The 240,349-nt window shown below is 42.0% G+C and overlaps 4 protein-coding genes across 6 annotated transcripts; 2 read left to right on the top strand and 2 right to left on the bottom strand.

Moving 5' to 3' along the window:
• Nucleotides 1–273: 273 nt before the first annotated feature.
• Nucleotides 274–128,051, top strand: AIG1 (androgen induced 1). Its single transcript, XM_086744144.1, has 6 exons — nucleotides 274–613; nucleotides 37,774–37,929; nucleotides 45,880–45,981; nucleotides 114,264–114,379; nucleotides 124,032–124,195; nucleotides 127,380–128,051. Exons 1-6 carry the CDS (start codon nucleotides 473–475, stop codon nucleotides 127,415–127,417), a joined length of 717 nt encoding a protein of 238 aa, XP_086600270.1. The 5' UTR covers nucleotides 274–472; the 3' UTR covers nucleotides 127,418–128,051.
• A 34,294-nt stretch (nucleotides 128,052–162,345) lies between these two features.
• On the bottom strand, nucleotides 162,346–172,967 carry ADAT2 (adenosine deaminase tRNA specific 2). Its single transcript, XM_086744146.1, has 6 exons — nucleotides 172,827–172,967; nucleotides 172,471–172,575; nucleotides 165,253–165,403; nucleotides 164,584–164,690; nucleotides 162,792–162,864; nucleotides 162,346–162,673 (listed from the first exon to the last, which is right to left on the bottom strand). Exons 1-6 carry the CDS (start codon nucleotides 172,884–172,886, stop codon nucleotides 162,633–162,635), a joined length of 537 nt encoding a protein of 178 aa, XP_086600272.1. The 5' UTR covers nucleotides 172,887–172,967; the 3' UTR covers nucleotides 162,346–162,632.
• Nucleotides 172,945–194,954, top strand: PEX3 (peroxisomal biogenesis factor 3). Of its 2 annotated transcripts, none has more exons than XM_086744142.1 (12): nucleotides 172,945–173,090; nucleotides 181,568–181,699; nucleotides 182,623–182,704; nucleotides 185,704–185,747; nucleotides 186,985–187,109; nucleotides 188,476–188,542; nucleotides 188,641–188,695; nucleotides 188,963–189,119; nucleotides 189,898–189,968; nucleotides 192,380–192,502; nucleotides 193,660–193,756; nucleotides 194,160–194,954. In XM_086744142.1, exons 1-12 carry the CDS (start codon nucleotides 173,018–173,020, stop codon nucleotides 194,241–194,243), a joined length of 1,110 nt encoding a protein of 369 aa, XP_086600268.1. In that variant the 5' UTR covers nucleotides 172,945–173,017; the 3' UTR covers nucleotides 194,244–194,954. The 2 variants fall into 2 exon arrangements, with proteins under 2 accessions (XP_086600268.1, XP_086600269.1); XM_086744143.1 differs by lacking the exon at nucleotides 172,945–173,090 and adding an exon at nucleotides 176,478–176,632.
• On the bottom strand, nucleotides 194,492–207,328 carry FUCA2 (alpha-L-fucosidase 2). Of its 2 annotated transcripts, none has more exons than XM_086744140.1 (7): nucleotides 206,384–207,328; nucleotides 203,517–203,704; nucleotides 201,517–201,856; nucleotides 200,686–200,896; nucleotides 199,156–199,346; nucleotides 197,815–197,923; nucleotides 194,492–196,269 (listed from the first exon to the last, which is right to left on the bottom strand). In XM_086744140.1, the coding sequence occupies exons 1-7, from the start codon at nucleotides 206,605–206,607 to the stop codon at nucleotides 196,129–196,131; spliced, it is 1,404 nt and encodes a 467-aa protein (XP_086600266.1). In that variant the 5' UTR covers nucleotides 206,608–207,328; the 3' UTR covers nucleotides 194,492–196,128. The 2 variants fall into 2 exon arrangements, with proteins under 2 accessions (XP_086600266.1, XP_086600267.1); XM_086744141.1 differs by having other exon boundaries at nucleotides 206,042–206,525.
• Nucleotides 207,329–240,349: the final 33,021 nt, after the last annotated feature.

Genomic DNA, 240,349 nt, shown 5'->3' on the forward strand with positions numbered 1-240,349 from the left:
CCTCCTCGGGGTCAGGGCCCCTGAGGGACGCAGGTCCCTCGGGTAGGGCCGCGCCGCCGCAACCCCGGCCCCGCACCTGCCAGCCCCCGGGCACCCACCGCCGCGGGAGGGGGAGAGCGCGGCCTCTTCCCGCCCGGCCCGGCCGCGGAGCTACGGCTCGGGAGCGCGCCGGGCCCGCCAGCCAGGCTGCTGCCGCCGCCGCCAGCCCGCTTTCCAACCCCGCCTGCCCCGCGCCGCTGCCACCCGCCGCCGCCCAGCGCGGCTTCTCCGCCCCGCCCCGGCCGGGGCCGAACGCGGCGCGGGGGGGCTGGGAGTCCCGCCCGCACGGGCGCGCACGGACCGGCGCAGAGAGCCGGACACACACGCAAACACACACACACACACACACACACACACACACGGAAGTGCACACCGAGCTGGCCCGCGGCCCGCCGCCCGCCGCCGCCGAGGCCGCCCCGGCGCAGCGTGCAACATGGCGCTGGTGCCCTGCCAGGTGCTGCGCGCCGCCATCCTCCTGTCCTATTGCTCCATCCTGTGCAATTACAAGGCCATTGACATGCCCGCGCATCAGACCTATGGAGGCAGCTGGAAATTTCTGACCTTCATAGACCTGGTAAGTGCCCCCGGCGCCCGTGGCCCTGCCCCCTCCCTCGGCCTGGCCGTTGAACGGCAGCGGCGCCCGCGCGGGAGCCCTCGGAGGCGGCGGCCCTGCTCGACGGCAGCGCCATGAGGTGACCTTAAAGTGGGGACGGCGACATGTTGTGACTCCAGGGCCGGCCGTGAGAGGAGGCAGCCGGACACCGCGGCAGTGGAGCTGGGTGGTTTGAACGGAGAAAGACACGGACAAAGCCCAGGGACTGCTGCCTGAAAGCGGCCGTGGGGAAGGTGCGCCTCACGCCCTGTCAGCGCGGTGCTGGTACTGTGTTTCGCCTTTTATAATGGATGACAGTGAACATCAGAACCTGCTGGTCCCAGCATTTGGCTCCCATGTGCTGTCAAAATAGAAAACATGTCCTGGTCCCTTTGGCCCGTCCAAGGAATCCATCCCCAACAGGTGCAAGTGTGTGAGAGTGACACAAAGAATGCTGGGCAACATAGCTTGCCGGATCCAGTTCGTTTTGGTTGCAAATGTGTAAACGAGCCTAGGAAACAAAAGATGTTTCCTTTCACTTCTCTTCATAAGGGCCCAGATCTGGAACAGTCACAAGCATGCTGGCCTGCTGGAAAACACCAGGTGCTGGCCGAGGGCTGGTTTTGCCCTGGGCTTCCTAGCCTTGCTGCCTCCACCACAGTGTTCCCCTAGTGCAGGTGGGAGGAGAGAGTGCAGGAGGAAGAGAGGAGATGCGAGGAGAAACCTAGTTTCTGGTTCAGAAATACGATAGCCAACTTACACCTAGTACCTAGATCAAAATAGGGTTTTTTTTCTTTGGATCCACAGTGTAAATAGGTGAGAAATTTTGTGGTTCCTACTGAGTTACAGAAAAGTCCCAAAATGCAAGTATTTCAGTGCTTCCCAGTGATAAAACCTCACCGAGAACCTCACTGTAGATTCACAAGTATTGCTACTATTGCCTACACACTTCATATCCAGTTAGTAGGTTGAGTTTGTGAGTTTGGAGATGAAACTTAAATGCTATTAACCTGGCAGGTCAAGTGTGCAAATTTCTGTATCATAATTAAGGTAAGGGTCACTGAGGTCTATATTTTATTTGGAAAGAAGAAACACCATATTTTGCATTTAGCTGGGATAATTTTCATGTTGGGTGCAAAAATTTATTGGACCTCAGGATCCACAGCCATAACTGGTACTTTTGCTGCAATTGTAAAAGGGTATCTTAAGGTCTGATGTTTTTCTAGAATCTATTTGTTTTTCCTTTTGGGCTACTGAACAATACTGTTAGTAATATTAATTGACAGAAGTTAGCATCAAGTCCTAGTAAGTTAGAGGGGAGCTGTTGACTTTAGTGTCAGTTGAATTGGAAGTGAACCAACTAAAGCTAAAAGCAAATGATCTTGTCTTTGTGTCTTCTTCACCTTTTTCTCTGTTTTCCTAGCCCTGACAGTTGCTTGAGGATTAACTGAACTAAGGCTGTCATACAGTGAAAATGACATTTGACAGTACATGATATTCGTCACTTCCCAAAAATTACAGCCTGCTGTCTGTGACAAGTTCATGTGGACTTTCCCATCAGAGCATGCACATAGTTCAGGCTACTTCTGTCATGGCCCAAAAGGTCAAGGTGAATATGCAGTGCTTTCTTAAATGTCCAAAACAGTTATCAACTGCAGCTAGTCATTTCTGGCCTTTAGCTAATAGTTGTCATGTGTTTCTCATAATCAAGTCTGATATTTGAGAAAAGATTATCAATTCCTTATAGTCTTCAAGCCTTCCAAATAACACACAATTCAATGACTTGAATGCTTTTCTCAGTGAGTAGCCAGCACATAGACCCCTCCACTTGTTGACAGTATTTATTTACATCCAAATGGCCCTGGTAGCATCTTACCTAAGCAGATCTATCTTTCTGTCTCCTGGGACAACTGGGAGACTTGAAGAAACAGAAAGTGTTAGATTCCTGATAAGCTCTTCCATAAGTTCCAGTTTCCTCAACCATGTGCAGTGTTCCTGTGTCAGTCACATTCAAAGGCTGTCTAGACAAAATATCATCAATGCCAGAGTCTTGGCAGACGTGTGTTCTTGCTACAGATTGTACCTCTGCAAGCAGAGATTTCATCTTTAACATCACAGACACACGTAGAAGTTCTTTCTCTTTCCAAAAGCTGCTACCAGTTTTTGAGAAAAGCGAGTTTGTGACTTGAATCTGAAAACTAATTTGGATTTTTTTTTCATTTGTCCATTTGTAAAGTAGCATTCATTTCCAGTCTCAGCATCAATAAATCTCTTGGAGATTTAGGTAGCTGGCTTTGGAGAGGTGCTTTGTGAAATGATTAACAGTTCTCTGCAGATACTATAATTTTGAATCAAATTAGGAAAAACTGCTAGTTTGGACTCTAAAACACAAGACAGTATTCTGAATGTATGCATTAATGTTAACAGTAGACTTACAGCTCTCACACTGTTTATGGAAGTTGAGCATTAAGAAGTTGTTTAATACAAAGCTAAAGACTATAATAACCCTGTCCATCCATATTATTTTGGATGTTCGTACCTAAGTAAGATTTTCTTGGATGCCAATATTCATGCTTAATCTCTCCTGTCCTTGAATTAAGAAAGAAAATAAATGCAACTGATTACTTCTTTTAATTGCTGTCATTCTGATGACTGACTTTTTTTTTTCAGTTGTGAGTGTGGTGGCAAGCAACATTCCCTAAAACAGCCATGTGAATGGAATATTTTTCTGGTTTATGAGGCAATGTACTGGCAGTATGTTTTGCCATTCTACTGGTGATGCTCCTGACTGTTGCTACTTCAGACTTTCTCTCTGGTGTGTAGAGGTGGTAGATACTTACCCTGCTTATTCAAAAGATGATAAAGATACCTGCCTCGTAGCTGTGGATTCAAAAACACTTCAGAAAAGAGAGCAGTATCCTTTTTGTCATTTATAGAGTGGGAAACTGAGGTACAAAGAAGTAAAGAGTTGCTGCCAAGATCAGTCAGTGGGCCCAGTAGATCAAATTATTGAACTGAACAGAGGCTAGTTCAAAACTACAACATATTGCTTTCATTTAGCCTCATAACACAAACCAAGCACCAAAGTTAGTTCCTGTGAAAATGGCGAAGAACCAAATTGAGACGGGATATTTCAAGAGATTTGCCTGAAATTTCTTGTATAGCTGCCTTTGTTAGACTCAGATTCACAATTTTGTGCTTTAGTAGTGGACTGCTGCAGGACTGCACTGTCCTGTGCCACAACTGATAAGTTAATTGTTGAGCCTCATGGTTGAAAGTTAAGTTAGAGTGAAAATGATACCTGTACAAAATGGAAGGAAAAAGAAATAGAATTTGTATTCTGGAATAAAGTGGAGCCTGTGGGTGCTGAAAGACGACTAGTTCTACTTTCTGCATTTGGGTGTGTGTGATGATTAGCAGAAAAGTAGCCTAGGGTTAAAATAAGTATGTATCTCTTTAGTAAGGGGTGCGCTGGTCTAGATAGCTTCTAGTTTTCGTTGTGTAGTTTCTGTAAAAACCTTGTTCTTCAAGCTAGAGTAAACCAAGATACTATTGCACATTCATATGCATAAGTACTGTTTGGGATTTTTTTTTTTTTTTTTAATCTTAAGGTCTCTCTGATAGGCTGAACAGGCTAGTTACAGAGACAAAAAGCAAGGCTAGATTTTTGGAAGCAGTCTCAAGTGTTATGTTTTATGATTATGATTAATGGTCCTATTTTGAATAACAGAGTATTGATGTGGGTATTCATACAACTCAATTCAGGGCAGCCAAAACTAGAGAGGAATTGATTTTGCTCATATATAAATCTGCTTGGCTTTATACTTTTATTACTCCTTTGAAAGAAATAGAAGGTTGTCATATATGAACTTTTTTTATGTTGTCTGGCAGATTGAGTTCTACAAAAAAAACCAGGTGTAAGCTCTGTTCCTGGCACATTTTTTTGCTAGTACATGTTGTATTTGTTCTGCAGAAGATGCCTTTAGGTTTAATTTGATTAAGTTTAAATAAGTCATCAGAACATAGTTTGTTTCTTGTCTTCAGAAAATGTCAGAGGGGCATGTGGACTAGAAGCTAGAGTTGGTAAGAGTTGTTATTTACTTTTTTGGTGTATTTATTTAGTTATTATATGAGATAGTTACTAGACAACAACAAAAAAAAAGATAGGAGCTTAACAGCATAGCTAAAAATAAGAAGTGATTTGTGCCCAGTTTGGATTTCATTGTGCTGATAGCAAATAAGATGACCAGAAGATGTCAGAGGCCAGAAGATTCAGAATTAAGGAATAGTAAACTGTGCCATTGGTGCAGTATCTGAAGTTGAGCAAGTTTCATTGCTAACTGTATGGGTTAAACTTACCACAACACAGAGGATAAAAGTGGAAACAGATTCCACAGTTTATGGAATATAACTATGACTCTTTTCCAGGATTTCCTTTAGTAAAATGAATTTCACCTTCTGCTTTCCTCTTTCATCATCTGTAGAGTTGCTCTGATATTCAAGTATTTTATGGCTTTTGGGTGAAAAGATTACGGAAGTGTGAAATACTATTATGTATTATTCCCAGAGGTAATGCATCACTATGTCTAAATCAGTGTTCTTACTGTAACAGAGAATATAGTCAAAGGAGTAAGAAAGTAAGGAATTGCCTTTTGAGGAATAACAAGGTGAAGTTTCTTAATGGTGCTTAATGTATTTGAGAGAAAAGGCAACGATATACGTAAGGGAGCCTTTTAATAGGTGTGTGTTTTGGAGCTTTCTTTTTCCCTGTCAGGCCGTAAACATGTCAGAGAAACAGTTATGTATAGTGCTGTCGATGCAGTAATAAAAACATGATAGTATCACCGCTTCTTATTGATAGACCCAGTTTTCCATTTAGTTTTGGTAGTGCTATTACAAATTGAGTGGAATTCGAGCACGCCATTGAAGAGCTCCATTTTCACATTGCGTTAGCAAGTGTTTTACAATTGGACTTAAATATGTTGAACATTTAATTTGGGAATTCTTAGGAAAGTTATGGCTGTCTTGAAATATTTGTGTTGGCAGTAGGGTTGGCTGGGGAAAGGAGGAGACTGGAACAGTGGACAAATTGGGATCACTTGCTATGATGATAGATTTAGCTAATGTTGGTAATATTATTTTATAACTTGGAGTATGTAAGTAATAGGTAATAGTGCTATGTTTTAAACCAGTGTAAAGTCTGTAGAGTTCTGCCAGTACAGTTTCAAATGATGACAGCTTCAAGAAGTTGGGTTAGTAGTACTCTTTCTATTCCTCTTTGAAAAAAATCCTTTTTTTGTTCTGTTGCAGTTGAATGATTTTCTTTGCAGTTTTATTATAGTGGTAGGGATAACTCAGATAATCTTATATGCCTCCGTAGGGAAAAATTGTTAAATATTTTAAACAATTAGTTTAAACAAGGACCGCTCATCTAGTGTTCTATGTTAGTGTTCTGTGCTGAGGTTAAAGTTGTGGTTCTGAGCTGTCCTTATTTGTTGCAAATAACAAAATATTTAATCGATATATTTTTGATCTTATCAGTGTATTTGTGTTATCTTAATGAGGCCATATAAGCTTATACAAGAAATAAAATTTGAGAGATCGACCTTCTTAAGTTGTAGCAAAGATCTGTATAATCTATCAAGTAATATTCCTAACTAATACAGAAAATTGCAAACTTAGTGTTTTAAATTAAGTTTTTTCTAATAAAAATCAAATTCTACATGAATCTTTGCAGTTACATCAATGTGAGGATGTACAAAGACTTGTAGGGTAGAAATCCTTGTAAGCAGTTAATTGTTTTGTCCTTAGACTGGAAAAAAACCCACCTTTATCACTCTCTGTGAAAATGAAATGCTCACATGATAAAAATCTTTTACTCATGATGTGATGGAAAATTCAAATGTGCCAATATGCCACTGTAGAACAAATTATGAAGTTGTTTAAACCTATTAATAGAAAAAAAACCCCCTTTATGAGGTTACAAAACCCTGACATTCCACTGAAGTAAGTTTGCAGTTTTGAACAAAGTGAAACCACAATAACATGTAGTAAAACAAAGTTGCAGAAATAGGCAATTCTGCAGTGTATTAAACATGTTACAGTGTAGATTCATTACAAGGCATTATGCTGAGTGTGTATTTACCTGAACAAAGCAATAAAAGAGAAATATCTCAGATTCCTTCCATTACATGCAGTCTTTTCTGTGCTGCCACTTTCCATATCTAATAATTGGAGTTGTCAATACTGGCCTATCCTAATGCGGTATTTAGAAATAATTTTTCTAATTGTGCAACTTTAATACAGACTCTGATGTTGGGAGGAGCTCATCATGGGTGGAGAATTCCGTGTAATTTGGAGTTCTAGTTGCTCATGCAACTCCAGTCAGTAAATGTTGAAAAGATCAACACCAGTGACAGACTTGTATGGTTTCTGCAGAATTCAAGAGTGAAGCAAATACTAGTGTGTAATAAGTTTTCATTGGACATTTCTATATTTGAAACAAAAGTGATATTATTGCTTGCAATACACACATGAAAAATATAAAATTCCTCTCAGTGTAGGTTTTTTTTTTATGTATTTGAATCTGAGGCCTGATCTTCTCACCTTGCATGTCCAGGTATATACATGGCATATGAGGTAGAAACAAAATTGACAATGCCTTTGCTTATTTTAAACACCAAAGTGAAGCACAAATTCCTTGTTCACTGTTTGAATGGGTGAATATGGAAAACTTTCTCTCTTCTAATGAAAGTTTTTTCAAATTTTGCCTTATTTGCCCGCATTTGTTTGAACAACTACATTTTCCCCATACCATATTTTCCAAAGCTCTGAATTTATGATTAGTTTTCAAAGCCTTACAGCCTTTGTTCTGTCACTCTCACTATATATGATGCAAGATTTTTTCAACTCGACGTAGTTAAATTTGCTACTACTGAAAAAACTGTGTTTAACTTGAGTGGATGGAAAAGTTAACCGAAATCTGAAGAAAAAACAAAAATCAGTTGGAAGCTGAAGTAAAACTTCCAGCCTTTTCAGAGAGGAAGAAACTAAAGTAAATTAAGATTTGTAAACACATTTTGGTAAGACTTAACAAGTCCCTCTCCCAATTAAAAGTGATTAAGCAGTTAGAGGATTTTCATCTTACATCCTCTTGGCATATAGTTGGCATTGCTTGTTGGGATTTTTTGCAGTATACTGCAAAATTTAGAGATTTTGTTTGTTGGGATCTGGCTAAGCTCATGTGAAATGCTAGGAGAAAATCAGAATCTGATTTTCATTTGTGTGAGGTCTCCTGGCAACTTAGGTAAGTCCATGCGATTTTCCCTCTAGAGTTTGAAAGCAACATTTGAATGGCTCTAGTTGCACTCCCTGGACATCTTGTCTTGCCTCTGCCCTTGCAAGCATCCTGTTTACAATAGGATTTCCAAACAAATACTTGCCAAAGGGTGCAATTATATAATAATTTCCACTTAAATCTGTGTGCAACTGGCATAGCTCGGGTATTTTTGCCACAGTTGTCTGTCAGGTTAGTTATCTGAAAGTATGTGGGGACTCTACAGTATAGCTTAAATCAAAACTAGTACTGCTGGATTTTTACTAGCTGAATGTTGGGTGTCCCAGTAAAGATAAACTAGAGTAGAATACGCAGAGGGGCAGAATGTCACATCCCTTTCTAATTCCTTGCTGACTTGTAAAGCAAAGCATAAGGAGTGGTGGGGTTTTGCAATGAATTAGTTTAACAAACAATTTAAGAGGGCTCAACAAATGCTGCTAGACACTTCAGACTGTTTTGAGTTAGTTATGCAGGGACTTAGTAGAGAATTTCAGTTTTACTCTGTTAAGAATTTATTGGCTTATTTTTTGTTTTGAGCAGTACTGCCTGTATTTGTATATTTTTAAAAATCTACTTCTTTGTGTACCTGAGGGTAAATTTACTTCCCCCTGCCCCCCTTCTCTGTTTGCCTATATTTTATTCAGGTGTCTTGAAGCTTTCTGGTCCTGGCAACACATAAGTAACAAATTGTTATTTATTATTATTGCTAGTATTATTAGAATTCAGCAGGAGTGGGAGTTCCACGTGCAGAGCACAGGTGGCATATGTTCCTAAATGTACTTGATCAGATGCAAAAGGAAGAAAAAGATACTGCTGACTTTAAATGCTGCTATATAAACTGATAAAATGCATGAACGCAAAAGGGGTGTTTTCTCTGTGAGATGCTTAACAAGCTTGTGACTGAAGTGGTGGAAGCACTTTGTACAGCTGATGTTCATCGCTGTGTGATGCTGAGGTACTGCAATAGGACACTTGACTCTAGAGAAGATGCAAGTTGTTCATGGTCAATTCTTGCGCAGGCTCAGCTCTGTAAAGCATGCAAGCAGAGAAGGTGGGAGAGAAAAGGAAGATCCAGTAGATGACAGCATTTTGTACCTGGGGTGAGTAAGTGAAAGAGTGCCCCATGCTGATCAGCCTTGTGTTGCAACAAACTGGTATTTGGATATTTGGCTGCTGGATATGATGACAAAGTGAGGGTAAACAAGGAGTGGAGATACAAAATGGCTGGTATTTCTCAGCTGAAACAGCATGTGTTAGCTCCCTCAGACTTCTTCCCCTTCCTTGTCTTCTGCCCCAATTCTTCCTCCCACACGCCCACACAGTCTGCCCGTACACCACCTCTCACTCACTGGGGGCACAGCACCACTTCCCTGCACATAACTTGTTTGGCTTAGCATACTTCTGCTCAGCGGAGGGTGCTTGCAAACCTTTGTCCTTAGTTAGAAGCCATATGCACTGACAGATGCAGAGGTCCTCATTTGCTGTTCACTTAAGCTTACAAACAAATTGAAACTCCATGCTGTGAAAACTTTCTTGACCCGAGTTTATTTGTTATAACTGTGTTCCAAGAACTGTGAATTTGCGTGTGCACTAGACACAATTATCTGCATTCCTGTAGGTCTCAGGAAGTGAGTCCTAAGAATGCGTGAGTCATGAAGGAAACCTCTGCTGTGTGGACCTTCTGCACAGCACTGTGTTTTTAAACTGGACGTTCAGGAGGCTGAAAGGGACTTGGGGTGTTTGTAGGTGGATGCGCATCTTTGTGTACATGTTTGACATAATAGTTATTTACTTATACTGCACATAAAATATAAAACAAAAATTATCAAACTGTTAATAAAAGCTACTGTGTTCTTTAGTCTCTCTATACGCTGTGCACATCTAAGGCTAAATTGGCTTGCTACTACTGAAGTCAGTTTAGGTGACCAAATAATGAACCATGGGTAGAAGATTACAGTGATTTGAGGTACCAGATGCTGTTAAGTTTTTGAGTGTCAAAGAACTTTAGCTAACAAGAGAGAGCAGACAGCTTTCAGGTCAGCTGTCTCATGACCTACCATGGCTAGAAAGGGATATTCTTGTATTTATTAAGAAGCTAATGGTTGTTACTAATTCTAACATATGATTTTAGAAGATTAGTATTCAAATCTCCTTGACTTAATGCTGGTATAATTTCAGAAGCTAAACACAACTAAATTTCCAGGAATTATATTCTGTGCTATTAAGTCATATGCCATTTCAGGCTAAGTTTTTGGGTTGGTTTTTTTTTTTCCCTCATGGTTTGGGGCAGAAGCTACTAAAATGATATTGCCAAATTAATTTGAAGCTATTTTGTTCCCCATTAATTATAAGGCTGAGTTAAAGTTGTGAGATGTATTTCATGAGGATGTATTTTAGAAAAGGGTGGAAGGATCTCTTGTTACCTCAGAGATTTGAGCCAGCAGGATCTGAACTTCTTGATTTTAAAATTCAACATACTACATATAAGCAAAACATGAATGTCTTTGAGGGTGTGCAAGGGAGGATTCTGTTCATCCACTACTTGCTTTGTGAATGAAAGTGCTCCCACTTTGCCCTGATCAATTTGTGCCTCCTATCACCTAGTCAGGCTCCTCAGTTACAGGTTGCTGTTAGCTATCACTGTATTTTCTGTCCTTTTTTCCTTATAGGAATCTACCTGTGCAACATCCTCTTCCCCATTCCCTCTAATCTTTCCTTACCCAGCACAATCTCCTTCATCTTTCAGCTCTGTATCCCAGTTCCAACTGCACACTCAGTCCTCTTCCAGAAGCCCCTGTTTTCCTGTCTAAGTGCTGCTTTTCTTGTCCCTGTAGTACTCCTTATACTATTTTACCACCATTCACACGTACTGTCTTTTCTGCCAGTGCATTCACTTGCGTTGTCTTCTGCAGCCTCACCCTGTCCTTCCCAAATACCAGACCTACTCAATGTCATTCTCTTGTCTTTTTAAAGCACCTTGTGTAAAACCAAAACAATGAAGAACCAGTTATCTTCCATCATTTTGGTGTGGTGGTAGCCTTAAAGAAACCACTTCTGAAATTATGTTGTTACTTAAGACTCTTAGCTTTGTTTTCTGTTTTTGAACAAGTTTTTAAGCATCCTGGTTACAGGAAAAAGCTCCCATAAGTGTTAAGCAGAATGGATCATGATCCTAATGTTTATTATGGTGTTAAAATCTTACCACTTTTTGGTGGTCTACCATTCAGTTTTTATGGTAAATTTTCCAATTCAGAAGCAGGTCCTTGATAGAAATTGATGTTTAAGTTGAAAAATCGAAATAATGTATGGAATCAGCAATCAGTATTTATTCAGACATTTTCCATATTTTCTTCTTTTTTTGTAATTTATGTATTTTAAATGAGATACTGAAATTATTTAAATTGTATTTTGTATTTCCTAATAAGAAAACTTACGATAATCGTTGTTAGCTTTGAAACCTACTGCGTTCAGTGAGGTGAACAAAAATATTTTTAAACATTGCTTAGCTTGTTGGCTATTACTGTGATTACTAGAAGCAGCTTTTTTTTTAATGAGCGCATATATAAGTTCTTACTCCTTGTTTGTATGGGTGGACTGGGAGGGCATGCAGGCACACCTGTTGCAATTTAGAAGCAGGGAAAGAGAGAAATCTGCGTTTCATAATAGTAACTTTCTACTCAAACCTACATGGAAGCATATTCATTCTATTCATTCTTGCTAGGGGTTGCTAGATACAGTGGCCTGATTGATAGAGATGAGCCTGCAGTGGCTCCGTGTCCCCGGTAGCAGGGCTAAACGTGTGCCCAGTAGGCACACACAAAAACAGAAGTGTAAAATCAGATTGCTAAAATGGAAGTCAGTACAAATAAAATTCTGACTGGACTGGATGACTTAGAGTCAAGAATGTCTTTTAAGGTAATGTCAGCCAAATGATGGCTGGAACAAGGAGCGCTTAACATACAATTCACCTAGGGTCTGTAGCCTGCCTGTTTAGCCTTCCTGTGCCAAGCACAGGAGTGGGCTGCAGGCTGGATGCAGGGTTCTGATGGGAGCACTTTGGTCTTGATGCCCCTTTTTGCAAAGAGTTTGGCCCTGCCATGGGGTTTGATCTGTGTGGCATGCCATTGGAACCCATGCTCACAACTGCCTCATGATAAAATGTCACATGAAATCTGCGGATCTTGCCAGGGTCTTTATTAGGATACTTGGACAAAATTACATTACAAAAGAATCAGCCATTGCAGTGAGAAAGAAATATTCAGAAATATTTTGCCAGTTGTATTAATTGAGAACTTGTTTTATTATCCTTTAGCAAGGGCAAGACCAATGTCACAAGAGCAACATAATACTGAAAGTTGCGACTTAATCATAAATGTTACCTTTATTTCATAGGAATTGTACCTATGCTGTGTTAGACAGTGAAAGCAAACCTGAATTTGAAATACAAAAGTGACTCAGGACGGGATGTGATAAAAAGTCAAATCTATAAACAACTGTTTAATATCTTCTTTTTTATTTTTTAGTTAGGTACATCGTGATTGCAGGGATTAATAAATATTTTGAAGAAGTAACCAAATAATAATAATAATATGGTAAAAGCAAAATCCATTTTTGGACGATCTTTCCCTCTTTGACCTGGTATTTTGTATGTCTTGGATCTTGTGCTCAATGAATGTGACTAAACAGTGTTTCCAAGACAAAGAAGTGCAATGATAGCAGTAAACCTGATGAGATGCTTGTTTGCGTGGTGTGCCTGTATCTTAGCGGTGTATTTTCAGACAAGATCTCTTTGGCTAGGTTATGGTGCAGACAGCCCTAAGCCCTTGTTCTGAATTGCTCCCGTGTATTCTGTACCTTTCAGGGTGCTGGCTTCAAGTGTATATATCTTGTGTGAGAGAAGACGTAGCCTTGATATTCAGAATTCCATAGAGTAAACTGACCTTTTTAAAGGACTCTTTTTAAGCCAGGTAGATTGGGATTCAGCATTATGAATCAGACCTGGAACAGCCCCATCTTTTATTAATATAATGTCTCCTGATTTACTGCAGGAAGCCAGTGAAATGATTAAGTGTACCAGCAGTCTGCATAAAATGCCTGGGTGACCTCCAAAGCACTGTGACAGATATCAGAGAAAAATTTTGAAACCTGTATGATCAGCTTATGGAAAATCAAGGCCATATCTCAGTTTATTGGAAATGCTGTTAAAGTAGGAAGACAAGTAGTGGCTGCAGAGTGGCAGAAGATCTAGGCCACATCTCTTTCCATATGACCTAAAATTAATCAGTACTCTGGGCAGAAAGTATCTTTCCACTGGATTTTGCTTTGCAGTTTTTCTTCTTGGTGGTCTTCCCGAAAGAAAGCATAGGTAGATAGTATAAACAGCTGAAGAGTGCCTATTCCAACTAGCCAATCTGGTGTGTTGTCTTTATGGATGCTTGTTTTTTTTACCATCTCCTTCTTTCTCCATGTTCCAAGAAAGAAGCAATGCACATGTAGATGGAGATCTTCAGATTTCTCTTTAGGACAGAATTAATAAATCCTGGTAGCAAGTATCTTAGTAAGAGTAAAATTGCTCTGTAGTGCCATTGTACTTTTTATTGTAAGATCTCAAAGCACTTAGGAAATATTAGCTAACTAAGCCTCACAACATCTCTCTACATGATTTAAACCAAATGCAAGCCTAGCATGCAAGACACTGAAGTTGGCTGGACATATAATCATTAAAATCCTTAAGAAATTATCTTAGTTGTGTCATCTATATGTTAAAATACTGTTAATCTCGGGTGGTCCAGGAGATGATTTGTGGGACAGAGACTGTCCATAGGTTACTCCTATTCAGCCTTTGGGGTTTTTTTACAGGGTAGGGTGGGGCTTGAATTGGGACTGGCTGTTCAAGCAACACTGTCCAGATAATGGAACATCACCTTCAGTCTGCCCCATCTCACCCAGTGACTCACTTGCTGCTAGTGTTGTCTGCAGAGAGATGGGAAGTGTGTGGACATTGCCATCAGGTGTAAATGAAGGCATGTGCTACGCCTTGGTGTAGCAGAAGCAACCTGACGCCATGATGGCTCCAATTTTGGCCTCACCATCTTCTGCTCTCCCAGATAAGAGCCATATCCTGTCTTGGCCTCAGCCCTTCCCAGTGTTGCAACAGGCACTATCCTCAACCCATGCCTACTCAGCTGTTGCAGAGCAAGAAATGGGAAGAGGCAGAGTGCTTGCTTGCGTGTTGGATGTAGGAAGATGCATTTGATGGTATAGGAAGGGTGAACTGAGTCCAGGCGGCTGATGAGGGAGAAAGGAGGAGAAACAGCTATTTAAATGGTAGAATGTAGGCAGCTGCCATGAGTGCAGAGTGGGTGGTTGCTGCAGCAGAGCATCAAGGGAGAGCTGACATTCAGGAGAAAAAGAGGAGACCCCAGACCAGAGGGGATTATTGCCATGTTTCTGGACAGAAGGAGGTGTACCTGCACTGTGTAGCACATGCAGCATAAATGAAGAATCTCTGGGAAATGTTGAACCTCCTGGGTGTATACTGTGAAGTTAATCCCTGTGTGAGCAGTAGGTGTTTATCCAGAAGAACCAGGCATTCAGCAGCCTGGACGAGAACCATGAATCCTCACATGCTGCCTGGAGACAGTTTCTAGCTGGAAAGAGGGAAAAATGAATGTAGGGTAGCTCTAACCTGTGCAGTGAACATGTAGGTTAGCATGGGGGCTTCCACCCACATGACCTACTTGTGGAACAGCTTCCTTTCTGAAATAAACAGCGCGATATCGTCCATGCCTGTTTGAGTAGGACGTGTATTTCTGTTGGCTGGGAGAAAGGAAGGTACAGTTGTCAAGCCCATATGGAGGCTCTGAAATATGCATGTGGCAGCTGTGTGTGGGAAGAATGACTTGAAGTGTGTTGAGGAGGAGGAAGCTTGTTTACCGTGCTACTGTCTTCATGTAGCTGTGGAGTTGAATGGGGAGAGAAATGAGGAATGTGTTTCATGTTCAGGATTTTTGCTTCACTGTGCCTGACATTTTTTTCTCCAATATTCATTATTTGTTTGAAAATTCATAAATGATCAGTGAGTTGCAGTGAAGGAGATTGCAAAGAAGTGACGTCAGTGTTTCGCCAGTCCCACATCCTCATGGAAAAAGGCCCAGTTTTTCTGAGCTGGGCCATTCTGCCTGAAGGGTCCTTCTCGAAAGCTGGGCTGAGGTGGCTGTATGCACACTTCGGAGAGGAACACGTTCTGGCAGCCTTCCCAATCCTGTATTTTGTGTGTGCCCTTCTTTATTACATGTTTTGTAGTCTGTGGTTATGTAAACAATTTAGCCTGCATACCATTGTTATTTGTGTGTCAGAGCCCTGTTTCATTGCTGCTGTTGCTGCTGGTTGGCAGTGGTGCTTGAGGGGTGGCCGACGGGCGCAACTCAGCTGAGAGACAGTCATGTGCAGCTCACTCTCTTCCTCCTGGGGAAACGGGAGCAGTCACGGCAGCAGTCATGGGCAGATTGGTGAGGCCTCACAGCTAAGCCCTGTCTACGGGCAGCCTACAGCCTGGTTCCTGGGTGCCTGCCTTGGCGCAGGAGAGTGGAGTTGGGCTGCATGCCTTTCTCTCCCTGCTGGTGAATGCAGCACGCGGTCGCCAAGCCGGGGCAGCCCATGAGGAGGTTTCATATGAGCAGAGTGCATCACCCTCTTTCAGAGAAAAAAGCAATGCCAACCCTAGCCCAAAGGTTTTGAGATACATAAGAGAGAGTATACATACATGTACTTATGATTATGTATAAAAGAACAGAGGACACGGGGGATACAACAAAAATTATTGTGCTGGCATGATGAAGTGGAACGTGTCAAGTTTATTTACAAACTCTTTTGGGTTTTGTATTTTTTTTAGATTTATGTTTTAAGTTTACAATTTTCAGTCATCTCATTAGTTAACACTTTTCTGTGGGGAGAATAAGAGTTTATGGCTTACTCTTTTTCTCACAAGAATATTTTCCAAGCGTGTTTTTTAATGAGTACATTTTTCACGTTCTCATCCCAGAGCATGAAATTAATCTTTTCTGAATAATTTCCTAGTATCTCTTTCTGTGGCCTGAAAAGGTCTTTGACTTAATTAAAGAAAACTGGTCTAAAAAGACAGACTGAAGATGTAGAGTCATCTGCTAAAAGAATATCAAAAAGGCATGAGTGAACCCTCACAACAAACTTCTAGAGTCAGAGTCAGTTTGGGGTGTCAGCTGTTTTACTCTGCGCTGCTGCTTGGTTCGTCCTGCACTGGACCCAGCACTGGAAGACTACCGTTGCTCTTTACACTCAGATAAGGTATATCTGCTTCCGCAGAAAGGCAGTTAAATGTAGAAGATAGCTTCCAGATACACCTAATTTTGAGAGTAGCTGCCATTTTAATCTGTAATCATATGACAATGACTTCCAAATTTTTATCATTTGAAAATCTACATCCTAAATGATTTATCTGATTTGAGCTTTAAGCTTACAGCAATCAGACCTACTTCCATTATAGACAACCTTCCTTTCCTCATCGTTTTTTGATGGGTCTGTGGACAAACCATACTTTGGACCTTTTCCATTCACCAAGTATATCCAAGTATTTTGTAAAGAACTACAGCAACAAAAGGAAGTAATATTGATACTCATGCTTAATCTGACTGTTCCGCAGCTTTGTTTTTGTCTCACCTCAACTGTGACATGGGACAACAATGTAAAGAGTCAAACTTAGTGCTCATCAAATGTTTCATATGGCCAGTTCTCAGGAAATTAACTAAATCTCTAAAAGCCAGTTTTCCTGAAGTCATAAAAGGAACTGAATTGATCAAAGTGTAGAACCATCAAAAAGGAAAATTTACAAGTGTTTGTTTCTGTGTTGGACAAACACAACATCTTTATAACATTTCATACAGAAGATGTTTCTGCAAATGGAGTGTGAAAAAATTACCCGCTTAATTACTAGTAAACAATCATGGCAGCAAAAGAATTTTAGGTGTTTTTATTCTGGATTAATCATATTCCCTATTTGCTTCTTACAATTTTACTCTGAAAATTATGCTAGTTTTATTGTTCTACTCTCTTCCAAATGAGGATTTATCTTCATTAGTGCTTAAAATTCTGTGCATTCTTCATGCACTTTTAAGGCTTCTAGCTTTCATCTTGTGTTGCCATTTACATCTTAGTAAAACAAGTGCACATCCTTATCTTTTAATATTGCTAACATCTTATCTTCACTTTGTATATAGATAAGGTTAAAGACATAGAAAGTCAGAGAAAGACTGGATGAAATCTTTCTTCCATGAAGCAGAAGCTGATCAGAAATACATGTTTAATCTGGTAAATAGACAAACTGAAGCATGGAGAACACTCTTGTAGTTTTATAGTGCATCTTTTCTGCTTGTTGCCAGGATGCGTAACTGAAAATTATTTTTTTCCATGGTAGACTTATCATATGGGCAGAGCTTTATCAGCAAGAGGAAGATGCAAATGGTGTTTATTTAGAAGTGTGTATCTATATTTAAGTATGACCTTTCAAAGATGTCTATAAGAGAGGGAGATATTCAGATCTTAAAGAATTTCTGACAAGGGCAAAAGAATTATTTAGTGAGTCTCATCAGTCAGGAGTTTTGACTGTCTTCTTGTTCCAGAATGTCCTGAGCTTTAACATGTCATCACAGGACAGTTAGTAAACTGTCTTCAGTTTATCTATAAAATGTGGCAATAAAATTAGCTGTTGTTGCTTCACTGGGTGATGTCATGAGGTATAATAAAATATGACTTTCCAGTGCTTTGTACCTTGTGCTATGGATTCTAGTAGGTTTCCTTTTCAGTTTCTTTTGAAGTCCTAGCTGTAAGTACTAAAAGATTGTATAGATTTTGCTGTAATACTTACTAGCTGTATTTTTTCTTCAGTTTCTTCAAATAAACCAGTAGTACAATACTGTTTAACTTCACTAGAAAATATTTCTCATCTTAATATGTACAATATGAAGCTAACGTTCACATATTTTATCAAACTTTCTGAACATCAAGGAAAAATTAAAAAATAACCCCACAACAGCTACCTAATTTCACCTGACAGTCCATATAAGACTTGGTTATGGACCTTCAGTGTAACTTATCTGAAAGCCCTTCGTATAGGCTTTGCATATTCATTTCATGCCACATAAAATTAGAAGAAGTGAGATTTTTCAGAAACTTTGCTGCAGTTAAAGTTAGGCAGCTGCAAGCATCAGTGGAGTAGAAAACTCAAAGAACATGACACATACGACTGGAGCGTCAACATGGAGGGGTATAGGCTTTTTAGAAAAGACAGAAAGGGGAGACGAGGAGGGGGTGTCGCTCTCTACGTCAGCAACCGGCTGGAGTGTGTGGAGCTCCACCTGGGGATGGAGGAGGAGCTGACAGAGAGCTTGTGGGTCAAGATTAGAGGATGGGGACGGACAGGGGACGTCACGGTAGGGGTCTGTTACAGGCCGCCTGGCCAGGAGGATAGAGCGCACGAAGTGCTCTATAGGCAGATAGGAGCAGCCTCACGGTCACAGGCCCTGGTCCTCATGGGGGACTTCAACCACCCTGACATCTGTTGGAGAGACAACACGGCAGGGCACAGGCAGTCCAGGAGGTTCCTGGAATGCGTGGATGACAACTTCCTCCTGCAGGCGATAGAGGAGGCGACAAGGAGGGGTGCCATGCTCGACCTTGTGCTCACCAACAGGGAGGGACTGGTGGGGGATGTGAAACTAAAGGACAGCCTTGGCTGCAGCGACCATGACATGGTGGACTTCAAGATCCACGGGGCAGCAAGAAAAATACACGGCAAGCTCTCTGCCCTAGACTTCAGGAAGGCGGACTTCGGCCTCTTCAGGGACCTGATGGGCCAAGTGCCATGGGAGGCGGCCCTGGAGGGAAGAGGGGCCCAGGAAAGTTGGTCCATATTCAAGGAGCACCTCCTCCAAGCTCAGCAGAGGTGCATCCTGATGAAAAACAAGTCGGGCAAAAAGGCCAGGAAGCCGGTGTGGATGAGCAAGGAGCTCCTGGACCAACTGAAAGTGAAAAAGGAAGCCTATAGAGGGTGGAAGTGGGGACAGGTAGCCTGGGAGGACTACAAAGAGGCTGCGCGAGTGTCCAGGGATAAGGTAAGGAAGGCCAAAGCCCTGGCAGAACGAAATCTGGCCAGGGATATAAAATGTAACAGGAAGAGTTTTTATAGGTACGTAGGGGACAAAAGAAAGTCCAGGGTAAATGTAGGCCCCCTCCAGAAGGGAACTGGTGTCCTGGTTACTCAGGACATGGAGAAGGCTGAGGTTCTCAATGACTTTTTTGCCTCAGTCTTCACCGACAAGAGTTCCTGTCCCACCGCCCAAGCTGTAGAAGGTGCAAGCAGGGACTGCGAGAATGAAGAACCGCCCATTGTACTCGAAGAGCAGGTTTGGGATCATCTGAGGAACCTGAAGGTGCACAAGTCCATGGGTCCTGATGAGATCCATCCTCGGGTCCTGAGGGAACTGGCGGATGAAGTTGCCAAGCCACTGGCCATCATATTTGAGAAGTCGTGGCGGTCTGGTGAGGTCCCCGATGACTGGAAGAGGGGGAACATAACCCCAATTTTTAAAAAGGGGAATAAGGAAGACCCAGGTAACTACAGGCCGGTCAGCCTCACCTCTGTGCCTGGCAAGGTCATGGAGCAGATTCTCCTGGAAACCATGCTAAGGCACATGGAGAGCAAGGAGGTGGTTGGTGACAGCCAACATGGCTTCACCAAGGGCAGATCATGCCTGACCAATTTGGTGGCCTTCTATGACGGGGTGACGGCATCGGTGAACAAGGGACGAGCAACTGACATCATCTACCTGGACTTGTGCAAAGCTTTTGACACTGTCCCGCACGACATCCTTCTCTCTAAACTAGAGAGGCATGGGTTTGATGGACGGACCACTCGGTGGATAAGGAGTTGGCTGGATGGCTACACTCAGAGAGTGGTGGTCAACGGCTCGATGTCCAAGTGGAGACCGGTCACGAGTGGCGTCCCTCAGGGGTCCGTGCTGGGCCCGGCCCTGTTCAGCATCTTTGTCGGCGACATGGACAGTGGGATAGAGTGCACCCTCAGCAAGTTCGCCGATGACACCAAGTTGTGTGGTGCAGTCGACACACTGGAAGGGAGGGATGCCATCCAGAGGGACCTTGACAGGCTGGAGAGGTGGGCCTGTGCCAACCTCATGAAGTTCAACCAGGCCAAGTGCAAAGTCCTGGGTCATGGTAATCCCAGGCACAAATACAGGCTGGGCAGAGAATGGATTGAGAGCAGCCCTGAGGAGAAGGACTTGGGCGTGCTGGTGGATGAGAAGCTCAACATGAGCTGGCAGTGCGCCCTTGTGGCCCAGAAGGCCAACCGCATCCTGGGCTGCATCAAGAGGAGCGTGGCCAGCAGGTCGAGGGAGGTGATTCTCCCCCTCTACTCTGCCCTGGTGAGACCCCACCTGGAGTACTGTGTCCAGTTCTGGAGCCCCCAACATAAGAAGGACATGGACCAGCTGGAGAAGGTCCAGAGGAGGGCCACCAAGATGATAAGAGGGCTGGAGCACCTCTCTTATGAGGACAGGCTGAGAGAGTTGGGGCTGTTCAGCCTGCAGAAGAGGAGGCTCCGGGGAGACCTGATAGCGGTCTTCCCGTACCTCAAGGGGGCCTACAAGAAAGATGGGGAAAGGCTGTTCAGTACGGCCTGTTGTGATAGAACGAGAGGTAATGGTTTTAAAATAGAGGGGGGGTAGATTTAGATTAGAAATTAGGAAAAAATTTTTTACGATGCGAGTTATAGAACACTGGAACAGGTTGCCCAGAAAGGTGGTGGAGGCCCCATCTCTGGAAGCGTTCAAGGCCAGGCTGGATGAGGCTCTGAGCAACCTGACCTAGTCAGGGATGTCCCTGCTCCTTGCAGGGGGGTTGGACTAGATGACCTTTGAAGGTCCCTTCCAACCCTAACCATTCTATGATTCTGTGATTCTATAACATTGCATTCTTGTGAGATCCCACCCGGAACGTACTATAGGGTTGAACAAAGGAGGTAAAATAACTGGACATATAATGAGAATGACTGAATCTTGTTTGTGAAGTGGAGTATGTGTGCATCTTGGTTGAAAGCTGAATTGGTGTCAGTTTGCTGGTGATACCAAGTCTTGGAAAGGTCCAGGAAAACATACCATGATGAGGACCTCACCAAAGAATACATAGCATCACTTCAGTGTGAACTGAAAGCTGGATGCAGGATGTCAGTAAGAATTCTTTATATGACTGGGAAACAGTGGACTGTAAAATTACATATAAAAGACAAAACTATTGGTTTCAATGTCTTTGGTTTCATGGAGATAGAAACAGATTTTGAACAGCCACTGGAGAGGTGAGAGGTCAATCTGAATATATTTGGGAAATCAAACAGCAGCTTTAAAAAGCAGTACTAGTATGTAAGTGTGTATGTAAGAACTTCCAGATCTATTTAGACAGTAAAGGGCGATGAAATAACCAGCTACTTGTCTTTTCTCTTTCTGAGTGTCAGTAACATGGCTAATCATGCACCAATAGCTTGTCTTTATTCTAATGAATGAGTTGAGCCTAGCTAGTCTTTGCAGATGTTGCAGTCACAGAATGATCTCCAGTTTTAGAGGGGTGACACAACTTGGACACAATTTGGGGTTTTTTGGTTGTGTCTATATGAACATATAAAATAGCAATCAGATGCTACTGAATACGTGCTAGTTAGTGATACTGTATTACACAGATTTAAGCTCAGATCTTCAGTTGATCTGTGTCCCCTGGCTCCTTTTTTTCTTAGCAGCAGGGAGACACTTGTACAATACCAAGTACTATTGCTGTAGTGTCTGTGCACCGGTAGACTCATGTGAAGCTTAAACCTGTAATGACTGTAGGAAAAGGCCTTTAGTAAACTGTGGAAACACTTCAGAAGTGTTTAAGATTTCGTGATCAGCTGGAGTCATTCTAGAGATATGTGTTTTGCGATCAAGGAAGAGATTTCACAGTCCTTGACAAGACTAAATACTTTTCCTTGGTTGAAGCCCCAGACTTCATATAATCATAGGATCACTCAGGTTGGAGGGTAAGCCAGGAGGTCATCTAGTTCAACCCCTTGCATAAACCATACTGAGCGCTGGTCCCAGTTTCCTAGGACTTTGTCCACCTGAGTCCTCACTAACAGATGAAAACCTCCACTCTTTGGCATTTTAAAATTCTTCTACAGTTACACATCCATCTCTTTCTGTTGCATTGTAGAACTGCTCAATCACATTGTCTAGTGACAATGTCTCCATTGTCTCACTGATGTTTGCTGGATGTGTGATAATGTAACACACTCATAATCCGTCATATATCCTGATACAGCATATTTTTTGATTCTTTTATCAGCATGGACTACACATACAGCTTTTTCAGTAGTTCTTGTTGTTACATCTAGCTAGAGCATGTGTTACTGAAGTTTTTAAGAGAAGTGTCACCACAGAGCTACTGAAGGTAATGGTTAAGCAGCAGAGCTAGAGTTTGCTTCAGTATTGGGTTTTTGACAACACCAGTCTTCTCTGCAGATGCAGAGAAAGTATTTCTTCCTGTTATTCATTAGTTTCGTTCAATAACTATTTCATTCACACAGAATGAAGATAAATCAATTCACTGAGAAACCAACTGGAAGTTAAAAAGTAGGAAAGCTGGTTTTCCTCCTCCTCACCTGCGAATAACAGTGAGATGTGGGAGGATAATATTTACTGCCTCTAAAATCTTGTAGGGCATGGTGAAGAGAAACAATAAATCTGATTTTACTTACTAAAGAAAACATTTAATTTGTTCACTATGTCAGATTTAAATACATAGTTGTTGTTTTAAGCTTTTCTTTATACGTGCAACACATTTAAAGTAAGTTCATGTATTTAGTTAAAACAGTTTAAAATTCTGCTTGGACGAATTTTAGCATATCCAAGCCTATCACCAGGCATGATAATTATCTATCAGAAATAAAATAAATTCACCATTTCATTCACCATTCTCTAGTATAATAAAAAGTGAGGAGTATAGAAAAAAAAACATGGTTTTATTTCTTTAGGAAAAGTGTTTGCCATTCTTACTTGGTTTTGGCCCTTAGAAGTGTGGTTACGTTCCAGAATACTACAGAGTCCTTTTTTCTGCCTGTGGTTGACTGGGTGGTTGCATTCTGTGTGATGTTTTTGCAACGCTCATCTGGCAGCAATGCCTTAGGCCTTATTTCTCTGCAGTTTTCTTCAGCAGGGGCTTCATCCAAAAATCGGAAGTTGTGCAGAAGGTAGCAGTCTGCTTACTAAGTGTATCTTGCTACAAATAAATTACTTTTGTTTTTGTTTTGTACAGTACATTTTGTTTTGTACAGTAGCATTTCCTGTATTTTTTTCAGGCTGAATTTGAAGCGCTGGTTTGAGTTACAAAGTAGTAAATTGCTGTGGAGTTGCCTGCTTTGCTCTTGGTTGCTCCTCCTGTGCTATTATGCAACAGTGACGTTAACAGATGTACTATTCTGCCTTCTTAAGAAATGGCCACTGATACAGAACATCTCAGTTGTGAATCTTACTGCTCTCTTTGATCTGAGTAAATATGTTGACAAATGAGGAAAATCTCTTTTATTAGTGCTTTAAAAAAGATTACCATTAAGAACAATAACGAAATTAAGAACAAGGAAGCACACTATTGTTTTTAAGGACTGAGATGGATTTTATTAAACGTAGCCAGCCAGTCTCTGCTTTACAATTTTCTGTTGGTTTTAAAAAAAACCTGTAGCTTGACAGAAATATTACAGTATACAATCAATTTATGCTGCCAGGTTGTGTACAATAATACCATTAAATAGGATGGTGTCGTAGTTCAGCCCCGATCGGACCAGACTACGCAGTCTCTCTCTCACTCCCCCCACCTTCCGAGAGAACAGGGGGAGAAAATATAAGGAAAAACGACTCGAGGTTTGAGATAAGGACAGGGAGAAATCCTTAAAGTTACCGTCATGGGCAAAACAGACTCGACTTGGGGAAAACTATTCATTTATTACTACAAACAGCAGGATAATGAGACAGAGAACAAGATAACCCCCACCCCTCACTCTTCCCAAGCTTAACATTATCTCTACTACCTCCCCCTCCCTGAGCGGCACGGCGGGGGGGAAAGGGAATGGGGGTCGTGGTCAGTTCATCACGCGTTGTTTTACGCCACTGCTTCATGGTTGGGGGAAGAACTCCTCACATTCCTCCCCTGCTCCAGCGTGGGGTCCCTCCCACGGGCCACAGTCCTTCGTGGAACTGCTCCGGCGTGGGTCATCTCTTCCACGGGTGCAGTCTCTCCAGAACAGCTGTCCCAGCGGGCCCTCCACGGGCCACAGCTGCCTTCAGGCATCCACCTCCCCCGGTATGGGGTCCTTCACGGGCTCCAAGTGGATCTCTGCTCCTCCGTGGACCTCCATGGGCTGCAGGGGGACAACCTGCTCCACCATGGTCGTCACCACAGGCTGCAGGGGAATCTTGGCCAGGAGCCGCATTACTCCTCCCCCTCCTTCTGAACTGACCTTGGTGTCTGCAGCCGTTCCTCACAACAGGCTGGTAGGTGTCTCTCAGGATCTTTTTTTACATCTTATTCACTTCTCATCTCCTCTCCACTTCTTGCAGCCGGGCTGGACCAAGTCGGGCCCAGTCGGCTGCCTGGCGAGAGGCCAGAGGGTGAGGCCTGCAAGGCCCATGAGGCCTGCGCCTCCCCCTCTGCGCCTCTGCCCCCGCTCAGCTTCTTCACATCTTCTCTCCTCTCTTTTTTTCTGTTTTCCCATTCTTAAATACGTTATCGCAGAGGCGTTATCACGGGACATTCTGCTACCAATCGGCTCGGCCTTGGCCAGCAGCGGGTCCGCCCTAGGCCTGGCCAAGTCCCCTGAACAAAGGGGAGCGACTTCTAGCAGTTTCCTACAGAAGCTACCACCTTAGGCCCCCCCTCACTAAACAAAACCACGACAGATGGTTTATAACAGTTCCATGTAAACCCCTGTTTCTGTGTGACATTTAGAATCATGTAAATAAGAGATGGATAAAAAACAAGTAGATCATCTCTTTGATCCCTTATCAGTTTCAAGTTTCTCTAAAAGATGACAAAGGTCTGATAATACCAAAGAGAAAGTCCCCGTCTGAAGCTGACTGTCTTTGCATCTGCTTGCATAATAAATGCAGATTGTCTAAGTGCTATAAAGTGAAAGCAAGCCTAGAGTGAAGTATGTGAGATCCTTTCGGATTCCTGAAGTAGTTGTTTAGAGAGGTGGGGTCCCTCTAATACTCTCTCCGTATTCAGACTGAAAACCTGGGAAGTAAGAACAGCAAAAAACAAAATAAGGGTGGGGAAATGTCTGTAGAGAGACAGTTATAATGCTGTAGTAATACTGTGAGATGCAGATTGATGAATTTTTCTAAACTAAAGACACTCACAATATGGAAGTCGTTATATGATGATTTACCTTGTAGTGTACAAGATTGGTAAATGCTTAATTAAAATGTGTGGCCTTCTTTTCTGCTGTAGATTTTTTGCACTTGCTTTTCAAATTGATTATGTATTGATGTGCTGACCTTATCTTGGCATTGATACAAATGTTGTAACTATAGACATGGAATTCCTGAAGTTTATAGTTTTATATTAATGATAATCCTACTGTATTGTGATACTAGATAATATTTTGCTTTTAAGTGAAATACATGTTTTGGCTACATCCATAGCTGGATAAACACTGCCTTTTCAAAAGAAAACCCTTCCTAGCGCAACATAATGTGCTTGCATTTTGTTCAGTGCATGTGTGCAGAGTAGTGATTGGATGCCAAGCCTTTCATAAATTAAAGCAGTATTTAATTTGTATTCTCCTCCAAAAGATTAGCTAATACTATTTAATATAAAGACAAACTGTGATATTTTAACTTGGAATCAATGTGCATTTTCTGGGTTATTGTTTTGTTTCAGTGTTCTCCTCTCAAAAGAGGATGTTTTCCTACCCATACTAGGCTAGCCATACTGGTTGTATGTTTTAGTACAGGTTTTTAATGGGTTTATTAACCGATATTAAGCCACTTAAAAGCCATTAGTTTTCTAACTTGGATATTTTGGAAGCAGATATGAGCAATGCCTTCACTGAGTCAAATAAAATTTCATGGTCCTCATAAAAACAATTACTGTGTTGTAACTGCTAGTACACTAAGTACTCAATTCTTTGAAATGTTATACTAATTTTGACCGCACTGTGGATGCACATCTGGTCACTACATACGTAAGGAAAACCATTTATCAGAGAACTAGTTCCAGTAGAGTAAGTTAACACCCTTACTTCTCTAAGCACACAGCTGTGTGGATACCACAAGAGATCACTGCTGAGTAGTATCTCATTAGAATGAATGTCATCAGCTACATTTTCCGGTAAGTATTACTCTTCCTAAATTTACATCAGATCTAGTAACTAAGTGCAATTAACCGATGGAAGAATTAACAAATATAATTTGTATGATCCATATAGTCATTTCACAGTTGTCTGTCTTCAAAACTTTTTTGAAGTAGATGGAAGACATTGCTTGAACTATGATGGAGTGGACCTTTGCAGTCAAAAGGCTAGGCACCCAGCCAGTTTGTAATTCAGTGATACACAATACGTTATCTGTTTTGACAGTCTTCATGGTTAAATAGCCTGGCTTTTGTAATACCTAACTATGTTTATAAATAGAAATGAAGAAGTCAAATGATCCAGTCTTGATAGCAGAATAAAATAGAGCTTTGGATATGCCCAGAGCTTACACGTACCACTTCTCTTCAGTGGAGTGGGAAGAACAAGGTAAACTGATCGAGTCAAGTGGAACTTGAAAAAACCTCTGACATGTGTTTTCCTTGAGGTTTCAATAATACATGAAGAAATGTGATATATTTGAGCTCTGCAGTGAGGCCTGTAAAATATCTTGGTTTTCTGACCAAGAAAAACAGTTCTTTTAAAAGCAAAATGGTAGACTGAGCATTCACAAAGAGCTGCACTTAGAATAGTGGCTCTCCAGTTTGCATGTTGTATGGAGAAGGAGTATGGGTCAGAAGGAAGTAGTCTTGGTTTCCGGTTCCTATTTCTTGCTCCAGATAAAGTATTTTAGCAAATAGATTTTCCCTGTGAAATCTAGGCAAAGGGATGGAACCTCAATATAAGCCTCCAAAGACATCTGGAGGCTCTCTCCTACACTAGCACAATTTAACAAGAAGGGTGGATGGACATCCTGTCCTTTGGCATTATCAGTGATATTTGTTTTCTTGAAATCAGGAATTATTCTTTAAGCTCATTTTGGGTTGAAATGAGTGTAGAAGGTGCATCCCTTAGCAAGTAATATACATACTTTGATGTCACGTAAAAGTTGATACCAAGAATTTGTCTTTTCCTTCCATCATGTGTTACAGTAAGCAGTCTTGAGAGGTAAGGGCTGATTCCTTAAACACCTAGCCCCTATTCAGGTTTCCAGCTGTAAGCACCAGTCTCACACAAGGAACTAACTGAAGAGACTTTAGTGCTGCATGTTATGTGCCTTGCAGGAGAGAGGTGGGATTCCAGACATACTCCTTTCCTTACTATACCCAGTTATTTTTTGTTTAAATATCACCCCATTTTATGGTCTGCTCCTTGGAAATTGAGTGTTGTGTGAGAGCTGTGATTTCCACTTTGGGAGCCAAGTGTCTAAAAACCCTGTGCAGTGTTACATCTGAACCTCATGGTGGATACAGGCCTAATCCAAACCAAGCTTTCCCAAATGCATGAGGAACAGCTGCATGTGGTGGCCCTCAGGCAGCATCCAGGTTGGACTCATCTCAACTCTCTGTCGAGTACTTGACCCTGCTATCATGACAGGAGGGCAGAGGAGTCCAGACTCCCGTTCAGGCTGTGTCACATGAAGTTTGTAACACCTCTCTGAGCCAGGATTCCTGGCTGATCCAAAGCTAGAGGTTGTACGCAACCTGGTCTCACTGTTAGTCAGAACTGAATGTCTCAGGACAGGCATGCCGACAGAGCTGATCAGCAGCTCTACTTTGACAGTCTGGTGTGAAGTTTCATGTTGCATGGTCACAGATGGTCTGAACAGGAGAGGTCCTTGTTCCATTGCAGGGATGTCTGTGCATAGTGCTGCAATGGACTACAGCCAGATTATAAATAAACTGGTATGGCCCAGAAACCACCAACATTTATGAACATTTTCTGTGTAACCAGCATTTCTGTGTTGTGAGGAACAGGGCAGGATACTGGAATGCCCTTATTTACTAAGTATTTTGCAAAAAGATTATGTATTCTACAAGTCAGAAGTATCTTACATAAAATCTGACAGCGTCATCAGATATGTTTACTTGGACCAATGCCCTTACACTCTGGGATAATGTTTTAAATCTGTGTGTGATTTCATTATGACCAGCTTACGTGGTGGTAGGCTCTTATTTTCTTAGAGACCATTCTAGTCCATGTTACACACACATTGGTTCAAGTGTTAGCTAAAGTGATTTATTTGGATGTTCTTCATGAAGTAACACTCTTGTGTTACTGTTGTCACTGTTGTGACAGTATGACCGATTTCTGTCCAGGTGGTGATAGGAGTCTCCATCATGAGTGTCCTTGTAACAGCATTTGCAGCTGGTTTGGATCAAACTGCCCAAACTGTGATTTGGTGAATTCTTGTCATCCAGTTGGCCTGCGGTCCCATGTCGACACTCCAGTGCATGTATGATGAGTTTTTAGTTAAAGTCATCTTCACTATGTGCAAAAAATTGCCCTATCCAGTGATAAACATATCTAAATAGATAAATAGTGTCTATTGTTTCACCATTTACTTCATGCGTGCAAAGCAGGACTCGCCTGGGTTGTTCCTCGGGCTGCCAGAGTCTGCCTGCCTCCCCAGTCCCTGTCATGCAGTTGATTGTCTTGTTAACACGAACTGGGACTGCCTGGGGAGTTCTTCTATCGATCCCTCAGTTCTCTCGTGGAGCTGGGACTGCCCGGGGTGGGTTCCTGTAGCCATCAGTCAATTATCTCAACAGAAACTAGCTGGGGAGTTCCCGGGACTGCCCAGGGAGTTCCTACTGATGACTCAGCACACCGAGCATGTGCCTGGGCACAGCCCTTGTCCCCAGCTGCATTACGATTACAGCTGTAGTGTTAATGCGGAGTGCATGTGAACGCACCTACCTGGTGCATGGAGGCGTTAGCGTTGGAGTATTAAGAGGTTTAGTAGAGGACAGGTGATACTTGGGCATTTCCTGATGTGATTGCCCAGGTGACCAGTAGGCTATGTCCCTTGATAGTTACAAGTCCTTTTTTTTTTTTTTTTTTTTTTTTTGTGCTGGGCTACCACATCTGCAGGCTGGTACTTGCAAAGTGCTTTTCCTGCCATGGCGAATCCAAATGACCATGTGTTATTTGAGGTGTTATTTGAGCCTCCTGTCTCTAGGAAGGAAGGTCAGCTTATTATTGAACTTGTGGTGTTTACTGCTTAAAAATTATATTTACTGTTTGTCAGCCGGTGTGCAATGGCCTGATGGACAGCATCTAAATCTGACGAGTTTGGAACCTGGTGTGATGCCAGGTAGCCGTTGTTAAACAGCTTCCCATAACATGTAGGGGCATGTACATTTCAACTTCCTTCCAGTTAATCTCTTTTTTTCCTTTTGCAAGTGAAGTGAAAAGTAGTGAGCAAAACAGCAATACATTACACAACAATGTCTGAAAGACTAGTTTAGAAACTCAAGAAACAGTTAAATGTTGGTTAGAGTAAGAAAGAGTGAGAGAGGTTTGAGCTGTGTCTGCTTTCACGAGCACATAAGGTAAGGTAGTGCTCCACACTTTCCTTTTTCAGGCCCCTCTCTCCAAAGACAGTCTCCAGGTAGCAGATGGGATGGTTGTGTTTCTTCTGCCCAGTGCCCAGTCCTGTGGGGATGCTGGGAAGCAAAGTGTGCACCAGACTGATCTTGCAGCTCCTCAAACTTATTCATACAGAGCAGCACAAGTGATGGAAAAATGTAAAAGATTTATTCAGTGCTAGTGTTGCTCAAAATCAGTATTTGCGGTTATGAACTAAGGTCAGTGAAGGTGGCAATGGTATAACAGACAAGCTCTCTAAGGCTGTTATGTTTCAGATCCTGGTAACTCTAGTTGGTTTGCACAAATAGATCAGCTAGTCAGAATTAGAGTATCTAACCATTGGAAAACTTTGAAGGACACAGTAAAGCAAACAAGGTCTTTTAAAACTGTGATCAATATGAGCTGCATAAAAGGAAAAGTATTTTTGTTTATGCTAACAGTGGTATGGCTGTGTTTGGAGGGAATGAAAAGGTCTGTGCTGTGTCCCTGAGAAAATGGGGAGGGTTTCTCTAGTAAGCAGTGGAAATAGCTTTCACTGTAAGAGCAGGTGCAGGTGCGTGGAAAAGGGCCTGATTTAATGTCTAGAGAGCTGCCTAGGAATCGGGGCACCTGAGTTCATCCCCTGGGTCCTTCTTCTGCCTTGCTGCCTGACCTTGGCCATCTGACTTCTCCCTGCCTCGCTTTCACCAACAGACAATCAGGAAACAAATCCTTAATTTTCATTGAGATTTATTTCTGAGAAAGACAATGAAAGCAGGGAAGTGTTATCATCTGGGATTGAAATGCCACACACCTACTGAACGCTCAGCCCCCCTTGTATTATTTACTTTAAATGTAATTAGCTTACATCAGGGTTTTTCCCATGTTTTCTTTAGAGATGCAAGATCATGAGAACTTCATTTTTTTTTTCCTCCTGAAATACAACTCTCTGTAACACACAATGCCTTGCTTGAAATGTTGTGTAAAGAATAGTCTTGTTTATGAGGACAGTACAACAGGTTAGATCACCTTTCACTGAATCACATGCTTTATAATTAATATACAAAATTATGTCCTCTCTTTTTTTCAAGTGGAGCTTTAATAGCAACATCCTTTGCTGTGGTCTAATTACAGAACATCCTTATTTTAGTAATAACTTTGTTTATGTATATACTTTACCTGCCCCTCATAAATTATCCTTCAGCTGCTGCAGCAGTGAGCCGAGGAAGAACAATTGCTTTAAGCAAAAGCTGAAGATCACCGTGATTGAAGACTAGAGCTATTTTTCACAATGTGGGTTTGCAACTGCCTTTGTATGTTGTTGGTAGTTTGGATGAATGAAGAGGTGGCATAAAGCCCTCAATGTTTCCTTCCCTCTCTCTCCCTGGAGAGAGGGAGAATTGCCCAACTGAGACAATATCACTTAATATCATTTACCTTACTGAACTGGTGTGCAGAGTCACTCATTACTACTTTCACAGTGCTCAGGAAACAGACGGATTAAAACCTTTTCTCTCCTACAGCCATGGTAGGGCAGCACTGACGCTGCTGTGTCTCAGAAGATTGTAGTGACTTTCTCATTTGCTTTTCCAGCTCTGTCACCATGTTGCAGATACATCAATCATGGCCTTTTCTAAATTCAGCAATTTAGAAGGCAGCTGTTACCTTATTTATTAAAAAGAGAAGAAATAAAAAGCAAAACCAGTCACTCTCAGTGTGAAAAACTTCCATGTAGTTTTGTGGTCAAATTTGGTCTGCCAAAATTGCTTCCCTCTAGTGGTTTTCAAGCTGTATTTCTAAACATAAAAACATTGGTGCAATGCAGAAGTTTCTGAATTTTTAAGAAAGCCATTTCTTTGAGAAAACTCTGTACTTAATCAAATGTAATTTCTTTTTGGGTTAATTAACTTACAAAGTGCTAGGGACTTTCCAGTCTTCGGAAACCCTATCCTAAAGCTCAGTTTAGCACAGACAGCTGCAGAACAAGTCTTAGCTTCTTAGATAGCTGTCCCAAACATTGTCTAGAGAGCTGCCATTCCTGCCTGGTTGACTGCAAGGCCACTGCTGCAGAGAGCATACCAATCGTGCTGAAATGTGTAAAATTAGCATTTAAACCAAAATAATGACATAACCTTCTATGCAGTGTATAATCCTAATAAGATTAAGCTTTAGCAAAGAAAAACATAAAAGATATAACCTAATAAAATAATAATATATTCAGAATAAACTGTATTACACATGTTTGCTGAATGAATTATATAAGTTTAATGAAATTACACTGTTGTATAGGCAGGATACAATGAGTAGTAATGGCAGCTTTTCTATACACGATGCAAGAGAGTAAGGAATAAGATGGGGATTATTAGAAAATGAGTTTAGTCAAAACAATTTAAAATCAAAAAGATAAAGATAGAATTAGAATAATAATTTCTTAAATGCTGCAACCATGAGCTCACTGATTCTTTGAGTGTATTAGCTAAGATCAAAGTAAGATATCCAGACATCTGTATCTCGAAAGTATGCAGAAAATACCTGTAGATTTTAGAGGAGGAAGGAAGACTGAGTTGGCACGATGCTGGAGAGGAATGACATAGCTAAAAAGAATGCGAAAGATTTAAGAAAATTGAACACTTTTTCAAAATATGGTAAAATTTTTGTTCATACTGTGTTATTATATTCTGTATTTGTCCATTCCATATCTTCATCCGATACGTGGTAGTGGATTCCACGCTGGTAGCACTTCTGAGCCAGATGGCATACACTCTGTCATGCTGAGATCATGTTGGAAATGTCATCTATGCAACACAGCTGAGATATAGTAGCACTTCAAAATGAATTTCTCAATTGTTGTCTGCTACAGTAACATTTTTGTTGGGGGTGTTTTACCCATGTAAAAAGAATAACTAAATATGCTTTTTTTTCCTTTAAAAATTAAAGCGTTTCTAAATATTGTTGATAGTTTACCAAATTTCAGTTTAGCTTGTTGTAGTAAGGAATAATGTATTTGTCCTTATAGAAGTACTAAAAATATTAAGCAAACTGCTTTTCAAACAATTTTAGCACAACCACATTACCTCCTCAAGAACTGTGCTGCATGTGTTTGAGAACCATTGTGAGACAGTCAAGACTCTTGTTAAGACAGAATGGTCTGAAACTCAACCTATCCTGTAAATGTAACACAGTAAGGGTTTTTCCTGGGTTAACTGGAGGGAAGATGGGAAGAGAAAGGAAGAGGTACAGGCAGAATATGAGAGATTGTAAAATCTGAAATACATGAGAAATTACAACTTTCAGCAATTTAATTTTGCATGCTGGTAGAGCTAAACTTTCATCTTCCTGTGGAAAGCCATGGGTTGTCTTAAGTTGACATGAGTGTTGCTTGGTGAGTTGGGTTATGTCTGTCCCCCACCTGTGGGCTAGTGGCCCATCCTCAAGGACGTGCCCAGTGTCTGGGGCTGGGCCTGCTCCTGTGCCCCTGGCTGCCCTGCTTCTGACTGGGGGTGGGATGGGCCCTGGCTGCGCCTGCCACACTGCTCTCAGCCCCCAGGCATCAGCCAGGCCTCTCTGACACCCTAGCATTAATTAGTTTTCCTAGAATATGGGTTAGATTTGCGTACTCTTAAGTCTCTTTCCTAACTGCAGTCCTAGCTTTAAACAGTGGCAACTTACCTGGTAAGTGAGGTACAGGTACCTAATACATGCATGTATACACACACATGTGCGCATGTACTTCCTGTGCAAACGCGGCATTTTGGAATGTGTAAGAGTTACTTAATTTTCCATGCTCTTTTGTTATTTCTTGCTGGTTTCATGAGTGTTACTCTCATGTTTTATTCTGGCAGTGCTGTCTACTTGCTAGCCTACTCAGATGCCTGATTTCATAGAGGAGTACATTAAATAATTTGCAAGTGCTGTTAATCTTGAAAATGATAACTGGAGGACAGTGAATTATCCATTTTCAAAGGCAGATAGAGGGAAAAATGCCCATGCACAGACTTTTCCAGTTCTTCATCTCTGAGCTGTAAGGAGTGCTTCTGATTATGAGAGTGAGCTTGGAGGAGGATGAGTCCATGGGTAATGAAATCCTGGATTCAGTGAATTCAGAGTAGTGACAGAATTTCCATTGACCTCATTTGTGCAGAGGTTTTGTCTGCTCTGTGGAGCCCACAGTACGAGAGAGAAGGGAGTCTCCATGCCCTGGAGAAAGGTTTATGAGGAGATATATTTTCTGTCTGACTCTTAAGTCAAGCCAGAGGGAGTATGGGGAGGCCATTAGCTGCTATCATGCAGTGAGCACCTTGTGGAAAAACTGTCCTACTGAAGCAAGTGTTTTGTTTTTTTTTTTTGTAGGAGACAGACATGTACTATTAGTTTATTTTATTCTAATTGTTCAGAAGGAACAATCTTTTCTGATATATAATCTGAATAGATCTCACTGTCTGAGAAGGTTTCTGGGCTGCTCTGTTTCATCTTCTGTTCATAGCTGTGTTCTCCTGCAGCAACTTAACAAATATTTTCTCTGCTCAGAGTTTTGTATTACAAAATACCTGTAGATTGCCATTTCCATTACTTGTCATTATGTTATCACAGGGTACTGTAGGGGTCAGCAATAAGTTAGTATTTTATATCCATTTTAATTATTTTCTTGGTTTTCATACTCTGCTTACAAGTTTCTGCTTTTATCACTGTTACATGTTATAAGGAAGATATGGCTGTTTTCTGTCAAATTTGTATCTGTCATTTTCTAAATCACTGTTTTCCTTCAAACTCTAGTTAGAAACAAAATTGGAAGATATTCCCGCTGAAGTACTGTTACTGCTTACATTTCCAAGGGAAAAAAAAAAAGAAATCAACTGTTTGTTTAACATCTTGGGGATGTTTCATGTATAGATTCACCACCTGCAGATTTTCAAAAGGTCCTTGTTTTGGAAATGTGATCCTAAATCTGAGGTAACAACACCAGGGACTTTGGAGAATATTGTTTAGAGGGAGTTTCTACTCCCTTGCTGTGAACTTTCACATCTGTTAGGCAGCATTCACACTGAGGAGCATGGACTTAAAAAATTGTTTCATACCATAAACCACCAGTAGCTGCATGCTACACTTTTCCTATGCCAGACCCACAAAGGACGTAAATCGTTACTGGCTCTGGCTGTTCAGTTTGTGCTGCTGAGGCTCATGCAGCTCTGGAGGTCCTCAGTCTACTCCTAAATGTTGATAGGTGTTAGAATAGTTTTCTTTCACATTCTAGAAAGGAAAGGAAATATTAGAGTGAATGTATGTACATTATATGAAGAAGCTGGAACTCTTCCTTCCTGAACATTATACGATTTTTTCATTGGCTCGAAATCGCCTCAATAAATATGTAATTTTCTCTTTCCTATATGGATTTTTATTTGTTAATCTTTTTGTAGAATAGTTTACTTCATACCTACTCTCTGAAATCTTTGGGTACTTTCATTCCCTTTAGGACTTTTCAGTTATTCCCAATATCATTGTATTTTCCCTTGAAGCAGTATGTTCGTTACAGGATAATGGGGAGAGAAGTTGTTCGGTTTGTCATTGATTAGTGGATGTACAATCTCAATTCCCTTGGAAAGTGGGCGTGTGATTGTTTGAGTCTGTGTTTCTTTGGAGAGAGACCATTTCAGGGAATTGCAGTTAGAGCTGCAAACAATCCATTAGTCACTCGTCCAAGCCCTGCCAGCGTAATACTGTTCCCTGCAGTACGTTATTGAATGTTTTGTCCAATATCGGTTTGAGTGACTCAAGCCATGAGGCTTCCACCACTTCCTCTGAGAAACTATTTCATGGTCTGACAGAGCTCACTGTTAGGAAATATTTCCTGGTACTCAGCCTAAACTTTTTAACACCCAGATTGATCTCATTACTATTAGGTATACTTTTTTTTCCTGGTCTAGTCTTAAATCTTTTTCCTTCTTTGGCATTCACACTCTTGAGTGAATGGTAGATGGTATTATATCTCCTCTTAAGTCAAGCAAATGCATAATTAGTTCTTTTATTCCTTCTCTCCAAATAGGCCATCTGTTTGATGGAAAACAGGGCTGAGTATGGGAGGTTTTTTTTCTCCTTAGTGCTCGTTTCAGACAAATAATATGAAAAAAAATGCGTTAGGAGTTAATGTGATTATATAGCTCCAAGGAGCCCCAACTTTTATATAAAATATTTTTCAGAAATTATGCAGAAGATCTTAACTTTACTAGGCAGTTATTTGAAGTAGTAATACCTTTTTCTAGCACAATAAAGAGCTGTAGCACCAGTAGTCTGTCGCATTTCATGGCTTCAGGGAGTGTTTTGTAATGTTGCTTAATCTATTTATCAAGCAAATTATATGTAGCTACAGCCTGCAGAGGGGAGAGCAATGACAGCAGAATTGCAAGCAGATCCAGGGGCCATTTGAACGTCTGTCATTCACAGCTTTACAGCCAGAGTTTACAAGTATTTTGGTTGTATAAGGAATGCTGAGGAAAGGAATGTACTTTAATCCATCCAACCATTACACATCTCTGGACTTTTTTCTAGTAGCCAACCTCTATTTGATATTATCTTCCTTCCTTCCTTCCTTCCTTCCTTCCTTCCTTCCTTCCTTCCTTCCTTCCTTCCTTCCTTCCTTCCTCCCTCCCTCCCTCCCTCCCCCCCTCCCTCCCTCCCCCCCCCCCCCAGGTGGTTCTTTACATTACTTGTTGTAATCTAAATTCTGCAAAGATGGATGCATATAATAAATTATATTCTGCAAAATCTAGGTATGTGCTCTTCTTTTTTCTTATGGATGGTCTGCTGCTTAGTCAGAGATTTCCAGTCAGAGGAACACTTAGATTTACAGATAAGGCTTCTAAACTAGTACTCCATGCTGGCTTTGAAAAACATGTACTTTTAAGCATATGTTTATGTTTTTTATGAATCATTGTGCAATTCGGGAACCAAGCCCATATTTTGTTAATTTTTTACCTGAGATTACCTGATGCGAATGGGTTTGTGACCTGGGCTGCCAGCTTGAGGAGTAAACAAGCTGCATGCACTTCCTCTGAACTGTATGAGAAAGGATACGCAGGTCCTCAGGCAAGAGCATTCCTGAGCTAACTTATTACAATTTTGCTAAGCTAATTAAGGGAGAAAAATGCAGTGGTCAAACTAAGATCAAGTCAAGTTTGAACCAAATCAGTGGGTTCAGCTGATTAAACTACCTATTTAGTATCACAGATAATCTTACATTATTATACACAAATACATAAATGTAGAAAAAGGAAAAGGCAGGTAAATGACAGTCCACCATCATGAAAAGACAGCTTGAATAACTCCTGCAGCTTGCTTGTTCTGTTATTCGCTACCTGAGATGAAGCAGTGATAGATTTGCTGAACCCTGGACTGTATGCTGCACCTCTCAGGAAGTCTCAGGCACCTCCTTGGCCTCTGGGTGTCTGGGGTAGGCAGGGTCTCCGAGGGAGAACCTCCTGGTGCACGGGAAAGAAACACCTATCTTTTTTCTTTCCTTTTTTTTTTCACAGGGCGCTTTCCTTACTTTTTCCACCTCAGAGGCAAATGCTATGGCTTTGGGGCCCAGTTGTATGGAATGAAGCAGGAAGGGGTGGCTGCAGTTCAGTTCCCAGTGGGTGGCACATGCCTGAAGTGAGGGTAGGAAGTCCCAACTCTGGAACAGTTCTTCCTCTTGCATTGTTTACAATAAGTGGGGAGCAAGGTGCATGCAGGGCTTTCAATCTAGAAGCACAAGCAGCTTTTATGTGAAGAAACTCTACCCATATTTAAGGGACTGCTGTTTTCCCACTCCCTGTGTCATTTCATTGGCAATATTCCTCATGCATGCCTCTGTCTGACCTGCTCTGCCAAAGGTCTGGTCTTCTTTGTTCATGAGTGTGTTCCCTTTCTGTGCAGGTTATCCAGGCTGTCTTCTTTGGGATCTGTGTCTTGACTGACCTGTCCAGTCTTCTCACTAAAGGAAATGACAGTCAAGAGCAAGAAAGGCAGCTGAAAAAACTCATTTCCCTCCGTGACTGGATGATGGCTGTTCTAGCTTTCCCTGTTGGAGTGGTAAGTCCGGTGTTAATCTGCACGTGTCTTTACAAACCAAGTGAGAGGTGTTAGTTACTGGGTTTTTCTGGCTGAAAGGCTTTCCCTCCCACCTCTATGCAAAAGACTATGCAGAAAGGGAAAATGGTAGAAATTACTTTACTACTCTCTTGTTTTTCACAGGTGTAAGGGAGAACTGGTGTTGCTGAAATTAATTTTTGTTCATTAAAAATAATGTACTTTACATTGCGAACTTGTACAAGTAATTTCAAATGTGAATTGTACCAGCAGCATCTTGAGAGTCAATCTGGACTTTTTCTGCACCGTGTGTCATTGTTACTAGTAGTGAAGGTGCTGACTGTAGCATGTTTCAACACCATTATGACCTGACTGGAATTCAGTCTGTAAGCCATTTTGTCATGCACAAGAAGGGAAGCGAAAGTCCATGTTGCTCCTTGTGAATCCCATGGGGGATTCAGAGCTCACAGAAGAAATGGGGTGGGGGGAGAAAGGGATTTGTCAGTAATGTGAAAAAGCACACAGGTGTGGAAAAATGTGGTTTTTACATGTCTTTTTCAAAAGAAAATTATTCTTTGGGTCAGATCTGCTCTGCTGGGACATTACACATCACTTTCAATGGCAGAAGCTGCTGAATGTCTTAGGTATCTCATACTGCACACTGGAATGAGCTGAAAATCCAGAATTTCATGTATTTTAACATGAAAGTGTGATCTGTGTTGGTCTCATTCTGAGTTTAGGTTACATGAAAAAAAAAGTGTGAACCATTCATTTAGATATTGCTTTTATTATAATTCAAGATCAACCTTTAATTCTACTTTTTATTTCAGTGTACAGTAGTTCAAAATAAATTTGCTAAAAGCAATTATTTTTTCATGGTAGGACTACTAGAAAACTGTATGAAGTCTTTCACAAAAGCTGATCACTTACTGTCAACTAACAGCAGTTAACACAACATATCAATCTATCATTTATAATTTGATACATTCAGAAATGCTTCATTACAATGCGATTTCACCATTTATGTGGGATTCCACAATACATGAAGAAATACAGAATGCTTCTGCAAAGTTAGAAAATGCAAAGCATATGTGAAACTCGGTGCAGGTGTTTCTGTCATAAAAACCCAGCTGGTAGCCTTCCCTTACTGTACTTGCTGGCCTGCCTCTTGGGAGCTGCTGCAATTCGTGTTGGGGTAACAGACTGCAGTTCTTCAGCAATGATCCAGAAGAAACTGGATTAACTAATACAGTTTTTAAAAAATCCATGAATGAATAAACAGACTTGCAAAAATGGATGCAGGGATATATATACCTTACATTTGTATTTTAAGGGAGATTGAGAATTATAAGTAGTTGTGGTTGTGATTGAGATTGGCAACAGATGTTTTTCCTACTGCGTTGATAATAGAAGTGAAGAAGGAGAAGGAGAACAACGTCACATTATTTGTGTTTATTTAAAGATTTTAAGGTTTTTTTTCAATCTAGAAGTGTAAATCTTACATGTATCAAAGCACACCCTCCTTGGCTCTTATGCTGCTTGGGCTTCAGAGCCACTGCTTTAACTCTGTACTGTTGTCTGTGTGCTCCTCCACCCCTGCAGTTTTCCGGACCTTGAAACTTTTCAGCTTTTCAAGATCTTGGAGAATTTCAGCTTCACTTTCTCTTGGCAATTCTGCACATTTTTTTCAGGCGTTGTTTCTCTTGTCACCAGTAAGCGAGGAATCCCAGCTAGCCGTTGCCTGCACTAGAAGTACTATTGCAACATTCGCAAGTTAGCAGCTTGCAGGAGGCATTGCATGCCTGAAGCTAGCTACTTTCCCAAAGGTTTCATACAGAAAAAAAAACTTCTGTCTTAAACAAAAAAAAAATTTCCAGAAAATAGTAAGAAATGTCCATGCTCATTGGACAGATGTTTTCTGTGTCCAAAGGTGACCTTTCTGTGGTGAAGGGCAGCAATTGATTACCAAATATTATTTCACTTTACTTCTTACAAAGAAAGCTTAAAAAGGTTGTTTACAATGTTGTTTCTTCTCCTGGCTACTGGGAGTCAAACAGCAGCACTTCATAACTTAACACTGGTCTCAGCTCCTTCCTGAAACCTGATCCTTTCCAGCATCACTCACCACACCGCAGCTACCACTTGCCAAACCAGTGCCTGAGGGACTGCCAGGCACTGGGGGTCTCTTCTTCGGTGGGATTACGGGTAGGAAGAGTTCAAGGCCCAAAAGTAGGAAATGTCTAACACTGACTTTGTCCTCTAAAGAGCTATTTCTGTGTAAGAAAATACCTAGTGAAATTTTGGTATGCCAGAGGTGCTTGTTAGGAAGTTATTAAACACGAGAGTATCTGCAGAAAAAAAGTTAAAGTTCCCTCATTTCCCATATTGTCTCAACAGCTTCCTCACTCCAAAAAAAAAAAAAAAAAAAAGAACAGAAGAAATTCAAATGCAGGTTTTCTTTCTTTGAGACTCACCCGGCTGTCTCTCTCCATGGAGCTTCTCAGAGGTTTCCAGTAGTGACACAAGGGAAACTTCAGACATAAAAACTGGAGAGATGCGAATAAAGGCCTTGTTGGGTTTCTAATGTAACAGCAGTGGTCATGCTTAAGTACTTGTCAGTTACCTCAACATCTAAATTATTTTTATTGCTCAGTGTTTTACACAGGGCATGTTTAGGGAATAATGCAATTACTAGGGGAACATTTTAAAGTCCACTAACTGTAGTTTTCCAAGAGCAATTCAACACAATTTTTCTCTATTTCCTGCTTACTGAAGCCCTTGAGATGACTTGTTCTGAAAAACAGATGAGAAAAGGAGTTTCCACTCCCAAGTCAAACAATTATGTGTGGAAAAAAAAAAGGTAACAAAAAGTATTTAATTTTTAGTACTTCCTAAAAAAGTATTAAGTATAAACCACCTGGGAAGTCTGACCACCAACCTCCTCCCACCTTCCAAAAGAGGAAAAAGAACCAGCCCAAGGGCAAACAAACTCCTTGGCTGGCTTTGCAACAAATCAAATCTTGCAAAATCTTTGCAGCAAATCACACCTCTCCAGTGTTGTGTTATGCATCGTGTGTCTTCGGGGCTTAGATACAACTGAATTGTCAACTTACCGTTTTGTTTAGGAGCGTGAAGAAATAAACGTTAACCTTTTTGAAGGACATAAAGACTACTGTTTACCTGTTGTTGCTCATTTTAATATGACTTTTAAGAGAATGAAATCAGAAATCAACAGACCAATTTTCCATGCAGTAAAGCCTTATTCCACAAAAAGTCTGTGGGCAACACTTTGTAGCCCTTTTTTACTTTATTATTAGCCTGAGGTACTATTCAAATGCCTAAGAGATCAGGAAGCATCCAGGAAAAAAAAATGCTTGCATAGACATTTTAGAAGTTTGTTACCATCTATACTGGCTGCATTTACACACCCCTGCCTTACCAGTGTAAAGGAGATTTATACTGGGAATAATTTACACAACTAGAGAAGTGTGAGACATGCTTAAAAGTCAGAGAGTACACCAGTGGTTTAGACTATCCCTACTTTTTTCTATTTGTTTGACATAGATCTTGAACTTGCCAAATTTCTGTGGTTAATTAGTGTTTTGTGTAAACTGTATATAGTTTTATCAATATGTTTCTTGCAATTTGTACCAAACAACAGGAAGAAAAGATAAAACAGGCTTCTCTAGGTGTTTAAGACTGTATTGAATAGAAATAGGAAGAAGAAAGAAAATTGATATTGTTATATATTGGAAGAGAGATTGCTGCCTAGAAAATCACAAACTCTGCCATTGATATTTTATATCATGTAGCTTTAATAGCTCCATTTGGGTCTGAGTCTAAACTGGCTAGAATGATCTCATATTCTTTATATTACACTTTTACGTTTTAAAAAACCTATAGTATGAAAGAGAGAAAGCCAGGCATGCTTTCTTATCTCTTGTTTCTCCGTACTGATGCACTCAAAAGGAGAGCTGATCACCCTTCTTCTGTAGATCATTAGTAATGCTGATTCAGGATCTTACCCCAAGTAAATATGTGTACGTGTTTGCTGCAGTCTCCTACTTACCTCGTTATTTGACCAGACTACAAAACATTTTTATCTCCATAACTGACTCAACCATGCCAAAATCTCTCTGTTCTGGATTTTGCCCTCATCTGTGGTGATGTGGTGGCTGATGATGGGAACGTGAGTGAGCAGTGGTGCAATTGCCTCCTGAACTCTGTTCTCTAAGGGGAAGTCTTCCCTGATTTTCATTTCCTACTCCTTTTGATTTCCTTCATTAGCCCTTTTCAAATTCATTTGGTATGATGCTGGGCTAGCACTAGATCCCACCTAAAGCCAGCACTTTACCAATTTGTGCTTACTGTGATCTGCCTTTAATAACACTTTGCTGCTATGTGTAATACCTTTAACCCTCAAAGAGGCTCACAAACAAGATATTTATACTCACAGTTAACTGCAAATGTCTTGGGAGATAGTCAGAAAGCTTACCTTTAATGGTTCTTAGAAGAAGTTTTGTTGAGGTCAAAGAGTTAGGGTTTTTTTTTCCTTTGTCATTAGGCCATCCAGGAAATGTGCAAACTGAACTCTGCAGCCCAGCCAAAACCAAAAACACACTGTGGAGAAAAATAAGGTTCCACTGGGGTCATTCTTCATTTGCATAGTATTTCGTGGTTGGGCTCTTGTAAAACAGCAAATTGTGCACTACATCTCACTGGCTTTCCTCTCTTAGTTTCTCTTTGCTTCCATTTGGGATGTTCTGATAAAGCCATTTGTTTTCCCTTTTGAATCACCAACCATTTCCCAACTTGTCTCTCAAAATTTTTCCCTTGACAGTGCCACATGCTCTTCTCATGTCCCCTGAAGTTTCAGATATGGAGGACAAAAACTCAACGAGTATCTCCTTAACTGGGAAAATAGAGTTTAATTTTCGGTCTTATTTTTTTTCCTGCTGCTGTGTATTTGTTTAGCAGTACTTTAGATGCTCCGTATTTTCAAACAGTTTCCAAGGTCTTCTTGCAAATTTGAGGTTCCCTTTGGTCTCTAATGACCCTACTTAGGATAAGTAGCAAATGAGAGACTCTTCTGTTCTTTTACATGTTGCTTAACCTTATGTTGTTTAGCCAAATAATCGCTATCTTCAGAAAGCTGGCAATCTTAGTAGGCTCCTGTGCAAAGGAGTTCCTGGGGCCCGTTTTCTTCCTTGAATTCCAGGCCTCGAGTTTGTCTGAAGAGGAAGTGGAAGGGTGACATTTGTGCCATTTTGCCTTGGGAACAAAAGAAAATAAAAGTATTGGGCTCCCTGCAAGATGTCTGCTGCATGTGAGCAGCCTGTTTGGCCTGGCATGTGAGGGTAGTACTATGACTGTCTCCGCAGTACTGACGAATTGTGCCACAAGGAAGGCAGCATGAGTGTAAGAGCTGCAGCTCTGATTGAGCCTTACGTAGGCAATGTAAAGCAGCAGCTCGTTGTATCATGGTCTGGCGTTGCATGACTATGCGTGATCTTGGCAAAGTCCAGCCCAAATAAAAGTCTACAAATACCAAAGTGTAAGCGCAGTAGAGGTGATTTAAAAGTACCAGACCAACAATTGCTCATTAATCAAAGTAAGCAAATTCAGAAGCAGCCAAGGTAGCTAAGTAACAAGTCCTCAATATAGTTCTTTTTATCCAAATAGTTCATTTTTATAGCTCATTTTTAGAATTAATTTTAGTTCATGGTGCAATAGTTCATTTTAGTTCATAGTGCAATAGTTCATTTTAATTGTTCATTTTATCCAAATGAACTTATTGTAAGGAAAGCTAAGGTGAACCATTCAGACATTAGAAGGGATGTTCCCCAGGGCGTTGTGTTAGTCTCATGTTGCGTCGTCCTCGGATAGGTTAGTTCTATAACACCTTGGGTTTTGTGCACTTCCTTTACCTTATGTCTACCTTGTGATACTGCTTTGCTAAGCAGCGTTTGCCGTCTGTAGCTCCAGATGGTTGCAACCAGCTAGGCTGATTCCGCTCCATCCATTGGCTGACTTTGGTTAAGGGACAGATGGCACATCCTCTCTTTTCTTACCTTTACCTCCTCGGCAAAGTCTATTGTTTTATTCTGCTCCACCCAAAAATCACACCTCAAAACATACTAGCTTTGTTGTGTTCAGTGTAATTAGGTTCAGCCTAATCCTGGGTGATTTTTCTTGCTGTAAGACTTCCTTGGAAGAAAAGCATTGTCAGTCTTGATCTTCATGCACCTGAGAATATGTTTTTATGTCCCAGTTGGTCTTAGCAGGTTCTCAGAGACCCACTGTGATAGTACATGACTTCTAGGAAGCCTATAGAGAAGAGGATACTTTGCTTCCATTTTCCCTGCTGTTCAGCGATTCGTATCTTGGCACTTATGTGTCAGCAGGTGCGTAAAGAGCTAGGCTGTGCCAAAGCCAAGACTGGCCCAGAAGAGAGACTTCTTGTGGGGTACTTTACACTTGCAATATTTTTCAAGCTGTCCATCATAACTTTTTTTTTTTCCCTGGCCTCTGTGCACTAGTCAAATAGTCCAAGCCTATTCTGAGCAGGCACCAATAGCTATCGTAACAGATGGACAAGTGTGTTGGAAACTAAGAAACTATGTACTGTATGCACACTGAGGGAACAGTGTACTGGTTCAGGTCATTCATGTAACTGGCTGGCCGAAGTCTGCATGTCTGTGGTTAGAACAAGATGCCATTGATAAACTGCAACCTCAATTTTAACTTTCCAAAGTCAGAAGCATATGAAACAACTTATGCCTACACTATCATACACACTAGTAATTTTCTGTGCTGTGCTCACCCCACATTTCTTGCACTTTCTTTTACTGACCTCCCAAATTAGCCGCAAGATCGTGGGCCACGTAGGTTCAGATGTAACTGAATGCTTTCCTGCTTGTCTCAGTGAAAGTCCTATCTGTTGCCTCTCAAACTGTAAACTTGGACTTGTCGCTACTGTGTGGAGATCCCTTGAAAATGGTAATTGAAAAGCTCCTGGCCCAGATATTGGGTTTTACTGCTGTAAACAATAAGCCTTTTATTACTAGAAAACTGTGACTCAAATTCAAGGTAAGAAAGCAGTTGTGTTTTGGTTAGAAGATTACTTACTTTGTTCTTTCCCCACCTAAGGTAGGCTAAAACTGTTAGTTCTGTAAATTTTTGCATTTTTATATTGTCTTTCCTTTTCAAATATCATGGTATCTTTAAATAATTTGTGCACACTTTGGCAAAGATTTAGCCTAGTGCAAACTTTATCTGAGCCATCTATGCTGTCATCAGTCTAGAGGAAATAATGGTCTTTCTTTCTCTGGGCTCCTGGTAAATAGTCTCTGACAAGAACCAAGCCAAATATCCTATCGACAAATGAACAGGATACTAGACCTCTTTCCTGTGGATCACAGTCCATGAATTGTGTTCAGAGGAGTTGTAAGGGTTAAATATTTTTTTTAAACAATGCTTTTTTGTCAGCTGACATCAAAAAGTGCAAAGATGAGTTTATAGGCTTCTGTTCAGGGGTGAATGTTTCGTATTTACAAGTTCTGTGAATTCCAAGTGATATTTTACCTGATTTTCCATTTGTTTTCTATCTCATTAGTGGTGAAACATTATTTATGTGCCACATCTGCTACTAAAGTATAGCACTCAGCTGTAATTTGGCCACAGGCATGTAAGTAAAAAAAAAATAGATTTTTTCCAGGCTGAAAGTCAAAACAAAAAAAAAGAAGAAGAAAAGAAGTTAAAACTCCCGTGAATGCAAGTAATAATCCATAGTCATACTGTTGATTAGAGCAGGATTGGGTCAAAAAACAACAGTGTCTGTGTTTGTCCATAGATTATTTGCTAAATGCCCCATTTTGCTATCTAAGATGTGTAGCTAATTGTTCAGAAGCATTTATTTTAAAATGCCTTGTCTTGTCTTTTTTTTCTTCTTAGTTCGTTGTAACGATGTTTTGGAGCATCTATATCTATGACAGGGAACTGGTTTACCCAAAGCTGCTTGATAATTTTATACCAGCATGGCTGAATCACGGAATGGTGAGTAAAGTAATGCCAACACTTCCTTGCATAAACAAAAGTGTAAGACACTGATTTCCCTGTGCATGACTGCATACACTTACAGCTAATCCCCTCAGAAGTGATGAAGGAACGTTGTTTGCAAGCAAGAATAACATCTTTCCTTACTTGAGTAAGGAAAGAATCCCTATTAGGTTGAAACAGTGGAGATTTGAACTTGGGCGTCCTACATTCCAGACTGGTTGTGGGGATCTGCTGTTTTCTGTAATAATGTGCCTTTTCCAGAGCAATGTCACCCTGGTCATGAGCAAAGTTAATCAAAAGAGACTCTTACATAAAACAGAAGTTCTGACTTCAATAAATCTTGCTCTAAAATGACAGAAACAATTAAGTGATTACTTGCCATTCTAAAAACTCTAACTTGTGATGAAAACATATTGGTTAAAATACTTGTTCAAAGGATCTCACTATACTTTTTGGACTTGTATGTTTTTGGGGAAAAAATTAAGCAATTAGTCATTTCTCAAGTACACCAACCTTGTATAGCAGAACCTGTATCTGAGTATTTTTAGTAATGTGGAATTATGTGCATCCATGTCGTTTCAAAATTGCTGCAATGGTAATCATAAAAGTTGTTTCTTGAGAACAAATCTGACCTTCTCATCCCTCTCTGGTATGTCAAGTTGGATATTCTTTCTCTCAACTACGTGTTTAACTGCTAAGGGAAAGATAAAGGCCACACTTTGCCATCAGGTACTTACTGCTGTTTATGCAGCATTTGGAGCTGAAAGGCGTCGTTTTCTTCTCTAGTTGCATCTGTGCAAGATGTTTCATTATTACTTTGTTTTCCATATCAAGGCATGGCAAACCATTTGGCACTGCTGCTCATCAGCAGATGACAGCAAAGCTCATCCTTCAGGGTGTGAGTACTCTGTCACCACAGCAGACCAAGATTTGTCTAGTACTGCCGGGCTTGATAAATTGGTCATTTGTGGGGTGGGGCAGATGGCACTGCTGTTTGTTTATTCCTGAAATTGTGTGAAAGGAGCATTGTGAGAGTTACTACTGACAAGAGGAGCATCCACCTCTGCTAGATGCTGTACTCTTTTACAACATTTTGAAAGGAACAAAGTGATATTATGTGTGTGTGGAGCTGAGGGAAGAGTCTGATGACTCCTGCTGTGTTTGTTCAGACTGTTCTCTCTTGCATTTTGAGGTTACAAACTGAACACGGCTACCCAGCCGTGCATTCATTGATTTTTTTTCCCCACACCACATCAGTGCCAACTCTGATGACGTTTCTTCCAGGTGACATTCCACATACTGAAAGTGCCTAACCTATAATGTTTTTCATGAATGTATATTGTGAAGCAGTTGACCACAAACGGCCCTGTCTATTCAGGAAGTCTCCTCTGTGCCATAACTAAAAGCTCATGTTGCTCAAGTTGCTCTGTAGAAATGTATACTTATTGATATACTTGAAGAGGGCTTTTGTTTGAGATATTTGGACATAATAGAGTTTGCTGAAATAAATTGTGTGCAAGCATCTTAGACAATTTTTTTTAAACTTGAAGTACTGTATAAGGCATTTCTGAAAATCTTTTGTAAAGGAATTGTTTGCTGTCTCAGTCTCCATTTATCCGAAGTTCCTTTAGCTCAGTCACAGAGAAGCTTATGGCTGTTGGGCTTTTCACCACCTTTCAGTCTAATTCTTTCTGATGTTTTAGCCACCACTTCATCCTCACCAGCTTTCATAGTAATGAATTCTGATGCATTACTCATCATAATATGAAGGGGTTTTTAAACTACTTTGATAATGCTAGCATCTCAGTTATTAGTAGTTACTATTTTGACATGGCAGATTTTAGAGAATATGATAGAGGTCCCCTTGGTGAAAGGGTAGGACCTCTGGCAATACGGTTTTAGAAAAGTCAAGATCCCTGGCTATTGTTTTTTACTGAAATAAACATTTATTCCGGTCTTTTCCTGCATGTTTTGACAACAGCTGTGCACATTCAGTAATATTTTTTCTGAACACAAGGGTGGCTGTGCTGGAGCCTAATCTTGTACAACAAAACTCACACAAGAGATTCGTCACCCTTGCAGAGTGAAACCCATCAGTGAGAGGTGGGTTCTTTTTCTACTGCAGCATTGCTGGTGAATCCTTCTCTGTGAGCTTTACCCTGCAGTGCCTGGTGCAGCTCCTAAGGATCTGAGCTCAAATGTTACTTCACATGTGAACAGTCTGTCCAGGTTTTTTTTCACAGCAGTTTCCCTAAATACATATTTATCACCAAAAAAAGGCACAAAAAGTGGAAAATGTAAAACCAGACATTTTCCACCGTAAAAAGATTCCCTACTTTAACTGAAAAGTCATATTTTCAAAAGTTTCTGACAGATGTATTGTCACCAGCTGTAACAACCTGCTGTCAACATCCGCCTGCAAAATGCACACATAGAAAAGGAATGCAAAGTCATTAAATCTGTCTGTAATAATAGCAGTCATATTTGCATTAGTAATATGGGCATGTATCAAAATATTTGAGAGTATTTATACTTTAGAAGCATTTTGAGGTGACTATTTTGAAGGTTGTTTGAAGAAATTGTTTGAAGGGGTAGTCCAATTCAGTGCATTAGCCCAAGTAGAAGTGGTTTGGGCAGCAGTGTCTGCTACTTTGTTAGGTTATAATAAATAGTTCTCATCCCCTTTTTCTTTTCCCCCTTTCCCATCCCTTCACTGCAGTTACAAAGTTGTCTACAATTTTTTAGAAAACCTTTTCTTGAAGACATAGTCATGTCTTGCTAATACTCTGAGATATCACTCTTTCATAGCGAGACTTTTTCAACATCTAAAAAAATTCCTAATCTTAAAAAAAATTCCTCTATAGAAATGGAAAACATAAAGGAAATGAAACTCAGAGCTATGCAATGCCATTACCAATTCAATTTTAATATTATTTATAAAGTTCTGTAGAAACAGAGAAAGGCTCATCATTGTGCACAAAGATCAAAGCCACAAACTACCATAAAATTGCATCGTGTCAAGAACTGTGTTTCTATTATGTGTACATATACCATAATAGTTAAAAATATAATTCCTGTCTACAGGAATCTGTGTAGTAAGTAGTGTCTTGTGGTACCAGATGGTACCTCATGAATACAGATTCAAACACCTGTGAAAGTCATCTCTGATAGAGTTGTACTGTGCCATAAAACTGATATATTTCATCATCTCAATCAGTCAATTCTTCCATAACCAATGGTGTCACTATGACTTGAGAAATGATTGGGGGAAATCAATGGCAGGGTTGCTGTCAATTTCAACAGGGCAAGGATTTCATCTCTGTTTATTATGTGAAGGAGCACATCTGAGTAGCTGAGGTTAAGCTTCTGTCAGTAGAAACAACTACCTGTCTAAAGACAGCTGTTGGAGAATAGGGCTATGTCTCAGCCTCGGTCTATTTCTGAGGTGTTGAGTTCACTTCCTGTGTTTATTAGTTATGCAGATGAATTCATCTTTGCTGGCTACAGTTTTAGTTTCCAGACTACTGAACTCTTCCATCAAAGATGTTGCTCATGTTCTTGAGACTGTCCTGCACTTTGGATCCATATCAACCCTTAATTCCACAGACATATTTTCCGTGGGAAATACTCTTTCCCATTTTCTGATGGCTGTTTATCTGATCTCTATCAGTGTTAGGAATTTTTAATTAAAGGCTAACCTTTAGTGTTTAAAGCTAGTGTGTCACAGTAGTAGGATTTTTATCAGCTCATTCATTTCATCTTTTTATGTTGGGACTGGACAGGGTGATGCGTGGATAACATCTATTTGCAGAAGTTATATTCTCTTCAGTATTAGCACAGACCATAAAACTAGAGGTTGCTCCTATTCTAACTGATGCCCACATAAACAGATCTGTAGAATGAATTAATTTAAGCCGGAGCATTGCTGGTTTCAAGCCAGGTTATATGACAGGACTGCATGCAGTATCTGTCCAATTTAGCATACCATTACAGCAAGAGTTGTTCTTTGTTCTTCACAGACACTGTCCCAAATTCTTTTTTAAAATGTGAATCATCTTCTGTTTGTGGTAAGGAAAGTAAAATACATAGACAGAAATTACTTACTGAGGAGTTTCATGGCTTTGGAGGTCAGAAACAAAGAATTGTCTTCATATGAAAACTCTAGAGGAGAGGTCAGGGAAGGGGAATATGCTCTGCCTCTGTGGAGTTGGAAAGTTGATTATTGTGTGGGTTCTGTGCCACTGTAATCTATATGAGCTTTTCCAGTTTTGTACTCTGTTCTTTTTATGCTGTTTTTGGGAAACAAAGGTGTTCCTAGAAAGACATACCCTCTGTCCTTGTATTCAAGGGAATGCACAAAAACTGTGACAAATAGCAGACACAGACAAGTTACAGAGAGGAAGGAGCCTGTCCTAGTGATACATCTCTAATTATTTCACAAGTCGTCTTATTGCTGGCTTCCCAGCTGAAAAGCTCAGCCCACCAGAGTGTTGCAGAGTGATACAGTGTCTCTCTGGCCATCTCTCCAATTGTTGAATTGTTGTTCTTCCTGGCAGCCTTGTCTAGGTCCAGTGACCTTGGATTGTTTATTCCTTTATTTTTCTGGTGGAAAGCGTTTTTCCTTGATGATTTGACAAGTAGAAAAATAGAAGAGCCATGCAAAGATCAAAATTCATCATAACCTGACATATAAAGACTGGTAGGCCTAGAACTGATGAGTTTTTTGACAAACCCATTTCTCCATCATTAGTTGGATCAGTTGCTGCACGCTGCTCGCTCTGATGTACAAACAAGGAGATGTCCTTTCTCTCAGCAAAGTGTTTCCATCTAGCGTGTTGCCCTAAAAATCCTTTTCAGAAATGACTCATTTGAATCAGTGCGTTGTACTTCTTGGGCATGCTTTCCTAATACAGCAACATCCCATGTATAGGCTATTTTTGTACGATGTATTGCACCTTGATAATGCCTCATGCTTATGTCTAGAAGATACTTACCCTTTTCTGAGATTTGTTTCTAAATCAAATTTAAGGTTTTCGGGGATATTCCAGCTCAAGTGTTCTGTAGTATTTTCATATGTTAGAGGTGAATAAAATCTTCAGTGCTCCAGGAAGGAGTTCCCACTTGTTACATAATATGCAAAGTTTTCTGATAAAAATTAGGGAAATTTTGTAATTTAATTTGCAACAGAATACCCACTACTAGATGGTTATTATTTAAACATCTATCTGGTGGAAAGAATAGCAATTGAAGCCTGTTGCCTGTGGACTCAGAATATTTGCAAACCCCATGAAAATAATGTTGTTGGATTTGTACATTTCTTGTGTGTTCATGCAGCGGTTATGTGGCTCAGTCTGGTACCTCTCCTCATTATCTGCCAGTTCCACCACTGAACTATGAGTACAGTAGCATCAATTATCCCCCTGCTCTGAAGAGAAAACCAGCAGCAGCTTAAAAGATTTTTTTTATTTTCTGTTACTTATGTGAAGGACTTGGAAATGGGTAGTGTGTCAAAACCTGTGATACCATAGCACCTGCAAATTGAGAGAGGCTGCTAGGTAAAGAAGACCAAATTATGTGAGTGGCAACCTCTGGGAGCATTAGGAGAGCCCTTTACCTAATACAGTAACAGCATAGCGGTTTTTGTGAAGTAGGAAGCTGGCCTTAACCACGTTACATAGCTGCCAGAGGAGACTCATCAGAGTAAGGTGAAGACAGCTTTCTAACTGAACACAGGTGCTGAGTGTTTCTGATTATTTGCTATTTCGAGTAGTCTAGAAAAAACACACACACAGCCCCTCCTTCTGGCAGAAATGAGCCCAATGTGTAGTAATGAGGGATCTTAAAATGTATTTGAGTACTTAATAATGGCTGAACATGTGAGCCCTATTCCAGATGTGAGCATTGAAAATGAAAAGTTTGAAAGCTAAAATCCCCAGATGAGATCTTTTTCTGACATTTTGACTTCTTTTGTTGACAGGGTCACGTAACTCAGTCTGTTAGCACAGAGGATGATAGCATGCAACGTCCATACCAAGTCACAGGAGTAACTACCAAAGGAGGAGGGAAGAGGAGAGTCAGAAAAAAAGCATGAAAAAGGTTAGGGCAAGATAGGTGGATGAGAGGAAGAGACAAGTCAGGGGAGAGACAAATCAAAACGACAACTGATGCTAGTTCAAATCCTACCTAAAAAAAAAAAGAAAAGAAAAAAACAAAACAGATGAGGCAAGTGAGTAAAAAATGAGCCACAGAATAATGTAGACAAGCTGGAAGAGATTCAAAATTATAAAGAGAACCTGGTGAGGGGGGAGAAGGATGAGGAAAGGGGAAGCAAAGAAATAAAAGTAAGAAAGGAAATGAAGAGTATGGTTTCTTACCATACCTTTCCATCACTGCCCTCAGAAAACTTCCCTGAGATCTATTAATTAGAGGAGTCAAGAGCAAGAAGCTGGCTTATTGATGCTGCTGTGAGGGGAGGAGAATTGCTTCTGTTGCTATTGGATGTAGGTTTACAGGGTAGACAAAGTAATACTTACACAGTGACATGTCAGGAGCTTCAAATCCTTGTGAAATGTTTAAGATTAAAACCACCTGCAACCATGGAACAATACAAGGCTTGTGTTAGTATAAATTGTATCTGTGCAATATCCATAGAACAGCATAGGTGTCTTTGCTTCTCTGCCTGTATTTTTATCTGACAATGCCATACATTATCTCAACTGTCTGTTAAACCCTCAAAACTTCAGTTCTGCTGTTGAAAACAAGCCTGTTCAGAGTGTACCTTATTTTTTCATAGCAGCTGTAAAGTGTGAGCTGCATTACATATTAAAACAGAGCTGTTTGCTAAGGATTGCAGGTGTGCTGGAAGATCATATATTGGCAGCATCAGATGTAAGGAAGTATACTGTCTGTGTTTCAATCTGCCCTGCTTTAACAGACAAAGATAGGTGTAACTCTGGAAGTAATAATTATGTAATAGTAATAATACTGATAATAAAAGCTCAAAGCCAGATTTTCAGCTCAAGTCACTCATACAGATGCTATTACTATGGGCACAAAACAAATGACCAAGGAAAAGCCTTAGCTGACCAAAGGGAGCCTTAGCCTTTCTGCCTTTCTCTGGGTATGGAGTACGTACTGAACTGTGTTTTCCTAGAAGCAGGGTTTGGCCCTGGAGTAGTAGGTCTGTTTGTTAAACCAACAGCAGTGTGGGATGGAAACGCATTTGGTTCATTCCCGTAATTCTGACAATACTGAGAACACCGGTTTAGTTTTAACATCCACTTTCTGTGCAGCTTATGTTGTCTCCATAGTCACTGCTGGAGCCATGCACAACTCTTGTGTAGTGCTTAAGCTGGTACATTTCTCCAGTGCTACTACACAATGTATCAGATACATGGCTTGCGGGTTATGAATGTAAATAAATATTCAACTTTAAAATCAGTGCAAAATGCATTTATAACTCATTCACATTTTTGATAAAAATCTATGTGCCCTCCTCTCTTCTCTCTCAGTTGAAATCAAACACTTGTTTTATCTTTTGACGTAACAGATTTCTGTTTTTTTTTCCTGAGGATTTTTTCCAGAGAACATAGACAGACAGTAGAATCAAGCAGTAAGTGATATAGTACTGTGATTAATGATGAGTATGTTCAAATAGTGTCTTTTATCAAGAAGAGAGAACATTTCACTGGAAAAAAATAATGTATTGGAGGGAAGATTGCTTATGTTGAAGAACGTTTAATTTGTCAGGTGCCAGCTACAGCTTGTGTACTCTGAAGCACCCCATACACAAGTTGTCCTAGAGGCGATTAGTACAAAAAGCTTTGCCTTTTTAGCAGGCCATGCAAACACAGGGAAGGATGCAAATATCTGTTTGAAGGTATAATTGTTTAATATGCATTAATTGTCTGTCTTTATGTATTTAAGGGGCTATGCTTTGCTTTATGATTACAGTCAAATGCAATATTATGTACCCTTGGACACGCTGGTTACCATTCATTAGCGATAACTCAGATGAGAATTAGAATGTATATACAATGAAAGTGGGATTGTACTATATTGTACCCACTTTACTAAACTATGCTGTTAGTATTCGCACATGTGGCAAATATGACTTAATCAGACCACAAATATTTTGCAGCATTCCATGGTATCTCATTTATTTGTTTAATTTGCTTCTATAGCAACTGGATTCCATCCTTTTAGATTCTTTTTTTCACAGACCTATGATCTACTTGGTTGAAGCTTGGCAGACAGCTTTTCCTTCAATTGAAGACATATGCACTAACTCAGTGACCAGATTTTTACCTATTTATCATTGTTGGAAAGTGGGTTATTTCACATGGACACAATAACAGAAGAATCAGCAGACCTGGTGAAGGGAGTCTGAGCCCAAAAGCTTATATGCTTTTTCCAGCCCTTGAAGTTGGTGGAATAAAAAATATTACTTCTCTCTGTATCCTGAGATCATTATCACTACAGGAACGCTAATACAAGGAAATATTTTGACATTATTTTTGTAACAAATTACCAGTTTTTAAAAGTAACATTTTTCTTTGTTAATTGCTGTCTTTTCACATGTCTTTGTATTTGGAAACAGACATCATTTCTGCAGAAATCATTTCATATTCAGATGATTAATATGTTGAAGTAGTGCCACAGCAGTAATGTTTTATACATGCTGATGGGCAGAAATCAAGGATTGGGGATGACCTTGGGAATTACTGTTGCTCATGGTGGGCCGTGAGCTGTGACATAACCTGAAGTCTGCCCTAGTGTTCAGTTCAGTCATATTTTTACTTTCCCACAGAGATGCAAATAAATAAAAACACTGCACATTTTTCATAACTCCTCCAATACAAGAGTCTCAAATTCAGGATGCCACTGCCATTAGTCATGCAGGTCTACAATTATCCCTTTTACCTTTGGACATTGGCCTGGTTTCAGCAGGGATGGAGTTAATTTTCTTCTCAGTAGCCGGTGTGTTTTGGATTTTGTGTGTGAAGAATGTTGATAAAAACATTCTGATGATACGAGTTGTTGTTAATGAGACCAAGGACACTGTCTGGCTTTCTAAGTCTCGTTAACGTGTAGATGTGGGAAGCTGGGCGAAAGACAGACAGAATAATTGATCCAAACTGGCCAAAGAGAGTATTCCATGCCATAAACGTCATGCTCAGTATATAAGTGGGGGTTGCCCATGGGAGGGGGCATCATTTTCTGGTATTCCCTTTCTGTTCGGACATTCTTTTCGGGTATCTGTTCGGGCACCCTTGACATCCTCTTCTTCTCTCTTGCTTACTGGCATCGTTCCCTCTACCTTGCTAGCTTGCTCTCCCCACTTTTGCTTGCTGCTCGGTGTTGTTCCTGTGATCGCTGCTCAGGACGGGCTGCGTCGGTCATTCGGACATCGGGTGGTGAGAAATTGTACATTGTTCATTTTGTATATATTAATATCCTTATATCCTGTTAGGTTTGTAGTTTTTAGTATTTTTAGTAAACTGTTTTTATCTCAACCCACGAGTTTTCCTTTCTTCCCAATTCCTCTCCCCCGTCCCACTGGGTAGGGGAAGGGTGAATAAGAAACTGTGTGGTGATTCCGGGCTAAACCACCACAGACATTCACCTGAAGCACTGAAGTCCCAGCCTGGTGCCCTACTCAGGAAAAGCCATCACCTTTCAAAGGTGTCTGTTTCTCTCAGCGAGACTGTAAGGATGACTAAGGTGATGCTGTTCCTCCCTCTGACACCACAGTTATCTGAGCAGGAAAAAGTTCAGACCATGGACAAATAGCCCAGGGGGTGGAGTTGCCTCAAAATGGCAAAAGGCAGACCAATGGCCAATGTATCCTCTTACATCTTAGTTGCAATATTAACTGGTATCCTTTAACTTTTCACAGCTTGCGTTCTCTTCAAAACAAGTAACACTGCATATTTTTAGTGCTGATTAAACTCTGTTTTAAATGTCCATTTTATTCCTAGTTCTGCTACTGTTTTACTGAATAATCTGAAAGAAATTTTGTAGCGTTTAATTGAAAGTATTTTTATAGGTCTTAATTGTCTAATGTTTGCATTTTGTAGGGCTTTGTAATGATCATTAGAAAAACAGCACTAGCTGTTATTGGGATATAGCACTGTGCCTGATTCTGGTTATGAAGTGTCCCAAGCAGGGCAGCTCCAGTGCCAAACCAGTATGTGTGTGCCTGCACTCTGCTCTTCACTGTGCTGGGGACTTGCTGGCGGCTCCTCTGGCTGCTCCGAGGTGTTTCCCTTTCATGTGCCTCAGCATTTCATTCATTCAGTCACAACGAAGAGGTGAATTGCCTTTTGCAAATTACTTTGAGGTTCATGGATGCAAATGCAACTAAGGGTTAGAGTTGGTGGTGTTGTCCAGTCTTCTGCAGAATAGAAGCGACCTCCACTTCAAATAGTAATGTTACTTATGGTTATATACCAAATTTAGTGCTCCTGATATCTCATAAAATACTCTAGGCTGACATGGTGCATGGCATAGAAAGTTCAAATATACCTAGAAAGGAAATTATTCGTTATCAAAAATGGCTGTAATATTCAGGTTACATCCTTAAGTTTATTTCCCACAGGAAGCAATTTTATTTGTATCATGGGGCTTTTAGCTTTTTATTCTATTACTTTGAGCTTTACCAGCTTTCTAAACCCTATATGCAGAATTCCAACTTGCTGAGTCACTGCCGTGCACATTTTTGTGGCTTCTTTTGCAAATACAGTATGTAATGTAGAATTTTTTAATGAACTATTTATGGGAAGGATGAAATATGTATGTATGTCGATCTACTGAAGGCACTTTTAAAAACTATTAATGATACCATTTTCTATAAAGGAAACATGCATTAAAATGTTTTTTTACTAATACACAGATTTACTGATGTTTCCATTAACAAACAAAATTGTGTTGGTTGCAAGGTCTTTAAAAATGTGTACAGCTGCAAATGCCTTTAGGCGGTGAATATATGTATTCTTAGATCAGAGACTAAGGTGGATGGCATTTTGGTCTTTGCTCCTGAAGCAGAGGAATGAAAGATGAAAAAGAAGGGGGAATTAGAAGGAGAAAGTAAGGCATGTGTCAGAAACTAAGATAAAAAGTGATAGCATTAGAGGTTGTTAAGGAAGAGAAGACAGCGAGCAAAATAGAGGAAACGAAATACTGAAATAAAGAGGTGATAATAGTAATCAGCTGGAGAGAACCATAGAACATGGAGGTGATAATTGTGTGTACTTTACATCACTGAGAAAAATCTTGAAAAGGAAGTTTAAAGTACCCAGTGTATATTGAAAAAGTGACCCTTCATTTATTCTAAACCAACATGCAGAAGTTTGGCTTAATTTGATTTCTTGTGACCACTGTGCAGGATCACGGTTTGCAGAGCGATTTTCTTTCTCCAGCATTTTTGTGTATGCAGAAGTCAGAAGAATGCCCTGCTTTGTACACTCATTGCCTCTAATATCCCCAGAGTTTGTGAGTCTTTAGATCTCACAGTTGTTTGCCTGAGTACTGTGCTACTGTGCCTTCCACAGTTTTATTCTCCATGCCATCGGTTTGGTAGGGTTGTACTCTATACTATATATAGTAATATATGTAGTGTGTGCCTACACATATATAAATATATGTGTAGTGTGTATGTATAGTATAAAGTATGGTGTATGTGGGATGTATATATGTACTATATGTAGTGTATATATTGTAATATATTATATATATTACTATTCATATAGTAATAACGCTATTGGTACCGGGTACTATTTTAAAGAACACCTGCTATAATTTTATTTAAGCTAAGCACTGCTGATACAGATACGAAATGTTTAGTGCTCAAATTTCTTTCAGCCTACATGAGCAGGACCGGTAAAGACTGAAAGAAAAGAGTTACTATTTTCCCTGTGTTACAGAGGAGAAAGAAAAACATGGAATTGGTGATTTGCCTAAGGCTACAAGCAGTTTGTTAAAGATTGAACTGCGAAGTGAATCTGTGTTTCCTTCATTAGCCAGTGCTTTTATTAAGAAATTATCATCTCTCTCCAAACCAGGCAAAGAAGACAAATTCACAGCAAATGAACAAGCACTCACTTTGGGTTTCAAACTCATGCTCTATTGGAAGGAAGAAGTGACTCGATTTTTGAACAGAGATATGTTGCTCTACGTCCTGCTTTGCTTAGTTACAATAGGTGTTTCATTATTTTTGTTTTGTTTATATTACTGGAAGCACAGGTTCATCTCACCAACTACTTTTATGTTTATGTTTTCTTTCAGTACAGCAACTACTGTCAGCTTACTCCAAATAATTTGATTTTGGGCGTACCTTTTCTCTGTAAGGAGAAAAATCCCTTAGGTTTCCATTGCTTCTCTGATGATGATTGATTTGAGATCAGAGGCTCTGACATGTAAACAGAAGGATGATTTAAGAAGGGTGAACTTGGAAATTGAAAAGATGTTAAAGGAGAAAAGGTCCCTCTCATCTGCCCTGATATTTGGAATTCTTTTATCTTTTATTGTCCAGGAATGCTGTTGGGACCAAAGACGGGGTGTTGCCACTAGTGAAAATCAAGGAAAGCTGAGAGTTTTGCTTGCAAATTTTTTAAAGATCTTTCAAAAGTCTCTTTTATGGAGCCAAAGCTATTTCAAAAGCTATGTCAAAAGTTGTAATTGCAAGTATATGGCAATAGGAAATAAAAATACCCTTAAGATAGAAAATAGCTTGTGCAAAACTGTGTCACTGACAGTAAAGTATAAGTAGTGGCCCTGAAGAGTTGTAGTTTGATTATTTTGGCTGAGGTAATAAGATGTGTGTTTACTAGACAAAAAATTACACCAGAATGTGCAGTAGAATGATGTAGAGGCCTGCATCCACTTTGGGAAGTACCTTTCTTCAGGCAAGAATTCAATGTTTACCAGCCCTGTCTCAAATCTGAACTCTACAGCTTAACTGGCAATAATACAAATATTCACAGCTGTATAAAAAATGTTATTTAGTTCACAACAGTAGCCATGGTTACCTGCATACCTTCATTTCTTTATTCATGTGTAATTCTTTTTTTTTTTTTTCTGGAAATACCATTACCATGTAATATAATACTGTACAACCTCTTGGTAAGTTTTACAGTGTAAGGAAGAACATTTTGCAGTGAACCTGAAAGCCTATTGTGTCAAATTGGCTTGTACATGGAAAATCCCACCTATACATTGCTAGGCAGAGAAGGGCGAGTCTGAGCCCTCCATGACTGCAATTTCAAAATATAAGTAGGAATATGTAAAATTCCTTGGCATTAAAAAGTCTCTGACAGTGTTTTAACTGCACAACATTTAAATAAAACTAGTCCTTGCTTGGTCCCCTCACAGGTGACACAGACCAGCCAGTTCCTGTCAGTACATGTTAGAATAGCAAATTATTCTCCTTTACTCTTGCAGGAAATGTGAGCCCCAGCAACCACACCATGTCAGAAGGGTAGAAAATTGCTATGATTTTACTCCTCTCTCTCCTTACTTGTCTGTATAACTCAGTGCACTCAATGCAGATGTGATGAACTTGAGAATCTAGTGGTTTTGTTATGTTCATGGAAACCAGTGTCTTTAGCATTACTGCAGCAGAATTCCCAGCCATATTCTCACCTTTGCTAAGAAAAGAAAATAGTACTTAATCTTTCCAGGTGTCTCAGATCACTTTGCAAACAAATTGAATGAACTTTACGAGAGTATTAAAGACAGGTTACTTAGGCTTATATATTCTTTTTTTAATTGAGAGATGTGACATTCATTCTGAAGGAGTAAAATCACCTATCTCACTTTAAATTGCCAACAGCAGCAAAGGGAATAAAGGATATTTGCTTCTTTAATTCGGAAAATTTATCTGAACTCTTTCAGTATAAGGTTCCTTACTGCTATTACTACTGTTATAGAGAAAACTCACTAGACTAAATATAAAAATGTGTTTAAAGGCCATGTTCCTTGGCATTTTCATGTAAACAGTGAAATCTAGGAATTTTATAGGTACTGCGTAGAGATTGAACTGAATTTCTAAAATGAAATTTTAAAATTACTGGTGTAACCTTATGAAACCTTATTGAAAGCATGACAGAGTTTTAATATACTATCCAGACCTGTTTTCAATGCATCTCCCACAGCAAGAAGGAAGATAGCATTAAGATGAAAATTTCTGTAGCGAAGCCGGCTGTTACCGTGATCTGGCTTCTGTTACTGCTGTAATGCTGCCAGCTTGGAGCTATTTATAGGCATTAGCCTATATCTATCCATGCTGCAGATGTACTACTCTCTTCAGAAGTACTTGTTTTCCTGAAGAAGTTGTTTTGAGGTTTCAAACATTATTTTTCCTTTCACAGGCCAGTTTCTTCAGCTGTCCTTATTACCAGTTAGTAGGAATTTGTCAGGCAGTCTCTTGCTGCCAGAGCTCTTGCATCAGCTTTCCTGCATTGGCCTACAAGCTGGAAGGCTCAGTTGCAATGCTTTCTAAATCTTCAAAGATAATTTCTTCCAGTACAGGACTCTCTCAGTGATCTTATAATTTTCACATTTTTTCCTCCTTTTCTTAAGTGAGAATGGTATTCAAAACTCTTCAAAAATGTTATTTGGTTCCATTGTCTCAAAGGTACAACTTGTCTCAGTTAAAAAAAATAAAGTCCCTTTGTCAGATCGCAGGCAGGTTTTCTTCTGGCTGCCACAGAGTGTTTTGATGCTATGCATGATTTGTAGCAGAAATAAAACCTGTTCTCTTTCATTTTCCTGAGTAGCTGATGATGAATGCTGGGCAATAAATCCTTTCCTCAAGAGCCAGTACTTGCTTGGGGCAGAGGTATTGTTTGAGTTTGCTGCGCCGCAGCACGGCTGGGGACTCGTGTGGTCTGCGGCATTCTCTTGACACTTCGTGCCTACATACACCCATCCATAAATTAGATACAAGCCAGCCAAGCGCAGCCTTTCTGTGTGCAGCACTACACCACCTTTATCCATGACATAAATCCCAAAATGAGATGTACTCACTGGCAGAGTCTGAGTGATTCTCCTGCCATAGTAGCAGCAGCAAGCTTCAGGCTGCAGCCCAGGGCGCGTTACAGCTGCTGCCACCTCATGCAACACAACAATATACCACCATGGGCAGCAAAAAGTTCTGGTAGCTGGTAAATTTGCAGTGATGGACTCAAAACTAAATTAAACTAAGAAAGTAAGGTAACAGAACAAGTATTTGACTGATATAAACCATCATCTCTTTCATTCACACATTCTCCATTCTAGATATTATTTCTCTGCCACACAGTTTAAGTACTTTGGTGATCTATGGGGGAAGGTTTTCCCTACTTGAACAGAGTGGAAAGCATTCTGCAACTATTAAATTGGTTCTTTTCCCTGCTAGTGGTGATTTTTTAAATAACTATCTTGATATTATACAATCTTAGAATCATAGAATAGTTTGAGTTGGAAGGGACCTTTAAAGGTCATCTAGTCCAACCCCCCTGCAAGAGGCAGGGACATCTGCAACCAGATCAGGTTGCTCAGAGCCCCGTCCAACCTGACCTTGAACGTTTCCAGGGATGGGGCATCCACCACCTCTCTGGGCAACCTACGCCAGTGTTCCACCACCCTCAGTGTAATTATTTTTTTTCCTTATATCTAGTCTGAATCTACTTCCATCTATTTTAAAACCATTACCCCTCATCCTATCACAGCAGGCCTGGCTAAAGAGTTTCTACCCATCTTTCCTGTAAGCTCCTTTTAGGTACTGGAAGACTGCTGTAAGGTCCCCCCGGAGCCTTCTCTTCCCCAGGCTGAACAGCCCCAGCTCTCTCAGCCTGTCCTCAGAGGAGAGATGCTCTAGCCCTCTGACTGTCTTTGTGGCCCTCCTCTGGACTCCAACAGGTCCATGTCCTTCTTATGTTGGGGGCTCCAGAGCTGGACACAGTACTCCAGGTGGGGTCTCACAAGAGCACAGTAGAGGGGCAGAATCGCCTCCCTCGACCTGCTGGCCATGCTTCTTTTGATGCAGCCCAGGATATGATTGGCTTTCTGGGCTGCAAGCACCCATTGCTGGCTCATGTTGACCTTTTGTCCACCAGCACTCCGGAGTCCCTCTCCTCAGGGCTGCTCTTGATCCATTCTCCGCTCAGCCTGTTATTTGTGCTTGAGATTGCCCCAACCTTTGTGCAGGACCTTGCACTTGGCCATGTTGAACTTCAAGAGATTTGCACAGGCCCACCTCTTCAGTCTTGATTTCTTTATTTACTTTTGGTAATTTACTTCTGAAGAGCATTTCATTTATCCTTGCTTTCACCTAAGAGCAGCTTGAGTGTTCAACAAAGATATTTCTGCAGAAGTGTTTTTGCACCAAATAAGACTTTGATACATTTATAACTGGTCGTCTTCTGGAAAGGTACTGTCCAAGACTTGGGTTATTTTTCCTCCATGTTAGCAACTTACTTAAAACCCTTTTGCCAGCTCCACTCAGCACTCCCCCCTGCTTTGTTTATGTGGTTTCTTCTTTTATGCATTTGTAAAAAATACATATACGTATATGTATCTTTTTCCCTCTTTCAGTGTTTTGTCCCTCGAAGATTTGAAGCACTTCAGTTTCTGTTAATATAATTCTTCCCATGGCAGCAAATTATGACTTTGCAAAAACAGAGGTTGCCGTAAGCTGTTGGTATCCAAGGGGATGTTACAGCCTCACAGCATCAAGTTTGAGTTTTAACTGGGACTTCTGCCACTCATATGTACTTAAGCTCTCTTAAACAGAGGCGATGTCATGCTTGAATTATTTTCAGCTTTTGACCTTTTCATTTCTGAACTTCCAACCACTAAAACATGAGGTTTCCCTAGTATTTATTTCAGAGGACAGGTCGAGGTGAAATGTCAATGCAAAGAGGAAGGGAGAATAAAGTCCCCCATACAGTATTATTTTGGTATCCAGTGTCCAGTTAATACAAATAAATCAATTTTACTAGAATTTGTTGGAGTGCTTTTGCTGCTAAAACTTAGACCACATGGGAAACAGTTAACAATCTCCAGATGTGAAACAGAAAAGATCAGCAGCAGCATAGAAAAATTGTATTTTTCTCAGTGAGGAGGGCTACTGCAGCTGGGGTTCACAGAAATGCAAAGAGAAGGCAGCTGCTCTGAGAGCATAAGAGAGTCAACTTCCTCTCGCTGTGTTCATGGCAGGGCATTTACCAAACCTGAGGTCCTACTAGACATGCAGGGAAGGAGCTGGTGAGCTACCCAGGGAGAACCAAGCTGAGCTGTTTAGCACACACCTCAAGCCAGGGATCTAGATTTACCTGTTGTTAGTGCTTGGAGATATGCCACCTATTAGCTATGTGTTGAGTGAAGCCTGGTGGGACTGAAATGAACTTGGAATCTTCTTTCCTTTCTTCTGCAAGTCTATCCACAGGGAAGCTTTGGATGGCATTTGGCACTGTCTCACTTTTCATGTCTTTATCAAACTCTGGCCACATAGAGGCTCTGTAAGGAAACTAGATGCTGGGACAAGGAGTGGGTTGGAATCTGTCCAGTTGCCAGATACTCTGTGACTAACTGCATTTCTTTCATCTGAACCTTTTCCACCTTTCTGATAGCAGAACTTGATAATGATGATACACAGATCTTTTTGAGAAAGTTTTATGGACTTGTTAGGAGCATCTCTGTGGCTAAATGGAGATGTCCTGCTTTATAAAAGAACTGGTCCCAACACAAGTTCAGGGAAGATGAATGGGCATAAAAATAGCTCCACCACCAAATAGCCTAAGGTGCAGTACAGAAAGTTGTTCTTAGAACATATTATTATAGACATGTTGTCAGGGAGTATTCCTGTTGCATGATGTTCTGAAAACATCTCTGTTTGCCTCAAGGGAATGCCCGTCTGCCCTTTTTATGATCCATAGGAAAAAAAAAAATCCTTGTGGTAAAGGCAAATGGAGAGTTTCCAATGTCTACTATCCATCCTGTTTTTGTTCCTAGCACAGCAACTGAAGTGATGTGTTTGTGAGAATCATACTAGTGCACAAAAGACAGAGAAGAAGGAGAGTTTTCAGCTTTTAAGCTCCTATGATTAGACAAAGTTTAACTTTAAGGGCATTGTTATAATCCTAAATGTTTCTGTTTTGCAGAAATGCCTTTTTGAAATGTTTACCATGTTTTATAGCAGTAGCTGCAGTACTGCTTAACTCCCACCGTCAGTGCCTCTTTCCAAATACTCTGCCTGTTCTGCTGGGCATTATTCTTTCAAGGAACTGTCCACCCACAGAAGCTAATGACACAGGATACTTTCAGGAGCTGAACTGTGAAACGTCGTATGTGCTAGTACTGCTTATGCACCCATACTTCTTTTTGAGTATTTCTTTACATAAACTCAGTGTGAAATACATGGATAAACTCTGAGCATCCTGTGCTGGTGCCAGTATTTTTGGGCTCTTTACCAGATGTCAGTGGTCTTGAAGATAAACCTGCAAGCATTAACATATGAATGGTCAGGATTTAAAAGAGCAGAAGCTCAGAAATATGCAAGTTTTGGAATTTTGATTTGGTAGTTGAAACCTTAGGGTCTCAGTTTTAGCTCTTCTTCACATCATGACCTTCATAACATCATGGATTTGACAGACAGACCACTCAGTGGATAAGGAATTGGCTGGATAGCTGCACTCAAAGGGTTGTGGAGACCAGTGACGAGTGGCGTTCCTCAGGTGTCAGTATTGAAACTGGCCCTGTTTAACATAATAAAGATGTCAGAGACATGGACAGTGAGGTAGAGTGTACCCTCAGCACGTTTGCCAACAACACCAAGCTATGTGGTGCAGTCAACACACTACACGGAGGTGATGCCATCCAGAGGGACCTTGACAGGCTGGAGAGGTGGGCACATGCAAACCTTGTGAAGTTCAACAAGGCGAAGTGCAAGGTCCTGCACGTGGGTCATGGCAATTCCAAGCACAAATAACAGGCTGAGCGGAGAATGGATCAAGAGCAGCCCTGTGGATGAGATGGTCAACATGAGCCAGCAATGGGCACTTGTAGCGCAGAGCGCCAGCCACATCCTGGGCTGCATCAAAAGGAGCGTGGCCAGCAGGTCGAGGGAGGTGATTCTTCTCCTCTACTGCGCTCTTGTGAGACCCCACCTGGAGTACTGTGTCCAGCTCTGGAGTCCCCAACATAAGAAGGACATGGACCTGTTGGAGGGAGTCCAGAGGAGGGCCACAAAGACAGTCAGAGGGCTAGAGCATCTCTCCTCTGGGGACAGGCTGAGAGAGCTGGGGCTGTTCAGCCTGGGGAAGCGAAGGCTCCGGGGAGACCTGATAGCAGTCTTCCAGTACCTCAAGGGGGCTTATAGGAAAGATGGGGATAAACTGTTTAGTAGGGCCTGCTGTGATAGGATGAGGAGTAATGGTTTTAAAATAGATGGAAGTAGATTCAGACTAGATATAAGGAAAAATTTTTTTACAAGGAGTGTGGTGAAACACTGTTGGTTGAAACACTCTCAGGTTGCCCAGAGAGGTGGTAGATGCCCCATCTCTGGAAACATTCAAGGCCAGCTTGGACGGGGCTCTGAGCAACCTGATCTGGTTGCAGATGTCCCTGCCTCTTGCAGGGGGGTTGGACTAGATGACGTTTAAAGGTTCCTTCCAACCCAAACTATTCTATGATTCTGTGAAGTATTGGAAAATATTTTTTATTGAATAAAACTTGAGATTATCAACTAACCACATAAACTGAGGATCTGATACCTTAAGAAAAGAGTGGAGTCATGCATGCCTGGAAGAGACTATGTCTCATAGTAAGTACAGCGTGGTACAAAGGAGTTTTTGCTTGAAAGGTTAGCTTATACTTTTTGGTTTTACCTTTGTCTTTCTTATTTTCATTGAGTTCTCTGTGCAACATAAACTCCTCTGCTACTTCTTACAGCTCTTATGATATTTTCAGAAGTGTTCTTTTGCATTCATGTTTCTGGAGAAGTGATTAATCCTTTCTCTCATATGAATGCCTTCCTAGCACTTACCATTTTGGGCCAGATTGTCCCAAGTGCAGTAAACATCTGAATTTCGCTTCTGATTTGCAGTTTTACATGAATACTTCTTCACATCATGAATTCAGTTCTATGACATAAGGCCTTTTGGAAAACATTCTTCCTTCAGGACTACATTCTGTCTTTGCTCAGTTTGTGCTTTTCTCATCAGCATAGAGCTCTGTGTTGAGAAACTGGGGTTTTCAGTGTGTTGCTCACTGTACTTTCTGTATAGGCAAACCCTGTGGTGACAATGACCATGCACGTTTTTTGCACGTCTTTGTATGTCCAATGCACATTCTTACCATCTTGTTTATTATTTTACTCTTTAGATGCCAACTACAGAAAAAGCTGACCACATCACTCCTTTTTCAGTCAGAATTACTTTGGTTTGCTTCACTCTGAGATAAAGAGACAGATCATCGAGCCGGTGCTGAGAGCTTGACGGAAGGGAATGCAGGTTGTCTTTTCAGAGCATTTAAGCGCCAGCCATGACCTGAGCATGTCTTGGGCCTGTGTTTACTCCAGAGGAAGAAAATCCATTATATAATTTGCCTCAGAGTACTACAAGTAGCAAGAGGACCTTGTGCCCATCTACCCTGCTCAAGGGATAGTCACCATGGCTGGCTGTGTCCTGGCACTGTGTGGTACAGCTCTTGTGCCAACATGCTGACTTGGTCCTGAAGGCAGCGCGGCTGGGTTAGCATAGCACTGGGTCTCGGGGGATGGGCCTTGCTCCTCAGCCAGGCTTTTTTGATAGGTTGAGGTGGCTGCGCTGGCAGTGACTCCAGCATGAACACCGTGGTTGCCACCTCAGAAATCCCTGCACCACGTCCCAGGGCATGGCACGGACATGCCGCCTGTCTCCTCATCTGCAAAAGTGTGCTAGGGTGGCTGGCATGCAGGGTAGGAGTGGGTGTGTCTGCATGGTATTTTGCAGACAGATTCAACTTTATTCTGTGTTGTGAGCTGGCCAGGCATCAGCCAGCTGCAAGCCAGGAGCAAGTTAGTAGGCTGGATTGTGCACCATGCTAACCACAGCTACACGGCTCCCGGTTCATTGTTGGCATGGATTCATCCAGACTCAGAAACAAAGTGAGTTCTCACCTACTGACAAAATACCATGCAGACAAACCCAGACATTCGTGGCATTTAAAGTCTGAAAAGAATATTAGATCATTTTGTCTGACCTCCTGTGCTTAACACAGGCCATAACATTTCGCTTGCACCTGTAGTAAGCCCAGTAATTTTTGTTTCGTTGAATTTTATCTTCCAGAAAGGCACTTGGTCATGATCTGAAGAGATAAACCATCTTCTCTTTTCCTTAGCAGCTTGCTCCTGTCATTATTCATTGTCACTGCTAATTCTTTTCCAAATTTCTAACTTGACTGACTTCAGCTTGTTATGATTTCCACTGCTGCATTAAAGAGCCCTTTATTCTTTGTTTTGTATCACTGTTTTCCATACAGAGATCTTGCAAGTGTCTCCTTTTGGATAAACCGATGAGGTTAAGACCCCAGAGAGTCTCATCTCAGGAGATGCTCTGCAGTCTCCCAGTAGCATGAGTGGCCCTTCTTGTCCCTGTTCCAATAACGACAGGCCCCTGTGCTGTCAGCGTGCTATGATCTACACGGATCCATGGGTACGTCACAGGTCATTTTGATCATCCCTAGCAAATCAGCACACACACAAGGTGAGACAGTCACCACGTACCTTTCATGGAGCACAGTGCTCTTTATTTTAGGAGCAGAGCAACAGAGAAAATACACCGTAGACGATAAACTGCTTAGACGCGGTTGACCGAGCTGACTACCTGTAACATTCCAGCCACTTATGATGCTGTTAGAGACACTCGTCACTTGTTAATGCCACTTTATATCTGCCTACAGTTCCCTGGCCTTGGACTCATTTTAAAGTCCTCCCAATCCCTTAGTCATCTTGTATTCAAAAAAGGTCTCTCCCAGGAAGGGCAGCAAATTCTGCAGCTTACTTTACCTGACTGGAAGTTTGCATTAATTATTCCTCTTGTTTTTCCTGTGCAGTCTTAAATAAGCCAGTCTCTTTCTCTTTTATTTGGATAGAAGGATAGAGCTTACCAAAGATATATTGTATATACTCATAAATGCAGCACAGGTGGGGCCTTCCAAGGTCTCACGTCTGACAGACCCAAACATACCACTACTATATAGACATGCAGCAGTTTTTCATATATCCATAGATATATGGTAATGTTTCATTCTGGGTTTTTTTGCTGTTGCTTTTTCTCTTCATTATTTTGTACCAATATATCTTATTTTTATAAATATTTCAAACTTTTTAAATCTGGAAGTCACAAAATAATTCATTCTGAGTTACTTCAAACTTGAACTGCATCTTCCTATGGTACTTCATGGTTGCACTTGTGTTTCTCCAAACTGGTCAGTCAAAGAAGAGGAAAAACTGCAAGGTGTGGTCTAGTCAGAAGCTCAGTCCACAGCTGAGAACTGGTCCATCCAGTGCCTGAAAACTAAAATTCCCCCAAAGCTACATTGTTATGGAGAGCTGCTGGGAGAAGGCAGAATGCCCCCAGTGCAGCCATGCTGAAGTAGCCTGATGGACCTTTTAGATTGTTTATGAGCATGGAAAAATTTTGTCAAAACAAAAATGACAAAATTTCAGCTATACCCAAACTATGTTTTCTGTCAGAAATTCATTCTGAAAGAAATTTTCTAACCCCAACATGGAACTTTGTGACTATTTTAACTATGATGCTTTTTCAGCCTCAGGACTTGGGTTATGTGAAGTGCCTTAAGGTTTTATTTTGGTAGTATACTATAGGATTTATCAGCAGCATTTTATTACTGTTTTAATTTACATAAACGCTTTTTACAGCACCTCACAGTTTTCAAGGTAGTTCCTGAAGATAACAGGAAGGTACAGAAGGGATGATGTTAAATAAGCCAGTCACAGTAAACTGCTTACCAGGTGTGACTTGGGATTTTGGGTGTTTTTTGTTTATTAACACGATGGTCTGTAGATCAGCCTAATCACATTTGGCTCAGTGATGCACACGTATTTGAAAATAATGGTTTCCTTCAATTGCAGAGTAAAATTCCATAACTTGTGCACTGTAGCGGGTCAAATGGCAGTCGGCAGGGGCTCTCCTGCCTTGAATGCAGTCAGTCTGCAAGCTGTTAGTGTTGCAGCCTAGCAGGGGATGTGCGTAGGTACGCTTGTCTGGACTTATGCACTTAGAACTTCCGTATGTTCCCATGTGTTGTATCTTACACTGGTTTGCAGTATCTGATTCTCATCATCCTTCTTGAGGATGTCCCCAGACCTGGGGTGCAGCTATGCCATTATATTTGCATGATGGGGTGGGTGGTTAGCTGAGGGCATTCATTAACCTAATTAATTCCATCGTTGACTCTGTATTAACCTTTAAATCCATTACCACTCTGTTTGCCTTTCCTGCATGTTACAGGCCAATCTTCCCTGCAGGCTTTGCTTTTCAAGTTATTTTACAAACAAACAATACACCTTCTCTCTGAAGAGAGATTTCTCCCCAGCGCGCTAGTGACAAAGTCTAAACAAACAAGCAACCAAAAACACTTTTAGTAAGTTTTTTTTTTAAAGAAAGGCCTACTCACAGAGTTTAAAACTATCCCAGGTATTGCTGTGGTTAAGTTACTGGCTGCCTCCTTGGTTCTGACATTGAAAGTCAAACAAGTAGGTTTTTTCCCTGCTTACAGGAGAGGTGAGTATCGTCTCTAGTTTCTTTCAGACTTTTGTAAGTTATTAGAAAGGAGGATGCTTCTACCTTGCACTCCTTCCAAATATGCCTTTCTATGGAAGTCTGCAAATCCCAGCAGATCCTAGGATTACATTTTCCAGGATTCCTTCTAGATGAGATCGAGTGGAGCCCTGCCCACGTCACAGTCTTGCTCTCTGGCACTGCTGGCGCTCAGCAGCCTGGACTCCTTCCCAAACTACCAGCCGTCACCCACCCGAGACTGCCTCCTCTTGCTTTTATCCTGTGGCTGTGCTTTGTTTAAGGTGACCTATGGAAAGGGATTTTCTGGCCTCTGGTACGTCTCTGTTCTGTCTTAAAACACTGGTGTACACTTGCAGAGCCTCAGAACTGGAACAAGGAAGGCTGACGGACTCTCTGCTTCCCTCTAGAAGGAGGTTCAGAAATGTAAGAGGTTTCTGTCTTTTTTTTTCAGCAGCCTCTTCAGAGCAATGCAGCCAGTGGGGGACAGAGCTGGAATACACTTGAGTTTTCATAGCTCTTTTTTTTGTAGTTTGCTCTTAACCAAAAATGTACTGGTTACCTAAAATCTCACCAGAACCACCAAAATTGTTATGTTGTTTGCATGCCTTTCCCTGTGTTGGTTTTGGATTGCATTATGAACTGTAGCATAACAGATGTGCGTTCCTTCTATGTGTTCATGTTTTTTTCTTTGTTTGAAAGTTCCTGGTCTGACCTTGTAAAATCTGAGGCCTTTCAGAAAAGATGAATTAGAGCCTTTAGTGTCCAAAATTTCTCTCACACATAGACATCTGGGTACACACACCCATACTGATTACGTTTTGTTTATATAAAGAATTTGGTTTTAACAAAATGTTTCTTAATGCATTTTAAAGATAAAATTAAATATAGTATATAGAGTCATATGAGTTATTAAATGTCTCCTTTAGTGGAACTTGGTGATTACTGGAAATATGACTGGCAAATATAAAATGTGTTTGCACTTGAGAACATGGGCCTCTGGCAGACGAGAACATTGGCTATTTGGGCCTCTGCTTCCATATAACATGATTCAATTGAAACTTGGCACTAGTTTTACTGTTTAGTCTTTAAACATTTTTTATAAGCCTTCCTCTTTCTCTAGGTGAGATTAGATCAGCCAGTGAGATGATATTCTGATCAGCATGGACTTGCGTTTGTTGTTGCAGTAGTCTGTGGAAGATAACTTTGGAAACAATAATAAATTATACTCTTAAAGAAAAAAATTGATTAAAAGTTTGTCAAGTTTGCTTCCATAGACTTGTAGTTCATTACACTTCTCAAGATTAAGGGCAGAGAATAGCCATAGAAGTAAGTTTTTTTAAAAGTCCACTGCACTGTTAACGTAATTTTGATTTCTAATCCCTCCCAAATGCAATCTTCTAACAAAATCAATAGCATATCTAGATGAAAACTAAAGGCGTAGCCAAAGCTTGAATCACAGCACTCCAGTCCTTCCAGATTCCTGGGAGAAGGAAATCTGACTAGGTCTTTGGGTGGAAGATGGGACAGCAATATGAAGAAAATAACTTTAAATTAAATATGAAGAAATACATCGTTCACAAATATTGGAGCTCTGGGCAAGTTTCTACACTGAGCTTCTGAAAGGTTCAACTCGTTTCCCAGAGAACAGAGGAGCAATGGATGGGATACGCTCTCCTAAGGCCCTCCTGCATCTTTGCTGCAGCATAGGCTGAAAATACTTGTGCAGTGATTTGTGTTCCCTAAATTAGTGATTTACACAGGCTTCCTGCTGAGCTGAGAGTGGTATGAAATTCCAGTCATGCTGTGAGATACACCTCTACTTTGCTATACGTGATGCTTAAGGGTAGCCGTCCAGCTGTCCCCATGGAGCTTGTGCTAGAGGGATCTTTTCTCCAGTTGCTTCTGGAGCCCCTTTTTACTGCTTAATTGCTTTTCACATAGTTTAAAAGCACAAAAATAGCAGTAAGAACATCTTCTATATTGTCTTCCTTTTGGTGAAGTTAAGAAAGTGTCATTAGTTCTCTTGGATTGTTCTTGAAATAAAGTTTGAGTTAGTCTTTTTCCTCAGAGGTGTCAAATACACATCGTTCAAAATGCTGGATAATGCACATAATAAGGAAAAGCTTACAAGATGTGCACAAATGTGGTTCTTGTCTCTGAAAGATATTTAATTGATATTGTGTCTTTATCCTTCCCATTCTGTGAATATACTCCGCCAGCCCTGCAAAACATTACTATTTAATTTTATCATTTGCCGTAGCTTCTTTTTTTGACATACACAATGCAATCTTACCCCTTTGACCTGTACATGAATTAGGCCATTCCTTTCAGTGCAGTAAGGAATGGTTTCGAAACGAAATCCAATGGTTTCGTTTTTAAGAAGCGTGTTCACAGATTTAAAAATACATATAATTAAACTTTTCTAAGCAAAATTTTAAAATGTTTTTCTCAAGTTGCATTGAATTGCTCTTTGATATTTGCCTGCCTTATTAAACTCTTTTCTCATCATATGTCATCTTCTGTGCTGTCAAGATGCAGTGTGAATTTCTTCACGGCAGTAAACAAAATTACAGAAACTTGCTTTCAGTCACTGGTCTTAAAATACCACAATCTGAATTGCCAGTTACCCCCAGAATTGTGTATTTCTTCTAAACAAGTTACTTGAACATGCACCAGCTGAAAAAAAATTTATGTCTGCAGTGTGTTTTCAGAAATGCAGCAGAACTGTAGGGACAGGCAGTGCATGTACTCCACTGAAAGTGGACGTAGGTAGTGAGCACACCTGCGCTGTGCGTTCTTCTGCGGTCAGGTGCCGAACAGAGCAGATCAGAGGACTGTATAGTTAATCCTGTGGTAGCTTATACCCGATTTCCTGGGTCTGTTACCTGCTGTCTCCTCACTTAGACTCCCTTTCTGATGCTGAAGGAGATGGAAATGAGATCCTTACCCATTTTGTCCTCAGGCAAACTCACTTTACATTCAGCAACTGACATTGACATTTACCTGAGAGAGCACTGAGTGAAAATAACAGATGGTAAAAGCCGCCTGGATTTGGTCAATTGTGTATGTAAAATAACGTGTCCTGTTGTGTAGTGGTCCTGAATTCTACCAGCTGAGAGAAGGTAACTGGCCCTGTGGGAGGGACTGGACCTCCCTAACTGGGCAAAGTTTGGTTGAGAGTGGGTGTAAATATGGGTTGAAAATGAGGCCAGACCTTGAAAGGAGACTGCAGGTTTAATGCCTTGCCACATCTCAGTTGTGGTGTTTGCTAATAAAAGGAAATTGTCATCTTAAAAGAGCTTCTTTTCCCACCTGCTTCAGCAGTCCTTGAAAGAGAAGCCAGAGATCTTTGTGCCATCTCATGCCTTTTCTTCAACATGCAGAAATTAATTGGGTTAGCGTTTTCCAAAATGTGTGCCTTCCTCTTTTTTGCATTGTTCATGCAGCATTCCTCAGGGGTCAGTATTGGGAACAGTCCTGTTTAACATCTTTGTCAGTAACATGGGCAGTGGGATAGAGTGCACACTCAGCACATTCACTGATGACACCAAGCTATATGGAGCGGTCAACACGCTGGAGGGAAAGGGGCCATCCAGAGGGACCTTGACAGGCTGGAGAGGTGGGCCTGTGAGAACCTCATGAAGTTCAACAAGGCTAAGTACAAGGTCCTGCACATGGGTCATGGCAATCCCAAGCACAAATACAGGCTGAGCAGAGAATGGATTGAGAGCAGCCCTGAGGAGAAGGACTTGGGGGTGCTGGTGGATGAGATGGTCAACATGAGCCAGCAATGGGCGCTTGTAGCGCAGAGCGCCAGCCACATCCTGGGCTGCATCAAAAGGAGCGTGGCCAGCAGGTCAAGGGAGGTGATTCTCCCCCTCTCCTCCACTCTCCTGAGACCCCAGTTGGAGTACTGCGTCCAGTTCTGGAGCCCCCAACGTAAGAAGGACATGGACCTGTTGCAGCGAGTCCAGAGGAGGGCCACGAAGATGGTAAGAGGGCTGGAGCATTTCTCCTATGGGGACAGGCTGAGAGAGCTGGGGCTGTTCAGCCTGGAGAAGAGAAGGCTCCAGGGAGACCTGATAGCGATCTTCTAGTACCTCAAGGGGGACTTATAAGAAAGATGGGGATGAACTGTTTAGCAGGGCCTGTTGTGTTAGTAGGAGGGGTAATGGTTTTAAAATAGAAGGAGGTAGATTCAGACTAGATATAAGGAAAAAAATTTGTACAATGAGGGTGGTGGAACACTGGAACAGGTTGTCCAGAGAGGTGGTGGATGCCCCATCCCTGGAAACATTCAAGGCCAGGTTGGACGGGGCTCTGAGCAACCTGATCTAGTTGGAGATGTCCCTGCTTCTTGCAGAGGGGTTGGACTAGATGGCCTTTAAAGGTCCCTTCATGCTCTGAAGCGTTCTGTTCAGCTGGAGGCACTTTGGCTGTGCTGGAAAGCCCCAGTTGCGGGCAGGCGCTGATGGACCAGCTGCCATAGGAAGGCAGGACACAAACACACATCTTGCCTGCAGCTTCTTCAGCTGGTTGTGTCACTTCTGCTTTGCTTCTGATGTATCAGATAAGATTGATACATGACCAGTTTTCTGGAGGGAAAGAAGAGAAACAGGAGTGGAGGAGAAGAGCATAGGAAGCCACAGGCAAGAGACAGAAGGAGGAGAGGGCTGTAAAACAAGGGAGGGGGCACCCAGAGCATGGGGCATGGCAGGGAAGGACTGAGCAGAGGGCATGCATCAAACACAGTGGATGGGGAGGAGAAGGAGAGTGGTGGTATGTAGGAGCCCTTGGCCTAAGAGTGTGGCAGGATGGGATGGGAGAATGGCACATAAAGAACTCGTGAGGCAAACCAGCACATACGGCATGTTGATCTGGAGAAGCAGCCTGCGCTTATGTCTGTCTGACCTGATGTCTCTGAAGCTGAAGGGAGAGCAAGATGGTAAGCTTATGAATGTGCTAAAGAAACAAAACTGGAAATGTTTTTGCAGTGCAAATTATAAATTTTGTCAAGCATTCATCTTCTTACAAATTGAAATTTGTAGATTTTATCAATTTATGCCTCAATTTATTGCCTGATGATTCATTGAGACATTTTGGATGTTGTTGCCAATAGCAAAGTGTAGCTGCAACAAAAATTAAATCCTTCTGGCCTTCTAGGAGCTTTTCGGTATGGCCTTCCTTCAAGGCCTGGCTTTCTTTGCTTTGAGCTTGCCAGAAGTAGCAGAGGTCAGTCAGGGTCTAGAACCGTTAGCCAGGCTTGATTGTAAACACTGTCCAAAATAATTTCCTGGTTAAGCAAGTGGTTCTCTCTCCTCTAATAGAAAAAGCCTACTGGTGTCTCCCATGTAAAGTCTGTACCTCAAAAAAAGCATCAGAAAATGGAGAGGGAGAAGTAGAAAAGGAGAGGAAGGAAAAAGGGGAGGAAGGGTGATGGAGAGGAGGGAAGGAAGGAAGAATGGATGGCTGGAAGGAAATGAAACTGCTGGCCATTTTTATTACCATTGTGTGGATGGAGTAATGACAGAAATTTCCTCAAGTACACCTGCCACTGAGGACAACATCATTTCTTCAGTTTCTTTTTTCTTGCCCTGTTTCTGCATTCTTATCAGTGATTTAGGATTTTTGTACCTTGCCATGCAGACTGTAAAACTTATCTTTCAGGCCCCAATTGTAACAGTAAAAGGGAGACAGAATCTGCTTATCTCAAGATACCCATTATTTTAATACAGCTTCTAGCAAAACTGTATGAGGAAGGACTGTTGTATTGGAAAGGAAGGTGATTTTTAAATTTTATTTCTTTATTGGTCCAAACAACAGCACCAAGTATATGGGTCTGTCTGTTTCTTTTTTTCCACAGATTATTGCTGTAGAGAGGTTATGTTAGACATAACATAAAAATTACAAACAAATGGTTACCATGACATTGATATAGATGTATACTGAGCCGCATAGTTGTGTTCACTTTTCATTCTCTTTATTTAGTAATTTATAAGCTGAATGTTTTTCTAGCTTAAGTAGTGGAATTCAGTTTCAGTGATCATCACTTCTAGTAATTGCCTGGCTGCAGCAGAGATCAAATAATTATGTTCCTGAAACGAGTCTTTGTTTATTCTTCATTTGTGCCTCCTCTCTTCTCTCCTCTCCTCTCCTGCGGAGGCAGGATGGAGGGCAGCCGCTATTTGCATTTTCTTTCCTAACCACTCACCAGTGGGTCCTGTGGATGTGTCTCTGATATGGGCGGTTTGGTGTCACAGCCTTGCTTTAGCACTCGCTCTTTCGCCTCAACCCAGTGAGGTTTTTCTGTCTGGTGCAGCACAGACAATGCTCTTCACTGGGGAACGTGCCCAGGAGGTAAACTTCCCCCTTCATCACCCAGCCCTTTCTGCTAGCATTAATGATTTTTTTAAATTTTTTTTTTTTTCAGCTGTGGTGAAAAACATTTTCGCTGCTCTGAAAAGGGTTCATTCAGCCTTTCTGTAATAGTTCAAGTGGTTGGTTTTCAGCTGGCTTCTGAAATACATTACAAATCACAATCTGGAAAAAGTTCTAACACAGTTCCAAGTCTTGCTGCTGAATTTGGATACGTTGCCGGGTCTTACTCTGTAGCTCATCCTTAACAACTGACAAAATATTTACTCGGCACAGCGCAGAAAAGGCGAACTTTCTCCAAAATATTATACAGAGTTGGAGTTAGAACATAGACAATGAGGCAAAAAATTGGACCTGCCCACTAAGCCATTAGTTGAATAATTTTCCAGAATGTCATGAGAAAGAGCTTCATCAGATTGCTGTGCTGCAGAACTGCTTCTTATGATATGGGTGTGGAGAGAGCAGCCAGGTCTCCAGTAGTGAGGACAACATACTGCAGTTACTAAAGTCTTAAGTGTATATTTGTGCAGGCAGTTCCAGCAGAGAACGTTCTTTATCATTTATTAAACAGCTACTTCACTGAAAGGTGGTTTCCCTAAACTGATCCCCTGTGTTCAGAATGAACAGCAAAATCTTTAACCTGAGGTGGGAGCATTGTTTCATTTTTGGTACTTTTTCAGTCTTACCCTCTCCCAGGGGAGAGGGTTTTTAAACTACCGGAACCAGACTGGAGTTAGTGAAATGTGGTGCGGCGTGCTGTTCATCTCTTAAACTAGAAAATGTGGGTTTAGTAGTATTTCACCCCTCTTTTTTGAAAAGTCGTGGAGGAAAAAAAAAATTGTAGCGAATTGTCTTCAGCATAGAAAAGCCCACATTGACAAAAATGTAAGCCTAATAATAGTTTTCTTCTGCTTTTGTGTTGTCTATATGTGATCCTTTGCAAAAGAGCCTCCTCAGTAATTACATTCCATTGTCGTTTTGACAGCGGTACATTGTTGATTTTAGACCAAATAGTACAGCATATCTCCAGAAATAAGATCACACCTCACTGCATAGTTAAATGCAGTACATCACACTCAATATTGCTGGCAGATTCCTTGTTTTCAGTGTATTTCCCCCCCACCAAAATATATCAAGAACAATAAGGCATAATAATTGACCGTTCTGAAACTGAGAAGAACTGTTTTCATAAGGCAAGAGGTTTTTGACAATCTTAGTTGCGACCACATTTATATCCATTGATGTCATTTCACTGTTTTTCCCATCTTGTTCAAATAATAAGAAATACACTGTCCCAACTGTCTAAGAAACAGCATGACACAGCTACTACAGCTACGGAGATTTGGAGGGAGGGGATACTAGTGAGGATTTTTTTCTTTTTTTTTCCTAACTAATAGATTATACATTTGTCTTTGCTAATAGCAGTCACATGAATTGGCGTTTTGGATGACTGCTGCCTGCAAAGCAATGGATACTTGTTTGATGTTGTTTTTTGTGAGCCCTTAAGGAAGCATATTCTTTGATGGGTCCTCAATGATCCAGATCAAAGTTGTTTGTAAGCCTAGGAATAACTCACCACTTTCATAGGCAGTGAAAAAGCAAAGAGCACTGTCATACACTTGTGTAGAAAACCTGTGAAGAGCGCTCACTTTTCGTTCACCCTGAGCTTCTGAAAAACAGATGTGGATGTCCTGCAGCTGACTTTCCCTCAGAACTCAAAACATTAGAATCAATTGTGTAGTGGTTTTCAGCCGCCTGCTTTTTTGAGATGATGTGTAACCTAAAAAAAATAGGGCTTTTCAAGGTTGTTATTTTAAATGTTCTATTTTTGTTACAGAAAACATGACAGTCCAAGTTAATTATTGATTTAGTTGCTGACAAACTGGAAGCATGAACGAAAAAAGGAAGATAAAGTAACCCTTGGAAGGATTTTGTCAACTATAAATCCTCCAGGGATATGGCTGAATTGTTATTATTTTTATATAAAACAAATGGGAAAAAGTCTTTGCTGTATTTGAATATAGTATTTCATTGGTAAATAAGAACAACATACCCACAAATCAACTAACATTTCCTCAGAAACCCAGTTGAGATGAAATAATGAAGTAACTATCCACATTGCTATTGTCCCAGAAACCAAACTATCCATATTGAGGAAGCATGGAATCAGATAAAGCTTAAACAACTGAACCATTCAAGTTGATGTCAACCACATTATTACTACTTTTTTTTTAGCATTTTGTCTGATCAACAGCTGAGATTTTCAGAGAATTGCATGAAAAGGTTTGCCCACATCTTTTTTTCTTAATATTAATAGATGATGTGTGTCCAAGCCTCTGCCAGCTCTTTAAAATTAACAACAAATACAGGGGTTTTTTTAAGACAAATACATGGAATTTTGCCAAGGAGGGGAAAAATTTGGTCACACTTTTTTTATCCAAGCTTAAAAAATATTTTCTGATGTGATAGAGGAACATTGACCAGTTGTAGAAATGCATGATTTCCTTCCTATTGTGTTTAAAAACAAAACACACAGAGAAACAACCAAAACCTAACAAAAACTAAAAAGAAACCTGTTGTGTAACACTCAGTTTCTCTTGGTAATTGATAAAAGGTCACATTGCAAGTTCGTCCTCGAACAGACTGCATTATCTTTGGAAAAGATAAATAAATCAGTATTTAGCATTCTACAAGGAAAGATCATAATATGCCAGTTCTATATCTTCTGGGGAAAAAAAAAAAAGAAAGAAACAAAAATCCCCTACTTATGTGCCTATACAGTGCATTCAGTCTTTGCCTTTATAATGTCCTGTACAGCTAGTACTGGTTAAGGACTTTGCGTTGCCTCCCTGGGCCCACTGCAGTTCAGCAAGGTGCAGGACTTTGAGGCAAGTACGGGGCTGTGTGTCAGCTGAAATGAAACCATAGCTCATTGTTTTCATTGCTCTGCTCTGTCCTATATTTGGGGGTGGGGTATGTGGAATAGGAACATGAAGAAGAGGGTAAAATCAGTGCTGTTCTTTGCCTTTTCTCCTGAAGAGTTTTAAGAAAATGCTACTGTTCCTATTGTGTATTTTACAGTTCCTTTATTTCCCTTGTTCTTTCCCTGCCACCCCAAGCTAATGGTTGTTGAGAAAAAAAGAGAGAAGAGTGCGTAAGTTGTATTCTCCAGTTTGAGCTCACATTTTCAGCTGTAGTGGCCAAATAGTGGGAGAAGCTGAACATGGACAAAGCTGTTGGAGCATTCCTCCTGCAGCAAGGAAGCATCTCGTGGCAGAGGGTAGCAAAGGCCTTTTCTCCCACTACAGCCACTGTTTGCCAGCCCCTTGCATCACTTTATGTCTGAGACTGATTTAAAAGAAATGTGGCAGAATTTGTGGTAGCTAACATATGTGAAAGCTGGCTATCTCTGAAACTCTTGCTGCCGTGGCAACGTTGGTTTAGCTTGCCTGATGTCACTTCCTTTCTATACTGAAGTGGATGTGGTTATACTTATAAAAATATTTTTGTCATTGTGGCATACTTTGGTCAAAGACCTTTCTGCCAACATAAACCGCCTATGTAGAGTTAGGGTTTAGTAGAATGTCTATGTAGATACATCTCTTGGTCTATGTTACATTTTGGGAGCCTGATGCTAGTGGCTCTAGCTATGACCAGGTAGTGCAAAAGATGAAGAGTCTGTATGTTTGTGCGCCAGCTCTTGTGCTATATTTATGCTGACTAGAGCTGGAGCATGATGGAGAATTGAGCCCCTACTGTCACCTTTAAATTCAGTACAGCAGTCTTGCTCTCAGTGTGGCTGCATGGGAGAAGATGAAGCATCATAATGTTGCGATCCAGTATTTCTGCTTTCCTCTCCTACATAGGTCTTGCCCTCCCTTTATAATCCTACTTTGTAATGAGGGTGGTGGTAGAGTAGTTGCATTTATCAGTGGAAAGCTGTGATCGGAGAGAAATTAATACCCATACTCCAAGATAGAAATTATGTATCTAATACCCATTTCTGGTGCTTGAAGTGCTGAAAGACCACTTTGTCCTTCTTAAGGAGTGAATTCTCTACTTAATTTTGTGGAACTGAGACTATTTCTGGTATCCATATTTTGATCTATAATGTGTTTGACAATCATATTATTGTATGTCAATTGCTGGAGCAATCTAATAAATTTCACTTAAAGACTCAGACATAAATATAATAAATTGTCCATAATGAAAACATCTATCTTTCGATTTTAAAATATTCTGCTTTAATTCGAAAGTTTTGTACCTCAGACTTTAATATCTTACTGCTAGTTGTTTTCATATCTAGCATTTTGGTTTTACTGAGAGACATTGTAAATGTATCTATTACAAGCAGAAGTTTTTTTGAATCTCTACTTGAAAAACAGCATGGGATATAATCTTAGCAAAAAAAAAGGCAACAGCAAACAGTGAAAGAGCACACGAAGCCGGGAACTATTGCTGTTTGGACTGGGAAAACTGGAAGTTGTGCTTTACTTAAATTATCTTCATCTATCAGTTGCATCTTCCAGAAGTTTTAAAAGTGGTAGAAATGTGGGGTAATTTTCTGTATTTAAATTTATTCTGTAATGGTATCTGTCATCAGTTCTGTGCATATATGTGGAGATGGATTGCTTTGTTTGGTGGGATAAAATTCCTGCAGGACACTGCATTCTCTTTCTACCATAGTCTTATCTGGCTGATTATGTCCTTATGGTAAGAAAGTCACCAGAAATTATCTTAAGTAAGTTTTTTTCTGATGTTCTTTTCCCTCTTCCATCTGGAAGCTATACTTGAATATCCTTTAACTATCATGTTAGTTTACATGAGCTAAATTTGACGTGGCATGTAGCATTGTCATCCTTAACTTCATATCACCCTTTGTTGTTCCACTTAGCATCAAAGTCCTTTAAATGTATTAGTCTTTGTCTGCCCTTATCTTTTCATATTATTTTGTACATATTAATAGACAATAATTTTCTGGTACAGGCAAAGCTGACTTCAGCTGATTTGGTTTTTTATATATAAAAATTCAAGGAAAAGAATCCTGTCTTGGCCCAGATATCTCTAACCTTTGCGGTCAATAAGCTAGTACATCTATTACACTCTGTACTTACTTTGGAAGCTGTCTTATTTTTGCTGTGCTGGATAGCTGCTCCGACACATCCACTTCTCACTTTTAACAAAGAAGAATCTATAATTCCCTCCCTGGCCGTGGACTATCTTGTAGCATTACCTTAATTACAGCCTGAAAATTGGTTAGGTTTATATCAGCCCATCATTTTCTATGCTTATTTCATAATTAGCTATTTTTTAGAGGATAGAGAATACTGGCAGCACAGGTGATAGACCATCAACCAAAATGCATTCTTATTAAACAGCCCCACCTGTATAGAGGTCACATCAGTTGGTTCTTCAGCAATGGCCCTGTACATACCTGGGAGTTTTGCTTCCAAACTTCAGGGAATTTCTTTCCCACCTTTTTTTTTTTCCTTTTCTTTTTTTTCCCCACAGAGTTTGAAACCTAAATTGGGCCAATAATATATATCTAAGTATTGTAAAATGGAGCTACAAGTCCCTGAAGTTAAGACTGCTGGTGAAGAAAATGCTAGCTAGGTGTGGAAGATTCATCATCCAATCCTGATATTAGTAAGCATGATGAAAAAAATAACCTTACAGGAGAAGGGTGGTAGTGTGATGGACAAGCTGGTGAAAAATCCCATTGGCCTTGGTGGCTGGCTGCAAAGCTGCTTCTGGTGGATAATTCGCGTTTGAAAGCCCTATTTCCTCTTGTGATGTGCAGAGGATGGGGTCTGTATGAGGTTCTTAGACTGAACATTAGGTACCAAGGAGTGGGTATGATAATGGCATTGTTTTTGTCCTGCTCATGAACCTCAGAGGCAGATAGTATCGTCAGTATCGTGCACTGCAATGAGGAGTAAAGCTCTGCTAAAACTTCCACCATTACACTTCATCAGCACTGGTAACAGGGAGCTGGCAAAGAGGGAGCTGGCAAAGAAGGAGCGAAAAGTGAGTACTGAGACAGACTCTCTTTAACATTGTCTTTGTGATGTTTTTGTCCTGAATACTGAATCAGGTTGCTCAGAGAGGCTGTCGAGTCTTCATCCTTGGAGATATTCAGAATGCAACTGAACACTGCCCTGGGCAACCTACTTTATTTAACTCTTCTCTGGGCAGTTAGTTTGGACTAGACAATCCCGAGTTTCTTCCCACCTCAGTGATCCTCTGATTTTTTTATTTCAAAGTCACTTTTTCAAACATGAATGGGTCTCAGGCTCACAAGTTCCTCCCTCACTTGAAAGTAGCACGTGGGCTTGTTGTGGTTTTGTTAGTGAGGGGGGGGCCTAAGGTGGTAGCTTCTGTAGGAAACTGCTAGAAGTCGCTCCCCTTTGTTCAGTGGACTCGGCGGGCCTAGGGCGGACCTGCTGCTGGCCAAGGCCGAGCTAATTGGTAACAGAATGTCCCGTGATAACGCCTCTGCAATAACGTATTTAAGAAGGGGAAAACAGAAAAAAAAAAAAAAGAAGTGAAGATGTGAAGAAGCTGAGCGGGGGCAGAGGCGCAGAGGGGGAGGAGCAGGCCTCATGGGCCTTGCAGGCCTCACCCTCTGGCCTCTCGCCAGGCAGCCGACTGGGCCCAACTCGGCCCGGCCCGGCTGCAAGAAGTGGAGAGGAGATGAGATGAATGATGTGAAGAGATTCCGAGAGGCGTCTGCCAGCCTGTTGTGAAGAACTTTTCTTGTGAGAGGTACAGCTGCAGATGCCAAGGTCAGTGAAGAAGGAGGGGGAGGAGTAATGCGGCTCCTGGCCAAGATTCCCCTGCAGCCTGTGGTGACGACCATGGTGGAGCAGGTTGTCCCCCTGCAGCCTATGGAGGTCCACGGAGGAGCAGAGATCCACCTGGAGTCCATGAAGGACCCCACACCAGGGCAGGTGGATGCCTGAAGGCAGCTGTGGCCCATGGAGGGCCTGCGCTGGGGCAGCTGTTCTGGAGGGACTGCACCCTGTGGAAGAGATGACCCACAATGGTGCAGTTTCACGAAGGACTGTGGTGTACGGGTGGGACCCCACAACAGAGCGGGGGAGGAATGTGGGGAGTTCTTAGTTCTTCCCCCGATTATGAAGCAGTGGCGTAAAACAACGTGTGATGAACTGACCGCGACCCCCATTCCCTCTTCCTCCCTGTGCCGCTCAGGGGGGAAGGTCGTAGAGATAATGTTAAGCTCGGGAAGAGGGAGGGGTGGGGGGAGGTTATCTTGTTCTCTGTCTCGTCCTGCTAGTTTTAGTAATAAATGAATAGTTTTCCCCAAGTTGAGTCTGTTTTGCCCGTAACAGTAACTTTAAGGATTTTCTCCCTGTCCTTGTATCAAACCTCGAGCCGTTTTTCTTATATTATCTCTCCCTATTCTCTCGGAGGGTGGGGGGAGTGAGAGAGAGACTGTGTAGTCTGGTCCCAATTGGGGCTGAACTACGACAGGGGCACTAGGTATAGAGATAGCTTTGAAAAAGTCTGTCCCGTGCTTAGTGACTTAGGAAATGGATCTTTCAGGAGACCATAGAACAAAGCAGTAGGTAACATCAGTCCCGATTCAAGGTGACCTTTGCTTAACTGTATGCAACTTAAAATGCTGTCATTTGGCTTTCTGCTCTTTTCTAATATGGAGAGGTAGAAAAGTGCTGAATATCAGCCATTGTTGCAAGCCCAGGAAAGCATGAAGCCAAGATGTGCATTTGCTAACCTAAGGTTATTTGAGCAGAGGTTCTGCAGCATAGCGGGCTAGGTTGCAGAGGAACGTCTGGCAGAGGTGTCAGGAGACGTCCGTTATAAGCATGTGGGAAAATTACTAATAACGTGTGAGTGGGCAGTGCGAAAGCTTTAGCAGATGTAGTAGCAGCATGCGTTGCTGGCCCTGTGTGCCCTTGGAAAACTGTAAAGTACTTCTCCATTGATTCAGCATCTCTAGTAGGCAGATGATGAAATGTCACTATTCTTCAAGCACAACATGCAGAGCCATCATTGTAATGGCCGCTCTGGAGAGATTTACAGCCTTCAGAGGCTACTGTAACACAGACAGGGAAAGCTTATCTTCGTATCTCCTCTTTTGTGTCTGCTGACAGGGAATTGCTTCTCACTGGCTACACAAGAGATTTATGGTCTTTACGCAAGAGTGTACGATGTAACCTGTCTGACTCATGTTGTGAATGTTTAGCAGGTGTTTGGAGGTGTGATTTGAGCTGTGGCTGACCAAACTTCACCAGTGGGAGATTACTTGCACAAAAAGAGATGTGACATTGCTTTTAGAAATTTCAAGAGTTTAATTTGGAAGGCTTTCACCCGCTTTAGCTGGGGGGTTAGAAGAAGACATTTGAAACAGCTCATAACTATATAATTAGCTGAGGTTGATACTGTGCCTGTAACTGCTGTAGATTACAAGATCTAATTTTGTGGTGAAAAGGTGTCTCTGTCTTTCTTTGGGTATTTGTACATTTTAAAAGCCTTCTCAATGATTAGGAAGGGTTTGGTCATGGGTCTTGGGTGGAAGAGAAGGGAAAAAGTGGAGGCCAAAGAGAGGTGTGATTTTCTTCACAAATATTTTTTCATAAGGATGGTTAAAGGACAATGCCAGGAAGGAACAAAGAGAAAAGCATGCACTGAAGGGATAGGCATTACAAGGGAATCCTGTCTTGAGATGGAGGAATTGTTCAGCAAAATCAGACTGGTTATTGAAATAAAATGTTTCAGAACTTAGACTTGCAGAGGTAGGTAGAGAGTTTCTTAGCATTTAGGTAGAAGAGGCAGACATGAAGACTTTTTAAAAATCTTCATTTTGGGCATTTTCATTTTTTGCTCACCAATTTGTTCTTTCCACTGGAAAGAACAGTACTCTGAAATTAAGGATGCTGCTGTCAGCGCAATCATCAGCTCTTGGGAGTCAGAACTGCAGGGAGACATGCTGGATAACCACATGGCTAAACTCTAGCCTAAAAAAAACAAAACCTGAAAAGACCATGGCCCTGAACAAGCTGAAAATTGCTGAATTTTCATTTTGAAAATCCAGTACAAGTGAAAGCACAAAACCTAAACCCAGATAAAGAGAGGAAGCATGGGTCATTGTAAAAACAAGTGATAGATGAGTATGGCTGGAGTAACAAAGCATTGATTTTTTTCCAAATGTCCCAGACATTTGGAGTCGCAGACAGAGTGAGAGTGTGGATCTTGATGATAATGTGGACAGGATGGATTAATGGAGACAAGCCTTTATTAAAATGAGCAAATATCTGCTTCCTGAGAATTGCTGCACCACCAAGTGAGCCAAGGACATCGTTTAGAGCAGAGCGAGGGCAACCAGGACCTGCTTCCTACGCATGCCTCCCTGTGCTGAGGGAACAGAATGAACCTCCAGTCCTTCGCAGGAGTGAGAAGGAGTAGCACAATATGGAGCATATGTTTCCCCCAAAACATAACTCTCACCTGAGCTACAGATAAGCTGCTCTTGGCTGCAGATACAGAGCCTGGATTCCCACCATTCCTCATCACCTCATGAGCAGCTCAGGCAAATTTGTGTTCACTAGCGTGAAGAGGAGAGGCTGTGTTGTGTTCTGCCTCAAACCCATCCTCTCAGGAGGCAGGTGTGTTGGGGTTTTTTTCACCAATATAAACAGCTTGAGGAAATAAGGTTTCTAACAATCCACAGAAGCCATACAGTGGACCATTACAGCCCACATTCACAGCCAAGTGAATCAAGCCAGGTAATCAAACTAACAGTGAGGCATCAGAAAGATGAATCATTATTATTTATATTGTGTGGCAGCTAGAGTCCTCCACCCCCTCGTGCCTGGCACAGTACAAAGCACATAGTAGAGGATGATCCTTCCCCAAATTCTTGCTGTCTAATGAGAGGTTGGACTGCAACAAGTTGTAGAAGTGGGAGCAGGGCTGAATTTTACTAGCTGAGATCAGTAGTGCACCTTCACTTCTGGAATTACTTTGCTGTTTGCAGGTCCACAGAAGGTAATGGTAATTGGTTACATGGCCAAGCTGTTGCATGTGGTCTTTTGACAAGCATTGCACAAGAGCTTCTATTTGCACTTTAGCGTATTACAGCAGAAATTCTTGTTGACATGATCTGCTTGTCCTGTTGTGTGTTCCCACAGAATCTAATTATCCTGCCCATTTGGGTGACTTAATTTCTCTTCCTTTTTCATTCTTAAAGACTGATCAAAATTTTAGTACTGACGTGAAATATCTGGGGTTTATGATGATTGTGACCTGGTACTTCACAGAGAGTGATGTTATAAATAATGAATCACAAGGCTGCAGGTTAATACCACTGAGATGACCACAGTGTAACCAAATGTTCTACTTACCATACATACAGAGCTGCAGATCTATATTTGGATTTTCATAAATGCTCTTCCTAAAAAATTCTAATAAAAACAAATCATCCTGAACATGGCTTGCTGGTACTTGTAAGCTAGATTTTTCCTTACTTGTTTTCAATCATGCTGAAACATGCTCAAATGATCAGTAATCTCTTCCAACTTTTAAAACCAAAAATTAATTAGCTGTCTGTTTCAGGGACAGATAGTGATTCAGATTCAGGATGTTTCTTCTTCCTTACTACTCTGATCATGCACATCTGCAAAGCTTCTAGTAATATTTTGTGTAGCTTTGTTTCATATAGGGTGTTACATCAACAATTTTCTGTTCTGTGTTTCTGGTAAGGACAAGTTTCCTGTGTATCTCCATTTCTCCATCTTGCTGTTGGCTCTTGCAGTGTCCTTCCCTTCTGTTCTCATTTCTTCCTTCCCACACACCTTCCTTCTCCCAAGTTCACAGCATGATTTCAACCTGAAGCCTAGCCCAGAGCTTATGTGCAAGAGGACGTCTGTAGGATCCTTGGATGCAGTTTGCAACCATGGGAAGTTGAAATGACTGTGGTCCAGGTTGATAGAGTAAAGCTTCCCAGTAAATATTTCTCGCTAGGACCCAGCAAAGATTACAAAGCAACTTCATGGCTACCATGGAAAGAAGGTCTCTGACATATGGTCATAACCCTAAAGGAGACTAAAGATGTAGACACAATGTCAAGAGTGCTTCCTGCAGCGTATTTGGATGCCAAACAGGATTCTTTCCGAGCCAATCCAGGAAATTTAATGGGCAGTCCTAACCTTGCCCACCCTTCCCTTTCTGTTTCCACTGCTTGCACAATTCAGATTTAAGAGGCACAGAGTGCCTCTTAGCAACTTGTTAAAAACAGAATTCCTCTTGCAATGCGTTTTTTCCTTCCCACCACAAGCTTCACAGTACCCATGCAGGCACCTGTGTGCTGCTCTGTGTCTCTGCCCCAGTCTGCGAGGCCACAGCCTCTGCTCTGCATTAGCGGCCTTGCTTGAGCTTGGCACACACTTACCTAACACGTGGTAGCATTTATTAATCTCCCCTTTACAATCAGTCTGTGTGAGAGCCCAGCAAAGCGGAAGGTAGCCACCCGCTTATGTTGATAGTCCTCCGGTGGCAAGCTTTCTCACCCTGTTGTCCCAGCTCTTCTCAGCCAGTTGCACCATATTTAGGGCAAATTTGAAGCTCAGCCAAGCTGACAGACAAAGTTCCCCTTGATGAAGCCTCCAACAGCAGGAGGCTCCCGATGGTGTTGTCATTCTCATGCCTACTGCTCAGGTTTTTATTTTTTGCCCTAACACATGGGATATGCTAAACACGAGATGAGGGAATGGGTGGTTCTTAGATATGCGTCATGAAATATGATACACATCTAAGTGCTGCAGATTTTTATTTTCCTTTACCAAATCATAGCAGCTGAAGCTGTGATCCTTACACTAAAATTGTGTCATGGTTTCCAGTCCACTTTCCTGTTTCAAGCTGCTTGTGAGGTCCTGAAACTTTTGCTGTCTGCACTACTCCAGGTTTTTTCTTTGCTTTACTGTAATCAAAGTCAAGCATTTTTTTTCACTTTTTCTTTGAAAAATTGTTGAAGAGGGGAAAAATAAAATAAGAGTCCCTGAAAAGCAAATCAGGCAAGTTACAAATTTTGTTAGCTGCGCTCGCAAAGTGGCTTCATTTTGGAAACTGAAACATAGGATGGGAATAACCTTTGGTCAGACATTGTGTATTTCATTGCCTCTGGCTCTGGCTTCATTAGTTTCCCTGGCAAATGGTGAACATGTGGACTTGCAGGTTGTTTTGCTGAGGTTAAAAGAAAGGATTTACTCTTCTTCTGTAGAGAGGTGGATATAGTCACTGTAGGAAAACTTTGCGTGGTAGTCAAGAGCATAGTTGTGTAGGTTAAACTTAACTTTCTTAATCTTCAGTCATTGTGTTTGGATGTGTCTGTGAGCTCCATATGCTGTAGCTGTACCCAGTATTAACTCATGTGTTGAGAGGGGTGCAGGAATTAGCCCTCAGTGCTCAAGCTGATACTGAAGCTGTTGTTACGTAGCTGCATCTCAGTCCTCAGCTACCTGGAGCTGAGTACGGAGAGAGGCAGGATCCTGGCCGGTTCCCTCAGCAGCTGAGGCTGGCTTGCAGCAGCTTGGGTCTCCCACAAGAGCATCCTGGTACCACGGAGCAGCCTCTAGTCCTGTCCTAGAGGGGGACAGAGTGGGGACTGCCGGGCTCTGTGCAGAGCAGCTTTACACTGGCAGAGTCCTTCTCATGGAAGGATCTCCTGGAGCCTGTGCATTACTGCTGAAGTGGAAGAACACAAAGGCAACCCGGTAGCTGGAAGGATCTGGCTCCTAGACTTCACTGGGTGTGGGGGAAGTCTGAGGGTCAAAGGCCCAGATCCAGGCATGCCTATTTGCTCTTCCTCTCATCTGTATCAGACTCCCATCTCCTTCCCACTTCCACAACAACTCCTGGATGTTTGGAGAATCAACTACGCGTTGCCTGCCTGGCTGTCTGCCATGAAGGCATGGGAGATGAGGTCATCTGGGAAAACTGGTCCAGTGGAGCCAAGAAGAATGTGGAATTTGGGTAGCAGCCAAATTAAGATTACTTTTATATGGCCATCTGCACCTGTGTTTGTGGGGGCAGGGATGTCGGAGGTTGTTGAACTGACTCAGCAGTTGCACACACAAAGGCTGGCAAGGTTTCTCCCCTCTCCTCTTGTCTGTTCAGTGTCTCTGCCAACACCCTATCATTCCCATCCAGGTGCAAGTAATCTGTATTGAGAAATCAAAAAAAACTCATCCCAGGAGATGACGTGAGAGTGATAGCGAAGGAACAACTGCTGAGGTACTCCGTCCAGAAAATACTGGCTATTTGTGAAAAACATGCCTGTCCTTAAAGCTCCGTGTCCTGGAACTGGGATCTGAGAGGAACGGCGGACGCAGTTTTCTGAAAGCCCTGCCCCGCTTTCAACACAGGCCCATAAAAGGAGGGGTCTGCGGTCGTGAGGGGGATCTGCTGTCTCCACAGTGGTGCCTGTACTGACTTGTCTGTACTGCAGCCATCTCACAAGGTCTTCCTAGAGTCTCAGTTGCAGCTTAGACCTGCAATGCAAACAGAAACTGAAATTGTTGAGTTTTTTTATGCACCACCAGAAGTGTGCTTGGATCTCTGAAGACAAGAAGGCTGGATACGTGTTCCAAGCAACCTGTGCTCTTAAAGTGAACAAGAAAAATAATGCATAGATAGATATAGAAGAAAATGGGATATGGGCAAAATCAATGCAAAAGAAACACAGTTTGATGCCTTTTTTTTTTGTAAAAGTAGATTTTATGCATAAAAATGCTTATAGTTAAGTTTGCCAAACAGTTTCCGTTACTTCTAACCTCACCAAGATAAAAAAGTGTATCCTGAAATTTTCCATGTGAGCAGTTACATTCCTAGCCCATTTTTTTCAGGAGGCAACTTCAGAAATCACAGATTAGCCATGCATAAAAACTGCATGATGAGAAACAATATCTTTTGATATTGTTTTGATATCTTTTGACATCAGAAGTATTCCAACACCTTCTTCCTTAGAACGAGAGGCTGAATTTTGGCAAAGAGATGATGTTGTGTAGGGATGCTCCAAACTCTGGGCAGGCTTGTTAGAAGTGGGCAACTGGTTCCATCGGTCCCACAGAGGTGACACTACCCCAGCCTTGTATGAGAACCATGTTGCATGTGTACCCTGCCTTCAGAAGGACTGAACATGTTTCTCTCTGGAGTGGGAAGGGCAAACATTACTTTTGATGACATTGTTTTCCAGATTACTGGGAATTTCTGTGGTCTTATGGGAACTGCAAGTAGTGAATGTGTCTGTACAGGCATGCCTTTTGGTGATTTAGCTCAAAGTCTTGTATTAAACAACAGGGATTTGTTGTCTTTCTTCTTTGCGAGGCAACATATGGTGTTCTTGAGTTAACAGTCCATTTTTCCTTCCTTTTCCCTCCACAATCAGTTTTCCTGGTAGCACTTCAGAGTAGCAGAGACCAAATACATCTACAGAATTTCAAAATAACATGCTTTTCTAAAAAAAAATTATTTGTGTGTTTGTTGCGACATGCAGATTCAGCTGAGGTGATGTGTGCACAGGCAGTCAGATTCGTTGCCTATGACAAATGAAACAGCAACATTCAAGCTGTTGGCTCGAATGGTTTCCTTGTGAACTTTGTGCAAGAGACACCGCTTTCCAGGCAGGACTCAAACAATTTCATGCTTTTGTGGTACTGAGATATGCCTGAGTGTTGGTCTCCTATTACTTGGGAAAGCTAGGCTTAAGCGTAGGACCCAAAATCTAAGACTTTTAGAGGTGGACATGTGGCAATCTGTGGCTTTTGAGTTGTTGTAAACCTAGCTCTTCTGTGTCCTTACCTTTTCTCTGGTGGTACCCAGTGAGTGTGGGAGACAGGAAAGGAACAACTACATGGAAGCAGGTGGATGAGGATGCAGCACACAGAGATCATTAAGAGATGGATCTAGAGTCCCGTATGAGTTGTCTGGGGAGGTAGAGGCTGGCCAGGGGATCTGGCATTACAGCAAGGAAGAAAAGGACTGCAGAGAGGGAACTCTGACAGAGAGCCAAAAAAGAGGTGAGGATTGAAGCCTGTGAACAGAATAACGACAAAGTGAAAGGCAGAAGGGGTCAGGCTTAGGGTTTCTGGGCTTGTGGGTATTCCTGTGAATCCCAGGATTCAGCGTTTCTTGCCTCAGCCTCAGCATTAGCAAATAGCTGTGAATCACAGTAGTAAAGTGTGCTTCTTCAGCACTTCCTAGAAACTGGACTTTTCACCTCTTAAAATAAAGGCTATGCTGTAGATAGCATGTGCACAACTGATACAGGGATTTCCAGGCCCCGTGTGCCAACAGTGAGAAGCTGAGAGGGGGCTTTCATCCCTTCAGGGTACAGTGGACTAATAGGTGTTTGTTCAGCTGAAATAAAATTGGGAACTAAATTTGCTTCCAGCCAGCTTTAGGGAGAGAGTCACTCTGAACTCAGACCAGCACTTGAAGCTGCTGGTGCCATTTCTCTTCAGATAAGCTGCACTGAATGCTTTAAAAGCTGTAATTATTTTCCCTGCTCAGCTTTTGGGGAACAGCGCAGACTTTCAAGCTTCTCCTTCCCAACCCTTCCAAAAAAAAAATTATAATATACTGATTGAAATAAATGTAGGCGGCACTATTCCGTATGCCTCTTGGTTTGCAACATGGGAGGATTTTCCATATGTATGGAATAGGCATCACTTGCTCCTACACCCTTCTCTGCATTACAATCAACTAAGGAGGTAAATCAGGGACAGGCAGAAATTCAGAGAGCTGTAACCAGCTCCCTAACGGCTCTGCTGTCTTTTGTGTGGACACCAACCTGACATATAAGCCAGTGAGCCATGTATTGCTCTTGCACTCTAGCTCTCTTCATTGTGAGGTAGTCGAAATAGTGCTAATAAACATACTTTTCTGGCCCTAGAGTTACCAACTTCATGTTATCTGCCATGGGAATTCCACTATATCCTGTGAAGTAGTTGCGTTACCCAGAGATGAACTGCCAGAGAGAAAATATCCAAGTAAACAAACATATGCTTAGTGACCTAATTAAGCAGAATGTTTATATTCCATTCAAGTATGAGACCATTTCCATTTCCTGCTCTGCATTTTAATTTTCCTGTCAGAAGTACAAACAACTGTCTGTAGAGTTTTTGTCTCTCAACAACTGACCTCGTCAGACGTCAGAAATACAACTAAGGTGTGAGATGTCGAGGAGTATCAGCAAACCTTGCACTTCAGAGAAAAGTGCAAATGAGAATTATTCCACTGATCTCATCTTAGTTCCCTGTGTTATTTTTCCACATCATCTGGTAACTCAGTTAAGCAGCCTATATGCTTAGAAGAACTGAAGTGTTTTTAATGAAGGTTAAAGCTTCATTAAAAGTCACCATATGTTACTTTAGTCACAATATATTGCTTTATCATAATTTGTTGGGCGATAGTCACAAGATATTGCTTTAGCGTAGTTTGTTGGGCGATATCAGAACAATGGAATATAATGTTAATAGCAAGCCAAATTGTTTAGAGAGCAAAATTGTCTGAGGACAGTTCCTGCCAGGATGCAAGGTTGTCCTGCCAAACTCAGCACGGTCTTAGAAAAAAGATCTCCACATCTCTGCCAGTGGATGTGCAGAAGTGTAGGCATAAATAGGCACACACAGTAGGTCAGTGCACCGCCTAACTCAGGCTCGTAGGTCCGTGAACTTAAATTTTTCCAAAAGCGAAGCTCAAAAGTGAAGAGAGAAGAGTGGTGTGAAATTGATGGGAAAAGGCAGAATTTGCCAGTTAGGAGGACAAAGATGGAGACGTTTGATGCAGTGGGTGTATAATTAGTGCAATCTGACACAGAAGAGGCATTTGCAGGATGTGTTGTGTCAGTTCTTTTTCTAGACAACATGTTGGTTATGCGCGGTAGCAGAGTGTAGTAAAATGGCATTTATTTTTACATAAGTAGTTAAGGAAGCACTCAGCTTTCAGAAAAGAACGTGCATTTGGTCTAATACTCTTGTGGGCCTGCCGCTAGAAACTGGCTGGTGTTTGAACTGCCCCTCAGCTAGGGTAGTCCTGCAGGAGCAGCGCAGGCCAGAGGGCTGCACTGGAAACGTGCCTGTTAGGTCTGAAGCCTGTTCAATCAGTACGAGAAATTTCCATCAGTGATGAAGTTCAGCCGTATCTCAGTGGTGTTGCACACTTTGGGGACAGAGAGAATATGTATGTAACTGTACATAAATTCATATATATGAAACAAAGATTTCTTTATTTTGTCTATTGAATTTGCTATAAATCACTTAAATAGGATAGTAGGAAAGTGTCCCCTGTGCTGTAAATAGCAGAGGAATGTGTTTGCAATCATCATTAAAAAGTACGGTTTCATTGAGGTAAATCAACGTCAGTGAGTGGTTTATCGTCACTTTGAAATACGGTAGTATACTTAAGCATATCAATGGAAATATAGTAGCTTTTTAATAATATACAGGAATACAAAATTTTCATAGATATGTTTGTGTTTGTATCCATGTTTATACATTTATCATTTAATAAATAAATAGGAATGCAGCTGCCCCTCATGTTCAGCCTTTCAGTATGAGTAGGATCATCTGAGCCAAATGTGAGGAAGACTCTTCCTCTCAGACCCTGCTGCTTACACAGACGAAAGCTCTAGGGATGGGGGGAAGTCTTTTAAATTAATTCTTCAGGCTTCTCCCAGGCTCAATCTTTCATCTTTTGATGTCCTCAGATGCTCCCAAGGACTTTGGGGGCTGTTTGAGCTCAGCTCGGAGCTGCCTGCCAGTCCCATTGGGTGCCATTTCCTTTTCAAAGAGCTATTCCTGCAGCTGCTCCCTTCTGCGCAGGGAGCGGAAGCCTTTGAAATTGCTGCAGCTTCGCTGCACAGTCTGTTGGAACAGCTCGCATCAAAAAGGAGAGGAGGAGAAGTGCTTGTATCTGTTTAAATTAATTATAGAGGCTCCGGCAGAAATGTGAAGGCAAATAGAGAGAGGAGACCTGATTTGTGGGGTACTTCTTAGAAAATCGATTGCTAATCTGTGCATCGACTTTCTGCTCCCTGTGCAGAATGAAGCAGTCGTGCCAAAAATTCTTTTAAGAGGAAATGTTCTCCGATGGGACAGACAGACATCACGCAAGCAGCTCAATAGCTGCAGTGCTGCTAGGGAACACCACAGGGGGGTTAAATCTTCAACTACTTTAAAAATCAGAAGGTCCAAACCTCTAAAGAGCATGAGGAATTAACTTTTAAAATTATTCCTGAGACATCATAGCTTTACTTTCAGGCTGGGCAGTCTCTGAAGCTCCCCTGACCTACCTGAGGGACCTGTTTGGCCCTGCAGCAGCCCAGAAACTAGGCACTGTAGAAGTCCCCCTTCTCTCTCAGGGTATGTCTTCCACCACGTGAGAGGTGCTGCACAGAGCAGTGGTCATGCTCAGCAGTGCTTGCAGATGAGCTATGTGGAAGAGGGTATCTTATCAGGTGAGCATGAGATGAGCTCCGAAGCTCTATGACGGAGGCTGTGGGAATTGTCCTGGAACGTGCTGAAAAACAGAAGGATTAAAATGAGTTGGGTTTTTTTTTTGGCCTGCAAGTCAACTTTGTTGCTTCTAGGTGTGATGAAAGGGAAGAGAAATTCCTTCCCTATGTGAGGCACTGGTCAGAGTGACAGAGTGTTAAACTGTTCTGACCAGGAGAGCTGGAGAAGGCCCTAAATACAGGAGAATATTTGCAGCCTCCCCAGCAGCTCTGTAAGGTTCACGGCAAGTATATGCAGTTCTGTATGTTAAATGAGAGAGAGATTATGCAGTGTCCACTGTGAGAGGAATTTGAGCTACGGTGTCCTTGACTGTGTGGTGCCAGCATCCTTCATATGAAGTCACCAGAAGCAATGAGCTTAGGTTCAAATGTTATGCTAAAAAGTGAGTTTACCCTTAGCTGTAAAATTTATCAGAGGTTTTGCCTGAAAGGAGCTGATTTACAGGAAGATGCCTGGTCTGCATGTCTGATTAGGGGAAAGAGGCAATATTTCCCTCTCTTTTTTTTGTTCCTTTGGCTTACTCTTAGTCTATGTAAGTAGAATATACCATGGAAATTAGCTTAGCAATAGTAGTGCCAGTGCTTTTTTACATCCATTTTCAGTAATTCATGCGGACTTTGAAAGGAGATGGTTTGGGTTTGGTTGCTTCACGTGTTCCTCAGCCATGGTTCAGATCTGCTGCTGCTTTGGTTTACGGTGCTCTAGGGGCATGGTGACAACAGCAGAAACTCATCTCAGGTGTCAGATGTGGGACAAATCTTATGGCATGAACTTCTCAGCTGGTATCTCCTCATTCACTGGTTGCCTCTTTAAAGGGTGAAACAGTCTTTTAGCCACACGGTCTCTAGTTCCTTTGTCACAAGCCTTGGGGCTTGAGCTGCCACTGAATTTAGAGTCATCTCAGAGCTGGATATGAGTAAATGCTGGAATAATGCTCTATTGACATCTGAGGATCAGGGGAGATTCAGTGAACCCCTAAAGTGGATACACCACTTCAGGAAGAGGGACTCTGCGGGTGTTAATAAGTAGCTGATATTTAGGAGGCCAAAGCGGGGTTCTGAGCTCCTCTTATTAGAAAGCGGCAGTGTTCAAGATGCCAGGCTTGGGTGCTTCTGGAGTTGCTGATCATGGATAGATGCTCTTTACAGAAGGAAAGACATTTTCCAGATTTGCTGTGCAGAATTCTTCTCCCATGCTTTTGGTGAGCTGAGAGGAACAGGTTAGTTTTGGAGCAATAATTGAGGTGGCTTTTCTCATAATTTACCAGTCTTAATAACATATTCCATCTGCAGTGTTTTTCTCTGCCTGGTACATTTGGGTGAACTAAATCAGAGGGAATTTATAATCCTTTACTTTTGGAGGAGGTGGCAGGAAGGCAGATGACTACAGTACCTCTTATAGAATATTATTATAAAAGAAGTGTGAATTACCTCCTAGCCTCACATGCTGTTGAAAAATTGATTTGAATGACATTTTCAAGGTGTTGTTTCTAAGACATTCAGCAATTGCCATTCATCCATGAATGGTTAAGATGAATAACAAAAAGTGGTTTAGGATTCATAGGAGGAAGTGTTAAAAAATAACATTTGGCAAAAAACACTGGTTATGCTAAATTCTCTTGTATATCTAAACTGCACCAAGGTTATCTAAGTGGTTTTATATAATCCAGTCATTGTGAAAAGGATTATTGGAGACACACAAATGGCAACATAATTTCCATTCATATGTGGACCGTAAGAGTTATCCAACTATATGATCCTGTATCAAATGCAATATAATATTATGGCAACGTGGCTTTGAGGGAAATAAAACAAGCTCTCCTTGCTGGCCATTCTTTAGGCAGGTAGAATATAGCAACGTTTCCTCTGAGTTAACTCATACTTTCAGCGAGCAAACACCAGAATTCAAACATGTTGAAGAGAGAGGAAGGAAGGAAGAGTGAATCTTAGAGGACTTTATCTTTGAGTGGAAACCGTGAGAATATTTGACCTGCCAGGAAACACATATGTTGTGGTGGTTGTGGTTGCATTTAGGCTTTAACAAAAACTTACAGCAGATTTCTTTCTGAAAATATTACAAACAGGTCATATGCTTCAAGAAAATTGAATACTCATCAGGATCTTAAGATTCATGTAGCTCTCATACATACATGCTTATGGTGAAAACAACAACGTATGTTATTTTGCAGGTGCATGACATTTTAAGATTGCTGATATCTTAGGTTTAAAATGGTAGGAGTTTTATATATACAAGATACACTAATGCATCTATGTATGGACATTATTAAAATACATTATTAAGGTACATAATTAAAGTGCCTTATGTAACTTTTGATTAATTTTAAAATTTTGTACTGATTACTACTTTATAGATGGAAGCAAAAGCTGAATATTTCCAAGCTATTTCCAACAACAACAACAAAAAACCTCTGTTATTAGCTAGAACCTTCTTTTTCATTGTTGTTTAAATCTATTTTCTCATCTAAACTTAAACCTCAGTGGTTTGGATTTTTGCCATTATAGGTTTTCTTCCTCCCGTACCTTCTCCCCGTGATTTTCTCTTTTTAATGTAACAAATGCAAAAAAAAAAAGTTATATCCAGAGACTTTCCTCATCTTTCATTCTTTTTTAAAAAGAGATTAAGAAAGAATGAAGAACTGAAAAAGAAATGAGAAAACGCTGGAAAGCTGTATATCTCCTCTTTGAAATAGCTTGTACATTACGTATGCAGGCTGTGTCAGCCTCCAGGCTAAGGTACATACATCCTATGCAAATATTGTTAGCAGTGCTGAGCTTTCATCTTATAATTCGCATTCCCAAAACTTAGATCTCTACCAAAGCAATTGGTAAAACAAGTATTTTTCAGTTCCTTACAAGGACTGTTTCCTTACGCTAAAGGAATAGGCTCCTAAGGAAATGCTAAGAGCACTTAATAAAAAAGTCTTCTTCCACCTATCCTTTTCTGTAACGTCTGTTTACAGAACATGCTTTGACTCATGTGTTCTCCATCTGCTCTGTTATGTCTATCTGTATGCTTTTGCTTCACACACACCTGCTCGAGATGCAAGGTAAGTTGCCCATCGCTTACTGAGAACTAAACAAGGAGCATAAATAGTTTGTGCCATATTAATAGCAAGAACTGGCACTTGTGGTGTGCAATGCATTGTCTCTAGTGGCTACTGCACTTTGCCTCCCATTTTTGCCACTGCTTCCTTTTTCTGGGTTTTTTTTTTTTTTTCTGTATTTGCAAGACTGGGAAAATACTGTATTTAACAGGGTTAAAAATACCAGTGATATAGTTCATTTACTTTTCTCTCACTCCACATTTTAAACTTGAGCATCCTTAACCAAGAAACCTTTTTCTCCAGCTTCCATGAGCTTCCTTCTTAGAGTATAGCACTGTCTCTAGAAAGCCTGCCTCTCACTGCAGCTCTCTTATATCTGGTACTGGAATAGAGCATAAAGAAGAAAGACAGGACAGGACAGGGGATTTCTTCCTACCAAAAGCCAGACAGGATGTCCACTGATGAAGCCCTTGTTAACACCCGTCTTCACATGGTGCAGCACAAGTGGAGAGAGGATGGAGGTGCAGAGCAGCATCCAGGCAATGTGAGGCTGCAAGCAGAACAGGAAAGAAGGATTTTATAGAGAAAGGACAGATGAAAGAAAGGAAGAGAAAGAACACTTCATGTGCTGGTGGCACAACCTGAACAAAGTCAGGGCTGGAGGTTTCCCTGCTCAGTACAACCAAGGCACTAAAATGGTAGTGGAAGTGATTTAAGAGTCCTTAGGGGGCAGAAAGCATGGTATAATGTACTGAAGACTGTTGCCGTATTACAATTAATTTAATTTTTGTTTCCCCACTTTCAGTTTGAAAGACTATTAAATACATCTGGAATTGATAAATGAATGAATAGACTGCCATTTGCAAATCCTCACCCAAAATGAAAGAATGTGGCTTCCTATTAAATGCAGCATTATTATTGTCACAACATAGGCAGCAGCATTAGCAATGAGTCCAGAAGAATTAAGAAACTTTCTGAATGCTTTGATAAATAGAGTGCTAATGTCCTTGATGAAAAATTACTTTTAGCAAGATCTTCCACATATTTTCTCCTATTTCAACTGTATTTCAGTCCCACTAGATGCATCTGTTCTTCACAAAGGAATTCTAGTAAGCATTGGGACGTTTTTTCAACATCACCAATCAATTACTTTACCACCAGAGCTGGTCACATATTAAATTCTACTACTTTTTAATGAAAAATGGCTTTTCAGGTTGAATCAAATAAATACCTCAATGATTTATTTTTAAGGGGGAAAACTGTAATTGTTTTTTTCTTTAAAGAAAAAAAGAAAGCCTAGATCCACATTACTTTTATTTCTCAAAAATAAAAGATTTTTGTATTAACCCTCCCCCCACAAAAGCAGCTGTAAACAATTGGTATTTGCAGTTCTCAACGCTCAGACAAGGATTTACTGGCTAGAGGAGCAGTTGACCTCTCCCAAATGCAGAGTGAGAAGACCTCTCCACTCCACTTTTTGGCTAAAAGAGTCTATCATCTGTAAAGTACAGTGAGGGAAGTACAGTAGATTGCTCCTTAAGTCCTGCTCCTTCCTTCCTGGGAAGGAAGCAGTTGCAGCATTACGCCCCCCGGTCACCAGCACCCAGCCACACAGTGCGGCTCAGCTGAGAGAGTGCTCATGCCCCACTGCCCGCTCATGCTCCGTGGCGTGGAGGGAGAACCTTCCACCTGAGGGAAGGAGCTTGTGTCTCAGCTTCCAGTAGAGGATGAGGAACAGTACAGAAGGTTTCCTGAAAGATCAAGGCACAGTTCTTAGTGCTGCCATTTACGTAAAGTGTGCAAGTAATACAGAGTTTTAATGACTCAGTTTTCTTTTTAAAACACGAACAGTGCTTCCCTGCTTTACAGGAGTGCTAGAGGCTGGTTGGTGTTTGCCAGGTTCCCAGCTGTGGTGTGGGAGAGACAGAGTATTTGTTTAGACGGCAGTTGTGGCATAGAGGTTTGTAGTATGTCCATAGCCACCATGAGGTCATCCACTAATGGTGCTAGAGTCATTTCAGCCCCTTGGTCCCATCTGAAGGCAGAGTGGAGGAGGAGACCAAAGTGCAGTTTCTACTAGCCTCTTTAGGCTTGTGGTTATTCCTAAATGTGTTGTTGACTTTTCCTGGGAAGGGGAGATTTGAAACAGTACAGGAACTCCTTTCCAAATATTGTGATGTTCCTGGCTCCCTAACCTACTACTGCATCCTTTCTGCTTCCCAAGATACACCTAGCTGCAGGCGTGCCATGAATCCTTGAATCTCGACGTATGAGTCACTGGGATGCATGCTGCTAAGCCTGGGCTCAAATTTGTGGACCCTGTCTTAACTTGCCCTGAAGCTGAAGTCCATTAGTTTGAAGCCCCCAGTTGCTCTCTGCTTTCATCAGCAGAGAGGGTCAGAACAAGAATAAATTTCACAGGCAACAGCCCAAGTATTCCTCTGGCCTTTCTGTATTCCCTCTAGCATGTCTACATTGACATTTAGAGAGGCAGATGGCCTCACATTTAATAAAAAGGTTTTAAATAATCTACTTTGATTGGGTGCCTAAACTATTGGATTTTATCCACGTGATTTTCTTCTTCTGCTGCCATGAATGTATGAGCTCAGGACATTCAGGCCCTTAAGTAGCTGTGGACTTCCCACCAGGACTGCTCTGACTTTGACCTCCTGATGAGAACAGTGTGGTGATGTGGGCTGAGCCCAGTCAAAGGCATCGACAACACCTGTATTTCAGTACAAAATCCATCACTAATTGCCTATCACTTTGGTTTAGACAAGGTGGTTTTTCTTTTGTTGTGTGCATTTCTTCACTGGTAAACTGCTTTTGGTTTTTTCCCCTCTGTTTCACAGCAATGTTACAAGGGTTAATTGGAGTTTTTATAAAGCATACCGATGGTCAGAAGTTATTTTAATTATTAATAAGACTAAAGATATACCACCATCACCATCACAAGGAATTATACTGTGGTAGTCCCTTGCTGATCCCATAGTGGCTCTGGGTTATCAAGGGTCTCTTAATGTACTTTTTGTCTGGGTTTGCTAAAAAGTCTAGGGTTTTTACTTTATTTTGCTCTGGGTTTTTTTGCAGTAAAGTGGCAAAATGGTAACTGATATTCTTGAGATGATAAAGCAGTGTCATGCACTAGAGAATGTACTAGAGATAGCTGTTTAAAGTTTAGGATTTATCTAAGGACCATCATACAGTTTCAAGTCTTTTTACAGTAGTTTCGCTGCTCTTGGATGTTTCATCAGTGCAGCAAACTTTTCCTTATATTTTCATTTTGATCAATATAGTGGAGAGCATTAAGAAGTTGGTCATGAGGCTAAAGAAGACTGCTCAGTAAGGTAGGCCAATAGGTCAAGTAATTAAAATACTAATACCAGTCTACTGCCAGGTGTCTTCTTCAGAAATACCAACACAGTGTTTAGTAACCCACTAAGAGTGTGCTACAGCAGTAGAGGAGAAACAGGAGGGCCAAAGTGCACAGTCTGGTGTGGGTGTACATTGTGTACTCTCTCTACCTAGCGCTGCTGCCAGTCAAACAGGCCGGGTCCAATCACTTAGGTATTCTTGCTGAAAATAACACTGGCACAAGACCTCCCCCTTCAAACTTGCAAAAGGGGATTACACACATGGGTGCCCCTAAGCAGCAGTGCTTAGCTGCTTGCTAGCAGTGGCTCCAAGGGCTTAAAGCAAAGACGATCTTATTGGTGGGGAAAACAAATATAGTGGCTGCAGCTCCGGTTCCGGAGATGGAGGCCCTAACCAGCCTTTCTCAGCTAACCTGCTGTTTTCAAGAGGTCTCCTTCTGTCGCCCAGCTTCCTGCACCCATCTAGCCCACCATGCTAGCTCCCACACCTGCACTCCGGCCAGGTGCTCTTGAGATCGTTCTCTGATCTTTCCCTTATCAATGAGGTTATCCTTATTGCTCCCTTCCGGTGGAAAATATCGCTGCTGTGGAGTTAGAGTGCTCTTAATTAAATGTGCGTTTTCCCCTTCCAACAGATCTCATTCTCCAGTATAAGGCCTCTGTCAACCAAATAGTCTCAGGCAGCTTGGAATCACTGTTGTCCCTCTTCACTGACACATTCATAGTGATACTTCTTGTTTGTAAGGGTTTGCTCTGCAATTCCAGCACTTAGAGTCACTCTGGTTGCAACAGAACAGTTTTGTAGCTAACATTATGAAACGTGTCTGGTGACTGGCCAGTCTGTTCCCACCTGAAAGGCATTTCCATAATCTTCCACCTCAAACACATGTTCACACACAATGGCATCATTAACAATGAGGAAATCACATGTAGAACTAGGACCTTCCTTTCGTCTCTCTGTTCCTCAGCTACAAAACGGTGATAGTTACACAGGGCTATTTAGAAAATACTCTGAGAGTTTGAACAAGAGAGACTTCTGAAGTGCACAGGGTGGAAATCCTGCAGGAAATATTGCAGGAAATAGGGGCTCAACAGAGTGGTTGCGCTCTCCTTTTCTGCTCTCACCCCAGAGAACCAAAGGGATGGTATCAAAGACCGAGTACAAAATGCAGCAAGTTTTTACAGACCCAGCCTTGGCCAGGGAGGGGAGATGGAAGAAGATGTACTGAGGACTGACAAGACTGGATATAAAGGCCAGTGACCATAACATCCAGGCAATAAGGACCACAGGGTCATAGAATCACAGAGTTGCTGAGGTAGGAAGGCACTCTTGGAGATCATCTTGTCCAACCCTCCTGCTCAAGCAGAGTCAGCTAGAGCCCGTGGCCTAGGATCAGATTTTGAATATCACCAAAGATGGAGACTCCAAAGCCTCTCTGGGCAACCACTTTCAGTGTCTGATCACCCTCATAGTTAAAAAAAAAAAAAAAAATATTTCTTACATTAAAAGAAAAAGTATCATGAACCACTTGCATGTGTGGGTGATCTCAGTCCCAATACTGGCATCCATCCCACAGCACAGAAGAAATCAGACCAGCTGAAGAACAGACAGCAAAAGTTTACAGATGACTGATTGTACAGCTTTATGAGCAGGTGCTGCAAAGAAAGTTCTGTCTTAAATCCCTGTGGCAATAGGGGAATACAAATAAATTTTCTACTACCAGGAAAATGTATTATACTACAAATATCACCAAACTGAGGAACTTCTCAGACCGCATTTAGCAGGGCCCTGGGAAAGAGACCAAGGGGTACCTCACATTAACTATTTTGGACCTCAGCTGGTTTCTGTTGCTTGGAGGCTGGAGCAGAAGTCCTTGAGGACTTTATTCCATGTCAAGAGCTGTGACACCAGGCAGAGTAAGAAGCCTTCCTTCCTCCAGGGTTCTCCAGTGTATGAGACATGAGACCATTCATCCCATTGCAGGCCTCTCGCTCACCTGCTGCTCTCCCAGGAACCACTGACCTTGCACATGCAACAGTCCTGCTCTCCTCCTTGCTAGGAAAAATACCACCATGTGGTTAGAGGAATCGCATCTCATCTCCAGCTCTTCTTCATTTTTCACATCTGAAATAGAAAAGCCATGCAGATCACTGATAGCTCAGTGAGATCAGCCTGGCTGGGGACAGAGCTGTTAGTGACTGAAGCAGAGACAGGCATATCAAGGTTAAGCTGAACAGAAAAAATCAGGGCAGACTCTGCAAGACAACCCAGAGAAGCCCATAGCTTTAATAGTATGGGTGTCAGCTCCACTGCAACCTGATTGTCTTGGAGCCCTTTGATACCACATGTGCTCAGTATTGCTGTCCTCTTGTGATGCTCATATATTGCCCATCACTGCGATCCTCAAACAGGTATTTGACAGCAGGAAATAGGCCATTTCCTATTAAAAGATTTATCGAGCTCTGCATTATCTGCATTAAAGCAAGATTACTTATGTTTGCAGAGTTCAAAGTCTAAAAAAGTAAGGAAATGTGAAAGATAAGCTCTGTACAGCAGTGTTAGTGTCAATTTTATTTATATCCTCTATTTTACAGTGTTCAGTAAATATGTACAGAAATACATTTACAGATTATTATATCAATGGCCACATTTACCGAGGCAAACAGGTAAATAGAATAGTGTTCTATGTAAGTAATGTGGTTGAATTTTGCTCTAAAAGAAAACATAATTTCTTATTTGCTGGCATTTGACACTATAACAGTATAATCTTGAGTTGCATGATGTATAGTTTGTCATCAGTTCTCATGACTTGGCAGGGATTGTTCACAGAAGACATGAATACCTTAGTTCAAGCATGTATTAAAGGCAAAACACCTGCCAGTCTTTGAATATGTTCCTCTTCCCCCGATGTGTACCTTTTCATGCTTGTCTAAACCAGACTTCAGCCATGCAGCATATTTGGATTTTAGAAAGATGAGACGCTGTCAGGATTCATATGTATTTAAGAACAAGGGCAAACACTCTTTTGCATACTGTACTGGTTAACACTGAGATCTTTCTCAGTCTAAGCATGCATACGCATGATTTAATGTGATTCCATTTGTAAAAAGTATGCCACCCTCTTGAGACCCTTCTATTTATCTGCTTTCAATTACATTTGAAGTATTCAGAAAGTCTCCTGTACTAATCCCGTCCAAGTTGGAAGCCACATAGCTCATGCATGAGACTGTCAAACATGAGTAGTTGCAGATGTCAATGCACCAGTGGCAGGAGTCCAGGAAGATAGATCAAGGCTTAGTCACTGAAAAATACATGCCAGCACATCTCAGATACATAGCATTGTAGCACCTCATGAGGAAAACGTGTCGTGACAGGAAATCAATAACCTCTTGGAGGCGGTCTGGTTTTGAAATATTCTTGATTAATTATGCCAGGGTGTGTTTGGCAACTTTGCCTGATCCAGCATTAACCTAATGCTTTTTGCATGAAGCACTATTGTAACTAGTCTCATAAGTCAAATCTGATGGTTTAAGTTAGGTTTTAAAGGGTCAGGTTATAGATTTTGTAATGTCTTTGTGTCCGACATTGCTGCCTTTACTATGGTGCGTAGGCTTTTACTATCAATCAAAATAACAATTGTTTTAACATGAGCAATAGCATTTAGAACTAATTGCATTTGGAGCGGAATGATTCTCCGAAATAAAGTATGTCATATAGTGGTTAAAACAAGTAGGGAATGTCAGTATTTTTTCATGACAGAAGACCTTAGTTCAGGATGTTCCCCAGGCTTGTTTGCTTAGGTGCCTTCTTAGCAGAGGAGAAGCAGCTCTAGGAGACACTCAAGCAGGGCTGCACCTGCATCTTTTCTTCCTCTGCCTTCCTGCACAGACTCATTTTCCACCACAACAAGTTTTCCAGCCATACGTGCTGCCTCATCTGCCCCTCAACAAATGCAGGACCCTGGCCCATGCCTCCTGCCTTCTCTACGCTCCCACCACATATCCTCACTTCCCTGCATGTGCTTGTGCCTTACTTACCCACTGAAAGCGCATCACTCCTGGTCTTGCTAATTACGGTGCCTCTCAACCCTGCCTTGGCCTGGCTTCTGCATCCTGAGCGCAGAGTGCAAAGACCAGCAGCGTTTTTTTTTTTCCTGCGGCAGGTGCCATCAGCAAAGCCAAGTGCAGAGCTGAGAGCTGATTTGGTGCCCAGCCATGGCTTATCACCGGTCACCAGATCACTCAGCGGTAGCTGCCAGCATCCAGCTGCCGTTGCGCAGCTTAGCCTTGTGCTGTTGCACAGGCCGGAGGGATGCAGAGCTGATGCTAACGCAGTGCTTTGGCCAGAGGCATGTGCACCGTTGCTTGAGTTCTTCCCTCATACACCTCTGCTTTGCAGTGGAGTACGTGCTATTTAAAAGATACAGGGCAATGCACGTCATGCAAAACTGGTTACAGCCAGATCACTGGGTGCAGTAGTGAGACCATGCTCACATTAGTCTGCTACTGCTTTCTGTAATACGAGAGCAAAAAGGCTTAGGAGGTTACCTCCTCTAGAGTTATTTATTAAAGGCATGTGCATGTACAATATAAAGAAATAATCAAATAAAGATAATGGCAGTGTCTGTGAGATAAATTGTTTGAACCAGGTTGCAGATAGTTGCAGTCACCATGTGATAGATGAAAATTTGACCTTTGGCTACCTCACCTGCACAACACCCAATAAATCCACCTCCTCAGTAAGCACTTCCAAGATTTTAAATTTCTGAATAGCATCAAAGAGCCACTATTTGAAAAAGAAACTGCCAAATAATGGTTTCTTAGTTTTCCCAAATGTGGAATTTCTTTCCCCAAATTACACTGGCACGAAGCCCAGGACAAGCAATATTCAGTCCTGGACCAGTGACAGATTCAAAGTGCAATGTCTTCAGGTTAGAAAGAGGATACTTTGGCTATCATGAAGCCAAAAATATCCTTCTGTGAAAGCCTTAGTGCTAGCCCTGGGAGATTGCCAGATATTAGAATTTAACATGGCACATTTTATGTAGAGATAAACTTTTCAAGTTAGTTAAAGAGATTTAGAAAACATATTGACACAAGTTATTTTCTGCTTTTGAGTCCTGTGCAGTTGAACTCATCATATGGGAGGAGTTGGCTTTTCAAGAAGAGGAATACTGTTTTCCGTATGAGTAAAATTGTTTTAAACCATTGCTTGCTAAAATACATCTGCAAGCTTTCGTTAGTGACATTTGTGCTAGGAATACATGAGGCTCAACGATTTTACTAGCACTTTTTCATCATGACCTGCATAAACACTCAACATTCATTCATGCAAATTAAATCTCAATGGTATATGTTAATGTGTGTGTGTGTATAAACATTGATTTTAAGGATAATTGTAAGAGACGAGTATATATTTCTTTGCCTACTTAAACCTTTTTTGCAAATGGTAGTTTAAGAAGTTGTAGGGCAAGTGGTTTAACCAGTAAAAGGCAAATAAGCTGAACAAAATATATAGAAAAATTACTTTGCATAACGTTGTGATTAATGAGTGATCCTTGCACAGGATGTATGTGTCTAGTATGTTCCAAATTGTCAGTGGTGTGTTTTTTCTGATGATTTTGTGGGAAAAATAAGGACTTGAGGTTGAAAGTAAATTGGAGTTTGCAGAGTTTGCTCAGCTGTAGCTGAGTACACAGAACCCAGGCTTTGTTGATTCTCTTGTATTTTAAAAGTCTACTGATGGTGGTGCAGTGCGCACTGTTGGGAGTGGACCGGGGAGTTTGAGCATGGCACAGAAGGAGCAGAAAGTCTAGCTAAGGGATCTCAGCAAAAGGAGAGAGGTGACTTAGGTGACGTTGCACTTTGCATGTGTTTAATGATATCTGGATACATGATATGCATTAAAAGTATTTATGTTGAATTATACAAAGTTAAAGAAAATTAAACATGTAGCGATGCTGTTCCATTTGGCAATGTGGCACTGGTTTTGCACAGTTTTGCTATACCAGATGTGCTGTGTCCTGTCCCGTCCTGTCCCTGCCATCATCTTGTTTCAAGTCCAAGTGACCAAGATTTTGATGTGTCAAGGCATTACCTGTGCCTGCCAAACACCCTGATGGATGTGAAGGGAGGACTTGCAACTGAAAGAGGCCAAGACAGAAGCAAGGATGCATTGCTCTGGGAGCTGTTGAATCAGGGCCAGGAGAGCACAGAGGGGTCACTTGGGCTGGTAGGATGGGAGCTGCGAGAAAGCAGCTTGAAGCAGCAAGAGCTGCGATGGGAGAGAGACAGACAGCTCAGAGGGAGGCTGTTGAAGAAGCCTCCAAAAGCAGAGGGAAACCAGGACAGAGGGTCGATCAAGGTAACAACCGAGAGATGCTGAAAGGGCCAAGATGTCTCAGAGCTATAAACTTGAATTAGTAGATTGGCTTTCATACCAAATTTTTGTTACTTCTCTATATGCAATTGCTCATCTTATGCTGACACCCAGGAATGGAACTGAGGAATATGATGTGGTTCTTCATTCCTCCATAGCTACCCTATGTAACCTCGGGTGAGGCGTGCCATCTCCATCTTACCCTCCTGCAAAAAAAGAGGATAGGATATCCTGCCCCTACAGATCAGAGCTGCTGTGAGGGTAAGTTTAGTAATGCTTTTGAGGTGCTGAAGTGCTTCAGCGATTGGCGCTGTGGAAATTCTATAGATAAACACCTATATATAACCTCCCTGGCACTAGTACAGGCACAGGAGTGCGATCAGATTGGTACTGCTATTTCAATCTATAGTATGTACTGCGTGTGTCAGAAACAATGAGAACAAATCTGTCAACATTAGGTATGTGTGGAGTAAGTGGCACAGTTCCTGTTAAGTCAGATATGCCACGTCCACTGTATTTATCTACAGAAAAGAGTTAAAGGGGGGCTAACATTAAAGAGGAAGTGTTAATTTTCTTTTTGAAGAACTCTGTACTCTCATATTGATTGAAAATGGTTATCTCTGGCTCTTGTGTGTGTTGTGGCATTGCAGGGTATTGGTCTTTGTTTAGATCATACAATACTTCTTCCTCCCTCCAACCTACAATAACAATTAACGAGCCGTCTGTGGCTGCGTTGGAGTGCATCCTGTGCATCAGCATGTCTCAGTTAATAGTCATAATTTCTCATTTATAAGAGCAGAAGTGCTACCAGCGCTTTCAGTCTAAGAAGGGCTCAGACTCACTCAAGGATTCCAATTTATTATGTGCCCAGCTCTGATATCCTGCCGCTTTCTTTATGGATTAGGCTGCCTTGGTGGAAGGTATCATCCTTCAGATGACACATAGATACTCTCTTGCCAGCTGTTTCTTTCTCGGAAGTTTCTCAACAAGTAAATCATAATTGTGCCCCTTGTTTTACTAGTTTCTGGTCTGGTTATCCTTGTTAGTTTGCTAGAAGCATGCGGAAAATGTACCTTTATTACTGCTGTTATTCTACAAATGGCGGTAACTACAACTGTAGAGATTTTTAGGCCTGTTAGTATCAGTTTCTAAAGTGAATACACTGGTAGTCATTTTAAATTAAGAGGAATATGCATAGATTATTTTACTGATCATTTCTGTAAAGCCTTTAATGTCAAGGTGCTGCACGAATCCTGAGAGGTAAGAAGGAGATGCAGGTGGATTGCTTCACTCATTCTGACGTGCAGCAGCTGTTTAACAACATGTAATCTCGTTGTCAGTTCACTAAAAAAGAAGGGTACCATCCTACTGGTGGAAACTAGATTTTAGAGAGGAATTTAGGAAGACAGAAAGCAGAGGCAGCCAGGAGACACAGCAGTTTGCACAGCAGTTTGTGCAGCAGGGTGCAAAGAAGAGAGCCTCCATCAAATCTGTACCAGTGTAAGTCTTGGGCTCGGTGACGGTGTGCCACAAGGCAGTTTCCCCAGGAGATGGTGGAGCAGCTGCCCCTTCCTGGGTAGAAGCTTTGACACGAACACAGCTTTGGGTTGCAGATGCAGCCCTTCAGGTCCCAGGCTGTACAAGTCCTGTGGGTGAAGATTCATCTGCAGCCTCCTTGTTCCAGGAAGCACCAGGACTTCCAGGAGGCTCCCAGTCTATTAGTTAAAATGTTGGTGACATCAAAGCTGCAAGGCCTCCTTTCTTGTCACTGGGCTTTCACTGCCTCTGAAGAGCATGGGCTGAATGTCTTGCTGAAGCCCTCTCAATAGAGGTCCATGGTACTTCTATTGAACTAAAACGTCCTATACCCTGCAGTTCTTAGTGTGGTCAAACTGAGTAACAAGTCACAGTCTTCTGTTGATTGAAGTTAATTATAATCACAATTTAGGTGATGTCCAGACGATTTCACCATCCCTGCAGAACTGCTGTGTACTGACTGGGCATCTGAGAAAGCAGATGCTTTAACCTGAACTCCTTGTTGTAAAGGTAGTTCTGGACAGTCCCTGTAGATCAGGACTGGGTGACATGGGAAGAGAGCACTGTGTTTGTGCTAGGGACGGAAGATACCAATACACAAAGCTGTCAGTTTAGCACCTTTTGAAAAGCTTTAACACTACCTTTAAAACACAATTAAGGGAGGAGAAAAGGGCAAGCAAGGTATTGATGAAAATAGTGTTAAAAAAAGCAGCACTTACTGATTAGAAGATAAAATATATAATGAGGCTTTCAAGAATGAGCAACGTAATTTGCCTAAAGACTATTACAGAACTCATTCTTAATGTACCTGATTTGCATAAAATATTTTTTTCCAACCACCTGTTGCAGCACACATCTAAAATGAGGAAGCACAGTCCTCCATCAAAGCTCAAGTTGTCAAGCCATCACTACAGGTGTGCTGCCTATTTGTAATGTGATTTTCCAGCCTCAAATGTCATTAGGCACATAAATGCTGTGTGCGAGTTGGTGCATATTTTAAAAATATATTTTAAAGAGTCATTAATGAGCGGAGTTTCTCTCAGGAAGCAATGGCAGTGGTTCTAGGAATTAATCCGCCTGCAGCAGGTCTCAGGGTGGCTTTTTTGCAGTGTCTGCTAATTCAGCTTCACTCAGAGGTTGCTCCTTTGGAGTCTGTCTCCCGAGTGTTTTCTGGATCAAATTCTCCATGTGATAACCTTCCTGCACATTCCACTTGAGCTTCACACATTGGGCTAGTTTCTCTCTGTTTTCATTCATCCTTACCGGCAGTTGAAGATTCAGAAAGCCAAATTTCTTCCCTACTGGTAGGTGATGAGATGTCAGGAAGCAGTGCTGTGTGGTAGGCTCAAAATGGGGAGGAAATTGCAGCTTGCTGCTCTGCAGTGACCAGCACTTGCTAGCAGACCTAGCAAGCATAAAGATCTGTCAAAGCTCCCTTCCCCGCTGCAAGGACAGACAGTGATGGGACATGAGGGCTTTGGGCAGAGCGATGTTGTGGGGGAGTAATGGGGTTTACCGCTGCGCATCAGTGCACGAGGCAGTCTTGGCAGGCAGATTCCTTCAGAGAGGGATGAAAAATGGGTCTGAAGGTCACTGCCTTGGCAGTCCGGAGAAAAAGGGGTTTGTAGCCAGGAGGGCATCTTGGCAGGCAGCACTGCGGTTGCAGCAGAAGATGTGAACAGGGTAAATTTTCTTGCTGGTAGATATAGTTACTGAGCCCAAGCTAAGAGCTCCTGGTAATGGTAGGGTTCATTATCTCCCTCACTGCTGCCCAGGCAAGGCTGGGGGCTACCTCTAGCCTGCTGTCACCCCAGGGCACATGTGCAGCAAGTGTCGACAGCTGATGGAGAGAGTGCTCCCTGATGTACCCGCAGCATTGCTCAGCTCAGGTTTCTAGTGTCAGCACAACCGTGCAGGCAAAACTGTCTCACAGCAACAGCTGGTCTTAGGGGGAGCAGAATAAGCTGTGCAGGTAAAAATGCAGCTTTGCTTGGAAATACTTAGTCCGTAATAAAAATGCCTTATCAATGTAGCATTGATTACTAGTGCTAGCATAGTTTACTACTATTATAATACTGTAGTAGTCATTATACGCTAATTATAAATTTGCCCTTTTCTTAAAGACTTTAAATGGTGCAAAATAACAACTACTGGGAAAGCTGTTACAGCAGCTAATCATCCTCACCATTTAAACCTCCTTGTTATTTGAACTTCCTCGTTCCTTAATCTTCTCTCAAGTAAGCCCCTGGAGATACTTTGACAAACAAGGTGAGAAATGTGCTGTCCTCCAGCCTGCCAGTAAGTGAAAGGGGTTAGTCCCAGAGATACGAGCTGGACATCTTTGGTCAGCATGGCATGATCTTTAACAAAGAGGTCTGGGAAGCATCAATGTTATTTTGTCTCTAAGCCTCAGATTCCCATTGGCCCAAGTTTATTGAGAAATCAAGTGGCAAAACCGTTAGAGGGTAGGAAATTTCTGGTCTCCTGCAGTGTTCCCAGCCCTGATGGATCCCACTCCAAGCGCATTTGACCCCTGTTCGCCTTCACTAGGCTTCAGTCCAGGTGCCAGTCTGATTGAAATCTGGGAGTTATAGTTCCAGAGTTTTAATTGGCACTGCTTGACAGAAGGTATCCCTGCCTACAAAATTTCATTATTTTTAAATTAAGGTTTTTGGAGGGCCTGAAGTGTAGGAAAGGGAATTTTTATCTTGGATGTAGTTTTGGTAAAGCATCTGAAACAGCTTTTTAGAGTGGCAGTTTCACTGGACCTTTTAAAACCAAAGTTCATACTCTAGATTTGTAAAACTGCAGGTAGCATTGACATTTGCTATAACTAAGATCAAAGATACACATCTCTGATTTTCTCCTTACACTTTTAATTGCACTGTACTTTTGACAGGATTTTGTACATAAACTCTTCGGTGATACAGCTCATTAAAGCTGTATAAAGCCCTTTACCTTTAGAAAAGAGCAGAAAGGAGAATTTAGGAAAATAATGACCTATTTTATTATATAACCGCAGGAATTGGGAGGAGGGAAAAGAACTCTAGATTAAGAGTTGATTACTGAAATTATTTTAACTACTTTTTAATTGGCAAGCTGTTGAGTTGTTATCATCAATGAAGAGCACACCAACAAGAAATATCTAAAGCGGTAAACATTTCCATTCAGAAACAGAGCTCGCAGGCTCTGTAACCATCATCCACATAGTGAAGAGTTAAGACTAAGTGACTGGATAACAAGACTACATCATACAAGAAATACCAAGGGTAGGGTTTGGAGTTAAAAGTCTTTGTTGTCTTCTTTTTTTTTTTCTCTTGAGGAGGTTATGGAGGCAGGGCGGGAGACATTTGCACAGCCTCCAGCTACCCTGCTCTGGGGGCTGTGCAGAGTGAGCTACTGATCTTTCTGAAGACCTTTTCCAGACAGATGTAAGACATACAGGTGAATCTCCAGGGCTTGCTTTGCTGTCAGTCCCTGTTAGTGGACTCTGAAGGTCCTGCGTAGTTTATAGACCTCTGGTCTACTAGTGGACACCTCTATTGCAGACTATATGTAAAACATCTTTGCATTCCCTTGATGCTGATTTATACTGTTTAAAGGGATGGGGATGGAACAAATTGTTAAAAGACTAAGAAATTGAAAGCTCCCCTAACTGCTTTATTATCTACCTGACATTCTCCAAATGCTAGTCATTAATTACTAATGCCTTGAAAATCAGAGCAGTTACCCGATTCAAATTATGTTACATCTCTGAGCCAGAGCATTTCCATTATCTTATCATTTCCCATTCAAACAATTCTTCCTCTCCACAGTTGTTAAAGGCTCAGACTCTGTTCTGTTTCCTCTCATTTGGACCTCTTATCCATGCAAGGATATTTCTACTCTGTATCTGTCCTGCCTTCACATTGGTGAAAATCGGTGTGGGTTTACGGCATAATTATTGTAAACTTACAAATTTGGCCCTCCAGCTCCCCCTAGAACTATGTGTGCGTATCTGGTGCAGAACCTGGACAACATAAGCTGTAACCTTCTTTTCCAGTTGATGATCAAGTGCTTGGGGAAGGATTGAACCTGGTTTAGGGCTTAAGCTGCCTTTGCAATCCTTGCATCTGCAAACCTCCCTGTGGAGTGGGCAGGCGAGTTCACAGCCACAGTCACACCAAGCCCCAGAGCCAAGCTCTCAGCCGAAGTGATTCCCTTTAGATACCAGTGATAACTTGGCCCCATGGTGGCAAGGCAGAGTATGTTTCTGGAGTCACCAATAATGCTGGTCCTAGGTGCGCTATGTATTCAGAAATGATGGGGTTTATTTCTTGGCACATTTGTCCGCCGCTTATGTATATTTTCATGCCTGCCAGCACTCTGAAATCTAGACATCGAGTGTTTGGGGCAGGCTAGATGCAATTTTTCATGTTGCTGACATTAATTGGATGAACAGACCTTCTCAAAAGGGGCAGTGTGGGAAATGTGTATGGAAAAATGACAAAATAAGGACCTTCACAGCTAAATAAAGACAAGTGGCTGAAAGTGGTTTTTACAGCTTTGGCTTTCATATGTTTCATTTGGGAATCTAAAACCATTTTGCACAACAACTAACAAATTAAGATTCACAACACCTTTCCGAAGAAGATAATTGCTCCTGTCTTACAGATGGAGGAACTGAGGTATTGAGGCTATCATTTGAAAATATGTCCCCTGTTTTCAAGTCCCCAGATTGAGATACATTTAAACCTAATTCTCAGAAGCATTAAATACCTCCATTTATATTCATTCATTTGGCACTGTTTGTGCCTAGAGTCTCTGAAAATCAGATGTGTTGCTTCCTAACTTGAATGGTCAAAATAACGAAAGTGACGTGGCAAAGATCACAGAGCAACCGCAAGGCCAAACTGGAACTGGGACCTGTGTTCCCTCATGCCACATCCCCTTTTTACTCACTGAGTATCTGCCTTGGATTCCTGGTCAAAAGGAAAGGCAGGTTCTGTTCACTCAGTTTTCCTCTACGCTCTGGAACAACTGGACCTTACAGCAATGATATTGTGTGGGTTATTGGTCGACTTTATAGAGTCATTTTACCTTGTCTTTCTAACCATCAAGAAATTGTCTTCAGGTTTTTGTGATTAAGTTTCTTATTGTAGAACTAGCATGGAAATGCAGTGAGAATCATTTGTATCACCTGGTTTTCCCCCGTTGTTTTGTTTGTTTCAGCATACAACAGTTTTACCCTTTGTATTAATCGAGATGAGAACAACACATCATCAGTATCCCAGCAGGAGCTGTGGACTGGCTGCAGTGTGCACCTTCGCTGTTGGCTATATTTTATGGTAAGGGCTGTACATGCTGTGTTTTCATATTGTATTGGGGGTTTTGTACTGCTAAATTTGGGCACATATTTCATTATGGATATAATCGCTAACAGATTCACGCTGCATGCCTCGTTTGGTCCAAGACCTGGGCTTTGTCTGGTTTCCCTAGATGCTTATATTTTTAGAAAGTATATGCCAAACCTCACACAACAGGAATTTGTTGAACAATCCCGTGTAAGCAGTGGTCTTTCCAAGGGTACATTTTTCAACCTTTTTTCAAGCTAAATGTTTTTCTTGGACCTTAGTTTTATTGCTTAGGGTTTTTGTTCTATCAAATAAAATTGAGAATAGGCAAATGATTTCCTGCATCAGTATTTAAGCGGCAACAGAAAAGATAGAACACCGTCTTTTTTCTTTACTAGTTCATAAATTCTTCCTGTAAAATTGATTACAGAATAAGCCAGTAATCCAAACACTCTGAACTTTGTTTTTAAAAAATGCAAATGTTTGTGAAAAATTAAACTAAAACAGAAATAATCTTTCTTACACAACATTAAATTAAGGCTTTGGGCAGTTTCTATTCAAGCACCTGACTTACGTGACACAGTTAATTTACTTTGGTGATTCTAGCCTTTTATTTTTCACTGAACCTTTGTTTTATTTACTGTGCTCCTTTGATACCATATATCCTTTATCCTTTCTGCAAGCATTTCATGACCCCCTGTTTACTTCTCATATTCTTTCTTCTCGCCTCACAACACCCTTCCCTCAGCTAAGAGGATATTTTCTGAAATTGTGGATAATTGTGCTTTTTCCACCAATCAAGTGAGATAAAATTAAAGAGAGAGGAACATGAGCTGAAGGCAATACTGTCATACTGCTTCAACTATGCAACTTGCCCCTTCAGTCCAATGAAAGAGAGGCATTCATACACATCCATGCACACTGAGTGATCATAAAATGCTAGTAATCCCACTGAAGTGGGATGTTGTGTCCCAGGACAACAGCCACATTCTGCCATTTGCTTTTATAAACATCCACATCCTTCTTAAAAAAAGAATAATATTTGTAATTGTAAGATAAGAACAGCCTCATGCAAAAAGACATGTAATGATTCCTTCAGGAGAAAGTAACTTTTTAAAAATCCATATATATTAATGCATAATAGTGATATTTCTCAACCTGCTTCTGAAGGGTGCCTAGAGGCAGGTTGGCAGAGTTACTGTACCTGTGGTCTGACCTCCTATAGCGACTCCTGTTTTCTCAAAATTGTCTGAGTACACACATGCAATAGTATTCAATAGGAATAGAAAAACTGAAACAATACAGTTCTGCAAGCAAAAAAAACCCCAGAGGTGTCTTAAAATCTTTCAAGAATCTGTGATAGTATCAGTGTGGTACTCATATGGCTTGATCCTGCCTGCTACAGTGCATCTACATCTCACCGCTGCAAGTACAAGGTAAAAGGAAATTGTAGGACAAGTAAAGTGGGGGAAGAAGATTCTGCATTAAGAAATTAACTACTAAGCAGATACCCAGTTACAACCTATGATCATCTCCGTTTGCTTTTGCTGTTTATTGGTTTTGCCTACGCATAGATTATTTCCAAAATGGATAGGGCTGCTCTCAAGTGACTCGCCTTCTTCCAAGTTGTGATTTCTCTGAAGATGGTCTGAGACAATTGCTTATTCAGCCTAAAGGTCATCCTGCTAGATTCTGCACTTACAGCCCATTTTTCCTTCTACTCTCATGAAAGAAGATCTTTGGGGAAGACTGGAGGCAGACACAGGCTGCACTGTGCCACCATCTGCAAGTTCTGCATGTCTTCAGCCTGCAAGTGTTGTTGAAGCCTCTATCCAAGATTTGGTTGAGGCTGCAAGCCAGATCTTGGCTCGATTATACCAATACAATGTATCTCATATTCATAGGTTGGGAAAACCTACCAGAAAGTATGAAAAGTGGGGATTTTTCATCCCTCTCAGTAAGAGTGTGCCTATCTTTGACACTTAGAGGGTTTGGAATTACTTAATTCGTATTTGCTACCCTTGTTGGTGTACTATTTAGAGCTCTCAAGGTTAGCAAGGTGCATTAAAATGAGACTACACCTGCAAATGATGTAGATACATACAGCCTAGTGGAACATCCTTCCTTTGTACCTTTGGTTGTGCACAGGTTCCCTACTGGAACTTAGTTCTTGACTTATGTTTTTTATCTAGAAGTTAGGAATCTGCCACTTGAGAATTTGTCCTTATCCCTACATCATTTTTCCCTCAGCAGAAGGGTTTTCACTGCAACACTCTCAGTATAAAGTGGAGACAGTTGCTAATGAGATGTTCTTTATGTTTTGCCCTTGAATTTTGAACTCTCTCCCCACCTCAGCTGAAACCTTCTTACCATGCTGCATGATTTATGTATCATGTTGCACTTTGTACTGTAAAGGAGCATATAGGAGGATAGTGTTTAGGTTTGATTCTGATAATGCAATTTTTTCAAATCCAAGTAGAGGAAAGCTTCTATTTTATTTTCTATGTAACTGAATCTTTCACGTATGAAAGGTGGTGGAATAGCAAGCTTTTATTATGTATATTTGATAAAGGAGAAAACAGGCAAACAATTCTGAATAGAATCACTAAAGTTGGAAGAATGTAACTAAATAACTTGATATCCCCTGAGCATTAGTCAGAGATATGTTATCTGAGAAACATCCTTTCTTGAAGAGTAAAACCTTTTTCTATTTTTCTTTTTTTTTATTGCATTCTCTCTCTTCAGTCAGAGAGCATTTCAGGAGGCACACTTAGCTCATGTGCTCTCTGTGAGGGAGAGCTCTCCCTTGCTCTTAAAGAACTGTGCCCAGGCAGAGCATTCACAGACTTGCATTGCCTGTCACAACCATACATGGACTTTCAGGATCAAGGCCATGGAAGAAGACGGGAAAGGCCGATTGGCTTTATTTAGCATGGCTTGAAAAGGTCATAATTTGTATTGAATTGTTAAATCTAGACAGTGCTAAGAAAACCCATGAGCTTGCCAGTACTACCAGAAAATACTGCCAATGGGTGTACAAAGTTGGTTGTCAAGGACCAGAAAAGAGCCAGAAATGTGTTGCTCCTTGTAATAAGAATGACCTCATGGTAACTAATATCAGAGCCTAATATGTCCCTAAAATAAACTGAGACAAATACGTTTATTTAAAATGGTTTTCTTGTTTTCTCTGCTTTTGTGTGCTTGCGAATGCCAAAAAACAGATCCTAAGAAGCTGACTCCACTGCTCTAGTCATGTTGGGCTACGTGTTTGGGAGCAGAAGACTCGATCTGCTCTCTTGTTGCTATCTCAAATCCACTAGGAGCTGCCTCCACATGTGCCAAGCTTGGACTTGATTCATTCTTTCATCCTTTGATAAATCTGTTTAAATAGCTCAGGTACCTTTAAACTTCCATTTGAAAATAAAGTTTATCTTGAAATTACTTTAGAAGAGTTCTGTAGATTTGCCAAGAGAGAGCATTTAGATGGAGTAATTTGCTGAATTCTTCTTGAACAAATTTAAGAAAGGAATGTATGCTGAGATTTTGGAATGAATTTGAGATGGATGCTGTCAGCCTTGTTGTAGGATTTCCACTAGCGATTCTCCGTAGAAGGAAAGGAGGATCAGAAGGAGCAGATGTGGCCAAAGGGATAAGTGTGTGGACTGCTAGGATAAACCTTGACATTCAAAAGAGAGGCATGGAGAGTTAGAGTGTGAAGCTTGGTGGGAGTTGACAGCCATATCAATAAAGAAGGGCAGGACAGAGAAACCAGAAGGATTTCTGAGGTTGCTGGTACTGATGGAACAGGAGAGCCATAGCATGGCTGTGCTAGGGTGTGCTGAGGGTCTGTGTATAGGGAGGGGGTCATGAATGCTTTTGAAAGTGAGCACTGGGGACAGAAGTTCAATTGAGATGAGAGGAATCAGTGGTTAGGGAAAAAACAAGTGAAAAGTCCTTGAGTCAAGTAAGAGAGATGAACTAGAACCATGGGTTAAAAGACAAAAGCGTAAGGAAATGTGCAGCTCACAGGTCAGCAGCTTGAAAGCTGAAATCATGCAAGTAAGTGGGAGAATCTGGGAGGGGGAGAGAGAGACAGGCTTTGAAATAAGTGGAAGGCTGATGGAGAGGTGGGTGATAGATGAGACAATGCAGAGGAGGAGAAAAGAGTTGCAGCCAGAGCTACTCAGAACAGGAAAGAGTAGGAAGAAGTCGAAGCAGCAGAAATAGGCCAGGAGAAGATTAGCGTCCCCTGTACCTGACCCAGAAGGAGGATGGGAGAGCAGAAGTGTTTTCAGCGAGAGAAGGCTGCATGGATCCTCAGCCTGTTAGGTCTGCCATAGCCATTATGGACTGTTACATTCTGGCTCCCCTCCACCTCCACATCCTCAAATATTTCCGTCAAAGCAACAGTACAGTCACAGATGACATGTATGGATAATACATTCTTGCTTGTGCAGCTCCTTAAAATATAGCTCAAGAAGGCATAGCAACCATTACTATATTTAAAATGAAATATTATTTATAAAAATAGATTACTTCCAAAGATGACAACACCTTGCAGTGAATCTCCAGTTTCTGTCATTCTAGCTACCTGTACATAAACAAAAATTTCTACTAAGCTTTGTTCATCCCAGAGGATGCCAGCACCATGTCATGTCAGGCTGAGTATGTTTTGCATGTGACATTATTTGCAGCTGCAGTTTTCCAGGACATTTCTTCTGGCTGCTTAAGCCACTCCATATCAGTAGCACAGTCCTGTGACCCACGTATTGTTCAGCACCACTAAGATCAACAGAGAAGAATCCAGCATAAGAAACTGGAACAAGAAGGGATGGTTGCTGTTATTTCCTAACTGATATCTGTTAATTGAACTTATTTTTTAGTCTTTAACATTTCTAAACAATGTACATTCCTGGTGTAGGTAACTTAGGCTTGGCTGGCTGGTATTATAAAAAGCCCAGCATCTTAATGTGTCTGAGATCTTAACAGTTCTGATTAGAGGCAGAACAAGCTGTCCTATGTTTTGGAGGGGGTGGGGGTGAGGATCATAAGGTTTTTAGAAAATGTGCCTCACATCAGTCCATATTAGAAGCACAAAGCAGAACAGATTTAGTGTGGGTCCTTGTGCTCCTGCCTCTGAAAGCACAGGATTGGTCCCTACTCTACAGCCACAAATGATTTGTTCCTTCACATTTTGAATGACTCAGCTGCTGTAAGTCCGTCACCTCCTTTGGGAGACATTCCACAATTTAATAGTTCTGGGTAAAGTTCTCACTTTCTGTGGAAAAGGAAGAGGGTGATGCTAGGAAAGATCATTAAATAAAAGCGTGGAAAATGCCCATGTTTTGTTGTTTGGTAAAGAGTAGCCACAACAGGAACTGGCCTAGGATTTGTTTGGGACCAAAGATTCAGCCTTCCTTTCCGCCAGTCACTGGAAAACTGAACGGCACAGAAGTAGGAAAGTTACTTCTTGCTGCTGCAAGAAGTAACCAGAAAGAAACTGCCATAGTAGGTCAGAGTAGTCATGTATCCAGGCTCTAGCTGTAGCTGATGACACATGCTTCAGGAGAAGATTTGGCAGACCAGTTTGGAATAACCAGCCTGTAAGGGAAGTTTTCTTCCAAAACCTATGTCAAAAAGTCAGTGCCTGGACCCTTCGGTCTTGATGGTTTGTATAGCTTGTACTCTTTGAACTTGAGCACGACTGTACGCATTCTTGTTGCTTGTACAGTCTCCTGACTTCAGAAGCTTGCTAGAGTTGCATGATACCGCCCAGAGAAGAGGGATGGACTGAGACTTCCAAACTTGTATATTTCAGAACTTTTTAAATATCTTTATTTCAGTGATGTATTACTGAAAGGTAGGGTAGAGCATTCCAGAGGTTAATTGTGTATCATTCAGGAAGATATTTCCATTACAGATTTGAATTTCTTGTCTCTGAGTTCTGTTGAAGTGCTTCTTCTGTTATGAGGAAGAGCACAGAGAGCTCTTCAGCCATTTTATGACATGTGTTATTATGCTGTGTCCTCTCATTCACTGCTCTTGAAAAGTTACACAGCCCCTCACCTAATAGTTCCTGTTTCCAGAACACATAGTGCTGATTGTTGTTTGGCTGTGGACTCCGCTGAAGGACTCAACTTGGGCAGGAAATGGGTGGAGACTCTCAAGAGTTCAGACCACAATGTGCTGCCAAGCTGTGATGCCTGTGCAAGTATATTCAAATTCCTGTAGCTGAGAGCAAGCATCATGAAGAGGCAACCATTTTCTGCAACATGTCTCCTATTGCAAAACCTTTTGGTTGTCATGGTTATCTGCTGTTATATCCACGTGTTGAACTTGCTTCTACCAGGACTAAGTTTTACACGTGCTGTTCCAGCAGCTGCATTACTCAAAGTGACAGGTAGAGCACACATAAACCACAAGGTTACAACAACTTTTGTAGTTACTTGTCCTCATTGACAAAAGATCTGTAGCCAAAGAATAAGTGTACATCTATCTTCTCTGCATAGTTTTCATTTCATTTGATAGGATATACATCTGCTGTATACTAGAAGTATACAAATTTTTGAACAGATTTTTTAAAAAGAAGAAGTATTGTATGCTTTCAAATAGCTTTTTCAGATTTCTATGCCACCTGGTTGAAAATTTCAAAAAATCATCACTTTTTTTAACAGACATTTTAATTGGAATACAATGTGTGAATGTTTCCATTCCTCATTTTTGTATCAGTTCTAACAAATGGCTAAATGAGCTCCGTGACCTGTAACACATTCATCTTTGAAAACACATGGTTATGGCTCTTGGGCTGCCACAGAACCAAAACACAGGGAGGTTCAGGTTAATTTTATCTTCTTAAAAGTAGTCAGTCCAGTTTTAGCTTAAACTTTTTTTCCTCATTTTATTTTTATCTAAATGACCCATTTTTTATACCTGTTCAATAACAGGGTCTTAAATTGGATCTAGATTTGCACTGCTACGTAAATCTTAATGCATGCTCCCCTGTGCTTATCTAATAATGAGGTTGGACAGGAATAATGACTACTAGAATTGCAACATTGAAGGCATTCATTAGCATTAGTAATCAGCAATATTGTGTGGAAGCTTTATGCCTTCGGTTGATCAGCCTTTTATTGTGCGGCGTTGAGATAGCTTGTATTCAAGCAGGAACAAACCCACTAAGAAAGGCCATCAGGTGAGGTTTCCATGGCAGCAGTTGTTCCTTTTGCTGCTCCCATTTGTGGTATAGACAATGCAGGAATACTCAGCCTGTCACTGCTCAGTGGAGAGAAGGCTAATATTACTCCACCTCAGCGCAGCGAGCAGTGTGGTACAATGCATTTTAAGGAAGATCAGGGCAACTGATCAGGTGAGTTTGTGACTGTTGTCTCCTGAGTGGTCCTTGCTACTTCTTCTGCTCAAAGCATGAGTTCCTACAGTGTGGCTGCACCGGGGACAGGCGTACAACAGCTACGCTGAACGCACGAGTAGTATCACCAGGCAATGAATGGGCTCCCATGCTGGGCAGCAGAAAGCAGAGTGCATGAGCTGTACTCAAAGACTCTGAACTAACCAGAGATTGCTGACATTCAGGAGCTCATCAGTGACTCATTGGCTGGATTTAGAAGATATTTCCTCTTTCCAGCATAAATGCATTCTAGTAAATGCCACTATACTTGGTTCATGAAGTTAGCTATGTAGATGCAGTTTAGAAGGTCCCTTGGAAAGTCCCTCTGTAAAGGTGCTTTATAGTGCTGGGCAGTTTCATCACAACAGAGAAAATAAGTTTAAAAGAAGCACTGGCTTTTGTTCAAGCTTTTTCCTTGGTGCTTTTTTTTCCACAGAATGATGATGAAGTGAAAGCAAATTAAACTGATAAATGTTAGGCAATAATAGACATTCCCTGCTAAACCAGCCTGAGAGTAGGGGACATCCCATTACCTTCTACTCAACTGTCCCATCTTTTTCTTTGATCAAGAGGAACATAGTATCCCCTGTTACCATGGGTTACACAGGAACTCTATTTTTTCCCAGATGCCTTTATCTTGTTGGGTTAATTCTGGCATAGAGGAATGTTGTGGAAAATAACTCTGTGAAGTACAGAGATCATTTTCCATATGTGAACTCATTTTGAGAAAGGGTTTTTAATCTGCATTTAGATCATGCAGATTAATTTACTGACACATGTAAATTCCTACATGAAGTGTCCAACTGTTAAGGGTTTGGCTGTAATAAAAGCTTTTCTAAGGAGGAGGGAAGCTATGACAACCATATACATTTCCAGGGTGGCGGAGAATTGTTAAACAGGGATTCTGTACTCTCTGTGTGACAGGCATTTATGGTAATAGTTTTGGATTGACTTCTGTGACTCTGTCCTTCAGGAGACTGTGACTGTTGATCTAGTGATCAAAAGTCTTCCTTAAACAAGTGGAAGTATCAGCAAGTGAAGCAGATCAGATGGACGTGGAAATCCCCGTCAATAATAGTCTGTACAGCTGCTGAGTCTTCTCTAGCTGTGCTTCACTGTGAGCTTCTCTCTCAAATTGTTGGGTCAGAAGAGAAGAGATTTACATTCTTGAAAAGAGACCAGCAGCTCACAGGCCACAGCCTGTCTCCACTGAGCACTTTTCCTGGTTTGCCTCCATGATGTTTGCTCAATTGTTTGTCAGCGCTTGCCTTTCTTAGCTTCCACCTACTGGAACGTATGGACTTGCTCTGCTCCCTCTGACTTCACCACTCACCATGTCAGGTTTCAATGCAAAAGCTATCCCTTCAGGGGGTGCAGGTGGCCACTGCAGTCATACACAGCAAAACCACGTACTTGGAGTGTTTCTTCAGGCTGCACTGCAGTAAAGCTGACACTGTCTCCTGGGTTAGCATACCAACAAACTCCACTGTAGTTGAAAGCTAAAAATCTCCGTGTCTCCAGCAAATCACCATCATTGCTTTTACTTTACTGTCTATTGAGCATGGACCTGGGCAGAATTTCACTGATGAGATCATTTATTTAAAAAAAAAAAAAAAAAGTTTATCCCACCTAGAGGAAAAATTATTAGATCTCAAATGATAGCAGGTAACTGAAAGAAAACAAGAAGCAGCCGAAAACATGGGTGCTGAAGAAATTATTCCCTCAGAGAGAAGCTGAAACATATGTTTCTCGCAAACCCAAAAACTGAGGTGCTTGCCAGGTGTAGTGAGGAGAAGCAGCAGAAACACACAAATGTGTACAAAATGAAAGGAGGATGCCGCAGAAAGGAGAGATTTAGGCTGCGTAGGAGAGCCTGGAGAACCCTAAATGTTCAGAGGGTGCTGCAGTTTCCACACTGCCGCACAAAACAGAGATCTGTATTCCTCGTAAATATACATGCAGCAAGGGCATACCTGCCTACATCAGAACATGCAAATTGGCCAAATGCTCATATTAAATTTAAAACAAAGCAGTAGAAGACTGCAAAGACTGTGGAAAATCAGTCGTAGTTTCATAATTTGTGATGTCTGTTCTGGGTGGATGTCATCCAGGTGCTCCAGGTCAGTTGCAGCTTGCAGTCCTTTCAAATAATTGCTTTTCAGGTTAAAGTAGCTCAGCTCAGGCTACTTTTGAAAAACAGGACTGTAAGAGTCAGTACTTGTCATTTTTGTTTTGTTTCAGGGTGTGCTGGATTCACCACGTCACAGGAGTGTGGGTGTACCCACTTCTTGAGCACCTTAGCCCAGGTGTCAAAGTAATCTTTTTTGCAGCTGTTACCGTAATAATTAACATATTCTACTTGGTGGGAGAGGTCCTGAACAACTACATCTGGGATACCCAAAAATGTGAGTATTGTTTTAGAAATATTAACTCATGAAATACACTCCTGGGAACTGAGTATGCTCCCCTGAAAGTCGAGAAGGTTTTAAACTGGCTAAACCAAAGGCAAATGACAGAAGTTCCACTGCTCAAGTCTTGCTTGCTCTTAAAAGCAGCCAGATGAACGAAATGGCTGCTGGAGAGCATGATGAGCTATGAATATGTATTCTTTTTTATAACTTCCAATACTAATTTAAGAGCTGTTGACAATTACCTGAGAGGTTTACAACCCACTTGGTTTACAACCCACTTATTAGCTGATGAATTCATTAAATGCAGCTAGAATAAAATATCATTCCCTGGGAATGCTGTTAATAGTAATCTTAGACTTAGAAATAAAAATATATCTTTTTAGTATTTTCAGGTATAAGATGTTGTCTGCTTATAAATTTACCCAAGGAAAATTAATATGTTCATGTCAGTAAAATAATAGGATGAAAGATCACCTCAGTGTGGGCTAAACAAAACTTTGCAGACTCTGCATCATCTACCCTACCTAGACCACCCATTGCTGAGTAAAGGAAAATGGAAAATAAGACAAACACAAGATTAAAAGTAGGTTCTTTAATCTATGAAAGATGTTGTCCTGGTTTTATTTAGTGAGGAGGGCTACGTTTTTTTCATTTATTAAATTGCCTGAAATAAGCAAACATTCATAATCACCTCAGAGACAAATCACAATTGGAGTTAAATCCATGCTCCATGGGAATTCTGTCATTACATTCATTGGAACCATATAAACAACCTGTATCCCTTTTTGGGAAACTTAGTGTGCACTGGTTAATACACCGTAAATTCATGTGGTAGTTTATTGCACACACAAATCTCTTTTAACAAGTCCTCCAGTAATAGGTAGAACCTAATGCCAGAAGCTCAAAGCTGTTTTACTTGCCAGTTGCTCCTATTAGCACCTGGGTATAATCTTTTTGTTTTTGCTCTAGAACCAGCGATCATTGGTCACAGTGTTCAAGTCTGATTTTCACTCCTCAGTATGATTCACATCTATTTAACTTGCTTAAGTTAATTCAGGAAAGAAATTTCTAAAAAAGGCTGCCACAAGGAATAATTTCACTTGACCTAAGTCCTATATGAAGAATAATCATATGGTGAAGAATCACATGTTCTTACCAAGTCCATGAACAAGTAAATGTTGGAAAATCTCCCTCACTATTTCACAGTATGTGTAACAAAATCCCTAGCTCTTGTGGCCATCCACCCTAGAGAAGCTAGTGTCAATTAGGTCATTCTTCCAACCTCTTCGAAGGTCCACCATGGCATTATTATTCTCTCCATCATTTCTTTGATTTGATTAAAGAATACTGATCCAAAGTCCCTTGTGGCTCAAGCACTTGCAAACCAGAAAATGCCAGGAGTCACCTGCTGGTTGGCTGTGCTTGAAACACTTTGCGTGAACCCAGCCTGAAGTGTGTGACAGGCACACCACAAACAGCAGAGATGTAAAATAATGCCAGTCTGTCACCATACAAGACTTGGGAGAATATTATTTGAAAACTGTACATTTAAAAGCAGCTTTTGAGCAGTAAGCTTGCAAATCAAAGCAGTCTGCCATGAGATTTCTGGAGTGAGAGGGGGGTTGGGTTGGGTTTGGAGTTTTTTCCTTTTCCTCTGGAGATGCATTAAATAAAACCTCACTACTGACAAAATGATTTGCAGTTAGTTTTTCCAAGTTAAACCACAAACATGGTAGGCAAGGAAAAATTTGCCCTTTGTACAAGCCAGTGTCTGTCCACAGTTCTGAGGGTGTCTGCATTCCTGCCAAACTATTTGATGCATCTGCAGTAGAGTGCTTCAGAAGAAAGGAAAGAGGCTCTTTTAAAAAGGCAAATAAAACAGCTCATTTAAACTATTGGAAAGGTTCCTTCCAGGAGAAAGCAGAAGACTCAAGATTGGCTTTGGAGAAGCCTTAAAAACCCACTATAATCTTTTGGACCTGTCCTCTTGTTTTGGTTGTTAAATCTTCAACTGTGGCTCTTCCATTACATTAGTTTGCCAGCAACACACAGGGCCATTGTTTCTGGGCTGCTGGCAACGTGCAGACCCATTTGTTTCCATGTTGCTTCTTTCAGCAAGGCAGCGCTGCAGTTGTGCTTTCTAACTGCAGATGGGTCTTATTGTTTCCCATATTGGAATTAATTAACTCTGTTTTTAAAGTTACTTTCAGTGTGTCTGCCATCTATGAGTATATTGCATTAGCAGGTGATCTTACTTGTGACTGGATTTTCCTCTCAGCATTCCCAAACGTTGCTTCTCTTTTTGCCTTCAGTCCTCAGAAGTCTTTTCTTTTCCAGCATGCAGCAGGCCTGAAAACCTCCAAAAGAAATATTTGTATTTGAGATGTCTGGCAGAGAGGGCTTAGTCAGAAGAACAATACTTTTGTCAGATACCAATAGTAATTCATTGTCCAGGAACAGGCACATGAAATAGCTGAATGTTTTCATTGCCAGAAAAAACACTATCTGCTGCCCGGCCCAGACTTTGCTCAGCACAGAAAAGAAACAAGTCGTGAAGCAAGGATAAGTTCTTTAAGGAGCCCTACGCTTAACTCAGCCCTCCTGGTATTGTTGAAAGGCATGGTCGTTACAAGATGAGAGAGGCACCTTATCAACAGTAATTGATTCTTCATTCTTGTACTGACAAAAAGGGAGATGTACTTGCAAATATTTTAAAATTCGATGTTAAAATGAAGGTAGGGTTAGAGTTACTGAATTCTGAAACACAATTTTAAAAGCTTGTTTTCAAATAAAGTCGCCTGCTTAGCTTCAGCTATAGTAACATCTACTTTAATTTGCTTGTAGGTAAGCAGTGGAGGTGAGGGAACTAGCTGTTCCCAGACCCCTGGAGTAGTCAAAAGACTGAGTGTGCGGCAGGGGGTTAGGCTGATTTGAAAATGGTCTGGAGGGAGGGAGGGTTATGCTGTTCATTACTGGACAACCACTGCCATCAGGTGTGCAGATGCTCTTTTCGTTCACAGCAGGTGAGGTAACAAATGCAAGGACATGTGAGTAAGTATGGGAGAAACAACAAAAATAAAGGGAAAAGAAAAATTAATGCATTAGAAGAACCTCTCTAAGTAAACTCTTCATTCTTATTCATTGAGAGGTTTTTAAAAGCTGTTCTCCATGTTTTCAGGTATTGAAGAAGGAAAAGAAAAGCCAAAATTGGACTGAACAATAGAGGCGATTGTTTATGGCTCCATAGAAGATTTCTCATCCCCAACAGAGGTTGGCATGGAGAGGAATCTTGGAAAGGAGGAAGTTTAATGGGGCCTCTGCTCAGTGCAAGGATATTTTTGGGTTTTATATGGAGGGAAAATTATTTTAGCTAAGAATAATAATAATGTTTCAACCTCCATTCCTATTTCTCCATGCTTGCATGTGACATATACGTATAAAATGTATATTTATCTCCATGGCATTCTCAATGTGAGTTTCTTGCTTCAAAATAAGTCATTAAATCATTAAGTCATTAAATTGTTTCATTTCCACCAAGAAGAACAATGAGTCCATTCTCTGTATTGTTTGAGAAAAGCTTAACCAGATAGGTCTAATATGGAGAAACAAAACAATCCTATATATTTCAAAGTACAGTGTAAAAATACAGTAGAAGTTAATTGCATGAATGTATCCGAAGAAGAATTCAATCTAACTGAAATATTAATGTAACACTATGTAACAGCTGCCTTAAATTGGTGATGTTAATAATTTTATCAGTCCAGTAAAATCTTTTTTGCAGTGTTAGACTATCTGAATATGATGCAACTTTTCTTAAATAGGCCTAAATAAAGATCAAATTCTCTCTACATTTCTGTTTCTTCATGCTGATTCTTAAAATTCTAGATGGATTGATGCCATTGAATGATATATTTTCAGGTTCTCCAGTGCCAGCTGTAGATTATATTATTTCTACATGAGGATTTTTCTTCTTATTTTCCTAGTACAAGACCTGATCCTGCGTTTGCAAGTTTTAAGTTCTCAATAGATGGGCTGAGCGGTTAGTGTTGTACCAGAGAGAGCATTTAAGCCTTACTTCAGGAAGGGCACGTAAGCAAATGTTTACAGTTAAACATATGTCTGTTTGTATTGGGAATTAAGTTGCAAAATACTAGCGATTATTTAAACTTGACAGGATTCTGTTTAATTATCAGACAATCAAGAAGGAACTCTAGTAGGCAGAAAAATTGTCTAGAATTAAAATAAAGTGAATGGAATAATTTTCAGCAATAAATTATTTGTTAAAAAGTAACTTTAAGATCCAAATATATTGGTATTCACATCACATATTTATTTACTAGTGTATTTAGGTGTATTTATTTTAACACATGCAGAGCACTTCAAAGATGTGTAATGTTAATGTGTGATTTTTATTAAAGAGATTTCTGCAGAGTTTCAATATGACTTAACCATGTTTCTGCTCTGGAACAGTTCTAGAAGAAACGGATCTCATACAACTCACCACACGCCTCCACAATATTTTTTTAAATATACTTGTATTTATGTACACACTATCATAGGAAACAGTGCACAAGTTTAACAATGTGCTCTTTGGTTGGTTTCCTTCAAAAATAAGGATCCTTCTGTGATGATATTGTCTTTGTGACTGTGTCTGTTCTCTCAATAATTATCAACTTCATAGAATCATAGAATCATAGAATGGTTAGAGTTGGAAGGGACCTTCAAAGGTCTCCTAGTCCAACCCCCCTGCAAGGAGCAGGGACATCCCTGACTAGGTCAGGTTGCTCAGAGCCTCATCCAGCCTGGCCTTGAACGCTTCCAGAGATGGGGCCTCCACCACCTCTCTGGGCAACCTGTTCCAGTGTTCTATAACCCGCATCGTAAAAAATTTTTTCCTAATTTCTAATCTAAATCTACCCCCCTCTATTTTAAAACCATTACCTCTCGTCCTATCGCAACAGGCCCTACTAAACAGCCTATCCCCTTGGGGGATCTTGTAGGCCCCCTTGAGGTACTGGAAGACTGCTATCAGGTCTCCCCGGAGCCTCCTCTTCTGCAGGCTGAACAGCCCCAACTCTCTCAGCCTGTCCTCATAAGAGAGGTGCTCCAGCCCTTTTATCATCTTCGTGGCCCTCCTCTGGACCTTCTCCAACTGGTCCATGTCCTTCTTGTGCTGGGGGCTCCAGAACTGGACACAGTACTCCAGGTGGGGTCTCACCAGGGCAGAGTAGAGGGGGAGAATCACCTCCCTCCACCTGCTGGCCACGCTCCTCTTGATGCAGCCCAGGATGCGGTTGGCCTTCTGGGCCGCAAGGGCGCATTGCCAGCTCATGTTGAGCTTCTCATCCACCAGCACTCCCAAGTCCTTCTCCTCAGGGCTGCTCTCAATCCATTCTCTGCCCAGCCTGTATTTGTGCCTGGGATTACCATGACCCAGGACTTTGCACTTGGCCTGGTTGAACTTAATGAGGTTGGCACAGGCCCACCTCTCCAGCCTGTCAAGGTCCCTCTGGATGGCACCCCTCCCTTCCAGTGTGTCGACTGCACCACACAACTTGGTGTCATCGGCGAACTTGCTGAGGGTGCACTCTATCCCACTGTCCATGTCGCCAACAAAGATGTTGAACAGGGCCGGGCCCAGCACGGACCCCTGAGGGACGCCACTCGTGACCGGTCTCCACATGGACATTGAGCTGTTGACCACCACTCTCTGAGTGCGGCCATCCAGCCAACTCCTTATCCACCGAGTGGTCCGTCCATCAAACCCATGTCTCTCTAGTTTAGAGAGAAGGATGTCGTGCGGGACAGTGTCAAAAGCTTTGCACAAGTCCAGGTAGATGATGTCAGTTGCTCGTCCCTTGTCCACCGATGCCGTCACCCCGTCATAGAAGGCCACCAAATTGGTCAGGCACGATCTGCCCTTGGTGAAGCCATGTTGGCTGTCACCAACCACCTCCTTGCTCTCCATGTGCCTTAGCATGGTTTCCAGGAGAATCTGCTCCATGACCTTGCCAGGCACAGAGGTGAGGCTGACCGGCCTGTAGTTACCTGGGTCTTCCTTATTCCCCTTTTTAAAAATTGGGGTTATGTTCCCCCTCTTCCAGTCATCGGGGACCTCACCAGACCGCCACGACTTCTCAAATATGATGGCCAGTGGCTTGGCAACTTCATCCGCCAGTTCCCTCAGGACCCGAGGATGGATCTCATCAGGACCCATGGACTTGTGCACCTTCAGGTTCCTCAGATGATCCCAAACCTGCTCTTCGAGTACAATGGGCAGTTCTTCATTCTCGCAGTCCCTGCTTGCACCTTCTACAGCTTGGGCGGTGGGACAGGAACTCTTGTCGGTGAAGACTGAGGCAAAAAAGTCATTGAGAACCTCAGCCTTCTCCATGTCCTGGGTAACCAGGACACCAGTTCCCTTCTGGAGGGGGCCTACATTTACCCTGGACTTTCTTTTGTCCCCTACGTACCTATAAAAGCTCTTCCTGTTACATTTTATATCCCTGGCCAGATTCAGTTCTGCCAGGGCTTTGGCCTTCCTTACATTATCCCTGGACACTCGCGCAGCCTCTTTGTAGTCCTCCCAGGCTACCTGTCCCCGCTTCCACCCTCTATAGGCTTCCTTTTTCACTTTCAGTTGGTCCAGGAGCTCCTTGCTCATCCACGCCGGCCTCCTGGCCTTTTTGCCCAACTTGTTTTTCATCGGGATGCACCTCTGCTGAGCTTGGAGGAGGTGCTCCTTGAATATGGACCAACTTTCCTGGGCCCCTCTTCCCTCCAGGGCCGCCTCCCATGGCACTTGGCCCATGAGGTCCCTGAAGAGGCCGAAGTCCGCCTTCCTGAAGTCTAGGGCAGAGAGCTTGCCGTGTATTTTCCTTGCTGCCCCATGGATCTTGAACTCCACCATGTCATGGTCGCTGCAGCCAAGGCTGTCCTTTAGTTTCACATCCCCCACCAGTCCCTCCCTGTTGGTGAGCACAAGGTCGAGCATGGCACCCCTCCTTGTCGCCTCCTCTATCGCCTGCAGGAGGAAGTTGTCATCCACGCATTCCAGGAACCTCCTGGACTGCCTGTGCCCTGCCGTGTTGTCTCTCCAACAGATGTCAGGGTGGTTGAAGTCCCCCATGAGAACCAGGGCCTGTGACCATGAGGCTGCTCCTATCTGCCTATAGAGCACTTCATCTGCTCTATCCTCCTGGCCAGGCGGCCTGTAACAGACCCCTACCGTGACGTCCCCTGTCCGTCCCCATCCTCTAATCTTGACCCACAAGCTCTCTGTCAGCTCCTCCTCCATTCCCAGGCGGAGCTCCACACACTCCAGCCGGTTGCTGACGTAGAGAGCGACACCCCCTCCTCATCTCCCCTTCCTGTCCTTTCTAAAAAGCCTATACCCCTCCATGTTGACGCTCCAGTCGTACGAGTCATCCCACCACGTCTCCGTGATGCCAATGAGGTCGTAGCCCTGCTCGTGTGCAAGCATCTCCAGCTCTTCCTGTTTATTCCCCATGCTGCGTGCATTGGTATAGAGACACTCCAGCTGGGCCCCCGACAAAGCCGACTTGCTGGCTGGAGCTACAGGGGTGCTATTGCACCGCAGTTTAGGTTCATTTGCACTTATCTGTGATCCCTCCTCAGCTTCTGGACCCTCGGTGCTGGCACTGGCGCCATGCTGACCGCAGTGGGCTGAACTGTGCTCCCCCTCCCCCAGCAACGCTAGTGTAAAGCCCTCCGGACGAGCCTGGCAAGCCTTTGTCCAAGCACACTCTTCCCCCTCTCGGTTAGGTGCACGCCATCCGCCCCTAGCAGCCCGGGCTTCTCAAAGCACGCCCCGTGATCTAGATACCCAAAGCCCTGGCTGTAGCACCACTCCCTGAGCCAAGAGTTAACCTGCCAGATACGTCTGGCCCTTTCAGGTCCCTGCCCTTCGACCGGGAGGATTGATGAGAAGACCACCTGCGCCCCAGAGCCTTTGACTGTTGAACCCAGAGCCCTGAAATCCCTTTTGATGTTTTTTAGACTGCTGCCAGCTGTGTCGCTGGCCCCCACATGAAACACCAGCAGTGGATAATAGTCTGAGGGCCGTATGAGGCTAGGTAGTCTCTCTGTGACATCCCTGATACGAGCCCCCGGGAGACAGCACACCTCCCGAGAGAGCGCATCGGGGCGGCAGATGGGTGCCCCCGTACCTGTCAGGAGGGAGTCACCCACTACTACCACTCGTCTCTTTTTCTTGGTAGCGCTAGTTATTACACGAGCCGGGCGCGCTACCTCGCACGGCTCCCGTGCCTCCCCCGAGGTGCTGGGTCTCACTTCCTCAGTTTGCAGAGCAGCAAAGCGGTTCTGCAGGGGCACCTCGGGGTTCTGGGGAAGCTGCTGCTTCTTCCTCCTGCGCCTTGCCCTTGCAGCTTTCCATTCAGTGGCATCTTCTGCCTGCTTGCTTACGTCGTGTGTCACTGCGGGGGGGGGGGCTGATTGGTTCACTGGGTGCTGCGGTTCCGGTGCAGCCTGTGCCTGGAACCAAGCATCCAGCTCCCTCTCAGCCTCCCTGATGTCCCGCAGCCTCCTGACCGCCTCCTGCAGCTCAGCCACCTGCCGCAGGAGCTCCTCCACCTGGGCACACCTTCTGCAGCCAGGGCTGCCGCCTGCCCCTGCCCCGGGAGTAGGGTCCAGGCTCTGCCTGCAGCCCGAGCTCTGCACCGCAGCCTCCCCCCTCGGCTGCTCCGTCTGCACGGAGGCATCGACCGCCGCAGGGGGGGCCGGTGCAGCCCTTCCGGCCGGAGGTGCAGCCTGTTGATCCGAGTTGCAAAGATCTCAAAGCTAGGCAAGTTACTAGAAAGTTCATGGAAGTAAGTGGCCAGGTAAAGAAGGAGCTCCTCTGATGGTCCCACAGAGGGATTGGACAGGACACACAAAACCGGGAGAATTTGGAAGCAAATTAGCTGTAGCCATGTGGCCTTGCGTTAGGAATATTACGTTCTGGTGGGCCTGAGCTGTGTGTTTCATATGCAAAGTAATGCTGCAACATGGTTACTCTATCCACAGATAACTGGGGCTTGAATGTAACAGATGGTTGTTATTTGCAACAGGCCTTCAAAACTCAGGAAGGAAAGAAACCATTATTTCAGTCATGTTTAGTGAGCTAGGAACTGTTTAAAGTCACTGCTTCTGAAAGCTGTGGTAGGATGTGAAAGTACTGGTGGACAACGACCGTGCTAAGGAATTTCACTGTACTTTCCTACAGCAGCAACAGCAGCAGTGACAGACATCACATTGTGAGAGATTATCAGCTGCAGCTTAGGGTGGGAAGCCCAAAGCCCAAACCCTGTTGACTTGTTTGTCATTGGAAGGACTTGCATAACTCATGCTTTGCTGTTAAGATTATGACATTTTTGCAAATTTTTTATTTCATGGGGATTGTTTCTTTCACTCAATTCAAGAATTCATTCTGATGGAAAGAATGTGTTAAACAAAAGTAAATGCCAAAATGTCACACAGCTGTATTGCTGAGTATGCTAGAGCATACTCTGAAGATCGCTGCTGTATTTATTGTACCACTGAATGGCTAAGACCTCAAAAACAGGCTGTTGCTGGAAAGATTCCTCTTTTTCAGTACGTTTTGCACCTGCTCAAGATTTTTCTTCTAATACCATGTCATTTTATGTTATATTGGAAATGGAGTAAGAATAAAAAGAGAACAGAAACATCAGAGATCAAAATTGCATAGCTGAATCCATAGGAATGTGTCCAAGGGAAAGGACTCTGTTTCAGAGGTACAGCATAGGGACCCTTAAAATTGCCGTCCCTTATATCTGTGAATTTGTTGATATTCAGCACGTCAAAAAAAAGAGACTACCAAGCTTAGATCTCAGTTAAGCCCCTGAGGTTGGCAATGTTAGCCAAAGGCAATAGATGTGACACAAAATGTGGTATGTTTCATTTGATTTGAGGAAATTTATAGTATTTCAAGAAGGTTTGAACTCAGTTTCTCTTCTTAGATCTCAAAAAGTTTTCCACCTCCTATGAGCTTTGAATCATCGTCTTTAAAGTCAAAAACATTTTAGAGCATTAAATCCAGCCTATGATGTATGAACCATGATATAAATAACTTAGGGGTCTGTGTACCCAGAGAGCGCTCTTCTAGACTGTGTTCATTCCCTTTAGAATTACACAATCCATCATTCTTAAGAAGGATGATGGATGAATGATGACTAAAGTAAAAGTCACTTGTAAGCTTGCCAGATTTCAGCCATCTTGGCTGAAATTGTCCCTGAAAGGTATTTCTCTTGGGGGAACTATTTTCTTGGTGGAAAACTTTTTGTCAGAACAAGTCATCTATTTCCAAGTGCAAGTCTATGTAAAAAAAAAAAGTCATGTCTGGAAAAACTTTTCTCTGCTTTTCTCTTGCTGTGGAACTGGGTCTTTGGAAGAAGAATAGCGATTATGTTGGTAACACTTCTCAATTTATGGGGAAAATCTATTTGTCTTTGTCCAAGTTTTTAAAAAAATATGCCTGTACTTCCCTGTAGTGCACAGGTAATTCTCTCAAGTGTTATCAGTGCTGGGAATGATCCATCTTGTGGCTGAACAGGATTTTCCCTACCGTCCCTGATCTGTTGGCCTTCTCCAGGCCTGGCTACCCAAGACACACACCAGAATGGGGACCTCAACTCTGGTTTCCATGTATTGTCAGTACCTCCGCAAAGCTGATGCAAATAAAGCTGCCTAGACCGAATTTGGAGGAAGCAAAGCTTTGATGAAAACCTGAGCAATAAGAATGGGTTCTAGATGGATAAACTAAGTGAAAACACTCTAGCTTTTCCCTTGAGGACTGCAGTAAAACTGAATTAGTAATGTTTGTTGAGTATGTCATAGCTGTAATGATAAACCACATAGAAAAGTCTGAAGGAATCATTAGTTTTGTTGTCAGAGAAGAATATAGTGTGCAGTAAATAAGGCAGGCTGCCACACCTTAAACCACAAGGAAAAAACAAAATACAGTTTCATCATTCAGTGAGCACTATCCATCATGTGTTATGAATGAGGCAGAGGAAAAAATATTGTGTGATCATCTAATTAAAGGCAATATCGTAATTCATACTCACAAGGGGCCAAATTAAGGTTGAACAGACGGTCTTAATCCTGACATTACCTCACTCTTGAGTGCCTGACTTTGCAATCTTAATAATACTCTCTTGACTCAGTACAGAACACAAAAAGGGGGGATTTTTTTTTAAAGCTGGTTAGAAGGTCTAGACACAGAGTTTCAGTATGACTGCATCCCCTGTTTGGCTTTAGAAAGCTCATCCTCACTTTTTGCATGCATTTAGCTACCCCAAAACATATGCATAGTTCCCGTACCAGTCTGCTACAAAGAGGTTGCCATAATTTGCAAACTTTTGTCACAATTTCAAAATTAAAATTATTTTAGTCTGTGATTTAGCTTGTGTGTGATAAAACCAGAGTTTGCTGTTGCTCTATAGCAACCATTGCCTTATTTTAAAGGAAAATGGCAAATACTTTCCCTAATTTTAAGTTGATTCTTTGCTTCTCTGCCCACATGAGCAGTATTAGCTAAATTGCCACCAGTGCAATTGCCATGTCAAAGCCACTTGGACGCTGTGAGTGGACTGAAAAATGGCTAACCATTCCACAAGCTTCCTATGTGGTAGTTTGTAATGACAGCGTATAAGGCATACACTTCTTGGTTCGTTTTTCCTATTGAATTTGCTATTCAAAGACTATTTCAAATTCTAACAGTTTCTTCTTTGCCTATTTTTTATGAAGACTGATCAGTCCGCAGGGGTCTGATACACACTTTGGTAGCCTTTGAGGACTCAGATACCGTTAGACTGAACGCTGAAAAGATTTGTAAACTAAATCTTGAGTTAAAGTATTGTCCTGAAGAGACCGTCAACCTGAGGTTAACATCACTGAGGTAAGTTTGGTGTTCCTGCTCTGGGAGTAAAGGAGCAAGCAGTAGGAGATGTGTAGATTGAGGTCACCTCTGAATGCAGCCTTGGAAGAGTTATGCTACTAATCCTGTTTTTAATGCTCCTGTGTTTCATGTGAACAGGGGCAAATGCAGGTGACAGGTGTTTTCCATCTGCAGCAGCAGAAGCAAGCTCCTAGCATGCTAATAGAAGAGGGCATCTCTGCTAGGCTATCCCAGCTGCTCTGCTCCTGTAGTTCAAAGCTTCAGGTGTGGCTGTAGCCAACTGCTTAACTGGGGCCACAGGTGTTGCAGGGAAGGAAAGAAGACTGCGAGTTGTATTATATATTTGGGCCATTATACTTGGCCCAACATGTTCATATGTGTTGTAGAAGTGCAGATGTCTTCAGTGTATGATTGTGGCATTAAACCTGGGGTTTGCACATACGACTTTGATGATTGCAGAATCTTCAGGAAAAAAAAAAAGCATTTGCAGGCTTGGTCAGCTTTCTACAGTGGCAATCATCTCTCCCACTTTTTGAGGCAAGAGGAGCAAAGGGGAAATTAAATTAGCCTGGAAAGTAAAAAATCTAGGTGTTGACATCTGTTTAGAAAAGTGCTTAGGCACATGCTGAACTCAAAGCACATGTACAGGCACTTTTCAGTGCTTTTCTGAATGTGGGGGCAGGTGGACTTGCTGGTGGGATGCTTTCTGTAGTGCTTCTAATGACGTCATGAAGTGAAAGAGCTTTTGTGCTTAGGGTGAAAATAGGTCTTTTGCACATAGTGACTTCCTCTTGCTTGTATTATTAAATAACTCTAAGAAGAACAGAACTGTCCAATTTACAGACCATAAACATCAAATATATTTAATGTATATTCTCCAAAATAAGCAATTTTGTTTTTATCAAAAATGCACTCTGTTCTGTTCAAGTAACAGATGGAAATCAATGGATTTTAATGTAACTCAGAAGAACAAATTGTAGTCTTATTCCCTTAAGTGCCTCTTTCTTGTTCAGACCACAGCTGTAAAGGGATTTGAACCTCAACACAATAAATGCCAGTATGGAAATTTGAAAGGTAGGCCACAGACTTCGTGGCCCGCCAGAGGAGGTGTCTGCTGTTCCTTAGAGCTGTGTAAAATGAAACAGAAGTAAAATAGCATATTTTTCATATAATTTGTACTGTAGCTAGACATGGTGTCCAAGTTCAGCATTTTATATATAGCTTGTGTATTAAAAAGTAAACATCTACAATTAGGCTGGAGAAGTATCTCTGCAGTGTGCATTCTAAATATAGAGATCGCTGTGGTGCAGTCAGTACTAGGCCATAATATCTCTTTGGTTTTTTAATATGCAGATGATAGTCCCCCCCCGTATATTGTGTACATAGAAGTTAAACACACATATATACAGATATATATATACACACACACATATACGTGTAGATACACGTGATCTTCTGTAGAAAAAAAAAAGAATGACCGTCAGATGTTACGTGGCAGTTACTTGCTTAATGTGGAAAGAAATCAGGCACTGTGAAAGGTTTATCATTCTTGACATGGGCAGTAATTTCATTGTAACTGCAAACTGGCAGCTCCTTGTGCTCCCACTTTTCCCCGGGGGAGCAAGGCTGATGAGCTGCCAGCCATCCTGCCCATAGCAATAGGGACGATCTGTGGCTGCTGTACTTCACAGTACTGCATTTCTAGGTGTTTAATTTTACAGGCAGAGCAGTGCCTGGCTAGCTTTCTAAATATAATCGTCTTAGCTTATTTACTATGTGAAATAAAATAAAATATGTGTAATAGTGGTGCCCAGTTCGGCTTCTAAGTTTACACCTGACAGATGTAATAGGATGAAAGAGGGGGAGGTCACCCCTCTTCTGCTACTGGTTTTAAGCTACAAACCGTTTTCTCTAGAGGTGGCTTAACAACAGGAGTGTTATTAGTCATGGAGTAGGAAGAGGCAATTAAGCACACAATACTTAGAGAGGCAGCAAAAATTATGGTAATGGGGGACCTCAACTATCTGTACATCATCTGGCCAAGAGTCACCACGGGACAAGTTATAAGAAGGAATTTCTTGAATGGTTATTTCTTGGAATGAGCAGCTGTGGAGTCCTCAGAGGCAGGGAGGGCTCTCAAACCTGGTTGAAGCTCAGGAGCTCAGCAGAGATGTAATCCCAGCTGAGCCATTAAGCAATACTGACCACAAGATAACTACATTCACTCTGCCTGGGGAAGGTAAGGTACCAAAGCTTTATAGAGTGACCCTAAACATTGGAGAAGAGTGGTGGGGAGGACAGGAGTGTGGGTGGGGGGAAAGATATAAAAAGCTGTCATCATCTGAAGGTGGCTTGCCCCCAGCAGACCATTACACAAAGGACCTCCCTTGGCTCCCACAGACGGTGGGAGCTTCTGCCACGCAAAAGGAACATCTTGCAGTTAGCGCTCATGAGGCAGCTCTGGGGAGCTGTGTAAGAAAGAAGACTGAGACAAGATAAACTAACCTGGTTAGAAAAATCACCTCACTTAGGTGTAGCCCACAGCTAGGTGTATCTCCAGTGCAGGAAGAAGCACCCTGTCAAAGTGGGTTTTGGTCTCTCTGACAGAGTTAAACAGGATTTTGAGCCCATTCCTTGGAAAAGGAGCTACTGAGGCCAACCCTTATGTAGAAATGGTGCCACAGGCATCCTGCCAAGGACAGCATAGTGTGTAAAATCTGAGGAAAAAATATGTAGGCATGTGACAGTATATTGCGATACTTTTAATGTCAGAACCACTAGTGGGACAGGCATAGTTAGAGGCATATATATATATATATAGTGGTATGATTAAATTCCAACTGTTTCTAGTGTTACAGAGTTTTTGATGGGAGCCACAATATTGAATAGGTGGTAAGCTTAGAAGGAGGCCCACTGGGATGGCCTGTGATATGATTAAATCAAGAACGCTTGTAAAGTCAAGTACCTGGCTGCCACTGCTGTCAGGGTTGCAAAGGTGGTTTTGCTGCACAGTGTTGCAGCATCCCATTTGTACTGGCCCACAGCTTGGCCCTGTGTAATGTGCAGTGCTTTTCCTTCAGCGCGAAGTCCACGTAGCCGAAGCCATCCCAGGTGTAGATGGACCTTGGCTGCAAATACATATTCTGCTCTGCTTGTCAACTCAGCTCCTGCATAGAGTGACATATATATTGACATGTGCCATAGGTATGGTTGCCGTGTGTGTCTGGAGATTTCACACTAACTCAAACAAACAAAAAAAAAAACCAAAAGAAAAAAGATGGAAGGCTTTGTTTAATAAAGCATTAATTACGCAGGTAGGAAGATTTCTAGTTCCTTTCAGCACTTTTACACAGAATTTAGATTCTGCTGGATATACTTAATTTTTTAAAACCCTCTACATTTTGCAGTTTACACATTTGCATAGCGTAGGACTACTGTCAGGAACATATATCTGCAGATCTGGGGCATGAGCTGTTCTCATCATTTCAGTGGGATGGAGAAGAGAAAACAGTTCAAAGGAGGAGGATGGGGGAAGGGAAGCATTTCCATATTCTTTTAAGGAACCATAAAGACACACAGGCAAGTGTGTCAATCATGAGACATATTTCTCTCTTTAATATTGTCAGGAATACAAAAGTTCACAGAGCACATGTCTGAGAGTGCTGCACTGCCTTGACTACATGATCTGCATGATACATGTCAGAAGATGGGAATGTTGCTATGGCAATTCTTCCCTTTCCTGAATACTAAGTTGATGAAGAAACCAGTCCACAATCAGGCAGGCGCGCTTATGAACTTGGAGATGCCTGCTTGGAGATGCTAAATGCTATTTATAATTTCTCTTGAAAGGAGACATCATTTTTTGCCCTGGCCTCTTAAGGCCCCTGTGCCCCAGTCCTCCTGTATTTCCAAGGTTTCTATGATTTGGAAGCTGCTGAAGGCAGAGATTTAACCAAATTTTGTGCTGAAGACTGTTGGGGTTGTCCCTCACATTATTGTATAATATAAGCATCCTTCAATTTTCAGCTTGCTAAGAAAGCAACAGACAGATGAGTCTTTCTGCATTTCCAGTAGTCATCTCACTGTTTTATAAAGTTCTGGATCAAGTAATCCATAAAGCTTTACTTTCAGTCTGCAGAGGAGTAGCCTATTCCCATGTACATTTTCCCCTGGCAGGACAGTGAGAGAGAGAGAGAGAGACTGGAAGCCTGTTGGTTCCCCCTACCAACTTTTTAGCTGGATGACCCTTAGCGCCCATCCTGTCCTTGCTTGTGCTATCGAGCCTTTCCCACTGTGCTCTGTGGGTACTGTGATGGGAAAGATTTGCCTTTACCACTGGCTCCCCTAATTGCACCTTCAATTTCCCTTAGAAATAATACTGTGTTTTCCTTCCTGCCCTAAAAAACTGTATAGCACTGCTTTGTGGAACCAAAGCCACTGGCAGCTCCATTGCAGAGATGGCAAACTTCAGTAGATCATAGAATCATAGAATCATAGAATGGTTAGAGTTGGAAGGGACCTTCAAAGGTCTCCTAGTCCAACCCCCCTGCAAGGAGCAGGGACATCCCCAACTAGATCAGGTTGCTCAGAGCCTCATCTAGCCTGGCCTTGAACGTTTCCAGGGATGGGGCTTCCACCACCTTTCTGGGCAACCTGTTCCAGTGTTCTATAACTCTCATTGTGAAAAAAATTTTCCTAATTTCCAATCTAAATCTACCCCCCTCTATTTTAAAACCATTACCTCTCGTCCTATTGCAACAGGCCCTCCTGAACAGCCTTTCCCCATCTTTCCTGTAGGCCCCCTTGAGGTACTGGAAGACTGCTATCAGGTCTCCCCAGAGCCTCCTCTTCTCCAGGCTGAACAGCCCCAACTCTCTCAGCCTGTCCTCATAAGAGAGGTGCTCCAGCCTTTTTATCATCTTCGTGGCCCTCCTCTGGACCTTCTCCAACTGGTCCATGTCCTTCTTATGTTGGGGGCTCCAGAACTGGACACAGTACTCCAGGTGGGGTCTCACCAGGGCAGAGTAGAGGGGGAGAATCACCTCCCTCCACCTGCTGGCCACGCTCCTCTTGATGCAGCCCAGGATGCGGTTGGCCTTCTGGGCCGCAAGGGCGCATTGCCAGCTCATGTTGAGCTTCTCGTCCACCAGCACTCCCAAGTCCTTCTCCTCAGGGCTGCTCTCAATCCATTCTCTGCCCAGCCTGTATTTGTGCCTGGGATTGCCATGACCCAGGACCTTGCACTTGGCCTGGTTGAACTTCATGAGGTTGGCACAGGCCCACCTCTCCAGCCTGTCAAGGTCCCTCTGGATGGCATCCCTCCCTTCCAGCGTGTCGACTGCACCACACAGCTTGGTGTTGTCGGCGAACTTGCTGAGGGTGCACTCTATCCCACTGTCCATGTCGCCGACAAAGATGTTGAACAGGGCCGGGCCCAGCACGGACCCCTGAGGGGCGCCACTCGTGACCGGTCTCCACCTGGACATTGAGCCGTTGACCACCACTCTCTGAGTGCGGCCATCCAGCCAACTCCTTATCCACCGAGTGGTCCGTCCATCAAACCCATGTCTCTCTAGTTTAGAGAGAAGGATGTCGTGCGGGACAGTGTCAAAAGCTTTGCACAAGTCCAGGTAGATGATGTCAGTTGCTCGTCCCTTGTCCACCGATGCCGTCACCCCGTCATAGAAGGCCACCAAATTGGTCAGGCACGATCTGCCCTTGGTGAAGCCATGTTGGCTGTCACCAACCACCTCCTTGCTCTCCATGTGCCTTAGCATGGTTTCCAGGAGAATCTGCTCCATGACCTTGCCAGGCACAGAGGTGAGGTTGACCGGCCTGTAGTTGTCTGGGTCTTCCTTATTCCCCTTTTTAAAAATTGGGGTTATGTTCCCTCTCTTCCAGTCATCGGGGACCTCACCAGATGCAGTGATTCCTGTATCATGGTGGTTCCCGTTGTCCAGGATTTATCACATTTTCTACCAGTAGGCTCTGATTTCTATTTTCCTTTTACCTAAATTTTATTTTGTAGACTGGAATGTTCCCTTTTAGGAAGATTCTACATGTTTGATTCAGGCTAAATACTGGTGGGGGAATTTTCTAAGATGGCTCAGGCACTCCAAAAGTTAAGATAAGGAAAAATAGACTGTATTGTCCATATTTTTAAAAAGTTCCTTCAAATTAGTTGATGGCATTTTTTTTATTTTGGGCTTTTTTTTTTTTTTTTCTTTTGTCAGGGTGGATACTGCTCTAGAGAACTGTCCAGGGAGGGAGGATTTAAAAGCCTCATCTGATGTGCCATGAACGAGGCAGGACAGCATAGGAAGAGAAAGAGGGAGAATCTGAAGGTTGCTCTGCAGAACTGGATGCTCTGTTTACATGTGTGATGCTGGGTAAATTACTTAATTTTACCACTTCACAGTTGGCCAGTAACTTTTTTCATAGTTTGAAATGTTTATTTAGCACCTCTCATGGGCTCTAAAAGTACTAAAACAAATTAGTTCTGCAAGAGAAAATGAGCAAGGCAAAAGGTATCACTGAAAATTATGGCAATCTATATACCAAATCACTCCAATATCCACCTTAAACAAAGAATATATGGATTTATTTGATGCTTCAGTGTCCAGTTATAAAGAAATAAAGCCAACAGAAAATGTAACAATGTCATCAGGAGAAACATGACCAAAACAGCAATAAAAGAGAAATTTTATGTCAAGTTTAATACATGTGCACAAATTCCAATAAAACCTACCGAACTCTCTCAGACAAGTCACAGGTTGGTGTAGATGAAGAGGCATCTGCAAATATAGAACATCTTTGGGACTGCAGGAGCAGGTGCTCTCCAGAGAAATGTGTCTTACTGATGTAGCATTCATTTGTTCTCTGTAGGAACAAGAAATAAATGGAAGAATTTCAAATTTAAGGCTTAACTCTGAAATGCATATGCAGGTGTAACTTAGACCGCCCAAAAAATCTCACTGACTTTATTTTGTGCCTGATTTCTACTGTGTTCATCAAGAAAGCATTGCACAGTCCAACTAGTCTGAGGTTTTTCATACCCATCTGACTCAGAGGCAGAGCTTTGAACCACAGTGGCCAGTACAGAGATATCAAGTTTCCACAGTGCAAACGACACAGGAGTGAAAAGCGTTTACTTGTTTGGTGGGATTAGCACAGAGAGAACACTTAGCAGTTTGAAACCACATAGACCTAGGATTCTTAAACTTTGCTCACTCTTTTTTCTTTTCCATCTGAGCTCATTTTGTTTTCTAGAGATTTAAAGGGTGAACTTGAGAAGCCACCCCTCTAGGTACTTTCCGCATTTCTGAGTGAGCAGGCCAAGAAAAACAGCAGATGAAGATAATTTGCCTACAGTGCTCTGCACCAGCTAGAAAAGATGATGAGCTGCAGCAGAAAATTTGCTGACAATTTTAGTACACAGCGCAGCTCACCCTGCTGAAGGGGAACCAGCATACGCTGCTCGCTGATGGGCAGCATCGCCATGCCGCCGGGTCGTGATGTTATGCTGCAGCTTACCCACAGCAGGTGTGGGTAAGGAAGGACTGAAAAGCTTAGATTTCCCTGTTCAAAGAGCAGCTTTTACCTTGTGCTGCCAAAAGCTGTCTGCGACAGTGAAGCATCGTCTGGGATGTGACCATACGACGTTCCTCGTTTGCACTGTTTGCAGGCTGCCTGCCTCTAGTGACCGCTGCGCAACCCCTTTGCTTTCCCCACCTAAGCTGAGAATCGCTTGCCCATCCCTGAAAGAGCTCCTCAGCATTCACAGCCATGAAAAACCACAAGAGCTGGAGTAAAATGAGATTTATTCAGAAAGAGGGTGTGAATCCAATTAGAGCAAAATAAGCAGTCTACATGACACATTTCTTTCTCACCTCTGCAGAAGCTAATCTAGCTAATCCCTTTGTGTTGTAACAGGAAAGTAGTCGATACCTTACAACTCCGCAGCCAGTATCGGAGGATGCAGACAGCAAACAGCAGCTGTCCGGGCCTCCAGCCCATCCAGCTCTGCATTTGTTACTGTGAGCCAGCAGCTGCCTCTGGTCCTCAAACCTTCTGCTGCGATGCCTATACGCAAGCACTGACTTGAGGCCACATCTCATTTTCTTATGCCCAAATAAGCGTTCTGCTTTGCCGCTGTGATGTGAGTTTCCTAAATAAGAAGATGTTCTGGGAAAGAGATCTTCCTGTGTGCTCTTGAGAGGCGGCAGTCATTTCTTTAGGCAAGTGAGGCGTTCACACAGGCTGCACTGACATCCTGTGGCTCGATTTCCCCGCTTGGAAGGAGCAAGAAGGAACAGCTTCGCCCCTGTTGCCAGTGCCCTCTATGTCCCCCCTGTACTCCCTACAGGTAACCAATGCTCTATCCAAACCCTCTGGGAGGGGAAGGGGCACCTGCCTCCTCGGTGGCGCTGGCTCCCACCCACCATACCAGGTTGGCAGTGTCCCAGGTCCTAATCTCACCAGAGCCCCACTTGCCCAGACACCACTGGCCAAGGGAGCAAGCGAGCATCTCCCCCACTGCCTTTTCGGAGTCCCCTGAATCACTGCCCACATCAGCAGGGCTGGGCAAGGATGAGCTCTAGTGACCCATCACTGGGTGGGGTGTTGCTGGAAGGGTGGGGGCTTTTTTGAGGGGAAACTGATGAAAGTCCCTCACGCCCCACCAACCAATGCCTGCTCGGACTCCAGGTAGAGCCCAAACAGCAGCCGACGCACACATTCACAGCGCTGAGCTCTCCCATGGGGGGCCCAGGGTCTGCAGTGAGCTGTGCTCCCCAGCCCAGGCTCAGACACTTCATGAAATAGTACCTCACCCCATCAGGTGTTGAGTTTAATTTTACCTTCCCCCAGGGAATAGTGTTAATCTGTAACTTTTTAGGCATCACTCGATCAGCTGAATAACAGCTATTAGCTTTGGACTCCAGGCATTTTTATGAGATATTAGTTCCAGGGCTTGTGGTTTGGCATAGAAAGCATATTATTCACACACAAAACAACTGCATTAAAATAACATTAGGAATCTGGCTTAAACTGACAAAACCTAGGAAACTGAGAATTAAGGCTGAAAGTATGTCCTTAACTCACCCACCGCGTGCCTGGTACGGCAGCTCAGGCGGTGTGTCGGACCCTCCGGCTGTGGCCCCCGCCGCCTCCGGCTGAGCCTTGCTCCCCTCCTCGCTTCCAGGAAGGAAACAGGGCTGCACTCCAACCACAGTCCCACAGGCCCTGGTGACCAACGACCCATCTTTGTGCCGTGGAGTCCTTGTTCAGTCAGGCAAGGTTTGGGACTTGAGTGCAATGCAGCTCTTTTCTGTGCATTGCTACTTACAGAGCCGGGTTTCCTCCCCTGTCACCAGCATCACCACGATCAGAGCAAAAACTGCTAAGAAAGCAACACAGGCTGAGGAGGAATTTGTCTGGCAAATTTGTCAGGGTGAGACATGAGCTGGACAAGCAAATCCACATGGTGCCTGGTTTTGACCTTCCCTTGATTTTCTTTGATTGATCAAAGTACCGCAGCCAGAATGAAATGCAGCTGGGGCAGTGACGCCGGCTCACACTGGCGATGGTGCTCAGCTGCAGAGGCTGGCTGGAGGTAACACCAGCCCCAAGAGGAGCAGATGGGCCTTTCTGAAACCCGCCGGCGGAAAATCCTTGGCCTGGAAAACACCTTCTAATGTTCGCTTTGTGGATTGCCTTACTGCGAGGGTACTGAGGCCAGGAAGTAACGCAGGGACACGGGTTGCTGTCACTGGAGTGAAGAGGAGGAGGGGAACTCATGTATGAGCTGTGCTGAAGAGCTCCCCTTTCACAGGGCCTTTGCTTGGAGGAAGCCATGTTGGACATCAAGAAATTTGTTTCATAGCATCCTGTGGCTAGAAAATGAAAGACGGTCTCCAAAAGGGTCATACAATGGGTCAAAAAGCAGCAGTGCTGTGGGCATTCCCAGTCCAAACATCTGCTGTGCTCCCGTTTTTCTCCCAAAGCCCTGCCGTGGGTCACAGGATGCAAACATCAAAATGGTCATCTGGCCACTGGCTTTCCAGAAGGTGTATCTGAGCCTTGGAAAAGGTGATGTCAGCTGCAGCATGTTCGCTGCAAAAGCAAACAAAAGCAGCAGCCTTGGCGGTATCACAGCCTGCATCCTCCAAGAGAAGAATCACCACACAAGTTCCTCAGGCTCCTGGGAAGGACCAACCTGCCCACTCCTGGTGACAGGCTGGCATGGCTTATTTTAAGATGTTTTTTTTTTCCCCTTTGACCAAGTGTTTGCCTCCAGATTGCAGTTAAATAAGCTCCTCTAAAAGCACGTTCAAAATGAGCTTCACTTCTTCTGCTCTACTCATTCCTTTTATTTATGAGCTCTGCCATTTTGTAGGAAACAACCCAAGATGTTCACACATGAGGCATCTCTCAGTGATGAACCACATTAAAGGAAAAAACTCAGAAGGTAGCAGCCAAAAAAAAAATTGTGTTCAAATTGCAAGGTTGTCATACTGCTCAGTAAAAAGGAGTGCACCTTAACCATATTGGGTGTGATTTTTTCCTCTCAGTGAGGTGAGAAAGACATTTGCTATTCCCATCTTGGAAGCAAAACAAATAGAATAATTATTTCCTTTCCCAGCAAAGGCAAACGCAGCTGAACTTAGCTCTGTGCTTTTTACTTGTGTGCCATAAACCAACATATTCCCTTGCTGGCTGGCATTTGCAGCAGACCACAAACACAGTGCTACAACCTGGCACCAAATTTGTGTTTCAGGTCAGAAGTCAGACGTTCTGGTGATAAGATGAAGGATGCTTTTTCTCTGGACCTCCTGTCCCAGAAATGCTGTAGCTAAATTTACCATAGAATAATTTCAGTTTAATTCTTAGCAGGTCTTTTAATGAAAATAAATGTTTCACTTGTTGTGGAACCATTCTCTAAACGTAATTTGGGACCCCAGCATCAGGCTTCCTTGGTCTTTTAAAGTAGCTGAGTGTCTTCATGTCTCTCGGAGTACAGCTGGCACCACGGGTACTCACTGCTTCTAAGACAGGTCTGAAATGAGTGGTCACGGCATGACATAGGGTCTGTGTCCACAACATGCAAGTGATGACCATGTGTGAATAAACCCTAATCTCTCCTGTGCTTCCTAAAGAAAAAAAAGCTTAGCCTAAAAATCCCACATAGCAACATCTCCTCCATATTGTGCCCACCTTGTGCCACAGAGCCAACAGGACCTGGTAAGAGCAAACGCCCACTTCCCACAGCCGCAAGGTGCTGTACAGTGGGGTGCCTCCCCTGCACACGAGCGTACGCTCATCCTTTGGGCTTCGCGAGACAGATGTTCGGGGCTGTGCCAGTGGGTATCTGCGGGATGGGAAGTACATGTAGATGTACACATATATGCAGTGCATTTATGGAGAATGACAGAAAATAGGCCTGGATGGATTTTTAGGGGTCACCTGGAAGGATCTGTTATCTCACCCTTGCACATCTGCAATCCCCACAAAGAAGTTTTTAGCAGAAAATGAAAAGAGGTTGAGACTTGCGGGTGTGTGCATCTTATTAAGCACACTGTGCCCCTTTAAAAATATGGTTTAAATGGCAGGTGATTGTTTCCATATTAAGGAAGGCTTAAGAATGACTGACAAGATCTGCTTTTGCAGCTCTTATTTCTGCCAGTCAAATTACTGAGGATAAGAGTGAATAGTGCATATTTAGAAAATGTATTTTTAAAGTTGGGCTTTAACTGAACAGTGACTTCATGAGAAAGCGAAGCCTCCCCTTCCCAACTAGCTGTGCCTGAAATACAGCAAATTAAACAGGGGGGGGGGAACATAATAAAGAAACAAAGCTATAAAACAAAAAGGCAGTTTTGCCAGACGTTCACCAGCACCCTACACCCTCTTCACAGGCTTGGGATCAAAGCTGGGTGCTTGTATCCAAGGGGTCTGATTAACCCTTTCCTTCCACCCTGGCTACCACCCACACCTCAGCTCTTCATCAGTCCCCTCCCTCTTCATCTGCTTTTGCTGCCAGGTGGTCTGGCATTCCCTTATCGCAGCCTCAGAGGACTCTGCAGAAGGGGGGATTGGAAAAACAAACCAAATTCTCCTCCTGAGCCAGGCAGGTAGGTCCCCAGGTGCCTGTCCTCATTACAGAGATTGCTTTGGGAGCTGGATCCAGCTGGCAAAGGTTTCTCATTAGGATGGCAAGGCTGAAAATGTGAAGCTGGAGGGAAACTATGTAGTTATGGAGCGGAGATGGCCTTGAGGCTGGGGTTAAAGAGGTGGTGGTAAGAATTTTTAATATTATTTTAATTTTAGCTTAGCATTATGGGATCCTGTTAGTCATGGAAGTGGCAGTACATTTTGGGTGTGTTCAGGTTTGTTTAGATTTGGATTCTCCTCCTGCCCTCCCTGCTCTAAAGACAATATAATCTTGCAAGTGTTAAATTTTGACTAGTTCTAGCATAGAGTTGGGACAGGAAAAAGCCTGTTACAGGGCTGCTTGAGTCTGAATCTTGTGTAATGTGTGGGAGTTGTGCTTCAGCTATTTTTCTGGTAAGTATATGAGGAAAGGCAGAGAGAGTGGGCAGAGCTCAGGCTCTGCTTATTTTTGTGCTAGCAAACAGCATAGCTCTGGCAGAGGCAAAAGGATTTAAAGTGTTGAGCTGACATGTTAAAGCCATGGGCAGTTCCTGACAACATTTTTTTTTCTTAGAAATATTACAGACATAGGAGAAGGTGGTTGAGAACATGGGCTGCTGCTACTTCCCTTTTGACTGGAAGGAGTAGATACCAACAGAATACAAACAGGAGAAAGAAATTAGATGCAGGACAATTGAGGAAGCTTTAAGAGTCTCAGAGTCCTTGTATTTCAGTTCTGCTAGCCCTGCAGAAGCTCTGTCTTGTTTAACACAGCTAGCCAGTCCGCTATGTGACAGCTCTCCTGTGTGGCAGCTAAAAAGCTTTCACAAAACGCACTTTGTGCAGCCAGTTATAACCTCTGCAGTGCTCTTACAATGGCACAATATTTACTCGGAATTGTTGGGCCAGCTGGACCGTTATGTATACAGCCACACACCTTCCCAGAAGTGGGCAAGGCATGTGTTTGCACATCCAAGGAAGCTTTGCTTGGAGTGTGACTCCACTGTGATTGTTTCAGTGGCTTCTCTGCCCCTTGATTTTGTGTACAGAAGGAGAGATGTTTCGTGTAACTCAGCCAAAAATCACCAAACTCTGCTCTACCTAAGTTTCAAAGGATCAATAAGTCTAATAGCTGCACTTATTTAGTGATAAATAGTGATAAATTATTTAGTTTATCACGATTTAGTGATAAATGGTGATAAACACCAGCTGAGGTAGCTATCCTCTGTTAAGACAACATCCTTGTGTCTGTTGGCTTCTGTTGTTTCTTATTCTGCTCTTTGCCCTGGTGGCATCTGCCACATGCAGTGTTGTCTGGGTGCCAGGTGACCGCGTGATCCAGCCATCCGATTGCTTTTCAGTGATAAATTGCTATAGCTGCTGCTGGCTGCATATGGCAGGCCAGTAGCATCACCTGGTTCACATGGTGAATCTGCATTGCAGCTACTGTTTGCTAAAGAATGTACCTTAGAAGAGGAGACTTAAGAAAAAAGAGAGGGGGGAGCCCCCTACAGAAGTGAAATAATACTGGAGGGAAACTGGAGGAGTCTTTTAGTCCTTAGCTCTGTAGCCTAGTTCAGCTGAGGGCATAGGAAAGCTGGGAACTGCCAAACTTTGAAATTAGCCCACCTCATCCATCCCTATTTCCTTCCATTGCGGGGAGGTTGAAAATATCCATGAAGAAAAATTATGATCATTGAGTCATCCAATAGCTGCAATCCTGGCTGCCTGCCCCTGCCAGCCTGCTACACAACTTGTATGCTAATGTTTGGATTTTAGTGGTGGGAAACGAATATCAGGCTGTACTCTCTTCACGCACCATTGGGCTGTGCTTATGGTCGCTCTTGGCAGCACCAAATGATTAAACAGATAAAACCATCAGTCTTTTTATTTCCAAACATTAACCTAACTGCTAATAAAGCACAACCCATGTCATCCTTATGGACTTTGCAGAGCTGAGTCACATTAAAAACAGGATCCGATTGCTGGAAAAAGCCTCATACTTCTTTCCTGTGCCGAGACGCAATACCTCTCTGTGCGCATAGCTCGCCTCAGAGAGATTTGCCTTGGGGCTGCAGTGCAAGAGCTGCATGTGGAAGCTGCCTGGGCTGGCCTGCGACTGCCAAGGAAAGCAAGGAGCCTGTGACCTGCATGCTTTGGCGTGGGTGCAGTGGGCTGCTGTGCTGGTGCCCTGGATGGATGGATGGATGGATGGCTGTGTCCCTGGCCCTTCTCCTCTCCTTCCCAGCGCTCAGCAGGGACCTCATCTCAGCCCCCCAGGGCAAGTGGGGAAGGTTTGTCAGGCCCTGAGGCAGAAGAAACGGAGTGATTCTCCCTCCCGGTGGACTTTGCCCTTGGTGGCTGAAGATATTTTTCCTCAAACATCCCCAGCAAAACTGGAGGGGTTTTGTAAATTCATTATGTCACTGAGGAATCTGTTTAATCAGCTGCCTTTCCCTGGAGGCGCTTTACACTTAATGAGAGACATGATGGAAGGAATCAAAATGGGTTTACAAGAGTTTAGCCTTAAACCCCCCAGCTGGTGTATTACTGAGTGCGCTGTAATTTAGAGGAGCAAATGGAGATGCTGAGCAGCTCTCATCCTGCCTGCGCGGGTCAGCGGCAGATGCAAGACGTGAAGCCTCAAGCGCTGTATTGCATCATTCCTTTCCTCGGTGTTATCACAATGAACAGCAAAAGTCTCTGCCTTACCAGGAGCCTGATCTGTGCTCCTGGTAAACTTGGCAAGCGCTCTTATTCCCCAGTGCGTTTTGCCAGTTACACAGTAAGGCACATCCTAATTTAGCTTATTAATAGATGAATATACCAGTTCAAAAAGCAGTCAAATGAGAAACATTGCGTATATGTGAGAAGGAACTTTGTGAACTAGATAAATAGTGGGACCATAGAGCTGGAATATGGAGTAGTTCCAACTTTAGGTTCAAAAAAACATTATAAAAAATTTTGCATGTAAAATTAACGTAGAAAGAAAGGGCACTTAGTTGTTTTCTCTGCTTGCTCACTTCCCCCAGTTGCCCGTGTTACACCACGTCTTTTCAGTTGACTTGTACCCTGTCTTCTTAGCGCGATGGGACAGGCTGATGTAGCAGCAGCTTTCCCCCTACCAAGTTATGTGTATGGGTGCAAGGTCCCCAGGAAATATCACTCAGAAGGACTCTCTGTGGACCTGTGCATGATGTTGTGTCCTTAGATACATGCAAAGTATTTTATTATTGGAAAATAATTCCCATGCCAGTATCTCATTAGCCTTCATCTTTTAGCTTTTTTTTTTTTTTACTTTTTTTCTAAATAAATAAAAACTATATTATTTGGAAGCAGATTTTCCTGCAGTGTAATTGCTGCGCTAGTAACAGCCGAGCGTTTTCTGTAGAGCAGGGGAGTAACACGCTCTGCCGGGAGGGGAGGGCAATTTGTTTTGTCCTCTCAAGCAACAGCTGCTGGAGCCAGTGCTCGCTGCAGAGGCAGGCTTCTCATGCTACCGCCCTGGGACCTGGGAGGGAACCAGCACCCTTTGCCTCTCAAGCAGCCATTGACGAAATAGCCAGTCAGTTCAAAGGTTTTCACTTTTGGCTTCTTTGTGACCTACTCTAGGTTCTAGTGGTCTTGATGTTGAGCTGTCCTAGATTATGAAGATACTGGCTAAAATCACACCCCAGAGTCATGTTTTTTTGAAAGAAGTGCAATTTTGCAAGGATGAGTCTATTAATTTACCTGCCAAAGCATGATAAATAGAACTCCACAGAGAAAAGACCTAGAACTTGTGGTTTATTACTCATTTATGTATAGTTTATAATACACTTATGTGTAATTGCACATGTCTTGGATGTAGACGTTTAGGTTTTGATATGGCTAGTTTGTTTATGTTAACTTCATAAGACATATAGCTTGGAATAAAAATAGCATTTTCTCAGGAAGATGAGATGTAGTGGATAGTAAAGTAGATACACATTCATCACACTTAATTTACTTTCAGCTGTTATAACTGATAGTCTATGTAACGTGCACATATGAGGTTTTTTAATATAAATAGGAGTTTGTGAGAGTGCCACTTACCATCAGTCTGTAACACATTATTTAGACATTATTTATGGGCTGTTGGTATCTTTCCCACTTTTTTTTTAAGTTTGAAAGGACTGAAGGGAAAAACACAATCTAGCATGGAATTGATTTTACATCAGGTGGTTTTACATGGAATAATATTACAGTACTAAAGAATTGCATTGTCATCTCTTGCGGTGAAGTTGCATTGTGTTCTGTAGCCTTGGTTCACTTATTAATCCTTCAGTAGCACACACTTAATTGTTCAGCAAATGACACCACATGCGAAGAAATAATACCTACAGTGTGATTTATATCTCTTCAGGCAACGACTCTGAGAACTGGATCATCTGCCTTTGCTTATTGTACTGCAACACAGGAACAGCCGCAGGATCTGAAAATGGTGGCCAGTTAGGACGCACTGAGAATACGTACCCTGGAAACAAAAGGTACATTTGCTCTATCAGTCAAGCACAAGTCTGAATTGCTCTTAAAACTAAACACATGCTTGATGTATTATGCATCCTGTGGCAGACAGAACCTTTGAGGCTCTGAGCTTGTGTATTCTGGGCAAGTGAAGTGTGGTGTGATCACCAAAGTCCAGCTTGGTTGCTGTACACTCACTGGAGGGACCAGAGGTGTGCAGCCAAAAAAAATACAGTCTAACTCCGGGGGATGTAGATACATTGAGCCAGCAGGACTTCTAGGGGCAGAGAGAAGGGAAGGGTGGGCAGAGAGAAGTCATTTTTATAGCTGATGGGGTTTCCCTCTATGAGTCTACCTGGAGTAGCAAAGCCACTTGCCAAGACAAGCATCAGTTCACTGGTTTCTAGACAGTGGCTAGAAGTAGTGGAGAGCAGAGCCTGCTTTAACAGTTAGCTCTCCTACCGCAGAAGGATTACATCTGGTCCGATCCTAAGTTTTAGCATGCCAGACTTTGAGTCTCCCCAAATACAGCATGTATTAAACATCAAGTTAAAAAAAAAAACAAAAACAAACCAAACCAAACTGGCCTAGGTAGATTGTGTGGCTCATTATGATTACATCTCCTTGTGTTTTGCTTTCTACCTTGAAAGAAAAAGGGTGCAGATCTTCTGGTACAACCTGCTATGGAGGGTAGAACCAGTTCAGTCCATTTGTTCTCCTTCATCCTCCAGAAATAGCTGAAGACAAACCTAGTCTCTACCAGGCTCCATGGGTGCATCGGTCACTTTTTTAATTAGTTTGAACTCACAGTATTTATTTTTCTTCTAAATCCACCGCACCCATTTCTCTTGCTGTTTCCCAAAGTAATTAATTTAAAAACAAGCATGTTTTTAGCAAAAGGAAGTTAGAAGATAAATGTATGGGAAATAGGACTGTTTTCTTTCCTTGTAAGTAAAATAGGCTCCCATGTGTGTCCTACACGTTTCAAAGGATCAAGGCTTTAATAATGTGGCATATTAGCACTTGGCATTTGTGGCACTTTTACTTGCCATATCTTCCACATATATTTGAATTTTTCCTTTCTGGGCCATTTTTTTTTTCCTATTCCCCTCTATTTCTGATCATCATCTTTTGTCAGGAAGAAGATAACTGCATTCTATAGGGAAAATTGAAATATCACTTGAATATTTCTTAGATGGCATGAAACACTCCCTGGAGGATGCTACTTGGAAAGCGTTAAGGCAGTGGTAGTCTAGTTCAGCCAAGCTGCTAAGTGGTAGGGAGCATAGTATACACATAGTACAGCTCAACTGTCTAATAGAGGGGTCTTAAGTTAATTCAAAAGTTCAAACCTTGTGTGCCATCTGCACAGCTTATAGCACCTACACCATGTGGCTGCAGGCTATGTTCTGGAGATCTCTGAAGGGAAAAGTCCAGGCACGCTCGCCACCTTACTGTGTGTCCAAGGTGGTCTGGATGAGTCAGGCATAGGACAGACCGTACGTTAGCCCACTAGCGTGCGCAGCGAGACCTGTTCTTCATTGGTAGAGTGTGGATGGCCCGAAATACCCACAAGATATATGATGGAGTTAAAGATGATGATATCAAAGGAAGGTCAGAGAGGTGGATGACAGAACTTGCTATGCTCTTCACCTCATGGTGCTTTCAGACATAACAGGGCTTAAAAACATTTCCAGGTTCCTTTCTGCAGTTTGTGAGAGTTTCTGTATCCTACTGAGAATTGTTTATGCTAGTGACTTTGATCAATCTGCTCAGGTCTCAAATGTTACTGTTCCAAATTATCGAGCTGCGTGGTTATGAAGAAGCAATATAGTGAAGGCCTCCTGCTTAATGGGACTCAGGTGCACAACTGCATTGTACTTACAAATTTATGGGAAGGAAAAGTGGAGAATCCTTTTCTTACAAAATGGTGGAAAAACAGAAACTAAGAGCTGTGAGGAAATGTCTGGGAACTGCTGGCAGTACAGTTCAGGAAGGAAAGCACAGAGTGTTATGCGATTCCTGTGCACGGTCATCTGTTGTGCAAGCCACAAACCCTGCGGACCTTAAGGATGTCTCTTTTGAGCTCTAAAATCCTGTAACTAATCTGAGTCATTTGCACAGCTGAACAGACTCAAGGTCTCTTAAGTAAATTGGAAATACCTATAATTCTTGCAGGAAATTAGGGAACAGTTAGGTAGTCCCATAGCAGAGGAAGAAATAAAAAGGAGTCATAAAACCTCTGGTCTCTGGGAAAGCTCTGGGTGAAGATGACTTTCTAATAGAATTTTCTAAACTCTTTCAGTCTCACTTGGCTCTTGTCATATGGAAAAATTTTCATAAGGCCAAAGCAAAAGTGTTCTATTTCAGCATTAACTGCAGTGTTGGGTTTTCTTAACTCTCTTTCCTAGGAAATAACTCACTGATGCACCATTTGCAATAATTAAATTATAGGCCAATTCTTTTGACTAATGTGACTCAGAAGACACAAGTTAAAATAGCATCTAGAAAACGTCTGAACAGCATACCTTATGGACAAGAACTTACCCTATATCTTGAGGTTCACATTAATCAGAAAGCTGTTACAGAGTCTACAGGCCTGTTATTATAATTTGCTATTTTTAAAATTCTCTGAAGTAATCAGAAAATCTACCAGCTCAACATCCCTAAAGAGAACTGCTTCCCACCCACCAGCAGTGGCTGACTTCACTGTTGACATAAAAACCATGAAGATCTCAGTCTAGTGTTCTGCCGTGTAATTGTATCCTTAATTTTGGCCTTGTTGAAAGTCTGCTGGAAAACTGAGCTTGTGTGTCCTCATTAGAAGCAATTCATATGTAAATCATTTAAGATTTTTTTTTTTTAACTTACAGAAAGAAAGCGTCCCTGTGACTCAAACACTCTGCAGGCTCTTGCTCCTCTTGCGGCTCCTGTGTGGCTGTGACTCCTGGCAAATCTGATACAGAGTGAGAGGGCTGCTGGCCATGCTCTCTGCTATCTCTTGCCTTAGCAGCTGGAGAAAGCATCTGTCAAGAGACGTTACCTTTTGACAACCTTGGTTTAGTAATTGAAAGGATGGGAGGTGAAACCATGCTGTCTTCTGCGTGCTTGTGCCTGGCGGACACTCATGGAAGGTGCTTCCCTCCCTTCAGGTGGTAGTAGCCATGTAGCTATCAGCTTTTCTGCATATTGGAAGGCTTAATTTTTGCTCTTTTAGGTGCAAAAATAAGTTGAAGTAGCAGCTTGGCAGTAGTGGAATGACATCCTAGTGTTAAAATAGAATGGCTTTGAAAAGACATAAAATAAACAATAGTCAGATGAGTTCTCTGGACCTTTATCAATAAAAATTATGAAGAAGCATATGAGGTAACAGCCAAGTGCTTGTCTGAGAGTACAACTTTGATAAAGTTTGGGCACCTATTTCTTCTGAGTATTTCTGGAGTTGAAAATGGAAGTTAGCATAAGTGCGTTATTGAAAGTGTTGACAGTGATTTGAAGGTGTAAAGGAATATCGCGTCTTTACCATGATTTCTATGCTTTTGAGTTGGATGAGACGAGTCCCTTCACACTCTTAACTGTTCCTAAAATATAATGTCTGAGGTATTTGTCTCTAAGAAAGCTGAGTCTTTGTTGCTCATGAATAACTTTTAAACTATTGCTGAAGGTGTTCAGAGCTTCCCTTTGGCAGCTTCTTATTGTAGATGTAGACAAGTGGGACTAGATAGCAGAACATGAAATTCAAGTTCATTAAAAACTATCTGTTAAAAAGGTTTTTTTTTTTTTTTCCTGTGTATAAAGAACTCTACATGAAAAGCTAGCAGGGGGGGAAACAATAAAGGTAGAACTGAAAGTAATCTAGGAGGCTGGTAATTGTTTATTGTTCATGAGTTCTCCAGTTCATTGCAAAAAGAAAAAATCCTATAGCTGCTAGGAATCTGACCTTGTGCCCAGAAAATGTGTAAAAGCACAGCTGGCCCTGTCTGGGCTGGAAATCGGCTTTGAGACGAATGGCAAATACTTTATTTCAAGAGAGTATTTAGCTTTAAAAAATGAATAGGGGCTGCATGTTCCAAATGTCATCTGTCAATTTAACAAATGGCAACTATATACACATCTTAATGCCAGATTGCCGTTTCATTAGGCTCGTTGTGGGTTATTCCTTCTTGGTAGCTGGCATTATTCTAGCTGGAGCAGCAGAAAGGCAGGAGGGCAGGGGCTCCTCACCGCTGCTGCTCCTCAGCTACGCAGCACAGCTCCTCGCTGCTTTCGGGGACAGCAGGGGAGAAAAGAGGGTGCAAAATGAAAAAAACTGCCGTGCAAGATCGATAGGAGGCATGATCCTCGGTACAGCCGGGTTGAGCTCAGCACAGGATTAGATGCAAAGACACCTTGGAGTTGGGTCTGTAACCGCAGCCTCGGCACGTAGGCAAGTGCTGCTGGCTGCTGAAGAGTGGTCTGAAATGCAAAATGGACAGGCAGGTGGCTCAAAATGGGAGCGTTCTGTAGCTCTGCCACAGGATATAAAGGAGGATTAAAGACTTGCCCTACCTTGACCAAGACCTGCAGGAATGAACTGAAAAAACTTTCAGTACAGCGCGGTGAAGCGAGTGAGCACTGAGGAAACAGCCACAGCACAGGGTAAAGGTAAAGATGGGAAAGGGACGAGTCTGAGCCCCTTCACTTTGGCCCAGCTCCAACCCACCGCACTGCCATGCCCTCACTGCCCTCTGCAGCCCTGCAGCATAGCCAGGACTCTGTAAATCCACAGGTTGAACCTCCTCAAGCTGCAGCTGCCCACCCCAAAGTTGCCAGCTCTCCCCTGTGGTGGAAATCCTACTCAAGTGCCCTACATTGTAAGTAATTGAAGTTTTGTTGCCACTGTGGCTGAGAGCTTTCAGCCCTCCCCATTGTCACTGGCAGCTCAAGCATCCTGATGGAGCTCCCTGACGGGATAAACACATTTAAATATTAAAAAGTGCAGTAAACAGGTATGGTTTTGAATGATTAATTCTGGCTGGTGCTGCCAGTACAAATGCTGCACAGCATGACCGGAAAGAAGTTGCAGAGGGTAAGAAAATTAATTTCTTTTTAAAAATCAAGTATTTGCTGTCTCCAAGGTCACGTTTAGTAATAACAGGCTGGCCATGACACAAGCAGAAGTTTTCCTTGCTGGGGAGCTCTGAGTGTACAGGTGAGGCCAGAGCACAGGAGGGCAGCTAGGTAATTTTGCTCCCTGGCTAAACTGACTTCATTTGCTTGTACCACAGCATTCAGGGGGGCTTCATGCTGTGATTTGTAAATCACAGGTAACATGAACTCCTCTCCCCATGTCCCACAGCACTCCTGCTAGGAAGCTGCTTCTCCTTGGAAGGGTCTTCCTGCTCGGGGGTGAGGGGCTCAGTAAATGAGCTGCTGCGTTCAGCACCTTGCTGGAAGGCTTTTGGGAAGGGAAAATTGTGTTAGGTCCTCACAATGTGCTGGCACACGCGCTGACATGTCTGTACAGGCAGCAGAGAGGGGCTGCTGTGGAGTTAGGAGTAGAGCTTACCACCAGTCCAATCTTCTACAAGCTCTTTTCCTGCTCAAATCTGTCAAGAGTTTTCTTTCAAGAAAAGCAAGGTTTGCAGGGAGATGGTATATACAAACATGTACTTACTTATTTTTGTTTCACTTCCATTAGGTGTGTGGAAAAAGCTGGTAAGCTTTTGAATTCAGTGTCCCTACAGCTGGTTGGTGTAAAGCTTTTCCGTTTTCTTCCGACTCTATCATTCAGCTTAATAAAAGATATTGCTTTTCCCTACAAATCTTGTTTCTCTTGCACAATATGGCTGCACAGATAATGGCAGTTGTTTATATCCTCACAAATTAATGTAACGGTAATGGCTACCTCTAAGACTTCAAAAGAGAAGGTAGGACTCGAAGTCATGGGGAGCATCAATTTTTATTACACTGCCTCCTTGTGCATAGAGAAAGCTCTGAAGGTTAGAGAAGTGCCACAACGAACCTTCCTCTGTACATAAACGTGAAATCCTGACATCACAAAAATCAGTGTCCAGGCAATTTCCCCTCCAAGAACACTACAATCGGAGTCACGTCTTAATTTCAGAAGCTGTCGCTGCTTTATCCAGCAACATGGGCAGCCCCACAAGTGCCACAGCAACTGAGGCTGGCGAGCATGGCTGTAGCTGAGCTCAGTGCATCACTCTTCAGCCAAAAAGCAGCAACAAGCTCAAGTCACTGTCCCTGGGAAGGGCAGAGTTGTTTATACCATGCTCAACGTTCAGGTCTACAAAGCCCTTAATTTTATTTTATCCCCCCTCCTCTTTTTTTTTAATCATCACTTAGATTTTTTTGACAAAAGGAAGGCACCAAGTGAAAACATCACTATGGAAACATCACGGGCTCACTTGTACTTGCCTGCCAAGTGACTACCTAACTGAAGTTTTACATCCTATTGGATCACTGTTGGCCATCTGCTCTCCTTCAAACTTCTCAGAGTTCCTTATTTCCCTGAAAAGTTCATTTTTAGAAAGAAAGGAGGAGGAGGCAAGGGGAGAATCCGGCATTCTTGGCTAGAGCAGAGCTATTGTGAAAAAGGAAGATAAACTCACTTTGGGGCAGCCCCTTAAGACGACAAAGATCCATGTTCTGCAAAGCAATTTCACAGAAAATACCCTGTTTCTAGATGCACTTTAACGATAACAGTATATATTGGCAGCCACAAGGCAAAACAAATAAACAGCTGCTTCTAGTACTCTTGCACTTATTGTCTTCCTCTCCCCCTCCCTCATTTAGAGTCAAACATATTTTCTTCTAAAATGTAACAGTGACTGCCTACACTGGAGCTGTTGGCTGCAGGCTCCTCAGCCTTTCTCCAAATAAAACACAGAAATAGATTTCCTGCCAAGCACTGGGGAAGTTTGAAGACTTTAGTTTTTAAAAATATAATCTGTTTATCAGTGCCCTAAGCCTGCCAAAGGTAATTATAGGCCACGGCACATTTACATTAATGCATAGGACCTACAGACATTTCAAAAGCTTAATGGAGAAACTCAATAAATGTACATATCGAAAAATAAATTAATTACATTAAACTGTCATGTAAAGATATCACTTAATTTTGCAGAGCGGAAGGCGCTCTTAATGGGAATGGAATGGATCAGTGAGCATTTCAAAACCCAAAGCTATAATTTAAATTCAGGCTCTCCTCTAGTGTGCAAGTCACAAGACATATTTATTATAGCCTTGGATTGTCAATTGTAATCGGTTTAGCAGAGACAAAGCCATGTTGTTTTGCTTCCTTGCCCTCCTAGCTAGTTCAATATATTCTGATGTCAGACTATTGACAGGCAAACTAAAGGCTGAAATAAAATCATGTTTGCCTGTGATGAACTGGCAAAAATGCAGTCCAAGGTAAATGTAATGCTGAAGTCTATGTATTTATTTATCAAGCAGCAAGGGGAAAATGGTGAAACATTTAAACTTCTTTAAATAAACTACTTGACTATATTTACTGCTGCTCTTGCGGCCTGCTATGTGGCTGCATAGACCCAAATAGATAAAAATAAGTAAAAGCACTGTGAAAATGAATAGTATCATTTATAAGCCACTGCTCTGAGTTTTCCAGGTGGCAATAACAATTAAAGTTGTTGCTCTCGACATTCTTCTAGGGCTAGAGGCCAAGTCTAAGACCTAGTTCCCCAGCAAGCAGACAGCAACGCTTCTTCCAGGCTGCGCAACCCATCAGCTCTCAACTCCTGGGGTGCCTCTGGTGTGGTTTGCTGCAGGATTTTATTTGGTAGCAACAGTTATAAGCCAAGCCTTTGCTTCCACAGTCATGAGTAACAGTCACCTTCTCACTGAATAAGTGTTCCAAGAACAGTTCAATTCTTTTTCTGACATTCTTTCTATATTCTCAAATTCTCTTTCTTGTTAAGTTCACTTTCCGATCTGGAGCACTGAAACTGGTCAGCTCATCGGGTTATAAATGTCACACTATCCAAATGCTAACAACATTCTTTGAAAGAAGGCAGTAGGGAAGGAAAGCATTCCTAGACACTGCAGAAGAACAGGTGCGGAGAGATTTAGGTGCTGGTCCAACACAATATGTAGGCTCCAATTCCTACTGTCGCTAATGTCAGTGACAAGCTGGAAGTCTAATGTCTTCCTTTAATTTGGACTTCAGTGACTTCTTCGAGGTATAAGAAAATTATAGTCCAGTTGAGAACTGAATGTATGTATCTATATAGATAAGTAGCTATCTTATATCACCAGCCAAATACCATAACCACAGGTGTGACCGTTTCTTTCTAATAAAGCCATCACAGTCACTAAAAATGGTCTTTTCCCAAATAACTTTTCCAGCCTAGCTGCCTGTTCCCTGAGCCCCCACTGCTCTGAAGCTGAGGAAATCTACAAACACAGTCCCAACTTATTTTGCTTATGGAAAGGAAGAGACTCAAAGAGTGCTTTAATAGTCAGGAGAATAGGGCAGGGCATAGGCATCAGTTAAAGGGCTTAAGTTAAAGGAATACTATTTCTAAACTCTGAAAATAGCTATTCTGGTAAAAATGCTTCTTTCCCATGTCACTTTTAAGTACAGAAAATAAAAATTCTAAGCTGTTAGGAGCAATGGTGACAAAATCATGCTTTTAATGCTCTTTTAAAAAACACTTTTGAAAGTTTTTATTTGAAATATCTAAAAGGTATAATTGCATTCTGGTTTTATAGTCATAGAATTCTAATAACTCTTTTACATTAAATAAAAAAGCTAAGGCATTTCTCAAATTTCTGAATATCAGCCAAATAAACTACAAACTGGTTCATGCTTCAGGTCAGTATCCACTAAGAGGTATATAAGCAAGATTGAACTGTACTTGTATTCTTAATTCATTAGTGGAACTGTAAGGCCCTCTTCTGGATTATAAATTACTGCATGGGGAAGCAAAGCGCATGGCAATGACAAAGCCGACCAACGCTACGAAAAGATAAATGTCTCAAAGATATTTTCTTCATACTATTACCAATCTCGTTTCCTGGTTTTTGCATGTATCTGCCCATCTCAGTTACTATAATTTAGTAGCCGAGAACAACTTCTACTTCTTTTGTGCATTCTTAACAAGAAAGCTTTTCTTCTACTAATACTCACAAGAGGAGTGGACAGTCTCAAGAGAGCTGTGGAGAGTTTCTCTACAACTTTGTATGAAGATGCTGTACAGCCAAGTGATGCCTGCTTCTGCTTAATAACAATAGCATACACAAGCTGAGACATCACTTTACATATATACCTGTCTACATACATATATGACTTTCAGAAGTTGTGTGTGAAAATGTTGCTTCTGCTAGAGAGAGTGTAAAAAACAATTAAGAACTTTACAATGGTCTTATCTCAGATCTTCAAGGACTGTACAATTCCTTATATGCCTTTTGATTAAATATACGCACAAGGACTGTGAAGGTCTTGCAAATGTAACCTTCCAAGAGATTTACTTGGATTTGCCTAAGCAAACATTTATTACGTAAAAGCAAGATGCTTCTCCACAGACAGAAGGAAAGAAAATATTCTAGAATGTGCTGTACAGAATGGCATCATTTTAATGGATCCAACAGCTGTAAACAAGTGAACTTGAAACATAAATTTTCCTCTTTCTAAAAACAGCCACTTACTCTTCTGCTTGGTCACGTATGATAACAAGAAATCACATACGCAGGAACAGGTAGTAAGCATCCTATTGGTAAAAACTCTGTACAGAACATTAGACACAGTTTAATTGGACTGTATGTTTTAAAAAAGAGGGATGCTGAAGAAATCTTCACCTATCACTTTTTGGTAAGTTTCTGTCTCCCATCAGTGAAGGGCTAATTACGATGGTCCTTTTTCCGTACTTTTGATTTTGGTGCTGCCAAGAAGAAACAGACAGAGAGAAAAAACATCAGAAGTGAATTGCAGAAATACCAATGCCAGCATTATTTTAAATTAGGTTGGGATCAAAATGGATCCATTAATGTGACACCTACCATTGGGATTTTCTTGTCTGTAGAAAGCTTTTAACATTTCCACTGCTTCTTTGGCACGATAGCCAGAAATGCACTGTTCAAATTAGAATGATGTTCATGAGCGCATGTGAGAATAACATATTCTAGGCTTCACAATAATGCCTTAAGTAGAGAATAATTGTAAACAACTGTACTGTCCAGTCTACTAATTTAACATGTATATGTACCTTTAAATATTTGGGGGTCAGAAAATCTCCTTTTCAGGTTGAATACCTAATACATGTGGAAAATACTATGTTGAGGCTTAGCAGAGTAAATAATTTCCTTAATAACTTAAAGTTAGGCAAAACAAACTTTCTTAGTAACTTATGTAAATTTTTTATGCAATCTCCAATTTCTTCCCTATTAAAGTGTTTTCAACTCACTTCATATCTCTTCAAGCACTTGGAAATGTAAGAGACATACACCTAGGTATCTGTAGATAAGATACCTGCCAGAAAACATATGTCCACACACCTATTTTTTATTCCTAACAGTCACCTCTCAGACCTTTTTGGTCCTTCCAAAATATTCTTCCAGGCCATGAGCATTAATGACAAAGCATTTAAATATCACTAACACTCAATGAATCTCCACCCACACTAGAAAATAATGAATTACACCTACACATCCCACTGCAGTTGTCTACAAAGGAAGGATTCTCTCCTTTCTTTCTTCTGAACACACAGAAAAACGAAATACCACGTGCCAATGTTAGCAAATGAACAGTTTTCCAGTGCTGACTATACAATTTAATTCAGATGCTAGTCTCACAGACACCCTGACAGAAAGATGCTTAATGTTTACACTGAACTGCTAAAGAGTATCACCTTGCTGACTAAAATTCTTTCTGAGCCTTGAGCCTTTAGTGCTTATTTCCAATGCTGAAATATATTACTTATTTTTTACGTTCATTAAATCACAAAGGTTAAGTGCAGAAAATAACTCCAAGAACCCTACTCAGTATCCTTGTATAAGGCAGGATCAACTACAAATGCATATAATGTAATAAATATAATGCTATAAATACTCTCTATGTATATGTACAGATAGGTATGCTAGTATAATGCTGTAAAAGGTCTAGATTTATGTATACTATTCCTCCACTGAATGCTTGTCCAGCCTTTCTTAAATGACAAAGATGCCTCATTCTCCCCAGAGACCCTGTTCCAGTCCTTCAGTATCCTTACTGTTCAGACAGTTTCCCAGTATCTAAACTAAATCTCCTCTGCTGTTTTTGCACTCCGCATTTATTTGGGGATTTGAACTATATGGAGCAGATCTAAGCTAATGCATTTTACCTCACATACGGATAGACTGGGAGCAAAAATACAATCATTTCCAGTGGCTCAGCTGAAAACCTGTAACTTAGTAAGCTGCTGTTACTTGATCTTTATTATGTGTTTGTACATTCTGCAGTTTAAAATAATTTTTCCCTCATCTCTTCCTGAAGCATACACTTACTGTTCTAAGTATTACACATCTTTTAAATATATTTATTCTTTACCTTGTTCTGTGAGTATAATTCTTTTCTTTCCTCTTTGATGCATCCTTTTAAATATTTTAAGACTATCACCAGGCTTTTCCTCAATTTACTTTAATTTAAGGACTTACCTTTTTTTATATTATTTTCTTGTAAAGTCAAGTTTACTTGACTTCTGATTGTCTTTCATCTAAGTTCTCTTAAACTGATGCATAACATTCTCAAAGCACGGTAACGAAGCTAGGCACAGTAGCCTAGCTGAAAAATAAAGGAAAACATTTTATAGCTTACTTCAAATGGTTCTCCTGTGTCTACCATATCATCAGATGAGATGCTCAAAACTGAGCCACAGCCTCCAAATCGCTCATTTCGACAGCCATATACAACCCGTGGAATTTATGTGAATTAGTTAAGGTATTAAGTTAAAGCAAGCAGGAAGTAAAGTAGCCTAATTTAAGTAGTCATTAAATTTCACTAAAATGTGCTTGTACTTTTCAAACTAAATTAGTTTGCACTACAACTCCTCCCTCATAAAATCAGAACTTACTTCTGAGTAGTGTAGTATGTATTGCTGAAGATGCACATCCAGCCTTCCTCTAGAAAAGGAGAAGCATGAATCCCAAAGCAGAGGCATGGAAAGCCATGGCTTACTGATGGTTACAACATTCAAAACTGAACACTGAACTGCTATTAGCTCATTTAACATAATAACAGATATCTCTAAAATGTATTTTTACATCCCTAAGAGAAACCGTTGTTTCTGATAATTGCACCATTTCTCTGTCATTCTTGGGTCTCTCACTATTTACCATGCAATAAATGGAGGTGGGTGCAGACTCTCAAACCGTAAGATGGTACTCCTGTTGGCTTTGCCTGACAGCGTCTGTGAGCTCACTGCCAAAACAGTAACATTTTGACATATGATTTCCCAGCACGAATAAGCATGAAAGGAAAGGATACTCATCAAGCGGATGGCAGCTGCACACATGATACAAGGCTCTACAGTTACGTACAATACCGAGTGCGCAAACACTTCTGTATAATCTCTGTTCTGTTGCTTGCACCAGTCAAGGACCTGATCGATTGCCACCATTTCTGCATGTCGAGTAGCCTAGGAGATAAAAATAAACATTTTCTTAGAGTTTGCATTGATTCACAGCTTTAAGTTTCTCACATGTACAGACACTAATGAAATAAAATGCAATATCATAAAATTATTCTTACAAATCAAGGCACGATGGCCTGACATCTAATTTATTAATAATGGAATTATTTTCACTTCTGTTAAAGAAGTAATGTAATGCTTTCTTAAGGAGTTATTTTTATTACGCTTCTTTGCTGGTTCAAGGTGCAGAAGAAATTTCATGCAGCCCAAACTGCAGAAGAAATACTCAAGCCAAGAAAGAACGTATTCAACCTCAATCTCATATGCAGTACACACAAGATCTGCAAGAGCAAACCAGTTTTTTCTTCTACTTGTTCCTAGGTAGAGGAGTCTGCTCAGAAGTCCTCCTCTCTCTGTCATGCCAGCATTGTAAGACAAGACATGAAAGCTCTACCTGGGGCTTAAGGGACACAGAAAGCGCAACAGAACAACAGATCTAACCCACTGTGCTTCCAAGAGCAAGAATACAAGCCGGGTTCATTTATCTGGAAATACTAAGAAACTGCTCCTACCTCGTACCTTTTCCTCCCTCTGACAGTGTTACTGTGCCTGCAGGGAATGAATATGCTGAGAATAAGCAATAATTTCAGTATGTTTGTGGAACTGCTTGACCTACTGGGTAGACACAGTATTTTTGCTTTACATCAGGTTTAATGCTGCCTGGGAATATGTAAGCATACAGTAAGTCCCTTCTGTAATAGGCAGGGATTGCAGCATGTGCCTGATTACAAACAGACAGAAAAATATTGATTTATCTTTTCTTAATCCAAGACAACTGCGTGATGACTATCTCAGAGATCACAGCAATAGGTATGGCACAAAAACCTGAACAGAAAAGAAGTGTTGACGTTAACTGCAGAAAGACAGAAACAATTAGTAATGTCCCAGCATCACTCTGGAATGCCTGCAGCAGTGTGTTTTGCCAATCAAGTGTCACAGCAAAAATATCACAAAGCACTAGTTATGAAAGGACTCTCCAGTTACAACAACTGATGCTTATTTGAATTGAGGCTGTTAGTATTTTCACAGAATCATAGAATGGTTTGGGTTGGAAGGGACCTTCAAAGGCCATCTAGTCCAACCCCCCTGCAAGGAGCAGGGACATCTTCAACTAGATCAGGTTGCTCAGAGCCCCGTCCAACCTGGTGTTTTCCTTCTTTTTAATCTATTCTAGGAAAAGGGCGTTTTTTACACAGGCATTAGACTAAGACTGAATCAATACAAATTATACTTATACCTCTGCTGCATATGTCTTTACGTGACCTTAGATAAGTTCCTCTCAATACATGAACTTGGGTTAATATTCTAGCACTGTGAAGATCTGTGGTGATAACTGTGAGATGCTCTACAATATATGGCAAAGGACTCATGTTTAAATAAGCTAGTGGTAAGTTCAGTACTGTTTAAAATTTTTTAAAAACTCCTACAGAGATCTACGTTGCCTATGCCTACATTAGCAAATGCTGCAGTGCAAGAGGAGCGTATCTGCAGAGCAAAACAGTGCTGGGGACTCAACATCAATCAGGGGAGTTCACACTGGCCTAACTCCAGTTTAGTCCCATGGACAGTATATTCCCAGCAACAGCTGGAGTGCATTAGGTATGCTCCCTGAGTGCATCTTTTCAGTATAGCTTCATCTGAAAGAAAAACAGTTTGCCATCTCTGAGACACAAACCAAAGTATGGTAAGCAGACACAATCAAGAAATTAATTCCATGAGTGCATTTGTGATCTGAACTAACATAGTAATGAACCCACTTAGAATAAAAACCTGGATCTGAATCAATATGCAGACATAATTCCTCCAGACCTGCTAGTGAAATGTTCCCATTAAAATTCTCTAGTTGTATAAATGAGATCACAAAAGCTGAAGTCTTAGTGCACACACCTTATGGAGACACAAAGCACAACACTCTCCTGCAGAACGATGCCTCAGTACTACAGCTACCGTAACTCACAAGTGTAAGTTGTGGCTATTCTAATTTTGTGCCCCTCAGGTCAGAAGAGACATGAATATCATATTAGCTTTTCAAGTTCTGAGCATGAATTGAAAGCATGTATGCAAGAAGCCTTCATTACCGTAAGAAAACACACCTCTAACCTATGACACTGCTTTATGCTGAGTACATTGAGTAGCTTTTAGGCCTCTGCTGATCTTGGGAGTACAAGTTAAGAGAAAACACGCAGCTGCTGTAAGTCATACCGGCTTCTGCAGTAACAGAAGACAGCTACACAAAAGAGATTACACTAATATAGAATATTACTAGGCTCCAGCCCATCCACATCTGAAGTAATACATATTGGTCATCTCACCTCATGAAGACATGGGAACACGAGGACAAATTCACTACAGGGTGAGAAAGGATTATCCAAGCTACAGGACAATCTCCATACAGAGGCTAACTAGACTACAGCTCTTAAGTCACCACAGTCATTAGTTTTCCAAGCTAAGATGACTATGGTAAAGCTTTATAAAAATCAAGAAAAATGTGGAAAAGCAAGCAGTAAATTGTTATTCATTATTTCTCATAACAAGCGGGCAACCCAATGAAATTATCAGGCAGCAGATTTAAAACAAACAAAAGGAAGTACTCTTTCACAAAGCACATAATTCAATTGTGGAACTCATTGCCACAGGATGCTATGGAAGCCAAAAACATAAATGAGTTCAAAAAAGGTTTAGACAAATTCATGGAGGATATGTGCGCAGACAGCTATCAGAAACAACGATCCAGATACAGTCTTGGGCTCTGGAAGTCCCTAAGCTACTCACTTTCAGAAGTGGAAAGGACAGGCAAGGAGAAGGTTTACGCTACTCTCTTGTTTCTCAAGCTCCTTCCTTAAGCATCTGCTAAAGGTTCCTCTTAAAGACAAGATATAGGGGAAAAACTGACCTTCTAGGTCTGTCTTAAGATTTTATTTTGTATTGAGCTATGACTAGACAGTCTTTTTTATTTACTTGCTTTGTGTAAAATAACAAGACAAAACAGGTTATTTTCATTTTGAGTCACTGCCTCAGTTCACAAGCTTCTATAAGCTCCCGCTGCTTTTTAACTTGCCCGATCTTATATATTATTTTAAAGCCAAGAAAACAAAAGCAGGTAAGAGTAGCAAGCGAAAAAGAGAATTGTTAGAGAGCGGCAAATGGTGTTCCAAGTAGAAATTATTTGAAGCTGACATCAGTGGGGAAAAAGCCTTGACAAAACCTTAAAATAGTGCCCCAAACTGTGGCAAATGTTTTATAGACAAATAAAGATACCATCACTGCCCTGAAAAGCTTACCTTCTAAATCTTAGACAAGAATTAACAAGCTAGAGTAAAGGGGGCCAGAACTCAAAGTCGTATATTATCTTGTGACTTCATTAGTAATTCAAGAGTGCAAACAATACTTCATTTTCAATTATTGCATACTGTACTTGCAAGATGATCTGGGCAAAGACACATGCTACAATGACCCAACAGAAGGTAACAGAGAAGTCTGCATGTATCAACAAAGGACCTAAGATGTCTGTGAGTGGGAAGTGAGCAATTGCATCACACACAGGAATAAAGATGCCAAAAAAAGACCCAGTTCTAGTTGGAAAGGGTCACATATGTTATAAAGAAGAAAATTTTCAGGCTGGTCGGAGGGAAGAGTGCGAGCAAGCAAGTGTGGGAGCTGCCAGAGGGAACACAGTGCTGGCACAAGCTTGTGACTTTAGTGCCAGAATGTTGAAAACGAATGTCTTACACAGACATTTGTTGCACTATTGCCCAATGAATACAAGTAATGACATGCCTAGCTATTTTGAAATGCTGATGCCACAGCCATGTTCCTAAAAAATAAAACAAAACAAACACAGCTGTATACAAACTCCCTTCTTCCAACAGCAACTTCTTCCAGAACAAAGTGGTGATGATGATCAATAATTTTGCAAATAACTTCCACCAAATAAGCAGCAGTATCTCTGACATTAAAGTGTTCTGCTGTGGACATCCAGGGCAAAAACAAAGTATGCAGGGTGATAGGAGACTTAAAAAATCTGAGACCTTCCAGCAACTAAATCTTTTTGACTAAATGAGCAGTTTAGGAACAGAATGAAAGAGGGCATAAAAAAGACACTACCTACTCCTAACTCCAGTCAGGTAGATCAGAGGATGCAGGGACTCACTTAAGGAGAAGACAGGGAATTTATCTGACACAAAGCCTAATGGCAAGTTGATTCCTAAGACAGGACAAAAGAGTAGGGAAGAACTGCAGATCTAACTGGATAAATGATCATTTTTTAAAAGCGGGAAGGAAGTTTACAAGGAGTGAAAAAAGCCAATAGCAAAGGCTAAAGAAGAATCGCCAAATGTCAACCATGCAAAAGAAATTACATAAAAGGTAAAAACGTCTTCAGACAAAACACGTGAAAAAGAAGTTTGAATTACTACGGTGACCTTGAGATGACACTCAAATATAATTTATAGTACTACTCCAAAACAAAATTAACATTTTGCCTTTTCAATAAAAATGATGTGGAGAATGTGGTCAAAGGGCAGAATAAGAGTATGGAAGCAGAAGTTACAGTGTATGGGATATGGAATTATAGAATCATAGAATCATAGAATGGTTAGGGTTGGAAGGGACCTTCAAAGGCCATCTAGTCCAACCCCCCTGCAAGGAGAAGGGACATCCCTGACTAGATCAGGTTGCTCAGAGCCTCATCCAGCCTGGCCTTGAACGTTTCCAGGGATGGGGCATCCACCACCTCTCTGGGCAACCTGTTCCAGTGTTCTATAACTCGCATTGTAAAAAATTTTTTCCTAATATCCAATCTAAATCTACCCCCTTTATTTTAAAACTATTTAGCTTTGATGCTAAAATGATGACATTGCCTAGGGCATGGAAGAGGGATGAGGGGTAAAACCCCAGGTTGATAGATCATCTCCATCAGAAAAATACTAAAGAACTCATGCATCAGACTGCCAATCCCATAGCAATGCTTTTGATATATCAAGGAAAAAAAAAAAACACAAAAACAAAACAACAAATGAAGAATAACGAAACAGCATTAAAGACCAAAGCAGCTCCAGAAAAGATCAGTGGACCTATTTCCAGGAAGAGTGGGAAGTATTATTGTTATCAAACAAGGCACAAGAGAAAGTCCATCTGGAATAAAGTATACAGTTCTGGTTCAGGAATTCAAGAAAGATGAATCAAAGCTGTATACAAGAATTACTAGAATGAACACATAAAGCAAGCCTACCTTCTGAGAGAAGATTAAACAGCTGTCTTGGGGAAAAGAGGGAAAAACAAAAGCCAAAAGGGAATAGGACTTAAAATACCTCCAAGCAATGTAAAATAAAGGATGACGCTGGCACAAGAACAGAGAGATATAAATGCACCATAAAAAGTTTAAAACTAGAAATCAGATGTTTTCTAGCCATATCAGGAACGATGTTCTGGAAAAGTCCTCCAATGTGAGATAGGACAAGAAATTGGTTTCAAAATGGACCTTGACAAATTGATGGAATGTGCTGGAACTCCCTCAATGGTTCAAGAAGGGGTTTTTTTCCCCCCGGCTTGTTCCTAAATAATGCCAGAAACCGTTAGGAGAAAACTGAAAACAATTTCCTGCGTTCACATTTCCCAACATTGCCTCTTTCAAGCTCACGTTTTCTTTTAGACTATACGGCGCAATTAAGTATCGGATACAAAATTTAGAAGCACTGACTACCCAGCACTTCCAATCACTGTAATATAAGTATTTATGAAAATTAAGCCACAAAAGAATTGAAACTTGAGCTAAACAGAAATTGAAAAAAGGACTGGCTTTACAAGATACTAACAGTTTACTGTTTCCAAACGAAGATGAATTTTTGAAATCAGGCTGCTTGGATTTAAGTATATACCTTCAGGCAACTCTCATGTTCATACAAAAAAAATGTCTGAAAGCTTCCCTAATATTTTTAAGTTGATTCTGATTTTGTTACCAATCTTCCAGTTATGTTCTGCCTGCATGATTTTTACACAGCATTAATAGCCCTTGCACAACTTTCCCAAGAAGTGTCTGCTTCTCCACGGTGTTTACACTGATTTAACCTGAGACACCTAGCTTCTCTGTCAACTGACTTTCTTGAGCTGTATTAGAATTATTTTCATACGTTATGGATTGTCCTGTAGCATAAGTTAGTAAAATGATTCATTTTCACTGTTACATTTTGGAGCTTAACAGACTCATTTTCACCTTTCATTATATTTTCAGATTCCAGACATCTAATATAAGTTACAGCCAGATCCTGCAATCAGATCAATTTATACAAAACTTCTAGTTGCACAAAATCCTTGTTGGCTTTTCTGGGTCTCGCCGCATGTAGATCTAATTTGATGGCTACAACTGCAAGCATCACATTTAAAATCTACAGGCAATATTTTTTTTAGATAGAACAACTTTGTCAAAGGAACAATTTTTGTAAACTAGAGATTTTGTTAATCTACACATTCTGTAACCCTACACAGCTTCCCCACTCCTTGTCTTACCCCTGTCCCTTCTAAAATGAAACTATTATTTATTTATTTATTCCTTTATTTGTACAGTAGCTTTTCCATAAAAGCAACAGAGCTGGATTTACACTCTATACTTCATCACTTTTCAGATTAGCATTTTCACGTTATTGTGATAAGGTTGTTTGCTAACAACGTGAATTGTTTCTGAGGCGTCTATGGGAGGAATTTCAACAGAAAGGCGGCACAGGTCACTCTTTTCTCACTTTTAACCCCTGGGTGACTTTGAAGGCCTCCAGAGAGCACAGCTGAAACCCGCAACACCTCTCCGGGAGGACAGCGTCTCCACTTCGCACCGCGGCTTCACCACCCTCCCTGCTCCGCTCTCCGTCCCGTGGCTCCCGGCGCCCGCTCGCTTTCCAAAAGCTGGCCGGGATCTCCCCGCACCCCTCCCGGGACGGCCGGGGGTGGGGGCTGAGGGGGTGCAAGGCCGAACCGCGCCCCGAGAAGCACCGCGATCCCCCCCCCCCCCGCCTCCAACTCACGTTTTTCGTCTCGTTGACCTCGTTCCTGCCCCTCCCTACGACCTCGCCGTTGTACAGCAGGAGACAACCGACGGGAACCTCCCCGTTCTCCAGCGCCTCTTTGGCCTGCAGGACAGACGAAGGGGAGGAACGGGACAACGTTACGGGACAACCTTACCTTGAACCAAACCCCCGCTCTCCCGCCCCCTCAGCGCTGCCGTGAGGGAGGCCCCGGCCCGCCCGCCCCGGGGCTCCCCGCAGGCCTCCTCCGAGCCTTTCTTCCGCGGGAGAGCGGAGCCCGGCCGCCCGCAGCCCTCAGGGCCGGGGCCGGGGCCGGGGCCGCGGCGGGAGCCCCCCCTACCCCCGCCCGCACTGACTATGTCGAGGGCCTGGTCCATCCAGGCCAGCGCTGCCGCCTCCTCCTGCTGCTCCTCCATGGCCGGCACCGGCGGGGCGCGGGCGGCGTTTCCGGGGGGCCGGGCGGCGAGGCACCGCGGGCGGGGCCGCTGCCACCGCCGCTTCCGCCGAGGCGAGGGGCGGCCGGGCCGGGCTGGGCTGGACGCGCAGGATGCTCCGGTCGCTCTGGAGTTTCCTCAAGCGGCACAAGAAGAAATGCCTCGTCCTCGGCACCTTCCTCGGCGGTGAGTGTCCGGCGGCCGGGCCGAGGGGCGATGGTAGGGCTCAGCGCGGAGCCGGCCTCGGCGCCTCCCCGCTGCCCGGTCTCCCCGGAGAGGCCCCCTCGGAGGCGGCGCTCGGCCACTGAGCCCGACGAGCCCCCGGTGCTCAGGCGGGTTCCCCGCTGGCAGGAAAGCTCGTCTGCCTGCCGCCTCCGCCCCTACCGCCCGGGCGAGCCCGGTGCCGGCCGCTGGCGTGACCGGTCCGGCGGTGCCGCGGGCCCGGCCGGCCTCACCCCTGCCGTCGCCCGGCACTGTAGGGCTGGCAGCTGCGCGGCGGCGCGGAGCAGCCCTTGGCCTGGCTGGGGACAGCGAAACGCGCCCGCCGACCGCCTTTGGGAGAGCTCAGGAGGCAGGAGGGGTTTTCTCCTGGGCAGGGAAGGGGGGCAAATCTACACGTCGTGTCCCAGGTCCTGAAATGCAGGGGTTCAAGTTGCCTGGGTGTTCTTACGGCAGGTGTTTGTGTTGGTTTGAAACAACATTTAACCGTGCAAAGTGTGGGTGATGTTTGTATTATTATTTTTAGGATGGAGTCTGAAAGCTTGTACTTTGTGCATTGGGGTGAATTGTCAAATACAAACCAACTGCAGGCACAAAACTTTGCTGGAGAGGAGGATTTGCATTAATTATTCAAGCCGGTTTTTCTCCCTGAAGGCTCTTGCCTAACCTGTAGGGTTGTTATGGTCTGGTAAGCTCCTCCTTTCCTTGGAGTTATTATAGGATTATTTTTAGTCGGAATTGGATTTAAAAGAACATCTTGGATCTGTCTCTGTTTATTACAAGAGTGCAGCTGGAGATTAGATACTCCTCAAGAGGTACAGCCGTGTCTTTGCATGCTCAGTCACCGGTGTACTTATGCAAATGACGCAGAATTAAATATTACAGAGTTGCTTAGGAAGGTTTGTATTTGTTTATACCACTGGAACTTGCCTGAACAGTTATTTATTCCGAGGGCTACAGGATTTTTGCAATATGTTTTGTCTCATATTCAGGTGAGGTCTCTTGTGAAGGTGAATTTTACATACTTCTGACTTGCCTTGGTTGTTGTGTCCTCTGCATCCTTTCAGCATGAATTCCTTCGCGTTTTTCTAAAGAGTGCCAATTAATAAGCGATAATAGATTAGATAATGTTACTGAAGTACTTGTCAGACCGCTTCTCCAGTTCACCCCTTCATTTGTGGGTTTTCTGACGATGCAAGTACAGTAGAAGGTAATGTTTAGCAGTTTCTGAGCCACTACGCTTACAGCCCACCATGTGAAGTAAACAGATTTACTTTAATATACCAGGCTGTAACCTGCAAGCTGTTCTCTCTCCTGTTCAGCTGTCTTTGTGAGAGTGGTAGGCGCCAAATGGGAATCATAAAAACATCAGTTGTCCCAGTTTCAGGTAGTAAACATAGATCAATGTCCAAGTGGGAGAGCAGATACTGGGGAGCCTGTGGCTTTTGGTAGTCCTCATAGCCTGAAATCCTAAATTCACCATGTATAAACAGCCCTCTGCCAGCCTGCAAATCATCTTCATATCATTGAATTTGGAGCTTTTTCCTTACAAATGTTTATGTACAGTTCAGTATCACTTTCACTAAAATGCTACTGATTGGATGAAGTACACTTAAAAAAAAAAAAACAGGATCTAAACCAAAGTCATTTAAAGTATATCCGATCAAAAAAACCCACAAGATGCTCCTCTGCTAACAAGAGTTTCAGGTTCCGGCTGAAAATATTGAACTGTGCCTGCAACATGGATCAAGTACCTGTTTCCTCAGGACATGTTGTACTTGAGGACTCTGTAGCAAATTGCTTTTTTGTATTTGAGACTGTGTAGTTAATCAGGAGAACGAGCAGGAGAGCATCACTAGCTGCCGCCAGCTGCAACGTGCACCACAGTATTTTAGGGCAGCCTGAGAGATGGAGGGATTTACTGCGAAGTGCTGCACTACAGTTGTTCAGCAGCTGAATCTTGGGTGCTTTGGCCATCTACATATTAGTTATGGATCGGACCTTAAAATAACTCCAGGAGCTATGGTAATGCCTTCACCAATGAACCAGAACTCTGAGATCCACAGTGGACTCTCCTCCAGAAAATACTGCCTAACGCTGAAAGGTAGAATGTAACTTTATGTCGCTGCTTTTGCTTGAAGACAGAATATTTGGAAGTGGCTGAATGATTTAAGAAAAACATCCAAATCTGCTGATTTAATACCAGAGACTGGAATCTACATCTCTGGTGGGTTGTGGGTTTTTTGTGTTTGGTTTGGTTTGGGTTTTTTTAAGAGCTGTATGTAGGTGCATTTTCTGGGAAGGAGGATATAACAAGGGAAATGGGACATCATGAGGTTTAATGATTTTAAGTCTTTAACTGGCACAGGGTCAGAGATTAATGTGAATATTTAATGATCCGTTAGACAGTATAGAAAAGTCTCTCCATTATTACTGATACAGTGTTATTTACTGAGATGGATTCCCTGTGTGTAATCAGTGGCTGCCATTCTTAGTGTAATTTCTGTCAATCCCAACACTGCAACAGATTTTTCTGGGTTTTTTTATCTTTATGAAGATACAAAACTCATAAAATAAGAGCTCAAATTGAGGGAAAAGCAACTGAAATAGGTGTCATTTTCCCTTAACCACAGAGCAGTGTTGAGAAGATCTCAACTTAGCAAAGACCCTATACAAACTTTTTCTTCAGAAGTCTGTTCTTTTAGCAATATAAACTAAATCGTGTACTAAAAAGACTTAAATCTCTTCAAGCAAGCAAAATCTAGTGCTCCGAGATCAAACTCACCAGAAATATTTACAGTAGAGAGTGAGCTAGCATGACAGAACTGCAAGGACGTGTTATCTTCACTTGTTCTTATTGGATAGGTAGATTTACCTTAAAGTAGTTTCTACCTCAGGGCTCAGCATTCGAGGCAGATTTCAATGTCTGTGACAAACTGATTCACAGCTGAAATTCTCTCATTGCAGGAGAAGAGCAAGTTCAGGGTGTGTCTGCAATGTATGGTTCTGGTTTCAGCATGAATGAATTATTGCTCAATTTCATCTGTTGCAACCTTTGCCGTGTAGAAAGAGCATTTCAGTTCAGAAGTCTATATGCTTGGCAAAGAAAGTTGTCTTGGTTTGTGAGTGAGTGCAGGGGTGTTAAATAGGTTTTGGTGGCACTCAGTGCCAAGAGAGTAGGACTTCAATGTCTTCTGATGGGACAGTTGTATGTCAGTTGATGCACGACTTGCTTGTACGTAAGGACAAACCGCAACTTACAGCTCTGTCCATGTTCTGGAAGGATGCAGGCTTCTGTGTGGCAGTGCAATTTCTACATAACGAAATTTTTAAAGCTGAAAATTTTCCCTTATTTTTTTTTTTTTACTGAGGAAAGTATGGCAATGAAAGTAAAGGTTACATAGGGTTGTAAAGAGGTTTCCTGAAAACTTGATGCTTCAGTTACCAGTCCCACACTTCTGCTCATCTCTCCATTTTGCTTGTGAAGAAAGGAAAGGGCTAAGGGAGAGGTAAGCCGTAACTTATGTGCTGTGAGAAATATCCTACCTGCTGAGGCCACTGGCATGAGTATTTAAGAGCCTGCAGATTTTGCAAGCTACTTTCATTACTTACATTTAGGTGGGAAGAGTCTGTGCCATGCTATAGGTGAAGAGGGCTACAGAGACACATCAGAGTGCGTTTATCTCAATTTACTGTTAACAGATGAATCAAAGTGGTGCTTCCACAGGATATGGGTACTGTAGACCCTAGGTGTTCCCAGTGTCATGATATAACCCTGGCCAGCAACTAAGTGTGACGCAGCCACTTGCTCACCACCCCCCACCACCCCCCAATGGGTTGTGGGAAAGGATCAGAAGGGTAAAAGTGAGAAAATTTGTGGGTTGAGATAAAACCAGTTTAATAATTTAAAAAAGAAATAATAATAGTGGTAATTAAAAATCGTGAGGAAAAGGAGGGGGGATAACAAAGAGGGGGAGAAGTAAAACCCAAGAAAAACAAGTGATGCAAATAAAAACAATTGCTCACCACCAAGCAACTGATGCCCAGCCAGTCCCCTAGCAGCATCCTCCCCACCAACCTCCCCCCTGGTTTTATGGCTGTTTGATTCCATACCATCATGTGGTAGGGAATATCCCTTTGGTCAGTTGGGGTCAGCTGTCCTGGCTGTACCCCTTCCCAGCTTCTGGTGCACCCCCAGCCTACTCACTGGTGGGGTGCTGTGAGGAACAGAAAAGGCCTTGACTCTCTGTAAGCACTGCTCAGCAATGACTGACACATCCCTGGATGATCGATTCTGTTATCAGCACAAATCCAAAACGTAGCCCCATGCTAGCTACTCTGAAGAAAATTTACTCTGTCACAGGCTAAACCAACACAGGCAGCCAGTACAAATATAGAATCACAGAATCATAGAATGGTTACATTTCACTTTGTAGATCAATTTTAAAGCAGTATGAGTTGTAGTTTGCGATCCTTACTGAGGTTCCTGTACCTGGAGGTTCTGGCATCAGATGATGTAGTCCTAGTTTGTACCACTCCTCTGTTTCTGAACCCTCTGTCGTCAGAAGTATTGGGACTATAGTTGTTTTCATAGTTCACATTTTAATGAAGGCAGAAAAAGGTTTACGTAGAAATGGTCTTTTGGGCAGTCTCATTATTGCTGAATTTTCTTATTTCCTGGTTTTGTATGGAACATATGGGAAAGATTCAGTATGAAGTTCCATTTATAGAACGGTTTAGCTAATTAGACATGAGTAAAATGTTGCTGCTGACACTTTTTGCAGACCTCCTATCCCATTCATCCCATTCCCAGCTCAACATGAGCAGGCAATGCGCCTTTGCGGCCCAGAAGGCCAACCGCATCCTGGGCTGCATCAAAAGGAGTGTGGCCAGCAGGTCAAGGGAGGTGATTCTCCCCCTCTGCTCTGCCCTGGTGAGACCCCACTTGGAGTACTATGTCCAGTTCTGGAACCCCCAGCGTAAGAAGGACATGGACCAGAGGAGGGCCACGAAGATGATAAAAGGGCTGGAGCACCTCTCCTATAAGGACAGGCTGAGAGAGTTGGGGCTGTTCAGCCTGGAGAAGAGGAGGCTCCAGGGATACCTGATAGCAGTCTTCCAGTACCTCAAGGGGGCCTACAGGAAAGATGGAGAGAGGCTGTTCAGTAGGGCCTGTTGTGATAGGCTGAGGGGTAATGGTTTTAAAATAGAGGGATGTAGATTTAGATTAGATATTAGGAAAAAAAATTTTACAATGAGAGTTGTAGAACACTGGAAGAGGTTGCCCAGAGAGGTGGTGGAAGCCCCATCCCTGGAAACGTTCAAGGCCAGGCTGGATGAGGCTCTGAGCAACCTGATCTAGTCAGGGATGTCCCTGCTCCTTGCAGGGGGGTTGGACTAGATGACCTTTGAAGGTCCTTTCCAACCCAAACCATTCTATGATTCTATGATTCTGAGAGGTAAAATTGAGTTATATTAGCTGTTGTAAAAAGTTGGTGTTCACTTTGCTTGTTTTTAACAGCAGGGATTTTCAAAATGTCAGTTTAGTTTCTTACAGGTGCATTAGCTGCCTTGACATGGCAGTTCTTGTGATGTGGCTTTCTCTGGTCCTTCTTCCAGCTCCAGGTGACGATGTTTTCATGTGATGCATTCAGCCTGGGCTGCTTAGAATTCTGTGTTCTGTCTTCTGAATTAATGCACTGTGTATGACTGTAGATACACAAGGTAGTTCTAACGTAGAACATGAACACACATGCAGACTGACTCCCAGGCTGGCAGCTCCTTGAAATATCCCGTAAGCTGGAGACTTGCAGAGGCTCTGATGCTGCATTCAGGCACAGGTGACTAGTGGGCAGAAATTAATTGTCACAAAGCTGACAACAATGGCAAGCCACACAGTTAGTAAGAGAGGCAGTCTGCTGCTGACATCCGAACTTCTTTGTTGTTCATTGGTTTGACTTAAGCTGTATGGATGGTGTAACTTTTACCTTGGTTAACTTCTGATACATTGCATTCCTGAAGATTATACTGGAGTAAATAACATCTGTTAGTGATGGCTCAAAGTTATAGCTAATTTCAGGGGAGAGGGGGAGAAATAAGACTAGTAGTAGCTGGCGTTGCATCATTTTATACAACTGTTTTTTCTGGAAACTCCTTGTGAAACCTGGATGACTGCTAATGCGACTTCGGACTCTTGCAAGGCAAAGCAGTTCTTAGTACAGAGTAATCACGCAGCCTTAACAATTGAGTATTAAGCAATTAGCTATCTCAGTCGTAATTACAAAGGTGCTGCTCCAGCATATCACTCAAGAGCATGCACGTGATTCTTCTTGATTGTTTACATGTCTTCCTGTGTATGTTCAAGAAAGGTCTTTTTTTATACTTTTCTGCCACAAAACCTGGAGTTAAAGGATTTATTTTGAGGGGGAGGAAATAAACGAAAGTGGTCATTTGGACAAATGACTATGTATGAGCATAATGTGAAAAATGTGGTGCGATAAATATTTAAAAATTGTTGCTATTTCAGTATGTTAGCTGCAAACAAAAAAAATCAATACCCTGACAATTGTGTTCTAAATAAATATTCTTGACAGGAATTGATAATTTCTTAGAGAAAAATAACCTAATTGTTATTTATGAAGTCTCATTTTACCTACACAGTTTACAGTGGTAAAATTGCATTTTATGTATATTGAACCACGATATTAAAGTTTGCATCTAATGGAGTGAATCTTCCACATGGCGAATGGTCAGTCTGCTTAAAGGCTGAAGCAGGAGAGAGTGACTTCTCCATTTTTATTTTATGAGCCTTTTTGTGAAATAAATGGAGATGACTGTGGTTGTTCTAAACTGATTTGGCTTGTAGTTGCCTATTAGGAAACATAATGCTGATACAAATAGCCAGATTTTTTTTCAATCATAAACATTAAGGTATGAAGTTGACAAGCCTTTTGAAATACTGATGATAATTTGGAGAATGTATTGAAAGGTTCTAATGACCTAAAACCTGTAGTTTAATTCAAAATCTTGGGGAGTTTAGGTGGTTGGTGGTTTTTTTGTTTTGTTTTTGTGGATCGGGCTCATAAAAATAGTTTTAAAACTTTCAGCATTCAGCAACTGTTAAGTGCCTCATTCATTCAGATATTAACTTTGAAATGTGACGGTTGAACTTTGAAGAAAACTTTGTAGCTCTGTGTTTAGAGCTTTTGAAAGTGCTTGGTGGAAAAAAAATAAAAACTTGATTTCATATTCAGATTTCTTCTGTGTACCATTACTGACTTCACAGAGTCAGAGCTGGCACTCTGTAGAGGAGTTTCAGTACTTAGGGGATTGCTCCCCAGTGGAGAGAAGATGATCAGCTTGTACAGTAGTCTTTTCTGCTTGGGTTTGTTCCTCCCTTATATCTCACTCCCCTCTCCCCCCACAATTCTTTCATGAGAGAACATGGGAAGAGCTTGTTATGCACCTAAGTAGGTAATGGCTGCTACCGCTGCGTACAGGAGACAGCAAATTAACTTGATACGCAGGAGATGTTATGTGAGGCCCTGGCTGGAGGGCGAGAAATTCAGGCAAAGCAGCTTGCAGTGGGCAAAGGTGCTGAGGATAAGTATAGAAAACGTAGTAGTGCCTTGAGAAATGGCTTAGAAAGGGAGATGGAGATGAGGAAAGATGAGAAGAGGGCTGTGGGCAGCCTGGAGAGATCTCTGAACCCATGGTAACATGGGAAGAGCAGTTGGAGAGCACTTCAAAGGGATAGATCTTGAAAGAGGAGGAAATGCAGAGCAATTTTTTTTTTTGCTGGGTCTTTGTTGAAATGGAGATTCATAGTCAGGGTGATGAGGAATTATCACATCCGCAAAGGTAGAAGAGTGGAGCTGGAGAGGAAATAAGAGGACCACAGTCAGGGCCCACTGAAGCTAAGGTTCTTCCTACAGACAAATTTCAGGACCAAATGAAGGAAGTGTTGGCCTCTAGCAGTTTTCTCTTATGTGATTTTTGAGATTTGAGTTTTATCTCTAACTTCTGCTAATTTTAGAAATATATATTTTTAAAAACTTTACATTTTCATCCATCTCCAGACCTGTGTGTTTCAGTTTCTTTTCTCTGTTCTTTGTTTTTATTACCCTACTCTTCCCAATGCTTTTTAATCTCTTCAGTACTAGTTGTTCATGTTGCAGTAATACCAAAAATGCCTTCCTTGAAAGGCAAGATCTCTCTTCTCAGGAAAGTTTCTTACACTGATTCAACTCATTACTCTTGATGCTTTAATTAATTTTGAAAACATTATTTCTGAGTATTACTTTGTCAATCAGTACTAAAATACTCAAGACCCACGTATCCCAAGAAACCCACTATGCACCCTTACGATTTAAAATCAAAGAAAGGGGCTGAAGGGGCCTTTCCCACGATTTAAAGCAGCTTGTAACATGAAAATCTCTCTGTAGGAGTCTATTTACTCGGAAAATATGGGCAGAAGAAAATCAGAGAAATCCAAGAACGAGAGGCAGCTGAATACATCGCCCAAGCACGAAGGCAGTATCATTTTGAAAGTAATCAGAGGACGTGCAATATGACAGGTAAGACAAGGAAATAGCTACTTTTCTTGACAGGTGGAATTATTTGGTGATTTATACTGCGTATTGACAGGATGGAAGTGGAATAAGAAATGTAGGTGAATTCAAAATCTTAATTAAATACTAGTGCATAAATAGTCATTTACATAATAAAAACAGAATCTGAAGAAAAGATGATTGAAGGGATTTCTAGGGCTCACCTTAACCCTTCATTTGAATATATCCATCTATAATGCATACAAGTATACATACAGGTTACAGGTTTTTGTCACTTCAGGACTTCTTGTGTATCACCCTAAACTGTGTGTGGTATTAAGGTGTGAAACAGCACCCAGATTTAAACAATACTGAATTTACAGCAGGATTATCATATCCTAGCACGTTGTTAGTAAGCTACAGAGAGAGCTGGGTGGGTAATCTTTTACAAATAAGCACATCAGACCATTCATTCCCTCCATTTAAACGGTTAAAAGGTACCTAGCTAGCTGAGGAGCAAGAAGTGAAAGTGTTTATATTACAGCACTGGTCACTGGATTTTTGGAGAGGAGACGGTAGGGTGAAGTTTAACAAACCTCAGATCTTTTTCTTCTCATCTGGAAAAATGCAACAGTGTAGATTTTCACCAAATCTTATTCTGAGGAGTTGAAGGCATGTATATGCAGATATGCAGCATGTGAGTACACATCTGCAGCTAGAGCCAACAAAGACGTGTAGCCACATAAGGGCAGCATTGTACCCAAGCTTATAAGAGGCACACAGGTAATTGCACTTCTGAGTACTCCTGGGGTTTCCTATTTTGTTTGTCCTCCCAGCTTTGCCTGTTGAGCAGTGGGATTTACACTGTGTAGCAGCTGTTGAGTGAGAGCTGGGGATAAGTTTATGATGATTTTTTATGTTGACAGATTTTTTTTTTCTTTTAATAACAGTGCTGTCAATGCTTCCAACATTGAGGGATGCCTTAATGCATCAATTAAATTCTGAGAGTCTTACATCCCTTCTTAAAAATAGGTAAGATTGTTTTGTTAATTTGTTAAAGATCACTTGTTTTGATCACAACATAAGTTTTTTTCCAAATTATATGTTTATAATGTAGAAAGCATGCAGGATTTTGGTTCTGTGTCCCATTGAGTCACTAGTCCTGAAGTATTTTGAAATCACTACGTAAATATCTTGTGTCATATTAGATGTATTTTTATAGGTATGGTTGGCATTTTCCAAATGTTACAAGAAATAATGATTCCTTTAAGATGCTGGAGTAAGACCCATGGTTTTTGTTGAAGTGCTTATAAGACAGGCAGATTAAGTACTTAGATGATCTAGTCCTCACTTAAACAGGACAGAGTATCTTGACTGAGTTGTTAGTGTTTTGTTTGTAAAAATCGTATCAAGGTCAGACATGAATAGTAACGAAAAGTATCAAAGATGAGATTGCAAATGGATATAAGCTATGAGAATTTTTTTTTTTTTTTTTTTTCTTTTTTGAAGTAGAACAAATAGGGGCATGTCATACATTAAGAAGAATGCTTCCCTGTCAGAAAACACCTTTGGCTTCCTTGTAACTGTAGGAACAAATAGCATATTTTTAAATACATAAAGTGCTTAATGTCATAACTTAAAAGTAGAGTAAGGTGCTTAGTATTTGGCACAGAGTAAAAGTGCTATGTAGGCAGTTAACACAGGGTTTTTGACTCACTCTAGACTGCCTTTCTAGTTTACCTCTCACTAGCTTATTTATATAGCTGTAACTTCAGCTGAACAGCATTTAATGGATTATCTATCTGGTCATTGTCTTTTTTCTGTCAAAAAACTCCCACAATGAGGCAACAGAAGGTGATATTTAAAGTGGGAATTACAGCTTGAACGATGTTTTTATAACATATTATCTGAGAGTTTGCAACTGTAATTTAATATTATTTACCCCAAAGAAGAAGAAATAAGGATAAGTTGATTTTAATGAAATATTTAATGTATTAGTCATAATAAGAGTTTTACTCAATGGAAAAAATAACCTGAATGAACAAGAGATCTTGTCAATCACCAGATTTGTCTTCTGGACTGTGCAGCAAAATAGCCTGCAAAGGCTTATAATCGTCTGTTCTCTGTAGCATGCATCCTTTTACCAGAATATATCTAGTGTCTCTAACTTGTTTCACTAGCTGAAAATGTGTATGGGTAAGGTGACACACCAATAATCCCAGTGAAAGTAGAGATGAGACTTTTTGATACTATTGTTACACATTTCTGAAAACAATTTTTTTTAAATGCCAGTTATATGCAATATTCTGTAAGCGTGAATGTCCATTTAGAGTGTATATTACAGTGGACTTTGTGTCCTGATGCTTCCTTTTTTGACTTATGCTGAGGAAGCTTTAACTATATGGCTGAACTTTTTGAACTGAAAAGGTAGAGAAGGAGTTGGGAAGGCACAGATCATGGAACTCATCAAGGCTCGTTTCACTTTGAAGTGAGTGAAATGAAAAAATCCATTTCCATTGTTAGGCTTAATACTTGCAGGCTTAAACTGTTACCTGGCTGTTGCCTTATGTTGTGAGGAGAAACTTTGTAAGCATGAGCTCCAGAAGATGTTTTGACATAATAGGTGCAAATGTAGTTAGCTGATGATGTATTGGCTTCTTTTTCTCTCTTCAGTTGGCATGGAAAACTTAGCACTCATAAGTAACAGGTTTTGAGTCCTGTTACGTGTTGTATCTATAGAAATATTACTGTATTTTTTTTTAACAGTCTTTCCTTTTTTTGCTTTATACTAGCTTTTAAAACTGTAGATTTTGCTTACAAAGAGAGAAGTGTGTAAACTCTTTTTGTATGTGCCATGGATCCTTGTATCTCTTCCAGCTATCCTTTCTTTAATCTGTCTCTTTACTTTTTTGAGTTGTAAACGTAATAGTTTATTTTATCAGTTCACTCACATTATTTGACAGCAGTGAGCTTAAAAATTCATTGTTTATGTAAGTGATATAATGGTAAAACTGATGCCAAGGTGCACATGTTGTGCCTGTAAAGAGAAATTATTTCTAGTGAAAAGTGTATTATTTTTTATAAACTAGATTACCATGCAGTCTAGGTTAATATGAACTATCTGCCCTAGTTTTTTAAGTGTTAATTCTGATCCTAAGAAGTTACCAAATGTTTCTCTAAGTGACTTTCATGAATTATTTCTTCCATGATAGATATACAGTAGGCATTCTTTATTGACAGTGCTTAACGGGCAAGAATGTTTGATGAAACTTTTTGGATGGTTAGCTTGCTCTTGTCTCTGGTACTGTTGCTGTATTGCTAACTTTACCTCTGGATAGCAGTTATAAATATGCTGTGTGCCTTAAGTAGTTCAGCTATATCTGTGCCATCTACAGTCTTGCTCTTATGACTGCAGAATATATAAAATTGTAGGAATTGGTCAGGTCAAAAAGTAAACATACTTCAAAAGAAGAAAGTTCGACTTGAATTTGTGTGGATGGCACAAGAGTTCTTTTCCACAGATGGTCATGATCTCTTTGTTTTTCGGTGATTAAATCTGAACTTTAAAACCCAGTCAGGCAATGGTAAATCTTGCAAGAAAGTAGGATGTAGAAATTCTGATCCTGAACTTATTATGCAGTGGTGGATACAGAAAGCCCTACTGAACTGAGGTCTACGTTAAATATATGCAGGATCAAGGCCCCAGAAAAGATCACTTTGTACCATCAGTGGGCTTCTCCTGACTGCTTAGTGTAGTAACCCAAAAGTGATAATAGAAGTGTACGATTGACATCACTAAATACTACATTTATACATTAAAGTTTGAATAGCTTTTCTGTGACTTCATACTGTATTGTTTATTTACTGCTTTCTTGAATGAGGCAAATCAATGTACACGTGAATCTGATCTGAATAATTGTAGGAGATAAATGAGCTCACCTTAGAGCACTGTTATTTAATTTAAGTATTTATTAATTTGCAAGGAAAATATAGTTGTTAATGTTTAATATTTCCATTTATGTTTCCTACAGGCCAGCAAACAAGTTAGAAATATGGGAGGATTTAAAGATAATAAGTAAGTGGAAATGAAAGATTCCATCTGCATAATATTTAGCATAGATTTAAAATGTCTTTCGCACCCTTTAAAATGCACATTTTATGCTGGGTTGTTGTTTCAGTAGATATGAAGATAGCATAACACACTACATGGCAGACCTCCTGCCAGCCCCCCCTCCCAAAAGTTCCTCTTGAAGAAATTTTTCATAGCCCCAGGGGAAGTTGGAAGCTCAAAGACAAAAGTTAAGAATTTTACTGGCCTTCATGTTACCCCACTCTAGAAAACTTTGTGAGAACTTTCTATGCCATCACAGAAAAATCAGACTCTTTTTTTCAGAAAGTTCTCTGCTGAACCTAACAGAAAAGTCAGTCAGAAGTGGAGGCCAGCCCTTACATGGCCAGCAATTTCCTCTTCCTCTTTCCTTCCTTCCTTCAGACAACCCTGTTTGAGAGAACCACCATAGCAGTGGTTGTTAACCCTTTGGTTCCTCTTTTTGTTTATTGGCTGATGGAAGCAGTGGAAAGGAGGGAAGAATAGTGAGGTCAGATAATTATGTAGTGAATACTACAGAGCTTTTTTTTTACTGCTTTTGATTCCTGGTACCATTTGTTATCCCTACCACCTCCCTGGTTTTGTCTTTCCTTCCTTTTGGTTTTGTTTCTCCTTTTCACACCACTTTTACAGATGCTGCTTTTAATCTGGCTCCTTTCTTCCCATGTCCTTGCTACTCAGCATTCATCCATATTTATTCATGTCACTTCTTCCCCACATTCTCTGTTGCCTAGTGGCTGGTAGCTGATGCTCATTTTAATTTACTTTCTTTAGATATTAGCTGCTCCTGCCTAGGTAACCTTTTTCCCAAGCTGCTGTTTCACCTTCTGTGTCTTAATTGCGTGAGGAGGGCTAACATACTGTGTGTGTTTCCTGGCCTAGTGAAGAAAGAGGATTTGACATTACACCTATTTTCCTTCTGGAGCAAATTGTGTAATTTTTTTTCCCCCAAAATAGCTTATGTAGTGTGCAAAATTATATTAATATAAGACTTTAAATGGGACACTTTATATGTAGCTCCAGCACATATTAGACTTATGACCATCTTGGGTATGTGTTGTGAAGACGTGTTATGACAACCAATGAGAGAAATGTGACTGTATTTAAAAATCGTCAGCACTTCTTGAGTCTTGGAGAGCACTCTCCCTCCTTGACTCACTCTTATTTCCTGGACTTTGAAGTTATTCTGTTCTCTCTTTTCAAGGTTTCACAAGAAGCATTGTAGCTGTATATAGTACCTGTATGCTAGTAGTTCTTTTGCGAGTCCAGTTAAATATTATTGGCGGGTACATCTACCTAGATAATGCTGCACTCTGCAAAAATGGCACAGTAAGTTTCTTGTTTTGTTTCAAATATAGAATTTCCACTTTCTTGGAAGTTAAAGGATTATTTAGTGAGAGATAAAAATGGCATAGCTTGGGAGTATTGGAATGAAACCAAGAGTTCTTCTAAGACTGGGAGATGTGGAAGCATTACTGGAAGTAAGATATATTGATGTGGTTTAATAGCCTCTAAATTTTGATGATTTGGTGATACTGCTGCTTAATGAAATACTAGCAATATTGAAAAATGCCTTTTGTCCACATTTGTATTGCTTAAAGAACATTACTTCATATCCAAACACCAATATAAAATGATTTATTTGCTTTCACTAATTTTTTTGTACAACAGTAATACTATGTGAATGATCCAAGGTATGTATGCCAATGTATATAAACGTTGAGGTGTTCGTAGCACATATGTTCATTCCCCCAGTCAAATTTTCCTAGGATTAAAGAAGAAAAATGTTGTCTTTGAGATTTTGACCATTTTGTTTAACTCTAAAAGGCCATCTGCCTGAAATGTCTGTTGGTGGGGCCAAGCAAGGTGGAAGACTTGGGTTTTGTTTATATAGTATATTTATCACTGCTCAATAAAAATACATCGATCCCACTGTAAGCAAGTACCCATTGTAGAGAGTAACATCTGCAAATTGTTGTACAACTCATCTAAAAATAATGGGTACAAACTTTGATTAGTTGTTGTATGCCCCTATGTGATAGGTCCTGCTGAGAGTCGAGGAACAATGTGTCAAGGCAGGTCTGAGAAAAAGCTTTCATTAGGGAGGCCAGGCTTGATGGAGGTCATGCTTCATTTTTGTAGAACCTGAAAAAGCTTTTTTTTAAAAGGGGCAAGATGAGTTTGGACTAGAAACATGTTTCCTTTCTCATATTTTTCCAATAGAGAAGTGGATTGACAGGGCCAACTCTGAGGCACTCTGATGGATCAAATTGGGATCCTATATCAGTTTCTGAAAGCTTCTTTTCTGTCAGATAGGCTTTTGTTAGGGTTGAGTATAAATATGCTGTTCCACTAGGTTTAATTTTTGGGGTGATGGAGGATTTAGTTTCACCTGCAGTACAGTTTTTTAAGAGACTTTCCTATATGTGAATGAAAAGTGAAAGTTGTTTTTGTGCCACCGAAGAGAGATCTGTATAGCATTGAAGAGAAGAATGACAGAGGACTTATGAAAGATCCATGGATTGATGGCAGGAAGAGAGTCAGAAGTTACAGAGTTCTGTGAGAATGGGGGAATGCATCTGCTGCAGGGTATTACAAAGATTAAGGAAATAGATCACAATGGGTTTGAAATTATTTTTGCATTGTTGTCTACTGTTGGCATGTCACAGAACTGTTTATTATTTTTTTCCCACAGACACCACTAGCTCCTCCTGAAGTTCAGCAGCAATATTTATCAAGTATTCAGCACCTTTTAGGAGATGGTATGATGCTTATTATAAGCTAACTACCCTTACAAAACGCTACTTTTTCTAGACTTGAGCAAATCATTAGAATAATTCTGACACTTGTCTTGTTCTAGGACTGACTGAATTAATAACTATTGTTAAACAAGCTGTGCATAAAGTTTTTGGAAGGTAAGAGTCTGATTCTCTGTGGTTAGCTTTTAATCTTTATTGTGATAACTGTTCCCATAACAATGAGTTTTATTAGAATTTTTAAAAGGATGACATACTGACTTTTTAAAAAAAAAAAAAGAATGTTTTTATTATAGCAGGCTATGTCTGCCAGTGCAAACCAATATAGCAGACTGGGATCCTGTTACTTGTAAACACATTATCAGTAGGAGAACAAAGCATCATTATTCATTTTGCAATCAACACTGTAGTCTTTTTCTTTTCCAGTATTTCCCTTAAGCACACCCTGTCTCTTTTGGAGCTGGAGCAGAAACTTAAAGATATCAGGAAAGTAGTGGAACATAAAGATTCAGATCAGATTGCATCTTACTCTCCCTTATGTCATTATCTGATGCCAGATGAAGAAAACCCCTTGGCTACCCAGGTACTTGTTTTGATTTCTTTCATCTACCTTTTTTCATTCTGCGTTTTTTGTTTGTTTGTTTTGGGGAGGGAAGGGTGCATAACAGTCCTGTAGTTGTACCATGGCATCGGTATCTTTAATAAATGGCGATGCCTCTTTCATCATAAATCAAGTGTCCTTTTCTCTTTAACCATGGAAAAGTAAAGTTGTACTTCAGATTTGATTGAAAACAAGTGTCAACCTCAGAATGTCAGCTCTGAGCTCAGAAACACCAGCCCAGTTACTGCTTTTGGCAGTGACTTTTGTGACATACGCTGTATGTAACACAACGCAGCTTAACTCAGCCCTAAGCTAAACTATATGGTCTTGCACCAGCAAAGATCACAGACAGTTGTAGCATCCTGGCTGATGCACAGGGTGATGGTGTGCTAGAGTCCTTTCCAGCTTGGGGCTGGAAAATGAACAGGAGTCAAGAGAAAGGTGTATCTAATCTCAGTTGTAACATTAAAGTAATTTCCTAAATTTTCTAAAAGTGTTCGTCTGCATCCACACCACAGGTTGGCAAAAACTCATTCTTAACTTGATTCTGTCCTAGCATAATCCTGCAGTGATGATTTAAAAGGAAAATTAGGACACAAGCTATAAAGAATTTGATTTACGAGAATATATCTTTTCATTTAAATAGATTTGACTCGTATATCTTGACTTAATTCCATGGTACAAAATTCTATTTCTATTTTTATTCTTCTGGTTGCCAAAGGATTTCTTACTAAATAGTGTCTGTCTTTGCTTTTTCTAGGCTTGTGGACTCACAGAACGAGACATTGCTACAATTAAGTTACTTAATGAAACTAGAGATATGCTAGAAAGGTATGGAGAAATATCCTGTATTCATATTCAACAACTCACAATTGTTGCTTACGTAAGACAGTTAATACAAACAGCTGTCAACTTTCATTTGTCAAGTGCTGCATTAAATTTTTATATTCACTAGTTGTAGGCTGGGAGTTTCAAATTTGAGAGCTCTCAAACTCATTTATCCTGCCTTAACAAGATGACCAGGATGTCCTTCCCAGTCAGACCCCCTTATCTCTTTCTCACCTTTTCTGTAGTTATGCAGGAGCAGAGGAGTACTTCGCTTCTGCTAAACCAGAGTAAATTGAGAGTAATTTTACTGGATTTACTTGCTTTGATAAAACGAACACCAGTTTTGGCTTATCAGAATTTATTTTTATGGCATGATTTTGAGAGTGGTTACATGCATCCTATTACCAGAGAGCTACCGAGGTGAGGCTTCTATAATAAACACTGAATAGGAGTGAATCGAGCCAAACGCCAAACTGTTCTTATAACTTAGCTGCTGGAGATCTGGGGCATGTAAGGATAAGTCATAGAATCATAGAATCATAGAATAGTTAGAGTTGGAAGGGACCTTCAAAGGTCATCTAGTCCAACCCCCCTGCAAGAAGCAGGGACATCCCTGACTAGATCAGGTTGCTCAAAGCTTCATCCAGCCTGGCCTTGAACGTTTCCAGGGATGGGGCATCCACCACCTCTCTGGGCAACCTGTTCCAGTGCTCTACAACTCTCATTGTAAAAAATTTTTTTCTAATATCTAATCTAAACCTACCTCCTTCTAATTTAAACCCATTACCCCTTGTTCTATCACAACAGGCCCTACTGAACAGCTTCTCCCCATCTTTCTTGTAGGCCCCCTTGAGGTATTGGAAGACCGCTATCAGGTCTCCCGGGAGCCTCCTCTTCTCCAGGCTGAACAGCCCCAACTCTCTCAGCCTGTCCTCATAGGAGAGGTGCTCCAGCCCTCTGATCATCTTTGTGGCCCTCCTCTGGACCCTTTCCAACTGGTCCATGTCCTTCTTGTGTTGGGGACCCCAGAACTGGACACAGTACTCCAGGTGGGGTCTCACCAGGGCAGAGTAGAGGGGCAGAATCACCTCCCTCGACCTGCTGGCCACGCTCCTCTTGATGCAGCCCAGGATGCGGTTGGCCTTCTGGGCCGCAAGGGCGCATTGCCCACTCATGTTGAACCTCTCGTCTACCAACACTCCCAGGTCTTTCTCCTCAGGGCTGCTCTCGATCCAATCCCCGCCCAGCCTGTATTTGTGCTTGGGATTGCCACGACCCAGATGCAGGACCTTGCACTTGGCCTGGTTGAACTTCATGAGGTTGGCACGGGCCCACCTCTCCAGCCTGTCCAGGTCCCTCTGGATGGCATCCCTCCCTTCCAGCGAGTCGACGGCACCACACAGCTTGGTGTCATCGGCGAACTTGCTGAGGGTGCACTCTATCCCACTGTCCATGTCGCCGACAAAGATGTTGAACAGGGCCGGGCCCAACACGGACCCCTGAGGGACGCCACTGGTGACTGGTCTCCACTTGGACATTGAGCCGTTGACCACCACTCTCTGAGTGCGGCCATCCAGCCAACTCCTTATCCACCGAGTGGTCCGTCCATCAAACCCATGTCTCTCTAGTTTAGAGAGAAGGATGTTGTGCAGGACAGTGTCAAAAGCTTTGCACAAGTCCAGGTAGATGATATCTGTTGCTCGTCCCTTGTCCACCAATGCCGTCACCCCGTCATAGAAGGCCACCAAATTGGTCAGGCACGATCTGCCCTTGGTGAAGCCATGTTGCCTGTCACCAACCACCTCCTTGCTCACCATGTGCCTTAGCATGGTTTCCAGGAGAATCTGCTCCATGACCTTGCCAGGCACGGAGGTGAGGCTGACCGGCCTGTAGTTGCCCGGGTCTTCCTTGTTCCCCTTTTTAAAAATGGGGGTTATGTTTCCTCTCTTCCAGTCATCGGGGACCTCACCAGACCGCCACGATTTCTCAAATATGATGGCCAGTGGCTTGGCAACTTCATCCGCCAGTTCCCTCAGGACGCGCGGATGGATCTCATCAGGTCCCATGGACTTGTGCACCTTCAAGTTCCTTAAATGATCCCAAACCTGCTCTTCGAGCACTGTGGGCGGTTAAGTCCCTTCTATGCTGTTGCTTAGCAAGAAATAGAGAAGTGAGGAATGCTTTAGATTTACCAGGTTTTTAGTAACCTTAGGGTAGAGTGTAGGTTGTTGATTGGTTTGCTGTGGAGTTACTGGGGAGCTGGTCTTTCTTGAGCTGGGTACACTAATGGTCTTTTCTCCGGGTCGTACAGCTTCCTGTATGGGGGGGACAGCTGTAGCACTGAATACTTGCCGCATCTTTTAGTTTGGAGAAATAAACTCCAGGAATCAATTTTTTTTTATATTTTTTTTCAGTCCAGACTTCAGTACAGTTTTAAGCACATGTTTAAATAGAGGATTCAGTCGACTGCTGGACAATATGGCAGAGTTTTTTAGACCTACTGAACAGGACCTCTCTCAGAATGGCTCTGTAAATAGGTAAATGTCTTCTTTTGCTGTGGTTCTCATGTGAATAATGCTTTGGGTTCATAGTGAATTCCAAAAAAAGCTAGCTCCTGCTCTCTTGAAGTTCTCATGCTGGAAAGGATTTTGTTTCTTGCTTTTTAAGAATGAATACAGTCTCCTCACTTCACCCATGAAGTTGTTAGAATTCACATGAGGTATCTTTCCCACCATTACTTGCAGATCAGAAATCAGAAGACCCATACTCCCCACTTTTTCTGTGAACACTGTACAAGCAGACTGCCTGTCTAGCGAAGGAGGATTTACCCCACTGTTGGTCACGACTCAGAGATGTACCGCAGTACCTCCCCCGCGAGGCTGTGAGAAAGATAGGGTTCCCCTACAGTTAGCAGATAAGCTCTGCACACCCCAGCCTGTGACTGTCAGTTGGTGGTGTTCTCAAGGAAGGTGGGCATTACCGTGATTCTCCAAATACAGGTAGCCAAAGCACCTACAGAGCTTTAGGTTCTTTGCTGTTATGCTGAAAAGAAGATGTCAACATTCAGGATCTTCTGCTTCTTCCTAGGAGACTGTTTAAAAATAGCTTTTATTCTGAAGTTAACTTTGGGCTTAAACAGTGCAGTGAGAGTGTTAACAAATCCAAAAGCTGAGTTCAAATCCTTGAAATATGATTTCTAAAATTTTAAAATTAAAACCTTGAATAATAACTGGGTTTATGTATGTTTCTTTTAATAACTGATGGCTCTCAAAGAGTAATGTTTTATTTAAATATATACTATTTACATCACTTAAAATATCACAAAGGCTGTAGTTTGGCTGTCTGTCCTAAGCCTGGTTTAGAGTTTGAAATAGTGTAAGATTGTAGACTGACACTTCTAACAACTGTTTACATACGTGCACACATGTAAAGACTCCGGCTGAACCGTATTTCTCTTGCATTGGAAGCACGTGTGAAACTGTGTGCCAGGAACATCAACCGCTTAGATGAAACTTGCGCTGGTACTTCTCTATATTAAATAAAAGACTTGATAGGCAAAAACACTTCACATTTTAGTTTTCAGACTTCCAACTCTTAGTTTTGAAGTAGTGATTATTTAGAATTGTAATAATCAGTTTACTGGCTTTAGTAATGTCAGAGCAGGTCTAGGTCAATATTTTTTGTTCTTTTCTAGTCTTTCCAGTGTCAGTCTTCCTTTAGCCAAGATAATTCCAATAATAAACGGACAGATACATTCAGTATGCAGTGAAACACCCAGTCACTTTGTTCAGGTAAGAATTTTGCTTATTTAAAATGTTTCAAGTAAAATTTCAAAATGAATGTTGCATGTTTCTTCTTAATAATGTACTTCATTCTGTTTCACTTCAGTGGCTTTAACCAAAAAGTAGGAACAATTAGCGTAACTTGAACTTCTTGTGTATTTCTATCTTCCAAAAATGTGCTATTTTTTCTAGAACATCTTCCCTTTGCTAAATTGTGCAGAAGCAGAAAAAGGTCTCTCAACTTGGTTCTAGTTGCAGTTCTGCACATAAACCTTTGTAAAGCAAGAAATTGGAGTTAGATCTCTCTGGGAGTGCCAGGTGCTTTTCCAAGAATGCATTATGTGCTGCAGCAAAACCAGAATAGCGGTGGATGTGTTTGATTAAGCAAATTTATTCTTTAAATTTCTTCCAGGACCTGTTGATGATGGAACAAGTGAAAGATTTTGCTGCTAATGTTTATGAAGCTTTTAGTACCCCTCAGCAACTAGAGAAATGAACTGCACATTTACAGGAATAGGCGGTGTATTTATAACAAATCCCTTGTGACTACTGATGAGACTTGGGTTAATTTTATAATGGTGTAGGAGTTGTAAACCAGCAGAAAGGACATAACTGAAAAAAGTGGGAGTGAGCCCATATTTGTTCTAATAGAATTCTGTTTCAAATACCCATTAAAAATATTATTGTTGAAAGAATCATTGTACATAAAGACTTTTCTATTAAAAAAAAAAAGTGGTTAAACTCTTCTATAATCCATTTGAGTATTTTTATTGCATCTGAAAGGCATCTGGTGGCAGTATTACAACAAGTTATTAAAAAACCCATTTGTCTGCCTGGGGTGCATAAGTTTTGGAAAAAACTCATGATTGTGATCTAAGAGTAGCAGAATGAAGTAAGGTTTTCTTCTTCTCCCAAATGTTTCTTTTTATAAAGGAAAACTCTTTTTCCTTAACTCTAGAAATGTTACTCCAAAAAGAGTCACATTCTTCAGAAGGCCTTTGCCAACCGATGCATGTTCCTCTGGAACAAGTTGGGGGGCTGCTCCCTCTCTTACTAAATACTAAAGGAATGTGGATTTTTAGAAGTTCTCTTGTTTATGCTGTTCAAACAGCTACAGTGTACACATTAACTTGTAAATATTTTATCTTAATTTGTATTAATTTTGAGCCCAATTGTCTGTATTGTAATAAAATATTTTAATGTAAAACTTGTGTGTATTCACATTACTAGCAGGAAAGGCAATAACATAATTTGGCCCATCACTTAAAATCTTGACTTAGTTGAAAGAATAAATTTAACTTACGTACTAATAGTTTTGCACTTATTAACATTACTCAGGAAAAAGAAACCTTTGATCTCGATGCTGAAACAATTCATGCTTTTTGTTGTCCTATACCTCCCCCTCTTTGCAAACTTCACACTACAGGTCTGTCCCTACAAATCCTGACATGTGATGAGTTTGGAAATTTTTCAAGCTGGCTGCACTCTACCCTCCACTTAAAATGTTGTCTCTCTGCCAAAGCTGAGGATTCCTAGCAACTCCTGATTATTTCTCTTTTTAAAAAAAAGTATATGTTTTGTTTAATAGTCCACAGGAGGCACCCTGGTAACTGTGTAAAAACAGTTGCTGTAAAGAAGAGTCAGCTTTAACCATGTAAAGTTATACAAAACAGAAAAAAAAACCCTCCCACTTTACTTATAGCCCAATAACAGGTAGAATTACTCAACAGTAGCAACAGGTAAAATTAATGATTTTCATGATCAGAAATGAAGATGGACACATGCGTTGTCTCTGTGTTTGTGATGACTTCCTAACCCTTTGAGGAATGTTTTTGCAGATACATTACCCTACTCAGCTGAAACTACCAGCTGCCAGTTGCTGGACACAACTGGAAAGTTCAGTCTTTTCTCTAAAACTCAGTTTTTACTGCACAGTTTTGTGGAGGTTAGATGTCTTGCATTAAAGAAGGTACATAACTGACTTCTACACATTTGCTGTCTGATCTTTTGAATGCTGGCTTGAGCTAGCTTTGGTCTTTCTCATGGCTTTAAAAAAAATTTAGTACCTGGTTTTTCTACCCTCTCTGTTTTTTGCATAACCTGACAAGAAACTGACTTTATAAAGTGGAAAGGTCAAGATAGCTGCTCAGTTTTCATTCAAGTTCAAAGAAACTAATTGTATGCAGAGCTTCAACGATCTAGTGCTGGATTTCATGTGAGGTTCAGTCTCTTCCATCCAGTAGTAACAGTCCACCTTTCATTAAAAAGTGAAATTATTATTGATGTTTCTCAGTGAAGCAAGCAAGAGTTAGAAACCAGCGATGAGAAACTGGGCAAAACATCAGCATTCCCTGCTACTCAAGTCTCCAGGCATGTATGGCTCAGTTTATGTCAGTCAGTTGTAAAGTCCAGCCCCACTGGCAGGGCAATTGCTTTGGAGTTAACTGAGGTAGAGCTATTATGATTCCCTTTTCTCCCAGTGCAACCCATTTCAGCAGTTCCTTGTAGCCAACCAGCTTCACCTGGGATAGAAACATGCACTAGAATTAGAACAGTGCCTTTTCAAAGTGCATATAGCTGCAAAACTGACAAAAGAAATGCTGTTCTATAGCTACTTTACTATCCAGTTACTGTTAAATGCCACTTATCAGCCAAATGAATGATTAAAGCATGATTAAAGGTAATAGAAAAATACTTGCAAAGCAGATATGTAAGTAATAAAGCTGGTGATGTTGGGTCTTGAGAAGTGCTTATATCTGTAGAAGGTAAACAAATACTTTTCAGAAGGATTTGGGGTGGGATTTGGGTCTAAGCAAGGATCCAGGTACCACCGTACTCGGCTTTGTATCACCTATTTCTGAAATGCCTGTTTCCCACTTGTAGTCTTGAATGAGCATGAATGTTTCTTAGAGTGCAGCCAGCTATCTCAAACCAAGCTGACCTGAAGAACCCCTCCACTAAAAACACACAAATAGGTTTTATGGTGAGACTCATACGCGAGCTGGCGAAATGCTGAAAATAGTGGAGCAGCTGAACAGCAGCCTCTCCCACTGAGGAACATTACTCTTCTGTGCACATACAGTCTCGATGCCTCTCCAAAATTCAAGATGCATCTATATCACTTCTGAAATTACTCTTTCTTCCTTATCACAGACCTGTCTTGGCACTACTTAGGTTATTTTCACATGGAACTGGACCAGAAGAGACAATCCAGAAACACACCTAATACATTTCAGCAGCTAGTGGACATCCAGTGCTAGAGACCAGGACAGAGCTAAGCCAAAGGGAATTGCCACCTTAAATGCACTATGTTGATATCACATCCTGAACACCAGCTCTTCTGCTCTATAAATCTGCTTTCCATTCGGATACGCTGCTTGCTAGTGTAGATGTGGCATCAGTCCTCAACTTCTAAGCACCGCTTGCTCCAAGACACACATCTAGGGTTGCACTGATTTACTATTTAGCATCCTGCTAAATTTCCCTGCTCCTTGCAGGGGAGTTGGACTAGATGACCCTTAAAGGTCCCTTCCAACTCAAACTATTCTATGATTCTACCCCTGGGCAATTGAACCTCTTCCCTTCGTGCAAGGCTTTGACTTGAAACTACTACAACCTTACAGCAATTACAGTATCACCAAAGTCATAAGGATGGATTTTTATAAAGAACGGTCATGCTGAGTTAAGAGTCTACACAGGAAACAGGAGGGCCAGCACAGTTGTTGGGGTTTTTTTCCTGCTATTTGGCCTCTTTCTATGATCCTTAGTTTGCAACCTAAAACATATCCCAGCAACAATTCAGTCTAACTTTGTTTGTTGGAAATGCAACATCCCACAGGGTGGACTATGACAAGGAGGTCTCAGAACAAAACCAAACATTTTGCTGGGTCTCTTCCAGTGTACTCTGTCCTAAGAGTTATGTATTCCCAAAGATACCAGAAACTAAAATAAATACTGATGGAACATGCAAAATCCTAGAGGTGTTTTCCTTCAGAGTATGTTCATGTCCTGCATTGTGTGTTAAAAGCCTCACTGTTCTAAAGGGAGTGGGACCATGTGTCTTTTACCTGTGTTTCTCCAAGCCTAGCCTGTGGCTCACCAAGTTCCAGAGTCCCAGAGACTGGCCAGTTAAGGAAGATGGCATTGACTTTGCCTTCTTTAGGGCTGAAAGTGTACCTGGTTGGAAACAGGGAACAGAAATGCATGTCAGTTTTCCCTTGTAAGTTTTCCCTTCTGAAGCGATATATAGAGTGCTTTCAAGACTGGAAAAATGGATTTGAAAAGTCGGCATTAATTAAATTTTCACACACATAACCATCTTTTCAGACAAGTTATACTCTTTAATAAAGTACTGTTCCTTGAAAATATGCTCCAACAAACTAGAGGTAATAGAGAACTGAATTTAGAGGTAAACATCTATATTAACTTTAGCAAGTGTATAGCTCATTGCTGCCCAGTCATGCAGGAAGGAGGTACTTGCAGAGCAGGGGGAAATCATTAACAGATAATAAAAAAAAAATACAGTAATTCACATTTATACACAAATACACACACATTCTACTAAAAAAAAATTTTAATGTGCGACAATAAAGCTTCCACCTTGCATATCTGTTTTTTTTAAAAATTTAATTTCAGCAGACATTATCTACAGTATGCTCTTGGAAATCTTGTGGCATACATTTGAAACATTCCTCCCTCCTTCCTTCATTTAGTTATAATTTTTTATTGCTCCTGGAAGTGGTTTTACTCAACAGTCACCAGTTCAGCATTTCAAGGCTAAAGCCAGATAACCAAGTCTTACTGGGAACCAGCGTAAAAAGGCCCACTGAGGCAGAGAAGAGGGTCAAGACTGAAACCCTGATAGATCATTAAGGCGTTACAGCAGCTATGAGGCACAAAGGCAGCAGAGACTCCAGAGACTGGCTGAATTTAGTGACCAAACAATGGCTGTTACCTTCCTATGGGTTTCTACCTTGAGAAGAAATATAGACTATGCTAGACTGATTTCAAATTTCTTTCTCTCCCGTCTTTCTCCCTTAACAGTGACACCAAGTATTTGTTTGTACAGATAAACACTTCATGCCAATTTTATATTTCTGGATTATTTTTTTTTTTAATAGTTTCTGTTGACAGCTACACTAAGAAGCAGAAGATTGCTACGGAAGCGCTTGCAACCTTCCCTTCAGCCTCAGCATCATCCCCAGACTATGGTCTCTGACACCCATTATCTACCTACAGTTTTATACACACTTTCACGTGCAGTTACTTAAACTGACACAAGGGTTAGTTCCTTTACAGCATATAAAGCAAGCTGGTGAGTTCTGTAGCATCAAGTCATTAAGAATTTCAAAAATTCACAAACACTGCTGCTGCTTTCCGCAGCCCGCATTTTGATTCAGTAGCCTTACCACACTTCTGGTGTGAGCGTGTCGTTCTGTGCTCTCCATGGTTTCGTTCCATAGATGGCTTCTCCGTTGACTTTCAGCCAGGCACCCATCTGCCTCAGGCGTTCCTCAAATACAACAGCAATGCGGCCATCATGAGTGGGCCCAATATTCATCAAGAGATTTCCTCCACAAGACACTGTTTCTACAAGTTGCTGAAATGTTTTTAAACACATACACAGACCATATGGTTACGGCTAATGAAATTATATATTTGAAGTTTTGTCTAAAGCCTGCTGTGCTGCTTCAGAACAATGAACTGAACGAGTTCTGTCACTGCTCCCACAAAACAAAGCTCTGCTGTCAATTTTTATGGCAGAAAACAGCCCAAAATACATTTTTGCACCAATATGTCTGAAAAATCTACATTAGAATCAGATCCTACAACTTTTTATCATTTCAACTTCTGCAGGAATTTCATGAGGGTTTTACCAATAGAATGGGTAGGAGATGATTTCTCAAAAGGAGAATAAAGCTAATAGATGCCACTTCATTTTTACTGAAGCTGAGAAGCAACTTCTTCCTCTATTTGATCCTCTCCCTGTTTTATAGACACATCTATAAAACACAAGGAAGCTGCCTTCTAGAGAGTCCATAAATACTTGTCTGCACATCCACACTGCCCTCCATCACGGACTGAGATGCACCAGTTTGAGGAACAGACAACGGGAGACACCCTACTGAATGAATTTAAACCTTCTGCCTCTGGAAAGAGATTACGTCAATTTGAAATTATCTTTTGCAAGGACAGTACTAAAATTCAGATTAAGCAACAATAACAAACAATCCTCCCATCACTAGCTGAATTTTGCAACTAAATGTCTTGTATCTGAAACATAAATCTACCTTTCAATTCCATTTTCCTACGCTTCAAATATTTTTAAATACCTTAGACTAGCAAAGGGAATCAATGTTCTATTAGCACCAGCTATCTGCACCTGCTAGTGTTGATCTCTTTGTCTGTAATAAGCGTGTTGGGTTTTTTTGGGTTTTTTTTAAGTTAAGTGGGATGAAAGGAAAGTTTCTCACTACAAGGTAAAGAGATTATTAAGAGTTACAAACTGTTTCTAGCTAGAAGGAGCTTAGATGCAGCCTTCAATCAGGAGTTCCTGAACTGGAATCGTGAAGCTGCAACTGCTTCTCATCAACTTAGGGGTGCAGTTACTACAAAAACTTCATAGGAAAGGTAATGATGAGACTTTCCAGATCAGTCTTTGGCCAGTTACTCACAGGGGAAATAGCTTCTAAGAAACTGACCAAACTCTTACTAGATAGTATTTCTTTTAGTCATCTCTATAAAATTAATAAGAATTACATGGATATTCCATCCTGCCAGTGTTAGGCTGTAAGTGAACAAAATTATTATTTCATTGATTCATTATTCAATGACAATAATATTTTTTATAAAAATAGATCAATAATTGAAATGCTATATAGTGTAATAATCAAGAGGGAGAATCAGAAGTTGCAGGCAACTCCTTTGTCCCACTGTACCTTCACCAAGTCCTCGATTGTGAGGTAATCGTCGAGCTGTGCGTCCCTCCTGTACCCCCATGACCTCTTGTCAACGGTCATACAGTTCTCCCACTTGTGAGGCAGGAGGTGGCCAGGGTTATACCGGTCGCTACAGGTGTAGAAGCCGCCATGTGTACAGATGCTGCCAACTCCCCAGCGATCGTTGGTCACAACTGTGTCCCGGACTGGACTGGAACCAGAGAAATTTTATTATTTTTGTTCTAAAAAACACAGTCACAACCAGTGTAACCCCTTCCCACACACCTCCCTCCCAGAAACTAACATTCAGGATGATTTCTGTACTATTAATTTATTACAGCTAGATTAAGTGCAATTTCAGGAATCCTATTCTCATCCTTCACTAGTAGAAGGTCCAGATCGGCATTTCTTAGGGAAATACACTGCAGACTTTCACAGGAGGTCTGCCAGAAAGCAGCCTGCACTTCACATCCACTGCCAGATGTTCAGTCTGCGATGACAACAACGTACCCATATTCTCAAATTATCCTGCTACCCTATTTGTGCAGGAGGCAACAGCTGGGGAAGAATATGATTAGGTAGAATAGCCAATACCATCTTACCTGAATAATTTGCAAACATGGCTAAAAAAAAAAAGCACGAAACAATCTTTTTCTAACGCAAGCTTTGATAGTTCTAGGGAAGACTCAGATTCTGTATTTCAGGAAAATTAATTTTTAGTTAAGTTCTCATAAACAGAGGTAACAGGCTCCACAAAATACACAGAAAATGAGACAAACTAGACACAGAGCAGAGTTTCAGCTAAGGAGCTAATCCAGCATCATTATGTACCTGTCATTATACAGCCAAGCCAAGAAACCAGTGCTGTTCCAGTAAGTATCTGGTGCATTTCCATTCCCATCAGACCAAATTATTTCTGGTTGGTACTTGGTCACAATTTCATAGAGTTCTGGTAATGATTTACTGGTTGGAAACTTTCTTGTCTTAAAGACACTGGTGGCATCCTCAAGGAAGAGAGGATTAAACCATTCGAACAGGGAGTGATACAACCCAAAATGCAAGTCAGTCCTGCTTCTAACAGATGTTGCTAATTCAGCCACAAGATCTCGTTTCGGTCCCACATCAACAGCGTTCCAGTTCCAAGAATATTTGGACCCCCACAAAGTAAAGCCTGAAAAGAGAAAAATCAAAGGATAGGTTATAGTTCCTCCTTCTGGAAAGGAGTTTGCAAGCATGTTGCAAAAACCAAATGCAAAATCATAAAAATCATATAGGTAATAATATTGTTATTATGGTATAAAGTATGCCTATAATCTGTTTATGCACAATGACAGTAATCATAACATCAGAACACCATGCTAGATATGTTTGTGTATTTTTTATACATACACATCAGCATTTATATTTTTATATATATAAACCACTCAATTTTCCACTTCTGTACCACTTGGAATAATTAACCTTTCTCCTTATTCACTCCACTCATATGTCCCAATGAAATGAAGCAAAAATACACTAACTTTTGAGGCATCTACATTTCCACTGAATGTATCAAATGTGAACTGTGAATACACACTCAACAAGTGGAAGACAAAATGCTTTCTCAGTTGCAGAATGCACAAGCTATCATTTGCATTCAAAGACTGTCCTCCTCCCTTCGGTTTAGGTCTGACGCAAATATTCACTTTTCATTTGTCTTAACATTTATAACAGCTCAAACAACTACTGCATACATGTATATAAGCAAAGCGCAGAAACTTCTGAAACAGCTTTTAAAATATCAGCGTTAAATATCAGGAGGGATTTAACATTTCAGACATCCAGCAATCCAGCACAAGCACTGACAAGCACTACTGCACTGCAGACTTTGACCTCTGCCAGGGAAGCTCCACTCTCACCCTCAAACTGCTTTATTCTCACTGCCTAGTAAGTCTTGCAATATTTTTGTGAACTGGATACATGTAATTGTATCGACTAGACAAACAAGCTAAAAATTGATGTGCAAGGCTACAGGACAATCTAAATGAATCAGGGTTCTTTTGAAGTCACTGAGAATTGCAGCACCAGCATCATCAGGATTAAGATTTTAGAGCCGAGATTAAAATTCACAAGTTCCTAGTTGCCAGTAATGAACCCACAGCTCCCCAAACACCAACAACATTCACTAGATGTCCTGTCATACTGCATCTCAGTATTTTATACTTCCTTTGCTACCATGTTTCCTTCCAACCACTTTCTTTTCCTTTACTTTCCTCTGCAGAGTATCTTACAATTACAGCGCCAAAAATCAATCATGTAAAGTTACAGACCTGGTTCAAGGTTTTGGCTTCTATGCACTGCATCAGGAAGAGCTATGCCCTGTGTCTGTTTCCAGCTCTGAAGCTGACTCCTGGAACACACTCCTAAATTCCTTGGAGAAATCCACAGAGCTTGTTAACTGCCTGTACACAGCAGCTCTCCATACATGAAGCAGAGCACAGAATTAACTTTTGTGGTTCCTTAAGCAATAAACTGTACAATAAAAAAATAAACTATGGCTACTGCAGGAAGCTCAGTTGCCGCTACCGCTTCAGGCTGTCTTACCTACAGCAAGAGAACAATGGCACAATCTATGTCTCCTCCTAAGCAAGCTTCATGGCTATAGCATTTGTGTAAGAGTCGGGAAAATGCACCCATATTTCTTGGGTGGTTTGTTTCCTCTTTGGCTGGGTTGGGGCAGGTAAGGCCACCTAGCTTTCTCTGTCTCTCTCAGCATCCAGGAAAGTCACCTGGATTTTTCTTCTGTTGACAGAAATGCAACAATTACTAACATTCACAAACCTTCCACTTACCTTCATGATGTTTTGAAGTTAAGACAACATATTTTGCCCCTGAAGCCTTCAGAATATCTGCCCACTGGTTGGGATCAAAGAATTCTGCTGTGAACAGTGGCCCAAAATCTTCGTAACTGAAGCCAGGAGGATAATTTGCCTCCATAAATTTCACATAGGGCTCTCTCTTTTCCTTCTGCCAGTACCACCTAACAAAATACAGAGCAAAAACACGTCTGACGGTGTATTTTTAGACAAAGAAAAGAGAATTTAAATCATCAGCTCCGATTTGCATTCACACTGAGAGACAAATGCACTGGAAGTACATGACACTGGCAATGGGGCAAAACTGCTTCCAAATATAACAGTATTAATTATCAAAGATTTCCTGTTCTCTGTCCTCTTTCCCCACGCTCTGCTTCTTTCAAGCACTCCATTTCGGAAAGATCTCAGGATTTCATCTGAAGCAGTGTCACAAAGCAACTACACTTGGCAGTCTTATTCAATACCCAAATCCTGAAACTACACCAGAGAGCACAGGTACACGGTCCATGTAAGAAGCTCAGGCGGCACGAGGAACACACTCACCCGCCTCAAGTCTCACATATCAGGCGTCTCTGCTCTGCCTCCTGCACTACAAGTCCTGCAACCCATAAAGACGCAGGGCAGCAGCTTCACCTCTCTGCTGGTCCAGAGTCCTCTATGCCAAACGCAGCTGAGTGACCTGATGCATGAGCAGATGCCCGTGGTCCCAGAGCAGGAGACAGCTGTGACTGCAGAGCACAGCATTTGCTGCACACGTGAGGCTCTGGAGCAAAGGCACCCTACTAGAAGGCCAGGCATGTCCTCCAACAACAACCTGCCTCTGCAAGAACCCCACACGCTTACAAATGCGCCTCCGTCCCAGGCTCTAGCATGCAGGCACACATCTACCTCAGTCCACAGGACTAGTGCAAACAGAATTAGGAATTAGAAGGAAAAATAAGCTGATGACCTTTTTTGCATCCCACCTAGTAAAGGCAGGGACAGTTTCTGTCCTGTTTCCCCACCACGTCAATTCCTAATCCAGTATTGTCACTGTTCCAGCTGGTCTAGTTCATAGCAAGGCTTGGAGCTCCACTCTGTGGTCTGAGGGTGGTCTCTCACCCTCATCATGGGCAGATATCCTATATCACCAATAGAGCACTATTTATTGTCAACCTGCTCCATCCCTCCCCTATGTAGCAATGAAAGAGGAGCTCCAGAAAGAGCATGCAACCGTCCTCACTGCATAAACAGCCTTACTGCTGGAAACCTTCTAACAACAACATACATTGTGACTGCTAATACTTACGGGAAAAGGGTCTGAAAGCATTCAACTTTCTATGAATGAAGCCAAGCAGCAAAAATCCTGTTGGCAAACTTAGATATAAATTAAAACAAGTTGAATGTTAAGGAATAAAACAGGCCAGCATCTGAATGTTTGAAACTGCTTCTCTCTCCTGCCCTGAGCTGGACTCTGACCGGAGTTCTGCAAGATCACAGTGACCTAAAGGATATTGTTGTAACCTTCCCAGCCTTCAGCATAAACAAACACAATCTCTAGCAGCCAGTGGGAAAAAAAGAAGAGTCTCGGACAGTATCCCTCCATGAAAGGATCTGAAAAAAAAAAAAAAAAAAAACAACAAACCAAAAAAACCTCTGACTTCAAAATATGTAATTGCAAAATGAAACAAATAAAATCCTTGCTTCTCTGTCACATAGTTTGCTAACAACGTGAGCATTTCTACTCTGACTGGATTAGGTTCTAGAAACATTCTGACCACGGTTATGCAGCTCTGAGGGAAGCAGAACAGGCTGGCTGATACCAGAGTTTGTGACCTTACATTTGAAGCTGCTAACGCAGGACCTCAGTCATCTGACTGCACATGCTGCACTCAAGGTTTACCATAGCTCTGCCACGTAGCTGCTGCTATCTTCGTACTGTAAATGATAATGTGGCTCACTTGAAGTCACACAGGAAGTATCTGGTAAAGCATGGAAAGAAGATCGCAAAAAGTGCTTACAGCCGAAGGGCCAGTGAACACTCACAAAGCAAAGGTTTTATTCAGCCTTTCAATTAATATTATTTGAAGGATTAGCGCTTTAGGTTCTTCTAAGTGGAAAGTACTCTTTAATAAAAATAATAATAAAAAAAGAAGAAAACCATCAACAGGACGATATGCGTACAAGAAAACTGCAGGCTGTTTGCCAAGCAAGGGCAGTGATGGAAGGAGAGAGCGATGGACTCCCACGCTCCCCACAGACAATGCCAGGGCCCTCCAGCAAAACCTGCTCAAGGCTCTTTCGCAGAGGCTGGGAGATCCCCAGTGCCCATCTCCACAGAGCCTGGGGAGAGACCCCTCATCGGGGCCCTGGAGAGCTCTCCCGCTGCCACTCAGCCGTCTCTTTCACAAACGCTGTGGAAACCAGAGCTTCCCGCTCTACAGACCCTCTGCTTCACTTGGCTGACGTTCACCAAGACGCTCAGGAGTGCCAGGGCTGGGCAGACAGACGGTCAGACGTACCAGAAGCACACCAAACGCTGCTTCCTTCGTAAGCGGTGCCACAGAGTCCGGGGTCTCACTGACCGGCCCCGGGTGGCAATACACCCCACACGCCTCGGCTGCAGGGTCAGGCTGCACAGCGCCTTTAAACCTCACCGTGACTTTCGAGGGGGAGGACACCAAACCAAACCCCGCCTGCCGAAAGAGTTGCTCTCAGAGCAAACCCTCAGATCGCTCACACAGCCCATCCACAGCAGGTTCTTCGGTGCCACCCTCCCAACTGCTCCACGGCGGCCGAGGCCTGAGGGGCCCGCGGGCCGGGCTGGGCCGGGCAGGCCGCGCCGCTGCGGCCGGGGAGCTCACCAGAACCACTCGCTGCCGAAGCTGGGCACCGAGAAGACGCCCCAGTGGATGAAGATGCCAAACTTCGCTTCGTCAAACCAGGCGGGCAGCGGCCGGGCGTCCAGCGAGTCCCAGGTGGGCTCGTAGTGGGGCCGCCCGCCGCTGCTCGGCGGCCGCGCCGGCAGGAGCCCGGGCAGCCCCAGCCCCAGCAGCAGCAGCGCGGCGCGACCGGCCGAGCCTGCCATGGCGGCAGGGGGCTGGGAGAGAAGGAAGCGTCTCAGGCCGGGGGTCGCGGCGCCGGGAGAGGCCGCTGGCCGGGGGTGGGCGGACCGGGGCTGGGGCTCGGCCTCTCCCCGCCCCAGCGGAACCCGGCGGCCCCAGCGAGGCCTGCCTGTGCCGCCTGCGAGCGAAGGGCTCCGGCTCTGCCCCGCCCCGGAGCCGGCAGCGCCGCGTCCTCCCCCTCCTCTACGAGGAGAAGGGTGGGAGCCCTTGCGGTCTCGTACCCCTCGCTGCCTGCTGGTTTTCCCATTTCACCTGCTTCTAACCCCAGGTTCAGCTTCCCTTCCCTTCAAGGACAGGGTGTAACATCCAGCGCCCTGCAGCTCCTTCCAGCCGCCGGTGCACGATGGCTTCCAGGGCAGAGCGGTGCCCTAGGGCCTAGCAAGGAGACACCTCCTTGGCCATTGCAATGGCTTCCGAGGCAGCCTCTGCTGAAGCCGCCTCACTTCAGTAGATGACATTTCTCACCTGCGCTGCGGATCGTGGGTGGCAAGCACATACTTTAAAAGATGCATCTTCATAGCCCCTGCTGGCGCTTCTCCCATCTTTCCTGATGCCCAGATTCCATATTTGAGCATAAAATCCCAGCTGCTACAGGACGACCTTTGGGACATAGGCCGCCTCAGCAAAGACTAACTTTCCAAAATCATCACCACGAATGGAAGTTTCTTTGGCAATCTCATCAGAATAGTTAGAATTAGTTAGAATAGTTAGAAACTAGAAAATGAGCAGGCAGCTGAATTAATCTCTCTCCACCTGGAAAGGATGTATGCTTTGCAGCTGTTCTAACAAAACAGAACTTCAGTTTCCAGAGCCTTTAACCACAGCTGTTACATTTCATCCAAAAATACCTAAAGGACTGTGAAAATTGGAAGTACATAGTTTTTTAATATTTTCATTTATGTACATACCGGGATGAATGTATTAAGTTACAGGTTGATAAAAAACATTGTGACTTCCATGGTATCATTCTTTCTGACTGACTGTTCGCATTGCTGTGATTTACAGAAGCGCTATGATATCACAATAGGAGCCTCTTCATATTTTTTTTACATGCAGTGTTGACCTACTTTCTCTATGTCTTGTTTTACCTTCACCCCTTTAGATGTCACTTTGCTTCTCAAAAAGGAATCCTTAGACGCCTTTGACCTCTTGCTGTGGTATCTTTTCTAGTTTATCTTTAGATTTCTTCATGTTCTCCTTTTCTTTTTGATCACACCAATGGAGTGCAGGACACTGAGCAATTCCTTAGCGTGGGAATTTTGAAGTAGATTCGCTGAAGCTTATTCTGTACAGCATGCCAAAGTTCCAACTGCTATGTGGCTCAAAATGCTTCGAAGGAAAAATAATTTTTAAAAAAGTTCAGGGATCTGACCTGAAGCACATGGACATCAGTGACCTGCCGTCAACTTTGGTGAGATCTGGAGCAGGAACTGTGTATTTCAATAATGAATTTGATCACATCCTTTAAATTAAAAAAAAAGAAAAAGAAGTAGAAAATAGTTCGGTAAATAGCAACCAGAGTACATTTCAGATTAAGGTGTAAATAGGTTCAGAAAATGTCACCAGCCCACACAGGCACAGCTACTGAAATCTCCAGTGAGGGAAAATGTCCTCAGTGCACAGTCACATCTGTAATGATGCAAATTGAAAAGGGTAAATAATAAAAATAGTACATGGTGAGATTTTGCAGATAACACAAGACCAGACTGCAGGAAGCTCTCTAAACCTAAGTCCCGTGTGCCTGCACAACACTGGAGCCACTGAGCCCCTGCAAGAAGGTCTGTAAGCATGGAGCTCACTGCTGTGCCCCACGAGAAGTCCTTGCCTATCATTCTCGCAGCAGAGTCCCGCTGGGAAAGCTCTCCGCAGCTCGGGAAGGAGCAGGCTGGTCTGTCAGCAAAGGGAAGAAGGAGAGGAAATAAGGCAATCCCCTGGGAGATGCTGAGCAGAAAAGCCTTTTTGACCTGACTAATGTCTGACAAACAAGACTTATGCACTGGAGCAATTGCTTGGACAAAGGCGAAGGGTGCCTGAGCCACATGGCTGCTGGGAAGGTCGCAAAACCACTGCGCTTGGGGAGCTGCACGGGGCTTGGCGATGACAGGAGGGTCCTTGGTTGCTTGGTGGGAAGCTGAAGCCAGTAACTGAATTTCACATGGACGCTTTTCAGACTCCACAGGATTTCATTCAGACCTGGGGTGTGGGAGTTGCTAAAATGTTTTCATTCAGCCTGAATGCGACTTTTGTATTTGATAGCTAGATAATGTGGCAGCGGCTGCGCTAAAAATACAGGGCAAAGTCCTGCCTGTCTTTGCTTTTGTGCCAGTGGCTTCAGGGCAGCAAAGATTTTATTGAAGGCAGAATAGAAAATGACTTGCCTGTAAAAAAGCAGTGAAAACATGAAATACCCTTTTAAAGATGAACTGTGTCGTCAAAGTTTATCTGTCAAACACCAGAAAATGAAACCACAGGGCTTGATTTTGCTTTTGCCGAGGTCAGTGTGACTCCTGCTTCTGATCTGAAAGGCAGGAGGAGCACCTTCCTCCCAAAACCTTGAGTCACGCAGCCCTAACAGTGGTTGTGAAAAGCCTCTTGCCTGCAACCCCAAACCTTAAGAAAGACGAAGAGGCGGAAGGGCTGAGAAATTCGGCTCCTCGCCCTCCTCGGCTGAGGCTGCAAAGGGGTGCGATGCCCTTGTGCAACCTCCCGGTTTTGCTGGGGAGAAGGGGGGTGGGGGGGAGGAGGAGAGAGGGCACCCTGTTACACAAAACAGAAGCGGTGGTGTGGGTTGCTCGCCTCTTTTTTTTTTTTTAACTGATTTTTTTTTTTTTTTCCTGAGAGTTCGAAATGACGGGAGCAGGGACCAGGAAGACATCCCGGGGGGGTGGGGGGGTGTAGATGCACGGAGGGAGGGGACTCAGGAGTCCCCCCGCGTCCCCTCCCTCCGTGCATCTACACCCTCCCCCAATTTGCTTTGCCCTGTGCAAACACAAAATTTAGGATCCGACACCAAAATCCCCCATCGCCCTCCCGCTGGGGCGGCCCCGCTCCGGCGGGGCGGTCGGAGGCGGTGGGGGCGGCTCTTCCTCCTCAAACTTTCCCTTTCCCCTCCCTCGCCGCCTCTTTCCCTCCTCTTCTCCCCTCCCTGCCCTTCTCGGTTCCCTGATGGCGATGGCTGAGAGGCCGGGGAGCACCGGGGAAGCACCGCCGCCCTCCTGGTCCTTACCCGGTCCCCGTGGTCGCTCCCAAAGTGACATCTCCTCCTTCTCCTCCTCCCGGAGAATCTGCCTGCTCCGGTCCAACGTGGGTGGCTCAGGTAAGAGGGAATGAAGGGAGGGTCCTTGTGTCCCAGCCGAGCTGAACCGGGGATTTGGGAAAAGACATCCCTTTTCCACACCCTGCTCGACCCTCTCAGACCTAAGAGTCGGTGGCGAAAGTGTGGGTCCCAGGTTTATGTGGTGCTTCATCTACCCCTCGAGATGATGTTCGTCAAGTTTCTGGCTTTTCGTACCCATATTTTAAGTGAACCCCAGTAAAAGAACAAGACGATGCGCATTGAGTTCCTGGCTGTTCATACCCGTGTTTTTAGGTTTAAATGTATCCCAGTAAAGTCATGCGTACCCACCCGTTTGCTGAAGCATCTCTGACTGCAAGGGCAGAAAAGCCCCAGGAAGGCTTTAGGGTGTATCGTGGGGACATCAAAAACTCCTCGTACTGCCGCTTCACAGATTACACTTCAACTGCGTGTTAGAATTGTACCTCATGCACTTGTACCTGCTTTGGGTTTTTCATTAACAGGAGAGGCAAAAAAAAAAAAAAAAAAAAAAAAAAGAAGTGTGAGTCAGTATCCTATCGTCCTCCTGCAAGTGCACCCGGGTTGATTTGGGGGTGGAAGGTGGCCCTTCGGGACAGAGTAGGCTTCCCGCAAGATTTGGAGTAGCATTGCTGGGTAAAATGAGAGGAAGTGAGGCTCCACGTTTACTGCGCAGGTATTTGAAAGTGTCCAAAGTAAAATAAATACATACTCAGTTGGGCTACTTTACCCAGGCTGTTTCCTCAGGCCAGGTGTTAAGGAAAATGAAATCCTGGTCTCCATACTGCTGAGCGCATTTTGAAAATGTGTGCTTGCCTGGTTGCAAGTCAGCCCTGCTCTTTTGACTAAAACAAGACTATAGGCACATACGCCCCTGGCGATGCAGGCATTTTGGATGCCCTGGTACACTCTACTGCACAGACGTACTCATGGACTGCAATGCAATCAGGGATGCTCCAGAGTGCTCTGAGGGACCTCCTCTGCTGCAGCACGAGTAGGACAGCACAGTGGGGGGTGGGGGGGGGGGGCCGCAGTGGACCACAGCGTCCTCTTACGTTTGCTCCTCTGGAAGCGTTAAGATGAAGCAGGCCATTTGCTTGAGGGGGCTCAAATACACTGCTGTGCCTGCCTGATGAGGAGAGAGGGAGTGAAAACTCACTTTGTAATGTAGGAGCAAGTAGATTCAACTTCTGGGGCCAGAGCCTGCAAGCAAAAACAACTCTATGTGCCATTTTGTGCATAATTCTCTGCTCTACCTTTTTCTGTGTCTACTTAAAAGTTACGTTGAAGGATATTTGGGACAGGGAGGAAGTTCCAGTGGTTTGTCCCAATCAGAAAGGACTATTTTTAAGTATAAGGTGTATTTCAGCACCATCTGGAAGAGGTGACTTGGTGTGTACACAAGATGCCTTAACCTGAACGCAGAGGAATTGCCACAGAGGTTGACAAGCTTGAGACTACATCGGTGTTAGACTGTGTTGTTTGTTAGCTTTACTACAAAGACTACTAACAATAAGCTGAGTTCACTGGGGGTTGGACTAGGTGACCTTTAAAGGTCCCTTCCAACCCAAATGGTTCTGTGATTCTATTACAAGAGACTGACAAAGCCAGTGGAGGTAAAATGATGGTGTTTTCAAAGATATATTATTATTTGTAGTTTCTTACACGCAAAATTTAGGCCTCCTTCTTGCCCTACTTGATTTTTTTTTTTTTAATTTTGAGGATGTGCTTCCTGCCAGTAAGTGACAAGAGTTGCTTTCTCTGGTTTGTTATTTTTTTTTTACATCTTTTCTTTCACTCTGTATTTTCTCCATTGCTGCTTCCTGTATTTTTTCCCAGCTGCTCATTGGGTACAACAAAAATACTTATATGCTGCCACACAACTGTTGATTCCCTCTTTAAAAAGGAAAGTATGCATTAAAGATGCAGAGCAGTTTAATTTTTAATGTGGTGGTTAGAGAATTGTTTTTATACTGAGATGCCATTAAAATAACCTGCTTTTTCAGTCCCCTACTAACCTGGAGAAAAAACAGATGAGAGACAGAAAGGTGAAGCACTTAGATAAAGAATATGAGCCTTACTGTTACTTTTGCTTCTACCTCTTTCTCCAGCTGTACCATTTGATTAATTGAAAGTAGGTCACTCATTTACATCAGATGTTACCTGTGCTCCCGCTGCCTCATTTAGAAAAGAACAGTTTGCATTTTAAATAACCTGCAAAATGTTTGCTCGCTGCTTGTTCCTGGAGTGATTCACTTGCAGCTGTTGAAGTCACAAGTTGCAGTTCCTGTTGCGTATTTGTCTTCCTTTTCCAGATCCCGATGCCAGTTGTGCTGAGAAGGCGATATGGTCTCCTCGCACTCCATCAGTGATGGGTTGGTACCCCTAGAGACAGTTTGCGCTGTCGTTTATTTTACCGCTTCCTGATCTTCCGTTCTCAACGCAGGATCTGTTAAGAGCCAGAATTCGTAGAGAGACACTTCTAGCTAAGGGAAATACAATAGCCTTTCTAAGAGCAGCTTTGGCAGTGGCTCATAAGATGCATCTGTTTGTTATTCCAGGCCAGTGCTCTATGTATCTCGACAGGACAGCGAGGCTGGCCGGGTGGTCCCCCCATTTATGCTGCCTGTGCTTTCTTACCCCCTCTCCTTCCTCTGCCATTACCATATACTGAAAGCAGCAACTTCCTGGTATCACTTTACAGCATCTCACTTCATCACCTGCAGTCCAGCTTGTGAGGATGGTATATTTTCAGGGTTTTTTTCTTCTTCTTAAAGCTAGCCTTTTCTTTTAGGGTTAGTGGTGGAAGATTACTTAATTTCCCACTCTGGGCTGTCACCTCACCTGTCATTGTGTTGGGCCTTTACCTTCCAACTCTTTCTTTACTTCTGGTAAACGCTGGCAGGAATAAGGTAATCCTCATCATGAGTAAGGGTAGCATGATCTAGACTTTTGATTTAGCCCTGGAAAAAGCACAATGTCAGCCAAGTTCGGAGCCTTTGTGGTGGGCATATCCTGTGCGTCATTTCACCATCGTGGTACGCCCCACCTGACAACTGGCTAGTTTGTCAGAGCATCTCTGGGAGATCGGTGAAGAAAAACATATTCTCCTAAAATTTCAGAGCAGCACCAGAGCCACTCCAAGAATACTGCTTGAATTGCATACCTTTAAGCAGCAATTAGTGACTAGATTTAAACCTTCCTTAAAGGTGGATCAAGTTAGCCCCGTAGATGGGGACTGAACTTCATTTGAAATAAAGACTCTGTTCAAATGCTTACCCAGAACTTCTCCAAAATATAGATTTGGTGGCCATGGGGCTGAGAGCAGCTCTCAGTGTGAGCAGTGAGCCCTGGGGTGCAGGGTGGAGGGGGAGGTTGCTGTTTGATATCAGCCACCTTTGTGCAGCTCTGGGTGCGACGTGGCACCGACGTTTCTGTTCTGTTCGTTCTTTGTCTGCATGTCCACAAAGACAGTTTTCAGTTTGCTCCCTTTTTAGTGTTGTGGGTTTTGCTACACAGCCTTGCATTTTGTTCCGAAGGTGGTGAGGTTTGTGGTGAGGTACATCTTGGTGAAAAGGGAACTTTACTGCTCAGACCAGAAGTCGAAAAAACACCCATTTCTCCACTCTGGGATTGACACTGTCATATTGTTGCAGTTCCTCTGGAAGTCTTGCTCTTTAGCAAGAAGGAGAAGCTTCACACAACTTCTTCCACTGCTGAGCAGTGCACCTTTCAGGCAGAGAGGTGAGCTCCTCATGGATGTTTCTGTTGCTTTTTTTCATGCCTTTCTGATGAAGATGAAAAAAAAAATCAAACCTACCTGAGAATTCAGACAGCAATTCATCAATATCTCAGGCTATAACACAGATGCTGGGTTGCAGCAGACAGTGAAAGGCTAAGTGCAAATGAATTGCCTCAAAACTTATACATCCCAGGATTATTCTGGGAATTTTTGGCTAGCAAACTGGTCCTTCGCAGGTTAACTTATTCAAAATGATTCCTTCTGCTGCTGACTCCAGAATAGGGTGGGTGAAAGGATGTCTTAAACTCACCCACTTCAGTTAAGAATCACAGAAGATTTCATGTAGTGATCAGAGTGGCAGGTGTTGGATAGGAGGAAAATTGATGATTTTTGGACTTACTGGAGCTTTTAATAATTAGAGTGCTGCATTTTGCAAACTTAACAAATGGCAAATCCTCTTCATAAAGGACAAACATTCTGTTTGATGCAAAGGAAATAAAATATTTTTGACAACTGGAGATATTTGAGCATCTAGAAAGAGCAAAACTAAAAAAAACCTCTGACTCTAGAGATTAACTTAACTATCTGGGGGCTTGGAACCTAGGGAAAAAGATAATTTTTGGCTACGCAGGTAGGTAGCTGTTAAGGTTTGCCTGTATCTCCCTCTGCACTGGTACTCATATTTCCCAAAATGGCTACAGATTCCAGTTTCTTGGATCCAATTTCCGTATACACCAAGCAGGAGTCCTACCAAGGTGTACAGGAGTTGAGTTCAGTGTTTGCGAAGAAGATATCAGATGTGCTTTGGGAGGGCGGTTAGAAAGACAGTGTTTTTCAGTCATCGGGTAGGGGTGAGGGGGGAGCAGCCTCATGATGTGGAAGAACACTCATAACTAAAGCAGCCAGTTTTGGTACATTATATTAAAATATGGGAGTTACAGGAAAACATGTTTTTCCATTGTATCACACAGGAGTTGTTTGCAAGACACATCGAAGTACAGTTCTTTGCAAGAAGCCCAAGACAGATAATTTGGGGTAGAAAACCATAACAGAAGTTAAGACAAATCATCGTTGTTGGGGATTTAGAAACTAAACTCAACACAACTGTCCCTAAGTCCACATTAATATTTTTCCTTCAGTTTGAAAGTCTGAACAATCAGAAAGAGGCAGCAACCATAACCATGTGAAATTTGACATACACTTATAGAATTGAAGCACCTACTTCTTCTTTATAATCTGGAAAGACACCATCATCCCATAATATTAAATCTCATTCCAGTCATCATTGCATGTAACTTGTAGTTTTGGAAGTGTGCTGAGGAAAAATCCAGGAAATCACATAACATTTTGTACTGCATACGCTGATAAAGTTTAAGCCTGCCTGAAAACTGGTTTAGTTTGGAAGGTTAGATGAGTGTGCAGGGAAGAACTGCGTGCCAGAATATAGCCAGCCATTTCTAATACGAGTTTATTCCATAATGTATATGAAATAAGAATCTACCTGTTTTATGCTAGACTAAAAGATATTATTCCATACTAACTCTTGCAGAATAACTAGGGTAGATCCTCCATATTAGCCCAGCCTGATAAAGTGTGAAAGGGGGAACACTGGGAACACTATGGTTTACAAACACAAACTATATATACTATGTGTCATTTACACACGACCCAGTTTCTGGGACAACAACTTCACAATCGAATATTCAGACCTGGGCTCAGGCTTTTAAAAAAAAAAAAAAAAAAAAGTATTTTCTAAATGTGGTAATAATCTTTGTGGTTGGCTAAGTAGAAATTGGACTGCGGACATTCGCAGCGTATTATTTAATGGGTATTTTGCAGCAACTAATCAGTAACTGACTGTGGGATCTGCTCAGCGTTTTGCTACCGTGTGTGTTTTAGTTTCTCAAGGCCCTTTGGCATTTAGCACTTCCTGCTGCTATGCGGCTTCTAGCAAGTAACCATTTAATATCAGACCGCACGGCAAGTATGAAGCCTGAAGAAGTGATCTAAAGAGTAGCCAGAGAAGACTTTTTACTCCTTCTCTTGCTGAATGTAAACAACTTGTTCTAAAAAAAAAGCATTTTTTTTTTGTTTTAAAACCTAAATATTTCATCAGTCAAATCCATCACTAGCATAAATCATTTATTTTTTTTTCCCCACTCTCCTCCCCCTGCCTCCTGCTCTTTTTCCCGTTATTTCATGAAAAAGCAGGCACTATTTAAGGTCAGAGGGCTGGGGATAGTTGACAGGTTTTTTAAAGATTGGTGAAGAATTTACATTTTTATTTATTTTTGCTTTTTGATATTAGAATATTTTCAGTGCCAGAAATCCTGTAGGATTTGTTTGCAGTAGCACCAGTACTAGTCTTACTTCTGAATTTTTAGTAGTTCTCACTGAATATGCTTTATGATAAGGCAAAGACATCTTCAGTGGTAATATTTTCTTTTTTTTTCTTTTTTCCTTTTTTTTTCCTCTAGCATTTTCCCTAGCATGTTGCTATTTTTAACAGATGCAGAAGTTAGTTTTTCGCAGGTACAAACCAAGTGGCATGAAAGGAAAAATATCTAGAATAAAATATAAAATTCTGGCTTCAGTGTTCCATATTCAGTCACTTTTCACTTTGTCTTTGAAACTGTCCGTCTTAAAACCCACCACAACAAGGGGTGCTCTTGCTTTTCATTTATGTGGAAAAGACTGTGATCTTCCTGAAACACAGTTTGTATACAGTGAATACTTCCCTCAGTGGTGAGCTGAGAAAACTTGTTCCCCATCATGCAATTTTGATGCAGAATTGCAGTTTTAATATGTTATGTTGTATAAATTCTAGGAGTGCCGTTAGTATTGTTGAGGATTTTTGTGTTTTGAAAGGCTGAAGCGGTGAAATACGAGTAAATTATGTCCGTATCAAGTACTGAGTATAATGGACTCAGAAGCGTTGACACTGCTTTATTATCGCCTGAAGCTTCAAAGCTGCAATGCTTTGGAGAGCTGCTGTGCTCTCAGGTATTGGACTTCATAACAAAGTGGAGCTCAAGAGCAGCTTAAACTACTGCATGCCATGGTGGTAAGACAATTGTCTTCCCTCCCTCTTCTCTCTCATGTTTCTGATATATTTCTGGCATATTTGGCACTGCCCTTCCCATTTCTCATGTTGTTGTTAAAATCGCTTAGGCCGTTTTCAGAGAAATGTGGGGCCGAACAGTGCAGGGCTGTGAGGGAAGTGTGGAAAAGGAAGCCTTCTAACAGAGATGGCAACGTGGCAACTCTTCGCGTGCTAGAACACTGCGTGTAAATGGCTTCTCTTTGAAATAATGATATTTTTTACTCAATGTCTTATTGTTTCAGAAAATGTAGCATTTACTAGTTATTTTAAATTAAATATGTATTTTACAGCTCGATCTACATTTTTTTGATGTTTGCACAATTTACAGTATCCAGAAGCAAAACTTGTTTCAGCAGAGCAGACTCCTATTAAAAGCAGTTATTTTTTCTTTCCCTTCAACTTCAGACATGACTTCAGTCTCGTAGATAAATTGTATTGGCTCCGACTTGGGGAATTTGGCCAGATGCACAGTACAACACACTATTTCTGTTAGCTGGATGCATCAGTCGGTAGCTCAGTTTTGGCACCTTCACCCAAGTCATTCCTGTCCAAACTATACCGGAAATAAAAGGCACTCATCTCTTCTTCCTTTCACCTTCTCCGCACTCTTTCACTCCCCTCTCCCCTAGTAACCTCTTCTCTGTATTCTCCACAGCTTCCAGTAAATCTCATTTATATTGTGTTGATAGCCTACATACCACTTTTTTTTTTTTTACTATGTACCCTAAAAATTCTTTTAAAAAGGCAAGTGTAACCACTGCCACTTTACTTTTTTATGGCTAAATCATCAGATAACAAATCCTTTAAATGTTCAAATGCCTTCTTGAAAGAGTAAGGATGTGTAAGGAAGTCTTTCATGGAACCAGGCCCTAAAGAGCACCTTGAGCAGAGCTCCGCCTCCAGAGCATGTGTGTTTGCTTTTTCCATTTTTGGGGAGGAGAATCACAGCTTTTAAGATACATATGTGACTCATATACACAGTACTCAAGAAAATTACAGGCACCAAGCAGAATTGGTGTTGAGGTATTGTTTTGTATTATCTACAAGCACAGTAAAGAAGGGGTTGCGGTGCAATTGCAGTTGAATGTGTCCTAATTGCAGGCCTCCTTTGTGTTCAAACACAGGCAGCTATATTTAAACTTTGTGAATGAGAGGATAATTAGCAGTCTTCTGCTTGCCACTTTTTGATTTATTTCCTCTGTTGCCCAGTGTCAGGGCTGACAGTTAACATTAGTGGTTTAAACTACCAATGAAACTGTGACCTTTATATCTTAAAAAAGATGAGCACTACCAAAGCACAGCATGAAAAGGCAGCATCTACAAGACATAATTCTGACTTTTTTTTCTTATTTAAAGCAATTTTGACAAGCTCAGAAGGATTGGATCTGAAATAAGTCCTTCTCCTTAGACAGCCAGAACAAGTGTAATCCATCAGGGACCAGTGGACATCCCAAGTCGTGATGTGAACTGTGCCAGCCCCAAGGATGAAGCACGGCATGCTGCTTTCATTATTTGTGCTACAGGCACCTCTCTTTGTGTTTCTCTGAGTAGACTCAACTCCGTATTCTTAGGAGTGAGCCGAGAGGGAGAATTGCAACTCCCTGAGGGCACAGCATCTTTCTTCCAGCCGTTTGACTCTTGAGCCCTGAACATTAAAAAAAAAAAAAAAAAAAAGATGTTTTCCTGTTATGCCTTGCTACAAACAAAACTGAATGGCAGTATTTCACACCGTGTTTATTTTAGTGAATAGCAAATCCAAAAAATATGCTGCCACCCAGTTATTTAAGTCTTTGGAGACACATCTGCTATTAATTTTGCCTTATTCTTTGGAAGTTGAGATAAACAATGGCTTTTGATCTGCAAATAGCAAAAATCATTTTGGGGAAAGATTTCCAAAGGACTGATGCAGTAATTCTCAGAGCTTTCTCTTATTTATATAGCCAACTTGGGATTTGTCTAATGTATATATGATTTTGTAGGCAATTTTGGCTCACAAGCCAAAAGCACCCATTTCAGTCTATGGTACAGTTTATCACTGAGTGCCTCGTACTACAGCTTGTGCATTTAGTGCTGTATCAGAAACAGCACCTGAAGGCTACATCTGCAAGGATCTGCCAGACCTGGAGGGAAACAGCAGAGCAAATGACTTACTTTCAGCTACAGGGGTGAAAGATTTTGGGGTGACCCTGGGGCTTTGGCTGTGCTGCCTGCCCTTTTTCAGCTCTGTGTTAAAGACCTCTCCTGATCATAACCAGACCTTGGAAGAAAGTTCCTCCTCTTGCAGCTTCCATGGGGACAAATAAAGCCTTCCACTCGGTGCCTGCCCATCACGGAGGCAGCGCCAGGAGACAGGCACCTCCACAGATTTGCCTGTCCTTGGGTGAGAGAAGGTGGCACGCTATCCCGAAACAGCAAGATAATTCCCTAATAGCAAGTTAGGCGTTACTTTGAAATCACTCTTAACTCAAGCTGGTTTAAGTAAAATGCAAATAAGAGCACTTTTTTTTTTTTTTTACAATGTCTAAAATAATAAGTTGCTAGTCTTAAAAAGAGAAGGGAAACATAACTGACAGTGCGAGTGCAGGAGGGATGTCTGGAACCAGTCTGCTGAATTCAGGGGGAGAAAGACCCATAGGACTCAGTCTCAGTGTCAGCAGTTTAAAGATTTTTTTATACTTCTTTTCTTGTGTCTTCTAAGAAGTTTGTAATTATATTGTCTGGTTTGGATGGTTTTTCACTTCAGTGGCATTGCTGAAATTTATTTAAATTAGAAATTATCTATTGCAAGCAACATACAAGTTGCTATCACATAAATTCCTAGCAAGTGAAAGTAACTCTGTGGAGCACACAGCTTTTGCAACTTTATTGCATTATTGTGTAATCTCTGTGGGGGAAAAGCTATTTGTTCCACTCATTCTAGGCCAAGATTGGAAAAGTGCTGCAAGCACAGGAGGGGATGTGTAAAAGAGATTTCTTGGGAGTGAAATTTATTGGGCTGGGGAGTAGTCTCCCAGGAGGAAGAGTGAAAGCTACCCTGCTGGAAGCACTTAAAATCAGAGCTGGAAATGCACCAAAAAGTAGGTGAAAAGAAGCTGGTTTGCAGTGGTGATGAGCAGGGTCTTCTGCAGTTGTGGGTTTTTTAATTGCTCTGTGTTTAGGCCAAGGCCAGGAATGACAGCAGGGACATGGGACTGAGCATGCAAGCCATCCACCTCTATCAGACACACTGGGCTAAGGAGATATAGATGGCTGGATGGAAGAGCCACATCTATGTCCCCTCATCTGTGGCAGGGTGTCCTCTGCACCTCCTTTAGAAACAGAGGGACGCAAAATAGATGGGAAGGAGTTATCTCAAGCAGCAAAGAAATAACTGACAATAAAATAAGTGAAATGAAAGGGCAAAACCAAAGGAAATTCTCCCTCCATAATTTGAAGAGGAGTTGTGTTACACTCGCTTTTACCCTAGGCTTAAGTTAAATATATATTTAGATGAGTTTAGGTGAATACTTAGTATATTTAGATGAATTCTAGGCAACAGGGTCTTGACAGTGAGAAGTCCATCGAATAAGCAAGTTTTGTCCATCTTCTAAGCCCGTTGCTATTTTTAAAGAAATTATGTCAAGGAGATTTTAATTCAAGCACCAATTAGTGAAGTGAATTCTAATACTTATTAGAACTCCATACTTGTGCTTTAGTGAATTTGTCTCAGTTATACGTACCCTACAGAGGAAATAAATCCCAGAAAACTAAACTTCATGCATATCGTGTATGAAGTAAATGAGATTTGATCCAAAATGTTTTTACACAAACATTGATTATCATAATAATGGAGAAAGGGGGAAAAAAAAAAAAACAACCAGAAAGAGCTCTGTAAATGGCAAATACACGTCTCTCTCAGACTCAGGATTAGATGCTTCAAATTATGCACATTTATAAGAAGGACCTGAGTTCTAAAAATAAATGGAAATTATTTCTGATTCTAATCCTTTTTCATGTCTGTAAAAGCTATCAAAATATGCACACTTTTCAGTAGTCCTAATCTCCATTTGTTAATGGGAGCTTAATCTTTTAGAAACAGAGTTGTTTTGAGAGTGGCTTTCATGTTTTGGGGCAATTTGGTATCACTGCAAAAGTAATTCAGCCAGTGTAATAATTATATCGAGGAGAAATCAGAAGCCAGGTTCAGTGGCGTTTGGTAGATGCCAGATGTCTGTGGAATTCACTCTTGACACTGAAGACTCCTGCAGTAAAGGCTGGTGTGGTTCAGGGAACCGAAATTCCTTGCTTGTCTGTTAATGGATTATCTATCCTCCCTCCGTGTCACTCTGAGGGATGGAATGTCCCCAGGCGGACTGCTCTGAGTCCAGGAATTTTTGTAACAGCACTGAACGTTGGCTGAGTCTTATAGATGATGGGGATTGGAATACTCCGCTGTTGAACTGCAGGGCAGTTTTTCTTAGGGTTGCATATTTTCTATGTAAAATTGCAGTATGGGTTCTTCTATTGAGAATTCATGGCATGTAAGGAATAAGAGCATATCAGGTGTGTGTATGCCCTCTCCATAGGCATTAGTAGGTTCTGGGTAGGATGATGTGTGTATGTACGAAAAACTCACCAACCACCCCTGGTTCAGTCCAGTTCATTTAAATAATGTTTTTCTAAACCACTGAAATGTAAGCATCTAGCTGTCAGACTGGTGGAGCCTTGCTTCCTCTGCTAGGAAATAGAGGTACACTATCACAGGGAAGGAAGAAACCAATTGGTAGCTATCAGACCTCTCTAAGAGAAAGGCTGAAGGCTGGCCATGTGGAACCATATGGGGTAACAGGTTTCGGTCACTGTGCTTTGAGATTGCCACAGGAGGAGAAAGGGGGCAGGCACCTCCATCCTTTCCCCCTCTGGTCTGTGATGACATTTTTTCCCCCCATTCCAGTGTATTTGGTGTAGTGTTAGTAGATTACATGGACATTTTGATCTCAGCAAGAGCATTGGCTTTGAGAAAAAGGAGGAGACCTAGCGTCTCCAGCAAACCAAGCATTCTTCAATGGAGCACACAGTTTGGGCTATGCCAGCATGGTCCAGCCAAGCCATTGCTGTGACTGTGACCCACCCAAGTGTCACCTTCAGCTGCTGTGCAGCCCTCTTCTTTGAAACGCAGCAGTACACTGCCGCTGAAGTCTAACGCAGTGTTTCCAGGCTTGTAATTTCATTGTGAGTTTCCAGTGTTTAATACTGGCTTGGTTTGGCTATTATAGTCACCTTCTCAGTTGGTCTTTTTTTTTCAGTGGCTGCTGGGCTTCTTTGATGTTGAAAACTTTTGAAAACATGATCCTGCCACACCCTGGCATTCAGAAATTAGGAGAAAGAGAAAGAGATGGAGAAATTCACCATGTTTTTAGAATTTTAAATGAAGTTATAATACGCTTTTTATGCCATCCTCATGCTTCTGGAGGCCTGACTCATTGTTTTTGTACACTTGTGGTTGGCGGTGCAGCTATTGACTTCAAAGGGCTTGGGCTCAAGCTGAAATACATTGCCGCAGCTTTTATCCCGGGATGGCCCCTTCGTAACACTTTACAAAGATTAGTTGACCTGAAGTTCAATATCACAGTCCTTTGGAAGCCTTTGGGACAAGACTGGGTTTTTTTCAGTTCCAGCCTCTTAAGAAAATCCTGATGTAAGCATGCGTGAGATGCATTAACACGTTTTGTGATTGCCCAGGCTCAATAATGATCAAAATAAATGTGAGATTGTTTTCCAAAGGAAATTAAACAAGGAGCCACTAGAAAGCATCTACAGCAATTTCATAGTAGGTAATATTATACAGCGACTTCTACCTTTTTCCTGTGAAAGCCCTATGAAGGTACACTTGATCATGGGGGGGTCTCCAGGCAGCTTAGCTTCATACAAGAGGGTCTCTTCATGGAATGAGCTCTGCCTGGGCTCCTTGTTACTTAGCTAAAGACAGGAATAGTGGGGGGGATTGTCCATGATGCACAGAGTTCCTCCAGCCTCTTCTGCCTCTGAGTGGGAGTGAGGAGCACGTTGGCTTTTGTTCTCTGACGTGAGGGATATTGTCTCCCTCCATGCAGCTAGTCCTTTTATTATGGTACCAAAAGGAGTAGGAAGGACAAGAGAAAATCCAGGAAGGAAAAATGTACTGATTTCAATAGCAAAGGAAAATGGGGAAGAGTTTAAAATGTGAAAGTTCCCCAACAGGAACAGAAGGAATTACTTCATTCTAATTTTTGATAGGTTTTTTGTTAATTCAGAATCACAGAATCACAGAATTATTATCAAGATTGGAAAAGACCTAAAAGATCATCCAGTCCAACCATCACCAATACTTCTCAGCTAAATCATCCCTCAACACAACATCCAAACGTTTCTTGAACACCCCCATGGTCGGTGACTCCACCACCTCCCTGGGCAGTGCATTCCAGTGCCTGACTACCCTTTCCGAGAAGTAATATTTCCTAATGTCCAGCCTGAATCTCCCCTGGCGCAGCTTGAAACCATTGCCTCTAGTTCTATCACTGTCTACACGAGAGAAAAGGCCGACCCCTAGCTCACTACAACCTCCCTTCAGGAAGTTATAGAGAGCTATAAGGTCTCCCCTGAGCCTCCTCTTCTCCAGACTGAACAATCCCAGCTCCCTCAGCCGCTCCTCATAAGGCCTGTGCTCCAGACCCCTCACCAGCTTTGTAGCCCTCCTCTGAACGCGTTCCAGGGCCTCAATGTCTTTCTTGCAGTGAGGGGCCCAAAACTGAACACAGTACTCGAGGTGCGGCCTCACCAGTGCCGAGTACAGGGGGACAATTACCTCCCTGTTCCTGCTAGTAACACTGTTTTTGATGCAAGCCAGGATGCCGTTGGCCTTCTTGGCCACCCGGGCACGCTGTCGGCTCATGCTCAGCCGAGCATCAATCAGTACCCCGAGGTCCGTTTCCTCCACACAGTCCTCCAGCCACTCCGCCCCAAGCCTATAGCGCTGCATGGGGTTGTTGTGGCCGAAGTGCAGAACTCGGCATTTGGTCTTGTTGAACCTCATCCCATTGGCTTCAGCCCAGCTCTCCAGCCTGTCCAGATCCCTCTGTAGGGCCTCGCTACCCCCAGGCAGATCCACACTCCCAGCCAATTTGGTGTCATCTGCGAACTTACTGAGGGTGCACTCAATGCCCTCATCCAGATCATCAATAAAGATATTGAAGAGGACAGGCCCCAGCACCGACCCCTGGGGAACACCACTTGTGACCGGTAGGCAGCTGGATTTAACTCCATTCACCACCACTCTCTGAGCCCGGCCCTCCAGCCAGCTCCTTACCCAGCCAAGAGTGTACCCATCCAAGCCATGGGCTGCCAGCTTCTGCAGGAGAATACCGTGGGAGACAGTGTCAAAGGCTTTGCTGAAGTCTAGGTAGACCACATCAACAGCCTTTCCCTCATCCAGCAGATGGGTCACTTGATCATAAAAGGAGATCAGGTTGATCAAACAGGACCTGCCCTTCATGAACCCATGCTGGCTAGGCCTGATCCCCCGGCCATCCCGCACATGCCGCATGATCTCCCTCAAGACTATCTGTTCCATAACCTTCCCTGTAACCTGTAATCTTACCATTAGGTCCACAAACAGAGCAAATGCTTTTTTATCTGGAAAAAAATCAGTTGATTCTGCTCTGCCTCTTCCACTTTATCTCCAGCAAACTACCTTTTGGCTCAGCTCCCTTGATTCCTGTTCAGTGGAAAACCTTTATTCCCCAGTTCTTTTGCATGGCAATGCCCACCAAGAGCAGGAAAAGTGGGAATGTTCTTGATCCAGCATGCAGGAGCCCATCTGCCTGTGGTGGCCAGCAGAGCTGACATGCTGGACCCTTACCAGCTCGAGCTCTGCCCTGCCATGGAGATGAGGAGAATTACCATAGGTTGGGTTTTTCCAACAGGTCTTGAAGGAGCCTAAAAACGCAGACTATACAACAGAAAACAGCAAATAAGTAGGTTGGTGGCTTTAAACAATTTGTTTGCATTACAGCAGTTTCTTGAAGAAAGTCTCACTCGTATGAGTAATATTTTTTTTCCCCATGTAATGAATGTATAAGGTAACAAAACTTTCTTTTGCCTTTGTTCACAATATTTCCTGTCTTGTAAGGCCAAACAGCTTGAGTAGCCTTCCTGGTACAGGGGGGAGGGAAATGGAAAAAAAGTTGGAAGTGAGGCTTTTTGGGTTTTGTGAGGATGCTTAGGTTTATCAGTACACGGTTGAAATGGGATATTTTGCCCAGCCATAAAGTAGGATTAACCCCCTTGTAGCTCCTGTTTTGTTACCTTTTACTCTAGTTATTTTTGGCAAGACTTCAGACCTAAGAGCATCCTTACTATTACTGCAGCATCCGGCCTTGTCACCACTAAAACAGCTTTTCCTGGGCCCAGCAATACGCCTTCTACCCTGTGCGCCCAACTGCCCTCCTCGGTTTTCTGACCCATTTGTTGCACCTTCCCTTACCTATCACCAACACACATCTGTTCAGGTGCCTTAACCTCTCCAGCTGCCCCGCTGACTGCCAGGGGACTGCTGGGGGAAAAACTGAGTGAGTGGGTGAGAGATTTTGTGTTTCAAGGAGATGCTGCCATCTGAGGCTGACACACTAGGTGGGGCGGTTGTTATGTCGATCAGCAAACTCTGTCTCTTTCTGCCTGGGTCACCCACCTGCTCACACATGAGAGGATCTAAAATGTAGGCTCATGTATATGAAGTGGGCGGCCCTCCTGCAGCAGAGCTGGTAGATCGCCCTGAGCTGGTTTTGGCTGGGTTCTGCTCCTTCCCAGAAAAAGTCCCGGCACGGTCGTCATTAGTTTCGGTGTTTTTAAACGCAAACTCAGCTGCCTTTAAAAGCACAAAGCTAGAGTGGGATGGGGTGGTGTGGCAGCATTTTAAACTTCCTGAAGGCCGCCCCCTTCCTTAAAAAAAAAAAAATCCATAAAATATATGTTTAAACAACACAAGATCTTATTATCGGCTATTGCTTCTCCCTCAGGCAACGTAATGCTGCAAGCTTAGCACTATCGGTTGTACCGGTGAAACTGGATCTTCTTGCAGTATTGAGTCTGTTGTACTTCGGTCAGAGCTGGCAGGCTTTGTTCTGATCTGCCAAAGAAACCGCTGAGGAGTGGGTGAGCAAGATCTGTTGTCTGTGTCGTTTGGGAGCTAATAGAAGCTCTTATTCTTCAGCAGCCTGTTGCGCACCTGGGCATTGATTCCTTATGAGAGAAGGTAGCTTTAATTAGAGATGGGTTTTCCAGTATTTGTACAGAGTGTTTTGACCCTGGCCCACAGCAATTTTGTAAAGGCAGACTCTCAGGATGAGTTGTTAATGTATTATGTAGTCTTCTGAAAAAGAAACCATTGAAATAACTGGACTAAAATGTTTGTATGCTCTGAACTCTGAAGTAGTCTTTTCTAAACAAAACTCAATGGGATCCATAAAATGCGTTCAGATATACACATCCAGACCTTAATTGCCATTGAGCATCGCAGCAGGTATTGCTTTCCCGGATGGTTTCCTGGCCTGCTAGAGATTTAAATGTGATGTATATGCAGCTCCATATATATGCAGAGCCTAAAACCAGGAATTCCTTTTCCCAGCCTGAAAACTCCAGCATTAGAAAGACTTTCCCCAGAAGCCTAAAAGGGAGACATCACTCATTCTTTCCAACCTCAAAACAATTTTATGGCAGGGAAAAATATTTTATTTTCCTTTTTTCTTTCTTTATTCTTAGAGGAGAGCCTGGCTAGATTTTTGCTTTTAGACTGTATTTCACAAAAAAAATACCCCAGTAATGTTAAGCAGTTCACATACAACTGGTGAGTAGCAAAGATAACATCATGTATGCTAGTACATGTGCAATAGAAATTTTTTTCTATATGAAATAATAAAAGTATAGACACTAGATATATGACTAAAAGTAAGCTAAAGCAGTTTTCCCATGCCATATCCTCAAAATTAAGCATGAAAAGAACACTCTTACTAAATTATCAAAACATTTCTCAATTATTTATTCAATACTGCCTGAAATGATTATGAAAAGTGACTCAGTGAAAAATGACTGCATCATTTTTTAGAATGTAATCCATGTCCTATAACATTATGGTATTAAAGTAGTACAAACAAAACCAGAAGTCCAGTAAATTACAGCTGTAAGTTCTGGCCGCCTCCCACATAGATGCGGAGATGAATATAATAGGAGGTGGAGGAAATTAAAAAAAATACAGAGCCCTTTCAATAATTCTTATTAGCCAGGTCTCAGTCAAGTACAAGCCTCTAGCAGTCAGACTCTTCCATCAATCTCTAAGCAGCCATTGCAGCACCTACAAGGCTAAGAAGCCAAAGCTCCCTCACTCCACAGCACCCACAAGAAATCATAGAATCATAGAATAGAATCATAGAATAGTTTGAGTTGGAAGAGACCTTAAAGATGATCTAGTTCCAATGCCCCTGCCCTGGGCAGGGACACCTTTCCCTAGACCAGGTTACTCAAAACTCCATCCAGCCTGGTCTTGAACACTTCCAGGGATGGGGCATCCACAGCTTCTCTGGGCAACATGTTCCAGTGCCTCAACATCCTTATTGTAAAAAATTTCTTCCTTATATCTAATACAAATCTACGTTCTTTCAGTTTAAAGCCATTACCTCTTGTTCTATCACAACAGGCCCTTGTCAAAAGTCCCTCTCCAGTTTTTTTGTAGGCCCCATTTAGGTACTGGAAAGTCGCTATAAGGTCTCCCCAGAGCCTCCTCTTCCCCAGGCTGAACAGCCCCAACTCTCTCAGCCTGTCCTCATAGGAGAGGTGCTCCAGCCCTCTTATCATCTTCGTGGCCCTCCTCCGGACTCGCTGCAACAGGTCCATGTCCTTCTTATGTTGGGGGCTCCAGAACTGGACGCAGTACTCCAAGTGGGGTCTCAGGAGAGTGGAGTAGAGGGGGAGAATCACCTTCCTTGACCTGCTGGCCATGCTCCTTTTGATGCAGCCCAGGATGCGGTTGGCTTTCTGGGCTGCAAGAGCACATTGCCGGCTCATGTTGATCTTCTCGTTAACCAGCACTCCCAAGTCCTTCTCCTCAGGGCTGCTCTCAATCCATTCTCTGCCCAGCCTGTATTTGTGCTTGTGATTGCCCTGACCCATGTGCAGGACCTTGCACTTGGCCTTGTTGAACTTCACCAAGTTCTCATGGGCCCACCTCTCAAGCCTGTCAAGCCTCTGGATGGCAATCCTTTCCCTCCAGCGTGTCGACTGCACCACACAGTTTGGTACATTTCAGCTCTAATGTCTCAAGAATATCCAGGACTGCTGCAGGCTTTCTGAAAGCTTTGGGCCAGGCTGTGTTGCTAGTGCAGTGTGGTGGAAGATCTTCACATCCTGGAGTCTGAGGGAGGAGACATGGTGTAATTCTACCTAGGTCTTGAAATGTGCAGTTGATACTATCTATACTAGGATGAAAAGCACTGTTGTTTTGGGTTTTGGTTTTTTTTACCAATTTGAAAATTATGCACCAACCTATTTTGGATTCAGGTACAACATTGACCTAAAGATGCAATAAATGAGGTGGCCTTCTTCACTGCTAGTTGCAACCTTAGGACAACGTAGTATCTGAATGCTTCCTTTTAGGTTAACTGTTCAGAATACTTCCAGAGTGATTTAGTTCTTGATTTGGACATAAAAGCCCGTGGCAGATGTACAGCAAGAAATTTACATGTTCTGGCTAAGCATATTAGAAGGTTTGCCTATTGCACTTGACTTTTATTTCATAAAATAGAAATATGATCATTAAATCTGTAGTTGGAGAGTCTCTTTGTGGACTGGTCTAGTTAAAAAATTGATGTCTTTGCTCAGTTATCTTTAAGCATCATCTTTTCCAAAAGGAGCATGGTAAAATTAATGTGAAGTCACTAAAAATGTTAAATTACTAAGATGTTATAGGTCTTGCATAACTGTGCAGAGAACAATTGGGCTACACAGCTGATTTCTCACACGGACAGGCATTGACAGGACTGTTCCTTCAATTTATGTGGTCAGTGCAATCTTCTTTTCTTCATCTCTGCCATGTCGTCTTGTAAACCACGTGATAGCAGCTTGAGAAGATGTACCTCCTTAACTGATTTTTATTTGTGCTTATCGTAATGACTTCGCTTACGTTGTTTTCGCCTCCTGTATTTGCTGGGTCTCTGTGCGTTCTTGTGCTTAGTTTGTAGGGTTCCGCCATCCTCAACAGCCCTCACTTAGCTGAGCAGCCACCTTGGCCTGGATTGTCCATGCCACGCGTGGAAGAAACTTTTCCCTTTTGGTGTAGCAACACAACCCTTTGTTTGGAGGTCCCTTTCCCGGGATCAGCTGGTGGGGGGTGGACTAGCTGGAGGGGATGAATGAGTGTACCATGCTATCTCCTCTGCCTCCATCCCTGAAAGTCAAACAGGAAAATTAATTATCTGGATCTGTGTTAGTGTTTCCATGTAGGCTTTCCCAGAGCAAGCCATGGTCATGCTGGCAAAGCTGCAGCAGAGCACCTCACTGCAGGGCAGAGGAGCTGAGCATGCTGCATGGGCGCAGGGCACCTACACTGGTGGATGACCTTGGCTCTCTGGGAGGGTGTTTTGCAAATCACTGTTACTTGAGTGTCCTGGTCTCAGTGTAATGTTTTATAACAAAAGGGGAAGACCAGTTAGACTAAAATTCAGCCCAGGAAGGTTCCAGAATGAGTTACATTGAACAACTGACAAGTACTTAAAAGACAATAAAGTCAATAACTAAATGAGAGAAAATGTGTAGTAAATCCATTTGATTTTCTACTTTTGGAGGGCTAAATTGCATAGTGAAGGAAAACACTAAATGTATCTTAATTTGATATATCTTGACATCAAAAAGCTTTTGAGACTGTGTTAGACATAAACTAAGGAAACATGGCTTTGATATAATCTCCATGATGTGAGTGTACAACAGTTCGATAAATTGCTCTCAAAAATACTTATCAGTAGTTTTCTGTCAGACTGAAAGGGCATCTCGAGCAGGATCTTGCAGGGGGCAGTCCTTGGCCCAGTTTTACTCAATACTTCAGTTTAGATTTGAATGTAGGATTACAGAATAACCTTGCAAAATTTGCAGCTATTACTAAGCCAGGAAAGTTGCAGGCACTTGGCAGAATAGCACTGGCAGTGAAAACAATCTTCACAAATTCAAGCAAAGAGGTAATACAGCTTTCTGTCAATTGGAATACTCCTCCTTTGGTCTGATTTTCATATAACCACAGCACACAAAGAAAGAATTATTGAAATCCAAGAAAAATTCCAAAGCACTTGAGAGGTTAATCACAGTCAAGTAATTTATGCCCAATGCTAAAGTTTGTAAGGATTTAAAATAAAGATGTTTGACAGAATGCTTTGGAGAAGTGCTGAAGCTACCACGTAGAAACGTATCATTTCAAGTTTTCACCAAAATGCTTGGAGTTTGGGGATTGTCCCACTTGAAGACTGTGGCCTGAGAGGGCAAGTAGAGAGCAGAAAGTTTGGGAGGTTAAGACTGCGTATGATTGGGCCATATACTCACATTACTAAACTGAAAGCAAATTAGGGGCAGGGAATTATCAAAAGACAGTATGCCTGTGCTTGAAAACCAAGATGGAAAATGGGGGATAAAAGAGGAAACAATCTTCATTGTAATCCCATTGTCCATGCTGACCACAGTGACAAAAGAAAAATATATCAGCAGCGAAATAATTAGCTACTTCAAATTAATTATGTTTTAATAATTCAAACACTATTAATAATGCAGATTAAAAGAATATTTCAAATATATTTTTGTCAAGGTCCTTCTATAATATTCTCTTCCTCACTGAAGCAAAGAAGCTTATACTTTGCAGCACCCTGCAATATAGAGAAGGGCAACAGAGCTCTAAAATACCCAACTGCCTTTTGTAACAGATTTAATGAGCTTTTTCATATTGCTTTCAAAAGGGCAGCTTTCCCTGCATTTCTACAAATGCTCTCTGGGCAAATTCAAGCAGCATGTTCCTGATGAAATGTTGTTATTTTTAGAAATAAACGAAGCAGGATGCATCATTTCCCCTCCTACACCTTTGTTGATGCTTTAATATAAAGACCTGTGTTCAGAAGTTAATTACAGCATGCAGGATTGCACTCCAAATAGGCACTGCAACTGCAAGTGGGTGCTGTTGCAAAGGGAAAAGAAAAGGAACAATGCTGTACAAATGTCACTTTGGAGTTCTTTTTACGTCTGATTACCGCCCTAGGAAAACAGTGCTGACTTGTTTGCCACAAAAGGGATTAAACTGCCTCGTGTGACACCCTGGGAATGGATGCCCAGGTGAAAGGCATGTTACAATAAACAGAGTATTTTGGGTAATAGCTAAGGAAGGAAAGAAATATCACAAGCCAACTTGTCATGCATATTTGGCCCCTTTTGGAACTTTTATGCAATCTTATATGCTGTTCCACTTAGGAGGAGAAATGGATAATAGAAACAGGAATGTCTTTGATTTCTTTATCTGTTTCTAGACCAAGTTCAGTTTCCCTGAAGACAGCGGGAGTCAAACAAGAGGGAATAATTTCATAGCCCATAGCTCAGTCTTTTTCAGCCAGCGTTTAGTCCTTAGGTTTTTCTTGGGATGTTTTTCCAGAGTTTTTCTGGCTTCATTGTTGCCTCCTCAGTCAAATTCTCTGGTCTTTCAGCCCTTCTTCCCCAGACATGCGTGCTTCCGAGCAAAGCATCCAAGTAATTTGAACCAGATTTATAACATGTTGTTGAGTTCATCATAATAGAGCTCTCAACAGTGGAATTTTTTTATATTGTATTAACAGTAGTTTACCCTCTGGCTCTGTGCTGGAGTGGAGCACTGTTAGAGTTTTGACTCAGAATAAAAAATTTAGGCTGCTGAATTATCATTACCTGAAATGACTCTGAGGTTTCATTCTGCTTCTCCTATACTGGCCAGCTGTGGTCTAATGAAAGTACAGCCTATGGTGACTGTTGCATCCTGAGCTGGAAAATATTTACCTTGCCTGTTCATTCAGCAAAACTAAACTGTCTCTCATGCATATTTTCCCAACACCTGCATATGGCACATCTCCAACCTGACAGCTTTTCTGATGTGCTTTGCTGTTATCAGTTCGGCCCTGTGTTTGTCACACACATTTTGCAGTAAGTTCTGACAAACGTTTTCATTATCAAATCACAATAAAACTAACTAGTGCTGTTAACTAACATTCCAACCCTAACTGTTTTATGATTCTATGATAATTCCATTAGACCTCATACAGATTCCTCATATGGATACCGTAACTTGGACTATATGTGGGTAAAGTGAATCCCTTCTATGTGGAACAGAAGTTCAATTAATGGAGAATGTAGTCTCAATATGGTAATATAGAGAGTAAAATAATATATAAATATAAATAAATAGATATTTTTAAAACTTATCTAGGAGAACACACTCAAGCAGTATCCTTTACTCTGCTTAAGTTAGGTTCTCCTGCCATTCTCCTTCCCAAATATTGCAGAACATCTGGCAGCACCTAACAGTGCTTCTTTATTTAATGGTAACTACTGGCTGATGGTTTTACTTTTTTAGTGCACAGTATGGAGTACAAAAGAAACACAAGTTATCAACAAGATCTATGTGGTAGCTAGCAGGACCTCAGGGGCAGAGATAGTAAGGTAACAAGCTGAAGTTATACCTCTCTGTAGTGGATCTTGTCAAGTGTCTCCTCTGGTTGTTTCTAATTTATATCTGCTCAGATTTCTGTCTCACGAATCACGTTACAAAACACTAACCTGTAAAGAGTCAGTCAAGTTTGTCTGGCTAAATGTACATAATGTACAGTGCATGACTTCACACTAGCAGTTGTTCATTGGCCTTCAGATTTTGAAAGTCTTATTTTTCCTTTTCAGTATTTAGTTGATCATTTTCCTATTATCTAGCTCTGACTTACCTAAATTTTACTTCAACTAAGAGAGAGGGGTTAAGACAAATGCCAATAAATATCTCAAATGCACTCTTCTATTCCATTGCTTAAGTCTTCATGTATTTTTACTCATACTAATTAAAACAAACTGATGTACCCAGAATGTCCTCTATCCTTTACACAAGCCTGACCACATGTTTTATCTCCAGAGATGAAGTCCTGGCCCCACTGAAGTGGAATTTTTGGTGTTGCCTTCACTATGAGCGGGATGTCACCTCAGACCCTCAGACCAGGATATATTGTCTTTCCTTGGCTTTCCTTCACAGAATTATCTGTTAGCAGATTTTAAGGCAAAACAGAAAAAGAGCTCCGTTTATACCTCTCAGTAAGGTTAAATTCCCTCTCTTTTTCCTGTACATAAGATTACAAGAGAGAAATCTGCAGAACACACAAGAGAAAAAGTGGTGGGCAGAAGGTAAGAATAAGGTCCCAAGATAAGAAGCAGGGTAAAATGTGTCGTAAATCTCTTCTATGCAGTCATCAAGGCATGATAAAAGTCTGGTATTTCATTTCAGCAAGGATAATGAAGACTGCCTTTTTACATAGATTCATAGCACTAATGCCAGAGGGGTTATTAAGTCTGACTTGTGTGATACAAGCCCTTAAATTACTCTCATTTAGCCTTTTGTAGAGCTCAGTTGCTTACGTTTGATTGTTGTTATCCAGAAAGACATCCAGTCCTGATGTGATGACCTCCAGAGACAGAAAATCCACTGATAGCCTTGGTAGCTTAATCACGTTTGCTGTTGCAATAGATACTTGGTTTTTTTTGAAACTGTCTGCTCAGTTTTCGACTGTTTTTTCTTACTGTAACTTTCTCTGCTAGACTAAAAGGCCTTTTGTTTTCCTGGTGCCTTGTCCCTTATGACTCAAAATGTGTGTTCACTTTTTACATTGCAATAGAAGGCTGAAACATTTTTGCTCCTATTAGCCATCCTCATCGAGCCGAATACTGGGAGTGAGCTGTTGCTTCACCAGCCACAGTATGACATAGTCAGAGTCAAACGGAGATCCAAACTGTCAGTCCTCGTATCCAGAGATTCACTTTTGCCTCTTTATAGAAAAATCTGTCCAAATACTGCATCTAGCTAAATACCATGATGATTTCAGAACATTCAAAGATGTTTGTAGATTTTTTCAAAGCCAGAACATTTTATAAACAGGCTTTGTAATTGTCGAGCCTAGGCGTGAAAAACCTGCAGCCCATAAAATGGGTTTTGAGTCTGGGACTTTATTTTACAATGTACATATGGATACAAATTTTCTATTCCTTGTTATTATCAGATAATACTGAGGATTGTATCAGTCTGCTACCTTACAAGTACATGCAATTGTCTTATTTTTCCCTGATTTGTCCTGTTTCCTATGCCTGAGTTAGCCTGGCACTCTGGATAGCAAAGGCCGTGCTCTGAAGTAAGGTTTCAGTTGGAGCTCATCTCTTTTTCCACAGGAATGGTAACTCATTTCAGTGCTCTTGGATGTGATATTTAAAGAGAGAAGGAGAGAGGTTATTTCAGTTTGCTTGACAGAATTAACTTATGTGGGCAATATGTCATATTAATGTATGAACACCAACACCAGGGATTGTAAGTGGCTGCCCAGTTCTTGTAGCCTTTCTCACGGACGAACACTTACCCAGCTTTCTGTGACAGAGAGGAAAATCTCTCTTCTGCAGTTTCCCAAATCATCACCCTAATCCCTTTAGTAGCCGTGTGCTTTTTCAAGTAATTTCCAATTTTGGGAGACTGTAAAAACAAATAGAAGGGCACATTTTGTTTCTGAGGGCAAGTACTTTACAGTTCAGTGGAAGATGTATGGTAGTTTCAGATCCATACCCCCTCCCTCTGTTGCAGCCTCCCTTGGGTCTGGTACATGATGGGCTCTGAGATTTCAGCTTCCAGAAAAAGAAGAACGAGGAGGACTAACCGCAGCCGAGTTTGTGTGGGTACCTGTGCCTGTGAGAGAGAGACGAGGGAAGAAGGGGAAGCGCTGTAGAAGTAATGGCTGTTTAAGAGGGAGGAGAGAGTACAGATGAGACTTACGGTGTTTCTACCAGCATGGCAATTAAAGCTGACTCTGAGTAGATTTAATTGTACTCTGAAGGCAGCCAGAAGGCAAACAGTTCTGAGGTAGTTTAATAGTAGTAAAACTGCTAGAAGCTATTAGACGTCTTGTTTCTGAGGCTCCCATTGCCAGCTGTGCAGCTCTGCTCATGGTGGCACCAGCAGATATTTCATATATATTTATTTCTGCTCATGTCAGGGCACAGCATAAATTGTTTGAGCACATCCAACTCCAAGAAATCCTCTAAAGATTTCTAGGGCTAGGTATGCAGTTAGGCATGTGCAAAGCTGCCTTACTCCATACTGGGATCAGTGGGAAAGCTAAAGGGGAAAAACCTGTGTTGGTTTTTCAAGATGCTTCAAAGTGTCCTGTTCATTAAAAATAGCTGTTCTCTCTGGAAGAGTGACGGTGAACGCGTACCACACCTCTTTCTAGATACAAGTTTGCTAAAAGCAGGGATTCAGCATTCAAGTTAGAATTTACTTAAATAATCAAGCATTTAGAGATGTTTTTCTTGTCCATGCTTTTCTCTTCCACTGAGTACCCCTCTTCGTGATACACTGAAACCTTTCTTGACCTCTCCCCGCATCCCTGCTTCCCCCTCCCGCTGCCTCCCTGCCTCCCCTCACTAAGCTCTGCCTCTTTGCACTGTGCTCCACATACGCCCAGCCCCTTCCTGCTCCCTCTGAAAACCCATCTGTGCTGTGAAACTCTCCACCTACAACGACCACACATTGCTGTGTCGATCCCACTCTCTTCTTGTTTTCTATCGGTTTAAATCTGTTGACTTCAGTGGTGTTGCTTCTCCCGTTGCAGCTTTTGGCAAGAGTCAAAACCTCTGCATCTGGCCAGGCTGTTCAAGGATGAAGTCTTCCCAGGGACCAAAGGCTCCTGTGCTTTGATCAGCAAAATAAAGTATCATCTGTGCTTGTAGCGGTATATTAACAATATTTCCAGGTTGAACCATGGCTTCTTCCTAGTTAAAAAACAGCAGCCTTGTTACTGTCCTGCTTTCAAACTCTTCTGCCTCTGTGAGGTGGGGAAAAGATGTTTGGCAAAACCTTCTCCCGGTGATGCTGAGAACTGCTGCTGAGGCTTAGGGAAGGCTTCTGCTAGAGGTCATTCCTGTCATGTATCATAGAATCATAGCATAGTTGGGGTTGGAAGAGACCTTTAAAGGTCATCTAGTCCAACCCCCCTGCAAGGAGCAGGGACATCCCCAACTAGATCAAGTTTCTCAGAGCACCAGCCAACCTGGCCTTGAACGTTTCCAGAGATGAGGCATCTACCACCTCTCTGGGCAACCTGTTCTAACACCCTCATTGTAAAAAATTTTTTCCTAAATATGCCAAATCCTCAGCCCTAAACCTGTTCCATGCATACAGTTCAGGACTTCCTCAAGAGGCTTTTCTTTTGCCTCCACCCTACGGCTGGTGGAGAAAAGTGTACTTCACAGAAGGAAACATCTTCTGGAGGGCCGCAGATCCCTTGTATTCAGCACAGTCGTTGCCCTGGGACTTGGTGGATACTTAAAATAATTGCATGAAGCTGTACATTTAGAATGTTGGCATTGAAGATAAAAACCCACAGCATCTAAAAACAAGTACAGCTTCTCCCAGAGACACCTGCATGATGGTTTCTCTGTGGGAAGAAACAAACACAGTGAAAGGGAAGCGAAACATTTTGCCCGAAATGGCATCTTACAGAGTCAGATCTTTACGGTGACAAATCTTCACAGAGCCAAGCCAGATTTCATGTTTTCTAAATGTGTCTTTGTGATGATTGGAAACACCACAGCTGAAGCTGTATGTTGATTCTGGGGGTTTGTCAATTCAATGTGCTTTTGATGGCTGGGTGCTGAGGTCTCTGCTTGCCCTGCTTTCTCTGTTTGCTTCTTACCTGGGCAGAGAGCTGTGCCTCTGTGAATCCTCATCGATTTTCCTGGGAATTAAATGTCATTACTGTGGCAGGCTGTGTACATCAGGTACACTGAAGAACAGGATCATTAGGGCTCTGTGTCATTAGTGGTGCTTCTAATGTACCCCATGATGCTTTCTGCTCTAGGAGGTGGCACTGATTATCCAAGTTACCTGCTTCATCAGCTCTTAACATTGTACCACTGGGGTCTCACACAGCTCCCAATGTTTTTATCCTCACATGAGGTGTGAGGAGTGAGCATGGTACAAGCCATTCCTGCAGGAGGTCAGATGTTGGAGGAGCTTGCACAAAATTGTTCAGAAAGTCTGTGGCTGAACAAGGAATTGAACCCAGGTCTTAATTGCCTGTGACTGTGATGAACTGTGAGCCAGGACCACCTCATAGCTGAAGAGAACTGGGATACAGGTTGATGAAGTATGATATTTTGGGAAGGGGAACAGAGAGCTTTGGACCTGTGCAGACCTGATCTTCTCAATCCTTACCCAAAAGTGCCCTTAAACAAACTGAGGTATTTTGGTGGCCTGCAAGTAGGGATTGTGATGGAGGTGCTCTGTACTCACAAGTTAAGTAAGTTTATGTATATACATGTGTATATATATAAATGTGTATATATATATATTTTTAACTTTTAAATAACAATTACAGCCTGCCGTTCAACCCCACTGAATATCTGTATCTTTCTTTTGCCCATGTGCAGTTAGGGAGGCGTTCCTCCAATCGTGTAACAGATGCACCTGATCATACACATTTGTTAATTTCTATGCAACAAACCAATTACCTACAAGAAAAAAAAAGTAATGTATTTTGTAAAGTTTTCTTTTTTTGGAAAGTTCCTGGTGAGATATTTTCTGTTCAAATGGAAGAGGTTTAGGTTATATATTATAACAAGTTTCCATTTACAGTTAGCTTTCAAGAGTTAATAAATGGTTACCTATCACACAGCTGTGATGAAGCACCCAAACTCAATGTTTATCAAGCTGTTGTAATTGGGACTTCCCATACTTAGCACCTTACAATCCTTGGCTGACCTGAGGCTGTGATTATATGTGAATTGCATGTCAGAATGGGACCCGGGAACACATTACCAGGGCTTCTTTGGAAGGAAACTTGTGCATGTATGCAGGAAGGTTGCTGTGGTGTGCTCCCATAGGTCTTCTGATCTGCGTGGTTGAGGGACCAGCACCTTGAAGCACACCATGAAGCCCATCTGCCCTGTAGTTGGGCATGCACACTGGGACCTGCCTGCCACGTAGAAATAGTGACCGTCTGGAGCTCTTTATTGCCCCAAGGTCTAAGCAGGTGCAGATTTGCATCTTCTCTTGGGCTCTTTGGCACAGACTGTTGCCCATCAGCATTCCCAGCCGCAAGGTTCAGTACTGGTTTCCTATAACTGCACCGTTGTCTGGCGGCTGCTGAAGTGCATCGCTACCATTTCCCAGTCCAAGTGAAACTCAAAGCAAACAGACTGGATTCAAAACCAATCTCTCTTAGCTTTAATCAGCACCAGACATTTGCATTCTTGCTTGGATTTAAGATGCACATATGCCCTTCTGCCCTGCCATGGTTTTGTCACTATCCCTCAGTGGTGTTGGGCTCAGTCAGACACCCATAGGCTTTGAAGTTCTGCAGAGCCCCATCTCCAAACCAGAGAATCTCTTCCTTTTATACAGGCAGCTTGCTTTTCCCTTGGTTGGCAACAGCAGTTAAGCAACAGCATCCTGGCACAAAGGCACAGTCCTCTGTTCTTCTCTCCCCAGCAGTCTGCCAGTGCTGCAGTACATACCCCAGCTCTCTCCAGGACCTGTGGGGCTTTGAAGACCCACAAAAAGCCCTTGCTTTCTCTCCTTTTCTCCAGGAGCCCAGGACTCTCCAGGCAGCTACTTCCTCCAGAGGAGCTGAAGAAAACTGGTTACATCTATCAGGTGGCTATCTCACAGCCTCCAGTTTAGTGCTCCTATGCAACTTGATTTCATCATATGCACATTAGCCAATTACCTAAATTGGCACATTAATCAATTGACATTAACTGATACAGAATCTAGCAGATGAATAAGCTCCTTATTGATCATTTTTAACCCTTTATATTGGTGTGGTTCTAGCTATCTGTGACATTACAGAGGAAGACATTTTAGACAATGAGGGTGGTGGAACACTGGAACAGGTTGCCCAGAGAAGCTGTGGATGCCCCACCCCTGGAATCATTCAAGGCCAAGTTGGACAGGGCTCTGAGCAACATCATCTAGTTGAAGATGTCCATGCTTCTTGCAGGGGAGTTGGACTAGATGACCTTTAAAGGCCCCTTCCAACCCAAACGACTCTATGATTCTATGATTTTACATACTAATGCAACATGCTTATGGTAACTTCTATTTTTGATAAGCTCTTTATAAGCCACTTATAAGTAGAAGCTTAATATGAAGTGTGACAGATTTCTAATCTTTAGTCTCTCCTTAGCCATCCAAGCACTTTCTTTCTGGAAATACAAAATATATCCAGTACGTCCTAGATATTCTCCATTCTTGCTGATAACTTCAGCTCTCAGCCATTGATCTCTCCATAATCAGTGTAAATAGATCAGTGCTGCAACTGTCTTTTTATTTAACATTTTAAAAGGACAAATAAGATCAAAGGGGTGGTGAAGGGGTGATGAATGTTGCTCATGTGATGCTGTGAGGCTGAGGGGTGTTCATGCCAGTATCATACAGACACAAAAAATCTTGCAATAAAGAGGATTGGAGTAGCTGCGTGAATGATTTAAAAGAAGAGAAAAATATTGAGAGTATACTATGTGGCATTTATGTAGTGCCAGTACTTTGTGACATTCTCTTTCACCAAAGGCAATGTGTGTAATGGTCTCCCTTTCACTGCTGGGCAAACACTGTGGCACGGAATGCCTTTTTTAGGGTTACACAGCAAATTAGTGCCAAAATGCAGAATGGAACCTAAATTTCCTGGTATTCTTCAGATACTGCTGCTGTTCACCTGCTGCTGCCAGGGGAGAGATTCTTTTATTTGAAAATAAGATATTTTTTCATTTATAAGGAGGAAACTCTAGAAGTGTAGGGAAGGGAAATGTTTAGGAGTCTATACTGGTTTACTTCTATAGGAGAAAAGCCTGTGCATCAGAGACTCAGATGGTATGGAAAATCTAGAAGTAATACCTGTTCAACTCAGCATATATCATTCAGATTTTGTTGAGTCTAATCCCTCCAGCATCCAGTGTGCTTTTACTTTGACTTTAAAAGAAGTAAAGCCATGTAGTTACTTTTCACCCTTTCCTTACATTCAGCTATGAACAGTATAAAAATAAATGTTTCCAGGCAATGAATACATTGACATGCATTTGCAGATGTATGCAGACACATCTACTGTGTTTCTCACAAACCATAGGGAACATCAGGTGTAGGACTTGTAGGATTTGAAGCACAGACAAAGCTAATGGCTGCAAATTGTAATCTAACCTAACACTTTCTCAGCCATAGATTCTTCCTCCTTTTTTTTCTCCTTAAAACTTTTG

This window comes from Chlamydotis macqueenii, chromosome 3 (assembly GCF_036417535.1).
Source record: "Chlamydotis macqueenii isolate bChlMac1 chromosome 3, bChlMac1.mat, whole genome shotgun sequence".
Classification (NCBI taxonomy): Eukaryota; Metazoa; Chordata; class Aves; order Otidiformes; family Otididae; genus Chlamydotis; species Chlamydotis macqueenii.

Bases quoted from the DNA above. Each gene is read 5' to 3' on its own strand.
- AIG1 (XM_086744144.1), top strand. From the start codon at position 473: ATGGCGCTGGTGCCCTGCCAGGTGCTGCGCGCCGCCATCCTCCTGTCC. The intron at 37,930-45,879 runs GTAAGTCCGGTG...TTTTCTTCTTAG, and splicing joins TAGCTTTCCCTGTTGGAGTG to TTCGTTGTAACGATGTTTTG. The intron at 45,982-114,263 runs GTGAGTAAAGTA...TGTTTGTTTCAG, and splicing joins CATGGCTGAATCACGGAATG to CATACAACAGTTTTACCCTT.
- ADAT2 (XM_086744146.1), bottom strand. From the start codon at position 172,886: ATGGAGGAGCAGCAGGAGGAGGCGGCAGCGCTGGCCTGGATGGACCAG. The intron at 172,576-172,826 runs GTCAGTGCGGGC...TCTGTCCTGCAG, and splicing joins TGGACCAGGCCCTCGACATA to GCCAAAGAGGCGCTGGAGAA. The intron at 165,404-172,470 runs GTGAGTTGGAGG...TTTATCTCCTAG, and splicing joins AGGTCAACGAGACGAAAAAC to GCTACTCGACATGCAGAAAT.
- PEX3 (XM_086744142.1), top strand. From the start codon at position 173,018: ATGCTCCGGTCGCTCTGGAGTTTCCTCAAGCGGCACAAGAAGAAATGC. The intron at 182,705-185,703 runs GTAAGATTGTTT...TGTTTCCTACAG, and splicing joins ACATCCCTTCTTAAAAATAG to GCCAGCAAACAAGTTAGAAA. The intron at 188,696-188,962 runs GTAAGAGTCTGA...TTTCTTTTCCAG, and splicing joins GTGCATAAAGTTTTTGGAAG to TATTTCCCTTAAGCACACCC.
- FUCA2 (XM_086744140.1), bottom strand. From the start codon at position 206,607: ATGGCAGGCTCGGCCGGTCGCGCCGCGCTGCTGCTGCTGGGGCTGGGG. The intron at 201,857-203,516 runs GTAAGTGGAAGG...TTCTCTTTTCAG, and splicing joins AACTTCAAAACATCATGAAG to GCTTTACTTTGTGGGGGTCC. The intron at 196,270-197,814 runs GTAAAAGACACA...TTTCTATCCCAG, and splicing joins CTAGGCTTGGAGAAACACAG to GTGAAGCTGGTTGGCTACAA.